Below are 229,503 nucleotides of genomic sequence, written 5' to 3' on the forward strand. Positions count from 1 at the left end.
GTGCATTTTCATGCACTGTAATAATAATAAGAAGAAGAATAGGAAGAACAGTACAGTGCATTTTCATGCACTGTAATAATAACTAGAAATGCAATTCCATGGAATTACCAGTGCATGAAAATGCAAAAATAGATAGATAATGTGGATATGGTTACTAAGGTGTAGCTAGGGTAAACATGGTGGTTGCATAGTTTACAGAGAGTTGATAGTGTGAAGGTAGACAGTTTAAAGCTGAAACATTCCAGTTCTAACTTAACTAATGATTTCTATTCCTGTTAAAATGATAACTATGGTCACAATGATAACCAGGTTGATTGTTAACTTAGCTACTGATTTCATGCAGTTATGGTAAAAACGTTAACTATGCTAACTATGCTCACAGTGCTAACCAGGTTGTTTAGCTAACTTAACTGATGATTTCTAGCAATAATGCTAAAAATGCTAACAATGCTAAAATTGCTAACAATGCTAACCAGGTTGATTAGCTAACTTAGGTGATGATTTTTTGCAGTTATGCTAAAAATGCTAACTATGCTAACAATGCTAACTATGCTAAAAATGCTAACCAGGTTGATTAGCTAACTTAGCTAATCATTTCTAGCAGTAATGTTAAAAATGCTAACTATGCTAACAATGCTAACTATGCTAACCATGGTAACTAGCTAACTTGCTAGTGAGGACTTTTATTTTGAAACATTTGTTGCTAGGGTATCCATGGTGGCCACTATCAGGAAACAAGAAGTTACTGCAGTATAATCATGTTGGTTGCTATGGAAACGGTCATAAACGCTTAATTTCAATGGTTGCTATGTTGGTTGCTAGGTACATGGAGGTTTCATGTAGTTGACTGGAGGCATAGTTGATGATAATTGACAGTTGGAATGGTTGAACAGTTAAATAGTTGAGTAGTTTCAATGGTTAAATGATTTAATAGTGTATTATTGCAGTGAGGACTTTTATTTTGAAACAGTTGTGGACAGAGGAAACAGGATATGTAGTCTTCAGAGAGATTGTATGCTTAAAGCCTGAGAGAGAGAGAGCTGCTGCAGCTGGCCTGGCCACCTGGCATAAGATTCTAATTGCCCTATTATGATGTCATAATCGTAATGTTAAGTCTATGGGGAAATTTTAATAGTTTTTAATTAATAGTTCAAAAAGTATAAAAGTTACAAAGTTGAAAAATACAAAGCTCCCATGGCCTAAGTAAGACCTACGCAGCGCAGTTTGAATGAAGTTTCTACGTTAAACGGTTGAAGCTCCATTAAGAGCGTTAGAATAATAATAATAATAATAAGAAGAAGAAAAAGCCTAGGAAGAACAGTACAGTGCATTTTCATGCACTGTAACTAGAAATGCAATTCCAAGGAATTACCAGTGCATGAAAATGCAAAAATAGATAGATAATGTAGATATGGTTACTAAGGTGTAGCTAGGGTAAACATGGTGGTTGCATAGTTTACAGAGAGTTGATAGTGTGAAGGTAGACAGTTAAAAGATGAAACATTCCAGTTCTAACTTAAATAACCATAGCCATAGCCAAAGCCATAGCCATAATGATTTCTATTCATGTTAAAATGTTGATTAGCTAACTTAGCTAATGATTTCTAGCAGTTACGTTAAAAATGCTAATAATGTTAACAATGCTAACTGTATTAACAATGCTAACCAGGTTGATTAGCTAACTTAACCGATGATTTCTAGCAGTAATGCTAAAAATGCTAACTATGCTTACAATGCTAAATTTGCTAACAATGCTAACCAGGTTGATTAGCTAACTTAGTTGATGATTTTTTGCAGTTATGCTAAAAATGCTAACTATGCTAACAATGCTAACCATGCTAACTAGCTAACTTGCTAGTGAGGACTTTTATTTTGAAACATTTGTTGCTAGGGTTTCCATGGTGGCCACTATCAGGAAACAAGAAGTTACTGCAGTATAATCATGTTGGTTGCTATGGAAACGGTCATAAACACTTAATTTGAATGGTTGCTATGTTGGTTGCTAGGTACATGGAGGTTTCATGTAGTTGACTGGAGGCATAGTGGATGATAACTGACAGTTGGAATGGTTGAACAGTTCAATAGTTGAGTAGTTTCAATGGTTAAATTAATTAATAGTGTATTATTGCAGTGAGGACTTTTATTTTGAAACAGTTGTGGACAGAGGAAACAGTTAACAGGATATGTAGTCTTCTGAGAGACTGTATGCTTAAAGCCAGAGAAACTGACAGTTGGTGCCCAGGTGGCCGGCCACCTGGCGTAAGATTCTAATTGCTGCCGTGATGTCATAATGAGCAATGTTAAGTCTATGGGGGAAATGGTAATAGTTTTTAACTAATAGTTTAAAAAGTATAAAAGTTACAAAGTTAAAAAATACAAAGCAGGCATGGCATAAGCAAGACCTACGCAACAACGTTTGAATGAAGTTTCTACGTTAAACGGTTGAAGCTGAATTGGCTGCGTTAGAAGAAGAAGTTTAACTAGAAATGCAATTCCAAGGAATTACCAGTGCATTAAAATGCAAAAATAGATAGATAATGTAGATATGGTTACTAAGGTGTAGCTCGGGTAAACATGGTGGTTGCATAGTTTACAGAGAGTTGATAGTGTGAAGGTAGACAGTTTGTTGAAACATTCCAGTTCTAACTTAACTAATGATTTCTATTCATGTTAAAATTTTAACTATGGTAACAATGATAACCAGGTTGATTGGTTAACTTGGCTACTGATTTCTTGCAGTTATGGTAAAAATGTTAACTATACTAACTATGTTCACTGTGCTAACCAGGTTGATTAGCTAACTTAGCTAATGATTTCTAGCAGTTATGTTAAAAATGCTAACTATGCTAGCAATGCTAACTTTACTAACAATGTTAACCAGGTTGATTAGCTAACTTAACCGATGATTTCTAACAATACTGCTAAAAATGCAAACTATGCTAAATTTGCTAACAATGCTAACCAGGTTGGTTAGCTAACTTAGTTGATGATTTCTTTACAGTTATGCTAAAAATGCTAACTATGCTAAGAATGCTAACCAGGTTGACTAGCAAACTTAACTAATCATTTCTAGCAGTTATGCTAAAAATGCTAACAATGCTAACCATGGTAACTAGCTAACTTGCAATCGAGGACTTTTATTTTGAAACATTTGTTGCTAGGGTATCCATGGTGGCCACTATCAGGAAACAAGAAGTTACTGCAGTACAATCATGTTGGTTGCTATGGAAACGGTCATAAACGCTTCATTTTAATGGTTGCCATGTTGGTTGCTAGGTACATGGAGTCCTCATGTAGTTGACTGGAGGCATAGTTGATGATAACTGACAGTTGGAATGGTTGAACAGTTAAATAGTTGAGTAGTTTCAATGGTTAAATGATTTAATAGTGTATTATTGCAGTGAGGACTTTTATTTTGAAACAGTTGTGGAAAGAGGAAACAGTTTAACAGGATATGCAGTCTTCACAGAGAGATTGTATGCTTAAAGCCTGAGAGAGAGAGGGCTGCTGCAGGTGGGGCTGGCCACCTGGCATAAGATTCTAATTGCTTAACGACCCGATTGTGATGTCATAGAGGCCAATGTTAAGTCTATGGGGAAATTTATAATAGTTTTTAATTTATAGTTTAAAAAGTATAAAAGTTACAAAGTTGAAAAACACAAAGCCCGGATGGCCTAAGTAAGACCTACGCAGCAAAGTTTGAATGAAGTTTCTACGTTAAACGGTTGAAGCTGCATTAACTGCGTTAGAAGAAGAAGAAGAACTAGAAATGCAATTCCAAGGAATTACCAGTGCATGAAAATGCAAAAATAGATAGATAATGTAGATATGGTTACTAAGGTGTAGCTAGGGTAAACATGGTGGTTGCATAGTTTACAGAGAGTTGATAGTGTGAAGGTAGACAGTTTAAAGATTAAACATTCCAGTTCTAACTTAACTAATGATTTCTATTCATGTTAAAATGTTGATTAGCTAACTTAGCTAATGATTTCTAGCAGTTACGCTAAAAATGCTAATTATGCTAGCAATGCTAACTTACTAACAATGCTAACCAGGTTGATTAGCTAACTTAACCGATGATTTCTAGCAGTAATGCTAAAAATGCTAACTATGCTAACAATGCTAAATTTGCTAACAATGCTAACCAGGTTGATTAGCTAACTTAGTTGATGATTTTTTGCAGTTATGCTAAAAATGCTAACTATGCTAACCATGCTAACTAGCTAACTTGCTAGTGACGACTTTTATTTTGAAACATTTGTTGCTAGGGTATCCATGGTGGCCACTATCAGGAAACAAGAAGTTACTGCAGTATAATCATGTTGGTTGCTATGGAAACAGTCATAAACACTTAATTTTAATGGTTTCTATGTTGGTTGCTAGGTACATGGAGGTTTCATATAGTTGACTGGAGGCATAGTGGATGATAACTGACAGTTGGAATGGTTGAACAGTTCAATAGTTGAGTAGTTTCAATGGTTAAATGATTTAATAGTGTATTATTGCAGTGAGGACCTTTATTTTGAAACAGTTGTGGACAGAGGAAGTAGTGAAACAGGATCTGTAGTCTTAATGAGATTGTATGCTTAAAGCCTGAGACAGAAGGTGCCTCTCATAGCGTTTACGCGTCCTCTCTCGCTCCTCACTGATCTACATAAAGAATGATGGAGCGGCAACAATGGGATAGTCTAGCCCTTCTTCTATCTTTCTTTATGTAGATCATTGAGGATCGAGGAGCGAGGGAGGACATATAAACGCTGCTTGAGAGGGACCCACAGTAAATACTTTAAAAGTTGTATGTAGATAGTCTAATTAATGTTGATAGACAGAATGTTTAATGGATGTTGATAGGCAGATTGTTTAATAGATATTGATTGACAGTTTAATGGGTGGATGAGTGAATGGTCTGAAGAAGATGAATGGATAGAAGGTTGGATGGAATGTGCCTTATATTCTTGTTAAGAGAGACACTGATACAGCTCTCTGAGAGTAGTTGACACAGGTGTAATCAATTTAACTGGCTAGTCTTTAGAGAGCCAGAGTACTCTTAAAGCCTGAGACAGAGTAAATAATTTAAAAGTTGAATGTAGATAGTCTAATTAATGTTGATAGACAGAGAGTTTAATGGATGTTGATAGACAGATTGTTTAATAGATGTTGATAGACAGTTTAATGGGTGGATGAGTGAATGGTCTGAAGAAGATGAATGGATAGAATGTTAGATGGAATGTGCCTTATATTCTTGTAGAATGGAGAGACACAGCTCTCTACTGAGAGTAGTGGATACAGATACAGGTGTAATCAATTTAACTGGCTAGTCTTAAGAGAGCCAGCCTGAGACAGAGTAGATTGTTTAAAAGTTCAATGTAGAGCGTCTAATTGATGTTGTTGATAGGCAGACTGTTTAGAATGGGTGGATGAGTGAATGGTTTGAAGAAGATGAATGGATATAAAGTTGGATGGAATTAGGAGGACTTATTTTGATACTGTTGTGCGCAGAGGATACAGGGGAACAGAATATGTAGTCTTCAGAGAGGAGCCTGAGAGAAACTGACAGTTGGTGCCCAGGTGGCTGACCAGCTGGGGTAACATTCTAATTGCTGCCGTGATGTCATAATGAGCCATGTTAAGTCTATGGGGGAAATTGTAATAGTTTTTAACTAATAGTTTAAAAAGTATAAAAGTTACAAAGTTGAAAAATACAAAGCCCACATCGCGTAAGTAAGACCTACGCGTCAAAATTTGAATGGAGTTTCTACGTTAAGCGGTTGAAGCTGAATTGCGTGCGTTAGAAGAAGAACTAGAAATGCAATTCCAAGGAATTACCAGTGCATGAAAATGAAAAAAATGTATAGATAGATGATGTAGATATGGCTACTAGGGTGTAACTAGGGCAAAGATGGTGATTGTATAGTTTAAAGAGAGTTGATGTGTGAAGGTAGACAGTTTAAAGCTTAAACATTCCAGTTGTAACTTAACTAATGATTTCTAAAAGGTATGTTAAAATGTTAACTATGTTAACAATGATAACCAGGTTGATTGGTTTACTTAGCTAATGATTTCTAACAGTTATGGTAAAAATGCTAACAATGCTAACTATGTTAACAATGCTAACCAGATTGATCAGCTAACTTAACTAATGATTTCTAACAGAAATGTTCAAAATGCTAACAATGCTAACTATGCTAACAATGCTAACTATGCTAACAATGCTAACCAGGTTGATTAGCTAACTTAGCTAATCATTTTTAGCAGTTATGCTAAAAATTTTAACTATGCTAACTATGCTAACAATGTTAACTATGCTAACTATGCTAACTATGCTAACCATGCTAACTAGCTAACTTGCTAGTGAGGACTTTTATTTTGAAACATTTGTTGCTAGGGTATCCATGGTGGCCACTATCAGGAAACAAGAAGTTACTGCAGTATAATCATGTTGGTTGCTATGGAAACTGTCATAAACACTTAATTTTAATGGTTGCTATGTTGGTTGCTAGGTACATGGAGGTTTCATGTAGTTGACTGGAGGCATAGTGGATGATAACTGACAGTTGGAATGGTTGAACAGTTCAATAGTTGAGTAGTTTCAATGGTTAAATGATTTAATAGTGTATTATTGCAGTGAGGACTTTTATTTTGAAACAGTTGTGGACAGAGGAAACAGTTAACAGGATATGTAGTCTTCACAGAGAATGTATGCTTAAAGCCAGAGAAACTGACAGTTGGTGCCCAGGTGGCCGGCCACCTGGCGTAAGATTCTAATTGCTGCCGTGATGTCATAATGAGCAATGTTAAGTCTATGGGGGGAATTGTAATAGTTTTTAACTAATAGTTTAAAAAGTATAAAAGTTACAAAGTTGAAAAATACTTTGCCCACATCGCGTAAGTAAGACCTACGCGACAAAATTCGAATGGAGTTTCTACGTTAAGCGGTTGAAGCTGAATTGCGTGCGTTAGAAGAAGAATAATAAGAAGATGAAGTTTAAGAATAGGAAGAACAGTACAGTGCATTTTCATGCACTGTAATAATAAGAAGAAGACCGAGGAAGAACAGTACAGTGCATTTTCATGCACTGTAATAAGAAGACTTGGAATAACAGTACAGTGCATTTTCATGCACTGTAACTAGAAACTCAATTCCAAGGAATTACCAGTGCATGAAATGCAGAAATGTATAGATAGATAATGTAGATATGGCTACTTTAGGTGTAGCTAAGTAAAGATGGTGATTGCATAGTTTAAAGAAAGTTGATAGTGTGAAGGTAGACAGTTTGAAGCTGAAACATTCCAGTTCTAACTTAACTAATGATTTCTATTCATGTTAAAATGTTAACTATGGTAACAATGATAACCAGGTTGATTGGTTAACTTAAAGGGTCACTGCACCCTAAAATAGGTTATATGAGCTGTTGATTGATTGAAAATACTCATAAGTGGTGAACTGTACTATTACCAGGGTTAATATTGACAAAAATCGTGTTTCTCGACAAAAGTAACATTTCGTCTGACTTTGCATTGGAGATATTGCTCTCTCGCGCATACTACCGTTTGAAAATATGCCATGGCATGTTGGTCCAAAATTCTATTGGAATGATGACGTTGTCCTGCACTTCTAGTCCGACACTACGTCACCGGGTCGTTACAAATTAGGACTGAAACGCCCCAACACCTGCTGCCCTGATTAGCCTACCTGTGATAAACCATGTCTGCAGCATTCATTCCCAGATTGACACGAAATCACCATGGTTGATTGGTTGCAGCAGTGCTGCATGCTCTCTCCAAATTTCAGAACGTCTCGCCCATTTTCAAAGCCGTTTTCAGAAATGTGAAGTGGGTGGAGTTATGGGGTGAAGTGACTCTTTAACTACTGATTTCTTGCAGTTATGGTAAACATTTTAACTATGCTAACAGTGCTAACCAGGTTGATTAGCTAACTTAGCTAATGATTACTAGCAGTTATGCTAAAAATGCTAACTATGCTAGCAATGCTAACTATGGTAACGATGCTAACTTTACTAACAATGCTAACCAGGCTGATTAGCTAACTTAACTAATGATTTCTAGCAGCAATGCTAACTATGCTAACAATGCTAAATTTGTTAACAATGCTAACCAGGTTGATTAGCTAACTTAGTTGATGATTTCTTGCAGTTATGCTAAAAATGCTAACTATGTTAACAATGTTAACTATGCTAACAATGCTAACCAGGTTGATTAGCTAACTTAGCTAATGATTTCTAGCAGTTATGATAAAAATGCTAACTATGCTAACCATGCTAACTAGCTAACTTGCTAGTGAGGACTTTTATTTTGAAACTGCAGTATAATCATGTTGGTTGCTATGGAAACGGTCATAAACGCTTAATTTTAATGGTTGCTATGTTGGTTGCTAGGTACATGGAGGTTTCATGTAGTTGAATGGAAGCATAGTTGATGATAACTGACAGTTGGAATCGTTGAACAGTTCAATAGATGAGTAGTTTCAATGGTTAAATGATTTAATAGTGTATTATTGAGGTGAGGACTTTTATTTTGAAACAGTTGTGGACAGAGGAAACAGTTAACAGGATATGTAGTCTTCTGAGAGACTGTATGCTTAAAGCCAGAGAAACTGACAGTTGGCTCGCTGCAGGTGGCTGACCAGCTGGCGTAAGATTCTAATTGCTGCCGTGATGTCATAATGAGCAATATTAAGTCTATGGGGGAAATTGTAATAGTTTTTAACTAATAGTTTAAAAAGTATAAAAGTTACAAAGTTGAAAAATTCATAGCACGGGTGTCCTAAGCAAGACCTACGTTACAAAGTTTGAATGAAGTTTCTACGTCAAACGGTTGAAGCTGCATTAAATACGTTAGAAGAAGAACTAGAAATGCAATTCCATGGAATTACCAGTGCATGAAAATGCAAAAATAGATAGATAATGTAGATATGGTTACTAAGGTGTAGCTAGGGTAAACATGGTGGTTGCATAGTTTACAGAGAGTTGATAGTGTGAAGGTAGACAGTTTAAAGATGAAACATTCCAGTTCTAACTTAACTAATGATTTCTATTCATGTTAAAATGTTGATTAGCTAACTTAGCTAATGATTTCTAGCAGTTACGTTAAAAATGCTAATTATGCTAGCAATGCTAACTTTACTTACAATGCTAACCAGGTTGATTAGCTAACTTAACCGATGATTTCTAGCAGTAATGCTAAAAATGCTAACTATGCTAAATTTGCTAACAATGCTAACCAGGTTGATTAGCTAACTTAGTTGATGATTTTTTGCAGTTATGCTAAAAATGCTTACTATGCTAACAATGCTAATATGCTAACCATGCTAACTAGCTAACTTGCTAGTGAGGACTTTTATTTTGAAACATTTGTTGCTAGGGTATCCATGGTGGCCACTATCAGGAAACAAGAAGTTACTGTAGTATAATCATGTTGGTTGCTATGGAAACAGTCATAAACACTTAATTTTAATGGTTGCTATGTTGGTTGCTAGGTACAAGGAGGTTTCATGTAGTTGACTGGAGGCATAGTGGATGATAACTGACAGTTGGAATGGTTGAACAGTTCAATAGTTGAGTAGTTTCAATGGTTAAATGATTTAATAGGGTATTATTGCAGTGAGGACTTTTATTTTGAAACAGTTGTGGACAGAGGAAACAGTTTAACAGGATATGTGTAGTCTTCAGAGAGATTGTATGCTTAAAGCCTGAGAGAAACTGACAGTTGGTGCCCAGGTGGCTGACCAGCTGGGGTAACATTCTAATTGCTGCCGTGATGTCATAATGAGCAATGTTAAGTCTATGGGGGAAATGGTAATAGTTTTTAACTAATAGTTTAAAAAGTATAAAAGTTACAAAGTTGAAAAATACAAAGCACATATGGCATAAGCAAGACCTACGCAACAAAGTTTGAATGAAGTTTCTACGTTAAACGGTTGAAGCTGAATTGCGAGCGTTAGAAGAAGAAGTTTAATAATAACTAGAAATGCAATTCCAAGGAATTACCAGTGCATGAAAATGCAAAAATAGATAGATAATGTAGATATGGTTACTAAGGTGTAGCTAGGGTAAACATGGTGGTTGCATAGTTTACCGAGAGTTGATAGTGTGAAGGTAGACAGTTTAAAGTTTAAACATTCCAGTTCTAACTTAACTAATGATTTCTATTCATGTTAAAAGGTTGATTAGCTAACTTAGCTAATGATTTCTAGCAGTTATGCTAAAAATGCTAATTATGCTAGCAAAGCTAACTTTACTAACAATGCTAACCATTTTGATTAGCTAACTTAACCGATGATTTCTAGCAGTAATGCTAAAAATGCTAACTATGCTAACAATGCTAAATTTGCTAACAATGCTAACCAGGTTGATTAGCTAACCTAGTTGATGATTTTTTGCAGTTATGCTAAAAATGCTAACTATGCTAACAATGCTAACCATGCTAACTTGCTAGTGAGGACTTTTATTTTGAAACATTTGTTGCTAGGGTATCCATGGTGGCCACTATCAGGAAACAAGAAGTTACTGCAGTATAATCATGTTGGTTGCTATGGAAACGGTCATAAATGCTTAATTTTAATGGTTGCTATGTTGGTTGCTAGGTACATGGAGGTCTCATGTAGTTGACTGGAGGCATAGTTGATGATAACTGACAGTGGAAATGGTTGAACAGTTAAATAGTTGAGTAATTTCAATGGTTAAATGATTTAATAGTGTGTTATTGCAGTGAGGACTTTTATTTTGAAACAGTTGTGGACAGAGGAAACAGTTTAACAGGATGCAGTCTTCAAAGAGATTGTACGCTTAAAGCCTGAGAAAATGACAGTTGGTGCCCAGGTGGCCGGCCACCTGGCGTAAGATTCTAATTGCTGCCATGATGTCATAATGGGTAATGTTAAGTCTATGGGGAAATAGCTCAATGTTAAATCTATGGGGAAATCGTTTTTTAATTAATAGTTTAAAAAGTATAAAAGTTACAAAGTTGAAAAGTCATAGCACACATGTCCTACGTAAGACCTACGTAACACAGTTTGAATGAAGTTTCTACGTTAAACGGTTCAAGCTGATTTGCGTGCGTTAGAAGAATAACTAGAAATGCAATTCCAAGGAATTACCAGTGCATGAAATGCAAAAATAGATAGATAATGTAGATATGGTTACTAAGGTGTAGCTAGGGTAAACATGGTGGTTGCATAGTTTACAGAGAGTTGATAGTGTGAAGGTAGACAGTTTAAAGATGAAACGTTCCAGTTCTAACTTAACTAATGATTTCTATTCATGTTAAAATGTTGATTAGCTAACTTAGCTAATGATTTCTAGCAGTTACGCTAAAAATGCGAATTATGCTAGCAATGGTAACTTTACTGACAATGCTAACCAGGTTGATTAGCTAACTTAACCGATGATTTCTAGCATTAATGCTAAAAATGCTAACTATGCTAACAATGCTAAATTTGCTAACAATGCTAACCAGGTTGATTAGCTAACTTAGTTGATGATTTTTTGCAGTTATTCTAAAAATGCTAACTATGCTAACAATGCTAACTATGTTAACCATGCTAACTAGCTAACTTGCTAGTGAGGACTTTTATTTTGAAACATTTGTTGCTAGGGTATCCATGGTGGCCACTATCAGGAAACAAGAAGTTACTGCAGTATAATCATGTTGGTTGCTATGGAAACGGTCATAAACACTTAATTTTAATGGTTGCTATGTTGGTTGCTAGGTACATGGAGGTTTCATGTAGTTGACTGGAGGCATAGTGGATGATAACTGACAGTTGGAATGGTTGAACAGTTCAATAGTTGAGTAGTTTCAATGGTTAAATGATTTAATAGTGTATTATTGCAGTGAGGACCTTTATTTTGAAACAGTTGTGGACAGAGGAAGTAGTGAAACAGGATCTGTAGTCTTAATGAGATTGTATGCTTAAAGCCTGAGACAGAAGGTGCCTCTCATATAGCGTTTACGCGTCCTCTCTCGCTCCTCACTGATCTACATAAATAATGATGGAGCGGCAACAATGGGATAGTCTAGCCCTTCTTCTATCTTTCTTTATGTAGATCATTGAGGATCGCGGAGCGAGGGAGGACATATAAACGCTGCTTGAGAGGCACCCACAGTAAATACTTCACAAGTTGTATGTAGATAGTCTAATTAATGTTGATAGACAGAATGTTTCATGGATGTTGATAGGCAGATTGTTTAATAGATATTGATTGACAGTTTAATGGGTGGATGAGTGAATGGTCTGAAGAAGATGAATGGATAGAAGGTTGGATGGAATGTGCCTTATATTCTTGTTAAGAGAGACACTGATACAGCTCTCTGAGAGTAGTTGATACAGGTGTAATCAATTTAACTGGCTAGTCTTAAGAGAACCAGAGTGTGCTTAAAGCCTGAGACAGAGTAAATCATTTAAAAGTTGAATGTAGATAGTCTAATTAATGTTGATAGACAGAGAGTTTAATGGATGTTGATAGGCAGATTGTTTAATAGATGTTGATAGACAGTTTAATGGGTGGATGAGTGAATGGTCTGAAGAAGATGAATGGATAGAAGGTTGGATGGAATGTGCCTTATATTCTTGTTAAGAGAGACACTGATACAGCTCTCTGAGAGTAGTTGATACAGGTGTAATCAATTTAACTGGCTAGTCTTAAGAGAACCAGAGTGTGCTTAAAGCCTGAGACAGAGTAAATCATTTAAAAGTTGAATGTAGATAGTCTAATTAATGTTGATAGACAGAGAGTTTAATGGGTGTTGATAGGCAGATTGTTTAATAGATGTTGATAGACAGTTTAATGGGTGTATGAGTGAATGGTCTGAAGAAGATGAATGGATAGAAAGTTGGATTGAATGTGCCTTATATTCTTGTAGAGTGGAGAGACACAGCTCTCTACTGAGAGTAGTGGATACAGATACAGGTGTAATCAATTTAACTGGCTAGTCTTAAGAGAGCCAGAGTGTAAGCCTGAGACAGAGTAGATTGTTTAAAAGTTGAATGTAGATCGTCTAATTGATGTTGATAGGCAGACTGTTTAGAATGGGTGGATGAGTGAATGGTTTGAAGAAGATGAATGGATAGAAAGTTGGATAGAATTAGGAAGACTTATGTTGATACAGTTGATACAGGGGAACAGAAAATGTAGTCTCAAGAGCCTGAGAGAAAGAGAGAGCTGCTGCACCTGGACTGGCCACCTGGCGTAAGATTCTAATTGCTGCCGTGATGTCATAATGAGCAATGTTAAGTCTATGGGGGAAATGGTAATAGTTTTTAACTAATAGTTTAAAAAGTATAAAAGTTACAAAGTTGAAAAATACAAAGCACATATGGCATAAGCAAGACCTACGCAACAAAGTTTGAATGAAGTTTCTACGTTAAACGGTTGAAGCTGAATTGCGAGCGTTAGAAGAAGAAGTTTAATAACTAGAAATGCAATTCCAAGGAATTACCAGTGCATGAAAATGCAAAAATAGATAGATAATGTAGATATGGTTACTAAGGTGTAGCTAGGGTAAACATGGTGGTTGCATAGTTTACAGAGCGTTGATAGTGTGAAGGTAGACAGTTTAAAGATTAAACATTCCAGTTCTAACTTAACTAATGATTTCTATTCATGTTAAAATGTTGATTAGCTAACTTAGCTAATGATTTCTAGCAGTTACGCTAAAAATGCTAATTATGCTAGCAATGCTAACTTTACTAACAATGCTAACCAGGTTGATTAGCTAACTTAACCGATGATTTCTAGCAGTAATGCTAAAAATGCTAACTATGCTAACAATGCTAAATTTGCTAACAATGCTAACCAGGTTGATTAGCTAACTTGGTTGATGATTTTTTGCAGTTATGCTAAAAATGCTAACAATGCTAATATGCTAACCATGCTAACTAGCTAACTTGCTAGTGAGGACTTTTATTTTGAAACATTTGTTGCTAGGGTATCCATGGTGGCCACTATCAGGAAACAAGAAGTTACTGCAGTAAAATTATGTTGGTTGCTATGGAAACAGTCATAAACACTTCATTTTAATGGTTGCTATGTTGGTTGCTAGGTACATGGAGGTTTCATGTAGTTGACTGGAGGCATAGTGGATGATAACTGACAGTTGGAATGGTTGAACAGTTCAATAGTTGAGTAGTTTCAATGGTTAAATGATTTAATAGTGTATTATTGCAGTGAGGACTTTTATTTTGAAACAGTTGTGGACAGAGGAAGTAGTGAAACAGGATCTGTAGTCTTAATGAGATTGTATGCTTAAAGCCTGAGACAGAAGGTGCCTCTCATAGCGTTTACGTGTCCTCTCTCGCTCCTCACTGATCTACATAAAGAATGATGGAGCGGCAACAATGGGATAGTCTAGCCCTTCTTCTATCTTTCTTTATGTAGATCATTGAGGATCGAGGAGCGAGGGAGGACATATAAACGCTGCTTGAGAGGGACCCACAGTAAATACTTGTTGTATGTAGATAGTATGTAGATAGTCTAATTAATGTTGATAGACAGAATGTTTAATGGATGTTGATAGGCAGATTGTTTAATAGATATTGATTGACAGTTTAATGGGTGGATTAGTGAATGGTCTGAAGAAGATGAATGGATAGAAGGTTGGATGGAATGTGCCTTATATTCTTGTTAAGAGAGACACTGATACAGCTCTCTGAGAGTAGTTGACACAGGTGTAATCAATTTAACTGGCTAGTCTTAAGCCAGAGTAGGCTACTCTTAAAGCCTGAGACAGAGTAAATAATTTAAAAGTTGAATGTAGATAGTCTAATTAATGTTGATAGACAGAGAGTTTAATGGATGTTAGACAGATTGTTTAATAGATGTTGATAGACAGTTTAATGGGTGGATGAGTGAATGGTCTGAAGAAGATGAATGGATAGAATGTTGGATGGAATGTGCCTTATATTCTTGTAGAATGGAGAGACACAGCTCTCTACTGAGAGTAGTGGATACAGATACAGGTGTAATCAATTTAACTGGCTAGTCTTAAGAGAGCCAGCCTGAGACAGAGTAGATTGTTTAAAAGTTCAATGTAGAGTGTCTAATTGATGTTGTTGATAGGCAGACTGTTTAGAATGGGTGGATGAGTGAATGGTTTGAAGAAGATGAATGGATATAAAGTTGGATGGAATTAGGAGGACTTATTTTGATACTGTTGTGCGCAGAGGATACAGGGGAACAGAATATGTAGTCTTCAGAGAGGAGCCTGAGAGAAACTGACAGTTGGTGCCCAGGTGGCTGACCAGCTGCGGTAACATTCTAATTGCTGCCGTGATGTCATAATGAGCAATGTTAAGTCTATGGGGGAAATGGTGATAGTTTTTAACTAATAGTTTAAAAAGTATAAAAGTTACAAAGTTGAAAAATATAAAGCACATATGGCATAAGCAAGACCTACGCAACAAAGTTTGAATGAAGTTTCTACGTTAAACAGTTGAAGCTGAATTGCGAGCGTTAGAAGAAGAAGTTTAATAATAATAAGAAGAATAGGAAGAACAGTACAGTGCATTTTCATGCACTGTAATAACTAGAAATGCAATTCCAAGGAATTACCAGTGCATGAAAATGCAAAAATAGATAGATAATGTAGATATGGTTACTAAGGTGTAGCTAGGGTAAACATGGTGGTTGCATAGTTTACCGAGAGTTGATAGTGTGAAGGTAGACAGTTTAAAGTTTAAACATTCCAGTTCTAACTTAACTAATGATTTCTATTCATGTTAAAAGGTTGATTAGCTAACTTAGCTAATGATTTCTAGCAGTTATGCTAAAAATGCTAATTATGCTAGCAAAGCTAACTTTACTAACAATGCTAACCATTTTGATTAGCTAACTTAACCGATGATTTCTAGCAGTAATGCTAAAAATGCTAACTATGCTAACAATGCTAAATTTGCTAACAATGCTAACCAGGTTGATTAGCTAACCTAGTTGATGATTTTTTGCAGTTATGCTAAAAATGCTAACTATGCTAACAATGCTAACCATGCTAACTTGCTAGTGAGGACTTTTATTTTGAAACATTTGTTGCTAGGGTATCCATGGTGGCCACTATCAGGAAACAAGAAGTTACTGCAGTATAATCATGTTGGTTGCTATGGAAACGGTCATAAATGCTTAATTTTAATGGTTGCTATGTTGGTTGCTAGGTACATGGAGGTCTCATGTAGTTGACTGGAGGCATAGTTGATGATAACTGACAGTGGAAATGGTTGAACAGTTAAATAGTTGAGTAATTTCAATGGTTAAATGATTTAATAGTGTGTTATTGCAGTGAGGACTTTTATTTTGAAACAGTTGTGGACAGAGGAAACAGTTTAACAGGATGTAGTCTTCAAAGAGATTGTATGCTTAAAGCCTGAGAAAATGACAGTTGGTGCCCAGGTGGCCGGCCACCTGGCGTAAGATTCTAATTGCTGCCATGATGTCATAATGGGTAATGTTAAGTCTATGGGGAAATAGCTCAATGTTAAATCTATGGGGAAATCGTTTTTTAATTAATAGTTTAAAAAGTATAAAAGTTACAAAGTTGAAAAGTCATAGCACACATGTCCTACGTAAGACCTACGTAACACAGTTTGAATGAAGTTTCTACGTTAAACGGTTCAAGCTGATTTGCGTGCGTTAGAAGAATAACTAGAAATGCAATTCCAAGGAATTACCAGTGCATGAAATGCAAAAATAGATAGATAATGTAGATATGGTTACTAAGGTGTAGCTAGGGTAAACATGGTGGTTGCATAGTTTACAGAGAGTTGATAGTGTGAAGGTAGACAGTTTAAAGATGAAACGTTCCAGTTCTAACTTAACTAATGATTTCTATTCATGTTAAAATGTTGATTAGCTAACTTAGCTAATGATTTCTAGCAGTTACGCTAAAAATGCGAATTATGCTAGCAATGGTAACTTTACTGACAATGCTAACCAGGTTGATTAGCTAACTTAACCGATGATTTCTAGCATTAATGCTAAAAATGCTAACTATGCTAACAATGCTAAATTTGCTAACAATGCTAACCAGGTTGATTAGCTAACTTAGTTGATGATTTTTTGCAGTTATTCTAAAAATGCTAACTATGCTAACAATGCTAACTATGTTAACCATGCTAACTAGCTAACTTGCTAGTGAGGACTTTTATTTTGAAACATTTGTTGCTAGGGTATCCATGGTGGCCACTATCAGGAAACAAGAAGTTACTGCAGTATAATCATGTTGGTTGCTATGGAAACGGTCATAAACACTTAATTTTAATGGTTGCTATGTTGGTTGCTAGGTACATGGAGGTTTCATGTAGTTGACTGGAGGCATAGTGGATGATAACTGACAGTTGGAATGGTTGAACAGTTCAATAGTTGAGTAGTTTCAATGGTTAAATGATTTAATAGTGTATTATTGCAGTGAGGACCTTTATTTTGAAACAGTTGTGGACAGAGGAAGTAGTGAAACAGGATCTGTAGTCTTAATGAGATTGTATGCTTAAAGCCTGAGACAGAAGGTGCCTCTCATATAGCGTTTACGCGTCCTCTCTCGCTCCTCACTGATCTACATAAATAATGATGGAGCGGCAACAATGGGATAGTCTAGCCCTTCTTCTATCTTTCTTTATGTAGATCATTGAGGATCGCGGAGCGAGGGAGGACATATAAACGCTGCTTGAGAGGCACCCACAGTAAATACTTCACAAGTTGTATGTAGATAGTCTAATTAATGTTGATAGACAGAATGTTTCATGGATGTTGATAGGCAGATTGTTTAATAGATATTGATTGACAGTTTAATGGGTGGATGAGTGAATGGTCTGAAGAAGATGAATGGATAGAAGGTTGGATGGAATGTGCCTTATATTCTTGTTAAGAGAGACACTGATACAGCTCTCTGAGAGTAGTTGATACAGGTGTAATCAATTTAACTGGCTAGTCTTAAGAGAACCAGAGTGTGCTTAAAGCCTGAGACAGAGTAAATCATTTAAAAGTTGAATGTAGATAGTCTAATTAATGTTGATAGACAGAGAGTTTAATGGATGTTGATAGGCAGATTGTTTAATAGATGTTGATAGACAGTTTAATGGGTGGATGAGTGAATGGTCTGAAGAAGATGAATGGATAGAAGGTTGGATGGAATGTGCCTTATATTCTTGTTAAGAGAGACACTGATACAGCTCTCTGAGAGTAGTTGATACAGGTGTAATCAATTTAACTGGCTAGTCTTAAAGGAGAATTCCGGTGTGAAATTGAGCTTAACTGTACCGAAACATGTTAAGGTGTACTCACACGTGTTTTAGACGCACTTTCACTCACCCCCAGCATTCTGAACTCCTCCGTTTTCAGCCTAGCTTACAGTAGGCTTGAAGCTATTAGATTGGGCATTACGTAGCCTATGCAGCTAAATCGCTATTTTTAAACCATTAAAAAGGTCCCAAGTAACTCCACACTGCATTGGTAGACTTCTGAGGGTCCTGACATTTAAAACGAGATACTGAGAACTTTGGAAATGCACAGGAAGTTTATTAAAAAAAGACTGTTTACAAGCAGTGCCTTCATAGAATCTCTCCGCTGGGCGCCATCTTGGAATCAAGTCGCGATAAGCCGACTGACGAGCACGAACGAACAGGAAGGACAGGGGAACATATTGCTAAAGTAATTCCATAGGAAATATATAGTTATACTGTCTACATGAGCATGATGAGTAACAAAGCTCAAAATGTTTGCAATATGTCCCCCTGTCTTTCCTGTTCGTTTGTGCTCGTCAGTCGACTTATCGCGACTTCACCACAAGATGGCGCCCAGCGGAGAGATTCTATGAAGGTACTGCTTGAATAAACAGTCTTTTTTAATAAACTTCCTGTGCACTTCCAAAGTTCTAAGTATCTCGTTTTAAATGTCAGGACCCTCAGAAGTCAACCAATGCAGTGTGGAGTTACTTGGAACCTTTTTAATGGTTTAAAAATAGCGATTTAGCTGCATAGGCTACATAATGCCCAATCTAATAGCTTCAAGCCTACTGTAAGCTAGGCTGAAAACGGAGGAGTTCGGAATGCTGGGGGTGAGTGAAAGTGCGTCTAAAACACGTGTGAGTACACCTTAACATGTTTCGGTACAGTTAAGCTCAATTTCACACCGGAATTCTCCTTTAAGAGAACCAGAGTGTGCTTAAAGCCTGAGACAGAGTAAATCATTTAAAAGTTGAATGTAGATAGTCTAATTAATGTTGATAGACAGAGAGTTTAATGGGTGTTGATAGGCAGATTGTTTAATAGATGTTGATAGACAGTTTAATGGGTGTATGAGTGAATGGTCTGAAGAAGATGAATGGATAGAAAGTTGGATTGAATGTGCCTTATATTCTTGTAGAGTGGAGAGACACAGCTCTCTACTGAGAGTAGTGGATACAGATACAGGTGTAATCAATTTAACTGGCTAGTCTTAAGAGAGCCAGAGTGTAAGCCTGAGACAGAGTAGATTGTTTAAAAGTTGAATGTAGATCGTCTAATTGATGTTGATAGGCAGACTGTTTAGAATGGGTGGATGAGTGAATGGTTTGAAGAAGATGAATGGATAGAAAGTTGGATAGAATTAGGAAGACTTATGTTGATACAGTTGATACAGGGGAACAGAAAATGTAGTCTCAAGAGCCTGAGAGAAAGAGAGAGCTGCTGCACCTGGACTGGCCACCTGGCGTAAGATTCTAATTGCTGCCGTGATGTCATAATGAGCAATGTTAAGTCTATGGGGGAAATTGTAATAGTTTTTAACTAATAGTTTAAAAAGTATAAAAGTTACAAAGTTGAAAAATACATTGCCCACATCGAGTAAGTAAGACCTACGGGACAAAAGTTGAATGGAGTTTCTACGTTAAGCGGTTGAAGCTGATTTGCGTGCGTTAGAAGAAGAACTAGAAATGCAATTCCAAGGAATTACCAGTGCATGAAAATGCTAAAAAAGATAGATAATGTAGATATGGTTACTAAGGTGTAGCTAGGGTAAACATGGTGGTTGCATAGTTTACAGAGAGTTGATAGTGTGAAGGTAGACAGTTTAAAGATGAAACATTCCAGTTCTAACTTAACTAATGATTTCTATTCATGTTAAAATGTTGATTAGCTAACTTAGCTAATGATTTCTAGCAGTTAAGCTAAAAATGCTAATTATGCTAGCAATGCTAACTTTACTAACAATGCTAACCAGGTTGATTAGCTAACTTATCGATGATTTCTAGCAGTAATGTTAAAAATGCTAACTATGCTAACAATGCTAAATTTGTTGACAATGCTAACCAGGTTGATTAGCTAACTTAGTTGATGATTTTTTGCAGTTATGCTAAAAATGCTAACTATGCTAACAATGCTAACTATGCTAACCATGCTAACTTGCTAGTGAGGACTTTTATTTTGAAACATTTGTTGCTAGGGTATCCATGGTGGCCACTATCAGGAAACAAGAAGTTACTGCAGTATAATCATGTTGGTTGCTATGGAAACGGTTATAAACACTTAATTTTAATGGTTGCTATGTTGGTTGCTAGGTACATGGAGGTTTCATGTAGTTGACTGGAGGCATAGTTGATGATAACTGACAGTTGGAATGGTTGAACATTTCAATAGTTGAGTAGTTTCAATGGTTAAATGATTTAATAGTGTATAATTGCAGTGAGGACCTTTATTTTGAAACAGTTGTAGACAGAGGAAGTAGTGAAACAGGATCTGTAGTCTTAATGAGATTGTATGCTTAAAGCCTGAGACAGAAGGTGCCTCTCATAGCGTTTACACGTCCTCTCTCGCTACTCACTGATCTACATAAAGAATGATGGAGCGGCAACAATGGGATAGTCTAGCCCTTCTTCTATCTTTCTTTATGTAGATCATTGAGGATCGAGGAGCGAGGGAGGACATATAAACGCTGCTTGAGAGGGACCCACAGTAAATACTTTAAAAGTTGTATGAAGATAGTCTAATTAATGTTGATAGACAGAATGTTTAATGGATGTTGATAGGCAGATTGTTTAATAGATATTGATTGACAGTTTAATGGGTGGATGAGTGAATGGTCTGAAGAAGATGAGTGGATAGAAGGTTGGATGGAATGTGCCTTATATTCTTGTTAAGAGAGACACTGATACAGCTCTCTGAGAGTAGTTGACACAGGTGTAATCAATTTAACTGGCTAGTCTTAAGAGTGCCAGAGTACTCTTAAAGCCTGAGACAGAGTAAATAATTTAAAAGTTGAATGTAGATAGTCTAATTAATGTTTAATTTAAAGTTTAATGGATGTTGATAGACAGATTGTTTAATAGATGTTGATAGACAGTTTAATGGGTGGATGAGTGAATGGTCTGAAGAAGATGAATGGATAGAATGTTGGATGGAATGTGCCTTATATTCTTGTAGAATGGAGAGACACAGCTCTCTACTGAGAGTAGTGGATACAGATACAGGTGTAATCAATTTAACTGGCTAGTCTTAAGAGAGCCAGCCTGAGACAGAGTAGATTGTTTAAAAGTTCAATGTAGAGCGTCTAATTGATGTTGTTGATAGGCAGACTGTTTAGAATGGGTGGATGAGTGAATGGTTTGAAGAAGATGAATGGATATAAAGTTGGATGGAATTAGGAGGACTTATTTTGATACTGTTGTGCGCAGAGGATACAGGGGAACAGAATATGTAGTCTTCAGAGAGGAGCCTGAGAGAAACTGACAGTTGGTGCCCAGGTGGCTGACCAGCTGGGGTAACATTCTAATTGCTGCCGTGATGTCATAATGAGCAATGTTAAGTCTATGGGGGAAATGGTGATAGTTTTTAACTAATAGTTTAAAAAGTATAAAAGTTACAAAGTTGAAAAATATAAAGCACATATGGCATAAGCAAGACCTACGCAACAAAGTTTGAATGAAGTTTCTACGTTAAACGGTTGAAGCTGAATTGCGAGCGTTAGAAGAAGAAGTTTAATAACTAGAAATGCAATTCCAAGGAATTACCAGTGCATGAAAATGCAAAAATAGATAGATAATGTAGATATGGTTACTAAGGTGTAGCTAGCGTAAACATGGTGGTTGCATAGTTTACAGAGAGTTGATAGTGTGAAGGTAGACAGTTTAAAGATGAAACATTCCAGTTCTAACTTAACTAATGATTTCTATTCATGTTAAAATGTTGATTAGCTAACTCAGCTAATGAATTCTAGCAGTTATGCTAAAATGCTAATTATGCTAGCAATGCTACTTTACTAACAATGCTAACCAGGTTGATTAGCTAACTTAACCGCTGATTTCTAACAGTAATGCTAGAAATGCTAACTATGCTAACAATGCTAAATTTGCTAACAATGCTAACCAGGTTGATTAGCTAACTTAGTTGATGATTTTTTTGCAGTTATGCTAAAAATGCTAACTATGCTAACCATGCTAACTAGCGTACGCTAACCATGCTAACTAGCTAACTTGCTAGTGAGGACTTTTATTTTGAAACATTTGTTGCTAGGGTATCCATGGTGGCCACTGTCAGGAAACAAGAAGTTACTGCAGTATAATCATGTTGGTTGCTATGGAAACGGTCATAAACACTTAATTTTAATGGTTGCTATGTTGGTTGCTAGGTACATGGAGGTTTCATGTAGTTGACTGGAGGCATAGTTGATGATAACTGACAGTTGGAATGGTTGAACAGTTAAATAGTTGAGTAGTTTCAATGGTTAAATGATTTAATAGTGTATTATTGCAGTGAGGACTTTTATTTTGAAACAGTTGTGGACAGAGGAAACAGTTAACAGGATATGTAGTCTTCAGAGAGATTGTATGCTTAAAGCCAGAGAAACTGACAGTTGATACAGGTGTAATCAATTTAACTGGCTAGTCTTAGGAGAGCCAGAGTGTATCCTTAAAGCCTGAGACAGAGTAAATAATTTAAAAGTTGAATGTAGATAGTCTAATTAATGTTGATAGATAGAGAGTTTAATGGATGTTGATAGACAGTTTAATGGGTGGATGAGTCAATGGTCTGAAGAAGATGAATGGATAGAAAGTTGGATGGAATGTGCCTTATATTCTTGTCGAATGGAGACACAGCTCTCTACTGAGAGTAGTGGATACAGATACAGGTGTAATCAATTTAACTGGCTAGTCTTAAGAGAGCCAGAGTGTAGAGATCCCTGAGACAGAGGAGATTGTTTAAAAGTTGAATGTAGATCGTCTAATTGATGTTGATAGGCAGACTGTTTAGAATGGGTGGATGAGTGAATGGTTTGAAGAAGATGAATGGATAGAAAGTTGGATGGAATGTGCCTTATATTCTTGTAGAATGGAGAGACACAGCTCTCTACTGAGAGTAGTGGATACAGATACAGGTGTAATCAATTTAACTGGCTAGTCTTAAGAGAGCCAGAGTGTAGAGATACCTGAGACAGAGGAGATTGTTTAAAAGTTGAATGTAGATCGTCTAATTGATGTTGATAGGCAGACTGTTTAGAATGGGTGGATGAGTGAATGGTTTGAAGAAGATGAATGGATAGAAAGTTGGATGGAATGTGCCTTATATTCTTGTAGAATGGAGAGACACAGCTCTCTACTGAGAGTAGTGGATACAGATACAGGTGTAATCAATTTAACTGGCTAGTCTTAAGAGAGCCAGAGTGTAGAGATACCTGAGCCTGAGACAGAGGAGATTGTTTAAAAGTTGAATGTAGATCGTCTAATTGATGTTGATAGGCAGACTGTTTAGAATGGGTGGATGAGTGAATGGTTTGAAGAAGATGAATGGATAGAAAGTTGGATGGAATTAGGAAGACTTATGTTGATACAGTTGATGGAGGTTTCATGTAGTTGACTGGAGGCATAGTGGATGATACTGACAGTTGGAATGGTTGAACAGTTCAATAGTTGAGTAGTTTCAATGGTTAAATGATTTAATGGTGTATTATAGCACTGAGAACTTTTATTTTGAAACAGTTGTGGACAGAGGAAACAGTGAACAGGATATGTAGTCTTCTGAGAGACTGTATGCTTTTAGCCAGAGAAACTGACAGTTGGTGCCCAGGTGGCCGGCCACCTGGCGTAAGATTCTAATTGCTGCCGTGATGTCATAATGAGCAATGTTAAGTCTATGGGGGAAATTGTAATAGTTTTTAACTAATAGTTTAAAAAGTATAAAAGTTACAAAGTTGAAAAGTCATAGCACACATGTCATAAGTAAGACCTACGTAACGCAGTTTGAATGAAGTTTCTACGTTAAACGGTTCTAGCTGATTTGCGTGCGTTAGAAGAAGAATAATAAGAAGAAAAAGAAGAAGCCTAGGAAGAACAGTACAGTGCATTTTCATGCACTGTAATAATAAGAAGAATAGGAAGAACAGTACAGTGCATTTTCATGCACTGTAATAATAAGAAGATGAAGTTTAAGAATAGGAAGAACAGTACAGTGCATTTTCATGCACTGTAATAAGAAGAAGAAGCCTAGGAAGAACAGTACAGTGCATTTTCATGCACTGTAATAATAAGAAGAAAAGGAAGAACAGTACAGTGCATTTTCATGCACTGTAATAAGAAGAAGCCTAGGAAGAACAGTACAGTGCATTTTCATGCACTGTAATAAGAAAAAGCCTAGGAAGAACAGTACAGTGCATTTTCATGCACTGTAATAAGAAGAAGAAGAAGAAGAAGACCGAGGAAGAACAGTACAGTGCATTTTCATGCACTGTAATAAGAAGACTTGGAATAACAGTACAGTGCATTTTCATGCACTGTAATAATCGCCTATAATAAGAAGAAACCGGATAACAGTAGAGTGCATTTTCATGCACTCTAATAAGAAGAATAGGAAGAACAGTACAGTGCATTTTCATGCACTGTAATAAGAAGCCTATATAATAGGCCTATTCCCCAATCTAGATGAGCAAAGCTAATAGAGACATACTGTATCCAAACAGATTGATGTCTGTAATGAAAGCAAAAAGGAAGCTCTACAAAGTAGCCTATTAAATCAGGAGTATGATTACTTTTCCAACCCTATTATTCTAGTTTTTTTTTATTATTATTATTAATTTTCGGAACTGTTTTTTTTTTCATTATTTTGATGTTGCACAGCTAAATTTGTAAATAAATTTAATGGGTTTTGATCTCAGGCTGTTAGACAAAAAAATAAACTATTTCAAAGGGGTATGATGACTTTCTATAGGCACATATTGTGCTTTTGACATTAATAAGCTGACCATGAACACAATAGTAGTAGTAGGGTTAAACCATAGACTGTATAGAACACCGTCTGTGGGTTGAATACCATGTTGAACACCCATGCTTGTTATTGCAGTAATCAACCCAACCACTGCGTGTCACTGTTGGCCCATTCAAGGGGACAGTGCCTCAGCCGAACCCTCTCTGCTGAAATTCCGCCGACTGTGTTTATACCGTCTATGGTGTGTAGGCTACTGTGCTTCAGCCAACTCGGAACTCAGCCAGCTCTCAGCCAGAATCGGGCCGACTATTCTTGCTGTCTGTAGCCTAACTGTTGTAATAGCCTACAGAAACAGAGTAGCCTGCTGAAATTCCGATATCATGACATTTTAAAGGAAAAGATTGATAATATACGCTACCAGATGCCTACACTGTAATTTTACCATTTTACCAAAGTAAGCCATACATACTTTGCTAACTGATGACACTAAATCATATAGTAGGCTAATTGTATTTTGCAGTAGCCTATCACTGGTGAAAAGACTGTATTTTAGGCCAACATGATTATTTTTTTCCAGTGTAGGCTATAGCCTCTGATATTCTGAACATACTGAACCTTGTGCTACTAACAGACTTACAGTTCATTTACACTTTGTCGAGGTTATGGATATTGACCAAGAGTTCAAAAGTCAGGTCTATCCAATTGCCTATAGATCAACCTACTGTTCCAAAAGTAGCCCTATCGCCACACTCGAACATCAGCTCAGCACGATGGGACAGTCTAACGACTATGCGTCCATATCTCAAAACATTCGAATAATGTTTTATCTTGTTTCACCAAACGAATCTTCCTTCTCTCATGAAAACGAAGTGCCCAAGTACGTTCAACAGGTGAGTTCCAAGTTCAAGGTTTGGTTCCAAGCAGGCTACGTTCGCCTTGTTCTCCTTAAGTTTCGTTTCGATTCCACTTTAAGCGCACAGCAACATTTTCCTTTCCAGTTTTTCTGTTCTTTGTGTAGGCTATAACATAACATATTCACTGTGTAAAGAGGAGTGATGAGCAAATTAAACTTTATTTTATTTTCGCCGACGTAGTCACGCTATTTCCTCATAGCCCTTTTCAGACAGGTTTTGCGCACATTTTGCGATAATTGCTTAGGCCTACTGCATTTCTGACGGTAGCGGACATTCAGACATTAAGCATATGCGCAATGTATACGGCCACCTGTTGTTCACATCTCATGTGCTACAATTTCCGTCAATTGGGCTTAGTTTGCTGGGCAGATAATGACGGCTAATAAATGCGGCCGCACCGACATGCGAGTGTAGTTTTCACACCGCCTTGCTGCATTATTAGCCTACTGTGTTACGAAGGTAGGGTAGAGTGGGGGAAAATGCCCCCGTGAGGTAAAACGCCCCCCGTCTGTTTCTCCCATAATAATCACTAGATGCAGTCAAGTTATATTTTTACTGTTGCTATGCATCCCATTGACTACGGGGACACACATATATCCACTGTGAAGTTTACGCTCGCGACGTAGTTGAAGGAAGACTGATGGTGCCTTCATGTGCTATGGTAATTATGGTAAATACCAAAAGCCGAGGTCAAAAATGCACATGAACACCGTCTCATGTGGTATTTTCCACTGGGCAACTCGTAGAATATTTTGATGGACGAGTTGCCGAGATGAGATAACCTTTGACATTTTCAACATGGCGGAGAGCAACGGAAGAGGTGTGAATGATAGCATTGTTTACTACTAAACATTGTTTGCTACTGTTAGCAGATGTTTTTTGCAGCCTATACAATGTTGTGTCATTGACAATTGTAATATAATGCTTTGACACTCTTTTAAAAAGCTGTTATGGTTTGGTATTGCCTACCCAGAGCTATATGCTAGCTAGTGATGAGTGACAGGTAATTTACTAATTTCCTAACAGTAGGATAGACTGAGTACAGTTGGGTCATGTGTACAGTTGAGACACCTTAAATATCTTGCCTGCAAACCAAGCCTGAGCTATGATTTTTGCTACACATATGTGTGTTAGTGTTCTCTTTAATCATGGGAAATTTGGACACTGTGCATATCTCCTGTCCAAAGATATTGGCAAAAGTATTTTTACCATAGTGAGAATTTCACTTAACCATGTTCCTTCCACAGTGAATATCTTGTTACTCCAATGTGACTGTTATACTTTTCTTACATCATTGCAAAGGTCATTCTGTGCTCTACAAACTGACATCCTTTCATGCAAGGTTGTTGCATTATTTAGAAAAATGTGCAAGATGGTCAGAAGGGTACAGATGAGACACTTTGTCTCAACTGTACCTGGATAGAATCCCATTGGATTGCATGGTGTTTATTTGTGCATATTATGATGGCATTTAGGCAATATAGAACACAAATGTCAATAAAATGAATGTTTTTGATATTTAAACTATATATTATTAATGAATATATCTTATAACATGAAGATTTTAAGGATTACATCATAATTTGAAAATTAGCCATGATAAAACCAAGAAAAAAAATATATTTTCATCTTTAAACATTTGTCCCTGCTTTATGTCTATCTGATGCCAATTTAGATAAAAAAAATTAGATTAAAATAAAAAGAAACACTCAGATTACACATTTTAAAAAGTTTGCTACATTTGCAGTGAATGGCTAGTCAGCCTTCCAGCATCATGAATGGGCGTCTCAACTGTACCATGCTACTGTCTCAACTGTACTCAATATAATTATATTAGGGTACGGTTGAGACAAAATGCCACCTTGTGTTTATGAGTTAATTGTGAAAAATCTAAACAACTTACGGATATATACTTTGGATTTTATTTTAGTGCACTGATCAAAGATATACCATGTAAGAACACAGTTATTTTCAATGGCTTTTTACAGTCAAACTTTCAAGTGGTAATGGGGAAAGCAAAAACTGTCCCAACTGTACTCAGTCTACCCGTCAACAAAGCACTTGAACACAACACACTGGTAACTACCAGTGGGGTGTCCTACGAAGCTCGATTAGTGGCTTAGCGAGGTATGTTGCGCTCAAAACCAGGGTATGCTGTCATACGAAAGTGGATTTGTTTTAGCGTCGCTGTATCACCATGGTATCTTATGCTCGCAACCAAACCTGGTCGGGAGCGGGTTATGTGCTAGTTATAGCTCAAATCGTGAAATATCACCGCCCTCTGACCAATTCTAACCAATCCATTATATTGAAAAAAGAAGTTCTCACGTGTGCTAATCTGTCATACTTTGAACAGGTCCAGCCCCGCCTCTGCAAACATTTTGAATCTCGAAGGCGCTTTTAACTATGTTGTGCGTGCAAATATGTCACTACTATGGACATGCATGCCATACAATATCTGATGACCATCGGCTTTTTGATGTTATAGGTTAGACACTAAAAAAGACCACCCTAGATTTCGCTACCGCTCATAAATGCGGAAGTAATCGTTTTTAAACCTAGGCTGTCTTGTGCGTCTCCACGTTTCCCGATTGTAGTCAGTTTACTTGTGTAATTTCGTTCAATTTTTTTGGGGATTATGAAAACTATATATTTTTGGAATCCTTAGAACCTGACGAATCAGGAAATCTTTGTTTGACAATTTTCAGAAGTCATTAAAGCAGTCATTTTGGGTCTTGAAAATGGTGTACTATTGCATTAAAAACGCCATATATAATGCTATACTGGTAGATAGGGTTACATTTTAAACTTTTATGTATCACCACAAAACTTCCCCAGTTATTCACTTACATTAAGACAAGATTTTTTTGTATTACAAGTTTTCTGAAATGTAATGTTTAAATATGCAAATTAATATGCAAATGAGGCTTAATATACTGAAATAGGCGTTAACTTGCCAAACTTCCAAACCTGACATGTACATATAATAGTAGCTATCCTTTATGGAGGATTAAGGTTTTAGCCCTTTATTATTAAAATACTTAATAGTTCCTGATAACTATTAAGTATTTAAAAACAATGGCAGAAAACGCCTTCATTTATGTATTCCTCAATCAAGAACCTTTTCAATGCTGCTGGCTGTGGAATTGACTGTTTACCATGATACAAGTAAAAAAAAAAAAAAACTGGTGGGTCTTATGAATAAGCAGGGCTATTGTGTGGAAACAGCTCTTGCCAATGCTGTGGTAGAAAACACAAAACACTTTCAAGGCATGTATGCACACCCTTTCCTGAAGAAGGGTAACATTTGTCTGCATTGCTTCCGACAACTTTTTTGTGAGAGCATCTGTAGAGCACTGAGGACACAATCATCTGCTTTCAAGTAGATGTTGAACCATGTGGCCTTTTCTATTCCAGAAAAGCGCCTCGTGTTGGCTGCTGCTGTGAATGCATGAAATGCTGGTAAAGACTTTGCATTATCTACACCTAGAGCTGTCCAAATTGGTTCCACTTGCAGAATCCCAGATGTCATTGAAATACAAGTATCTTTCAACCAAGTCTTCTAGTTTGCTATGACCAATAATAGAACATCAGAGTCAGGAGAGAAGAACATCAGCATTGCATCAGGGGGGTTGGGATTTGATGCCAAAACTGTATGATGAATCAAGGTATCTGCTTCTATATGTTCTTTCAAAGTGCAATTGGATGTTGCTATTTGAGTGTCCTGCAGCAGAGGATATGATGAGCTTGGGGGAGTTATCGGATTCTGTCAAATGCAAAGAAAAGCTTGCTAAGTCCTGCAGCTTGAAGGTGGAGTGCAAGATCAGCAGTGCGAGAAGCTGCCACCTAGAAGAGAATTGTCTCCACTCGATGTAATTCATGATGGATCTGAACATTGCATTTTTAGCTTTGTTTGCTTCCCAATCATTTAATGATTTCACAAATTCAGCATTAGTCAGAGATTCAAGGAATGTACTATTAGCCTGCATTGTACACTCAACCAAGGTAGATTTGTCCTTCTCAGAGCAGGCCGGTTCAACTTGCTCTGTTGCCTGCCAGCAAACATCTCTCAGCTGTGGGTTCTCCATGAAGAATTCCTCCAGAACCAATTTGTACAGAGCCACATATGAGTAAATAATGGCCACGCAAAGAACGCTTGTTGTGTGTACACTTCAGGATTTGCCTCGTTGTTGCTGCACCAAAGACATCAGGGTCTATCTAGGCATCATCTATACAGTACCTGAATTTTTAATAGAAATCCCAAGAGCTCTCAGAGCAGCCATTGTGGTGTGCAATTCCCCAAGCCTTGGAACAACAGAGTTTTTTCAGATCAGGTCTGGAATCCAACAGTTGAACAGCCTTCTCGTAGAGGGCCATGTCAAAAGAGATAACAGTTGGATGTTCTTCACCAACTGCCAGGCTACGTAGTTGGTTTGCCTGCATAATCAGTCAGGAGGGTTGACCACTCATGTGCCACTTCGGGAAGTAGCAGTACAGCTAGCCCAGCCTAACATGGGACATTACTTGTGCTCTCTTCTGATTTCAACCTGGGTACTGCAGAGGCAACTACCCAACCTAGGTGACGCAGCTGATGGGTTCCAGAGATACCATCTTTGTTTACTGAAATCTGCTTCACTGGTTTATTTTGCTTTGGTTTGGGCTGATTGCAATGTAATATCTTTACATGGCATGGTGTGACTGACATAGCCTGACGAGCCAGACCCACATCAAGATTGAATAAACGGTTGTCTTTCAAATTCCCTCTCCACGCAATAGGATAGTGCTACACCCAATCATCTTCTTGTTTTCAAGTAGCAGGACTGGGAATTCACGCTTAAGTCGCAACTTATGGTCGCAGGTCAGTCATCATTATGTTAAGCCCACCCACCAACTCCCAAAAATGGGATTGGCCCAATAGAAGTTTCATTTTCCAGCTTGCAAGCCAACGGAAAGTTGCTCGACTACCATCACCAACATTTGCTGCTGCTAGGGTGCATCTAGATTTCTAGGCTATGACTGACATACTCTTAGTGTCACTAATTGTGAGAGGAGGGGGAACTACAGTAGCCTACTTCACCAGGAGCATCAGTTCTTTCGTTAACTGCCACAAAAGGGTGCCCTTGCCATCAACTGTGTCCTCAGCAAAATCAGTGTTGGCAGCAAAGCAGACAAATGTTTCCCTTCTTCAGGAGAAGGTGTGCATACATGCCTTGGAAGATTTTTGTGTTCCACAGCATTGGCAAGAGCTGTTTCCACACAATTGCCCTGCTTATGACCCATCAGTTTTTTAATTTGTATCATTGTTTTTAATAGTTACCGTACTGTTTTTTTTTATCAGGAACTATTAAGTATTTTAATAATAAAGGGCTAAAACCTTAATCCTCCATAAAGGATAGCTACTATTATATGTACATGTCAGGTTTGGAAGTTTGTGCAAATGAACGCCTATTTCAGTATATTAAGCCTCATTTGCATATTCATTTGCATATTTAAACATTACATTTCAGAAAACTTGAAATACAAAAAAATCTTGTCTTAATGTAAGTGAATAACTGGGAAAGTTTTGTGGTGATACATAAAAGTTTCAAATGTTACCCTGTCTACCAGTATAGCATTGGCGTTTTTAATGCAATAGTACACCATTTTCAAGACCCAAAATGACTGCTTTAATGACTTCTGAAAATTGTCAAACAAAGATTTCCTGATTCTTCAGGTTCTAAGGATTCCAAAAATATATAGTTTTCATAATCCCCAAAAAAATTGAACGAATGAATTGGTCTGAACATAGAGCCCTGGACTATTGGTCAAAATCACCCCAACCACGAGAACGCGCACAGATCTGAGCTGAAAGCCTAGTTTGACAAATTTATCACATACCTGCTGTCGTAGGATCACTTAACTTAATACCCGAGTTGAGGCTTTGTGCAGCCTCGATATGTCTAGATAACCTAGATTTGTCTAACTTGCTTCGTAGGACACCCCACTGGTCACAAATGGAAAATACCATCTTTTCCATAGCATGTGAATGCAGCATGATTTCATGGTAAAATGTCGTAATTTTCGGTGGTCAGTTAAGGAGTGTAGGCTATGTTAGTTTAGGTAAGGTGTAGGCTACTTGGCTGCTGGTAAGCCTAATCTATGAATTAAATATAGTATCTTACAATTAATTTATTGCTTAACAGCTTGCCTGTTGATTTGGCTATTAATGTATGAAGCAAATAGTTTTTTTTAGGAGGGGGCATTTTACCCCACCCATGGGGGGCATTTTGCCCCACTGCTGGGGTAAAACGCCCGCTTTGTATACATTTTATTTTCGTTAAAAATCTAAAGAAATATAAAGTCTAGGAAGTTTTCATAGTTGGTTTATAATTAAAGTCATTGCCACTTATAACCATGATAATAATTCAGAACACATTTAGCTTTTGTTTTCACAGTAAGGCCACATTTTCCTTAAGGGGGGCGTTTTCCTAACCTGACTTTCGCCAGATCCTGTAGTTCGCTGTCTGCTTCACACAAGGATCTGGGACTTCTCGATAGGAGATGTATTTATGAAGGCGGGTCCTTGTAAAACATCCTCGCATGTGATTTGATAAACCACTTGCCTGTTATCTTGAATGACATGCTAGGCTTCTTCAAGCTCTTGCCAAACCCGGTCGGAAGAAGAGTAAAAACATCCTTGTCACCAATAAATGTCTTCAAAACTATTCTCTGTTAATCTTTTAAAGAATGAATACTCGATAGATTCGACAAAACGGTTGAAATAGCAGAATCAATGTCAGCACAAGACTCCTCGCTGCGTGCCGCCATTGTTATTTGAATCAAACACTCACTTCGGCGCTCCTGATTGGTTGCTCATTTTTTGATCACTGGCAGGGGTTTGGATTGCCCTCGCGTCCAGACCCTTGTGTGGAGCTCAGCGAAACGCCTCTGGTGGAGCATGGCGGAACTACAAGGGTCTGGCGAGAGTCAGGCTAGCGTTTTCCCCCACTCTACCCTATATGGATCTGTGAGACCGAGGGATGACCGTCACCATCCCTTTTTAGACCGTAGTGACGGTCAGAGTGAAGTCGAAACAGATCTGCAGCGTGTTGATCATCACTGACAAGTACAGATTTTTTCCGTGATTGTTGTTCAAATAGCAGCTGTTGCGGCAACATTACGGAAACATATAGGTCGGCAGCAGGAAAAGTTCCGATAGTAGATATACGGACATATGCATTCAGACAGAACAACGAGAAAAAAACTACCGTAGAATGTCCGTTAACATTGCGTAAATTCACGTCTGTCTGAAAGGGGCTTATGTTTGGCTATTTGTTCCTCCTGCCTTGTCTAGTTGAATATGGCTGACCGGGGGTATTCCATCAACCTCGCTAAAGGCTAAACCTGGCTCATTTCGATAAGCCTCGCTAATTTCAGTGAGAGTTCCGGTCCATTAGTGTGGTTTACCTGAATCCCAGCTAAGAAACCATGGGAATTTATGCCACAGAACTAACCTGGTCGGAGGCAGGCTAACTGCCGAGCTAAATTATCTGTGTTGCAAAAAGAAAAACATCAGTCGGAAAACGAGTCCTAAAAGATGGTTCCGTCAACCTGTGCTTTCGTCAGCTGTAGCCTACAACTTAGACCTTGTTTACACGTATCTAGAGTAAAAAAAACCCTGGATATTTTGTTATGCGTTTGTTTTAATAATCGCGTTTACATGGCATTCAATAAAAAAATATATCCATACACACTGGAATGCAAAACTATTCCAAATACAGTGTTTACAGAATGACGTACTACTTCTAGGCTACATCTGCGTGCCCTACCCCCTCTCAGTTCATGGCAGGTGAGGAAAGACGATATAGTTTACCAGTGTAGTATTAGTTAATCAGTTTGGCCAAATTGACAACGTGTTGGAATGGACGACAGAGTAGGCTATGATAGAACTACTACAATCAGGGTCCGCGGGGTCTTAAAAAGTCTAAAAAAGTCTAAAATTACACATTTCCAATTTTAGGCCTAAAAAAAGTCTAAAATATAGAGATATTTTGCACTGTAAGTCTAAAATTGAATTTGAGTAATTTAAGACCTACGTTTCAATTCAAAATATCGATAAAGGATTCATGTTTTTTGGTTTTGTTTTAGGCTACGTCCTTTTCCACGCCGTTCTGTTTTTTTTGTTTTTCTGTTACGGTGGCAGTTATGGTCCGTGTAGTTCTACATGACATGTTGCGGTTAGTGGAACGCAATAATAAAACTACAGATGTGAAACGGAAATGTACTGTCGTCCAGGGCTCAAAATTAGTACTCGCCAAGCGTGTAGATTTCTGTTCTGGCGAGTGAATTATGACAAGTAATCCGCCACTTTGGCGTGTGTTAAACGGCCACTAGTCATCAACGAAATAGCCTAGCCTACTTAGTTATATCAGAGAATGTCTAATAAGGGGAGAACTGCCACTGTCGTTATACTTCCGGTTTTGAAATGGTTGCAGCTCCACGCTGGTTCCATTAGAGGCGCTCACATTTGGAGTGCAGAATGCATGGAGGTCTATGGAGCAATACCCCTCAAAATCCCCTTTTCTCAAAATATAATTTTTTGTCAATTAATTTGAATGTTGTTTTCGAAAGGGGATGCAAAAAAAATACGTATTGCGCGGTGTTTGATTTTTTTAGAGTCACTTGTTTGCTTTAAAACGTCTTTTAAAATGTAAATGACGTCATACACTCAAGCTTCATTAGCAGAATGCTAGCGTGGTATGGGCAACAACAACTCAACCTGTAAGAAATCGGAAGGACATAAGTACTCGTTCATTCAACTTTTGACCTATAACCTATGTTGAACTTGCAAAAACTACAATCAAATCTGAGATCTCTCAACAACAATTGGGTGAAAGAGCCAAATTTAGCCGTCTAGCTCCATAGGCCCCCATTCATTCTGCACTCAGGCGACCGCCCCCAGTGGAATTTTGGTGGAACTGCAACCAAAAGTCGTTACAATGGGACTTAATAGCGAGTGGCAAGGCTCTCCGTAGACGGGCTCTGGTTATATGGTTATATTACGTTAACGACAAAACTCTGCTGTATTGTGTGTGTGTGCGTGTGTGTGATTGCCGCTAGCCCCTCCTTGGCTCACCGTCTCTCTCCCGCGGCAGCGGCTGCTAGCTCGCAGGCAGCCGCGCGCTTTAAAAGAGTGGCTGTTCTGTCCAGTGGCAGTGAATGCTAGACAGCGGTCTGATCTGGCCGCTCGAAAACTGCAGTTAGTTGAGCTTGTAGCTTCAAGAACTACAAGCGAGCATCACAGATTTGTCAGCTAATCCTGTCCACCCCTGCCATTTTCCGTTCTGTAGCCTATTAAATTATTGACGCCTTGACTGGCGTGATATATGACGCAAAAATGAAAGTAAATAAAACAGACAGCGATCGCGCAACTTCTGTGTCAGTGATAGGCTGAGTGATAGAGCCAGAATTAAACATTGTATCCATAAGTGAGGCGGAAAACTATATCCTGCTGAGAGTCACGTGAAAGGGTGTTCGAATGAAAAGGCCAGACTTCATGGAGGGCATAGTGGATGAAGAACAGACACATGAATTTAGTTTATTACTTTGCCTCGTATGTTCAGTTCTTTCATCCGTATGATTGAACAAGTATGAATAAGATACACGTAAATGAAATTTAAGGTATTAAAAAATACTGCAGGTATAAAAATGGTTAGTGTAAAACTGGAAAGTAAAAAAAATGGTCGTTGTTAAATCTTTTCCAAATATAGTGTATAATGACATGAAAACAAGCAATAGTTAAAGGTACTATATCATTAGTACTTAACAATAGCTTTAAAATTTGTTTTTTAATTTTGGCTGGTAAAAAATCTGCTTGGCCGGTAATTTTTTCCAGTTACCAGCCACATTTTGACCCCTGCTGTCGTCACAGGATGCAGGATGATGACAGGATGTCAATTGACCGCAATCTGGCTTGTTATTTCTTTTTTTTAATACTTCATGATGGTCTTAAATTTACCCCATGATGAAAAAAGGTCTGAAAAAGTCTAAAATTGCACTTGTTAAAACCTGCAGACACCCTGTACAATATGAAATGGAGATGAACGGTCAGTTATATCTCTGGTTAAATACAGGGCTGCCAAGTCTCACACTTTGAACTTTGGTCCTTGTCTTGCCTTGCCGTAGTTCGAGCTACTCTGATTGACTGACCGCAATAACCAATCCATCAGTCCTTTAAAGGCCTAAATCTAACCAACCACGAAAGGCAAAACGCAATATCAACCAATCAGAAGCAACGTAAGGCGGGTCTTGGCGGGGAGCGCTGAGTCCCACATTTTAAAAGTTCTCCTACTTGCTAGATTTTGTTCATTGTTGATTCGCTGTTTCTCCTTGATATCTTACATCCAATCAATAATAATTTTTAATTCATAGACTACATTTTAATAAAGGAATAGCCTATAGCTATACTGCCGTGATGTCGGCTAGGCTAAGTGCGGTAGTCCAGTTGCTAATAATAGTGTTCATGGACAATGTCATGTCCCAGCTAGTCTGCACATAGGGCCAATTATATAACTGAAAAGGTCAAGAGGGGACTGTATGAAAGTGTTAGCAGAAAGGGGGCAGAGCAAACAGTGCTTTTCAATGCAAACTGCATTATTACTCTGTCGTGGCAAAACTGTCGAGTAGCAAACCATAGACAAAACTTATATCCATTTATAATTTGCTAGTTGATACTTCTCAGACACTGTAATTAATCATGCACAGCGACCAGAATAGCAAACACACAGCCTACCTTATATTAATACTTGTAAAATCCTCTAGATTTGGAAATGAATGACTCAATCCAACATGTTATAATCCATAGAGTACGCATGTTCGCAAAATTTGCTGGCATGCTGGTTACGGTTACGCTATGTTGCTTGGCGCCAGTTAGTTGCTGGTGTCTAGGGTGAGACTTACTTGGCTACATATAAACAACTTTATTAATTCACTTAGAAGTCAACAGGCAGTCGCTGCGTGAATCTGCGTGAGGTGAGCACGAAATAGTATGCTAAATAGTTAAAAATTAATCGCATTATATCAGACTGGTGTGTAGCATGATGCTGCACAGTGCACACACATGAAATGGAATTGACACACGACACAATCGAATGCGTCATCGTTTTAGTAAATCTTCACTTTGGAGTGTGTTTGTAAAGATATCCGTTTGAGGGGTTTAAAACTCCGTTTACGTGTAAACAAAAGGCCCAAACGCATGTAAACGCGTTGTTCAAATATCTAGATACGTGTAAACAAGCCCCTAGGATAAACTTTTTCCCGACAATGTTACAAGCATTGATTTAGGCTACCTATTCGCTAGCTTCAAAGAATTTATGAAAATTATGCAAATTAAAATGTTTGAACTTGACATGTGTGTGGTACAAGGATTCTTGCTGCTCTGCACACTTTGCGTCTCATGGTGTCATGCGCAGCGAGACGGGTTATCAAACACATTTGGGTGTTCTGGGGCCGGTTCCCATGCGATGAAATTACACGTGTTAACACATTAATAATGCCATGTTTAGATCTACTCTTTAATGAAAGGCATGTCCACTATTGATAAAGGGTCATGCATATTTAGTAGCTTGTTCAGTGACAGTATACAGGCCATATAAGTGGGCTATCTGATGCAAGCCAGCCTATCCTAATTCTGTAGCCTTTATAGGCCTACTAATAATTAAAACCGCTTCATATAGCCTACATGTAGGCTCATGGATATCAAATCAACTGTGTGTTACACAAATTGAATATTAAATGACAAACTGAAAGCCATTATTGCATTTCAGATAATTATATTTCACAAACATATTGGCAGAATATGCTTATGGGAGACACTATATTAGGCTATAGCCTACGTTCATAGCCTACTAATTTATTTTATGACCACCGGAAACATATATTAGAGGGAACCCTTTTTTTGGATCTACAAACGTGGGTTATCTTTAATGTTGAATAGCCTATGCCAAAGTTGTTCTGATCTACTTATTCACTCGTTTTGCTCAGAGTGAAGACAATCAAAGTCCCAATTCAAACCATCATAATTGTTTTTAGCGATTTACAGTATCAGTCAGTATCCAGTATCCATTTACAGTATCCAGTCCACGGCCGAAGTGCCCTTGAGCAAGGCACCTATCCCCTTACTGCTCCCCGAGCCCCGCTGGTTGGGCAGGCAGCTCACTGCTCGGGGTGTGATTCACAAAGAGTGTTGTAAACCTGAAACCGAAACTTAACCGCTTGGAACTCCAGTGGAATAGGCGAATCACCAGGCCAGTACTAAACTCGGATATTTCAGGAGGTAAAAGCCCCGGTAAGAACCAAACCAGATTCTGTTCAAATATACACACCTATGGCTACTGAAAAATGTAAGGTTCATGTATCAAATGTTATTTTAGTGTATCAAAAAGCACCAAGAACGAAAGGGGTGGTAGCCTCTCTGGTGCTTTTACGATGTATAAAATCATCTGCCTTCGGGGATTTGTGGAACTCTTACCCACAACCCTTTGGAGGTGAATAAAGAATGTAAACTAGCTAGCTAAGTAAACCTGCTTGGGGAAGTTGATGTGAGCGATTGTATGGAGACTATAGAGCTCATATAGTGCTGTACAGATTGCCTAGCTTGGCTCGATCTCATGCATCTGAATTCTCGCTCGTGCATGAATGCGTGTCCATGTTCTTCAGAGGGTGGGACTATTTTAGTTGAATTGTGTATTTTCAAAATCTGCCGGCCGTTTTATGAATTCCATACCCAACCTTTAACTGAGTTAAGGCTTTGTGTAGCCTCGATATGTCTAGAATAGATAGCCTAGATACAGTATAGCTAAATTGCTTCGTAGGATACCCCAAAGGTTTCCCCCACTTAGTTTTGCATGAACATGGGGCCAGGGCTGTACGCTAAGCTTTTTTCACTAGGAGCACAGGTGTAGGTCTAATTGAGTGCCTGTCACTTTACTTGAACATAATTAGGTTTCATTCGGTTTTAGGGAAAGAGTCAGGCATAGTTCAAGGATACATGTTTTCATTAAATTACTTAAATGTTCAAAAAACTAACAAAGGTAAAGACAAATATTTCTGGTGTAATAGAAAAGATGAGTGTCCAGCAATGTTAACTTCTATGATCTAGGTAGCCCACCGTGACATCCCAGCTAACAATTTCTGGTTAGGAGAACGTTTTGAGAACATTTTTTTCCTGGTTAGGGGAACGTTGCCTGAAAGTTGCAAAAGTTGCCACAAGGTTCCCCAGGAAAGTTTTCTTGACGAAAATACGTTTTTTTCTGGTTATTTATTTTGGTTAGCAGAACGTTCTCCTACCCTTTAGGGAACTTTACAATATTTGGTTGCATTAACCATTAACCACTGTACACTCGCCGGCTGCGACGACAGGCTATCTGTGACCTGGGAGAGCGAACGTCTCTGGTGATTAAGGCAATGACATTATACACGTATGTTTATTCACTTACCATTAGCTGCTTGCTGAACTGCGAGGAATACGGCTCGTTAATATTCGTAAGTGTCAGCTAAGTATTTAAATGCGGTTAGGTCTAATACTTTCTTGTCTAGTGTGTCTTTACCTATAATAAACGATTAGTCAGATCAAAACATCAGCAGAGCAGGCGCTAACACACTGTTTCAAAATTCAAAACTGGCTGTTTTTATTGCATCGCCATTAAAAGTCCTCGGTTCAGAATTATGATGGATTTTGGTTTATTTTGTTTTAAATTGGGACTGGGAATTGTGGGATAGGCTGAGTGAACAGCACAGTAAACATAGGCTATAACTTGGACTACTTGTTCATATAAAACAATTCTCCCCCGGGAACATTGTGCTGTTTAAGATGCAGTCTCAACGTTTGAGAAAGAATTCATTGGAGTCCTCATCATCATATTTTCATAACCAACTATATAAGGAATTGGTTAAAGTTAAATTGGAACTAAATGCATTTTCCAATGAAAAACTTAAGTTTGCTCTTTATCAGTTGAAAAGTAAAAACTATGAGATGGGTGAGAAAACAGGTAAAATACTTGCACAAAGACTTCAAAGACAAAAAACATCCCGAATCATTCAAGCAATAAAATCAAACCATACCATTATAAAAGATTCTAAAGGCATTAACCAAAAATTCAAGGAATTCTATGAAGAGCTATATAAAAGTGAAGTTACAACATCAAGTCAGGATTTAGAGTGTTTTTTTAAAAGAGTAAATTTGCCAGCACTATCAACATCTCAAAAGAACAAACTGGATGAAAACATTACAAAATGTGAGGTGATAAAAGCAATTCAGTCTTTATCCAGCAACAAAGCCCCAGGAGAAGATGGGTTTACTACAAACTTCTACAAAATGTTTGTTGATCTGCTGGCAGATAAACTTCTTCAAGTATACAATGAATCCAAAGACTATGATGCTCTTCCCCACAACATGAATACATCAATAATAACGTTACTATGTAAGCCAGAAAAAGATCCTTTGGAGTGTGGAAGTTATAGGCCCATTCAGTTACTTAATGTAGATAATAAAATTCTTGGAAAAATAATTGCAGGCAGAATGAAAGAAATACTGCCCTGCCTAATACATAAAGACCAAATAGGTTTTGTTCAAAATAGATTAATTGGTGATAATATGCGGAAACTAATGCATACTTTTCATTATGCTAAGAATTTACTCGACCCAGCAGTTGCTGTTTCTTTAGATGCCGAAAAGGCTTTCGACCGTATTGAGTGGAACTACTTGTTCAAAACATTGGAAGCTTTTGGTTTAGGTCAAAATATTATTAAATACATTTCTTTGCTTTATAGTAATCCAATTGCAAAGATTTCCACAAACGGTATAATTTCAGAAGGCTTTCCTCTACATCGAGGCACCCGGCAAGGTTGCCCTTTATCACCTTTACTTTTTATTCTTTCTTTAGAACCACTTGCCTGCCAAATCCGATCCAGTAAAGACATCTATGGAATTCCTATCAGGGACTTTTCTGTTAAGCTTTTCTTGTATGCTGATGACATTTTACTAACTGTATTAAATCCAGCCTCTTCACTTACACACACTTTAGAATTAATCAAAGATTTCAGTCAACTATCAGGCTATAAAATTAATTGTGCAAAATCAGAGGCAATGCCACTCAATGAATCTTGTCATAAAGCGTGTCTTGAAAAGTTGCCCTTTAAGTGGTCTCCAGAGGGTATAAAGTATCTGGGTATTATTCTAAATCCTGACTTTGGGACCATAGTCTCTACAAACTTGACCAACATCTTGAGAAAGATTAAGGAGGATTTAGACAGATGGAGGTACTTACCACTTTCATTATGGGGAAAAATAGATACAATTAAAATGAATGTTCTCCCTCGCTTAGTATATGTTATTAATGCTCTTCCTTTACCTTTTGATAAAGTTTATTTTAAGAAAATCAACTCTCTTCTTTCTTCCTTCATATGGAACGGCAAGAGAGCGAGAGTTGGTACATATAAACTATATCTCACCCGTGACAAAGGTGGAATGGGCCTTCCAAACATAGAGAAATATTATATTGCCATAAATGCTAGATATCCTTTAAAATGGGCTTATAATTATACTGAATCAACAATTTGGGAAGACATAGAGTTAAACATTTTTTCAGACAACCCCAAATTATCTCTAAAATCATTGTGGTATGACACCAAATATTTGAGAAATGTGGAAAACCCTATTATAAAATGTTCATGTGAAATAATAAAACTTTTACATAACATGTTACATTTTGATCCCCACCTCTCCCCAAACACTCCAATATGGAAGAACAGCACCTTTACGGTGGATAGGAAAACATTGCAAAATGAGCAGTGGGAAAGAAAGGGGCTTTGTACGCTGGGTCACCTTTTTTCTGAAGGCAAGATAATGTCCTTTGAACAACTTAAAATTAAATTTGAGCTTACAAATAAAGATTTCTGGCTATACCTTCAGATTAGATCACAACTTACAAAACATCTTGGACAACGCATACAACTCCCAGAACTATCCAAAATAGAAAAACAACTCATGGTTATAATGAAAAAGGGCACACACTTGAGTAGCAAAATTTACAAGATAATAAATAACTGGAAAAGTGTTGCTGTTACATCGCTGGAAAAGGTCTGGGAGAAAGACTTTAAGGCAAATATAGATTCAGACTGCTGGCAATCAATTTGGCAAAAAATGCATAGGATATCTAACTCTGCACGCAATAAAACGATAAATTTTAAGTTTATCAATAGAATATACTATACTCCTAGGAAACTTGCACTTATGGGTTCGCAAAACAATGACAAATGTTGGCACTGCAATAACATGTTAGGAACCTACTTTCACATGATATGGGAATGTCCAAAATTACAAACATTTTGGAAAAAAGTCATATTCATTTTATCTAAGATCATAAAAGAAAAGATATCCCTAGACCCTAAATTATGCATTTTTAACTATATGGACAATATGTATTGGCCCCCCTTCAAGAAAAAAACTGTATCTATTGGTTTAATGAGTGCTAAGAAGGTCATAGCAGTTAACTGGAAGACCACCATCAATATTAATGAAAGAACTTGGCTACAAACATTTGAAACGCTAATGAGTCTGGAACAAATATCTAACTCTATATATACAGGTACCCCTAACATTTGGCACCAAATTAAACAACAAATTTACAGTAATATTGCCTGTTATAGTTAGTCCGTATATACACTGCTCAAAAAAATAAAGGGAACACTGGTTCATAGGAGTATAGCATCAAGTCAGTCACACTTGTGAGATATTGATTTGGCCAGTTATGTAACAGAGGTGGTTTGTGAATCAGGTTGACCTGCTTTGATGTCAGCAAAATTTTCTACAGGTGTACTAGAGGGCCAACTGTGAGACGACCCCCAAAACAGGAATGTTTTTACAGGTAGTGGCACCTGGTAATTTTTCCATCTTCATCCTTCTTGACTGATTTGTCACTAGTTTTGCATTTGGATAAGGTCAGTGTTACCACTGGTAGCATAAGCCAGTATCTGGAGCCTACAGAGGTTGCACAGGGTAGTCCAACTCCTTCAGATTGGCACACCAATACGTTCCATTGCCAAAATGACTGCTGTGTCTCCCCCTGCAGTCTCAAGAGCATGGAAGAGATTCCAGGAGACAGGCAATTGCTCTAGAAGAGCAGGGCAGAGTGGTAGATGATCCTTAACCCAGTAGGAGGACCAGTATCTGCTCCTTTGTGCGAGGAGGAACAGTAGAAGCCCTACTAGAGCCTTACAGAATGACCTCTAGCAGGTCACTGGTGTGAATGGCTCTGGCCACACTGCCAGAAACAGACTTCATGAAGGTGGTCTGAGGGCCCGATGGCCTCTAGAGGGACCTGTGCTCCCTGCCCAGCACTGTGGAGCTCAATTGACATTTGCCATAGAATGCAATATTGGCAGGTCTAACACTAGTGCCCTGTACTTTTCACAGATGAGAGCAGGTTCACCCTTAGCATATGTGACAGACACTGAAGGGTCTGGAGATGTCGTGGAGAACGTTATGCTGCCTGCAACATTATTCAGCATCATTCAGCATGACCAGATTGGTGGTGGGTCAGTAATGGTTTGGGGAGGCATACCCTTGGAGGGATGCACAGAACAGGGCAGTGAACACAGGTCCCTCTAGAGGCTATCGGGCCCTCAGGTCAACCTCATAAAGTCAGTTTCTGACAATGTGGTCTGAGACATTCACACCAGCGGCCTGCTGGAGGTCATTCTGTAGGGCTCTAGCAAAACTCCTACTGTTCCTCCTTGCACAAAGGAGCAGATACTGGTCCTGCTATTGGGTTAACAACCTTCTACCACTCTGCCCTGCTCTCCTAGAGCAACTGCCTGTCTCCTGGAATCTCTTCCACGCTCTTGAGACTGCAGTGGGAGACACAGCAATCTTTTTGGCAATGACAAGTATTGGTGTGCCATTCTGGAGGAGTTGGACTACCCTGTGCAACCTCTGTAGGCTCCAGATACTGTCTTATGCTACCAGTAGTAACACTGACCCTATCCAAATGCAAAACTAGAGAAAAATCAGTCAAGAAGGATGAAGATGGAAAAATTACCAGTTGTCACCACCTGTAAAAACATTCCTGTTTTGGGGGTCGTCTCACAGTTGGCCCTCTAGTACACCTGCAGTAAATTTCGGTGACATCAAAGCCGGTCAACCTGATTCACAACCACCTCTGTTACATAACTGTCCAGATCAATATCCCACAAGTGTGACTGACTTGATGCTATACTCCTATTAACCAGTGTTCCCTTTATTTTTTTGAGCAGTGTATATAGATATGATATGAGTGCATGTATAGTCAGGAGATGTGTAGAGACACATGTTACATGAACACAGATATGACGCGCAAATAAATATGTATAGATATGGTATTGTAGATAAGTTTGTGATTTATACTTGTATGTAGTCACTTGTATGCATTTCTATATACATGCAGGTGTGTATGTATTGTATGTATTGTACTTGTATATGTAACTATTTATTGCACTTATTTGCAAGATGGCTGACGAGATCCAATTCCACTACTTCAACCATCAAAACATTTAGTGTTATTTCAAGTATTGGTTTTTTTTTCTCCTTTTCAAATGTATGTATTATGAAGTGATTCCCCGAGCAGGGAAAACCCAATAAAAAAAAAAAAAAAAAAAAAAAATATTTTCATAACAAAGAAAGCTTTAAAAACATGAATGCATTTCAGGTGCCACTCTAATCGATAATGGATTAATCCAACACTATTCGTCAGATTAGTTAGCATGAAATCGTTGTGTGCCTGCCTGGGACTATGGCTAGCTAGCTATTCCACCCGGTTTACCCTGTACAGTGTTTTTTTAAAAGCCTGTTGGACTTAATGGAACAAGTGCATGGAGAACGATGTGAAGAATGTGGTCGATACCATAGGCCTACAGCCAGTAGCCTACGTGAGTAACTTTATCTCTGTGTTATCCAAATGTCTTAAAGTTAGCGAGGTTGAGTCTGCTAACACACCAACACAGAGCTGGCTGTTTTTTTCACGGACCCGAGATGGAAGTTTCTCAACCTAGCTTCTTCTCGCGCTGGCCCCTTAGCTGACGTGCTGGCTCTGGTCGGCCGAATATCAATCCAACAGAGGGGGGAGAATAGAATAGGCCTATATGTCGATTTTGCAACAAATTATTCCGACTAAGTTGCAGTGTGGCTGCTGGCCGTGTTCAATTGGAAACTCATAGAAACTCTGGGGCGATTTTCATCAACAATAATCAACCCCACGCACATAACCAGAAAATACCGATATGGTTATACAAATAAGATACCAAAAAAACAACTAAGTTGTGTGAAAAGAGAAATGCAACCAGAATATAACGTTTTTTTCTTTAGTTGTAATAACGTTCGGGGAACGTTGATAACCTGGAGCTAACGTTCTCTCCAGGGTATTAGAAGGTTACTGATAAACTAACCACAGGAGAACCAACGGCTAACGTTATTTGCTTGCTGGGATTCAACCAAAATATAACGTTTGTTTTTTTAGTAGTAAAAACGTTAGGGGAACGTTATTTGTTTTGACAACCTGGAGATAACGTTCTCTAAACGTTATTAGTAGGTTGCTGAAAAACGAACCATAGGGGAACCAAAAGCTAACGTTACTTAAAGTTAGCAGAACGTTATTTGCTTGCTGGGATGGCATTGTGAGTTGTCCCGTTCGCTTTTTCCTTGGTCATGTTTATTGGCTGCACTTTTCTAGACGGAACGTCCCTCCGCTTCGCGTCGGGCCGTATCACCGTCTAGAACGTGCATTAACTTTGAATAACCGCACGGTGTGTCGTCCATTATCCCGTACATATGAGTGACAACCAGTGCTCAAAATAAAACGTTATTGGAATGGATTTAATATGAAAGTAACCTCCATAAAAAGACGCAGAGTGGCTATATGTTACAGCGCACATTTGCAATGAAAATGTTCTGCCTTTTTAAAGCAGGTGTAGCCTACACCGAATCGTGGTTAATCCATCATTTAGACAACAGAATCAGTAGGATACCATTTTTCTTTCATAGAAGTCTACCAGGCATATGTCAAATGCAGGCTGGGGTGAAGCTGGAAGGAATTTAACACACACGGTTTCCACACCGTGTTTATCAACCATGATAATAATAATATTTTAAATGAACACGGTAATTGTTATAGTCAACATTTTTATCATGGTTTGCCGTTTCACCGGTAATCACGTTTCCAGCGTGAGTTTCCAGCCAGGTGTGTAAGAGTTGTCAACTCTGAAATTTGTATACAGATGCGTGAAAATTGTACTATACTTTGATCCACTTGATGTGGATTTATTTTAGGAGCAAAATGCGAATAAAAGGGTTGAAATCAGTACTTGCACGTGTGCTCCCATTTAATTGTTTCTGCTCGCAGTGTACAGCCCTGACATGGGGCCTCATGTATACTGTAAAAAGGTTGCTGTAGTTTTTACAGTAACTTACTGGCAGCTGGATGCCAGTAAGTTACTGTAATATAATTTACAGTATGATTACTGTATATCAGTGTACAAAACCAATCCTACTACTGTAAACAGATTACAGTAATTTACTGGCATCCAACTGCCAGTAATTTTGGCCTTATTGTAATCTTATTTACAGTAACTTACTGGCATCCAGCTGCCAGTAATATTTGCCTTATTGTAATCTTATTTACAGTAACTTTGTCCCTACTGTAATCTTATTTACAATAATTTTGGTCTTATTGTAATCTTAGTTACAGTATGTTTACCGTATGTTCATTTACAATACTAGTTCCATTACTGTTTTATCATCTACTTAATATGCTTTTAAAAAATCACTGCCCAATCCCCATACATAACTACCAATATTGCATTTGTTACAGTACTACAGTATGTCAGAGAGGCTACACAAAGGCTTTGTATTCCCCAACCAATCTAATTTCATTACATTTTCTAGCAAACAATCAGATAGCAGAACCTGATAGAAAATAAGTTTAAACAAAGTGCCCACTGACTACAAGGTAAACAAATGTGAGCGAAACAGATACACAATCAAAATCAGTAATATTTTATTTAATCAAAAACTTAAAGACACAAAGAACAATATACTCAATGACACTTTAACTGGGGGGGGCTAACATACTATATACTATATATAATACTTAGCATACTTAAAGGAACACTTCACCCTTTTTTTTTTTTACACAGAGTGTGTGCTCTCAGAGTGTGTGCTCTTTCTTTTTCAGACTCGTTCAGGTAGTCTTAAAGAAACACTTCACCGTTTTTTTTCATATTAAACTATGTTATTCCCTTAACTAAGACGAGTTGATACATACCTCTCACGTTTCAATTGAGAGGTATGTATCAACTCGTCTTAGTTAAGGGAATAACATAGTTTAATATGAAAAAAAACGGTGAAGTGTTTCTTTAAGACTACCTGAACGAGTCTGAAAAAGAAAGAGGGGAGAGCACACACTCTGTGACACAGGAGAGTATGGGGGGGGGGGGGGGGGGAGGATGGAGGCTAACTGTGTGTTCACACCGCCGGCGACTTGAGCTTACAAAATCGCTCAGGACGCCCTGTAAAGGACGCTGTGGGAAGCTGGGATCAGCTTGGATTCTTTGGCCGCTCTGAGGTAGTAGCATTCTATGTTCGTTGCTGGTCGTTTGGTCACTGAACCGCGTCATAGCTCATTACCATAAAGTTAACCCTTTAAAGGTTGGGTACGGAATTAGCAAAACGGACGGCAGAGTTTGAACATATACAACCTCAAGTCCCGCCCTCCATGCACGAGCGACAATTCAAATGCGCAGCGCGAGAGCGAGCCAGGCTAAATGAAATGCCAGCCTGGCGTCTACAGCACTATGAGCTCTAGTCCATACAATCACTCACATCAACTTCCCCAATTACATTCTTTATTCACCTCCAAAGGGTTGTAGTACATATGGTTCAGTAGCCATAGGTGTGTATATTTGAACAGAATCTGGTTTGTTCTTACCAGGGCGATTATCTCCTGAAATATCCGAGTTTAGTGCTGGCCCGTTGGTTCGCCTATTCCACCGTAGCTCCAAGCTGTTAAGTTTCGATTTCATGTTTACAGCACTCTTCGTGTCACGGTAAAATGTAATTTTTGCTACATAGCTTATTTATTGCGTGGGTGATTGAGTTTCCGTAGGTATCCGCTGCCTTAGTTAGTTTGTATAGAAATGAAGTGACACATACAACAAGAGGGGAACATGGACGTGCAGCAGCAGGCAGTTGGTTTCGTTTCAGCACTGACTCGCGGTCACCAGATTTCGAAAGGGTCGCGCGCGGTGGGGAGGGGGAGCAGGAAGAGGAGTAAGACGTTAGATTGACGAACGAGCTGTGAAATGATGGTATGGGGTGAGGAATTCTATTGGCTGGAGTTTTTCGAGCCCTGCCCGTTCCGCAGATGATTGACGTGTTTAATTTCCATTTCAGTGCTTCCAACTTAGTGGCTATAAGTGGGTTAGGAATAGGATTTCAAGTGATTTTGCAAAAATGGCCAACAAAGCTCATTCCATACCCTACCTTTAAGCGCCACCGTCGACTTAAGTCGACACGATGCGGTACTGAATAAAACGGCCGATTTTGTCAAATAGGGTGTCAAATTTCGTTCAAACTCCCCGCCACTAGTTGGCAGACATGTCATACTACGTCCCCGACTCAGAATTACGTCATGCTTCTATACAAAATATTCGAGCAAGGGCACTTTAAAACAATGCCAACTATCAGCTGAGCTAGCTTGCGTCTGAGCCATTGTATCAGGGCGGTATTGTGAACGTAAACGAATATTAGCATTAGATATAATCGTCTAAACACATGGAAAAAGTTTACCAGGAATGAAGTGTTGGGTCTTCTGTTCGCTGACAGTTATTCTGAAGAGAAATATCTGCCTTCAGAAGATGAAGAGGATTTGTTTATTCACACGCGTCTCCGCCTAGCCATGCTGAAGCTGGACAACGTGAGAGATACGTCTTACACAAGCACACACGTGGATCCTTTGCCCAATGTCAGTGTTAGGAACATTATTTCATGGGTCTAGGTGTTCATAGAGAAGTTAGAAGACCCTCATCTGACGTGTTATTTGTGTAGAGAACGGCAGTATTGGTCGGGGCACTGCCATGTTATCGCGCTATTTTGCCCTTTCGTTTTCATTGTGCCTCTCCATAATTGCGAGGACAAGTAACGTGATGGAGAATTTGTCTAACACTATTGGGTATGTCGGTATGGAGGTCGAAGTGTCCATAGGAGAACTGTGGGGCAACGTAGCAGGGTGATTCTATAATTTAGGGTACACTGCATGTCCACTGATGTTAAATATACTTATGCAATCAAATTTCTTCAAACAAATAACATTCTGTTTGTATACTTGCTTCATGAAATAACATCACATAGACAATATGTGAAATATATTCTTCATTTTTCTTAAAATGTGTCATTATAGCCCTAAATGTACAGTTTTGTCCATGTCCGATTTCAATGTGAGAAAGTTGAGGGTCCAAAAACATCCATTAAAACCATTGAAATAAATACATTATTTGTGCAATCTTTTTCAAAAGTCTTAATATTAAAGGAAAATAATAGTTTAAAATGTAAATTATGTATTTAAATACTTAAAATAATACAATTTATTCATGTCCACAAAATGTTGGTCAACTATGTTACAAACAAAACCTCCCCCGGTAACTCAAAAATGGTTTGTCCCAAGACCATGTGACCAGCACCATGTGATGTCATTTTCCTCTGCGGTGGTCATCTCAAACACACCATGGCGAGTCCCCTCTCAGTTTTTTTAATATTTGATGTAGAAAAGCATAGTGTCAACGCCCGTATTATTAACCATCAACTATGTTATGTACATTATCATGACTAAAAAAGTTTTATTCATTATAATTCCATTTTGAGTTGAACTTTTCCATTAACCTGCTCTAAAAAATGACATGTGGTTAGCTAGGCTAGGTCCACCATTTCTGTTATGGGGAAGAAATATGGAAATTGTCAACTAAGTTACGGTCAACTAAGTTACGGTCAGCTCTATTTTTCAACTAAGTTACACCGGAGCTCAACTATCTGTCAACTAAGTTACATCAGTGATCTATGGAATATTGTGAGAATTAATTGTTTCTATGTCATTTATATCGACTGGACCTTTAAATATACACACATTTTATATAGATATATTATTTTACTTAACTCATTTCAGATTTTTGAATACAAAAAGGATGATTTTACGTCACAAGTCTTTGTGAAATGAAAGTTTTGTTAGTGTGCATTTCAATGTATTCTCTGTGGAATTATGTATATTGTTCAATAATTTAGCATTTAAAATAAGAGGTTCTCACCAAAAGGAACTTTGGTAATTAAATTCTGTCTCATGAATAAAATGTTGTCCATGGTTAAGCATACTGTATGTCCAGTCAACTAGGTTATAGTGTCAACCGTGTGATTTTCATTGTCACCTAGGTTACACTTTGATTTTTAAAGTTAAAACAGCCAATATTGATGTTTCTTACATTTTTAAGCATTCTACTTATTTGAATAGGTTGGACTTTACTATAACATATTTTTTAATGATGAAAGATAGCTTTATTGGAGATTTATGATGAAAAATATCCTCGTCCATAAGGACGGTTATGCATGCATTGCATATTCATCTTTAAAAAAAGGTTGATTCTAAAAATAATTTTAAATAACTATTGTATGTGTAGCAGAAATAGACTCAAGAGCCTTCTAAATTGCATTTCATTTCAAGTCCAAGACTGAATTTAATGTTTTTTGTAACACCCTGTTTGTCCGTAACATAGTTGACCAACTCTGAAGTAAAAACCTGTTTTTTATTTAAAAAACTCAAAAACAGTTAATGTTTAAGCTCTGCAGATAACAGATATGTAACACTGAATTAATATACTATATTGAGACATTTAATGTTCCACTGAGAAAGGACAGCGCTATTGTGCTTTTTTGCTGACATGGAATGTACCCTGAATTAGTATAGTCGCAATGAGAATGAGAACGAAAGCCACTCCACTCGGCAGGCGCGTATGGCAGATCCAGCGTGCCGTCAGACAAAATAGGCAACAGGTGTTGTTAGTGTGGGGTGATTTTTTATGTTATGCCTTGCAATGAGAAGTAGGCATATCGTGAAACAGTTAGCAGACCCTCATTACGTGTTAGTTGTGTGGAGAACGAAAGCTTATGGCCGGGGCAATATGTGTGTTTTTTTTTTTTGATCGCGCTAGCCCTCGACAGTGACCGTGTGCCTCTCCATAATCGGAGGAGGACGGTAATGTAGTGGAGCCTTTGTCTAATATCAGTAGATGTGTTAGACGAGGTCGAAGTGTCCATAGGATAGCTTGGGGAAACGTAGCAGCAGTGTAGGCAGTCGCAAGGAGAATGAGAAAGAACAGCCATGCTGACTCACTCCACTCGGGAGGTGCGCGTGGCAGACCTTACTCACAGGCTGTCGTCAGACAAAATAGGCAACAGGTGGGCAGTGGGGTGGGTTTTATGTTATGCCATGCAATGAGAAGTACCATGAAACACTACAAGAAGTGTCACCTGGATGAATAGGGATTAATTATATTTACAATAAAAAGCCTGCTACAGAAATTTGCATTCCCATCATCTTTCCATTTATTATTTATTACACTATTGATTTACTATTTCCCTGACCATTTAGTATGGCACAATGTGTGTTCTTTTTGTGTGTACATGTCCTTGTGATGTGAATGTCTGTCAACTAAAAAAGAAAAATAATAATAATAAAAAAAAAAAAACTCAAAGTGGCAGATCTAAAGGCCACAGTCAGACAAAATACAGGTGTAAGCACAGTGTGTGGTGGGCCTTTGTGTTGTGCCCTGCAATTAGAGGTACCACACCATGAAACACTTCAAGAAGTGTCACCTGTATGAACAGGGATTCATTATCTCTATGGCAAAAGGCCTGCTACATAAATTTGCAGCATCATCATCATTCACATCATCTTGCTATTAGTAGCCTATGATGATTTACTATTTCCCTGACCATTCAGTATGGTACAATGTTTGTTCTTTTTGTGTTTTCATGTCCTGGTGATGTGTATGTCTGTCAGCAAAAATATTAATAATAATAATATTAATATTTTTATAATAATATTTTTTTTTAATCATAAAAATTCAAAAATCAAGATGGCCGCCACCATATGACGTCATTATGACGTCATAATATGCAAATTAGTTGGATACATTTAATCCCTACATAAACTTTGGGTCATCCTTAATATTTCTCTAATTTACAGAAAGTCTCTATCTCTTATCACTTTTAAGTTAAAGCCTTTTGAAATTAATATGTCAAAATTGAATGTTTTTGGAAAAAACCTCTGGTGCCTAAAGGGTTAAACCATTTTCAACTTTCTCTAGTCGCTCAAGAAGCCCTAAACGCGACGCCGACGGATTGGTCGCTGCTGGCAGCTGAGAGAAGCCGGCTTCCATTGAAAATTAATGACTTCCGGAATCTTTGGAAGCTCAAGTCGCCGGCGGTGTGAACACACAGTAACACATTAATAATGTTGCCAATTGAAGTCTACTAGCTCTCTAATGAATGATGCAACGACTGGGTTGACATTGCTGCTTTTTTTAAAAAAACTTTTTTACCAGTCCTCTTGCTGGTGTGGGCCTGGCACTTGGAGCCTTCAGGATTGATTCTGAGGATGAATCTGCAATCACAATAGAATAAAAAAAAAAAAAAAAAAAAGTTAAATTGTATCCAGTATCTTACAGGATCTACAGTATATGTAACTAGGCCTCATTCACACTGCAATCAGTGTGCTTGCAGCTGCGCTGCTTGTGCATTGTCCGGCTGAAATATAAGTTATATTTTTTCTTGTGTGATGTGTACAGTGTAAATGCGGGCTATACTATGCAGCCAGTTTGTGCAAGAGTTTCTAGCAACTAAGGATTAAGTACCTTACTCAAGGGCACAACAGAAGCAGCTAGGATTCAAACCCCTGACATGTACTAACTGTTATGTTAATTAGCCATTAGATTTTTAGATTAAATAACAAAACTTAGCAACAGTAACAACTGTATGTGAATAACCTGACATATCAAAAACACTGAGGTACCTTGTCCAGATACACTAGCATGATAACCAACCAACAGTATTATTCTACCATGTGTGACTGTTGTATAAAACAATGTGAAAATCAAAAATGTTGCATACGAATTACACATAGCCACTTCAAATATCACCATTAACTTAGAAAGACAAACCTCTGAACGAACTCCAGAGTGCAGGTTGCTTCTGCCTGGTATTGGATGTTGAAAACAAAATAGCAGCAAAAGAGCACAGCCAACGCAGAGGCGAAATCAGGAAGTTCTTGTGGCTCAATAATGACCTTGCCATCCATAGTCACCATCCACTGTTTTGCCTTAAGGACAGAATCACCTGTAACAAACAAGCACTATCAATTTAACACTTAGAGAAAAAAAATAACAAATGTGCAACATCACCCAAGCTTGTCATGTTTTCCTTCTTTCTGAAAAAATAATATGCACATTTCAATGGACAAAACAAATGATACATGCCAAATCTCCCATTTTTGAAGAGTCTTCAAAATAAGATCTCCAAAGAGATCGCTCTTATGTTCTGTTATCAAAGGAGAAATCAGGTGCAAACCAATTCATATGACAAAGACACAGTTTTGATGTATTCATGATTGGCTTCAGCATTTGTGTTGAAAACATCTCCAAGTGATGGGTGGCTTTGGATAAGGTTAAATAGTTATTTTTTTTTCTCTTCCCTATACTCTATACAACAAACACTGCTCATATAAGTGTGGCAAGAGCAGTATTTTGGACAGCCTGACTACGCCACTCTGGGAATTTCACCCAGAGGAATATTGCTTCAATGTTAACCAGGTTTACTAATGGCACACAAGTTTGTTTTACTAAATAGAGAGACGTGGGTCCATAATAATATGTATTTTATTCACACACACACACACACACACACACACACACACACACACACACACAGGGGGGAGGACACTGAGGCTTACCAGTGGAGGAGGCTAGCTAGGGCAAGTTACATCAAATGCAGAAATCACCCAAAGGCACACGTGTTCAAGATTCATACGCACAGCAGCACAGCAACATGATTTAAGTGAGATGACACACTGGAAAAGGGATGCCACCACCACAAGTACTGCCCCTCCACCTTTGGCGCTCAGCTCCTGAGAAAGTAGGGAAGACAGAACTAAAATGAATGACACACGAATATACAAAAGGACTGACACAACTGACTTCATACTGTACATAAACACATAATTCGGAGAGGTCGCAGCCATCTCGCTAGACGATTACCAGTGTGGAAGACAGACGTACACATAATTCGGAGAGGTCGCAGCCATCTCGCTAGACGATTACCAGTGTGGAAGACAGTACACATAACCGCACATACACTCAACAGTCCAACAAGTGGCGCACATTGACACTTAACACTAGAAGCGCCGCGCCCCTCTGACCCACTTATACCTAGAAGCGCCGCGCCCCGGTCATTTGACCGCTTTGACGACCTACTAGAAGCGCCGTGCTGTGGTGAACTACTTAAAGCGCGGCGAGGCGGTCAAAAGACCGCTGAGTCCTTAGACTGGGAGGCTGTTACTTACACATAATGACAGCTAGATGGCGCTTCGTGCACGAATCAAATCGTTTGAATACATTTGTCAGACTGTGTTGTCTGTGGTTGTTTCATTATGACATAGGCCTACAGCACGTTTGAGTTCTCTGTTCATTTATTTGTGTTGATTTGTGTTGTTTGAGGAAAAAACTCTGGAGGAGTTCTTGAACAAACCTTGAGCAAACTTGACTCTCAACTTCTTCATAGTATTTCATTTTTAATATTTCGTTTTTACATTTTGTATGCTAGCCTACTTAGAAATCTTGGCTATTTTAAAACGGAGGCATACGCGTTCTGTGATTAGGAGCCTGACCCGACGGGAGGGGAAGGATGAAAAATGTCGACCCAACACCGGTGTTGTTGGATCTCGAGATCCGTAACCCGCAGTTCGGGTTTGGGCAGATAATCTAAGCTCTAAAATGAATGGGTGGCTAGTTCTAATTCACTCCCCAAATACACTTCTATTCATTTAATAGGTAGCTATGTTCGCGCCGCCGAAATGACCGGACCGAACAAAGAGCCTAACCTAGTCTGGTTTCAATTACACAGTAGCCAGGATTTCATGCCGCATTTTACAGGCTACCGCGGCTACTTTCTAAGACAATGTTCATTCATTTAGGGAGAAGCATCTAGGGTCTAGCTACCTCGGAGGGAGGGAGATAGAGAGAGCAGAAATGCTGAGCAGGCATAGGCGCGAGAAGTAGCCTTGGCTAATTAAAAATGATGAGTGAAAAAGATATTCTCCGTTTTGCGAATGTGTAGGCTATGTTTCGATGTCTGCTGAAAAACAGCTATAGGTCTATTGTTTCTACAATTTAAGCTAACTTCTATGTGAATTCGTGATTATGGATTGAGACACAGATTAACGTCATGAAGGGACAATGCCGTAGCCCACTGGTTAGAGCTTCAGCCTTTACGTCCAAGAGTTGCTGGTTCGATCCCCGACCTGTGTAGGCTATGGCAGAAGTACTTTTGAGCAAGGCATCAATAAAGTATATTCTATTCTTTTCTATTCACACAACTAGGCCTACACGCACGCTGGCAAATTCGAACATTCTAAAACGCGCATAGGCCTATACGATGAAACATGATTGCGCATTCTTCCACGAGTTGCATGTAAACAACAAACAGCCAGCCTACAGCCATGCAGTGGGGGTGGGGAGGCATTTGCCAATGCCACAGTGATGTCTGTAGCCTAAGATCATGTCCACACGTAGCAAAACGACCCCCACCCCCCTCCATGAACTGGTTAGACGTGTATGGGGGAGGGGGAATGATCGGTTTCAAATAGGCTATGTTTGCAATGTGTGTTATGTAGCCTATAGACCCCGAAGCCATTTGCTTTGAGAATAACGGCTGGCTGAAGTTTTCATGGCTGATGATGGCTTTAGTTGCCACTTCATGTCTACAGAACATGCAACTGAGTCCTGTGTAGCCTATCGTAGCAACGAGCACAATACTGATATGGTGTATCCAGTGGGAATCGTTTATAGGCTCGCGTTTATTTTTCGCGTGTGTCTCTGATATAATTATTTTTAGATGCAAAAAGTCTAACTGGCTTAGCCAAAGTTTGTCAGATGGCGGCTCAATTTGGCTTAGAAAATTATTGGCTGGCGAAATTATTTTTCGTTAATGGTAAACAAATTTCAGAGAGTTATTAAAAAACATTAACAAAAAATAATTATTCGTCGACGTTCAAAATCGGTCAGTGAATTCAGTCAATGAACTATAAAATTACGTCCCTGCCAGGTTGTGAACACGGGTCTTCTGTGTCACAGTCAGGGAAGTTACCGCTGCGCCACTTGCCGTTTCAATCACCTTGCGACGTAACTCAGTGAGTCCAGCAAACAAGTAATGTCTCAGTTTTGCGCTCAGCAAAATCTGGAGTATAAAAGAGGGCCGTGCTGGTGTTGCTCTTTACATCCACCAACGACAATGAGAGTGGTTGTGTGGCGATGACGTATTTTGACAGTTCAGTCATTTGTGCGAAGTCGTACTCAGAAATGAAAGCCTACCTGTAATTTTTTAATTCGTTTTTTTTTCCCATCCGTATTCTGATGGATAAAATACACACAATATATTTTATGCACGACTGGACTCATTTGAGAACTCACAAATATTTATTTTATGCACGACTACAGACAAATACGAACCTGCATCAAATCTATGACACGAATATATTGACAGCTATCTCACTCCATACAAATACAAGATAAGATATACAACTATGAATGTACGTAGGCATACGCGCCCTACGTACATAAATAGGCTACGACGGACGAATTTCAGCTGAAAATATGTTTTACACATGTAGGCCTGCCTAATAGAACGTCGCAACATTTTCAAAACAAACTCGCATTTTACCACTGTAAATCGCCTCCATAGACTATGCCATGTAAATGAAAAATAGTTATTAAAATAAATCACATATAATACATATTGCACATATATAAACTATATGTTTTATGGTAAAATATTATTCTCATGCCCGACTGTCAGGAAACCCTTGCGACATCTGCTGTGAGAAAAGAGAATAGCAGCCTGGACAAACATGGCCGAACGCGAGACAACATAGTGTTGTCACATAATGAGCGCAAAATAGCTCTAAACTAGCTTGTACCGGTGTGCTTTCGATCATGTAAAAATTCTGGGTGACAAAACACACGTATTTAGGAAAAGTCTAAGGAAAGGAAAGGTCCTGGAATTTAATCGAGTGAAAAGATTTTTTTTTTTTTGTAATCGCTGCGGTCAAATGACCGCAGCCCGGCAGTTCTAGGTATATCTAGGTCAAACCCACACGGCGCTTCTAGGAATACGCGTCAGCGGTCAAATGACCGGCGCTTGGCGCTTCTAGTGTTAACCAGTCAATTGGCTCAGATAGCGCATCAAGCTAGGCCAAGCGACACACAACAGCAGGCAAAGCAGGGGTCGGCAAAGCAGCAGTGTTCCCTTCCCGTGAGCGGGGGTGTTATTGTAGCTCCGTGAACCTCAACTTGCAGCTCCTGCGATGCACCAAATAACGGCATTGTCATTAAAATCAAAATAGTCACAAAAAGTAAAAACAACCTCCAAAAGAGGCTACCTACCAAAGGGGAGGCAGCAACCCATTCAGGTAGCTCCCAACAGCATTCCACCCACTCCAGCTGGTGATCGCCTACAACAAAACACGCATTTACCATCCCGCACGAGACTAGGCTACATTAACGAAATCTCTATCGGAAGGCAAATGGTTAACATACCAACTGCGTTGCGCGAGCTAGCATCTTTCAGACAGCAGACCCACAGTAGAGGATCTGAAGAACCAGGAAGCAGGGCTTGCACTCCGTGTCAGTCACACGTTAATCACACTGCCACCTGACTTTTATAAAAACCACCCTGTACCCTGATTGGCTGACAACTAATTGTTTGACAATCAGCAGGGGTAGCCTACCTGATGGTGCCCACAGTATACCATACTGCTACATAAGCAATGCGTTAAATTCATAAGCCTCTGTGCAGTGTGTGCACGAGTGAGGGAGCATCCAGTTAAAAGGATATTTAGCCATCCTTTCATACCCTAACTTATGTTAACTTATGTTTTGTCAGGTCCAAATAAACAGAGAGCCAATGCATCAGAGTAGGCTAGACTGCAACTTAAAGAGCATGCTGAATATCCAACACACTAAACGTATGTCTATCGGCACATTGTCTATCGGTAGCCCGACATTAAATGATACATTTTGTTTAGTTTTTTTCCATAAGCTCCACGACCCACCCAGAACGGCTCCACAACCCACCAGTTAAGAAATACTGCACTAAAACATGTTTGAAGTATGCAGGTGTGTGGTTTCAGACACGGCTTGTATCTCACAAAAATAAGTTCAATCACTCAATCCATTGCATTCACTTTACCGAGTGCAATCAGCCTTGGGGTGCTGGGTACAGCAAGACTGCTCATCACATCTGCTGGAGTTGCGGAAACCTACTGTAAGAAAAGTACATAACACATACTTAACACTTACAAAAAACAGAACTTTGTTTCAGGAATTGTAAAGGTACAGTAAGCGTTACTTGAGAATGGCCATTTCACTCACGCTTTGCCTGATTCACGTTCAACGTGAAATGTATTACAGCTGCATTACAACTTACCGCCACTAGGTGGCAGTACAGTCCGCTGTAGCATTGCTGCGGTGTGACTGATACTGTAGCCCAGTTCTACTCTTTCAATAAGCGGCCAGGAAGCAACCTCTAGTGGGCCAGCTCATATAGTAGCCTATATTTCGGAAATGCCAACAGAAATCCCTAGGAGCCTAGTCACCTACAGACTGCAACACTGCAACTCTTTTATTGTTGTGTTTTTTCGGGTGTTTGTCAATTCAGTCTGGCACTCTGAAAATATTCGCAAGGCTCTGCACTTCGAAAAAGACGAGCATGAACTAACAAACTATCTGTCATAGTTCAAAATTGCCATTAACACAAGCAGCAGATTGAAATAACACTTTATGTTTCATTCGAGAGTTTGACAACAGTGAGGATGATTAGCACTATGCAAACAAGTTTTATTGAGTTAGACTGCGTCTCTAATAGTTCCGTAATCTGAAGTAGGCTATTTCCTCATGAATGTAATTCTGTAATTTCTCTTTGGATAGCTATCTATCTATCAAATGGCGTCAGTTTAGTTTTCAGGGGACAAAACGCTATTTTACAGCTTGGTTTGATAAGTGCTGGGGACATACATTTTATACGATCTTAACGATGTTGAGGACTGTTGCGTTTCTGACTCTGCTGCGCTGTTGTCGCCAGAACTAGGCTATATTTAGGTTACTTTATCAGCTTCGTACTTAAATGGCTCATTCCGAGGAGAATGAAGGCTAGTTCGATGGTTTCTATCATGTCCTCAGGACTCGGCTCGCCCCCAAAAAAACGAAACCAGAGCCAGAGTGATGCTGAAATCGATGTAGTCATTCTAACTCCACGAAAATTACCACCGCTGGTTAGTTTGCTTTGGTTTGTGGAGTAAACCATATGAATTTGAGAAAATGTATAGGCTTTAGACCTACTTTCTCTGGGGGCAGAGACATTTTTAAAGGTGGTCTAGGCCCTCTATGAAATACAGTAGCCAAAGCATAAATCTTTTAATCGTAGTTCCGTGGGCTATTCGAAATTACGCTCTGATCAGCGGAGGACGGGAGCAGTGAATCTAAATATTGGTAGTTTATCGAAGAACAGTAGCCTACCATGCCTTACCATTATCTTTGATATTTCAGTGCATGGTTTTGAATATTTTAACAGTTGCCAAAAATATAAGGGATTCAGTCAGTCGAGTTTATTTGATATTTGCGGTATACACTTAACGCATGATCAAAACTTCTGACATGCATACTGACGACTGTCCATCAGATCAGAGTCTATGCTCTGTCAATCTCAGACTCTCACAAAATTAGGAAGCAAGTAAAACGCAAGATGCACGGGGAGTAGGAGTATGAATGATGTAGCCTACGTTTCTTAATGATTGTCGAAATGTTTCTTAAATTCGGGGGGAAACACGTCCGGCATGGTCCAGCGACATATCGTTATAGTCATTCATTCACCACATGATAAAATGCAGTCTAGCTTGACGTACAGTAGACAACGGTAGGCCTATGCCTATCTCTGAATCAACATGAACATGAGTATACCTATATCTAAGTTGCTAGAACTTTATTTTGCGTAGCTATAGGTCTAGTCAATGGTGAAAACGAATCACCGCTCACTGTCCTGTCAAGCGTAGCCATGTATTAAAGACATTTTATTTTCAGTTGGCAAAAGTGATGGGGACAAAATCTGTGATAACAAAAAGTGTTAAAATGACGCCTATCTATCTATATCTATCTATCTATCTAGCGTTCAGTTTCACTTGCGCAAAAAGACGAGCATGAACTTTGCGAGATTATCTGGTTCCTCAAATTGGTGAGGGTTCTGTTACATCTGCGATCAAGTGATTTGAAACATAGAAAATATTATAACGATTAGTCTAGTCTAGTCTTTGACTTTTGAGTCGTTGTCCGAGCATCTATGCCGTGCCGACGATGGCTACCACAAAGCCATTCTAAATGGCTCCGAAATGGGCAGCAGCATCAAGTGTTGGAAGCTAACTGTACCATCCCCCCTCTGTGAGCTGGCCTCCGCTTAGAACACAAATTTAAAAATCCCCCACCCCCCAAGAGCAGTTTCACACATCATTAACAATCTTTTGTATATGTTGAGTGTGCGTCTGCAACAGTGAGCCTACTCCTTTTCGGCTTTCGGAAACAGCATCATTTTCGCCGGGGACCGGGTAGCCATGTCCCCACCACTTTTTAAATGTTTATCAATTCATCGAAAAAGTTGGTGCCCACCAGTGATGCGCGGGTACGTGTCTGAACGGCCCGCCCCGCCCCGCCGTTTACAACTAACCCGACCGCAACTCGGACCACAAAAAAGAATATTGAAATATTATACCCGACCCGCTTCCCGACCCGCTTATTGTAAAAATTGGTCTAACTTAGTTGTAGCGTCATTGAGCTACGCAAAACTGGTATCTCATGCATGTAAACAATATAGGCCTAATAGTCTAGTGATTGCTCAGAATTTGGGAAACATGCATTTAGTCTAGGCCTTTTTTTGTTCCGTGTCAGCGTTCATCCAAAAATTAGACTATTTCAACATTGAACATAATTAGCCTAAGGATTTTCCTACACAAATTCTGTTTCAGCCGTTCCTCACATGAATGCGTTGAGACTCCCAAGCATGAAATGCAGGCACAGAATATTACCGTATTACTATTAAGAAACTCTTTATTAACGTCTTCATCAATGGACCAAAACAAAAATCAAAACCAAAACCCATAGAGCCCGATTGAGTGCGTCATTGCATGCTCCGCGAAACCTTTATTGCACGAAAGAGCAGACGTGGGGCTTTCCAACGAGCCACTTTATAAGTTGCGCAAGGACACACATTGCATGCTCATACCAATTGTAGGCTATATGCCTTGATGACATTAAATTAAGAAGTATTTCCTGATTGGGGACACTTTTAGTTTATTTGTCTTTCAGTCCATGGTTCCACCATTTGATCTTGCTACAAATTATCAGACTTGAGAAGCACGCATCGCATCAGCAACTTCGCTGCTCAGTAGCCGAATCGAAGGGGCCAGCAGTTCGAGAAAAAAGTTGGAGATCATAGACAAAGAAAGCATATGCTCTGAGAACAGAACACAACTGCATGTCAAGTGTAGCCGAGGGTCTGTCTACGCAGAAACAACAAGTGCACATGTTCGTGACAAAATATGGGGAATAGAATCGCGTTTCAGTGGGAATGCTGCAAATTATGTTTTCCTCTTCTAAAGACAATTATGTACGATATAAATGACAAAAAATTAACAGCATAGTTTTTTTTTTATACCGACCCGACCAAACATGACCCGAATAGGCTATCATAAAAAATATGTTTTCTTGAACCATAACCGCGGGTGACCATATTATGTGCAAATCTAACAACTGAGATGCATCCCCTATAATCATTATAGATCAAAAAAGACAAGTAGAACACACAAACAACCATAGGATTCATGAGGTCATATCATTTTTAAATAAATTAAGTCACCGTTAATGCGACGGGGCAAACATGTGTTTCTTAGCGTCTTGAAACTTTCTTCTGAGAACTGAAAGTCCGATCAAACGTCATTCAAAGGCAGTCCATAATTCAAATGAAATTGTTTTCTAACGAAAAAGTCCTACCTTTTATAATAGGCCCAAATAATAGAATATTTAAATAGACAAGATGGGTGTGATGCATAATTGTTTCCCGCCTGATCAAAACCGTTCAGGAATTATTTACCCAAAACGTTCATAATTCATTCTCCCTCCTTCGCTTTCGGTTCGGAATGAAACAGCAGAGAGCATAAACCATATAGTTTCTCCTGTAGGCCTATTTTAGGCTATTTGACAACAGTCAGCTATACATTTCAAATAAACATATATAGGCAAGAGGTTTGTGGTGCGTCGGAAAATGGACATTAATTGTTTCCCGCATTTGAATCAAGAATAACATTCGTGAACCATTTTGTTTTGTTGCCAGCATAAAAACAAGCGTAGGCCTACCATCAGCCTATCCGCACATTTGAAATAAAATGTATGAATTGACCCAAAAACGAGAACACAAGGACATAGCCTAGGCTTATGTTTTTAGTGGAAACTGGCCTCGTGACCTCATGAAACCGTTAGTGACAGCAAAACAAACCTAAACGAAACAGCCAGATGCCTCTTCATACAATAGGCTAACAGAAGACACCTTCATAAACAATAACAAGTTTTGTCGTGAGACTAGGCTATTAAAAGCAGAAAAGATGTTCAGCTTGCTTCGGGATTGAATTCAATTTGGGACTGTTTGGCTAGTGGTAAATGCCGACATTCCTAACCCTGCTCACAAGTGCCACCTGGTGGTTGTTTGGGACATTGCAGCTTCACTTGGGAAAAATAAATAAAATACACGTGATTCACGTGTGATTCTCATGAGAATCTCACGTGAAAGCGGCCAATGTCAACCAACGCCCACTGTATATCTTGACATATCTGCACAAATTCACCTACATCTGCCAAAAGAAACAGTGCATCAACATCCTCTTTCAAGAATGCCATTGCAATCAGAGTGCATGCAACTCCATCGTCGTCGACCTGCTCCGCCGTTTCTATGTCCTGCAAGACTTTTCTGACATCCTTATTCCACCGTGTGAGTTGACTTCGGAAAAAATGAAGAACCTTCTTTCCTTTGTCTCCAAGAGTCGATTCAAATCTCATCTTGATATCAATCCCTGTCAAAGATGCAAAATGACTGCACAGAAATCTCTTTAAAGGGGACATATTATGCAAAACTCACTTTTTGCGGGCCTTTGTGTTCATATTTAGGCCTCTACTGTTCTTATAAACACTCCAAGCGTGAAAAAAACCCATCCATCCGTTTTCTGTAGATCAGTAGAAAGACTTTGGTGTCAAGAATAGTATGCTGCTGTGAGCCATTTGGATTGCTCCCTTATTCTGATGTAATACTAGACCAACCCTAGCACCAGGGTCTAACATATGTGGTTGGATGCCGGCTCTGTTTGTAGTCATTTTCACCTGTGAAACGAGCAGCATAATCAATACACGCAGCCGGAGGCGTGGCCAGCCCAGAAACGGCCAAAGATCCTTAAGGCGTAGCAAGATACGTCGTCGTAGTTCATGTCTATGGGCGCAAAACGGGGATCACTTCCTCTGCATAAAGAGGCGCGTCATTGCGTGTCAGACGTATTCATGGGTTTCATCAGGTCCCTTTCCACAGGTGTACAAAATCAAGCCCTCGATTATCAATGCTTGATGATGTTCCAAAATAATCTTGCTGCTCTTTCAAGCCCTCTGCATTTATTAGTTCTAATATGGAAGTAACACACACAAAGCATACATTTCAAGGAATTGAATAAAAACATCAATGGAATAATGGAAATATGTCGCTGCTCTCATTAAGTTACCCCAGCGCCATCTGATCGTCGTTAGCACAAATCAGGATTTGGTTCAGCTGGCTGGCTAATGTGTTGTCAAGGTAGAGCGTACGTAGCAACCGGCCAACAAGCAGAATAAACAAGAGGGGCACACCTGATATAAAGTCGATTTTCTCCAGACGGGAATGCTCAAAAATGCTAAAAAGGTGCCTGAAGTGGTCAGAAGGGGTTGGGGGTCATGAAACCGTGCCCAAAATTCACATTCCTAACTCTAGAGAATGGAGAGTTTAGCATATAGTTGAAATTCTGATCTATGTCCATAGACTTCAATGGAACAGTTGCTGCCTCTGCTCTGCATAAAGGGGGATTTTGACCCCCCCCTCTTGCGATTCGGGTTCCAGGAAGTGGCTTCTCATGAAGTATCTTGCTCCGCCCCTTAATGATCTTTGAAACGGCTCAATTTGGGAGAGACCAATTCTAACCTCGTTTAAAAAGAGGTATAATATGTCCCCTTTAAGAAGAGGAACGACCACTTTTCTTGAATTTCATTCATGCTGGGTGGGGGGTTGGCATTGATGGTGTAGCGTTGAGAAGCATATGTTACTTCCATGAGATCTCCCACTTCAGCACGATCAGCTGCTCTTGGTCCTTCTTGGGAAAAAAAGTCTACCATTTTTTGTTTTTTTTCCTCCATTGTTTCAGGGGTCTCCCCTTCAGGGAGATCACACGGATGCCAATTAATGCAACCGTAACTATCAGTTTTTGAACATTTGGCAGGAGTTACAGTTGCAGTCTCATCTCTCGGTGTACCTGTAGATCTTGGTTTTCTTACTCTTACTAATGTATTGTCCCTGTTTACATGGTCGACTCTTGTTTTGATTTGGTTTAAGAGGGAGCCATATCCACAGCCAATTAGTTCGCCTTCCATTGTGACATCAGCAAAGCTCTTGGGGAACTTTTCAAACACTCTTTTTGCTACTTCTGCACACTGTTGTCTTGTGGGATTCAAGCATTTCTCCTGTATTGACTTCACTATAGTTCTGACCATAGCCAGATGTTCTTGTTTTTTTGGTCTCTGGCCTTGAGAAAAACACTGTCGTAGGTTTGCTGGCATATCTTGCCATGGTATTTCATAGGAGGAGATTCAGTCATTGCTTTGAAGAGGAGTTGGTGGGCTTGGAGAAGAAACAGGTGCAGAGGAGCTGGTCTGGCAAGGGGGCGAGGAGTGACTATCCGGTATCACAAGGCCTGAATGAGAAAAGAAAACATTGATAAAACCCTTGTGGAAAACAAAAACAACTTTTGAACAGTTTTTAAAGGGATACCATCATTTGGGCTAATCCCCCCTTTTTTTCTTCCCCTATTTATTCATTTATGAAGCGTGATTATATGGGAGCTATGTGAGGCTCTGATGTGATTTCATATTAGACTGACAAATTCCTTGTAAAAATTAAAGTTGTTGGTATTAAGGCCGAATTATACTTCTCCAACTCCAACGCAAGCCCTGATTGATGTAGTACACCGCCACAGTACTGTCCGTCCTCACGAGAACGTGTTGGTGTTGCAACACCGGCAGGAATCTCTGCAAGGCAAGATGGATGGCCTTCAGTTCGAGGACATTGATGTGCTCCAACGTCCATGGGGGCTGCCACATGCCCCTCGCCGTCCGTCCTTCCCAGACGGCTCCCAAGCCTGTCAGGGACGCGTCCGTCGAAAGGACCTGTCTCCTGTGTGGAAGGCTCCCCAGTGGGACACCTTGGAGTAAGAACTCCCGGTCCCTCCAAGGGCGCAGGGCTCTGATGCAAGCCCGGGACACACGCAGCCTCACCTGCCTGTCGCTCTTCCGGTGAAGACCGAAGGCATTGAACCAGCACTGCAGGGGGCGTGCCCTCAGCAGGCCAAGAGGAACTACCGCCGCAGCTGCTGACATCAAACCCAGCAGCTTCTGGACTCTGTGAACAGTCACGAGACCACCCAAGCGGAAATGACCCAGCATGCCGAGCAGGCTGTCTGCTCTCCATGGAGTGAGAGACATGCCGACCGAGTCGAGGAGGACACCGAGGAACTCTGCCTGTTGGCGGGGTTGCAGGTTTTTGTGGTTGACCGTGAAGCCCAAGAATTGAATGTGGGCCAGAACAGTCTCCGTGTCGCGCACTACCTGTTCTCGGGAGGGGGCGCAAACGAGCGAACAGCAGTATTTTGAGACCGCGAGCCTGAAGGGGGGGACAACGCAGCTGACACCACGCGAGTAAAAACTTGTGGGGAGAGTGAAATGCCGAAAGGTAGGACCTGGAACTGGAACGCCCTGCCCTGGAAGGCAAAGCGCAGAAAGGGCCTGTGTTCCGGGCAAATCGGAACGTGGAAGTAGGCGTCCTTTAAGTCCAAAGATGTGAACCACTCCCCCTGCCGGATGGACTGCATCACCATTCTTGTGTGGACCATCTTGAAGGGCAGCACCTTGAGACACCGATTCAAGGGCCTGAGGTCAAGAACGGGCCGAAGACCGCCATCTTTCTTTGGGACGATAAAATACTTGCTGTAGAACCCGGGGAGCTGTGCGCTGGGCGGTACTTCTGAGATGGCCCCTTTCAGAAGTAACTCCTGAATCTCTTTGGCAAGTGCGGACATTAAAACCGGGTCTTGTACAGACGTTACCTTGACCCCTGAAAACATAGGGGGCCGCCGTCGAAATTGCAATCGGTAGCCACGAGCCACCGTGGCTACGACCCAAGGGTCTGGGACAATCCCCTCCCAGGAGGTCCGTGACAACTGGGAAGGACAATCGACGGGCGCCCCTGGGATGCTATGCGGGACCACTACCGCGGCCCGCACCCATACCTGTGCCTCGCTGTTGACCCCCTCTACCCCTGGAACGGGAATATGGGGCTGATCTCTGGTCAGGTGGACGAAATCGCCGGTCACCAGAGGACTGTGGGATGTTCCCCCTCGGCGGAGGCCAGGCCGGCAGCCGCGGCCTATATCCGCCCACGGACGCCCTGCTGACCGTTGAGGCAGGCTTACGGCACACACGCTGGACAGCTTCCCTCGACGCTGCAGCACGTTCAGCGCGGTCGAGCAGCTCCTGGGATCCTGGGTGGAAAACATGCCCAGAGGCAACTGGGAGGTTCAGCAGCTCCTGCTTGATGGGCTCTGGCAGGGAGGTCTGTGCCAGCCAAACCTGCCTGCGGCACGTGTCAGCTGGGCGTGGGATGACAGAGCTGCATTCAGCAGGGCCCTGGCATCCTGGTCGTCCCGACTCAGCGTCTTGCAAAGCGACGCCAGTGTAATTGCCAGAGCGTTACCCATCCGGGCCGCTCGTGCAGCAGCATTAAAAGTACGAGTGGCCAGGCGGTCCGTCTTTGCGCACTCCTTACGGGGGCAGCATGGGTTGGGTGACACACCTGTAAGGCCCAGAGATGTCAATGCGGCCAATGACTGCTCGACCGGTGGCATGTTCCCGAGTCCAGTCTCCACGGGGTACGTAGCTGTTGCTAGCTGGCGGCAGCCTGCATTGAACTGTGGGCACTGCGTCAACTTACCCCATGACGACCTCAGCATTGCCGTGTAGTCAGGCGCCACCGGCACGGGGGGCGGTGGGGTAGCACAAGGGATGCCCTCCCAGATACCTCCCATGGGAGCCGGAGCAGGTGTGGGCGCCTCAAGGCCCAGGAGCGCTCCGCACCCGTGACATCAGGAAGCTGACGGGGACCTCTCCCGCCCCCACGGAGCTGTCACCCAGCACTGCAGAGCCCGTCTGCAGATCGCCCATGAGGTCGTCTCCTGTGTGGTCTGACTCCGTTCGGGGAGCATAGAGGGATAGCACATCCGCATCGCCCTGTTCCCCCTCCTCACCATGGCTCTCAGGCCTGCAGGCCCTGACTAGCCCTACCGTCTGCGAACAGCGGTCTAGGGTGCCACAGAACCAGAGAGGTGGCCCGCACCAGCGCAGGAATGCACACAGCAGGCGCTCACTAGCCCCACCAGCTGCGAACAGGGGTATAGGGCGTGGCAGGGGAGGCGACAGAGAGGAGCACTGCAGCGATCAATCAATAAGCACACAGTATTACTAAGGCCCACGCCCGCAGACGACAACACACAATGGGTGCAGGCTAGTCCCACCACTGCGAACAGTGGCCCAGGGCAAAGCACAGGGTGCTACAGTGACACTTTATGTGAAAGCAATTGAAAAAAGTGTGTTTTCCCTATTGAAAACAATGGTATTTTAATTTTATGTGGATATACAGAGAAGGAAGTATACATTCCCAAACAATTGTGGTGTGTCTTCGCAGTCCCATGTAGTCAAAGCATGCTGCAAAGTTTGGGGCCCCAGTGTCACTTTATGTGAATGCTATTGAAAAAAGTATGTTTTCCCTATAGACAACAATGGTATTTTAATTGTATATGGATATCCATAGAAGGGGGCATGAAATCCAAAAAAAATGTGGTGTGTCTTAGCAGTCCCATGTAGTCAAAGCATGCTGCAAAGTTTGGGGCCCCAGTGTCACTTAATGTGAAAGCTATTGAAAAAAGTGTGTTTTCCCCATAGAAAACAATGGTATTTAAATTTTATGTGGATATACAGAGAAGGGGGCATGAAATCCAAAAACATTGTGGTGTGTCTTAGCAGTCCCATGTAGTCAAAGCATGCTGCAAAGTTTGGGGCCCCAGTGTCACCTTTTGTGAAAGCTATTGAAAAAAGTATGTTTTCCCTATAGACAACAATGGTATTTTAATTGTATGTGGATATCCATAGAAGGGGGCATAAAATCCAAATAAATTGGGAAAAAGTGTGTTTTCCCCATAGAAAACAATGGTATTTTAATTTTATGTGGATATACAGAGAAGGGGGCATGAAATCCAAAAACATTGTGGTGTGTCTTAGCAGTCCCATGTAGTCAAAGCATGCTGCAAAGTTTGGGGCCCCAGTGTCACCTTTTGTGAAAGCTATTGAAAAAAGTATGTTTTCCCTATAGACAACAATGGTATTTTAATTGTATGTGGATATCCATAGAAGGGGGCATAAAATCCAAATAAATTGGGAAAAAGTGTGTTTTCCCCATAGAAAACAATGGTATTTTAATTTTATGTGGATATACAGAGAAGGGGGCATGAAATCCAAATAAATTGTGGTGTGTCTTAGTAGTCCCATGTAACTAAAGCATACTGCAAAGTTTGGGGCCCCACAGCATGATTTTGCGAATACCGTAAAACTCCAAACAACAGCCCGGGCTTTTATTTTGCCAAATCGCTAAAATGCACCGGCGTGTATTTGAGACAGGCGTCTATATGAGACAGGCGTTTAATTTAGTGGTGTTAGTTGAGTGTAGGTTTATTGTAGGATTAGAAATAACTACCCAATAGCATAAGCAGACGGAAAGCATGACAACAGGAGGTTACCACATTATATTACGGTAGGCTACTTTATTTAGCCTATAATTCGAATGTGTTTCACAAATCAGATCATATTAGAATTAGCCTACTATATTAGATATGTCTTAAATTATTGGCAGCTTAAAATAGGCCTAACGAAACGATGTTCAAGTTACCATGAGCAAAGAATGAATGCTACCCTTTGAAACAACTGCAATCGTGTGATTAAAAATTATCCTATTAATCGCTATCACCGTGATCGTCAACTAGGCTACTACAAGTTGATTTGCGAATTCCTCCTCCTCGTCACTCTCCTCCACTTGCCTGCCTTGCTTGCGCAGCTTCCGACCAAATGCGCAGGGCTCTCCCTCTTTGGAGACAGACGTTACAGCTCAGCCTTTACGCACCCTCTTTGGATCAACCGAGAAATGTCTTGCCGCTGCTTCTCCCGAATTTTGTTAGGCAAATTTGACAACTGTCAGCTTAAATGTCATTTAAATCAAGTCTTCTTCTTTTCCGCCACGGTATTGAGAGAAATGCGGAGAAACGCGGTGAAACGAGAGAAAGTGAAACTAAACAAAGAAAGTTCGTGATACTATGTTGTCTAGTGCGCAAATGTAAAAAAAAATGGCATTAGTTAGGCAGGACATAGGCCAATGTCGAAAAAAGTGAAGCATTTGGAACTCTGCCTTTCACCTCCGCAGTCATGCAATTATAAATGTAGTGTGCGCAATCTGCACCATACTGGCGATCTGACGGGTATAAGAAGAATAAATACAACCCGAAACTAAAAAAACAGACCAGGCTTCTGTTGGAGACCGGCCTTTACCCCAAATCTGTAGCCACACCGGGCGTTTAAAAGAGACATGCGTCTATTTGGGACTCGGCTATTGTTTGAAGTTTTACGGTATGTGAATATCTGTCGAATATCCAACGTGAAACTAACTTCACCGCAGTGAGGGGTGGGGGCTGGGGGGCTAACGTTCAAAGCTCTAAATTAAAACGCATGGAAGATTTTTTATATAAATCCTTGTTATTGGTCAATTTTTTCCCCGGGGATTTTACTACTGTAAATTGACTTACAGTAAGAAAGTACTGTACAGAAGTATTCGTTTCTTACCCACAATCCTTTGCTACAAGCAGTAAATGTACTGTATTGGAGTAAACGGTATATTAATGTGTGCATTACAGTAAAATACTGCCACAATCGCGAAAAATCTTTCAGTGTAGGCTACATGGCAATGTAGCACCTTAGCTGCTTGGAAGCTCCAACGGTTGGCCGCAGCAACTGGAGCTAGGTAAAACTGATTGTTTTGTTTTTTTTCGCCAGAAATCTCCAGACAAACTTGTTACACCTGTCTCTTCATCTGTCTTCCAGGCAACACCATTTTTCATTAGCCTGATGCTGCTTGAACTACTGGTGGGTTGGCTTAAGACAGGAGGTCTTATCATCAGCCTTAATGATGAAGTCACCTCAATCTCTGCTGGCATGATGTCACGTTTGCCAAGGTATGTTTTATTTTACTAATGTAAACACTAATGAAATGAATGACACAAGTGCTTTCCCAACACAACCCGTGTCCAATTCTTGTAGAGAACCTTTAGCGCCTGAGTCTTTAACAGGGTACCCGTGAGGTCTTATAAGTATTGAAAAAGTCTTAAATATAACTGGCATATACCATTCTAAGACAAGCACAATTTTCAAGGAGTCTAGGTGCATGTTAAAACATTTCAAATCCACTTTACAAATGCAAGCCTAGTCTATCCTATTTTATTTGTATAATGTATGCCTGCAAAAGAGTTCAGATTTGTTATCTGACTTGTTCCAACAAATAAGCATATCTTATCATACCTATTCTAGTAGACTATGCTAACGAGTGTCCATAAGGCCTGGCATCGTCAAAAATGCCTGATAATTCAGGCTCAGAAATTGTCTTCGGTTTGAGGCCTGAACCATGTCCATATAAAAAATGTGTAGCCTTTACATGCAATTTGTGTGATATTCTTTACTCTTTAAGCACGCACACGCACACACACACACACACACACACACACACACACACACACACACACACACACACAGTGCTGCTGAAGTAGGCTACCTGATTGTACCTGATAACTGTAAAAGCATACCGTCATACTTTTGTGTTTGAAGTGTTGCGACATAAAGATTCCGGTAACACTTTACATTACGGCTCGCTAATGAGGTGGTAATTGTATGGTAATTTCTATGTAATTTCATGGTAACAATCCCTTGTTACCACTTGTTACCAGTAATTAATATGCCGTTTCTAGTGCAATTACTCTACTGTTTCTAGGTAATAGCAAGGCAAACAGCATTAATTAAGGTGGTAATTTCTATGGTATTTTGATATAATTTTATGAATAATCCTTTGTAGCCACTTATTACAAGTTATTTCCATGCACTTTCCAGTGCAATAACTCTGCAGTTTTTAGGTAACGATGCAAACAGCTTTAATTTTAAGTATAATAAAATGGTTATTATTTTAAACTTTACTTATTGTTTTTGTTTAATTACATGACAAACAAGGAGGTAATTTCCAGGAAAATACACAGCATCAGGGCCGTAAAATACATTATCACTTATTTCCACCCAATTACTTAGTTATTAGCCTACTAAGAAAGAGACAAACCAAGTCATTGTCGTAGTAAGCTGGTAAAGAAGACATTGGCTGTGTCCGAAACGGGCAAAAATGCTGCCTTCTAAGATATCTTACAGGGGAGCGAGGCACCGTGTCACGTCCGAAACGAAAACGCTGCCTTCTAAGATACCTTCGTTTTGCCCCGTTTTGAAGGCAGCATAGATGTATCCTTCATGCTGCCTTCAACGTCCAAAAGTTCCATTTAACTATGATGTCAGTGAACGGTAAAATGCTTCCATTTACCCCCTTGTATTTAGCTTGCAAAAATCACGATAGGTCTGTTTACACGTCTGAAGCATGTTTATACTTCAAATTTCGACTCCTCTCCTCCACAACACCATCCCCGGGGTCTTAACAAGTGAACCGCGTTGGCTGGTCAGGTTTTTAAAGCATTTCCAGAAATTGGCCGGTCATTACACATCAGTGGCAATTAATTTGCAATGACTAGCATGCTAATAGTGATTTACGCTAACGCACCTAAAGCACAGCTGTCGGTAACATAGCAACGGCGTTCTATGTTGATATCTTGCTAGGCTGTCCGAAGCAGAGTTTTTAGCTGCTACCTTGTTGCCATCTACGGCAACTCACTCGCAAGGCAGTGAAGGCAGCGTGGCAGTAGGCAGCTGCGTTCCGTTTCGGACACAGCCATTATGTGCCTGTAACTAAACTGGAACAAGTGAAGTCATTTTATGGAAACTATATGGTATCAGAGCTGTAAAATGCACTATTGCCTCTTCCTATTTAATTACCTAGCTGTGTTGATAAACCCATCAATTATCCTTATGACATTTTTAGCGTTGTTTTTGTTTAATTACCTGAAAAACAAGGAGGTAATTTCCAGGAAAATACACAGCATCAGGGCCGTAAAATACATTATCACTTATTTCCACTCAATTACTCAGTTATTGCTATCTCTGATCTGAAATAGGCAACACACAAACACATATTGAGTATGACCTTTATAACTTTGTTCTGCGAAAAAACATTGTTAACATTTAACATAAAACATTTAAAGTATAAGCCTGGCGAAATTTTAACTAAGCCGTGGAAAAAGTATTTTTCGTTGATCACGCTGTAGCCTACAGAGCTAGCATGGGCAAGAGCTAGCCTACAGCCCAAAATCGCTAACAGTGGCATAGGGCTTAGAGCCATATGCTTTCAAAATCGCATTTTTAAACCACAAACATTGCTCAAAACAGCGCAAAACCTTGTAAGAAGCTAACTCGAGGTGTCTACACATAAAACAAAGCACCAGTCAGTCTGTAAACTTTGGAATGGTCTGTATACACGTAGAATCCGTTCAAGACACAGTTCGAGACCGCAAACCTATCTGAAGCACAGAAATGTCACGCGAGATTTCACACGGAAGCACTAGAGCTATTGCCGGAAGAGACTATAGGTAGTGTTGGCTAAAATTACAGAGATACATGACATACAGACAGAAGAAAGAGGACAAGGAAGACAGAGTGGTTCGTGTCTGTTCCTTTCCCGGCAGCGAAACAAAAATTAAAAGTTTACAATCCAGCAAGTTTTCATCAGCTGTCATTGCGATACGGTCGGTCCCCAGTGGCTTATTGTTTTGAATGTGGACATTGACACCTCAATCGAAACGCTAAAGTGATGGATTACCTTGAGAAGGACGACTTTGTTATTCCGAGAGGAGCTTCTGATCCAAAGAAGTCAACGAAATATTATAATAATTTCATCTGTAACAAACACGTCACCTCTGTACCTGTATGAATGTTTTGGTAGGTTTAGGGTGCACTGCAAATAAAATATTTAGCCTACTGTTTCAGAATTTGATTATGTTGTTTTATTAGGCCTAACACAGAACATGTTAAATGTGTGAAAACAATGTTTTGCAGAACAAAGTTAAGGTTGTGCTCAACATGTGGTTGTGTGTTGAATGTCAGTACACGGTAACCTATTTCAGATCAGAGATGGTAATAACTAAGTAACTGAGTGGAAATAAGTGATAGTGTATTTTACGGCCCTGATGCTGTGTATTTTCCTGGAAATTACCTCCTTGTTTTTCAGGTAATTAAACCAAAACAATAAGTAAATCCTGGACTATCATTTCAAGAACTAGATTCATTTTAAATCATTACCATTTTATTAAACTTAAAATGAAAGCTGTTTGCATCACTATTACTTAGAAACTGCAGAGTAATTGCACTAGCAACTGCATGGAAATTACTTGTAATAAGTGGTAACAAGGGATTGTTACCATGAAATTACATAGAAATTACCATACAATTACCACCTTATTAGCGAGCCGTAATATAAAGTGTTACCAAGATTCCAATAGACCTATTTTACTGCACCATTTTGAATATCAACTAGGTGTAAACACAGTGGAACAAGTTTGGAGGGCTGCCGCATAGTAATTCCTCTGATAGTATTTGTGAAGGTGCTTTTTGGTATAAGATGGATTGTCCAAGTCACAGTCTAAACACGCTTACGGTCAACAATGACTACCACAGGAGAAGCGAGCAGAGCTGTGTTAAAGGAACACTTCACCGTTTTTTTCATATTAAACTATGTTATTCCCTTAACTAAGACGAGTTGATACATACCTCTCACGTTTCAATGCGTGCACTCACTGGCTCTGGCGCGCGGCGCTACGATGACAGCACTTAGCTAGCCCAATGCATTCATTAGGATCCAAACAGAGATGAAGTTAGAAGCAACCAAACACTTCCATATTTTCCCTATTAAAATACAGTTACACAAGTAGTCACACGGCCAAGTATGGTGAGACAAAATAAAACGTGGTGCATTTCTGAGCATGTAAGAGGGATAACTATATTGTGTGGCGCAGTAATATCCTCACTCTTGCACTTTCAGTTTCACTTTGGAGTGAGGATATTACTGCGCTGATTCTAAGTGCTCCCAATGTTATTCCGCCACACAATGTAGTTATCATCTCTGAGTCCAGTCTTGCGGCTTAGTCCTGTTTGTCATTTGCATTTGGTTCCCTCCTCTGGGTTTATTCTTCAGAAGAATCTAAGCAAAGCAGTCACAGAACATATAACAACATTAACTCATTAACTGCCATTGACGTCTTTAGACGTCAATTGCGTTTTTCAATGGGGAGGGCTCCTGGGTGGGCTTGGGAACGATCTGGCAGAGTTTCAGGCTTGTAAACAGACTGCACTAGCGATCCGAACCTCTAGATGGCAACAGTGCCATTTGGATCATTAGTATCTGCCTAGAGTGCACAAGTCATGCAGAGACAACTACCAAACACACTGAAGATCGACCACAGTGGATCTAGTTTGCACGCGATGCAGGGAATAAATATGCTTACTTCTTACATCAAGGATGGAAAACACGTGAACGGTATGATCCATTTACATTGGATATTGCGATATAGACTAACAACAACCTTGCTAGTGCTAGCTTGCTAAGTCTAGCATCCTGTTCAGAGTCTTTAGCGACCATCAGAGTCCCTAGCAACCTTGACGAGACTGACGAGATAACAGTGCAATCGTGGTTGACATACTACTGAAACGCTAACGTTAAAAAGTTGATTTTCACAAAAAGATCGTTTTCTCCATGTTTTGGTCGAAAACAGGTGTTTTTAGCAAAACTAACCCATGTTCTACTGACGATTACTAAAGAACGGAAAACGATAGAAACAAGCCGTTTTTTCCTGGTGAAAGAAGAGAGTCTACTCTTTCATTTGGTACCTTCGGTGTTTACATAGTCATAAAGCTCACCGTTCGGTGGATCTTGGAAAAACAGTCAAAATGCTGTAAAACGTCTGGCAGTATGGAGCGCTCTGCACTGAAAATCGCTGGCAGCCAATGAGTTAAATGTGTAAATAAAAATATTAGAGGACACACACAAAGGCACATTTTGTCCTTTTTGAACCCATCCCCTTTTTGATGTATGCACTATGTGCTGTCAGTGGGACAAATAAATTGAGTAAAACATAGCCTACATGTGAACCACAAGCCACATGCTAACCTATGGCAGTTGTAACAAACTTGCTCTTTTGTTTAGTGACAACACACAGCGACAGCTAACAGAAAAAAAGGTTAAAAATGGGCACAATTTTAATTTCAATAAACTTTAAAACTACAGTAGTCAACTTTTGAAGTGGATCAAAACTTTTCACCTAGATTTTCTCAACCCAAAAAGGTATAATAAGTTCACCTTGGTAGTCTGATATCTTGGTAATGTTTTGGTGAGCAATGTTTTGGTCACCCCCAGACATGACTGTTTGGGACAAGGTGCCAAATGGTCATGATCAAATGATTTGGGATTATTTCATGTTAATCACATTTTCACATGTATTAAAACCTCGTATTTCATTGGAGGACTTGTGCAACTAGAATATTGGGTGTATCGCCCGAACGAAGGTCGGCCGATACTATGGATTTGTAAGTATCACCAATCTCGACGTCACACAGTAGCAATGTCCGGTGTAATGTTCAAGGATGTGATTTCGTGTCCGAGAATATTACAACTGTGTGCGCTCATCCTTTACTACTTTCAAAACCATCAGGACAGCAGCAAGATTCGTAGCCTACTACGGGATATGGAGACCACAAGAAGTAATCAGTTGGCGATTGGAGTTATGCTTCTAATAATTCCTACAAACTGTACATGCAATGAACAGCTAGGGAAGGGTGTCGTTAACCCAGCGAGCAAACAGATATTTCAAACAAGGGGGAACAACATCACTCAAACATGCTGTTTTACCTTGTAGCTAGGGCCGAATACGTGAATTTAAATCATGAAGATTGGGCACTTCTGGAAAAGTTTTTGATTATTGGCAGGGTGTTAGGTATGGGCCTAAGGTTTTTCAAAATCCATGGATACAAGTTGGAGTGGCCCTCCTAGTGGCAGTTACCATAAAATCCAAAATGGCCCCCACTGAAAAGAGAAAAGGTTATATCTCAGTTTCCTTTAGTCATAAATTGTTGTATAATGACACTTGTTAGGGCCCGAGCACCGAGGTGCGGCCACTGAAAGTGGCTGCACCGTAGGTGCAAGGCCCTATTGTTTTTGCTCAGATTATTATAGTTTTTTCCGTCTTACCTGTTTTTTTTTTTTACACCAACTTGGCATGCTCTAAAACTCTTGTCATTTGGCAGCCATTTGTAGAATTGCAATCGAAACTCAGAGACAGAACTTTGGCCTAGGGTGTGGCTCAGGGACTCTATAGCGCCACCTAGCGCGCCGTCTGTTGTGGTTGACACATACATTCACGGAAATGAACCAAATTTGGTGGACATGTGTGTTGTATGAATCTGAACAAGTTTTACATTTAAACTACATAGTGCATCTTAGAAGAATTTAAGTTATGATTATGATTATGATTTTTGCACATCATGTATTTTGAAACACTTCTCCTAGACGGTTTATCGAAATCATGTCATATAAGCACTAAAATGATCTTGAGGGGTTGCCCGAGAGGAATTGCTAACAGATTTTTGAATTTCAAAAGTATATCGAAATGGCGAAGGTTTGAATAATGGCGTTTAATTAAGAAACAGGAAGTTAGTGTTATAGGCAGAAAAAAAGTTATGAATTGGATGTAATTTGGCAGCTACATGTGGAATTGCCTCTGCTAGTCAGAGACAGAAGGGCATTCTATGCAATAAAGAGAAAATTCCACAAAATAAACATCCCAATTACAGTTTGGAGCAAAATATTTGACAGCATAATCCTGCCTATTGCGCTATATGGAAGCGAGGTTTGGGGTCCACTCAGCATGCACAACTACACAAAGTGGGACAAGCATCCAATTGAAGCCCTACATGCAGAATTCTGCCGATCAATGCTAAAAGTTCAAACAAAAACACCCAACAATGCATGTAGGGCAGAATTAGGCCGTTTTCCATTGGCATTACCAATTCAGAAAAGAAGCTTGAAATTTTGGATGCACCTGAACAACAGTCCCAAGAACTCCCTCCATTTTGAGGCATTGAAAACCCAAGAAATGAACCCTGAAAAGTGTCCTCTGAGCCAGCTGGTACTGAAGTTAACTAACCCAATAACAACAATTAATAAACACCAAGCTCAGTCCAGCGCTGCTTCCCAAACACCAATCAGAGTCAACAAAATAATGAATCAAGTAAAAGAAGAATATTTAGATCATTGGACAAACCAAATTGCCAACCAAAGTAGAATGAATACCTATCTGATCCTAAACAGAGAATATGAATTGGCAGAGTATCTCATCTCTGTCAGAGATATGAAGCAGAGGCAAGTCCTGACCAAATACAGGCTCAGTGACCACAATCTAGCTATAGAAACAGGCAGGCACAGGAAAACCTGGCTGCCAAAAGAACAAAGGATATGTGGTCACTGTCAGGCAGAGAAGGTTGAGACAGAGGAGCACTTTCTCCTCCACTGCAAAAAATATGAAAATTTAAGACAAACGTTTTTCACAAACTTAAAACAAAGTATACCAAATTTTGAAGACATTTTAGACAACGAAAAACTAGCCATAATTCTTGGTGAAGGGCCCTCTGCTGCCCTGGCCGCACAGTACGTCCTGAAATGTCATAACCTGAGGGACAGTAAACAGTAAGAAAAACATATGCACAAAAAACATATGTTCTCACACGTGCGCACACACACACAGGCACGCACGCACACACGCACGCACACACGCACACACGCACATACATACACACATTTCCACTACTGTTTATTTTGCACTCATATGTGTATGCATTGCATAATGCACTTATATTTTCTTTTCTTTGTGATATTGATTACTGTAGCTTTGGCAACGCTGTAACAAACAGTCATGCTAATAAAGCACCCTTTGAATTTGACAGAGCTCTGGCCTAAGGTGTGGCTTTGGGACTCTATAGCTCCACCTACAGTAGCAGCACGTTATCTGTTGTGGTTGACACAAACATTCACGAAAATGAACCACATTTGGTGGACTTGTGTGTTATTGCTATGGCTAGTCAGAGACAGAGCTTTGGCATAGGGTGTGGTGTAGGGACTCTATAGCGCCACCTAGCAGCAAGTTATCTGTTGTGGTTGACACAAACATTCACGAAAATGAACCAAATTTGGTGGGCTTGTGTGTTATTGCTATGGCTAGTCAGAGGCAGAGCTTTGGCATAGGGTGTGGCGTAGGGACTCTATAGCGCCACCTAGTGCGTTGTCTGTTGTGGTTGACACAAACATTCACAAAAATTAACCAAATTTGGTAGGCTTGTGTGTTATTGCTATCGGTAGTCAGGGACAGAGCTCTGGCCTAGAGTGTGGCTTAGGGACTCTAGAGCGCCACCTAATGCATTGTCTGTTGTGGTTGACACGTACATTCACCAAAATTAACCAAATTTGGTGGGCATGTGTGTTATTGCTGAAGTTATTCAGAGACAGAGCTCTGGCCTCGGGTGTGGCTTAGGGACTCTATAGCGCCACCTAGTGCATTGTCTGTTGTGGTTGACACATACATTCATGAAAATGAACCAAATTTGGTTGGCATATGTGTTCTTGCTATAGCTATTCAGAGACAGCGCTCTGGCCAAGGGTGTTTTAGGGACTGTATAGCGCCACCTAGCGCATTGTCTGTTGTGGTTGACACGCACATTCACGAAAATGAACCAAATTTGGTGGGCTTGTGCGTTATTGCTATCGATGGTCAGAGATAGAGCTCTGGCCTAGGGTGTGGCTTAGGGACTCTATAGCGCCACCTAGCGCATTGTCTGTTGTGGTTGACACGTACATTCACCCAAATGAACCAAATTTGGTGGGCATGTGTGTTATTGCTATAGTTATTTAGAGACAGAGCTCTGGCCTCGGTGTGGCTTAGGGACTCTATAGCGCCACCTAGCGCATTGTCTGTTGTGGTTGACATATACATTCTCGAAAATGAACCAAATTTGGTTAGCATATGTGTTATTGCTATAGCTATTCAGAGACAGCGTTCTGGCCAAGGGTATCTTATGGACTGTATAGCGCCACCTAGCGCATTGTCTATTGTGGTTGACACACACATTCACGAAAATTGACCAAATTTGGTGGGCATGTGGGTTGCTCATGCATATGCCCACCAACAAGTATGTGTAGCTTTGTTAGATTCCGCAAATGTCACGGGTCCGCACCGCAGGTGCTCGGGCCCGCCATCGCCGCTTGCGGCTATATTTAGGGCCCGAGCACCGAGGTGCGGCCACTGAAGTGGCTGCACCGTAGGTGCAAGGCCTTATTGTTTTTGCTCAGTTTAAATTTCTTCTAGGCCACGTTTTCCCTTTTTTCACCAACTTGGCATGCTCTAAAACTCTTGAAATTCGGCAGCTATGTGTGGAATGGGTAACGCTACTCAGCGACAGAGCTCTGGCCTAAGGCGTGGCTCAGGGACTCTATAGCGCCACCTAGCGTGTTGTCTGTTGTGGTTGACACATACATGCATGGAAATGAACCAAATTTGGTAGGCATGTGTGTTGTATTAGTCTGAACAACTTCTACATTTCAACTACATAGTGAATCTTAGAGGAATTTGAGTTATGATTATGATTATGAATTTTGCACATCATGTATTTTGAAACACTTCTCCTAGACGGTTTATCGAAATCATGTCATTTCAGCACTAAAATGATCTTGAGGGGTTGCTCAAGAGGAATTGCGACCAGATTTTTGAATTTTCGAAGTATATTGAAATGGCGAAGGTTTGAATTATGGCGTCTTATTAAGAAACAGGAAGTTGGTGTTATAGACAGAAAAAAGGTTATTAAATTGGATGTAATTTGGCAGCTACATGTGGAATAGCTTCTGCTAGTCAGAGACAGAGCTCTGGCCTAAGGTGTGGCTTCGGGACTCTATAGCGCCACCGAATTTGGTGGGTATGCGTGTTGCTCATGTACATGTCCATCAACAGGTACCTGTTGCTTTGTTAGATTCCGAAATGTCACAGGTCCGCACCGCAGGTGCTCGGGCCCGCCATCGCCGCTTGCGGCTATATTTCTATTTGATTTGATACAAGGAATGATCATTTTGATATTTTCTTCCTATATTCAGGTCTTTTTCATGACAAATGTATTGCCATGGTCACTTTTTGCTTGAAAAAGGTCCATATCTCTGAAATTGAATAACATAAAAAGATTATTCAGGCCTCTAAACCCATACATTCACCCTTTAGAAATAATATTGATCATGTTACCATCATTCTAGTGTGAAAAATATTGTTTAGCAAATGCCTTTACCAGAAACTGTCTATTTCTGAAATCAATACATCATAGTCCAGCAGCCAAATGCCATAATTTAGGTGAACCTGGTATTGTTGGTCAAAGTTTTTTTTTGTTGCAGAATCTAGTAGACTAGGGGTACCTCTAAGTTTGTGTAAGTTGTGTAAGTGTAAAGTGTAAGTTTGGCAAAAATTGAAAAAAATGCTATTTTCTGAATGAAAACACATCAACTAAGCCGTGGAAGCCCGCAGTACAGAGCTAGCACGGGCAGGAGCTACAGCCCAAAATCGCAAACAGTGGGTTAGCATGGGGCTTACAGCCACACGCTTTCAAAATCGCATTTTTAAACCACTAACATTGCTCAAAACAGCACCAAACCTCATCAGTAGCTTGCTCTAGGTGTCTACACATAAAACGAAGCAACAATCAGTCTGTAAACTTTGGAATAGTTAGTATACACATAGAACCTTACGCCTATACCTAATACCCTGCCAAAAATCAAAAACATTTCCAGAAGTGCCCAATTTTCCCGAATTCGACCCTAGCTATTGATGAAAGTGAAAGTGACACAGAGTTTTCCCACATATCCACATTGGTCTAAGTGTTCAGAAATAGTTGTGAATCCGTGATGTAACCTCCGTTTCCATAAGCTAAGTGAAAGGCCAAACTGCATGGAAACAATATGCGTTCATAGCCATAGTGTTTCTGTTGCAATCAAAATCAACCTAAGCATGAACGTCACTGTTGTTCATCTGTCCATCATCGCGGAAAGCCCGCCCTGACAATTTGATTGTTATGATCAGCTCTGGTTCAAACATAGTTCCGCCCCAACGGAGCAATGCCAGACCAAACTTCCCGCTGGAAAATTATGTAGGCGGGACTCAAGTTCGGCTGCACCCAGGCTAGCATTTTGCCCCACCACTGGCATAAAACACCCCCTTTGGATTTATTTAATTTTTCTTAAAAATCTAATAAAATATGAAGTTTAGACAATTTTCATAGCTGGTTTATAATTAATGTAATTGCTACTTATAACAATGATAAAGAAACAGAACACATTCAGCTTTTGTTTCACAGTAATGTCACATTTTCCTAAAGGGGCAAAGTGTAATGTAATTCTCCCAGTCTATAACATTTAAGCTACAGTGCAGAGGAGACAATAGTTAGAAACTAGAAAATTGAATTTCGAGGAATTCCCAGTGCATGAAAATGCAAAACATATGCTGTAAAATAAACAGTGTTAAAACAGATAAAATAGAGATAGTTACAGTGGTTTTGCTTAGCTATACATGGTTGTTGCCATGTTAAAAAAAATGTTTCTGTGATGGTTGCTAGGATAATCATGTTGTTGCTTTATAAACTGTCGGAGATGCTTTATTTCAACTGTTGCTATGTTGGTTGTTAGCAGTGGCGTAACGAGCCAACACGGCCCCTTTAGCAGGAATCACAAGACGAGCCCCCCAATGCAACACATGAATATGTAATGTAATGTTGATGACTTGGTTCTGTCAGAAACCCATGAAAAAATATAAGACATGCCCTGTGTTCCAATATTCATACTTTCCGTACTTATCATACCTAGTTTGAGTACGAAGTGTGTTCCGCTTGTAATTTTGCCGAAATAAGTGTACCTAAAGTACCCGGATGGTGCCCTCATAACGGTCAAATCTTGAAGTGTGGGATTGGGTACACTTTTCGCACTCAACGACCGCCATCTTTGACACGTAACGGAAGAGGCGGGGCCAACTCAGCTTGAAATTTTTAAACAAGATGGCTACCGGAACGGCAACGGTCGAAGCGTACAGATGTAAGTTTTGCTGTTTTATATACTCATAATCGCATCTAAATAGTTCATAAATGTTTCGACATGTATTAGCATTGCGCTTGCTTCTGTAGTTGTTGTTGTCGTCCAATTTAGCTTGCTTAAGCTTGTTATCTGCTTTGGCTTGTTAGCTGCTAGGTAGCTAAGTAGTGGTATTCATAGGCATTATTAACGTTACGGTTACGATGTTGTGATAAGTGTTCCGTTGTGTTTTGCAAATAATTCAATAACAAATGCACAAGCAAAACATTTAATAACTAACGCAAAAGGACAGATAGTTGTTGTTGTCGTCCGTTATAGCTTGCTTGCTTGTTTTCCGCTTTGGCTTATTAGCTGCTAAGTAGCTAAGTAGCGGTACTCAGGCATTATTAAGCCCCGAGAGGCCGTGGGTTATACTGTATAATCGAACAGCTAGAGGGGCGTTGTTAGGCACGACGCGAAGCGGAGCAAATAATTAAATAACAAACGCAAAAGTAAAGAAATGAATTACAAACGCTAAAGGACAGCTAGATGACAGTTAATAGAAATGCGCTTGTGTTTATAGTTTTTGTTAACGTCCGATTTTGCATGCTTAGGCCCAAAGATCTGTTTCAGCATATCAACTGCTATGACATTTAACACCGGTGGTCTGGAAACGTGAAACCAGATAGGATAAGATGACCTTATATTTCAGATTTAAGTCACAAAACATTTTCGCGTTGCATTTTTATTGTGATATAGGGACCGATCAGGACACCACGGACTTCGCCAGGTGGCGTGCCGCCCACCAGAGAATGTTTACTGGTGGGCGGACGACAAACGCGGTGGGATACAAGTAAGTGACATACGGAGGTTATCATAATTATTGCTAGTCTAACAGTGCTTATATCACATAAATCGCACGTAAATAGCTTGTTACTTGCTCAGTCTTTTTGTGCTTTTGTGTTTATGTTCTTGTTGACCAGAATGTTCCTAGAAGAGAGGGGATTGGTGGGGAGGGTGACGACAGGTTTCCTTAAAAAAAAGTGGGAGAATCTGAAGCAAAAGTACAAGGTTGGTTAATTTCTCTTTCACATTATGTCTTACATCCCCTGTACTTTAATGGAGAACACATGGAACACATTGTTTGACCATCAGAAATAGTTATTTGAGGCTCAATAATAGTGTATGCGAATTTCAAAGTCTGAAAGTGACCCAGGAGCACTGCTAGAGGCTCATTTAAAAAGGCTAGAACGAAACAATTCCTATTTTCGGCCCTGGCTAAGCATAGACTGCTCAAGCCGCTGAGATCCTTCAGAAATGATATGCATGTAAAATAAAATAGCTTGTTTTTCAGTGTTGTTGTTGCTGTGTGGTTTGCTTACATCCTACATAGGATCTTAAAAACCCGCCCACTGGGGTGAGCACAGAGGGGGGTGAGGCCACTGCCGCGTCTTGGAAGTGGTTTGACTTAATGCACGAGCTGATTGGGGACAGGCCATCTGTGACTCCGCCTGTCCTCATTGCAACCAGCTCCCAGGGCGTGGTTGTGGTCACACCCCCCTCCACTACTACCCCAGAAAGGGATGAAGGTGAGGCAGCAGGTGGTGAGGCAGGTGGTGAGGCAGGAGGTGAGGCAGCACGTGAGGCAGCACAGACACCCACATCAAGGGCTCCTGTAGTGTCCAGGAGGCGGCAGGTGGACGCTGCAGAAGTCCTGAGGGACCTCCAGAGGCAGGACGAGCTGGAGTGGAGGAGGATGCAGGAAGAGGAGAGGGCGAGAGAGGAGAGGCGAGAGGCGGAACGGGCCAGGCAGGCGGCGGAGAGAGAGGAGAGAGAGGAGAGGAGGAATAAGGAGCTGTTGGAGAGGCAGGAGAGACAGCACCAGGAGGCAATGGCAAAGGAGGAGAGGTGGAGAGAGGAGATGAGGGAAAGGGAAGAAAGAAGGGATAGGGAAGCTGCAGCCAGGGAGGAGCGCTTCCTTGCCATTTTGGAGAGGCTGGCCCACAAATGAACTTTTTTTTTTTTTTAAAGAGGTTTTAAGAGTTTCAGTTTGTTTATGTTTATCTAATATTTGTATGTTTATCTGATATGTTTATGTTATGTTATGTTATGTTATGTTATATTATGTTATGTTATGTTATGTTGTTATGGTATGTTATGTTATCTTATGTTATATTCTTGTTAAAATAAATCAGTTTTGCACAGGTGTTGATATTGCCCAATTATTTTTTAATAGATGCACTGTTGGGCAAACTACTATCTAAACTAACTACTATCTAAACATTTAAATGTAGTCATGGTCAACAGGTGCATAACACAGTGCTGCAATTCTATTTCTCTCCTCTCCCCCAGAGATGGCGCCTGGAGGTGCGGCCTCTTGTCCTGGCCTCTCGTTGTCCCCTGCTGCTCCAGCCACGCCGTCCTCGGGGTCCTCAGGGTCCAGCACGTCTCCTCGGCTCAGGCAAATATTATGGAGGATGGTGCAGCAGAGGATGACTTCCGGGACAAACAAGATGTCCACCTCCAGCGCCTTCAAGAAAATGGCCCTCCACCGCGTCTTCAGGATGCCAAAGGCCCGCTCCACCACCACTCGGGCCTTGCTCAGCCGGTTGTTGTAGGCTGCCTGCAGCTGGTTCCTGATGGGCTGTCGGTAGGGGGTCATCAGGGTGATGGGGTGTGAGAGGCAGGGATACCCACCATCACCAATCAGGAAGTACCCTGGTGGAGGGTACTGCCTCTCAAGGTAGAGAGGGCTGTTTTTTAGAACCCTGGAGTCGTGCACCGACCCAGCGTACCCCACACACACATCGATGAATTTTGCAGTGTGGTCAACCACAGCTTGGAGCTGGATGGAATAAAACAGCTTGCGGTTTAGGTAGCAGTCGGCGTCCTGTGCAGGTGGTTTCACACGAACGTGGCAGCCATCGATACTCCCTGCCACCCGGTTGAATGCTGCTGACCCGGCCAGCCGTGCAAAGCCTTCCCCCACAGTCACCAACTCTTCCTCCGAGGGATGGTGGATGGTTTGAGCGAAGAGCATCGCTATCTTGCCGCTGGTGGTGTGTATGGAGCGATGGACTGATGTCCGGGGCATGTCGAAGGCCCTGGAGACGACGCGGTAGGACGTCCCACTGGCCAACCAGAATAGGAAGACCAGGCAGGTTATTTCTGGATCCCAGCCATGATCCGTGTCGGTCCTGATGGCCTCCATTAGGGCATTAAACGATGCCCGGGACAGGCGGAAATCGACCCGCAGGTCACTCTGGCCATCAAAGAACAGCTTTAGTAGCGGCACGGTGGCATTGATTTGACAGTACTGACGGGGGTTGGGATTCTGGAAGATAAATAGATTCATTTATGCTTTACAGTTTATTATAAGTTTATGTATTAATAAAATCAGTGATTTGTAATGTAATGTATTCTCTTTGTGAGTTGTATACTGAAAAACCTGCCAAGGGCCCGTGCCTAGTTTAGTCTAGTCTAGTTTTTAACCATTTTTAAGTGGATAAACACCTAATAATACACTATTTAACACCATCATGTCATACCAGTACAGAAGCTATGTTATGAGATTGATATATAATAGATGCATGTAACAGTGGTGACATTATATCTTGGGGGGGGGGGGGGGGGGGGGGGGGGGTTGGTTAACTTCATGGAGGGGTCAAATGAAAAACAATGGGCCATACATGTATAAGGCTATTACTGGCTTGAATGTTTTCACATCACTTTTAAGGCTAGGTAATTATGCACATTATTATGCATATTGCACTGGATTATCAAGTCTCTGAGAAATTAGTGTTACTTGTTATAACTGTTACACAGACATGTTATCTCTGACATGTATTTTGCAAACAGTGCCTTTATTTTCAATTGAAGAATGAAGGTTTAAATGCTTAAACCTTTTAAGAAAAGTAAAGATTGCATTAGTAGTCAAGTAACCCCGCGTACACACTGTCTCCGTCCGTCAACGGATCACGGAGGTTGGATCTGCCGTGCTTCACCTGCGTTGCCTCCGTGAAAAAAGTTGAGAAATGTTCAACTTTTCAGGCAGCGACGGATCCGTCAGCCAATCAGATCACGTGTATGCAAATACACATACGGCAGATCCAACCTCCGTGATCCGTTGACGGACGGAGACAGTGTGTACGCGGGGTAATAATAATATAATACACTAAACTTGTGGATTGAACACGTCTTAAATGAGAGAACAAGTCTAAATTCACTGACAAGTTCATTTTAAGATGCTCAAATGTTGCTGTTCTAGCCTACACTGGTTGCTGTCTATGCTAGCTAATCCCCCATTGGTAGACTGGAAAAGTGAACGTGCATGACGTAGGATTAAATGAATGAAAATCACACCTACCTGAACGTTCTCCGTCAGCAGGAGATGGACGTAACGCCGCCGACGACGTCGCATTTTCCATACAGCATTGGTTAGTGGACTCATTTTGACGGTAGATGTGGTAGATGTAGATCTATGTAGATAGGGTTAAATCGTCGCTAAATCGGTGACGATTTTTGGCGGGATGACGAACTGCGGCGGCCGTCATGATCGTAATTTCCGGTAAGTGCACCACGGAGTAGGCAAATTGGAACAACACTTACCTGCAGAACCCGTGCACTTAACAAGTGCGGACAGTGTACTTTCTTGAAGTGTACTTATGGAAGTATGAATATCGGAACAAGCCGATGGCTTCGTGTTTAGCTGGGCTAGTATGCAGTAGCCTGAAAGGTTGTTGGTTCAACTCTCAGCTTCTACCATTATGTCCTTGGCATTTAATATAATTTACATGTCTAAATCGCTTTGGAAGAAAGTGGCTGCTAAACAAATACATATATATGTAACCTTTACATCTCATTTGTAAATGTGTTGTAAGGTATAGAAAGTCCTCACTTTATATGAGGACTTGAGTTATTTATATGATAACTTGAGTTAATCATGAATTCTAGTATTAAAGCAACACTAAAGCACTTTTCCTTTGTCACACACACGCTATTTGTTCATCCAACAAATGTCCACAGACATGCATGCATACATGTAGAGGTAAATAATGTGTAATTGATCTAATAAGCCATAGACTACAGTGCTCCTTATTTACTTATTTATTTATCTGATTTGATTTTACTTGAATTATTTTTTATCTGATTTTATTTTTTTGTTATTACTTTTATCCTACTGTTGTCCTTATTGTTGTGTTGTACACCACTTTGGACACCTTGTGTTTGCTTAAATTGTGCTATATAAATAAAGTGGATTGGATTGGATTGGATACACCTTTACAACTGTAAAATACTGGACATGTTATTTAATTAACACATTATTATTACATAATTTATTGACTAAATTATTGACAAAATAGATATTGACTTAATTACTATGAGCAAACAATTTAGCTTTGTGTTCAAATGCTTTACTAATGACAATTAATGTAGGATACATGTTTTTTTGCCAGAAACCTAAGTTGCATGTGAAAATATGACACTTTTATAAAATATCTAGAAAATAAGCAAATGTAGCTGTCAGTGCATTAACACTTGGAGGTCCGGGGCCTTTTCAGGCACTTTGAGGCAGTCAGCTATACCTTGATATTTTTAAGTTTTTCATCTAACTAAAAACATCTATGCAAAAGTGGCACATATGGTTATATTCTAGAGGTCCTCCACAATAATCATATGAGAGTAAAATGGATGTAATGAAATTACTTTTTATTAGTGGGCTTGCTGCAAGGCCATCTATTGTTCTTCCAAAGCAAGCACATTATACTTTTCACCCACTTTTTGAGAAAGCCTCTTCTCCTAGAGTGTTTGAGCTATGGACGCAGTTCCAACACTAAAAAATCAGGCCCAATCCGGTGTAGCTTGCTTGTTCATGTCGGATGGCTGCTGGTTGTCGTTTTTCCGCCGGTTTTCGGTCCCATTGAAATTAATGGAGAAATATTTTATTTTTGGTATTTGTTTTTTGCAGCCTTTTTCTTAAGCATTGTTGACATAACAGAAGTCATTAGTTAAGTAAGCATTGTTAGCATAGTTATTATGGTTAGCATTTTTAGCATTAATGCTAGAAACCATCTGCTAAGTTAGCTAATCAACCTGGTTAGCATTGTTAGCTTAGATAGCATTGTTAGCATCATTAGCATTTTTAGCATAACTGTTAGAAATCATCAGCCAAGTTAGCTAATCAACCTGGTTAGCATTGTAAGCATGGTAAGCATTTGCAAGCACACTCTTGCAGGTCCTCGGACATGCACAGTTCTAGTTATAATTCAGTGTAAACACAACTATTTAAAAAACGATTTTCAAAGGTTAAAGGTCAAAGCTAAAAAAGACACTATAAATATATCGAGCTAAGACTTTTGAAGTTTGAACCTTGAAAACAACGGTGTTGGCTCCATATAAGTAAAAAGAGCATTTAAAACTGTTATGTAATTTTACTAAAAATTGGAAAAAAGTCAGACTAAATGGGTCACATAGTGAGTGTCTCTTTCAAATGCAAGTTAAGTTGATTGGGCTTTTTAAATGGGCCTGCTGCAGGTGAGAGGACTGTATTTGGAAAGTAGTTGATTAAAGGAACCGTATGTAGGATTTTGGCCAAAATGAGTACTGCAATTATTTTCAAAATACTGTAGAGCGGTGTATCGCCTCCCCCTCCCCTCTGAGTCGCGGTTGCCAGCTAGCTGCAGCAGGAACGTAGGCTGCTAGCTTTCAATGGCAAGTGATGTTTTCCTCAGCATAATGACAGAGAAACGAACTCTGATAATGCATTGCTAACGTTAGCAATGACTAGGCCTACTAGCTGCTTTTATTTCCCAAACAATTAGCCTACCTTTTCAATTCAATGACCCACCTCCTCCATATGGCCAACATAACGTTACTTTGCACGAACATGCATAATTTGTTCAACTGTCATGAATAGGCTATTTAAAATGTCCATTTACAGTAGCCTACAAGTAAGTTAGCCAAACTGATGAATCTTTACCTGTCCAGGAGCAAATTAACAACACGTCTGTCTTCAAATTCTTCTCCGTTTTCAGCCGTCTCAATCTCCAAAATCCTTGTTTTATTTAGACGTATTTCGGATTTATAACAAGGGCTTTTAGGTTCCATAACGTTAGACATTTTTTATCTGACACGTTTGTAGCTGCAGCTGTCTATGGTGGTAACTAGCATAGCTGGCAACCCGGATGGCGAAATACTACTGACTTCGTGATTCGTAGATAAGTGTAGGGTGGCGCATCAAACCAAAACACAACATAACAACATCAACATCAGTTGAGGGCTGCAACTCCACTTTTAAATGACAATATATTGGCCGGACTACTGTTGTCAGTGATATAAGTATTTGAAATTGGCATGATTTCTAAATGTCTAGTGACATATCAGGGCCATTTTATGATTAATTGAAATAAATGTCCTACATACGGTTCCTTTAAAGGTTTCTAATAGTGTCACTTATATCTTTCTAGGACAAAAACTAGCAAAGATTGAGATGTGTGTCTGGAACAGTTTTTCAAATCCCCAGGGGGGGATTCAGTCTCCGAATAAGCGAATTTATTTTAAAAACAAGCAAATTTGTCTTTATAAGACGTATTTGAATAAGTAGAATCTTAAATTTCTGGGGAAGCTGGGTTATTGTTTAGCTGTTGGCCTATGCACACAAAACCCAGGCAGTTGTGTCAACTGTGTTAATGTGTAACTGTGACAGCACTAGTGTTTTCATTTATGTCTCTGGGACTTTTTTCCATAGCCTTTTTTTCAGAGGCTTGGAACTGTCCTCTTATATCTACTTCTGGAATAATTACCGTATAATTGAGTTACCATGGGACTCTGCCTGGACATGGTGGCTGGCCTTTCTTTGTGTTGACTTCTGCTACTATTGGGTTCATCGGTTTGCTCATGGTAAGTAACTTATTTGTACCTGTTGTACCAGAACAAAACTAACAAAGTATGTCTCAATTATGGTTGATCATGTTATCAGGATTATGCAGAAGAGTATCTTTAACTACCTTTTTGTACTTCTGCAGAACTCAATATCCTCTGGGCAGCACATCAAGTACACCACAGTTCTGAGTATTATAATCTTTCCACTGCCTTAAGACAGTCAGTTACACAGCAGTGTACGTCATGGGTAAGATAAGAAAAATATATGTATATTTGTCTATTTTTGTCTCTATACTGATATTCACTGAAAAAAGGAAATGTTTGAAATTCCTTGTCCTACAGGTAGGGGTTGTCCCTTGATAAGTCCCATAATTGTGTTTTTGTAAATTATTAGGGCCTGAGCACCGAGGTGTGGCCGCTGAAGTGGCCGCACCATAGGTGCAAGGCCCTATTGTCTTTGTACAGATTGTTATTACATTGCATGTAAATACAATGTACTGTTATCCCTGTTCTTTTTATTACATTGCATGTAAATGCAATGTACTGTTATCCCTGTTCTTTTTATTATCGGGATAATTATTCTTCCTCCGACCAAAATCAACGATTTATAACGCTAAAACCACTTAACCGTTTGACGTCATTCAAGCACTCCTACAAAGACCTTGTACCGGAGATTTGACGATTGTATTTTTGACATTTATGAACTTCATACTTTTTTAGATATTTACGATAAAAGAGTTTAAAATTCCCATAGAGTTTACATTGAGATCCTTTGGCGGCAAAGACTAATTGTTACGTCAGTGCTCAGCTGTCAGTAATCAAGGATCTTTGATCCAAACTAAAGCCATGCCACCGCTGCAACCTGAATGTTTTGTCTACTCATTAAACTGTAGCTGCGTGCTGAGTAGGCTACTAACAGCTATGAAAACATTCTACCATGCCATAGCTGCTGTAGGCTAAACCAGGACGTTATCGTCTTGTCTCCTGTTAGGCTACTCCTAACTTGATTTGTTTATATCGTTACAGTAACCGGTTTGCTCTCGGTAACGTTATCAACAGCTAAAGACAATCTAACCTAACGTCAACGTAAATCTAACACTGTATTTAGCTAACGACAACCAAACTTGCTCCAGGCTAGGTTTTTCGGTATCATTCACAAATTAAAAACCTTTGTTAACAGCTTGTACATTCCTATTAGGACAATCACACACCTGGAGACACTTCGAAGAACATACTAGCTCATCCTGTAGGCCTACAAATATCCTACTGTAAGCTAACGTTACATTTGCTAGATATCCTACCTGTTGCTGCATCATAGTTGATTGGCGTTGTTTGACATTGTATTCCGTATTCCAATGGTGTCTAAGTCTATGGCCTACTTTTAACCTGCATTCGTGTAGATATGAAGGCTATATAAGCTATCCTACCAGTCGTTTCACTGTAGGCTACTAAAGTGTCAGCTCTTGCAACTCGTTTGAAGTTGCCTACTTCATTTCAGTCTTAAATTCTAATAGCCTAAATGAAGAGTTATTTTCCATAATAGCCTATATCCACAATTTTGATGCATTTTCATAAATCACTTTTTAAATGTGACTTTCCAAGTAATTTCAGTGGAAATGTAATTGGGTTATTGTTATTTATCTATTCTTCTGTACGTAGCCTAGTTGTCTTTTTAACTATAGACCTAATAGGAATGTTTTACACAGTCAGCAACCTTTTTGCATTTACATGCAATGGTAATTCCTTCCATGGAATTACATTTTCTAGTTATTATCGGGATAATTATTCTTCCTCCGACCAAAATCAACGATTTATAACGCTAAAACCACTTAACCGTTTGACGTCATTCAAGCACTCCTACAAAGATCTTGTAACGGAGATTTGACGATTGTATTTTTGACATTTGTGAACTTCATACTTTTTGAGATATTTACGATAAAAGAGTTTAAAATTCCCATAGAGTTTACATTGAGATCCTTTGGCGGCAAAGACTAATTGTTACGTCAGTGCTCAGCTGTCAGTAATCAAGGATCTTTGATCCAAACTAAAGCCATGCCACCGCTGCAACCTGAATGTTTTGTCTACTCATTAAACTGTAGCTGCGTGCTGAGTAGGCTACTAACAGCTATGAAAACATTCTACCATGCCATAGCTGCTGTTAACCAGGACGTCATCGTCTTGTCTCCTGTTAGGCTACTCCTAACTTGATTTGTTTATCGTTACAGTAGGCTAACCGGTTTGCTCTCGGTAACGTTATCAACAGCTAAAGACAATCTAACCGAACGTCAACGTAAATCTAACATTGTATTTAGCTAACGACAACCAAACTTGCTCCAGGCTAGGTTTTTCGGTATCATTCACAAATTAAAAACCTTTGTTAACAGCTTGTACATTCCTATTAGGACAATCACACACCTGGAGACACTTCGAAGAACATAGCCTAGCTCATCCTGTACAAATTATCCTACTGTAAGCTAACGTTACATTTGCTAGATATCCTACCTGTTGCTGCATCTAGTTGATTGGCGTTGTTTGAAAATGTATTCCGTATTCCAATGGTGTCTAAGTCTATGGCCTACTTTTAACCTGCATTAGTGTAGATATGAAGGCTAAGCTATCCTACCAGTCGTTTCACTGTAGGCTACTAAAGTGTCAGCTCTTGCAACTCATTTGAAGTTGCCAACTTCATTTCAGTCTTAAATTCTAATAGGCCTAAATGAAGAGTTATTTTCCATAATAGCCTATATCCACAATTTGATTCATTTTCATAAATCACTTTTTAAATGTGACTTTCCAAGTAATTTCAGTGGAAATGTAATTGGGTTATTGTTATTTATCTATTCTTCTGTGTATCTAGTTGTCTTTTTAACTATAGACCTAATAGGAATGTTTTACACAGTCAGCAACCTTTTTGCGTTTACATGCAATGGTAATTCCTTCCATGAATTACATTTTCTAGTTATTATTAAGGCCCGAGCACCGAGGTGCGGCTGCTGAAGCAGCGGCTGCACCTTAGGTGCAAGGCCCTATTATTTTTGTACAGATTATTATCATTAGTGCCCGAGCACCGAGGTGCAGCCGCTGAAGCAATACGATTATCATAAAGAAAAATATCACAATAACGATATTATCACGATACTTAAAGTAAAAAAATATGTCAACGCATGGGCATTGGAGGCTTTTTGAGAGTGTAGTCATGAAGTTTGAATAATAGTAAGTTTGAGAAGTGGGAAGTTTTGGCTAGGCTGCAGCGAGAGTTGCCGTTTGGATGACTGATTTGTTTACAGTCGTGAACTACGCTGGATAAGCTAACGAAGTTACCAGTGAGAGTTGCAACTCGAGGAATTAGGGGGAAATGACTAGGACCGAGGCACATAAGCATTCCAGCAAAAGGTAACGAAGAGATTTATTTTCAACCAAAGGATATCTTCTAGACCTAAAAAAAAAATCTCTTTCCATTTAGGGAGATTACACAAGCTCATCTCATAAACAAGATGGTAGGCTAAGTTGTGCAAGCTAAGTCTGAAATATCAGCAAAGAAGCTAGTTGCTACTGCCATTAACGTCAATGGATACCGTGCCTCTGTTCAGGAGAATACTGCAAATTGTGTCGCGACTACCACGCGCAAGTATACATGGTTACAACGTTCCCCGTGACGTCAACATGTCGCACGACAAGTCGGGTGCGTGGACTGTACCGGGGCCTTAAGCATTCAGAATTCACTGTTCTGGGGTGCGTTTCTAGAAAGCCTCGAATGCTAACTTGCATCGCAACCTTGGGAGTTTGCTCCGTCGTTCTTCCATTTGGTGTTTCTAGAAAAAGTAGTTAAAACTCAATCGCAAACAAGGACTGGGCCGTCACACCTGTGGCGTAGCCTACCTTTGGAGTTGCGGTTGGTGATTCCAAGTTGATGTTTTTCTCGTGACACAATGATTGCGCTATACTGTAGGCTAATATAAATCAAAAGACCGACTGACCTGTTGGGCTCATTCTTGCTACTTGTGTTACCTTGCGTTAATTTGCGTATTGGTTTGCGTTTTGGTAGGCTACTATGGAATTTACAAACCCTCACTTCAGGGACACCGTTCATTAGTGCAGTGGCTAGAGCAGGTGGCTTCACATCGAATCGTCGTAGGTTCTACTCCCGTATGCATCGAACATGCATTTGTTTCTGACTACAGTGAAACGTTAAAATAACCTTGCCTACTAAATAATGCCGTGGAGCTATCATTTAAACTGATATCGTGTTCCTGGCAACTCGATGAGCAGGCAGTTTTATCTAATTTACTGCAGATGTGACTCCAATTCGACAAATAGTCAATCATTAAACTACAAGCCTATCTGCGTGATACAGAAGTTGCGCGAACATATGGTATTGACGTGTCCATAATACATTTACAAAAACAAACCTTATTTCTGCGATCAGTTGAAGACCAGTTATTGCTCCACAGCCCTAAGTTCGTGTTAATTTGGGAAAGTGCATCCTGCAGCTCTTACTGATTTGGGGAGATAAATTGAATAGAATAGAATAGAATATATAATTTTTTGATCCCGTGAGAGAAATTCGTTTCTCTGCCTTTAACCCAATTTAACCGAATTAGTGGACACACACAGCACACAGTGAACACACAGTAAGGTGAATCACACATTAACCCGAACAGTGAGCTGCCTGCCCAACTAGCGGCGCTCGGGGAGCAGTGAGGGTTGGATGCCTTGCTCAAGGGCACTTCAGCCGTGGACTGGTCGGGGATCGAACTGGCAACCCTCCGGTCAAAAGTCTGAAACCCTAACCAGTAGGCTAGGCCACGGTTGCCCCAGATAGCTCGCTTCAGTAGGCCTAGTGCGTATATTTATAATTTTGAATGGTTGTGTAAAGTGTGTTATTAAGGAAGGGTTTAAATTACAATAAACAGTAGGCTAGGCCTACTGGGGAAATCACAAATGATAGCCTATCACCGGGATTTGAACCAACTCCACGCTAAATACCGAGCTGACATGCGAGGCGGACGGGTTACAGGAGCGCCACAAGCATTGACAATGCAGTGGGCCTAGCAACTACCTGTTTCATACACCGCTAAAATGTAGTCTAACTTTGGCGATTTCTAATCTGTTATGGGTTTTTTTGCCAAAGGCTCATGTTGCCTTTTGTTTATGGACAGTAAAAAAAAAGGTTTACTATTTCTAGAATCGGAGTCACATCTGCAGTAAGCTAACGTTCGCTAGTTTAACCAACTTCTGTAGCCTAGGGTGCCTCTCATGCAGCGTTTATACGTCCTCCCTCGCTCCTGGGGCCTCGATCCTCACTGATCTACTGAAGGAACGGACGGGCTACCCACAATGCATTTCGAGTCCGCCCCATGCAAAGTGAATGAGATCCGTTGACGGACAGAGACAGTGTGAACGCGGGGTTATTAATATTTTGCACTTGACGTTGTCAAATTTAACCCTTTGCAGACTGCACCGAACATTCCATTTTTTCATACTCAATGGCCTCATGGCACAAAAAGGTGTATTGTGTGATTATGCTACATGGCAGAGATACAATATACCCACCACTGTAATCAGGAGAAATAGGGCTTTCAAATGGTATAAAATATAGCTAATAACTTTTAAGAGAACATACATATTTTTAAAATATATCTTTAAAATTCAACCCCAAAAAACACGAAAATAGCAATTAGTCAAGATTAATCTCATTTTTTCCCCAATTTGTGTTGTAGGTAGAGAAAAACCTAGAGTATATTGGAGATTCACAATTTTGTCCTCTATTCACTGAAAAAAACAGAACCAATCTGTCACCTTTTGTTCAAATGTTATGACACATTTATTGGACCTTTGCAGATGGCACAAAACATTCCGTTTTTTTCATACTGATGCCCCCGTGACACAAAAAGGCTTGTTGTGTGGATATGCTAGATGCTAGAGATATAATATACCCATCATTGTGATCAGAAGAACTAGCCCTTTAAAATGGTATACATCATGGTTAATAAGTTTAAGTGTAACATACATTGTTTTTAAACAAGACCTTCAAAATTCAACCTTAAAAAACACAAAAACATATATTTGTCAAGATAAATCTTATGTTTTACCTAATAGCTATCACAGATATAGTGTGTGAGATATAGACAATGTTGTGCTCTCTTCAGTGAAAGAAACAGAATCAATTCATTACCTTTGGTTCAAAAGTTATGATCAATTTACTCATAACTGCAAGTTGAAGTGACGAGTAGAATTTTTAAAAAGTAGAATGCTTTCATTCCCCGATTTAAAATTCAACTCCAAAATACACAGATATATTGGTCATGTAGTAAAATAAGTGTATTTAACCATCTCAGTTGTATAGCTAAATGTGGCATGTTTTACCTTGCCTTAAGAGCCAATAACCTTTGTGAGTGAGGAAAGACTAAAGGTGAAGTAAAGACTAGCTGATGGAGAATGCTTCTCTCTGTGTATCATTCTGTTACAAAAACAAGAATAGAGAAAAGACACTGACACAAGTTTTCTAATGGAAAAAATGTTTTCCATTTTATTTTAAAATTGATCAATTAGGCCTATATGAAATCTTTAGGAACCCAGGTATAACACTAAAACAAACAAGCAGTAACTACTAGAACTACAAGAGTAAGAAGACAACACTGTAACAAGCGTCTACGCTTTCTACCTGACATGGGCCTGTCAGGGAATGGCTAACCAAACCCAAAATAGATTGTCATAAGAATGTTAATTAGTAGAAATGTAAATGTAATGAAACTGTTACCACTATTCCTGTCATTATTATAACAAGTAATGCCCTTGTAACAATAAAAAATGTGCACATGCGCAGTTGCGCATGCGCGTGTGCACACAAACACAAACATTGTTACTCAGCTGAGGATGATGGGAGATCACTCCCCTCCTACTCCTCTTCTTCCACATCCTCTTCACCCAGTAGCTGGCTATCCAGGTACTCCTCCATGTCCATCCCTGCATGATTCTGTAGTTGATGCTCACCGATGACCTGGAGCTCCTCAACGGTCAGTTGTCTCCTTTCCCTGAGAGACTCCATCAACCATGCATACGGGCTCTTCTCCCCCTCCATCTAAAATTTATGAGGAGAAAAAAAGATAAGTCTGTAAATAACTTACTTGGTTGTTACAATACAATCTGAGTCAACTCTAACTATGTCCTTTTTCACTAAAGACACGGTCACTGGAAGGCTAACTGATGATTTGGAGAAATAACACACACACAAACATAGTTACCCAGCTGAGGATGATGGGAGATCACTCTCCTCTTCTTCCACATCCTATTCACTCAGTAGCTGGCTATCTAGGTACTCCTCCTCTGCAGTGTCCATCCCTTCATGATCCTGTAGTTGATGCTCACCGATGACCTGGAGCTCCTCAGCAGTCAGTTGTCTCCAGAGAGACTCCATCAACCGTGCATACTGGCTCTTCTCCCCCTCCATCTAAAATAATGAGGAGAAAAAAAAAAAGCCTGTAAATAACTTACAATACAATCTGAGTCACCTCTAACTATGTCCTTTTTCACTAAAGACACGGTCACTGCCTGGAAGGCTGACTGATGATTTGGAGAAATAACATTAGCCTGTGAACTCACTTGAAGCAAGTTAGTATTAAATCCTTGACTAAACATTATAGACCAGATTGCAAACCAATACTGATATAAGACAACTTGAGCAGGAAAATATACGACAGAAACCATCTAGAGAGCGCATGTATGCACACACACACACACACCGTGTTATTTCCTGGCAGCGTAAAGACGAAATATTGCGTCTCGACGTGGAGTAGAGAAAATACCCACTTCAGTTCACAACATGTTAACGTTAGTTGCAAGTATCGCCACTATACTCTACGACCTAAGCAATAGTTATGACACTATACTACACGTCTTCAGTTATGCACTCATACAAAAGTAGCCGACAATAAACGAAAACCTTGCGTTAGACCCTTGGCACAATCATAACGTTTGGATACGTTAGCACCTTTCAAGTTTGACAGATCATATTTAGCAAGCTAGCCAACTTGGCTGCATATAACTGTAAAATGTGGTACATATTTCGACGAAATAACTGGTTTATTTAAGAATAAAATAGCCTACCAATAGATGTCCTTCACATGAGGTGATATAGATAGATAGATTTGAGCAAAACTGATCAGGAGGGCGCGTCGCGGGCATGTCGAACCAAAAATATTTCTGGAGCTGGAAATGTACAGCTAGCGTGCTAACGGTAATGACTGCTGTAGTATTACCTGACAGGCTATTTCGTTCAAACTTGAATACATATCTAAAGTAACAGTCCTAGTAGTTAGCTTTCCATGTTTTCCATGTTATCCCCCAAGAAATCATTGAAAATAGTAACAGTCTACTAAAGACAACAGTTTGCTAAAACACCAGCAACCAGCTGATGTGAACACAGACGCAAATGGTCATATACACACGGTGCAATTACTAGTAAAATGGCTAAATAAAAACAACGAAATAACTGGTTTATTTGGGAATAAAATAGCCTACCAATCAGGTGTCCTTCACATGAGATGATATAGATAGAGAATTTGAAATACACTGGTCAGGACAGGAGGACGCGTCGTGGACAATATTTCTGGAGCGAGAACCTACAGCTAACGTTATGAGTTGCTGTAGCATTACATGACAGGCTATTTCGTTCAAATTTAATACCTAAACGTAGCCTATCATAAGTGATAAAGTAGACATAGGCTACAAATTAAGCCTTTCAGTAGGCTATAGCCTATTTTTTTGTTGTTGTTGTGGCTCAGATGAGGGGTCATAAGAAATTGTAGACTAAATGGAGGTGGATGTTTATGTTTTGTGTGGGAAACAATTACAAATAAAATGTCCCATTTTCCGACGCACCACACACATCTTGTCTATTTAAATATTCTATTATTTGGGCCTATTATAAAAGTTTGGACTTTTTCGTTAGAAAACTATTTCATTTGAATTATGGACTGCCTTTGAATGAAGTTTGATCGGACTTTCAGTTCACAGAAGAAAGTTTCAAGACGCTAAGAAACACATGTTTGCCCCGGTTTGTTTGCATATGTGATGTGTAGGCTATGAATAGTTGTGTTTTGATAGACTTTTGTTATTGATTTATCTCTGAACTTCGCCCAAGGCGAACTTTGTACAAGTTTAACAGACAAGGCTACCATTACCGTTGCCGTTGCCAATTACCAGTATAACTTTCCAATGACACTAACATAACTAGAAATGCAATTCCAAGGAATTACCAGTGCATGAACATGCAAAAATAGATAGATAATGTAGATATAGTTGCTAAGGTGTAGCTAGGGTAAACATGGTGGTTGCATAGTTTACAGAGAGTTGATAGTGTGAAGGTAGACAGTTTAAAGATGAAACGTTCCAGTTCTAACTTAACTAATGATTTCTATTCATGTTAAAATGTTGATTAGCTAACTTAGTTAATGATTTCTAGCAATTACGATAAAAATGCTAATTATGCTAGCAATGCTAACTTTACTAACAATGCTAACCAGGTTGATTAGCTAACTTAACCGATGATTTCTAGCAGTAATGCTAAAAATGCTAACTATGTTAACAATGCTAAATTTGCTAATAATGCTAACCAGGTTGATTAGCTGACTTAGTTGATGATTTTTTGCAGTTATGCTAAAAATGCTAACTATGCTAACCATGCTAACTAGCTAACTTGCTAGTGAGGACTTTTATTTTGAAACATTTGTTGCTAGGGTATCCTTGGTGGCCACTATCAAGAAACAAGAAGTTACTGCAGTATAATCATGTTGGTTGCTATGGAAACGGTCATAAACACTTAATTTTAATGGTTGCTATGTTGGTTGCTAGGTACATGGAGGTTTCATGTAGTTGACTGGAGGCATAGTGGATGATAACTGACAGTTGGAATGGTTGAACAGTTAAATAGTTGAGTAGTTTCAATGGTTAAATGATTTAATAGTGTATTATTGCAGTGAGGACTTTTATTTCGAAACAGTTGTGGACAGAGGAAACAGTTAACAGGATATGTAGTCTTCTGAGAGACTGTATGCTTAAAGCCAGAGAAACTGACAGTTGGTGCCCAGGTGGCCGGCCACCTGGCGTAAGATTCTAATTGCTGCCGTGATGTCATAATGAGCAATGTTAAGTCTATGGGGGAAATTGTAATAGTTTTTAACTAATAGTTTAAAAAGTATAAAAGTTACAAAGTTGAAAAATACAAAGCCCACATCGCGTAAGTAAGACCTACGCGACAAAATTTGAATCGAGTTTCTACATTAAGCGGTTGAAGCTGAATTGCGTGCGTTAGAAGAAGAACTAGAAATGCAATTCCAAGGAATTACCAGTGCATGAAAATGCAAAAATAGATAGATAATGTAGATATGGTTACTAAGGTGTAGCTAGGGTAAACATGGTGGTTGCATAGTTTACAGAGAGTTGATAGTGTGAAGGTAGACAGTTTAAAGATGAAACATTCCAGTTCTAACTTAACTAATGATTTCTATTCATGTTAAAATGTTGATTAGCTAACTTAGTTAATGATTTCTAGCAGTTATGCTAAAAATGCTAATTATGCTAACAATGCTAACTTTACTAACAATGCTAACCAGGTTGATTAGCTAACTTAACCGATGATTTCTAGCAGTAATGCTAAACATGTTAACTATGCTAACAATATTACATTTGCTAACAATGCTAACCAGGTTGATTAGCTAACTTAGTTGATGATTTTTTGCAGCTATGTTAAAAATGCTAACTATGCTAACCATGCTAACTAGCTAACTTGCTAGTGAGGACTTTTATTTTGAAACATTTGTTGCTAGGGTATCCATGGTGGCCACTATCAGGAAACAAGAAGTTACTGCAGTATAATCATGTTGGTTGCTATGGAAACGGTCATGAACACTTAATTTTAATGGTTGCTTTGTTGGTTGCTAGGTACATGGAGGTTTCATGTAGTTGACTGGAGGCATAGTGGATGATAACTGACAGGTCTAATGGTTGAACAGTTCAATAGTTGAGTAGTTTCAATGGTTAAATTATTTAATAGTGTATTATTGCAGTGAGGACTTTTATTTTGAAACAGTTGTGGTCAGAGGAAACAGTTAACAGGATATGTAGTCTTCTGAGAGACTGTATGCTTAAAGCCAGAGAAACTGACAGTTGGTGCCCAGGTGGCCGGCCACCTGGCATAAGATTCTAATTGCTGCCGTGATGTCATAATGAGCAATGTTAAGTCTATGGGGGAAATTGTAATAGTTTTTAACTAATAGTTTAAAAAGTATAAAAGTTACAAAGTTGAAAAATACAAAGCCCACATCGCGTAAGTAAGACCTACGCGACATAGTTTGAATGGAGTTTCTACGTTAAGCGGTTGAAGCTGAATTGCGTGCGTTAGAAGAAGAACTAGAAATGCAATTCCAAGGAATTACCAGTGCATGAAAATGCAAAAATAGATAGATAATGTAGATATGGTTACTAAGGTGTAGCTAGGGTAGACATGGTGGTTGCATAGTTTACAGAGAGTTGATAGTGTGAAGGTAGACAGTTTAAAGATGAAACGTTCCAGTTCTAACTTAACTAATGATTTCTATTCATGTTAAAATGTTGATTAGCTAACTTAGCTAATGATTTCTAGCAGTTACGCTAAAAATGCTTATTATGCTAGCAATGCTAACTTTACTAAAAATGCTAACCAGGTTGATTAGCTAACTTAACCGATGATTCCTAGCAGTAATGCTAAAAATGCTAACTATGCTAACAATGCTAAATTTGCTAACAATGCTAACCAGGTTGATTAGCTTACTTAGTTTATCATTTTTTGCAGTTATGCTAAAAATGCTAACAATGCTAACCATGCTAACTAGCTAACTTGCTAGTGAGGACTTTTATTTTGAAACATTTGTTGCTAGGGTATCCATGGTGGCCACTATCAGGAAGCAAGAAGTTACTGCAGTATAATCATGTTGGTTGCTATGGAAACGGTCATAAACACTTAATTTTAATGGTTGCTATGTTGGTTGCTAGGTACATGGAGGTTTCATGTAGTTGACTGGAGGCATAGTGGATGATAACTGACAGTTGGAATGGTTGAACAGTTCAATAGTTGAGTAGTTTCAGTGGTTAAATGATTTAATAGTGTATTATTGCAGTGAGGACCTTTATTTTGAAACAGTTGTGGACAGAGGAAGTAGTGAAACAGGATCTGTAGTCTTAATGAGATTGTATGCTTAAAGCCTGAGACAGAAGGTGCCTCTCATATATAGCGTTTACGCGTCCTCTCTCGCTCCTCACTGATCTACATAAAGAATGATGGAGCGGCAACAATGGGATAGTCTAGCCCTTCTTCTATCTTTCTTTATGTAGATCATTGAGGATCGAGGAGCGAGGGAGGACATATAAACACTGCTTGAGAGGGACCCACAGTAAATACTTTAAAAGTTGTATATAGTCTAATTAATGTTGATAGACAGAATGTTTAATGGATGTTGATAGGCAGATTGTTTAATAGATATTGATTGACAGTTTAATGGGTGGATGAGTGAATGGTCTGAAGAAGATGAATGGATAGAAGGTTGGATGGAATGTGCCTTATATTCTTGTTAAGAGAGACACTGATACAGCTCTCTGAGAGTAGTTGACACAGGTGTAATCAATTTAACTGGCTAGTCTTAAGAGAGCCAGCGTGTACTCTTAAAGCCTGAGACAGTAAATAATTTAAAAGTTGAATGTAGATAGTCTAATTAATGTTGATAGACAGAGAGTTTAATGGATGTTGATAGACAGATTGTTTAATAGATGTTGATAGACAGTTTAATGGGTGGATGAGTGAATGGTCTGAAGAAGATGAATGGATAGAATGTTGGATGGAATGTGCCTTATATTCTTGTAGAATGGAGAGACACAGCTCTCTACTGAGAGTAGTGGATACAGATACAGGTGTAATCAATTTAACTGGCTAGTCTTAAGAGAGCCAGCCTGAGACAGAGTAGATTGTTTAAAAGTTCAATGTAGAGCGTCTAATTGATGTTGTTGATAGGCAGACTGTTTAGAATGGGTGGATGAGTGAATGGTTTGAAGAAGATGAATGGATATAAAGTTGGATGGAATTAGGAGGACTTATTTTGATACTGTTGTGCGCAGAGGATACAGGGGAACAGAATATGTAGTCTTCAGAGAGGAGCCTGAGAGAAACTGACAGTTGGTGCCCAGGTGGCTGACCAGCTGGGGTAACATTCTAATTGCTGCCGTGATGTCATAATGAGCAATGTTAAGTCTATGGGGGAAATGGTGATAGTTTTTAACTAATAGTTTAAAAAGTATAAAAGTTACAAAGTTGAAAAATACAAAGCACATATGGCATAAGCAAGACCTACGCAACAAAGTTTGAATGAAGTTTCTACGTTAAACGGTTGAAGCTGAATTGCGAGCGTTAGAAGAAGAAGTTTAATAATAACTAGAAATGCAATTCCAAGGAATTACCAGTGCATGAAAATGCAAAAAAAAATATAGATAGATAATGTAGATATGGCTACTAAGGTATAGCTAGGGTAAACATGGTGGTTGCATAGTTTAAAGAGAGTTGATAGTGTTTAGGTAGACATTTTAAAGCTTAAACATTCCTGTTCTAACTTAACTAATGATTTCTAAAAGGTATTCTAAAATGTTAACTATGCTAACAATGATAACCAGGTTGATTGGTTTACTTGGCTAATGATTTCTAGCAGTAATGCTAAAAATGTTAACTATGCTAACAATGCTAACTATGCAAACAATGCTAACCACGTTGATTAGCTAACTTAGCTAATCATTTTTAGCAGTTATGTTAAAAATGCTAACAATGCTAACAATGTTAACTATGCTAACAATGCTAACCAGGTTGATTAGCTAACTTAGCTAATCATTTTTAGCAGTTATGTTAAAAATGCTAACTATGCTAACAATGTTAACTATGCTAACCATGCTAACTAGCTAACTTGGTACTGAGGACTTTTATTTTGAAACATTTGTTGATGGGGTATCCATGGCTGCCACTATCAGGAATAAAGAAGTTACTGTAGTAAAATCATGTTGGTTGCTATGGAAACGGTCATAAACGCTTAATTTTGATGGTTGCTATGTTGGTTGCTAGGTGCATGGAGGTCTCATGTAGTTGACTGGAGGCATAGTTGATGATAACTGACAGTTGGAATGGTTGAACAGTTAAATAGTTGAGTAGTTTCAATGGTTAAATGATTTAATAGTGTATTATTGCAGTGAGGACTTTTATTTTGAAACAGTTGTGGAAAGAGGAAGAGGAGAGTTAACAGGATATGTAGTCTTCACAGAGAGATTGTATGCTTAAAGCCTGAGAGAGAGAGGGCTGCTGCAGGTGGGGCTGGCCACCTGGCATAAGATTCTAATTGCTTAATGATCCGATTGTGATGTCATAGAGGCCAATGTTAAGTCTATGGGGAAATTTGTAATAGTTTTTAATTTATAGTTTAAAAAGTATAAAAGTTACAAAGTTGAAAAATACTTAGCAGCCTTCCCCTATTTAAGACCTACGTTGCGACGTTTGAATGAAGTTTCTAAGTTAAACGGTTCAAGCTGAATAGAAAAAATGAATTTGATCAGCGGAATAATAATAATAAGAAGAAGAAGCCTTGGAAGAACAGTACAGTGCATTTTCATGCACTGTAATAATAAGAAGAATAGGAAGAACAGTACAGTGCATTTTCATGCACTGTAATAATAATAAGAAGAAGAAGAAGAAGAAGAAGAAGACCGAGGAAGAACAGTACAGTGCATTTTCATGCACTGTAATTATAAACTACGGATTGTGATATGTGAAGACCAAGTTGAATGTGGAAATACTGTAGGCTACTCAAAAACGTTTATTCAGATGAAAGTGCAGCTGCACAGTTGTCGGAACTCCTGTAAAAGCAGCACAATCTCCACAGTTCAAATGAGGCGCGCAGCCGGAACTGTGCACGGTTGACGTCCACTTCCACACTCGCTAGGCTGTTCCATTGCATGTGATCTTGACGACTTGGGAGGGTACTGGGAAGGTGTGTAGCCTTGTCTCTCTAGCACCCGACTCGCAAGAAAGCATTCTATCAAGGATGCGCTCTTGACTTTGAGAAACGCTGAATATTTGGTGGGCTTGTGTGTTATTGCTACCGCTAGTCAGAGACAGAGCTCTGGCCTAGGGTGTGGCTTAGGGACTCTATAGCGCCACCAAGCGTGTTGTCTGTTGTGGTTGACACATACATTCATGAAAATTCACCAAATTTGGTGTGCATGTATGTTGCTCATGCACATGCCCACCAACACGCACATGTTGCTTTGTTAGACTTCGAAATGTCACAGGACCGCACCACAGGTGCTCGGGCCCACCATCGCCGCTTGTGGCTATATTTGTTATTTTATAATTGATTGAATGACTTTGTTTATTTACTATTCTCCCATTTAGCCATTGTTTTATTACAGTGCATGCAAATGCACTGTACTGTTCTTCCTAGGCTTCTTATAGTTATTATTATTCCGCTTACCACTTTTTCTAACCGCAATTTCTCTTCAACCGTTTAACTTAGAAACTTCATTCAAACTTTGTAACGTAGGTATTCTAATGGATCGGGTTGCTATGACTTTTCAACTTTGTAACTTTTATACTTTTTGAACTATTAAATAAAAACTATTCAAAATTTCCCCATAGACTTAACATTGGCCTCTATGACATCACAATCGGGTCGTTGAGCAATTAGAATCTTATGCCAGGTGGCCAGCCCCACCTGCAGCAGCCCTCTCTCTCTCAGGCTTTAAGCATACAATCTCTCTGTGAAGACTACATATCCTGTTAACTGTTTCCTCTTTCCACAACTGTTTCAAAATAAAAGTCCTCACTGCAATAATACACTATTAAATCATTTAACCACTGAAACTACTCAACTATTTAACTGTTCAACCATTCCAACTGTCAGTTATCATCAACTATGCCTCCAGTCAACTAAATGAAACCTCCATGTACCTAGCAACCAACATAGCAACCATTAAAACTAAGCGTTTTTGACAGTTTCCATAGCAACCAACATGATTATACTACAGTAACTTCTTTATTCCTGATAGTGGGCACCATGGATACCCTAGCAACTACTGTTTCAAAATAAAAGTCCTCACTAGCATGTTAGCATGGTTAGCATAGTTAGCATAGTTAGCATTTTTAGCATAACTGCTAAAAATGATTAGCTAAGTTAGCTAATCAACCTGGTTAGCATTGTTAGCATAGTTAGCATTTTTAGCACAACTGCTAAAATGATTAGCTAAGTTAGCTAATCAACATGGTTAGCATTGTTAACATAGTTAGCAATGTTAGCATAGTTAGCATTTTTAGCATTACTGCTAGAAATCATCAGCTAAGTTAACTTATCAACCTCATTAGCATTGTTAGCATAGTCAACATTTTAGAATACCTGTTAGAAATCATTAGTTAAGTTAGAACAGGAATGTTTAAGCTTTAAAATGTCTACCTTAACACCATCAACTCTCTTTAAACTATGCAACCACCATGTTTACCCTAGCTACACCTTAGTAGCCATATCTACATTTTTTTGCATTTTCATGCACTGGTAATTCCTTGGAATTGCATTTCTAGTTTTCATTAGCTTTGCTTATATTGACACTGTTTATTATTATGCACTGTAGGCTACTGTTCTTCCTAGGCTTCAACTTCAACTTCAACTTTTTATTATTACAGTGCATGAAAATGCACTGTACTGTTCTTCCTATGCTTCTTCTACTACTTTTTACAGTGCATGCAAATGCACTGTACTGTTCTTCCTAGGCTTCTTATAGTTATTATTCCGCTTACCACTTTTTCTAACCGCAATTTCTCTTCAACCGTTTAACTTAGCAACTTCATTCAAACTTTGTAACGTAGGTATTCTAATGGATCGGGTTGCTATGACTTTTCAACTTTGTAACTTTTATACTTTTTAAACTATTAAATAAAAACTGTTCAAAATTTCCCCATAGACTTAAAATTGGCCTCTATGACATCACAATCGGGCCGTTAAGCAATTAGAATCTTATGCCAGGTGGCCAGCCCCACCTGCAGCAGCTCTCTCTCTCTCTCTCTCAGGCTTTAACACTAGAAGCGCCGCGCCGTTCTGACCCACTTATACCTAGAAGCGCCGCGCCGTTGTGAACTACTTAAAGCGCGGCGAGGCGGTCAAATGACCGCTGAGTCCTTAGAATGGGAGGCTTTTACTTACACATAATGATCGCTAGATGGCACTTCGTGCACGAATCAAATCGTTTGTATTGTAATCAAAATGTTATTGTATTGTTTTGGACAACGTTCTGCACATTTCACTTCAATGTAGACTGCATGCGTTCATTGCGTTGTGAACAGTGCAGCAATCTCTGGAAAGGAAACGGTGGAAGTCGCAGCAGTAGCCTAATAGCCTATCACCTGTAAATCCATCTGTTCCAGAATATTTGGTTCATATCATCAATCTTTGGTTTTGGTGTTTGTGCAACCGGGCCCTGACGATTTAACAAAAGTCTGAGTAGCCCTACGTATTAGGAAAGTATGTAAGGTGAGATCAAAATCAGGCTACTTTGTTTTTGTACTTTTCCCCATGTCATTTTCATTGGTCGTCAACTCACTGTGAGTCCTGTGTATCGTAGCAACGAGCACAATACTGATGTGGTGTGTCCAGTGGGAAAATCTCATGCAGGCCTAGTTTCTAAGCTATCGTTTATTTTTTCGCGTGTCACTATGATATAATTATTTATATTATAGTATACACACCCAAAACACACCATACCTAGTGTGAAGCATGGTGGGGGCAACATTATGTTGTGGGGATGTTTCTCTTCAGTGGGGACTGGGCAATTGGTCAGGATAGGAGGGAAAATGGATGCTGCCAAGTACACCCAAATGATTGAGGAAAACCTGCATCCCTCTGCTAGACAGCTGAATATGGGCAGGTCATCCGCCTTCCAACACGGCAAAGATCCTAAACATACTGCCAAAAGAACAAAGTAGTGGCTTAAGGATAGGATGGTGACTAGCCTTGAGTGGCAAAGTCAGAGCCCTGACTTAAATCCTATAGAAAATCTGTGGATTGACTTAAAGAGAGCAGTCCATCGCCATTCCCTACAGAATTTGACTGAATTTTAACAATTCTGCACGGAAGATTGGGCAAATATTCCCCAATTTAGGTGTGGAAAGCTATAATAGACACATCCAAACAGATTGAGGGCTGTAATGAAAGCAAAAGGAAGCTATACAAAGTATTAAGTCAGGGGTATGATGACTTTTCCAACCCTGTTATTCTAGTTTTTATTTTTTTTATTAATTTTCAGAACTGTTGACTTTCTTTTCATTATTTTGATGTTGCACAGCTACATTTGTGAATAAAACTGAAAAAGATTGTTTTTAAAATGGGTTTTGATTTCAGGCTGTAAGACAAAAAAAGTAACTATTTCAAAAGGGTATGATGACTTTCTATAGGCACTGTATAATACATATTGCACATATATAAACGATATGTTTTATGGTAAAATATTATTCTCATGCCCGACTGACAGGAAATCCTTGCGACATCTGCTGTGAGAAAAGAGAATAGCAGCCTGGACAAACATGGCCGAACGCGAGACAACATAGTGTTGTCACATAAGTGAGCGCAAAATAGCTCTAAACTAGCTTGTACCGGTGTGCTTTTGATCATGTAAAAATTCTGGGTGACAAAACACGCGTATTTAGGAAAAGTCGTGAACGTAGGGTCCTGGAATTTAATCGAGTGAAAAGATTTTTTTTTTTTGTAATCACTGCGGTCAAATGACTGCAGCCCGGCAGTTCTAGGTATATCTAGGTCAAACCTACACGGCGCTTCTAGTAATACGCGTCAGCGGTCAAATGACCGGCGCTTGGCGCTTCTAGTGTTAAGCATACAATCTCTCTGTGAAGACTACATATCCTGTTAAACTGTTTCCTGTTCCCACAACTGTTTCAAAATAAAAGTCCTCACTGCAATAATTCACTATTAAATCATTTAACCATTGAAACTACTCAACTATTTAACTGTTCAACCATTCCAACTGTCAGTTATCATCAACTATGCCTCCAGTCAACTACATGAGACCTCCATGTACCTAGCAACCAACATAGCAACCATTAAAATTAAGCGTTTATGACCGTTTCCATAGCAACCAACATGATTTTACTACAGTAACTTCTCAAGTCCTTAAAGGAGAATTCCGGTGTGATATTGACTTAAAGTGTGTTGAAATATGATACCGAGTGTGAGCGAATGTCTCAGAGCTGATCTCGACCTGTCAGCTGTTCTCCGAAACCCAGCGGTAGCTCAGCAATAGTAAACCAGGTTTTCAACATTAGTGGCTCGGGCATCGGCGTGCCGTGCAAATAAATCACTGTTTTACACCATTAATGAGGCTCAAAGTAGCTCCACACTTTATTGATAGACTTCTGAGGGCCCTGACATTTAAAACGAGACATCGAGAACTTTGAAAAAGCACTGGTTGTTTACTTACATGACTGTTTATTCAGGCAGTCACTTTCGAAAGTTTAGCGCCAGCCATCTTGAATCTAGTCACGTGACTGATTCGTGACTGGTTCACGTAATCGCTATGTCTATGCGTGCACTAGTCATGAATCAGTCACGTGACTAAATTCAAGATGGCTGCGACCGGTAAACTTTCGAAAGTGACTGCCTGAATAAACAGTCATGTAAGTAAACAACCAGTGCTTTTTCAAAGTTCTCGATGTCTCGTTTTAAATGTCAGGGCCCTCAGAAGTCTACATTATAACTTTGGGTTAGTGAAAGACTTTGAGACTACAATTCACATTATAGGCAATAAACATGCCCTCAGAAGTCTACATTATAACTTTGGGTTAGTGAAAGACTTTGAGACTACAATTCACATTATAGGCAATAAACATGCTACCACTTAACACTACCACACTATCCTTTTCACTACTAAATAAATCTGATAATTATGATGTCCTCTAGTGTGTCCATAGTCCATATCAGCTAGTGATCTAACAGCAAACAGCCCACTATTGTGTGTGTGTGTGTGTGTGTGTGTGCGCGCGCGCGCGCACGCACACTGATGAGAGAGAGAGACAGAGGGAGGAGGGAGAGATTTAGGGAATAGTTATCCTGCTGGCTAAATCATTCCACGAAATAATGAATCAGTTCATGAAAATGGACGGAGTACTGAGATTATGGAGAAGTTTTTGTTGCTTTTTATTGCGTCAGGATGTTGGGCGTTCCAGCTCATCAGAGAGTAGTCAGGATGCTGTGAGTGTGGCAGCAGAGAACGTGGAGGACATGGAGATGGAGGAGGAGGAGGAGGAGGAGGAGGAGGAGATGGAGGCTTTGGTAGTTCAGAGAAGAGGAGGACGTGGGCATGGCAGAGGAAGGCGCGGACATGGCAGAGGACACATGAGGGGGAGAGGGCGGGGCAGACTGTCGGGTAGGCGGGTGGCTGACAACCCATTCTCTTGGGTGAGAGGGGCAGTTGATCCTTCCCTTCAGCCATACAGTCATGAGGCTGGGCCACAGATCACACTAGGGGGTGTACTGGACATTTTTATGCAAATGGTGGGGCTTGCTTTTTTTGTTAATCTGGCAGAAAACACAAATTTGTATGCCTCTCAAAATGTGTCCTGGACCAGTACATGTATGGAGGAGATGAAGGTCTTTGTGGGGTTGAATATATTCATGGGAATTCATCGTCTGCCATCTTATCTTGACTACTGGTCATCCGATCCTGCCCTGAGAGTGTCCTATGTGGCAGACACTATGCCTAGGAATAGGTATGAGGAGTTATGTAGGTACCTCCATTGTTCACGCCCAGGCCCAGCAGATAGGGGCGACAAGCTGCACAAAGTGCGACCACTGATGTGTGTGTTGCAGGAGAACTTCCCTGCACTTCTTATGCCTTGGAGAAATCTGTCCATAGATGAGGCCATGATCAAATTCGATGGCAGGTTACTGTGGAAGCAGTATATGCCAAAGAAACCTGTCAGGTGGGGTATTAAGATCTGGTGTCTCTGTGACTCATCGACTGGGTACTGTTTGGCTTTCCACGTCTACACAGGAAAAGATAACGGTGAGGCAGATGACCTTGGTTTGGGATACAGGGTGGTTATGGGTCTGATGCGAGACTACTTACACAAACACCACCACCTGTATGCCGACAATTTCTTTTCTTCCATTCCCTTGGTAAAAGCCCTGCTAAATGCTGACACATATTATTGTGGGACCATAAGGCCAAACAAAAAATTCTTCCCCAAAGACTTGATGGAAGGCAAGCTAAAGCGTGGTCAGAGCCTGAAGCAGTCAGCTGAAGGTATGACAGTTTGTAGATGGAGAGACAAGAGGGATGTCTGCTTCATGTCCAGTTGTGGGGGTACACAGGACACTTTAAAGCCTCTGTCGAAGTTCACTGCTGATGAGTTCATCACAGTACCAGAGCTTGTCCTCGATTATAATGCAAACATGGGCGGTGTTGACCTGATGGATCAATTGCGGAGCTACTATAATGTGGGAAGAACAGGGAAAAAGTGGTGGAAGTATGTGTTTTGGGGAATGCTCAACATCGCATTGGTGAACTCATATATTTTGTGGCTAACTCTGCAGAGGCCACTGCCCAAAAGCAGACGTCAGTTCTGCCTCAAAAGCTTCAAAATGCAACTGGTGCATGAGCTTTGTGATGGGTACAGCAGCAGGAAGAGGAGAGCTAAGGGGCAGCCAGGCGCAGAGGTGGAAAGGGTCGTGACACCTAACCTGAAAGCAGGTCATTCCCTCGTGAAGTTTGAGGGACGCAAAAGAGGCTGTGTGGTGTGTATAAGAAGTCAAAAGAGGGCAAAATCGGGGAGATGTGTCGAAACGTCTTTTGGGTGCTCAACATGCTGCGTTTCACTCTGTAAAGCAGGGTCATGTTTTCACGAATTTCATGGAATGTTGTAGTCAGAGTCCATGTCTCATTTCATCTCTTTCTTGCTCTCTCACACTCACTCGTACTCTCACTCACACTTTTGCTAGATCTCTCTCACACTCACATACTTAGTTGATTTGAGAAAATCAGTTCTCAATTTAGTTGCTGACATTCCCTCAATATGTCTGTCATTCATGGTATAATGATAAGGTTGTACTTGTTGTGTTGGCAAATAATTAAATATTTAATTATTTACTAAATAAATTCTATTTTAATACTTTAAGTAATATATATGTCTGCATTATTGTTCAAAAAAGAAGTCCAAATGAAACCTGGCTATAAAAATGACATTTAGTGAGCCGGTAAAGCTACATATGTTAATATCAGTGGATATTACAATACATATTTTATATCAAAATAAAATACAATTTCTGCTCTTTAAAACAATATAAACTTGTAATTGTAATTTCTGCTTTGTTTTCTTAATATAAGTATTTGTTTGCACAGTGACATAAAATATGAGAATTTCTTTGTTGTTCTCAGTAAAATGCTGCAGCATTCTAGAATTCTATTGGGGTATAGAGGGTTAACATTTTTAGCATAACTGATAGAAATCATTAGCTAGGTTAGCTAATCAACCTGGTTAACATTGCTAGCATAGTTAACATTGTTAGTATAGTTAGCATTTTTTACATTTCTGTTAGAAATCATTAGTTAAGTTAGCTGATCAACCTGGTTAGACTTTTTAACATAGTTAGCATTGTTAGCATTTTTACCATAACTGTTAGAAATCATTAGCTAAGTAAACCAATCAACCTGGTTATCATTGTTAACATATACCTTTTAGAAATGCTTAGTTAAGTTACAACTGGAAGCTTTAAACTGTCTACCTTCACACATCAACTCTCTTTAAACGATGCAACCACCATGTTTACCCTAGCTACACCTTAGTAACCATATCTACATTATCTATCTATATATTTTTGCATTTTCATGCACTGGTAATTCCTTGGAATTGCTTCTAGTTTATGTTGCTATTCTCTGTAGTTGACACTATAGTCTGATCAACTGCTAAATTGTAGTATTGTGTTTGAATGTCCCTTTGGACAAAAGAGTCTGTTAAGCAACATAACCGTAACCGAAATATTTTAGTTTTTTCTTCCAATCAGATTGTAAGCATCTCTGAACTGACCACATTTCAGCCTTCTAAGTAGAGATGCACCGATTGCAATTTTTTGTCCGATTCCGATTTCCGATTTTTCATCGAGTTTGACCGGCCGATACCGATTTTAGCCGATTCCGATTTAATTTCTTCTAACCACTTTACAGCACAAACAAAGAGTTATTTTCTAGCCTATATTTTCTTTAATACAACATGTTAGAAATGTAATCAACTTATCAATGGCTGGTAGAAAAATGTGAATAGACAGATTCTTCTTCAAGTCTTCTTCAGCTGCAGTAATCCCAGTGTGGGACATTCATTTCACACATGTAGAAATGCACTAGGAACACTATCCAATATCCAATATCCAACTGTAAATATCTTCAGAATACTGATAACTGAAGTTAGTGCTACATAGGCTGAGATGTTGGAAAATGAAAACAAAAAAAATAATTTTGAGAAACCTTGAAACACAGCAAATGACATACATTCTCAGTCCACACTCTTCTTTGAACTTTCGCGATTGCTTGCGGATACTAAGGAAGTGTCCATATTTGGATGGCATAACGTCATGCAGGAGAAACACAGCTTTCCAACGACACCACGCATGATATGTTTTGTATCACGGTCGCGGTAGTTTATGACAAGTTAGAATGCTAACTTTTGGCGAATTTAGAAGAAATATACAGGCGTGATCAGACAAAAGGTAATGAAATAAACCTCTAAATGTGTAAATCGGACTTAGTTGTTGTAGTAGTGTGAAAGAATACATGATAAGTTGGCAAACCGAAGCAAAACTATGTTTATTCCTGCCGTGTCTCACCTTAAGTGGAGTATAAAGGCTATGTTGCTGCTTATTGATAGGCTTCAGCTGTGGGCACGCAATTAGCGGCAAGGACGGGCTTTGATGAGCGCTGTAACCTGAAGTGACAGCTTAGTATAGTAAATTCCACGCAATATGGCAAAGCACAGCGTTCGCTGCATAGAAAAACTCAGTATTAGCGCTTTATCCAGCCCTGACTGTTGGCCTAGCTTCATCAAACTTTGCAAACTCAGCTGTGTGAGTGTGATGTTGTTACAAGTACGTGCGAGTGCATTTGACCGGCATAAAATCGGCATGTCTCAGACTGACCGGCCGGTCGCCGGTCGTGGCCGATCACGTGAAAATCAGCCGATTCCGATCGGCGGCCGATCGATCGGTGCATCTCTACTTCTAAGTCATATTAAGTGACCTAGAAACATATCTGAGCCCTAGCACCAGTAGCCCGACGACGTCATATACGAGTCTGAAACTGCTCCATTCAGCTGCGATTATGGGGCGTGATTCAAACGATACAGGGCGGGGGGATAGCTCTGCACTCATTGGATAGACCAAACCAAACAGAACAAGTTATTGGCTGTCAGTATCTATCTTGTATAACACCTGATAGCGAAATCCAAGACAACGAAATATGTAGCAGGGTAGGCTATATGGAAAACATCCTCCTTCGTTTTTAAAAATAATTCCTTCAAACTGTATGCAATGAACAGCTGGGGAAGTGTGTCGTTAACGCAACGAGCAAACAGACATTTTTAAACAAACTGGAACAACATCACCCAAACATGCTGTTTTAACTTGGTGAAAGTGAAACTGAAGTTTTCCCACATATCAACGTTGGTCTAAGTGTTCAGAAATAGTTGTGTGAATCCGTGATAAAACCTCAGTTTCAATAGCTAGCTAAACGAAAGGCCAAACTGCATGAACAAATTATGCATTCATAGCCATAGCGTTTCTGTTGCAATCAAAATCAACCTAAGCCAACATGGTCTCACACCCAACTCGTCGAACGAGGACGCATGCAGCCGTGAACGTCACTGCTGTTCATCTGTCAATCATCACGTAAAGCCCGCCCTGACAATGTGATTGGTCCGAACAGATCTGTATCTTGAATAGTAGCAGCTGAACGGAGCAGTGCCAGACCGAAGTTCCCTGCAGAAAAAGAATGTAGGCGGGGCTAAACTTCGGTCTGGCATCCAGGCTATAGCACCAGTGGGGTATACTACGAATCTTGCTGAACATAACCAAGCTCTCTTAGGATAACCTGGATTGCTAAAAACGAAAGTCGCAATCAGAGTTGAGTGGTACTACGAAACTCACTCACGGATGAATTTATCAAACTAGGCTTTCAGCTCAGATCTGTGCGCGTTCTCGTGGTTGGGGTGACTTTGACCAATCGGGAAACGTGGAAATGCACAAGACCGCCTCGGTTTAAAAACGATTACTTCCGCATTTATGAGCGGTAGCAAAATCTAGGGTGGTCTTTTTTAGTGTCTAACCTATAACATCAAAAAATCGATGGTCATCAGATATTGTATGCTATGCATGTCCATAAAAGTGATATATCTGCATGCGCAACATAGTTAAAGCGCCTTCGAGTTTCAAAATGTTTGAAGAGGCGGGGCTGCTCCAGTAGATGCGATGACAGATTCTCACACGTGAGATGACTTCGTTTTTCAAGATAATTGATTGGTCACTAGTCAGTAGGATTAGTTAGAGGGCGGTGATTTTTCACGATTTGAGCTATAACTGAGCACATAACCTGCTTCCGACCAGGTTTGGTTGCGAGCATAAGATACCATGGTGATACAGCGACGCTAAAACAAATCCACTTTCGTATGACAGCATACCCTGGCTTTAAGCGCAACATACCTCGCTAACCCACTAATCAAGATTCGTAGTATACTCCACAGGTCTTGTGAAGCTGTGTGTTGATCAATATAGCATGAAATATGAGTACTTTAGACCATTATTTGCCAAGGTATGCTCATGCGTTTTTAAAATGCCCTAGGACTTTTGATTATCCAAAATGCATACTGACAATCAAACAAGACATAGTAGATTATTCTGAAAAATCTGAAACCATACAGAGTGTGCAATGATTTTACATCATTGAAAGCAGGAAGTCCTATTCATGGGTTTCATTGAAATCCGTATTTCTCCCATCTTAAAGCAAACTGAGGGAATGATGCACGACCATTCAAAAACATGACTGGTTTTCTAAAGATACAAAGCTTGAGTGTAAGCTTAAAGGTGTCCCTTTAAGCTTACACCGCTCTGCCTGTCATCTTTTGTCTGGTGTGTCATTTGTTATTTTTTAAATGTATGTGTCATGTCTCAGTGTCATGGGTATTTTATTTATCTTATCTCAGTCAATCGTTGATTCTTTTACAGGAGTAATTATGACCATAAGACCAATGATTGCTGTCATATTATGTTTCCATTGGAATCTGTTTGCAGCTATATAATTTACTATAATTCACATACCATAATTATTAATATTATTAAGAATCTTAAGAATGTGTAAGTTCACAAATGTTTTTTTTTTCATCTTCAGGTTTTTTATCTTCCCATGGCTTTGGCCATTCCCCCTTCTATGTTTGCTGTTCATGTGCAGTTCAACCTCCTCTACCAGTTCTGGATACACACAGAGGTGATTATTTTGGCCCATTATAGCTATATACAGACAAAAATGAATGCAGTACTGTTTAAACCCTTATAAGGGTTACCCTTTCTTCAGACTTCCCCCAAAGTCATGCCTCCAGAGTACAGAAACGGGCAATGCTTGTTCACGAGCGGGAGTGTGGATCAGATTGCAGTTTGACCGATGCATCAGAATCCAATGCATAATATCCTGGAATAGAATATATTCTTTTTTGATCCCGTGAGGGAAATTCTTTCTTTCTCTGCATTTAACCCAATATAACCGAATTAGTGAACACACAGTGAATCACTCACTAACCCAGAGCAGTGAGCTGCCTGCCCACCCGGGGAGCAGTGAGGGGTGAGGTGCCTTGCTTAAGGGCACTTTAGCCGTGGTGGACTGGTCGGGGATCGAACCGGCAACCCTCCGGTTACAAGCCCGAAGCCCTAACCAGTACACCACGGCTGCCCCTCAAGATCAAGATTCATGGATCCATGAAATAGCTGGCCTTTAAAAATATGGGAATGTAACCTATGGGAATGTAACATAGGGGTCAAATACTTATGCTCCCCTAGCATTTAAGGAAGAACATTTATTTATTTACGACAGTTTGACAGCGTTGAAGGTTGAACAGCGACGTTGAAACAACTTTTACTACACCGTCAACCCACGACTGGTTGTTTGCAACTAGCAGCGCTTTTTCAATAATGCAACAATTGGGGTTTCATTAAGTGTAACCCTACCTTACACCACCGAGGTGAAGTTGGTTTGATATTGAATATTCGGATATTCGACAGATATTGAAAAAATAAGGAACGGTCTCTTTTGTTCAATACCTCCTAGTGACTCCAAACCAATGTAGAATAGTTCTCCTATGTTGCACCAACCAGGCACACCTTTTTTACACCAATTGTATGCAGTGTTACAACGAGGCCAAGTCCACCCCGACAAACCACGAAAATGACCAAGACGCTTCAATACACCAAAATAACAAAAGGGGTTACCAAGCTAGCTAAAACCTAAAGCTATGTTGTCTAGGGGTTCTAGAAATGTGCATCTCCGTGGAGGAGCTGCAAGAGTGGGCTTGCTCACCAGGGGGCAGTGATGTAAACGCCTTAACAGTCCCCCATTCATTTCAATGCCTCTGGTGGAGCATGGCGGAAATACAAGGTGAATGCAATGGGGGTGCGACTAATGAGATAGGCCTGGAGCGTAGCCCACCAATCCGCAGGAGACCGCACCGGCAAACACAATCTTTTAATCCCGACGGACGAATGGCCAGCCCAAGATCCAGTCTTCAAGTTCAAGTTTTATATGTGACGACGGTAGTCCAAACGAAAAGTCCATAAAAGTTCTGGAAGGTCGCAGTCACGCTGCTCTCGGGAACAAACCACACTCATAGGAAAAAACGCTTCGCTTGATTAGCCACCTGTTTCACACTTTTCACATCCTTGCGCGTCAACGCTCACTTATCAGCTGACGCTCCCAGGCCTCCCCAAATCAGTATGTGTTTTTCCCTGACTGCGCTACTACTTAACGATATACTTAACAACAGTCTATCTGTATGATTTTTTTTTTAAGGAAAAGCCATTATTTCCTATGAGAAATGGTCTCTTTATTCAAAAAACCTCCCAAGCCATGTGACCTAGTCACTCCAAACCACCTTTTTTCAAAGCAATTGTATGCAAACTCTATTTTATACGAATATATTAAGGAAAATTAATTATTTTCTATATGTAACAGTCTCTTTTTTTCAATACCTCCCAAGCAATGTGACCTAGTGACTCCAAACCAATGTATAATAGTTATCTTATATGGGGCTAGTCAGACACACCCTTTTTCAAAACCATTGTATGCAAACTCTATTTTATATGAATATTGGAAAATGCGGTAACACTTTATATTAAGACACACATAATCACTATTAGTTAGCTGCTTACTAACATGTGTATTAGTAGCATACTAACCATTTGTTAGTCATTATAAGTCACTAATAACCTTACTTTGCAAGATCTTATTCTACCCTTACTAGACTCTTAATTAAGAATTCCCCCTAAGTGGCCCTAGCTGTGGCGCAACTGGCTGGGGCACCTTCACCGCACACCGATGACGCGGGTTCGATTCCCGCCCCTTGGCCCTTTCCGGATCCCACCCCGACTCTCTCTCCCATTCACTTCCTGTCATTCTCCACTATCCTATAACATTAAAGCCATAAAAGCTCCCAAAAAATACATATATATATATATATATATATATACAGTATATAAAAAAAATCCCCCTATGTAAACTCCTAATTACCCCTTATTCATAGTTATTAAGTAAGTTGTTGCATATGAATTATGACTTAAATATACATGGCTCAGTATGGGGCTTGTAAGGTGGTAGTACCACAAGAACAGTCATTCACCCCTAATAATACTTATCAAAGATGGTCTATTGGGGAAGACACTTTGGACTCTGCATGCACAGTGACAAGTGATTACATACACTTTTGTGTTGAGGCGACAGTCTCCACAAAGACAGTAAAGGTGTATCCAAATAATAAAACCTATATAACCAAGGACATTAAAGTGCAACTGCAACCCATAACTCCATCCACTTCACATTTCTGAAAAAGGCTTTCAAAATGGGCGGGATGTTCTGAAATTTAGAAGGGAGTGCAGCACTGCTGCAGCCAATCAACCATGGCGTTTTCATGTAAATCTGGGAATGAGCGCTGCAGACATGGCTTATAACAGGTAGGCTATATCAGGGCAGCAGGTGTTAGGCCGTTTCATTCCTAATTTGTAACGACCCGGTGATGTAGATTCGCCAGAGAAGTACAGGACTATGTCAGCATTCCAATAGCATTTTGGACCAATATGCCATGGCATGTTTCAACCTGTAGAAGGTGCGGAGAGCTATATCTCCAATACAAAATCATACGAAATGTTACTTTTCTCGGGAAACACGATTTTTGTCAATATTAACCCTGGTAATAGTGTAGTTCACCACTTATGAGTAATTTCAATCAATCAACAGCTCAAAAAACATATTTTAGGGTGCAGTTACACTTTAAACAGTTGATAAATCAGAGAAAGCAGGCTTTTCATAATAAGGACACAGCACAGTTCAAAGGAATAAACAAAGAGTTGAGGAAGCAAATAAGGAAGTCAAAAGAGGCCCACAGAAAACACTTGGAGGAGCTGGCCAGATCAAAGGACCCTAGGAGACTGTGGAGTACTATGAAAACCTTGGCTGGGATGTCAGAGAAGCCACGATCGCTCGTCGTACAGGATGAGTTGGCTACCGCAGAAGAACACCTTTTTCTCTCGGTTTGAGACCCCGGGGGGGCGGAAAGAGCTGCAGGGACGTTCTGAGCTCTGTCCCAGTACAGCCTGAGGATGCAGTAATAATCTCAGTGACACAAGTAGCCAGAACTTTTAAACATCTCAATGCACGGAAGGCTTCTGGACCAGAAAACATTAGTGGTTTTGTTGTAAAGACTTTCAGTGAGGAACTGGCTATTGCATGGCAGCCTATATTTCAGCAATCACTGGACATGCATACTGTCCCCACAGCCTGGAAAACATCACAGGTAATTCCACTCCCAAAGAAAACCTCAGAGCTGCCAACTCTCACGCTTTCGGCGTGTGACACACGATTTTGCCTGTTTACACACGCACTCACGCCATACATCCATTTTCTCACGCAATACAAAATCTGATTTTGGGCTGAGACTTGTTTGTTTCTTCTAAAACTCCCCAACGGTATATGGTGCTAAGAAGCGCCACTGTAGGCCTACAGTCGGCTAACCCTATTCGTTGCACATCCAAGTTTGCGACAGAAGGAGACACCCGCGGGAGAAAATCACAATCTGGTCAGAGTATATTGTCACACTTTTGTGCACTGTTTTGTTTGCTGGAACGTGTGGATAAATAACTTCTGGAGAGAGCCAAATCATAGTGCTCACTAAAATCATAAAGGAACATTGCAAGACACTCATCTCTTATATGATCCCTGAAAGATTTTCTTCGACTTGTTAGTGTTTTGAACATTTATTTGATCTAATGACACAGAAAGCAAAATTAATTGCATCCACATATCCTTGTCATGCATCTTTTATTTCACTGGCGTAAAACAGTGAGATAGAAAGCTACCGCACGTAGCCTATTTCTTAAAGCGACAGGCACTCAATGGCCCAATCCCAATGTCCGGACTCACGAACTCACAGACTTTGGTGCGCGTTCTCACGAAATTCGTAAGGGTTTAGGGCTGTCCCAATGTCGAATTACAACGGGCGGGAGGGTTTGAGTACAGACTTACCGAGCCCTTTCCGTGAGTCTGCATCGGTGCAGACTTAACCTAAGGGAATTACCCACAGTTCAAAGTGTTGTGACGTTTACCGCGGAGATCATAGATAAATCCGGAAATGAAGGTAAACAACAGCACGCACGACACACGTGCATGGTGCAAATGTTAGCAACGTCTTTGTTAGTAAACATCGCCAAGGTACATGTGATCTCGTGAAGTGCTGTCCCAATCCCAAATACCTATCTGAGCCTATGTGGCCTCACACACTCACTCACTTAGCACCTGAGATCAATTAAGTCTGTGAGTCTTTAGTTCTTAGTCTTTAGGGCTGACATTGGGATTGGGCCTATTACACACACCACTAATGCACACTCAATTAGATCTAGGCCTACACACCATTTAAAAATAGGCCTACAGTATGAGTAAGTGTAATAGTCTTGAAATCAATGCACAAATGACTAAACATTTTTAGCTACTAATAATTATGCAGATTGTAAAATATAACATTATCAATAAAATATGCACAGTTATGAATTCTAAAATATATGATATAGAAACATATGACTATCATTTTCTCTGTGTGTGGAGGGTTGAGTAGAATCTCAGATGGCCACTGGTGTGAATGATCACACAATATTCAGTATTAGGTTACTGATGATTAAATCACCAAATACACTAAAATTGTTTTTTTTAAAAAGCATCGAAAAAGTATCGAAATCACAATTCTTGACTTAGTATCGGGATCGAAACAACAATTTTGGTATTGCGACGAGTGCGGTAAAAACTTTTGGTCACCCCCGACAGAATCTCACTCCAAGGTTTTTTGAAAAGTTGGCAGCTCTGAAGCCTGTCTTAGTATAGAGAATGTAATGATTACTGACCTGTGGCTTTGACACGCTGCCCATGATAAACTTCAATTAAATTACCTAAATCAAATGAACACTGGCCAATTCTCTAGCTGATCTTGAGAGTTTTATCGATCAACTTTACAACATGATGTCTAGAAAAAAACAACCTAAAAGATCTAAAGCTGAACTCTCAAGTACCGGCGAAAGCCAGACGGAAGGCTTGACACCAGCTGACCGCGCAATGCTCGAGGCTATGCATGAACAAATAAGCCAATTGAAGAAACTGGATTTATTGCAGGACATGATTCGAGATATTGCCTAGGACATAAACTGAAGGGCTTGAATTTCTCCATGTTTTTTTTTTTTAAACCCCTTTTTATTGAGAAATATAGGTTATAAACAGAGACACATCAGTACAGTTACATGAGTTTTTCTTTTTTTCTTACACACAAAAACAGCCCCCCTCCCCATCCCACCCCGACTGGACCAAAAAAAAAAAAAGTTAACAATACAAACAATTATACTGAAAAAACATACTTGAAATTGAAACATGAATACACAAATATGATATCTGCGAAGGATGGCACGCTTTCACAACTATGTCATGACAACTATTATGGATTAATAGTCAAGTGCTTATAGTGTAGTTTGAATATAAAGTGGGGGCAGTCATTGTCAGCCAACCAGGATGTCCGCTCACTACATGGGTAGGGCTTGGAGGTTACTAAAGTACAACATTAGTGATCCCCACACTGAGATGAATTTGCTAGAACCTCTGATTGTGAATTTAATCTTCTCTAGATGTAAAAACAACATTACATCTTTAAGCCATTGTGTTGCAGTGGGTGGGGCGCTTGATTTCCAAAGCAGTAAAATTTGCCTACATGCCAATAAAGTTACAAATGCTACGATGTTGAGTTGTTTTCGTGTCAAGTTTGTTTCTTCACCTGGTACACCAAATATGGCAATCATAGCACATGGTGCTAAAGTCGTCCAAAGAACTTCAGATAATACATCAAATATTGTTGACCAGTATCCTACTAGTGTATGGCATGACCAAAATATATGTGTCAAGTCAGCTACATTAACATGACATCTTACACATTTGCTATCTACATAGGATAGAATGATGATATATTAGCTCTACACCAATGTAGGCGATGTACAACCTTGAATTGGATTAAACCCAGTCTCGCACAGGAAGTGTTATTGTTCACTCTTGTTAGGGCTGTAGTCCATACCTCTTCTGATATTTCAGTTCCAAGTTCCTTTTCCCATGCATTTTTGATCTTGCCTATCTTAACATTATCAAGTAACATAATCAATGAATAGGAATGTGCCGTAAAACCTTTCAACCAGGAAGGAACTTCCAAAAGTGAGTCCACTAGGGACTTTGTTGGGAGAGCTGGGAAGTGTGAGCTATTGCTTTTAGCAAACTGGCGAGCTTGAAAGTAACAAAATAAGTCAGTTTGTTGAAGGTCGTACTTGGAAATCGAATCATTAAAGCTAGAAAATATCCCATTCCCGTAAAGATCACTAAATCGAATTTCTCCATGTTTGAGCAATTCCCCCGGGAAATAGACCTCTGAAGTTCACCTACAAAATAGCTGCCATCTTTGAGATTAGTCTTAAATGCAGACGTTTTCCTGAACACACTTTTGTCCTCTGCCTTCTTGTGCATACTGTGATCTCCAGTACGTGAAGTCGGCACACTTTAATTTTTGCTACCCCAGAGCTAACTGGCTAACTAACTTAATGGCAAGTAGCAAAAATCAAAGTCTGCCGCCTTCGCGCACCGGAGATCACAGCATCTTCTCAAAGGCAGAGGACAAAAGTGTGTTCAGAAAAACACCTGAATTTCCGATTTTGTCATCCCCGCGAGACTTTAACAGGTGTGATCCTCAAAATCCCCATGTTAATTTCCCATAGGAAAAATTGTCAGATACCGTATCTCCTTATATGGGCAAAGATGGCAGCTTTTTTGTAGGCAAACTTCAGAGGTCTATTGTTGAGACAAGAAAGGTCCTCTATCCTACCATGAAGGAATACAAGACGCAGAAAGTTAAAGCGCGTTTGGATAAATTGTACGTCAATGACGCGCTATGCAGAGACTCAAAAGTGACAACATGGTTGTGAGTACATAACTTGTTTTCATTGCAGAAAAGTGACTCAATCATCTCATTTCATATTTTCACTATTTGAGCAAGTTGTTGAAGACTGATGCTCTAGGCTAAATCTTGTGTTGGAGGCCATTTAGCTATACTTCAGTTGCTAGGTTACGGGAAGGCTGGCGAGACTGATGCCGCTCTATCTGGCATGTTATTGTTTGACACTTTTAAGAGTTTTATAATTTCATGTCAATATTTTCCCAATCAATATATAGTATTATTTAGTGTACATATTTCGCTCTTTATTTTTGTTATTTTTATTGCATTTTCCGGCGTGGTAACAGTAGCCTAGGCTATATTAGAAGAAATTGCTGTATCGGCTGTTACAGTAGGCTATAGGCCTACCAGAAGAACGGTCATCGGCGAAACAGTATAGGCCTACTGCGCCGCTTGCCTGCGTGACTGCCTGTCTCTCTGCCTGTCCGGTCTTTGTGTGTGGTGGATCCTGCACGTCCTGGCCTAGGAGAAACAACACCCAGCCTGGCCTGAAAAGAGTTCTCACTGCGAGTTGTGCTGCATCGAGCTTGTGGCTGTTTTTTCGAATTTTTGGCTGCACAGTGTCTCTCTCCCTCCCCATCCTGTCGGCTGAGATTGCCTTGTTAGTCGGTGAACTAGCCGTGGGAGATCGAGGCTTTGTGCTGTGTGTGCCTGAATAGCTATCCACATCTGCAGCTCCACAGCTACATGGTCGGATGTCGTTATACCGCAGAGCAACTTAGTCAGCACGCCTCCTTCACCACTTCCATCGATGAGGATGTGCTCCACCTTTGCCAGGCTGAAGGGATCCTTCGGAGGAAGCGCTATGTGCACAGAGGGTCACGCCGCTCCTTCACCATCCATCAAGTGACGGAGGATGCCATCCCGACTCTGCAGTCTCGGCCCACTCCTGTTGGCAACTCTGCACCCCGCAAGAAAGGCCTCCACGAACACCTCATCACCATACAGACGCCTGTTGCCGCTTCTGCTGCTGCTGCTGTGCCCGACACTGTTACCACTGACTCCGTTGAGGAGGCTACTCTCAGCCGGATCCCCCCCCGCGGCCGCAGTTCTCCCTGTCCACGCCAGCGTGGAGCGAACCGAGGGTATCTGTGGCCTCTGCGTCGTGCCCTCTTGTCAGCTGTTCGCCCTGACCCACCGGCTCTTCGTATCAAACTGCTTGGCTGAATGGGTTGGGGCAAAGAATAGTCCCTTGGAGAGGACTTGAACACTCTCCTCAGACAGGGCCTTGTCAGAGATGTTGATTAATGCTCGTGCCTGGTTCTGCTCCTTGTCCACCTGGGTTCTTTGTTTCCTTCTACCCCTCCATGTTCTCCTCTGCCCCTGCCTCGTCCACGTCCGTGTCCATGTCCGCGTCTCAAGGCACTGCTTCCCCTGTTGGGATGTGTTTGAACAGATTGAACACCAATTGGTTTACTTAGCATCTACAGTATGTAAACAGTTTGGTTGAAGTTTTTAACAGATTAATTTCAATCTGATTGAAATGAAAAGTGTCCATGTAAACGCAGCTACTGTCATTTGTTGATCCACTTGAGTTGTCCGTGTGTCTTTTCACCAAGTTGCCCTAAACCAGAAGTGACTGCAATTATATGCCTATTATCAGCAATTTATCAGTTTAGTTGCACATATGATTTACACAAGCCTCTGATGAAATTGTACGCATTATAAAAGAAATTGCACAGATGTAGAAAAATATGTTTACTCACTGCAAATCATAGGTTTTTTTTGTTGTTGTTTGTTTTTATGAACAGTTGGTGCGAGATCTTGGCATCCTTGAGTTGGTGTTAAACACCCCCAGTCACCACCGAGTTCATCATGGTATGTCTAGAATATGCATGAAATGCATTATATTGCACAATTTGCTCATGCCAATACAGACAATTGTGTTAAAATCAAATGAATGCTAACTTCATATCTTTGACGTGGTTAGAGAATTAATTGTTATTCTTAATGTTTTTATCCAGTCACATTTTTGCATTTACATTTGATTAATTTAGCAAGTGAGTGATATTCAAGCTACAATGCAGAGGAAACTATTTATACAACTACTACCAGAGGATGAGAATTTTAAGTGCTGGTCAAAGTGTACTTGTCACAAGGGTCCACTGGTTGGGTTGCACGTGACCAGGCAAAGCGTACCAAGTCAAGTCAAGTCAAGTCATGTTTATTTGTATTTTCATACACAGAGGTCATTCAATGGGCTTTACATAAGCAAAAAACAAACATTAATAACAGATAAAAACATAGATGGGCAAAGAGTAATAGTAATAATAATAATAATAATAATAATAATAAAAAAGATCCTAATAAAAAATTAAAAAGAAAGCATAAATCAAGGTAAAATCAATAAAGAATAATTACCATTAAAAAACTCAAGGTGGAATAATTAAAAGACAGTTAGCAGAAAGCATCTGAAAACAATTTGGTCTTAAGTCTAGATTTAAAACAGGCTGCAATTGGGCCCTTTTTAATGTCATCTGAAAGGTGGTTACAGAGCTGAGCTGCATAGCAGCTAAAAGCTGCTTTGCCATGTTTAGTTCTAACAGAAGGTTTTACTTAGAGATTTTTCTCCTGAGACCTGAAAGGACGAGAAGGTGTGTATTTACTGCTGAAACATGTATTTAGGTATTTAGGTCCTGCTCCATTTACTGATTTATAAACAAGCTGTAGTGCTTGTTGTTTGGCCTACCAATATGCAGGGAATATGGTGGGCAGACAAATGACTCCAAGACAAGGGATTAAACTCTTATTTCAGATTTTATTAATAAGTTATTTTTCATTAGCCAATGTAATATTAAAATAATGTCATGACCATAACAAACAGTTTATAATTCATCAGAATTGCAACCACACAATACATCTAATACAGTTCGTCCAATAAAAGTAGTCCGAGCAGTAAATTCAGGAAAGTGAATGGGTGGAGGGAGGGAAGTGCATGTTAAGCGTGTTGAGCTGTTAGAAGTATTAGGAGAGGAGGTATTCCTGGAAGAGTTGGGTAATGCTTATTTAAGATAGAGAGGAACATTGCAACTTGGGGGGGGTGGGAGGGCATGATGAATTTGCCACCCATTGTTAGTTAGGCCAGAGTAACCACAGCAACGCTGTTAGTTCAATGCTGCAATCAGACATATGGCTGCAAACTGTCAGAGCACGTTTCCTGTCTAGGATATGCAAATTAACTTGAATGGGCTTTTTGAGTGGGCCTAAGGCAGGTGAGAGGACTGAAAATCCTAGGATTTTCTTTTATTGTTTTTACAAACCACCATCGATACATTTTCTTGTAAAACATATCATCATCATCATCATCATCATCAACCATTTTTTATTCAGGGAGAAATTGACTGAGCATCAAGCTCTTTTACAGCAATGCCCTGAGTGAGAAAACATACAACAACAATAATCAAAATAACAAAACAAGAATAATAAAAGATACAAGAGGCAAATAACAAAAATAATACATGAATAATTAAGAAATAATAATAATAAATATAGCCGCAAGCGGCAATGGCGGGCCCGAGCACCTGCGGTGCGGACCGGTGAAATTTCGGAATCAAACAAAGCAACACGCACTTGTTGGTTGCATGAGCAACACACACGCCCACCAAATTTGGTTAGTTTTCATCAATGTATGTGTCAACCACAGCAGACAACAAGCTGGTGCTATAGAGTCCCTAAGCCACACCCTATGCCAGAGCTCTGTCTCTGACTAGCAGTAGCAATAACACACAAGCCCACCGAATTTGGTCAATTTCCGTGAATGTATGTGGCAGTGGTGGACGAAGTACATTGATTATGTACTTAAGGCGAGACACTACAGGTGAATAGGGAAAAAATTGAAACTTAAAGATATCTTCATGAAACTTTACCAGTTGAATACTCACATGAATAGGAGAAAAAAATGTATTGCAAGTTTTCTTTAATGTAATGTTTAAATATGCAAATTAGGCTATATCTCATTAAATATGCGCTAATTTGCATATATTTTGATGCGAAGGATCTGACCATTGGAAAAAGCCAGGTTGAAAATTATTTTTTTGTTGTGTTCATATATCAAATAAAAAAACATTTACAGAGGGGATTATGAATATCTTCTTTTGTTTTCCAGTAAATCAGAAAATACTGCCAATTGGCTTAAAAAGTGGATTTTCGCCCTATTTTTAGGCATAAAAAGTCATGTAAATCATGCCAAGAATGCTATATCAACAAATCCCTCTGTAAATATCTTCCAAATATAGTTAGGAATAAGACTGGAAAGTTTGGTGTATGTAGGTGCTGCAGAAGTGGAGATCCTTTGCATGGCGTGTGGGGAAAAACTCGTTTTGAGAAAACAGCCTTGAAACACAGCCAATGAAATGCGTTCTCAGCTTAGACTCGTCTCTGAACTTTCGCGATTGGTTGCTAATACAAAGGAAATGCCCATATTTGGATAGCATAGCGTCTTGTAGGAGACACAGGGCTTTCCAACGGTATCAGACACGATATGATTTGGATCACGTTCACGGTAGTACATGACACTTTCGAATGGGAACTTTTGGTAAAATTAGGAGAAATATATAGGCGCGAGTAGACAAAATGTCATGAAATAAACACTTAAATGTGCAAATCGGACTTTGTTGTTGTAGTAGGGTGGTAGAATACATGCTAAGGTAGCAAACTAGCACAAAATCTCGAAATTGACTGATGCTAAAAAAAACGATGTTTTCACCTGCCGTGTCTCGCCTTAAGTGAAAGTATAGATACCTTGTGTCAAATATTACTTGAGTAAAAGTGAAAGTACCCACTTTGAATTTTCACTTAAGTAGAAGTATAAAAGTATTTGCCTTCACATATACTTAAGTATTAAAAGTAAAAGTACTTCAATGAATTATGGTTCTAATGGCTTAATTATAATTATAATTTATCATTTCCACATCAAAGCATGCTGTAGTTGCCTAAAAAAAGAAATATAAAATCATCATTTGACAATTGATCTTAATGCCTTAATTAAAAAAATGAGTAAAAATCAAACTGCAAACAAACAGATTGCCATGGTAGTTTTTCCAGTAGGCCTATTAGCCTGCCTGTTTGATGCTCATTGAGCTCAATGCAGGCCTATACTGGAAAAAGCACCATGCCAATCTCTAGCTGTGGTGAAGGGTATGATGATGTGGGGCTATTTTAATTCCAACGACCAAGGGAATGGGAAAAGGGAATTTATCAGGATGCATATATCCTGGATCCATGAAATAGCTGTCCTTTAAAAATAAAAATCTACCTGCCCCTGTGTTAAATTCCCATAGGGTTACATAGGGGCTCAAATACTTCCTTCCCCCTAGCATTTAGGAAGAACATTTATTTATTTACGATACATTCTTCAATCACAAAGAGAATTGGTGTCCTTAGCCCCCCCCCCCCCCCCCCCCATTATGATAATAATGACAACGTAATTTTGTTGTAGAAAATACATTTGTTAAGAACTATGATGCTGTTTGATTAATGTATAAATGGTACACTGTCACTTTAAGACTTGCCAGCTGCCCTTTATAAAGCGGAGATATCAGTTATCAATGCACTCTCTCCCTTTCATGCATGCTCACACGTTCCCAATTATGTTATGAGTAACTATGAGTAACAAACGCGTAAATTAGATTTGCTGCAATAGAGATTTCAAAGAGCAGGCTTTCATCTCTATGTAACATTGATATTGACATTGTAAATGTAAACGTTCTCTAAGAAGAGTGTTAGTTTTCAGTAATGTTAACCATTTTGGCAAAAAATGGAACGAGAGGGTTTTCATAAATATAACGGAGTAAAAGTACGAATTTTCACTTAAAAATGTAGTAAAGTCAAAGTACAAAGTCTCACCAAATATAAATACTTAAGTAAAGTACAGATACATCAATATGCTACTTAAGTACTGTAACGAATTACATGTACTTCGTTACTGTCCACCACTGGTATGTGGCAACCACAACAGACAATGTGCTTGGGGCTAGGATAGGCTAATGGGGAATGGGGAGTGTGTGTGTGTGTGTGTGTGTGTGTGTGTGTGTGTGTGTGAGAGAGAGAGAGAGAGAGAGAGAGAGAGAATGAGGGGGAGGGGGGGTGAGAGCAGTGATGGGCAAGCTACTTGATTTGTGTAGTGAGCTAAGCTACCAGCTACTCTACAATAAATTCAGCTTCACTACACAGAAGCTACCACTCATAAAAATGTAGCAAGCTAAGTTACAAAATCTTGTCAAAAGTAGCTTGATACATAGCAGCTACTTTCAATTAAAACTGCAAGTCGACGCAATTGTTGTGATCAACACAACTTTTAGTCAGATAAGGGCTAAAATATGTTTAGATTGATTTATTGAACAATAAGCCTAATACACAAAAATGCTAATCAGAGCACATTTTAGTTCTATTAAGAATGCCTTTTGAACTTGTAAATAAAATAAATGTATTTTCAAGGAAGAGATCAGTGTAGGCCTACGTGATAATAGTCGGTCGCATATCATTACAATTCATACATGGCCGGTCGTGATGGTTATAAGATAAACTTTCGTTTCGCATGGCTGCATTAACCAATCAGCTGGATCAAGATACTGTAAGGAAAAATAGTAGCCTTGGATTGCATGAGCAGAACGTAGATTGTATTAGAAGTGAACATCAGGTAATAGGCCTACTTAAAAAAGATGTGCCTTAGTTTGCAACAAAAAGACGGGACATTTAAAAAGAGAACAATCCCAGGAAAACGTGTGGCAACCCTACCGCATGCGCTTGTGCGGCGGGTTGTCGTGGACACATAAACATCCTGGCTGTCTTCCTAATTTGTGGTGTAGATGGCTGCAGGAGACGCTGATATGTATGAACATCAGAAATGTCGAGGAGAAAGTAGCTTTAGAGGACGCTACTGCACTACTTGATCAATAAAATAGCTTAGCTACAGAAAAGTTACTTGGTTTTGTAAATAACGACGTTACCGTCAAGCTACTGAAAAATGTGGTTATAGTAGCGTCGCTACAAAAGTAGGGACGCTACTGCCCATCACTGGGTGAGAGAGTGTCTGTGTGTCTGTGTAGAGAATTAGCGGGGGAGGAGAGAGACATGCAGCTGAGAGAGAGAGAGGGCGGTTGATGGGGCACCCAGTGTTGTGCCTGAACGCGTTCATTGAACGAAAGTTCATGAACTCGTTCATAATTTTGGTGAACGTGAACTGAACGAACTGTATTTCTGCCTGATGAACGATACCGTGAACGTGTTCATTCTGGTGTCTGTGAACGTCACGTTCACTCTTTTTTTAATTTCGATAGGTTCAGGGCAAAAAACACACCATCACTAAAGTGTTGCCCAACAGTTGCGTGTGCTTGTCTATGCCAGATTCTATGTCTGAATTCATATTTCCGTATATTACTGGATTTTTTCCTGCTGCCGACCTATGTTTCCGTAATGTTGCCGTCACAGCTGCTATAGGCCTATGCATGCAATCGCGGAAAAAATCAATATCATGAAGTGAAGTATTACGTGTAGCCTTTTACTGTAAAGCCCCCTATGTCAGTGGACAGTTCCATCTCTCACGCTGCAGCTAATGCAGCAAATATCCTCCTCTCCCGGTGTAAAAATTGACAGCGCGGCCGCATTTCTGCCCAGCGAACCAAAGAAATTCTACATTAGATGTGAACAAACGGAGGCCATAGCCTATACATTTCGCATGCTTCATGTCTGAATTTCCGCTCTCGTCAGAAATGCGGCAAGCAATTAGAGCAGAATGTGCGTAAAACCTGTCTGAAAATGGCTATTTCATGTTAAACTAATGAAATATTTGCTGGCGGTGGCAACAATTTTGAAAGAGTAGGCTATATGGTTCGCAACATATTGAAAAAATGAACTGAACTAGTTCATTTTTTGGAGCTGTGAACTTCGTTCATAATTTGGAATGATGAACTATGAACTAGTTCATGTAGAAAGTGAACTTTCCCAACACTGGGGGCACCTACTCCTGCGCAGCTAAATGAGGGAGTATGAGACACATGCAAACACGAATAAACCTAAATACTCACTTTCTGTGAACATGGTTAAAGTCAAAATTGCAGCATAGGTTGATATTATTATTATTAAGGCCAGTTCAAACCGAAGATTCGCGACGGTCTGAGAAGGTTGCGGAGAGCAGTAGGGCCGGTGTGAATCAAAAGTTGCAAGCAGTTGCGAGGAGTTTTAAGCCGTCGCTAAACATTCAACATGTCAAATCTTAGTTGCAGAGTTTTAGAACACTTTTGCGCGGAGCTATTGTGACATTGGCTAAAAACTTCTATCTTGTCCTCACGCCTAGACTGTTGTTATGGTAACATGTTGCCGTTTTAATGTCGTTGCAGTGGTCTGAACGCTCCAGTTTTAGAACACATTGTTGCAGAAAATTGCTGGGTTTTAGATTGTTGCAGCTCGTCTTGTCGCGGATCTTGTGTTTGAACTGGCCTTGGTCCGTAAACTCGCTTTAAAATATTTTAGGTAAAACTGTGTCCACCACAATCATTAATGTGGTTTTAAATAATACAAACAACACCAAATTAAAAACTTTGTATGTGACTGTCACTAAAAACACATTGACTAATACTCCATGAAATTTCATCCAAATCAGTCACTGTTTTCTGCCTATAACACCAACATTTTGCTTCTTTGCTATAAGACACCTGGGGCCTATTGCACAAAACTAGGATAAGGGATTAACCCGGGATATCTTGGTTATCCTGGCTCAATTTATCCGTGATCCAGTTGCACAAAAGCGGGATAGGGGGCAGCAGGATATGTTATGGTATAAGTTACCATGGCGATTTATTCTGTGGAGCTAGCCTGCTCCTGACCAGGCTCACAGCCAAGATAAGTTGATTCTAATGGTAATTACATTATCTGATTGGTTCAGCTAGCTGTCATTCAAATGAGACCTCCACGTGATTTTTTTAAAGAGCTGTAGATTCCATTTATATATTATTTGCAACATGCATTTACTCGCAAAAACAGCAGAATGTCTGCCTAATACCATATGGATGTCATTTAAATTATGGTGGCCTTATAATTAATAACATAGCCTACTCGTTGTTTGCTTCTTTTTTGACAGATGTTTGATGAATAGGCTGCTGTAGTAGTTGATTGGAAGTGGAGGGGACATTTTTCGAAGGTGTTTTGAACTAATTCGGCTTTTAAAGCAACACCATGGAGTTTTTCAACCTTTTGGGGTTCGGGTACGAACCGGTACGAACCAAAGAACTACAAAATTCGACTGCTTTACGGCATATAGGGCACACTTCCTCCACCACTTCCTCAAATTCTGTGCGAGCGTTGAATAGACAGTTGATGCCTTATAAACATGAGCTACGTGATCTTTTGGCGTTTGAAAAAAATAAAACCCATGAAATTATATTCATATGATGATATGCTGAAATGCATGCTATGGGCTGCAACGCAGGCAGTCCGAGTTTGCCCAAGACGTGAGAACTCCTCCTGCAGAAATCGGCTTATCAACAAAAGCACGTGTATCCTAGCTCTGTCATCTAGTCACTAGATTCTAGTGTCATCATGCTGCCAACCAAACTGCACGGAAGCTGGTTATGTGTGCTAGTTATAGCTCAACGTGTAAATCTACCGCCTATAGGCTACTGATCAAACAATTATCTTGAAAAACAAAGTTATCACGTGTAAGATTCTGTCATCATATTATAAGAGCTCTGCCTCTCCAAACATTTTGGGCGTGCAAATATATGCCACTATGGACGTGAATACCATAGAATACAATATCTGGTGACCATCGATTTTTTTTTTATGTTATAAAGACACTAAAAATGACCACCCTAGATTAGGCTACGCTATTGCTCATAAATATCGTAATCGTTTTTTTTTTTTTTTAAATAAGTAATTGACCAACAATGACCAACATCATCCCAATACCGAGAACGTGCACAGACCTGAGCTGAAAGCCTAGTTTTACAAATGTATCACATAACTGGTATCGTAGTAGGCTACCACATAATTTAATATTTAATGTGCAGCCTCAAGTCTAGCCTATACTGTACGCTATGTCTAACTTGCTTCTGGTGTAACCGTGACAGATTTTACGACATATATAAGAAATGGCCGTTTCCCAACTGTAGGGGGACCCCGAGAGCAAAACTTACATGGTGTTGCTTTGAGACAAATTAAGATACTTTGTGCATCTTTGCGGTGGCAAAGCGCTTCCTAATGACGTTGCGTGCCGAGACAAGGAAGCTCTCACACACGTGGGTGCATACGTAAATTTGCATTCAGTTGATCTGCCACACCTACTCCCGCTATGTAACAGAAATAATCATGATCCCCCATCCAAAAAAGTAAAACTTTACCTCGTTGTTAGTCTATATCAAAAGCGGTTGTTTACTTTGTGTGCAAGACGCTATTTTTCGCGTCTTTTTTATTCCAACCGCGAGTTATTGGGAGAGAAACGAGAACGCGCACATACACCGGATAACTTACACCTGGCTTGATGAATCCGTGTCTGCTCATCCTGGATTGGTCTTTGTGCAACCAATTCAGCCGGTATGCTCTTGTTTAGGATTCAGTGATCGCGGCTCAGTAACTTATCCCGGATGTCTTAATTCTGCTTTTGTGCAACGGGCCCCTGGATTCAAATCTTCACCATTTCAATATACTTCAAAAATTAAAAAAATCTGTTCGCAATTTCTCTTCAGCAACCCCTCAAGATCATTTTCCTGCTGAAATGACATGTTTTCGATAAACCGTCTAGGAGAAGGAGACGTTCATTTATTGTAAATAAACAAAACAAAACAAAACAGGTTTGCAGTAAAGTCTTTGTAATAAACTGAATAAGCAGGCAGCAATTTAAAGGCCTAGTTGCCAAACACAGGCCGAGTTTGCAGCATCGTTCCACCAGCCGAGCCGAGGTCAATGACTGGATGCGCTGGCCCGCCTTCTCCCCGTCATGCGCTACCAGCGTCAATTCATCAGGTGGCACCGTCACCACGTAGAGGGTGCAGTCTCATAAACCCAGAAATACAGGAAAAGTATAAATAATCAAAAGATATAAAAAACATAAATGCGGCTCCTACTCTGATATCACATACCCAAAATGCATGTCTGGCATACTCATGCCCCCCACCCCCTGCCAGGTAGGCTGAAATGAATGGTTCATAAAGGATCTTATTACCTCCGCCAAGGAGGTTATATTTTCATCGGGGACCGGCGTTTGTCTGTCTGTTTGTTTGTCTGTCTGTTTGTCTGTTTGTTAGCAAGATCACTCAAAAGGTTATGCATGGATTTCCATGAAATATTCAGCGAATGTCAGACATGACCCAAGGAAGAGCGATCCATAATTCCGTCGGGATTCCAGAGGCGTTTATGTGTTTCGCTTAGGGCTGTAATGGCATGGTATGGCCACGTGGTGGCGATCTGAATAGTTTAGGTTCAAATGTATGACAACCTAGGAAGAACAATACAGGCGGAGGTCTGCGCTCTCTGAGTGCTTTTCTAGTTCTAGGCTAGCACATAGCACACATAACCACACCTTTAAGAGGCCCTTAAATTGCAATCTAATGAACATGCAAATCAAGTATCTAGTGCACTGATGTCTCATGCCCAGGGGCTGGTTTCCCGAAGCCTTCTTAACGCTACGTAGTTCATAACCTCTATCTTAAGCTCTACCTTAAAATGTTCACGCATTTCCCGAAAGCTTCTTTGCTACATCTTAGCAATGTATCGCCTCTGGTCTGAAGCACTCTTAAAACCTTCTTAGCTGCATCTTAGCGATGTATCGGCTCGCGACGCTAGTCGCCACCACTGTACCCTACAGTAATCTCCGTTACGCATGCAACTCATATGATACAAAATCACTGTTTTGGTTCGCCAATGATTTTATGTAAGTAGGCTAATTAAGAAAATAGTTTCTGGAAATGTTTTCACACAAATAAGGAAACGTGCATGCATTTGAAAATAATTAAAAGTGTTATTCTCTTATTTCTTGCTTCCCCCCACCGTCCTACAATGTTTAATGTGGGGGCTTGCTTTCATGTTTAATGTTAACCAAAGGCACACAATACTGAATTAAATGAGGATGTTGGTCAATCAAAATTTAAAAAAATAAAAAAAAAACAAAAGTCAAGATACTATTATTTCAACTAGAAAAGCACTCAGAGAGCGCAAACTTCCACCAAGCAAACACATAGGGCCTACATGTCACCGCCTCCTGAATCCAGACGGTAATACAAATCACTCCCAAAATTAAACAGTTTCTTCCATTCCAGACCTTCCCTGGAAATTTAATCGAAATCCATCCTTAACTTTTAGAGTTAGCCTATCTTGCGAACAAACAGACAGACAAACAAACAAACAAACAAACTAGAAAACCACTGCTCTGCATTCTATCAAACCTGAAGCGTTCAAATCTTTTTATCCATGCGGAAAACAAACCAACAAACAAACCCCGATGAAAACATAACCTCCTTGGCGGACGTAATAAAGGGTAGGCCTATATAATTTCTACTTTTTATCATTGTATGCTAATATGTTCATCCACGTTACGTGAATGTTATGGGGGCGATATGCTATGTGAGCAACATTTTTTGTGCAAAGAACGCTTTCATAATAGCCTACTGTCATGCCTCCCTGTGAAATAAAAAAATCAATTTCTGAGCAATCGATGTCACCTAATTCAGCACCTTCATGGTGGACAGTGCCTTGTACGTCGGACGTAAGGAGCTTTTCGTAAGAAGATTCCTAAGTTATAATTCGGGAACCATGACTACAAAGGTAAACAACTTTGGTAAATTATACCTTTGGAGTCTTCGTAGCTCGCTAAGAGTGAACGTTATCGGGAAACCGGCCCCTGATCCCTGATTTTTTTTGTTTTTTGTTTTTTTAATGGGGAAAAACCTCTGGTTAAACCTTAATGACTGTGCTGTGCATCTGCTGCAGTATCAGACATAATAAATATGAATGGTTATGGATATGGTTATAGTTATGTAGGCTGGGTGAACCCTGCCTGAACTTCCGGGTTGAACTTCCGGCTGGAAACCAGCAGATCTATCTTCTCTGTGTACTGCCAGTACCTTTGGCTCCAATCAGAAACTAGCTTATCCAAAAGACGCACCGGATCGTTGGTCTGATTGGTTAACACTAGGAGCGCCGTACCGTTCTGACCCACTTATACCTAGAAGCGCCGCGCCCTGGTCATTTGACCGCTTTGACAACCTGGTGCTGGTGTGAACTACTTAAAGTGCGGTGAGGCGGTCAAAAGACCGCTGAGTCCTTAGACTGGGAGGCTGTTACTTACACGTAATGATCGCTAGATGGCGCTTCGTGCACGAATCAAATCGTTTGGTCATAAATTCAGTTTGCACTAAGCCATGTGTCATTCGTGTCAGACCGTGTTGTTGATAGTCTGTGGTTGTTTCATTATGACATACAGCACGTTTGAGTTATCTGTTCATTTATTTGTGTTGATTTGTGTTGTTTGAGGTAAAAAAGAGCTCTTGAACAAACCTTAAGCAAACTTGACTTTCAACTAAAATGCTCTAAAAGTGAATGGGTGGCTAGTTCTAATTCACTCCCCAAATTCACTTCTATTCATTTAATAGGTAGCCTATATGTTCGCACCGCTGAAAATGATTGGACCTGGAACAAAGAGCCTAACAGTCTGGTTTCAATTACACAGTAGCCAGGATTTCATGCCGCATTTTACAGGCTACCGTGGCTACTTTCTAAAACAATTTTCATTCATTTAGGGAGAAGCATCTTATAGGGTCTAGCTACCTCAGAGAGAGGGAGATAGAGAGAGCTATGCTGAGCAGGCATAGGCGCGAGAAGTAGCCTAATTAAAAGTGATGAGTGAAAGATATTCTCCGTTTTGCGAATGCAGTGTTTCCCACAGATTAGAAGGCAATGTGTGGTGGTCGCCCCATGTCCGATGGGGGACGGGGGACGGGGGGGACGGGGGGGGGGGGGGACGGGGGGGTGCACCCATATTTTCATTGCATCGCCTTTTTATTGCTCTCCTTTCATATAATGTAAATTATGTTTTTAACAAGATGTAAAGCTTGTCTTTATTTGAAACACACACATTATGTAATTATTTATTCTATATACTGACATTTCTGATATTCATAACAGCAAACTTTATTATAGTGGAAACTTTATTATTATAGAGATTATAGCCTACTATTCATATTACAACTCCACTTCTTAAATTCAGCTGTCTGGTTGAAGCCTCAAAATATTGTAAACAAAGTAGCAGACTAAGCTCATCATACTTTACTGGTTGGACTGTTCAGTTTCCCCACATGTGTTTAAGTTTCAAGGTAAGCTAATACTTTTTCTCCTTGGGACAGACCCTTTTAAGTCTTGGAGTTGAACATATTGGTATTGAGATGGTCAGTCAACTTGAATGCAAGAGTTTTAATCAAATGCCTGCAGCATAGCCTACTAATGATGCTAACCGAATTTGACAGTAATTTAGCTAGTTCTGTGCGTCAATGCGTTCACGATTGTGAATGTTTTATTTGGATTAAATATGCATGTCGATGGCGGGTGTCCATTGAGCGCGCACGAGAGCCGGCCAAGGAGAATGAGTTTACTTCTACTGTTTGGTAATTTAGTTGCACGCATAGTCTACAAAAGTTGCGGGAGAACTTTATGCTTCTACCCGAGCAGCGTCAGGTTCGTCAGTGCGACCACCGATCACGCTTCCAGGGATGATCTTGTTGGTTTTCATGGAGATAGACGCGGTGTGCACGGAGGGGATGGGCTGTGTGTGCCTGTGTGTGTGTATGAGAGACAGACGCGTGAGTGACAGAGAGGGAGCGCAAGGAAAGGAAATTCAGCTTAACGAATGCTGCGCGTTTTTCAAGAGCGTTTCAATAGCGCTAAATAAATAAATAAATAAAATAACGAAACGCAATATGTGGCGGCCGGTGCTGAATCTGTGGCGCACCGCCACAAATTTGTCTATGTGTGGGAAACACTGGAATGTGTAGGCTATGTTTGCGATGTCTGCTGAAAAAAAGCTATAGGCCTATTGTTTCTACAATTTAAGCTAACTTCTATGTGAATTCGAGATTCAGGATTGACACACACATTTTAACTTTCAAGGAGAGCTGTAGCCCACTGGTTAGAGCTTCGGCCATAAAACCCAAGTGTTGTTGGTTCGATCCCCGACCTGTTCATGGCTTAAGTTCTTTTCAATTTCAATTTCAATTTAATTTCACTTATAGAGCGCCAAAACATTACACATGTCTCATGGCGCTTTACAGAGTGTTAAACATTCAAAGAGAGCCCATGAGTAACAGGGGCAAGGAAAAACTCCCTAGAATTGGAGATACATATAGGAAGAATCCTCAGACAGATCCACGACTCAAGGGCCCAACCCATCTGCCTGGGGTCAGTTACAGTAAAGTCATTTGTAGTTTGAAAGTTACAATGACAATGAAAGTTCAAATAGTCCAGTGTAGGGAATAAATTGCCCATTAGTAATCCATTAGTTATTTCAGAAAGTGATGGGTCGCTAGGATGCGTGGGCCAAAGATTCGGGCAGGGAACCACAGAAGGCGATGGTAGGGCAGTCATAGGGATGGCGATGGCAATGGCGATGGTAGGGCAGTCAGAGGGATGTGACTTCAGGTGTGATGAGGGACAGGCACAGAGATGGTTGATGGCTGGTAATGATTTACCTCACAGGTGAGGTATAGGGGAAAGGGAAGAGAAATAAAGTGTGTTAGTATTACTGTAAGTCATGATGGTTGGTATTAATAAGTATATCAATGGTGATATAAATGATTATACTATAGAGGGTTTACAAAACACTTTTACACACCTCTTTTGTGGGGACAGGTGCGTCGGAATAGGTTACCCAGTTAAACCCGAAAAGAGAATCCCGCACATCGTCCACCACGCATGCAAACATCCACCCACCCACCACGCACGCAACATCCACCCACCCACAATGCCCCCCCCAATGCCCCCCCCAATGCCCCCCCCCCCCAGGTGAACCCACACACCACATCCGAACCGCGCGCCCAAGCAGCATGGCCGAGCACCCCGAACCAATCAGAATCCGCCCACAGGTGACGCCACCCATCCACAAATAACCCCCCACCACCATCCGCGAGCAGAGAAAACGGGGCCCGCGTCAGCCCCACCCCATCAACAACACCGCACGAACACACACCAACGGCCCGACCAGGGGCCTATTGCACAAAACTAGGATAAGGGATTAACCCGGGATATCTTGGTTATCCTGGCTCAATTTATCCGTGATCCAGTTGCACAAAAGCGGGATAGGGGGCAGCAGGATATGTTATGGTATAAGTTACCATGGCGATTTATTCTGTGGAGCTAGCCTGCTCCTGACCAGGCTAACATCCAAGATAAGTTGATTCTAATGGTAATTACATTATCTGATTGGTTCAGCTAGCTGTCATTCAAATGAGACCTCCACGTGATTTTTTTAAAGAGCTGTAGATTCCATTTATATATTATTTGCTACATGCATTTACTCGCAAAACACAGCAGAATGTCTGCCTAATACCATGGATGTCATTTAAATTATGGTGGCCTTATAATTAATAACATAGCCTACTCGTTGTTTGCTTCTTTTTTGACAGATGTTTGATGAATAGGCTGCTGTAGGCTGGTAGTTGATTGGAAGTGGAGGGGACATTTTTCGAAGGTGTTTTCAACTAATTCGGCTTTTAAGACAAATTAAGATACTTTGTGCATTGCGGTGGAAAAGCGCTTCCTTAATGACGTTGGGTGCCGAGAAGCTCTCACACGTGGGTGCATACGTAAATTTGCATTCAGTTGATCTGCCACACCTACTCACGCTATGTAACAGAAATAATCATGAACCCCCATCCAAAAAAGTAAAACTTTACCTCGTTGTTAGTCTATATCAAAAGCGGTTGTTCACTTTGTGTGCAAGACGCTATTTTTCGCGTCTTTTTTATTCCAACCGCGAGTTATTGGGGGAGAAACGAGAACGCGCACATACACCGAATAACTTACACCTGGCTTGATGAATCCGTGTCTGCTCATCCTGGATTGGTCTTTGTGCAACCAATTCAGCCGGTATGCTCTTGTTTAGGATTCAGTGATCGCGGCTCAGTAACTTATCCCGGATGTCTTAATTCTGCTTTTGTGCAACGGGCCCCAGGACACACAATCCGATCATCCCACACACAGCCACATGCCCCACAAGACGAAGAAGACAAGAAAGAAAGAAAGCACATGAGAGCAACAACAAACAAGAAAACCACACCACAACATCACACCCAGACCGAACCCGCCGCCCAGGCCCCCCGGAAACAGTGCCCCCAGAGCAAAAGTCCAGAATGCTTCATGTCTTTTGACATGTCATCCTGTCATCCTGTTAACAGGGTAGGGAGGCGTAGGGAGGCGTAGGGAGGCGATGTAATGTAATTAAAATCGTTAAAATCATTGGACCTCCACTCTAGAAACACCACCCCAAAAAGGCCCGAACCACGAGCCCAATCCAAATACAATGCCGCCAAAGTTTTCATGACTGATAATGGCTTTAGTTGCTACTTCATGTCTACAGATGTCTATATTGTACTAGATCTCAACACACAATGTTATTGCATTGTTTTGGACGACGTTCTGCACGTTTCACTTCAATGGAGACTGCATGCGTTGTGAACAGCGCAGCAATCTCTGGAAAGGAAACGGTGGAAGTCGCAGTAGCCTAATAGCCTATTGCTGTCCGTCTGTTCCAGAATATTTGGTTAATATCATCAATCTTTGGTTTTGGTGTTTGTGCAACCGGGCCTTGAAGATTTAACAAAAGTCTGAGTAGCCCTACGTAGGAATTAGGAAAGTATGTAAGGCGAGATCAAAATTAGGCCACCTTCTTTCCCCCATGTCATCTTAATTGGTCGTCAACTCACTGTGAGTCCTGTGTATCGTAGCAACGAGCACAATACTGATGTGGTGTGTCCAATTGGAAAATCTCATGTAGGCCTACTAGTTTCCAGGCTATTGTTCATTTTTCGCGTATCTCTATGATATTTATTTTTAGATGCAAAAAGTCTAACTGGCTTAGTCAAAGTTTGTCAGATGGCGGCTCAATTTGGCTCAGAAAATTATTGGCTGGCGAAATTATTTTTCGTTAATGGTAAACAGTATTGTGATTCATCCATTTATTTCAGATAGTTTGTTATTAAAAACCATTAACAAAAAAATATCATTCGTCGACGTTGAAAAACGGTCAGTGAATTTAGTCAATATAAGCTACAGTATTTCGCTCGTACCAAGTAGTGAACCCGGGTCTACTGCGCAATAGTCGAGCGAGTTAACGCTGCGCCACTTAACATTTTGAACTTCATCTAATGGAAATAGCAGTGAAGCAAATCAGTTTGTCCAGCAGGTATGTAAGAAAATGCTTACATTAGTCTGAGCTTTAAAAGATAGCCTACAAATAGAAGATAAGATATACAACTATGAATGCACGTAGGCATACGCGCCCTACGTAGGCTACATAAATAGGCTTCGACGAATTTCAGCTGAAAATATTTTTTACACACGAAGGCCTGCCTAATAGAACAACGTCGCAACGTTTTCAAAACTTGCATTTTACCACTGTAAATCGCCTCCATAGACTATGCCATGTAAATGAAAAATAATTATTAAAATAAATCACATATAATACATATTGCACATAGGCTAAACTATATGTTTTATGGTAAAATATTATTCTCATGCCCGACTGACAGGAAACCCTTGCGACATCTGCTGTGAGAAAAGAGAATAGCAGCCTGGACAAACATGGCCGAAAGTGAGACAACATAGTGTTGTCACATAAGTGAGCGCAAAATAGCTCTAAACTAGCTTGTACCGGTGTGCTTTTGATCATGTAAAAATTCTGGGTGATAAAACACGCGTATTTAGGAAAAGTCGTGAACGTAGGGTCCTGGAATTTAATCGAGTGAAAAGATTTTTTTTTTTTTTAAATCACTGCGGTCAAAAGACCGCAGCCCGGCAGTTCTAGGTATTCATGGGTTTCATCAGGTCCCTTTGCACAGGTGTATTACTCAAGCACCATGCAGTCTGCATTGATAATCAAGGTGCTTGATTGTATACACCTGTGGAAAGGGACCTGATGAAATCCATGAATATCTAGGTCAAACCTACACGGCGCTTCTAGTAATACGCGTCAGCGGTCAAATGACCAACGCTTGGCGCTTCTAGTGTTAAAGGACTATCCAAGCGTACAGAGTCATTTGAACGATGCCCATTGATCACGCCTCTTGTGCAGTAGAAACAAAGTGCAGCCTCCTTAGACCAATGTTCAATCTTAAAAGATTGAGCTTAGTATGGTGAAGACCAGACTAATAATTTAATTACATTGCATGTCACTGTTCTTCTTATAATTATTATTATATCTTCCGACCAAAATCAACGATCAAAGGCTCTAGAACCACTGAACCGTTTGACGTCATTCAAGCACTCCTACAAAGGTCTGGAAACGGAGATTTGTTCTATTATTTTTCACATTAGTGAACTTTATACTTTTTGAGATATTTACGATAAAAGATTTGAAAATTCCCATAGAGTTAACGTTGAGACCCTTTGGCGGTAAAGATTAATTGTTACGTCAGTGCTCAGCTGTCAGTAATCAAGGATCTTTGATCCAAATGCCACCGCTGCACCAGGCTGTAACAGCTATGAAAACATTCTACCATGCCACTGCTGTAGGCTAAACCAGGATGTTATCGTCTTGTCTCCTGCTACTCCTTACTTGATTTGTTTATATCGTTACAGTAACCGGTTTGCTCTCGGTAACGTTATCAACAGCTAAAGACAATCTAACCTAACGTCAACGTAAACACTGTATTTAGCTAACGACAAGCAAGTTACTAGCAAGTTACAAGCAACTAGTTGCACCATTTAGGTTCAAGCCTTCTTACGTTTCTAGTACAAACTGCATTTGCTATCATTTTCACGTTTGTTTGTTAGCAAGCTAGTCGTTTTAGCTATAGGACTTGCCAACCAGGCAATCATTTAAAGCTTTCGGCATCATTCACAAATTAAAAACCTTTGTTAACAGCGTATTGTACATTCCTATACATAGATTTCTCGAAAACATGCGCGCGCACGCAAGGGGCAGAAAGCACCATGAACAGCATTAAGCAGCTGCTCTCCGTGAAAAGATTAAAATGAATTTTAGTGGCGAAAACAGCACTATTCGAAATGACGATGGTTAGACAATGTTCAGGAATGTAAAGTAATGCATATATTTGCCAGAAACCACCAAAACCGCCAAAAAGACGATGTTTTATAAATAATGAAAACGAACGACAAACTCTGAAATAAGCTCATAAATGAGATGTTATCATCATTTAGACAACAGTGGCATACAAAAAATGCCGATTATAGCGTACAGCAGCTGGTTATTAGGTTAACTTTATAACGTTAAGACCGGCCATTCGGCGTCTTCTGCCCCGTGAGTGCGCGCGCATCTAGTTTTGTTAGTAAACAGGAAATCTGTGTATTAGGACAATCACACACCTAGAAACACTTCGAAGAACATACTAGCTCATCCTGTAGGCTAATATGTGTAGCCTACATAAAATATCCTACTGTAAGCTAACGTTTTTTGCTAGATATCCTACCTGTTGCTGCATCATCGTTAATTGATTGGCGTTGTTTGAGATTGTATTCCGTGTTCCAATGGTGTCTAAATCTATAGCCTATGGCCTACTTTTAACCTGCATTAGTGTATATGAAGGCTATGCAAGCTATCCTACCAGTCGTCACTGTAGGCTACTAAAGTGTCAGCTCTTGCAACTCGTTTTAAGTAGGCAACTTCATTTCAGTCTTTTAAAGAGTTATTTTCCAAAATAGCCTATATCCACAATTTTGATGCATTTTCATAAATCACTTTTTAAATGTGACTGTCCAAGTAATTTCAGTGGAATTGTAATTGGGTTATTGTTATTTATCTATTCTTCTGTGCAGCCTAGTTGTCTTTTTAACTATAGGCCTGATACAATGTTTTACACAGTCAGCAACCTTTTTCAGGGTTCGTACACCTTTTTCATGGCCAAATTCAAGCACTTTTTAAGGACTTTCAAGACCAGTTTTCCAGTACCGAAATCGAGTGTGAACAAATCCAAAGTCCTGTTGTTTGAGGTCATTGTAGGACAAAGAACCAGAAAATTTGATACAATCTAAGCCCAATATATAACCAGCAGCTATCATTAGGTTAACTGAATGGGGCATAGAAAATGGAACCATTTCATTAGTGTTTGCTGCTGCTCTATTTGGTCTATGTCATATCAAATTTCCTTGTTCTTTTTCTTACTGACAGCACTCGATAATGTTGAACAGCATGGATTGATTCACACCATATTTCATATACCCAGCACCCCCGGGAGAAATTTTTGAAAAATACCCCCTTAAATGATGACATCTGATGACTTTTATGAGAACTATTGATAATCTGTGATACATATATTTCAAACATTATAACATACCACAATATAGTCTATATATAAGTCTATAACTCATTTATAGCAAAGTAGCCTAGGCCTACTCAAGACTAAACCAGATATGGCTGAAATATGTAGGCTATCATGATCATTTTGCCAACAATGATGTAGAACCATGGATTTTCTCAGTTCATAACATGTTTTGTTTCAACTTAAATCAACATAAAGTTATAATTTTGACTACATGTTTTAATATAGGCCTACTTGATCACATATAGCCTGCCCCCTTACAGTCCTCTAGTCCTGATAGTGAACCATAGGCCTATTGATATTGATGCTGTTTGAAGAGGTTGCTCCAAAGAAAATCAAATTGCACCACTCCCTCTCCTTCCAAAGTATCATGTCCTACACCCCTCCTCCTAAAATAAATGGCAGGCCCTACTGTTATATGCTTCATCACTAGTTGTTCAAGTGCATACACTAAATGGAGAGCTATGATTAAAATTCAGACTGTGCCTTTAAATAGGCGACTTTTTTCATCTATCAGCACAATGCGACAGTAGGCTAAGCCATTTCCACTAAAAAAATCAGCTCAATATTATGTGCAAGACTGGTGTTTACCAAGCATGCCAACGTGTTAATATCTTAGCACTATTGTCATACGTTTTCTCATAGTGAGATGGCTATCCCGAAATATGTTTTGAATGACATGTGGCGCACAGAGGTGAACGGCTGGACAAACGCGAAATGACAAGGTGTTAACTAAACAATTTAGTAGACCTAAAGTCGACAGGCTTTGTGGTTAAAACGATGAAAACCAGTAGGCTAGTCAGTCACAGCTAACTTCAAGCACAATAGCTTAGACTTACACGCGCATAAATTAAAAGTCAATACAGCATCACGAGATTGCTGCTGTCATTATCGGAAAATCCAGACACGTCAAACTGGACGCGAACGCGTGGCAAAGCCAAAACAACTTCATAAATGATGTATCTTTAAATAAATAATTTGACCTTTACCGTTTCATGGCTTCTGCTAAGAAACAAATAGTTCACCACACACATCGGACTTGCATCAAACATTCATCAACACCCGTCTGCTTTCACTTTCAATGAAGAAGACTAGCGAACGGACATTTGCGGAGTGATGAATGAGAAGCACCAAACCCGTCGTCATTGTCAGCGCGCGCCCTAATAGACGGCAAATTAATTTTATTTCCCTTCATTTAATAATTGGTCTATTGAGTCAGACTGCCGAGAAATATGTAGGCCTAGCACTTTCAAGCATTCACAAGCACTTTACCCCAAATCCAAGCATTTTTCAAACCTTGAAAACACCACATTGAAATCCAAGCATTTTCATGGATTTCAAGCACCCGTACGAACCCTGCTTTTTGCATTTACATGCAATGGTAATTCCTTCCATGGAATTACATTTTCTAGTTTGTATTGTTATTTATTTGTATGTCGCTTTAGACAAAGGCGTCTGCTGAATAACTACAACCATAACCATAACCATAATAGTTATTGCTATTTGGCAGACATTTGAACAAAGTTACACACAAATAAAACAATACAATAAATAATTTAACAAAGAACAATTTTAAAAAGTTGGACAGATATGCCTTAAACGGACACTGTGTAAGCCTGAGGAAATTTCAAATTCTCCCATCTAGCGGTTAGATTATATCGCAGTCTATAGAGACTACGGTAGCCATCTCACGTCAAAAACATAACTCAAAGATCTGCGACGAGACAAAACTGTTGCAGAGGTGTGAATTAAATGAAATTATCTTTTACTGTCTGTAGCCCTTTTTCCATTAAAAAGTTAATTCGCTTAAAAACGATGCGCATCAAAAGTTAGTGCGACAAATGTGATGGAAAATGGCTTATATCGCTCTAACCTCGGTTTTGTCGTGATAAGTTAATTCGCTCGCCAGAGGTGGTTTAAGGAGAGTTAAATCGATATAAATGTGATGGAAAAGGTTTGTAGCGATATAAGTTACTGTGACGCCTGCTTAGAATGTTCACAAAGTCAGCGCTAAAATCTGAGTTCTGTCTCGCGCATACAAAGATGTTGACCTCACAATGGTGTACCACTTGCTACCTTTGATTAATTCGCTAGAAGTGTTCCATTCGCTACAAGTGTTGATGGAAAACCATCTAGCGCAGTAGAAATATGCGCATTAACAGGGCTCTGATGACATCATTTTAAATCGCTAGAATTGTTCTTTTGAATGGAAAACCGTCTTGGCGTTTCTTATATCGCTAAAACATAATTCGCTTTAAGAGTTAATGCGCTTGAAAATCTGATGGAAAAAGGACTTATGATTAAACGTTGCACATCGTTGCCAGCATTTGCAAGCCGTATGGGGATCAATAAAGTATCTGTCATGGTCTGAGCCGACCAATATTTCTTTATTTTATTGTACACGGTTTTTACCAGTCATTTCTTGTGTTAGAGCGCCATCTAGTGGCCAGAGTCAAAATCTTATTTGGAGTGTAGTGGTAAACTTCCTGCTTAGCGTGCAGCAGACTAAGGAGAGAAGTATTTCGAGAGTATTCACACTGAGCTGTCTCCGGACAATTAACGTTTTTATTTGCGATATGGTTACATGTATCTCTTACCCTTATGAAGGCAATGCTGTAAGTATACTTTATGTTACTGAAATATGTGTTTTGAACAGAGGTCTAGCAAATGAGATATGTTTAAAAAGGATTTCTTTGTTCTTAAAATGGCGGCAAGTTGCTGTGTGTTTGTGACTAGCATTGTGCGTTCGCTTATGGACGGGACAAATGGACTGAAGGTGGTTTGTTTGTGTTCACAGCTTTTACAGCATAAATAAAGGAAGGAGAAAGGGAGTGAAGATTTCCTGCATTCTTTGTTCGTCCTAGCCTATAGCTGTAAACTAGCTGGATAGCTAAGTAGCTCAAAAACGTAGTGAGGCCAGCACAGTATCTATCTATCAATGGCCCTAGTTCCAGTCTCCTAGTTTTCTCCTACTTTTCTCTATTGTCGTTGCTTGTGTGTGATGCCAATAAAGCTCACTTTCGGACACGTAAATTATTTCACTTTGCCTGTTAACCGAGCTAAGCACAATAGCTAGCTTAGGGTGACCAGACGTCCTCTTTTGCCCGGACATGTCCTCTTTTTGAAACCTAAAAATGTGTCCGGGCGGAATTTCAGAATCGTCCGGGATTTTGTTATTCTAGCCTAACGTGTTTTCACCGAATTTGCATGCTCTCTCTTTCTTTCACATAGTAGGCTAATCACGCCCTCCCCCTACAGTTCGCTTTGCATTGAGTTGAAGTGTAGAGCCTGACCTTAGAGCTACCGTCATTGGTCGATATTCTCGGCCTAAACATTTAATTGGTTATTCACCTCATCAGCGCACACTTCCTTGTTTACCACTGGCAACGCGCAAAACTATCCGGCATCTTCAGCCATGCCGAAACGCAAGTGCAAGTTCACTGACTAATTGAAACGTAATTTCCATGTTTTCGTCTCGGTCGAGATCAATGCAGAGCAGGCAGTTTAGGAGGACTGAAAAGTATCAGCCATTGGACAACTTTTCAACTTTAAAAATGTCTCATTTTGTGCAATTAGGTTTTATTTTTTATTATTTTTGTTTTACCATTGTTGTGACTATACTTTACATTGTATAGCTTACAAATGTATAGTTTGTTTTTGCACATTTAAAACTTTAAACTACAAAACAGCCTTTTGAGGCAGTGTTTTTCTGTTAGTGTTGGGCCGGCCAATAAAGCTCATTATCATCACCATGTATGTTGACACAATTGTATGAATGCACGTGTTCCTAGGTGCATAGCCTATGTGACCCAAATACCCCCCCCCCCCGCCGATGAAGTGTCTTCTTTTTTGCAAACTCAAATCTGGTCACCCTAAGCTAGCTAGCAGTAGCACAGTACATAGAAAGTTAATGTGAAGGGCTAGTCACGCTGGCTAGCTAGGTAGCTAAGGACTGTGGTTAAACTTGTTGTTGCAAACTAACCTGAAATAACATAAAATCGAAACTTCACCATTGTCGTTACTTGTGTGTGATACCAATAAAACACACTTTCAGACACAATAAACCATTTTATTTAGCCTGTTAACCGAGCTAGCTAGCTAACGTTTGCACCAAAGGCATTAGCAGCTAATGGGTAGGGATGTTCGCTAGCTAAGCTAGCGGTTTTGTACACGCAACCTTACAAGTTGGTTACAGCTCCTCGAGTCACGGTAAAATGTCATGTTTGGTACATAGCTAATTTAGATACACTTATGATGTGGGTGCTTGCATTTCTTTACGAATCTGCAGTCTTAATTTGTATAGAAATGGCCGTCTTCACGCTGCTTCTCTGTGTAACGTGAAACGCGTTTTCCCCAGCGGTATTAACAGGTAGTGTGTCCCTCTCGGCCGTTCATACACCGGAAAGACATGGAAGTCTTCCGGTAACGTCCCTTTCAATGTAAATGCCGGGAAGTGATTCTTCGGCCAGGAGGACAAGTCAGATCACTGGCATATGTTATTTTACACCAAAGAGGATCTATTTATGAATGAAGACGTTGATTTGAGGTACTAAAACACTTAAAATCCTACATATTGTACCTTTAAGACCCCTCTTGAAAAATCCAAAACTATTGCTGGAACGAAGAGCACTGGCCAACTTTCATTCCAATCCATTCAATATGGAACCACTGTCTTGAATTTGACCTGGTGTTTTTAGCTGGTCGACACAACCGACACTCATCAGAGGACAGTTGGTTGGTTGGGAATGTACATCTTGATCAATGAATTAAAATAGCAGGGAGCAGATCCAGGCAGTCCAAACCCTTGAAATTATATCCACATTAAAACATTCTTAGTGGTTTCTATTTTAAATTTGTATGTAAAAGCAGGGGTGAAGGTACTTTTGAATCTTGCCAGTAGCCTTCTATGAATGTTTCTCACAGGGAAACGTGTGCATGCAAAAATGTCAACACACCCATGGTACATCAATTGGTTTATTTTAGCCTATTTGCAGAGCATGGCCTGTTATTTGGCTTTATCATTCTCTCTTCTTCTTTCCCTGCCTTCTTTGAAAGGCCCCTCTGCCTATACACTCTTAAGGATAAAATGTGAACTCACTTCTCTTTTTGCATGGCTTCATGGCTTTAGTTGACTTTCCAAATAAATTAAGCTGCTTTTAATATCTCTGATATGTCTCCATATGAATGATCATGTCTACTACATCTGATAGAACGGTGGTGCGTGCTTCCTTAATTAGTCGTCTTCGGTTGTTCGTTGATAAATAAGAAGTATGCATTTTCGTTATGAGACAGTCAGATGCACTCATAGACAGTAGCCTAATCTGCCTCAATGCGCAAATCTCATACATTTAAAAATCAATCGGGAGGACGCATAGAAGAGCATAGCACAATAAATGCATGTGTGTAGAGTGAGATGTGCGCATTTTGCGCTGTCGTTTTGAAACAGTCAGACGTGCACTTAGATACAGTAGTCCCTCTGCCTAATGCATGGGCATCGCTGTAACTTTAATTTGAAGATCCCTTGCTGTTTCGGTTCGTTTTTTGTTTCGTAGGCTATAACCAAATCAGAACTGCTTCCATCTATTAACCTAGCTCGTTGTTGAACAACACTAGACATGCTACCGCTGCTTGTTTTGAACTGAAAGTTCACTTCTTCTCGTCTGCTACACCTAAGGTGCCTCTCATGTAAAGTTTATACGTCCTCCCTCGCTCCTCGGGCCTCGATCCTCACTGATCTACATAAAAAATGATGGGGTGGCAACAACAATAGTCTATCCCCTCGTCTATCTTTCTTTATGTAGATCAGTGAGGATCGAGGCCCGAGGAGCAAGGGAGGACGTATAAACTTTACATAAGAGGCACCCCTAGACGTCACACCCTCATCTGAATAGATGGTTCAGGATTGGTTGGTGAGTGTTCACGTTGTTAATGAGAGGGAGGGGGAGAGGTTACGATGGATAGGGACACAGGTCTGCACGGAACGGCAGTGTTGCCGCCAGGGGCGCCGCCAGAAATTCTGGGCCCCATGAAAGATTTCGATTTAGGGCCCCCCCTCCCCCTCAAAAAAAAAAAGTATAATTATTAATAAAGTAATATATATATACAGAACATGTATTTGATACCATGCTAAAGTTGCCTAAAAGGAGGAATATAAAATCATCATTTGACAATTGATCTTAATGCCTTAATTAAAAAAAAAGGAGTAAAAATCAATCATTAGCCCAGGGCTCTTCAATTAGCGGCCCGCGGGCCGGATCCGGCCCCCGAGATACTTTGTAGTGGCCCTTGAAGTGTTAGCTGATGTTATTATGAGCAAATCCTTATGATCGGTAGAGACGTAAATAGCTGGTGGAAAACACGATAATGGAGGTGCAGTGATAGGCTACACTGCGAGTAGCGCCTATAAATAATGTTCTGTGAGGTGCGTTGCCGTTGTAGGCTACTTTGTTACTGGATATTATACAAAGAGGTGCCTTGCTTCGTTTTTACGCAGCGTCACCAACATGTTGACGTGCGCCAAATCCAAGCTGTTTTCCTCAAAGCATGAAGCATTTTTTGGTGCATGAAATCTCACCGGTAGTGTGCCTCTCCAGTCCAAGCAGATCCTCGCGAAAACATTCGTCACTCGTAATGTAGCTATTGGAGCAAATAGGAGTCGGTTTAAAAGTTTAACTTTGGTGGCATCAGTTCTGTTGCATGCTCTCACTCGCTCTGAAGTCCTGCAGCCACTGCACCTCAGCCAATTGTACGTAACGTTTTGACCGAGTTGAACATAATATAAGTTCCATCTTAGCTTAGTTTCAACGTAAATTGCCACTACGTTGGAGTATTATAAGCTACTAACATTTTAACGGGTTGCACCACGCAAATAGTTTCAGCGTGAAACTAATACACATCCATCGCCTTGATGTCAAGTCCACTGTAAGTAATTGATTTGTGAACACGTTCATCCAATTTAAATGGTGGGAACGTTAAATGTATGTTGAGAAGAGTTACATATGCGACCGATTACACACATTTAATACATTTAAATACTGTTTGAAACCTGTTTGTGCCCATTGGAAATTGTATGGACCTAGCAGTTACTGCGCAAAGCTCAGATTCCATTGCTGTTAATGTTATCACAGATTTCATATTAACCATAGCAATGCAGATCCAGTGTCACCTTCCCAATGCCTACCACTGTGGTAGTCTGGGCCTGTGGCAGAAATATTCCCAAAACACAAATACAACAAAATAACCACAAAATAATTATGCTTTTACAAAATGCAACATATTAGCAATATAGATTCAGTGTCACCTTCCCAATGTTGGCCTACCATTGTGGTAGTCTGGGCCTGTGGCAGAAATATTCCCAAAACACAAATAACCACCAAAAAATTATATTATCAGAGAATGTCTAGTAAGGGACGGGCTCTGATATTAAGCATTTACAAAATGCAACATTTGAACACCCATATTGGTGCTGTTTCTAGTTTATTGTATCTACATTTGTACGTAATTACTCATATTTCAAGCGGTATTTCTCCGGCCCCTCAGTTGTGATACTTTTCATGAACTGGCCCCTATTACAAACTAATTGAATAGCCCTGCATTAGCCTGTTTGATGCTCATTGAGCTCAATGCAAATCAAACAGGCTAATAGGCCTACTGGAAAAAGCACCATGTCAATCTATAGCTATGGTGAAGGGTATGTGATGATGTGGGGCTATTTTAATTCCAAAGGCCAAGGGAACTTTATCATGGATGCATACAGTAATATCCTAGATCCATTAAATAGCTGGCCTTTAAAAATAAAAACATATAAAAAATCCTCCTGCTCCTATGGGAATTTAACATAGGGGTCAAATACTTCCTTCCCCCTAGCATTTATGGAAGAACATTTATTTATTTACATTCTTCAATCACAAAGAAAATTGGTGTCCTTAGCGGTTTGATTTTTACTCATTTTTTTAATTTTTTTATTAAGGCATTAAGATCAATTGTCAAATGATGATTTTATATTCCTCTTTTTAGGCAACTTTAGCATGGTAGCCTATCAAATACATGTTCTCCCAATTGTATATATTATATAATTATTATTTTTATTAATAAAAAAAAATGCACAACTGTCTGAATCACACTGAATAGACTGTTGCCTTAAAATGAAAATACCATGGTACATATTATGGAATATATCGATTTTCTTTTATGAGCAAATATTGTTAGGCCACTATGCAGTTCTTTCAAGCCAAATGTTCATGTGTTGATTGAACTTGCATGCATCAATTTATATGGATTTATAACATTCTGTATGCACATTGATACTTCAGAGCTCTCCAGCAAACATCATCAGGGTGTCAATCATGTATTCCAATTGTTGTCTTTATTGACTTACTGTATGTGATCAAATGTTTGCCTTGATGAGTAACTAGGCTAGTTAATTATTGTATTGTATTGCTCATCTCCTCCTTCAATTGGGATTTGGGTTGATATGAGGGCTGGGGTCCTAGCCTATTCCTGAGGATGAATCTGTAGTGTGTATGTTGAGGGCACCTCATTAGTTAAGAAACCAGTTCTTAGCACCAGCAGTCGTGCAGGCTAATATTTTATCTTGCATAGCCTAGTACAATAGCCTAGTTTATTGCTCAAGTTCATCCAGTTACAGACTACTGTAAATTACACTTAGCCTACAGACCTTCTACATTACATTCATCTGTTCTCCCATGGCAATGAACGTGGAGTGTTTAAATAAAATAAAGTAGCCTAGGCTACTGAAAATTGTTGTTTTGATATAGGTTTAGCCTAAACGAAATCATCTCTTTTATCAGCTAGCAAGCTAGTGTGTTGTGTCATGGCATCCAGTGTCAGTGAATTACCTTTCTTTTGGAAAAACCGAGTGACCTTTTTTCTCCCTCTTAGCTCTCTGCTTCTGCTTGCGTTTGTGATATCCAGACTTCATAATTTACTTGGCAACTTCTAAAAAGCACGCACCTATGCAGAGTGCGAACTGGGGGGTAGCCTGCTGCTCATAGCCTAGTTCAAATTACATGGGGGTGGGGGGGTAAAAACGTTAATAAATGCCGGTTGTAATGACTTGATGACATGATTTTCAACGAGCTAGACGTCTGCTAGCAAGATACATTTACCCAGCAGCAGCAAAACGAATTTAGCCTACTGGAGGAATTTACCTAGCGTTTTGTCACTCAATGTTGACACTGCTGAAGTCGTCTTCTATCTCCGTTCTAGCGCCACGGTGGTTGAAAATGGTACAGTCCACAATAGGGGTGTTTGAAATCGCTTTAGATTATGTTCCTACAGTGAAAATAGCAGTTGACTTGTAAAACCATATATAATTTCCTTATTTAAACAGATCAAATGAAACATTTATTCAAAAACCCTACACATGACAATACTATTAAATTATTATTGATATCCTTCAAAGGGCCCCCTGTCAGTGCTGGGCCCTTAGAATCGTCCTAACCTTTCCCCCCCTGGCGGCGCCCCTGGTTGCCGCCACAGTAAAAGGTTGCCGCTTGCAAAAATTACGAAAATGGTGAAATACTCGATATTTGCGATATGACAAAAAATGTATCTCACGTACTGTAAACTGCGATATATCGAGTATATTCGGTATATCGCCCAGCCCTAGTCCTATAGACCAGAATGTACATTGGAAGACTGTAAAATGAAGGGTTAACACAATTAATTTACTGCTTGTCACTGTAGTTGTTGATTTCCCATGTTTTCCAAAACATTTGCAGGACGAAACCCATATTGTATTGACAAAAATTATGGTGGAGTCCTCATCATTTGGGACAGGATGTTTGGTAAATACACCTTAACATTTCCTACATTCATGGCAATCTCTCTTAAATGAATAATCAGATAAACCACATTGATGAATAATCAGATACTGTAAACCTCATTTAGGCCTTTTTGGCTGTATTTACAACACAATATTGGATTATTATACATTTTCAACAACAACTTACTTAAATGAACTAGATGTACAGTACACTGAATGATTTCTGATGATATATACAGTATGTCAGTGTACAGTTTGTGTCACTATGCATGTATTCAATGTACCATTCACAGGTAACTTCTTAATAGTTCTATTCAATTTTATTAGGAACATTTGCTCAAGAGAATGACCCAGTTGTCTATGGACTTGTATATCCTGTACGCTCATTTGATATCCTGTCAGTCCAAGTAAGTATGTGTGGGTTAAAGGTAGAGCCAGTACTCACATTTCCCCTTAGTAGTTTAATTCCTAACACTGAGCAAAATGAACGGGATTCTCTGTAGTGGAGCGGTTAAGCTCGAATGTTCGTAACATTGATAATTTTATGATAAAAGCATCATATTTGGAAGAGAAACTCCAATGGGGATCTGATCAGATTTGGAATCGTAGGCACTATAAGATTTGGCCCCTGGGCTTACAAATACAGATTTTCTTGGGAGGAATAGGGCCTAGGCCTACGTAAGCCCAGAAGAAATTACGACTAATTCAGATCAATTCATTAAAATAATTTAGATCAACCTTTTGCCTCACTATCCTCAAACTAGTCTGCTGTCCAAACGGTAACTGGGGAGCTACACCAGACGCGTAACTGAAGCGTTCCGTTCGCGACGCGTAAAATCCATTTTAGAAGATGGGTCTATTTTTTTCGAATGTACGCGCCACTGTTGCGTCTGGTGTAGCTACTTCCATTGACTACAGTGATAATTAACTGCTGCGACCGGCTGCAACATACGCGTCGCTAACGGAGCGCTTCAGTTACGCGTCTGGTGTAGCTCCCCTGTAAGACAACCGTATGTCTTTGCGTTTTCTGCTTCCTTTATTGTGCTTTCCGTCCTCTGTTATTTTCTTTTCTGGCTACCAAATTTGCTTACAAACATTTTTTCACTAGTTTAGCCTATCAAGGACAGAATTTCTTGATCTCATGTCTTGACTCTTACAGATAGGCTAACACAGCCTACTGCTTCCCATCGGGGAGGGGGAACTTTTGAGACATTTTGAAAATAAATCTTTATTAAACATACAAATGTGGCAAGGCCTTTAAATCTATCCAACTAAATGGATGCAGACAGAGGCAGTGGTATAAACAATGTTGTATTTATTATCTCTTTCTCTTTTGAAAATGAGTAGTAGGAGTTTAGAAAAAGCAACCACACAAAAACAGTCACTACATGTAACATAAAACAACCAAAGAAAAATACAATACATGTAACAATACCCTGAGATGCCCAGTAAGTTGGTGACTGCTTTGCAGCCTAACTTAACACAGGTATAATAAGCGTAATTCAGGTGGCTGCCAAGCCAGAAGTGCTATGAACACGCGCACACTGTGCAATACTCAAACTTCCCAAAGGCAACTCACACAAGCATAAATTGATCTTAGTACACGCTCAACCACTAGGATGTGCTCACACCGCAAACTAGGAGGGAGGCGGCAGTCACAAGGTTAGCTTAACTGTGCTACACGATGGAGCAGCCAGGCCACACTAGCACCAAGGGAAAGGAAGAGGGCACTCAATAATGAAAATAAAACAAAACAAAAGGAAACAAACACACAGCGCTCCCAATACACAAACACTAACTAGATGTACCGCAAAGCGATACACAATATGACCGCTGCTCAGTCCTGCACATTCTCTCTGCAAATATCAATCACGCTTTTGTTTCCATCTCCTACTCCATCCCCTACTGCAACTTTTATGTATGTAAATGAGTGTGTGCATGTGTGCGCTTGCTTTTGTGTATGAGTGCTTCTCTGTCTATGAGTGTGTGTGTGTGTGTGTGTGTCTGCTTGTGTGTGCGTTTTATGTGTCTCTGTGTCTCTGTTCACTGTGTTTTCTGCCGTCACTGTCACTCCAATATTAGATCACACAGACACACACACACACACACACGCAGGCACACACTCACACACACACACACATGCACGCATGTGCACACACACACACACACATACACATACGCAAGCACACACTCACACACACGCACACATGCACACATACACACACACACACACACACACACATACAGAGGCACACACACGCCCACAGAGAGAGAGAAAGAGAGAACACACACAGACACAGAGAGAGAGAGAAAGAAAGAAAGAGAACACACACAGAATACACACAGAACATGCACATACATACACACATATACACATGCAAACACACACACTGGCACACAGAAACGCACCCACGCGCGCACACACACACACACAGGCTATAGTACATCACACACACACTCACTTCTCAGCTCCGGTGGTCTCACACAGTGCTGCATCTCGCAAAACGTACTCAAAGGTGTGTGTGTGTGTGTGTGTGTGCACTGTGCATCTGTGTGTGTGTGTGTGTGTACATTGTGCTTCTGTGTGTGTGTGTGTGTGTGTGTGTGTGAGGTGTGTGAGGTGTGTGTGTGTGTGTGTGTGTGTGTGCACTGTGCATCTCTGTGTGTGTGTGTATGTGTGTGTGAGGTTGTGTGTGTGCATGCGTCTGGGCGTGTTTGTGCATGTGTTTGTGTAATTTTTTATGTACGTGTGTGTGTGTGTGCTGGTGGGTGTATGTGTAGGTGTGTGTGTGTGTGTGTGTGTGTGTGTATGTGCCTGTGCTTGTCTGTGTTTGTGTGTGTGTTTGTGTTCCTGCATGTTTGTGTGCAGTAGCGTGCGGTGGCCGTACGTTTTGGTGGGGCAGAAACATAAAAGTTAAAAATGTCATATTTCGCAGGAGTTTGTTCTATGCTTAAATCATGTCACAGTCAGAAATGTAAGTGGAATATTTTGAAGATCAGCCCAGTTGATTAGTTCTAGATTAGATTTCTTTCGGCACCGTTCTCATCACGCTAAACCAGCAAAGCATAGCAACGTTGTTGCTATGGGTAAACAAAACTAGTTTTCTGTGCTCTGTCTAGAACTAGCCTAATTTGCTAACTGAGTAGCCTAGTTTGGTTTTTGTAACTGCAACTCAATACAGTTGGGTGTCATGAATAATTTTCTGATAACTCGTTGCAGAACTATACGTGACGTGACTCTAGCTTACCTTTGAACGTTGCTTTCTCGTTTTTTGCGCTGTCCATGAACGTTACTAAATACACTAACTTCTAAGCCAAGGAAGACACCAGGGTTAGCTAACTTATATTCTCATTTCAACCTCTCAAATAGTTTTTAACAGAAACTCAACACGGTTATGCACAGGTGCAACTGGCAAGTGGCCATGCATCTGGAAATGAAACGATGTCCTGTACTGGCGGAATAATTTGACCACCGTTCTAGAATATGACCATAGGGCAGTCTACTTGACGCCCATACAGGCGTCTTTTAGCGCGGGTTACAATCCTTATTGAAGCCGTAAGGGTTATGCTATAAACATACGGAGGAATGCGGCCGTCGAGGTGTCCCGCCCCAAGAATACATGACTATGTTAAACTCAACTAGATCGCCACCATTATCCAAAAGTTGATGTCAACAGACCAAGATTATTTGGAAAGCCTATAGAAACTAGAGATCGTTAATGTGACAATAATATTACTAAAAAATAGACTTGGAGCAGTGATTTACTGAGGAACTAGTTTTTGTGGAGGATGCATCTGGGAGGTCGCTGCCCCACCTGCCCATATGGACGGCACGCGCCTGTTTGTGTGTGTGTGTGTGTGTGTGTGTGTGTATGACCGTAGCATCCAGCACCCAGAGCAACCATTCTCTTTTAAAACATTTGGAAACTAGTTGATTAAAGGTTTCTAATGGTGTCACTTATATGTTTCTAGGACAAAAAGTAGCGGAGATTGAGATATGTGTTTGGAACAGTTTTTCAAATCCCCGGGGGGATTTAGACTCCAGAGGGTTAACACCACCATCTACAGGCCGATGGGTATGCAGTCCTGAATGTACACATAAATCCATTTATTTTATAGCCCCCCATGGATGAAATTCCACAAAACTCGGCATACTCCCAGAGGGTGTCCGGTTAATCATACACCAAGTTTCATGCACTCCGGTCTTTCAGTCTCCCGGGAATCCTTGACGAAAATTTGCTCCGCACAAAAAAAAATCTGATTAAACTCGCTGCATGGCAATCATAATAAAGATGTATAGTCAAATATGTAATTGTATTAGTTGTTAGCTCTTGCTTTCAATTCCTTTCTCCTAACAAAACCCATATTTGTTGGCCATTTTAAATAATGGCTGCCATGGCCACCAGAGGCCAAATCTGAGGTGCCTACTATTCTAAATCTAATCAGACCCCCTTTGTGATTTTTTTCAGTATTTTTCCAGTATTTCTGTCCACACCATTAAGTTAGACGGATTGCTTCCATGCCATAAGCTTTGAGCTAAACTTCAGAGATGTTTGATTCTGGTGATCAAAGCTTATATTCATCCCCAATTTTGATGATGTGATAACTGTATGGTGTTGTGATACATTTTAGCTAAGAGCATGTAGTATGCTGCTACTCATGGGGAGGGGTGCAGGAGGTGTCAGGGTAAGCATAAGGGATAAAGTAGATGTATGTACTGTATCAGAGGCGATTGCTCATTGAGTGCAGGGGAGGCTCAGCCTCCTCTAAAATATCACGGAAAATTGCATGAAATAATGCCTATTATGAGCTACATTAGCAAGCCTAATATTTCAACTAGAACATGCTAAAAACGTGTTCAACTTCATGGCTATATCGTTATAGTTTCGTTTTGCAACAAGGTTTTGCCTGTCATCTATCGTGATTTCGCATGTCTAATGCATTGCTGTGACGACACGATCCGCCTCACTGGACTTCAATGGCACTACGGAGTAGGCTGGTCTCAGTGCAGGAAAAGCTATATTAATATTGGATAAACGCCGCAAAATCGTCATATCCAGGGAAGCCCGGCCTCTCTGGGGGTGAATGGGACAGTGGGATGGCTCGGATGCCGAGCTTCTGTATGATGATTGGAGGAACCGTCATTTTTTTTTTGATTGACAAGCATATTTCGCGATTGCACAGGAAGTTTCAACAGAGACGGGCTCTGGTTTCAAGTTCAGGGATGCGTGAAAGTTACGGAACCTTACAGGGTTGGCAGGTGAACTCGAGAGGCAAGGCTCAAATTTTAATAATTCTATTGCATGTTGTACACAACATATCCTATCAATAAAACCGTAATGTGGAGTTACAGAGTTCGTGATTTGCATTTGTTTCAGTTGTGTATTTAGGCTAAGTTGTAGGCTAGCCACATAGCTCGCTATAATAACTGTGTTGCTTGGCTAAATTGCTAATGTTTACTTGAATTTTATAAGCTATTTGATAGCATTTCCCACCATGGGAGATTCCAAATAAAACAGCAAGGCATATGAACGTAGAATAGTCACGTACTATAAAGGCTACCAAATAGCATATTTAACCCCCCAAAGGGAACTGGTAAAATGTAAGCTTAGTTCTAATCTAACCAATAGAGCTCCCCAGTCCCGCCCACAGCCTTGTCCGGAAGTAAAAATCCAATACAATTTCTCCATTGACAATTGGAGAATAAGCCATAACATCGTAACCGTCCATGGTAGACTTAAAACCAGCTACGATGTGACTAAGCGATTATACCTGCTCATATAGATGTCAAAAGTTAATGGGGGCATCAACCTTGTTTTGAGAAAACAATGCTTTATTCACGATTTAACGAGAGAGTACTACACTACCCGACACCCTAACGTGTAAAACTGGTGAAAGCAGAGCCTTTGATTGGTAGAGATCGCCGTTGCCATGGCAATGCCAAACAAACTGTACTCAGCTTTTCCCGCGCCTATCGTCCAGCTTCGTCTCGCTGGAACTTCAAAACTTAAAATGGCTGCAGGGCTGATCAGGACCGATGTGTGGTCTTCCGAAAAATAACGGTTTTCTCATCTTGAAGGTTGAATTTACTCAATGGAAACGGTAGGAAGTAATCATCTTCTTTTCTCAGATTAATATGGAACCATGTTAAACTATCTTTAGGCTGCAAATGTTGGAAATGTGTGTACGTTTGCAAAGCATCCTGGGATTTGAGTTCTCTATCTCGGAATTTAAGATATGTACACAGTCTTGTACCTTTCGCTTTTTTTACATTTTCTGTTCATTTTTTCACTCGAAATTATAAGTTATATGCTTACGAGTCACATCGTAGCTGGTTAGCCTAAGGCATGGTCTAAAACTCTTTATATCCGAATTTTTCCAGAAGTCAATGGGAGAAATGAATGAGAATTTTACTTCCGGACAAGCACCTCTCTCGGAGGAGGGGCGGGACTGGGGAGCTCTATAGCCAGCTGCAATGTCTCAGAACCTACGTATCTGACGAATCTGTTTTAGGATGTATTTCCCCCTCAAATAACAATATAGCAGCAATAATATTAATTTAATAGTTGACCATTTTTATCAGAGCTTCCCCTGTTCCAATGAGCAGCAACCGCCACTGTACTGTATACATAGATGCTGCATTGTCCGTTGAGTTCTATTAGGAGGAATTTATAAATGCACTTGCTATATTGGTAGGGGCAACAGGTGGAAAAGAGAGGTAAAGTTGAATGTCGTCCATAGAGCAGTGATAGTCCATTTACTAAAGTTATGCTATGGCAGCAAGAAGATAACAAGTAGGCTCACACCTTCCAACATTAGACAGTGACAGGAGTATCAATACTATTATGACAAAGTGACAAAATGAGTACCACTAAGTTTCAGAATTTCGTCATTATTAACTGGCCTTCAATACACTACAGCACCATGATTGACTGATGTCAAATTAGCCTTGCCACACTTGTCAGTACTGTTTATCACCTCCAAACATGTTCTCTACCAGCCTATAAGACTACCAAATACAACAATAAAACATAAATGTGTGATTTAACATCCCCATACGCCCAGACGGTGCTATGATTTGTACACAACCCAAAATGTCTGTTTTCTGATCATTTTCACTCAGAGACACCTGTTTCTCTAATGGCCTTCAGTGATTTACCGCTCAATTGTTGCTGTCGGCAATATGGCGGCACCGTTGACGTGTTCCAGAGTACAATGCGGTATCTACGTAAAGTGGGGGGACTAAGTATTTGAACCCATGCTAAATGTGACTAAAAAGAGGAATATAAAATCTTTTGACAATTGATCTTAATGCCTTAATTAAAAAAATGAGTAAAAATCAAACCAAAAAACACCATGCCAATCTCTAGCTATGGTGAAGGGTATGTGATGATGTGGGGCTATTTTAATTACAAAGCCCAAGGAAACTTTATCAAGATGCATAGTATCCTGGATTCAGATAATAGCTGGCCTTTAAAAAATAAAAACGTATAAAAAAAATCCTCCTGCTCCTATGGCTACGCTAGCGGTGGTCATATCGTGATTGTCAATTTTTTTTTTTCTTCTTCTTCTTTTTTCCCCGTCATCTAAGTCCTGAATTTTTCGTCAACGATTCCCGGGACACCGTAACACCGGGGCACATGAAACTTGGTGGGCATGTAGCCCCAGTAGACTTCTACGGAAAACTATCATTTGGTCCCCGGGGTCCACTCCACATCCCTGCTGGAGCCCCTGAAACCCAAAAATTACAGTTTTTCCTAAATAACTACCTGAACCGTGGCACTGAGGATGAGAAAATGTTTATGGTATGTTGGTCCCAAGAGCCTGCATCAACTTAGCTTATAACCAGTCATTTGTGATTTGCACCCCATGATAAAAAAAATTAAATGCAATATAATATTGCTTTAATCGCTCATATCTTCAGATGAGATGTTATGAACTGCACCAAATTTCATGTGTATTATTAACCTGACATCCTGCCATTCCAGGTTTGTGGAATTTCATCCATGGGGGGCTCTATAATAAATGTATTTATGTGTACATTTAGTGACTACACTCATCGGCCTGCAGATGGTGGTATTAAGTGAAGGGTTGCTCTGGTTGCTCGATGCTACTGTCTCACACACACACACACACAAACACACACACACACACACACACACACACAGGAATACACGCACACACACACACACACACACACACACACAAGCATAGACACACGTACACACATACACACACACACACACACACACACACACACACACACACACACACACACACATATAAATACACACACACACACAAGCACAGACACACACACACACACACACACACACACACACTCACACACACACAGTAGACAGGCAGGCATACGCACGTACAACCACACCAACACACACACACATAAAAATGAACACAAACACATGCATAACAGGCTTGTGCAAAATTCAGAATTGAATTGAGAATGACTCCTAAATTCCAAGTCAATTCTTGAGTTTGAATTGAATTTGAATTGAGGTCAAAAACAGGATACAGAATTACAATTCGAATTTGAATTAAGGGAAGTAGAAATAAATTAATATACATAATTCAAGGGTACAATGCAAATTATTTGATTCTTATCAAGATCAAAAAAATAGATTAATGTTAGATCATTTATATTGTTTCAAAGGAACACTTTTTTCATATTACAGTTTTTGCCCGTTGCTTGAACACTATAAACCCATGCTTAGACTAAAGTATCACAACTTGAAGTTTTGTTGCAATATCTCAAACACATGTACCTATACCTTAAACAAAAGTGCTGCTTTGCACTCTAGTTTCAATTCTGCAACACACTTACTCCTTTATGCAACACACTTGGTCCTGCATACTACTCTCTATGTCATACATACACACTTGTTCAAAAATGAAATCTCAGAGTACCATTTGTTAAACACATATATCCAAAATACATAACACATCGGGTAATTGTAACCTCTCAAATACACACGTGAACGCACTTACTTGCAAAACTGAACACCAATCAGCCATCTACAAAAAGCCCTCAGTTTTGCCATTGGAAATGGTGATGTGAATGGTATATTTCCCAGTGTTGTGTCATGTTTACGTGTGTTTAGAGTTTTAGCACAATGAGCGAAGTTTTGCAACAGGTATTCAAGCAAATATGTTTTATATAAAGTAGACTAGTGTGTTCCTCCTCATCTGAAAGTATATGCATATGATGCAAGTGTGTTTCATTTTGTCACCAGAGTTATATTTTGACAAGGGATTGTTAGGTTTTGATAGCAGAGTTTAGGTACTGATAGTAGAGTTTCAATTTGACATAGATGTGAAAGGTATATTTCCTAGTGTTGTGTTATGTTTACTTGTGTGTAGAGTTTTGGCACAGTGAGCGAAGTTTTGCAAAATGTGTTCAAGCAACAGGCAAAAACTGTAAACTATGTTATTTGCTTAATTAAGGGTATGTTCAGACTAAGCGTCTTTTTCTCAGCTGCCGGCGTCCGTTTTACATTATAACCCTATGGAGGAGACCGTGTTTTCAAAAAAGTTGCCGGCTTCTTTTAAAACGCGACTGCAACCGTCTTTTTTCTGCAGCTCGAAGTTGAGAAAAGTTCAACTTCTGGCGGAAAAACGCCTTACGTCATGCTGTCTTTTTTACAACTGACCAATCACAAGCGGATTAACGAGACCTGTGGTTTCCCATGACAACAGGTAAAAAATGGTGAAGGTGACAGAACATCGGTCGAGAGCGGTCGAGAGACTCGTTTTAGGTTTCTGAGCTTTTGGGAAATGTTTGACATGACTTCACAACTTTGCCATAACATACTAAAAGCAATAGTCAACCCCATTTTTTTCTTTCCCGATATTTTGTGTCCACACGTACGTTAGTCACTTTGCCTATCGCAATAAAAACGCTTCCGGCTGCTTTTGGAATAAAAACGCTGGCAGATTCTTTTTTCAAGATGAGAAAACGGTCTGCACAACTTCTTTTGTCAGAAAAAGACGCTAAGTCTGAACGTACCCTAAGACGAGTTGATACATACCTCTCACGTTTCAATGCGTGCACTCACTGGCCCTCATTTATCAACCGAGCGTAGAAACCAGCGTACATCTGAGCGCAGAAATCATCTATACGACGGGGCTCACGTGTGATTCATCAAACTTTCGTATCACTCCAATTCCAGCGTAAGAATAAACGTGTGTTGATAAATGTGGCGGCTGGAAACAAGCGTGATGCTCGTTTTAATGACCTCGCCCCTAGAATTTACGTCATGAAGGTGTATTATACGTCCAAAAGAGATCATTAGTGATCTCGAGCCACAGTCACGTCCAGCTGAACCTTGTTCATTTTGACAGCTAGAAGCTGTCATCAAGGAAGGTCGGAAACTATAGCGATTTAAGCACAGCAGACTTTATTTTCGCAGAGAGAACGCATCATACTATAAATACATTCATTACAAAACCATACGACACTGAAATTTGCCCTTTGAAAATAATTTAAAATATATAATTCATAAATGTTGCGTTTGCCAAAGAGAAAGTAGCCTGGGCTATAATCATCTCCTATGGCTATTCTTAGCCATCAAATGTGCCAATATAATATGCTGCATTACAGCAAATGGGCTGTACATGTACAGGAAAGGTGTTATGTCCGAGATAGTCCATAAATTCAACTCATCAACTTTGTAATCCACCGGCGATCTACTGCTGTATGGAGTTTCGTTTGTGCCAAAATGTTCAAACAATACTTTTTCTGATTCAAACAAAAATCAATTAATCAAAATACCAAATACAAAATCTAAACAAAAAAAATAAAGTCGAAAAAAAAAAATCTAAACTCGCAAAAAAAATCTAAACTCGCAAACAAATTATTTGTGTAGTTGCAAAAAAAAAACTGTTTGAATAACTTGTCTTTTGGTTTACAATAACAACAATCATTTGCAGCGACATCATTCGTTTGTTTGCTCCTGGCTTTTTCAGTTTCGATTCTGGCTCTCGCGTTTGCGCTGCCTGTTTCTTTGCTTGCGATTCTGGCACAAACTTCACATATGGGTGGGTGTCTGTGGGGTGCATTCCTATTGGCTGATGTGTTTTGACTGACAGATTCAAGCGCAAGAGCTACCCACCCCCCCCTCCCCTCCCCAGTAGGTAGTGGTGCAGTGCTCTTTTTGGTCACTATGTACAGGTATATGGGATGTGGCGCTATTGAGCACAGTATGTCAACCGCCATATGAAGAAGAAGAAGATATTGACCACAGTAAGTTCCGTGGAGCTAGCTACACCAAAGCCATCGATGGGCTACACGCGTTATGGACTCAAAACAATGGGTTTTCCTCACTACTCATTAATCCAAGGTAAGAAGTGTCATCTAATTTGTTATGGGTCTAATTTTCACGTTTATGTGGGATGTTATGGCGTAGTTGTTACAATACTGACGCTGGTTTTAAGGTATCAGATGGCTATCTTAGCATCGTAGGTTTGTCCACATCCAAAGGCTTTTGATGAAATGTCGCACTACAGTAGCCTAAATTATGAATTCATACCATGTATTTATTTGTTCAGAAGTATATTGTTAATGTCCTCGCGTTATATAAGCGTATGTGTCCGATTATGTCATGAAATATCGCTATGTTGTCAACGGTAGTCTAGCATAGTATGAGCGCGATGGTGCGATCTATCTGTGGTCAGTTCATCAATGGCCCTGGCGATCTCTGGAGGTCCACTCTTTGTGAACGTTTGGAGACCACAGACATAGTATAACCTTATATAGTATATAATTATATTAGTTAGAGTATTGGTTCATTTGCCTGAGAAAGACCCAAGGGTCGAAACGTTACTTTTTGTAAACATGGGAGCTCAAGCAGTGTTGCCAACGTTACCTTCTTCTGTTACATCTCCCCAGGAAATGTTATTAAGCACTGTGACCAGCTCTGTCTTTTGATTAGTACATGTAATTTGTCTTTTGCTTGTGCTTGTGTGTTTGTGCAGAACAACTCATCGTGATGGAGCACCTGTACTCCCTGATACAGCAGGATCTGAGGGGATTCCTCAGACAGGACGCAGATGTGGATTGACAACATCCTGCAGTTTTACTTTATTAGAATAAGTGTTGTTTTGAATAAAGGACAATAAAATTGAATTATTTTACATACTACTTACTGTATGTTAACCTGACTCACCACTTGAATTTCGTTCCACCTAGCTCCTCACATTCATCTGGAACTACTCCATTGGAAATGTATTTCAGAAGGCAGGGCCTTGTCAAAACTCCTTTCATATGATTGGATAAACTAATTTGACATGCTACTACAACAGGGGTGGGCAAACTAAGGCCCAGGGGCCACATGCGGCCCTCTGCTCTGTTTCATGTGGCCCGCCATGAAGTCAAACACATAAAATTAAATGTGGCCTGTTGTTACATAAACCTGATATACATCCATCACACAGCATGGTTTCATAACTGATGTGCTATGTTTGTCAATGAAAACAAGAGAACAGGCCGCACTATGCATAAGCAATCACCATTTATTCACACAGACGCGCTTCGGCGCTCTGCCTTCCCAGTATGTTTGTCAATACCATCATCAAGCTGTACTTTTGGGAACTCTGACTGAATAAATACATTTTTTTGGAAGGTAACATCACTTTTTCATTGCTTAATTAATCATAGCATATAAGCTTACCATTCTTAACATCCAACTACTTGGTAACTTTGTAATGTAGCTTGGCATTTTCTGCCTCTCGGATGCGTGCGCAGCCAGTATAGTTGGTAAACGAGAAACCTATGTATATCAACAATAACAGCAATATCAATATCAACAGTCACAACAGTGTCCACGTCCACTGGGTGTGCAAGGGACCAGGCAGAGTCAGCTAGTCATGTGCGGAGCATAGCTGCGTTTTTTGGTTTGTAAAGGACACAGCAGGAGAAGGGTGAGCTGGGTTTGTGGCGGCTGGAAGTCTGCAGGTGTGCAACGGACCGGGCAGAGCCAGCCGGGTGTGTGAGGGAGAGAGCAGCGTCTGTTGGGAGTGTGAAAGCCACAGATTTCAGAGCCACCCTGAGGGGCTGGGCAAAGCCTGCTGTGTGTGTTAGAGACACAACAGGGTCTGTTGGGTGTGTGAGGGATGGGGTACAGCGCATTGTGTATGTGAGGGACACAGCTAGATCCATCGGGTGTGTGAGTGATGGGGTACAGCGCATTGTGTATGTGAGGGACACAGCTAGGTCCATCGGCTGTGTGAGGGATGGGGTACAGTGCATTGTGTATGTGAGGGACACAGCTAGGTCCATCGGGTGTGCGAGGGGTGGGGCAGGGCAGAGCCTGCAGGTACTGTGGAGCAGAGTCTCTCAGGTATGTGAGGCACACAATAGGATCCACCAGGTGTGTGAAAGACGCAGCGGACTCTGTCTGGTGTGTGGTGCTGTGCTGCAGATGGAGAAGAGGCCGTCAGCTGTGCTGTGTTGTGCTGCAGATGAAACAGGGACCGATGGTTGTGATGGCAATGAAGCAGAGGTTGACCAAAGACTGTGTGGTGTGTATGGGACAGAGAAGAGGTCGGTTGAACAGGTCAAACTGCAGGATGTTGTCAATCCACATCTGCGTCCTGTCTGAGGAATCCCCTCAGATCCTGCTGTATCAGGGAGTACAGGTGCTCCATCACGATGAGTTGTTCTGCACAAACACACAAGCACAAGCAAAAGACAAATTACATGTACTAATCAAAAGACAGAGCTGGTCACAGTGCTTAATAACATTTCCTGGGGAGATGTAACAGAAGAAGGTAACGTTGGCAACACTGCTTGAGCTCCCATGTTTACAAAAAGTAACGTTTCGACCCTTGGGTCTTTCTCAGGCAAATGAACCAATACTCTAACTAATATAATTATATACTATATAAGGTTATACTATGTCTGTGGTCTCCAAACGTTCACAAAGAGTGGACCTCCAGAGATCGCCAGGGCCATTGATGAACTGACCACAGATAGATCGCACCATCGCGCTCATACTATGCTAGACTACCGTTGACAACATAGCGATATTTCATGACATAATCGGACACATACGCTTATATAACGCGAGGACATTAACAATATACTTCTGAACAAATAAATACATGGTATGAATTCATAATTTAGGCTACTGTAGTGCGACATTTCATCAAAAGCCTCGTTTGGATGTGGACAAACCTACGATGCTAAGATAGCCATCTGATACCTTAAAACCAGCGTCAGTATTGTAACAACTACGCCATAACATCCCACATAAACGTGAAAATTAGACCCATAACAAATTAGATGACACTTCTTACCTTGGATTAATGAGTAGTGAGGAAAACCCATTGTTTTGAGTCCATAACGCGTGTAGCCCATCGATGGCTTTGGTGTAGCTAGCTCCACGGAACTTACTGTGGTCAATATCTTCTTCTTCTTCATATGGCGGTTGACATACTGTGCTCAATAGCGCCACATCGGATATACCTGTACATAGTGGCCAAAAAGAGCACTGCACCACTACCTACTGGGGAGGGGAGGGGGGGGTGGGTAGCTCTTGCGCTTGAATCTGTCAGTCAAAACACATCAGCCAATAGGAATGCACCCCACAGACACCCACCCATATGTGAAGTTTGTGCCAGAATCGCAAGCAAAGAAACAGGCAGCGCAAACGCGAGAGCCAGAATCGAAACTGAAAAAGCCAGGAGCAAACAAACGAATGATGTCGCTGCAAATGATTGTTGTTATTGTAAACCAAAAGACAAGTTATTCAAACAGTTTTTTTTTTGCAACTACACAAATAATTTGTTTGCTAGTTTAGATTTTTTTTGCGAGTTTAGATTTTTTTTTTTCGACTTTATTTTTTTTGTTTAGATTTTGTATTTGGTATTTTGATTAATTGATTTTTGTTTGAATCAGAAAAAGTATTGTTTGAACATTTTGGCACAAACGAAACTCCATACTGCTGCACAGTGCAATGCCGCCTGAAAAACTTGCGTACGCGAGTTCAGACTAGACGTGAGATTTGAGCGTATCGCAGCGATCACGTTCACATGGATAAATGCCATACTTCGTGAGGAAACAAGCGTATGCCTGTTTTACGCCTGTTTTTGGACGTACGCACGTTTCATAAATGAGGGCCATTGGCTCTGGCGTGCGGCGTAACTTTGATAGCACTTGGCTAGCCCAATGCATTCATTAGGATCCAAACAGAGATGAAGTTAGAAGTGACCAAACACCTCATTAATAACATTGGGAGCACTTAGACTCTGCGCAATATCCTCCTTCCAAAGTGAAACTGAAAATGCAAGAGTGAGGATATTACTGCCCACACAATATAGTTATCCCTCTTACCTGCTTAGAAATGCCCCACTTGCCATACTTGGTCGTGTGACTACTCGTGTAACTGTATTTTAATAGGGAAAACATGGAGGTGTTTGGTCTCTTCTAACTTCATCTCTGTTTGGATCCTAATGAATGATCTGGGCTAGCTAAGTGCTATCAAAGTTGTGCCGCGTGCCAGAGCCAGCACGCATTGAAACGTGAAATGTATGCATCAACACTTCTTAGTTAAGGGAATAACGTAGTTTAATATGAAATTCACTAGTTCCCTCATCGGTATGATTTGTTGTGCTTGGGTGTAACGTTAACAGCATGTTTGGCTAGGTAGCTGACCGTGGTCCTGGAATGCCTGGAGCGGAGATCGCGTTAGAGTGATGGCCGCTTGCACCCCCCTGTGTAAAGAAGGAGGATGAGTAACTGGGCTATCAGTGAAAGGAGGAGTAGGGGGAGGAGGAGGGATGACTTAAGCGAACGCCGGGGCGTGTGGCATAATAGAAAAGAAGGCCGGCTTAAATACTCTTGGAGCGGGAGGCGCGGTGAGTTAATTGGTGTCAATCATCCCTAAGGGCTCCGCCCGAACTTTGTTCAGAAAACATCATAAATGGTGAAGTGTTCCTTTAAGAGTGAATTTCTTATTTTAAGTGTTCAACTTTACACTATCTTAAATAAAGCACAGCCATATTTTTTTGTCTCAAATAGGCATGAAATCTTAAAATTGAGGTAAGTACTGTTAAAATGAGATCTTTTACATCTCTCCCTCAAATTCTCATCAAAATAAAGCTTGTTTTAAGATTCAGTATCAAGAAAATTTGCCTTAATTTAAGATGACATTTAAGATTGAAGATATCGTCTTAAAAACAGCAGTTTATGCTTATATTTATATTTAACTTATTCTGAGGCTGTAACAACTTGAAATATATGTAATCTAGACCTGTCATGAGCTGTGGCACTGTGGTGCAACAGGTTACCATATTAGTACCATATACTCATCCAAGTACCCACAGGGACCCGGTTCAAATCCCACCTGAGGTCATGGTCGTGCAACATTCCCTCAGTTTACCTTGAGATGGGAGAAATACGGATTTCAATGAAACCCATGAATAGGACTTCCTGCTTTCAATGATGTAAAATTATGATTTTTACATCATTGAAAGCAGGAAGTCCAACATTGACATCCGTATTTCTCCCATCTCAAGGCAAACTGAGGGAATGATGCACGACCATTCAAAAACATGACTGTTTTTTTAAAGATACAAAGCTTAATGCTAATCGGTGAAGTGTCCCTTTAAATATATTTTACTTATTTTGGGGATGTAAAAAGTATATTTATAAGTAATCTGATCTTAAAACCAGCAATTTCAGTTTATGTTAAGTTTCCAAATACCTCTGTAGACATGCTTATTTTTAGATTTTTTATTTATCTTAATTCACAAAATCTTGTCAAGTGAAATTATCTTGCTGCATGGACAGATAATTTCACTGTTTTGAGTACCTTTTACTTTTGCAGTGTTTAAGTTTTACAAAATATGTCAGATATGATCTCAACAAACACACAACTTATCATGGAAAACAGTAATCAATTTCCAAATATAATTTTCCCTGGACTGAATGTATGTGAGACTCAACACATTCTTTCTGTTATGTGACTGTGGAATTGTTTTGAATTGCCATGAATTGAATTCCACTTCCTGTCATTCCAATTCAAATTCAAATGTAGCTTCCTGTGGGGTGGGGCCAATTCAATTCAAATTCCAACTCATGAATTGAATGGAGGCATTGTGCACAAGCTTGATGCAGAAACACACCCACACGCATGCACACACACAAACAAACACACACACACACACACACCATTACCCACACACATACACACACTTACAAGTATACACACAGAGACACATAAAACACAAGCAGGCAAGCAGCGACACACGCACACACACACCATTATCCCCACCACACACCCTCACAGCGAAAACTCACAGACAGAGAAGCGCCCATACACGAAAGCAAGCGCACACATACACACACTTATTTAAATACATAAAAGTTGCAGTAGGGGATGGAGTAGACAATGGAAACAAAAGCGTGAATTATATTTGCGGAGAGAATGTGCAGGACTGAGTGGCGGTCATATTGTGTACCGCTTTGCGGTACATATAGTTTAACATAGGAGTCAAATACTTATGCCCCCTGTATTTAAGGAAGAACATATTTATTTACGATACACTCTTCAATCTCAAAGAAAATTGGTGTCTTTAGCGGTTTGATTTTTACTCATTTTTTGAATTAAGGCTAAGCTCAATAGCTAAAAGATGATTTTATATTCCTCTTTTTAGTCAACTTTGGCATGGGGTCAAATACTTAGTCCCCCCACTGTATATCTATGTATGTATGGTATGGTGATCAAGCCACATGACTGGAAATATAGTAGGCCTATGTTTATGAAATGAGAGAAGCCATTTCCAATTTGCCAATTTCTACAATAATAGATGTTATGTTAGATATAACATAACTCCTTTTTTGAAAAACTGGCATATGGGATTTTACAAGCTCTCTGATAAGAACAAGGCCACTTAAGGTGTAGTTTTTCACTTTTCCTCACTATTAAGCAGGGAGGGAAGGCTTTGATTGGCTGTTGAACTTAAATATGCACCCTGTTGTGGGTATTGCCATCAAACTAATGAATTCATATTAAATATAGATTAAGATTTTTAAAAAGTAATAATTATAACTATAATTCTACACTCACTCCACCTGCATCTGAATGTACACTGTAATTACAGTGCTGATGACTGTACAATTTGATTAAGAGATATGTTCAAGGTTACTTTGTGTTGTTTTGTTCTGTTACTTTGTGTTGTTGTTTGAAGTTTCATTACTATCGGTATCTATGGAGAAAAATCCAGAAAGCTCAGGGGATCAAATATAAACTGTCTGTTATGTTCAATGGACCAAGTTGGAGACCTGGACTGCCAAGACTGGGAGATCATCTTAACGTGCCTAAGGTTAGAATTTCATTTCAGTTTGAAGCCTGCTCTTAGTCATATCCTATTTATAGGTTTGCCATTAATGCCCTTTTCCTAAATGGTTAATATGCATTGCCATTTTTCATGTAGAAGATATAGGCATTAAAGGTTGGGTATGGAATTCGCAAAACGGCCGGCAGATTTTGAAAATAGACAACTTAAACAGCCCAACCCTTTTCACCCTAACCACATGGACTCGCATTCATGCACGAGCGAGAATTCAGATGCACGAGAGCGAGCCAGGCTAGGCAATTGACAGAGGCTGAGCTGTGTGAAATGAAAAGCCAGCCCCGGCGTCTGTGCAGTATATGAGTTCTAGTCTCCATACAATCGCTCACATCATCCTCCTTCCCAAGCAGGTTACTTTGCTAGCTAGCTAGTTCTACATTCTTGTAGGTAAAAGTTCCACAAATCCCAGATGGCAGAGTTTACATTATAGTAAAAGCACCATAGCCTACCTACCGCCGGCCACTCGGAAATTCTAAAACAATGATGCTTTTTTAATACACCAAAATAAAATTTGATAAATGAACCTCACATTTTTCAGTAACCATAGGTGTGTATATTTGAACAGAATCTGGTTTGGTTCTTACCGGGGCTTTTACCTCCTGAAATATACGAGTTTAGAGCTGGCCCGGTGGTTCACCTATTCCACAGCTCAAAGCCGTTTTGTTTCGTGTCATCCTTAGAACACTCTTCGAGTCGCGCTAAAATGTCATTTTTTGGGCATAGCCTAGCTTATTTATTGCGTGGGTGCATGAGTTTCTGTACGAATCCACCATCTTAGTTTGTATGGAAATGAAGTGACACACAACAAGGGTGGACAATTGAGGGACATGCAAGCCTAGTTGGTTTTGTTTTAGCACTGGCTCTGGCTGGCGAGCTTTGAGTATGTGCATTAAAGTGTCAAGCGCGCTTGAGGAGGAGGAGGAGGAGGCGGAGGTATACGACAGTTAGATTGACGAACGAGCTGTGAAATGATGCTAGCGGGTAAAGAATATCATTGGCTGGAGTTTTTCGAGCCTGTTCCACAGATGATTGACGTGTTTACTTTCCATTTCAGTGCTTCCAACTCAGTGGCTGTAAGAGCGTTCGGGGATTTCAAGTGATTTTGCAAAAGTGGCCAAAAAAGCGAACCCTCTCCCTACCTTTAACCCTCTGGAGTCTAAATCCCCCCCTGGGGATTTGAAAAACTGTTCCAAACACATCTCCATCTCTGCTATTTTTTGTCCTAAAAACATATAAGTGGCACCATTAGAAACCCTTAATCAACTAGTTTCCAAATATATATGTTTTAAAAGAGAATGCATCAATGGCGCTTTGTAAAAACAATAAAAGAAAATCCTAGGATTTTAGTCCTCTCACCTGCAGCAGGCCCATTCAAAAAGCCCATTGAACTTAATTTGCATTTGAAAGAGACACTCACTAAGTGACCCATTTAGTCTGACTTTTTTCCAATTTGTGGTAAAACTACATACATTTTTTTAAAGTTCTTTTTACTTATATGGAGCCAACAACATTGTTTTCAAGGTTCAAACTTCAAAAGTTTTAGTTCGATATATTTATAGTGTGTTTTTTGCCTTTGATCTTTGACCTTTGAAAATATTTTTTTAAATATGTGTGTTTACACTGAATTAAAATAAAAAGTAATTTCACTACATCCACTTTACTCTCATACAATTATTGTGGAGGACCTCTAGAATATAACCATATGTGCCACTTTTGCATAGATGTTTTTAGTTAAGCCTACCTTACACTGGCAAGATTTGGGAAAGATTCTTGAAAGACTGTAGTCTTTTGAGTAAAGTTTGAATGAGGGGCATTAGTGAAAAGACTACAATCTTTGAAGAATCTTTCCCAAATCTTATCAGTGTAAGGTAGGCTTAATGAAAAACTTAAAAATCTCAAGGTATACCTGACTGCCTCAAAGTGCCTGCAAGTGTTAACCCTCTGGAGACTAAAACCATGTCCACACGTAGCAAAACGAACTTCCCCCCCTCCGTTTTACCTGGCAGCGTTTCAAGAGTATTTGCGTCCAAACGGATCCATCTCAATCGATCTCAATACGACTCAACACGCTACTTCATATTCCAGGCCTTTACGTGGCGCTGTTTCAGTTCACCAAATCACCAAAAACGGAGAGGAAGAAGAAGTTCTAATGAGACGTCGAGGTGAAAACTATTTTTACAGGTTATGAGTGGAAGGCTAGAGCACCAGCCAAAAACTCCCGTTTCCCCTTGTTTCTCTCCTATCTTAAGGTCATCTCCTGCTGCCCTCCCGTTTTGTTGTTTCTCCCGAAAAACTCTCGTAATTTGCATTGCCATCATACTTCATTCGAAAATCACTGATCCATTCATTTTCTGACAACAGGTTGCCATACACCCGACACATATAGCCTACGCAATCACTTACTTTCAATTTATTTCAACCGTTCTCTCAACGTAAACCCAAATAAGGAAACCGGTGCAGTTCACAGCCGAGTCTCGCAAGCAAGCGGGCTAGTTGTTAGCCTAGGCTACTCCAGAATTAGCTGTTATGAAATGGTTGGAAATTGAATTGATTAACACATCACAAACTGTTCTTGAGTGTAGCCTAACTTGTGTCCTCGAAACAAAATCTGACAGCAGCTTTGGAGTTTTGGAAGTAGGCTGCAGGCAGCAGTTGGATAGGCTGCATAGGCTCTAGGTAAGGTAAAAAAAACAACGACCGAAATGCGGTAACGTCATCCCGTTATTTTGAAAGCTAAATGTTGACCGGTATGGGCTATGGGGTCGAGGAGTGTGGCGATGACATCATCGAAACGCAGGTATATGCGTCTTCCCCCGTCCAAACGAACGCTAGAGGGCTGCGTATTCGAACTCATGCACTCTGGGACCCGGTTTCAGATCGATTCGTTTTAGGGCTATGCGTTTGCAGTATTCGTTTGGACGAACGGCCAAAACGAAGCAAAACAGCTGCGTTTCACCCAAAACTCGTCTCCGTCTGGACAAGCCCTTAATCCCCCCCTGGGGATTTGAAAAACTGTTCCAAACACACATCTCAATCTCTGCTAGTTTTTGTCCTAGAAACATATAAGTGACACCATTAGCAACCTTTAATCAACGAGTTTCCAAATATATATGAAGACAATGTGTTTATGGCACTTTGTAAAAACAATAAAAGAAAATCCTAGGATTTCAGTCCTCTCACCTGCAGCAGGCCCATTCAACTTAATTTGCATTTGAAAGAGACACTCACTAAGTGGCACATTTAGTCTGACTTTTTCCCAATTTGTAGTAAAACTACATAACATTTTATAATTTTCTTTTTACTTATACAGAGCCAACACCGTTGTTTTCAAGGCTCAAACTTCTAAAGTCTTAGCTCGATATATTTATAGTGTTTTTTACCTTTGAACTTTGAATTTCTTTTTAAATAGTTGTATTCACACTGAATTATAATAAAAAGCAATTTTATTACATCCACTTTACTCACATATAATTATTGTGGAGGACCTCTAAAATATAACCATTATATGTGCCATTTCTGCATAGACGTTTTTAGTTAGACGAAAAACTTTAAAATCTCAAGGTATAGCTGACTGCCTCAAAGTGCCTGAAAAGGCCCCGGACCTCCAAGTGTTAAGGACTCTTATCTAGGCAAATTTACTCAACGCACTGGCAGACAAATCTTAATATAAGATTAATAGCGCTTGGTTAGATTTACAAAATGTAACTGTAATGGTTTACATGAACACCACATAAAATGCAAATCCACTAGGTATGAAAAAGATAGTTTAATGAAAAAGGTTGAAAATGTTTTTTTTTTTGTACCATCCAGGTTGGTAAAGCAGTAATGCAGTTCAACCCAGAGTGGCCAACTTCTCTGAAAGTGTATGTGTTTATACACTTCTTACTGGTCCTTATGGTCTACAATGATGTGCTTGCAGCGATGGTATGTATATAGTTCACAATTATACAATGCAAAATAATGACCCCATTGACCCCATTTTTCTGCATGAAAACACACATCTAAATATAGCTGCAAACGGCGATGGCGGGCCCGAGCACCTGCGGTGCGGACCTGTGACATTTCGGAATCTAACAAAGCAACATGTGTGGGTTGGTGGGCATGTCATGAGCAACACACATGCCCACTAAATTTGGTTAATTTTTGTGAATATATGTGTCAATCACAACAGACAACACGCTAGGTGGCGCTATAGAGTCCCTAAGCCACACCCTAGGCCAGAGCTCTGTCTCTGACTAGCGATAGCAATAACACACAAGCCCACCAAATTTGGTTCATTTTCGTGAATGTACACGTCAACCACAACAGACAACGTGCTAGGTGGCGCTATAGAGTCCCTTAGCCACACCCTAAGCCAGAGTTCTGTCTCTGACTAGCGGCACCAATTCCACATGTAGCTTCCAAATCACATCCAAATGATAACCCTTTTTCTGTCTATAACACCAACTTCCTGTTTCTTTAATAAGACGCCATAATTCAAACCTTTGCCATTTCAATATACTTAAAAAATTCAAAAATCTGTTTGCAATTCCTCTTGGGCAACCCCTCCAGATCATTTTACTGCAAATATGACATGATTTCGATAAACCGTCTAGGAGAAGTGTTTCAAAATACATGATGTTCAATATTCATAATCAGAATCATAACTCAAATTTGTCTAAGATTCACTATGTAGTACTATGTCTCTGAGTAGCGACCGTAATTCCACATGTAGCTGCCAAATTACAAGAGTTTTAGAGCATGCCAAGTTGGTGAAAAAAGGCCACACTTGGCACGGGTAAGAGGATGAGAGTATAATAATAAATATAGCCGCAAGTGGCGATGGTGGTCCCGAGCACCTGCGGTGCGGACCTGTGACATTACGGAATCTAACAAAGCAACATGTGCGTGTCGGTGGGCATGTGCATGAGCAACACACATGCCCATCAAATTTGGTTAATTTTCGTGAATGTATGTGTCAACCACAACAGACAACACGCCAGGGATGGAAATTAACTTTTGTCCACCTGCCACAGTGACAGGTAGATTTTAAAATCTACCAGCCACTCAACATTTTTACCAGCTGATATATATTCAACCGTTCCATACATTATACTGCCAAGATGTAACGGTATGAAATTTTAACCCCACGGTTATAGTGACCAAAATTATCACGGTATTTGGTATTATTGCGCTATTGTGTTTAATATGTTAAGAAAGCACTGATAGGTCTACACAAGCTGAAATAGTTTTTAAAAAGTGTGACTGTGTCTATTACATTACACAAATATGGGCAAAACCTTATTGCCTTAAGCGGGATACAGATCATTCAGAGCAGTGGCAATCCTAGTCTCTGCTCAACCCTCCACACACACAGAAAATAGCTTGTCTTGTTGCTATTTCATATTTGAATTCATACACTTTATATATTTTGTTAACAATTTATAGCATTTTAGGATCTGCATAATAACTCAAAATATTCAGTAATTTGAATACTTCATATTGATTACACTTGTCTTTAATGATATTACAGGGGTGGTGTAGAGGTCTAATTGAGTGCCTGTCACTTTAAGAAGTATGTGAACATAATTAGGTTTCATTCGGTTTTAGTGACGCATAGTTCAAGGATACATGTTTTCATTAAATAACATGAATGTTCAAAAGACTAAGAAGGTAAGGAAAATATTTCTGGCGTCATAGAAAAGATAAGTGTCTTGCAATGTTAACTTATATGATTTAGGTAGGTTACCATGGTATGGCATTGTGAGTTGTCCCGTTCACTTTTTCCTGGGTCATGTTTAATTGGCTGGGTGCTTAACTTGGGTACCATGACTCGGAGTTTGGTATAGCCTATCTGTTAAATATATCCAATGTATTTCCCACCTAAACGTATTAACCGGTACCCTCGTTGTAAATACAGTCAATGGTAGGGGTGCAACGGATCGAAAAAGTCACAGTTCGGATCGTTCCTCGGATCAAGAGTCACGGATCGGATCATTTTTCGGACGAAAAAAAAAAAGACAAATAAACATAGTTTTGTCTTTGACGGGATGTTGTAACGTGGCTCAAGCACTTTCAGCATGTGTTTAAAGTAGGCTAGTGTTGTCATGATACCAAAATGATTGTTTCGATACCGATACTAAGTCAAGAATGACTTTTTCGATGCTTTTTTACAATTTTAGTTGATTTGGTGTTTAATCACCTTATATTGAATATTGTGTGATCATTCACACCAGTGGCCATCCAAGATTCTGCTTGACCCTCCACACACAATCTGCATAATTACTAGTAGCTACAAATGTTTAGTCATTTGTGTAGGCCTACTGATTTAGCTATCTTTAATGTGGTGTGGAGGAGTGCGCATAGGAGGTGTGTATAATTGAGTCCCTGTCGCTTTAAGAAATACGTGAGGGTAATTAGGCTTCAGTCTCACGGTTTTATTCTTGAGAAAATAAGTTGGATAGCCTATAGTGCATGATGACAAGGATATTTCATTAGATAAAATACATGTTAATAAAACTAACAAGTCGAAGAAAATCTTTCTGGGATCATAAAAGAGATGAGTGTCTCTTGCAATGCTCCTTTATGATTTTAGTGAGCACTTAGCTATCTCCAGATGTACAAGTTAGCCGATGTTGCGTAGCTTATTGCTGACATTGAACCCAACAGTAGGCTAAGCCTAAATTACCTAAATATCATAGCATAGGTAGGTGCGCAACAAACTTGAGATGTAAGTGTGCACAAACAAACTTGATATTAGGCTATTATTGTGTTGCTGCTATGCAGCCACATCAGCACTTAAACTAGCAGCCATGTATTGCTGGTTATGGCATGACCGCTAATAACGTGTGTGAGAGCAGAAAAGATGCGCAGGCAGGCTAGGGGAGCAGAGCAGGGAGGGACTAGAAGCATGCCTTGTGGACACGCATGTTACTTCAAAAGAACACACGGACATTATTATTAATTATTATTATAAATCAGTCTGCAGATCATGTGTGTGCCGAACCGAAGATACTGATCCGAACGGATCGCGGATCAATGATGATCCGTTGCACCCCTAGTCAATGGTTGTAGGCTATCTAGCTGCAACCTTAACTGGAAGAGTTGCCTAGGCTCTTATGGCTACTGACGCAATGATAAGAGCCAACCTTCTAAGGCGCTCCGTCCCAGAATATTTGTTGTGATCGTCATTTCCATGCTATCTATCGATGTTGAGGATATTTATACGTTGAAGGCGTGTGTTCTTATCTCTGTGGCGACTGCTAATATTCTGATGAAATAAACAACTTGAAGTAGAAGTAGTTGCTTGCCCGTCACAGTGGCGGGTGTGTTGACATATTTCACCCGCCAGCGCGCAAAACTACACGCATTTGGCGGGTGGCTAATTTTCATCCCTGCAACATGCTAGGTGGCACTATAGAGTCCCTAAGCCACACCCTACGCTAGAGCTCTGTCTCTGACTAGAGATAGCAATAACACACATGCCCACCGGCAGTGTTGCCACAGTTACTTTGGAAAAGTAATCTGATTACTCCTTTTAAAAGTAACTTAGTTACTTTACTGATTATTTTATTTTAAAAGTAACTAAGTTAGATTACTTAGTTACTTTTTAACTCAACATAAAAATGGCAACTGGTTTTGCCAATATTCACTTCATTGCAGTAACGTTTACAATATATAGGCTAAGACATCACAACCTGCAAAAAGTAATTTCAGGGAGGTATCTAAAAATACTTTAACCTACTGAGATAGCCTAATAGCCTACAGATTTTTTAATTTCCCCTTGGCTTAAATTTCCCCTTCTATCTATCTACAGTATCTATCTATCTATCAGATGAGTAGGCTATGTTTGTTCAATAATGTCTAGTCAGTAGCTTATACCAAATAAGGAAGGCCTATAGATAGGAACTGGTAATAAAATATGTGTATATCCTTCTACAGCCTTTTAGAATATGCCAATGAAATTACACTTGTTAAACTCACCTCGACAAGTCTTTTGCAATCATTTAATCCACCATGGGCGATGCTTAAGTCATAGTGCAGTGTGCAAGACTCTGCCATGACGCTACTGTAAGATATACATTGAACTAATTAATTTAGTTCGGGAGAAAAGAGATAAAAAGCCCGCCTACACTAACAACGTATCGGTTGATATAGCGAAACAGGGTGCACTCTGTTTTGGATGCATCTCGGGCACACACACGCACCCCTCTCTCTCCCTCTCCGTTGCGGCCGTCCGTTTTTATGTTGACATCAATTAATGTTCTACAGAAACACCACAGTAGTTCATATCAGCGTGCTAGCTATCTAACTAGTTGCTATGTGTTTTCAATTGGTTCTAATGGGTCAACAAGCTAACTCTACCGTTCGGGAGCTTACAGTAACCTACAATGATCTGTGTGTCCGGAACACATTTGTGTCCCATATAAACAATAAACCGTATCAAAATTAGCCATTAAAAAGTGGTCAAGAAATCTTTATTCACATTAAATATTTCCAGTTACGACCCCCGGAGCCGCCGCCATTGTTTTCTGATTTTTTTTGTTACTCCCACCTCTGTGGACAACGCAGGCTTCTGATTTGCTGAAATCCCGCCCCCAACACCTGACGTAACTGGTTCTTATTTCTGGACCAGCTCAAAGTTGGTGCTGAGTTGGAACCTGTTTTCCTGGCCCAGAGCCACGTTATTTTGTGTGGAAAAGCAAAGAACCGGTTCCAGACTTGGCACTGGCTCCGAACCAGCACCAGAACCGCGTCGGTGGAAAAGGGGTATGTGTAGAGAATTAGCGGGGCAGGAGAGAGACATGCAGCTGAGAGAGAGAGAGGGGGGTTGATGGGGCACCTACTCCTGCGCAGCTAAATGGATGGAGTATGAGACACATGCAAACACAAATAAACCTAAATACTCACTTTCTGTGAACATGGCTAAAGTCAAAATTGCAGCATAGGTTGATATGATTATTATTATTCGTAAACTCGCTTTAAAATATTTTAGGTAAAACTGTGTCCACCACAATCATTAATGCGGTTTTAAATAATACAAACAACACCAAATAAAAACAATTCTATATGACTGTCACTACAAACACACTAACAAATACTCCATGAAATTTCATCCAAATTAGTCACTGTTTTCTGCCTATAACACCAACTTTTTGCTTCTTTTATAAGACACCTGGATTCAAACCTTCACCAAATTAAAAAATCTGTTCGCAATTTCTCTTCAGCAACCCCTCAAGATAAACCGTCTAGGAGAATTGTTTCAAAATACATGATGTGCAAAAATCTGAAAATCTCACATAACTCAAATTCTTGAAATATTCACCATAGAGTGTAAATGTAAAAGTTGTTCAGATTAATACAACACACGTGTCCACCAAATCTGGGCCATTTCCGTGAATGTACGTGTCGACCACAACAGACAATGCGCTAGGTGGCGCTATAGAGTCCCTGAGCCACACCCTTAGACAGAGCTCTGTCTCTGGCTAGAGTTACCAATTCCACAGGTAGCTGCCAAATTTCAAGAGTTTTAGAGCATGCCAAGTTGGTGAAAAAACCCCCCAAAAAAAGCCTTGGGACAGGTAAGACGGAAAAAACTATAATAATAATAATAATAATAATAATAATAATAATCTGAGCAAAAACAATAGACAACGCACTAGGTTGCGCTATAGAGTCCCTAAGCCACACGCTAGGCCAAAGCTCTGTCTCTGACTAGCGATAGCAATAACACACAAGTACACCAAATTTGGTTCATTTTCGTGAATGTGTCAACCACAACAGATAACGTGCTGCTAGGTGGCGCTATAGAGTCCCGAAGCCACACCTTAGGCCAGAGCTCTGTCATTGACTAGTAGTATTAATTCCACATGTAGCTGCCAAATTACATTCAATTTATAACCTTTTTTCTCCCTGTAACACCAACTTCCTGTTTCTTAATAATACGCCATAATTCAAACCCCCGCCATTTCAATATACTTCGAAAATTAAAAAATCTTGTCGCAATTCGTCTTGGGCAACCCCTCAAGATCATTTTAGTGCTAATATGATATGATTTCGATAAACCATCTAGGAGAAGTGTTTCAAAATACATGATGTGCAAAATTCATAATCATAATCATAACTCAAATTCCTCTAAGATTCACTATGTAGTTTAAATGTAAAACTTGTTCAGATTAATACAACACACATGCCTACCAAATTTGGTACATTTCCATGCATGTACAGTGCCTATAGAAAGTTATCATACCCTTTTGAAATAGTTACTTTTTTTGTCTTACAGCCTGAAATCAAAACCCATTTAAAAAAAAAATCTTTTCCAGTTTTATTTACAAATGTAGCTGTACAACATCAAAATAATGAAAAAAAAGTCAACAGTTCTGAAAATTAATAAAAAATTAAAAACTAGAATAACAGGGTTGGAAAAGTCATCATACCCCTGACTTAATACTTTGTAAAGCTTCCTTTTGCTTTCATTACAGCCATCAATCTGTTTGGATATGTCTCTATTATAGCTTTGCACACCTAGATAGGGGAATATTTGCCCAATTTTCCCTGCAGAAATGTTAAAATTTAGTCAAATTCTGTGGGGAATGGCGATGGACTGCTCTCTTCAAGTCAATCCACATATTTTCTATAGAATTTAAGTCAGGGCTCTGACTTTGCCACTCAAGGATATTCACCATCCTATCCTTAAGCCACTGCTTTGTTCTTTTGGCAGTATGTTTAGGATTTTTGTTGTGTTGGAAGGCGAATGACCTCCCCATCCTCAGGTGTTTAGGAGAGGGACGCAGGTTTTCCTCAAGAATTTTGGTGTACTTGGCAGCATCCATTTTCCCTTCTATCCTGACCAATTGCCCAGTCCCCGCTGAAGAGAAACATCCCCAAAACATAATGTTGCCCCCACCATGCTTCAAAGTAGGTATGGTGTGTTTTGGGTGTGTTTGGGTGTGTATACTGTGTTTGGTTAGCGCCTGGAGCTCAGTCCAAAAACTTCAATCTTAGTCTCCAAAAAGTTCGATCTTAGTCTCATCTGACCATATAAGCTTTTTCCACATGGTAGCAGAATATTCCAGATGTGTTTTTGCACTGAACTCCAAGCGCAATGTTTGGCGAAAACCAACACAGTACCCCACCCAAAACACACCATACCTAGTGTGAAGCATGGTGGGGGCAACATTATGTTGTGGGGATGTTTCTTTTCAGCAGGAACTGGGCAATTGGTCAGGATAGAAGGGAAAATGGATGCTGCCAAGTACACCCACATTCTTAAGGAAAACCTGCGTTCCTCTCCTAGACAGCTGAGGATGGGGAGGTCATTCGCCTTCCAACACAACAATAATCCTAAACATACTGCCAAAAGAACAAAGCAGTGGCTTAAGGATAGGATGGTGAATATCCTTGAGTGGCAAAGTCAGAGCCCTGACTTAAATCCTATAGAAAATATGTGGATTGACTTGAAGAGAGCAGTCCATCACCATTCCCTACAGAATTTGACTAAATTTTAACATTTCTGTACGGAAAATTGGGCAAATATTCCCCTGTCTAGGTGTGCAAAGCTATAATAGAGACATGTCCAAACAGATTGATGGCTGTAATGAAAGCAAAAGGAAGCTTTACAAAGTATTAAGTCAGGGGTATGATGACTTTTCCAACCCTGTTATTCTAGTTTTTAATTTTTTATTAATTTTCAGAACTGTTGACTTTTTTTTCATTATTTTGATGTTGTACAGCTAAATTTGTCAATAAAACTGGAAAAGATTTTTTTAAAAAATGGGTTTTGATTTCAGGCTGTAGTACAAAAAAAGTAACTATTTCAAAAGGGTATGATGACTTTCTATAGGCACTGTATGTGTCAACAACAACAGACAACGTGCTAGGTGGCACTACAGAGTCCCTGAGCCACGCCCTAGGCCAGAGCTCTGTCGCTGAGTAGCGTTACCAATTCCACACATAGCTTCCAAATTTCAAGAGTTTTAGAGCATGCCAAGTTGGGGGAAAAAGGCAAAATGTGGCCCAGAAGAAATTTAATCTGATCAAAAACAATAGGGCCTTGCACCTATGGTGCAGCCACTTCAGTGGCCGCACCTCGGTGCTCGGGCCCTAATAAAAATACATTACCTCTGTTTATCCACCTGTGTGGTTTCCAATCGAGGTAAACTCTGTAGTGCAGGTGGCGTCAGGTAGCCGTCCACGTCAAATGTATCGACTGAATTTTTCAAGACTCATCTTTAAGTATCTAAAGTTTTGAAAAAGGAATATGAAAAGTTGCTGTTCAGACAATTCCTTGAATAGTGGATATATTACTTTATAAAACATTGATAATGTATTCATTAATGTATTAATAAATACATTAATCAATTATTATTGCATAATTCGAAGAGAATTTATAAACATATGTGACAGGGCAAGACCAAATTGAGACACAATTGGGTTTGGGGCACCAATTTATCCATGAGGTGTTCACCATATATGGCATTTTAAAGCAGCCGTGAGCTTGGACATGGACTGCAGCCCACGTTTGTGGCAGATGCGTAGTCTGGCCGTGATTGGTGATTTGTTTCACCCTCCCGTGGTAAAGCGTGTCACATTGGAGGATCAGATTGAACTGCATTGAGAGGGCTTGAACTGCATCACCACAGGGAGTGTATTGGTTGCTGCTTTGCTGCCTTTACTTCATCACTCTGCTTGATGCTGGTCAAAAACTTCAGGCTGGTCTTTTTTCACTGCTTGCTAGGCTACTGGCTGGGATCATTGGTTGCGGCCGCGCCACTTGACTGGGCCTGCTGCTATCTCTCTCTGATCAACAGTTCATTTTATTGAGTGGTGCCAATAAAAATTGAATGAAGTTGTTATCGACAATTCAGCAGCAAAAGTATTCAGTACGCAGGTGTGCAAGTAATCAAATATCATTACCAGAATGTGCTGCACTCATGTGGCTACTGGAATACAGTGGGCTTTAATTATGTGACTTTAACGTCTTTAACCACCTGTGGGAAATATGAAAACCTTTATGAAGCTGAAGTACTTCATGTATTTCTACCCTTCCCTAATGCTTTTTTTGGTTGTCTTGCAGATACTTAATCAATGGACAGTGCTTTTGATGACGGGTTACATTTTACTCACTCTTACATCACTTGGCTACATCATAGACCAAAGGTAACTTCCAGTCACACCACCCTTTTTTCAGTAACTATTTGTACAAATGTTACAGAAATGGTCCTCATATCTTCCATTTACTCATTAGGGAAGAACTCTACACATACACCAAGCACTTTATTTTTTATACTTATGTTCTACAAAGGACACAAAAACACTATTCCCATACCACCAAAGATGTAAGAGAACACAATGCTTCTCAGACCACTTTGCAAGTACTTTTAAATGTCCCTACGGTATTCCAGTGTGCGTCCTCAAGATATATCCCCAAGTAGTTATTGTAAATGGTGAATAAATTCAGACATTCTGATTGGTGTACTTAGTGTCACATGTCCCTCAGTAATGTGATAACCTTCATAATACTTCTGTTTAGAGCAATAGTAGGTGGTAGTAGTATATAGTAGTATATTAGTAGGGAATTTGAGTGGTAGCGTAGTTTTTTTCTGAAGCAGATAGCTTTTCAGTAGCTTAGCAGTTTTTTTGACCACGTAGTGCAGTAGCTTTTACAAAAGCTAAATTTTCCAGAGCATTTGTGGAACTCACAGTAGTGCTTCCTTCTGGTCGCCCATAGGCTATATTCTGTATAAACTTGAAGGACTGTTATGAACTGAACTGATGTGTGGTTAACACTAGAAGCGCCAAGCGCCGGTCTTTTTGCCGCTGAGACATATTACTTGAAGCGCCATGTTGGTTTGACCTAGATATACCTAGAACTGCCGGGCTGCGGTCCTGGGACCGAAGTGATTAAAAAATATATATATATTATTTTCACTCGATTAAATTCCAGGACCCTACGTTGCCTTTTGGGACAAGTGTTGGACAATCTATGTTATTTTATCATTTGTTAATTGTTGTTTGGTGTCTGTCTTTGTATGTCTTGATGTCACGGGTACGCAGGCGATTACGCCGCTCCGTCCGGCATCTTTTGTCTTGTGTCTTGTTATTTTGTAAATTTGTTTGTTCTTTGTTGCCACGGGTATGCTGGCGCCTACGCCACTCCGATCGGCACCATCTATGTATTTGTGAAGCGCTTTGGGTTGTACTCTGTGCACGTGAAATGCGCTATATAAATAAAATGACTTGACATGACTTGACTACGTTCACGACTTTTCCTAAATACGCGTGTTTTATCACCCAGTCTTCTACATGATCAAAAGCACACCGGTACAAGCTAGTTTAGAGCTATTTTGCTCATACTTCTGTGACATCACTGCCAGTCTCACGTTCGGCCTTGTTTTTTCAGGCCTTTTAAGGCTGCGGTTCTCTTTTCTCACAGCAGATGTCACAAGGGCTTCCTCCTATAAGTTTCCTGTCAGTCGGGCATGAGAATAATATTTAACCATAAAACTAGGGCTGGGCAACGATAATTTTTTTTAATCGCGATTAATCGCATGATTTCCCTGATTAATCACGATTAATCGCATTATTATACGCAAAACTCAATAATGAATTCAAAAGTAGTATATAGCACATTTTTATTTTAAATGTGCTGCCATATGAACGCAAGTGCCATAGCATTTTTTCTGCAAACATTTAACAGCAGCATTTTGTTTATACAGTAGCAGTTAAATAAATGATTTAGTGTAAATCTCAACTTACACAATGTAATCAAAACAAATACAAATTTAACACTAGAAGCGCCAATTTGACTGCTGACACATATTACTAGAAGCGCCGTGTAGGTTTGACCTAGATATACCTAGAACAGCCGGGCTGCGGTCTTTTGACTGCAGTGATTACAAAAAAATAATCTTTTCACTCGATTAAATTCCAGGACCCTACGTTCACGACTTTTCCTAAATACATGTGTTTTATCACCCAGAATTTTCACATGATCAAAAGCACACCGGTACAAGCTAGTTTAGAGCTATCTTGCGCTCACTTATGTGACAACACTATGGCCCTTTCCGAAACGGATCCCTAAACCCTAGTCCTACACACTTCCACTTTGTTTGCGCGTTCACCTGAGGGTCCGCCACATTAAGTATCATCCGAAATGAATTTTGAGTTGAGTGAAGTGCCTAGGGAGAGGGGCTACCACGCCTCCAGGAGCAAGTCAGCATGGATGCTGTCTTAAAACGCAGGTGCAACCGTTTTCAAGTGTTCGTGCAGCTCGTGTATCTCCCTGCCAGTTGTTTTTTGGTCCGTATGACAGCATTTACAGACAAAAGCGTGATTTAAGCTGCATTGTAACAACTCATGTTTAGTTTGATACTCAGTAAAATGTGCAAGATCGTACAGAAGTAGGCTGTAATATTTAAACACATGTGCAGGTCGCAGTTACAGCACTTTTATAATGTGATGTTAAATAAAGCATAAAATGCAACTCCTCACTCATAGTAATGAAAGGAGAGAAGAGGGATGTATATCCTAATACACAGGGGTGTCCAGAACATCTTAATTGGCGATTTAATATATATTGCCTTCATAATTTCTATGAAAACTAATATGACGTCAATTTCCTTCTCCCTTCAAGCGCATCCGAAATGTAGCGCTGTTTTAACCCCCTAACCCTTCAATGTGAGTGTTCTCCGCACCTACGAGTATTCTTGAAAAGGAAGTTCACTCGCTAACCGAGTCGAAGTGAGTAGGGATCCGTTTCGGAAAGGGCCTATGTTGTCTCACGTTCGGCCAGTTTGTCCAGGCTGCTATTCTCTTTTCTCACAGCAGATGTCGCAAGGGTTTCCTGTCGGGCATGAGAATAATATTTTACCATAAAACATATAGTTTATATAGGCTATGTGCAATATGTATTATATATGTGATTTATTTTAATAACTATTTTTCATTTACATGGCATAGTCTATGGAGGCGATTTACAGTGGTAAAATGCAAGGCCTACGTGTGTAAAAAATATTTTCAGCTGAAATTCCTCGTAGCCTATCTATGTACGTAGGGCGCGTGTGCCTACGTACATTCATAGTTGTATATCTTATCTTCTATTTGTAGGCTATCTTTTAAAGCTCAGACTAATGTATAAGCATTTTCTTACATATTTGCTGGACTGACTGACTGGAACTCCCTCGACTAATGTGCAGGAGACCCGGGTTCACAGCTCGGCACGAGCGAAGTGTTGTAGCTTATATTGACTGAATTCACAGACCGTTTTTCAACGTTGACGAACAATTATTTTTTGTTCATGGTTTTTAATTACAAACTATCTGAAATAAACGGATGAATCACAATTACTGTTTACCATTAACAAAAAATAATTTCGCCAGCCAATAATTTCCTAAGCCAAATTGAGCCGCCATCTGACAAACTTTGGCTAAGCCAGTTAGACTTTTTGCATCTAAAAATAATTATATCATAGAGACACACGCGAAAAATAAACGATAGCCTAGAAACTAGGCCTACATGAGATTTTCCCACTGGATACACAACATCAGTTTTGTGCTCGTTGCTACGATACACAGGACTCACAGTGAGTTAAAGTTCTCCATGATGTTTTTTCTTGCGCTGAGATGACATGGGGGAAAGAAGCAAACAAGGTAGCCTAGCCTAATTCTGATCTCGCTTTACATACTTTCCTAATTCCTACGTAGGGCTACTCAGACTTTTGTTAAATCTTCAGGGCCCGGTTGCACAAACAGCAAAACCAAAGATTGATGATATGAACCAAATATTCTGGAACAGACGGATTTACAGCATTGAACGCGATATTACTGCGACTTCCACCGTTTCCAGAGATTGCTGCGCTGTTCAAAACGCATGCAGTCTACATTGAAGTGAAACGTGCAGAACTTTGTCCAAAACAATACAATAACACTGGCCCTCATTTATCAACAGAGCGTAGAAACCAGCGTATATCTGAGCGCAGAAATCATCTTACGACGGGGCTCACGTGTGATTCATCAAACTTTCGTATCACTCCAATTCCAGCGTAAGAATGAACGTTTGTTGATAAATGTGGCGGCTGGAAACAAGCATGATTTAAATATCACGCCCCTATATTATAATAATAATAATAATAAATATAGCCACAAGCGGCGATGGCGGGCCCGAGCACCTGCGGTGCGGAGACCTGTGACATTTCGGAATCTAACAAAGCAACATGTGCGTGTTGGCGGGCATGTGCATGAGCAACACACATGCCCACCAAATTTGGTCAGTTTTCCTGAATGTATGTGTCAACCACAACAGACAACATGCTAGGTGGCGCTATAGAGTCCCTAAGCCACACCCTAGGCCAGAGCTCTATCTCTGACTATCGATAGCAATAACGCGCAAGCCCACCAAATTTGGTTCATTTTCATGAATGTGTGTGTCAACCACAACAGACAATGCGCTAGGTGGCGCTATACAGTCCCTAAGCCACACCCGAGGCCAGAGCTCTGTCTCTGAATAACTATAGCAATAACACACATGCCCACCAAATTTGGTTCATTTGGGTGAATGTACGTGTCAACCACAACAGACAGTGCTCTAGGTGGCGCTATAGAGTCCCTAAGCCACACCCTAGGCCAGAGCTCTATCTCTGACTATCGAAAGCAATAACGCACAAGCCCACCAAATTTGGTTCATTTTCGTGAATGTGTGTGTCAACCACAACAGATAATGCGCTAGGTGGCGCTATACAGTCCCTAAGACACCCTTGGCCAGAGCGCTGTCTCTGAATAGCTATAGCAATAACACATATGCCACCCAAATTCGGTTCATTTTCATGAATGTATCTGTCAACCACAACAGACAATGCACTAGGTGGCGCTATAGAGTCCCTGAGCCACACCCTAAGCCAGAGATCTGTCTCTGAATAACTTTAGCAATAACACACATGCCCACCAAATTTGGTTCAATTTGGTGAATGTTTGTGTCAACCACAAGAGACAACACACTAGGTGGCACTATAGAGTCCCTACGCCACACCCTATGCCAAAGCTCTGTGTCTGACTAGCCATAGCAATAACACACAAGTCCACCAAATTTGGTTCATTTTTGTGAATGTATGTATCAACCACAATAGACAATGTGCTAGGTGGCGCTATAGAGTCCTTAAGCCACACCCTAGGCCAGAGCTCTGTCTCTGACTTGCGATTGCAATAACACACAAGCCCACCAAATTTGGTTAATTTTCGTGAATGTTTGTGTCAACCACAACAGACAATGCGCTAGGTGGCAATATAGAGTCTTTAAGCCACACCCTAGGCCAGAGCTCTGTCTCTGACTAGCCATAGCAATAACACACAAGTCCACCAAATTTGGTTCATTTTCGTTAATGTTTGTGTCAACCACAACAGATAACATGCTGCTAGGTGGCGCTATAGAGTTCCGAAGCCACATCTTAGGCCAGAGCTCTGTCTCTGACTGGCGATAGCAATAACACACAAGCACACCAAATTTGGTTCATTTTCATCAATGTATGTGTCAACCACAACAGACAATGCGCTAGGTGGCGCTATAGAGTTCCTAAGCCACACTCTAGGCCAAAGCTCTGTCTCTGACTAGTAGTAGCAATAACACACAAGTCCACCAAATTTGGTTCATTTTCGTGAATGTTTGTGTCAACCACAACATATAACATGCTGCTAGGTGGCGCTATAGAGTCCCGAAGCCACACCTTAGGCCAGAGCTCTGTCTCTGACTAGCAGAAGCAATTCCACAGGTAGCTGCCAAATTACATCCAATTCATAACCTTTTTTCTGCCTATAACACCAACTTCCTGTTTCTTAATAAAACGCCATCATTCAAACCTTCGCCATTTCAATATACTTCAAAAATTCAAAAATCTGTTCGCAATTCCTCTCGGGCAACCCTTCAAGATCATTTTAGTGCTTATATGACATGATTTCGATAAACCGTCTAGGAGAAGTGTTTCAAAATACATGATGTGCAAAATTCATAATGATAATCATAACTCAAATTTGTCTAAGATTCACTATATAGTCGCAATGTAAAAGTTGTTCAGATTAATAGAACACACATGCCCACCAAATTTGGTTAATTTTCGTGCATGTATACGTCAACCACAACAGACAGCTCAATAGGTGGCGCTACAGAGTCCCTGAGCCACACCCTAGGCCACAGCTCTGTCTCTGAGTAGCGACTGTAATTCCACATGTAGCTGCCAAATTACAAGAGTTTTGGAGCATGCCAAGTTGGTGTAAAAAGGCCGCACGTGCTAAGACGAAGAGAGAATAATAAGAAGAATCTGATCAAAAACAATAGGGCCTTGCACCTACGGTGCAGCCACTTTCAGTGGCCGCACCTCGGTGCTCGGGCCCTAATAATACATTTTATTTAAAGCGCCTTTCAAGACACCCAAGGTCACTTTACAGGGTTGCAAAATCATCACATAGAAATAAAAAGAAAAGAAAAAAATGTAAATGTTAAAGTCAGTTAGCCAGTCCATAAGCTTTTTTGAAGAAATATGTTTTCAGTCTACTTTTAAAGACAGTGATTGAGTCAGAGTGTCTGATGTAGTCTGGCAATGAATTCCATAGCTTGGGGGCAATGTAGCTGAAAGCTCATTATGCTCATTTTAATGGCCTCGCCCCTAGAATTTACGACATGAAGGTGCATTATAAGTCCAAAAAAGATCATTAGTGATCTCGAGCCACAGTGACGTCCAGCTTAACCTTGTTCATTTTGACAGCTAGAAGCTGTCATCAAGGAAGGCGGGAAACTAGAGCGATTTGAGCGCAACAGACTTTATTTTCGCAGAGAGAACGCATCATACTATAAATACATTCATTACAAAACCGTACGACACGGAAATGTGCCCTTTTAAAAATATATATGCCTAGGCCTAATTCATGAGTGTTGCGTTTGCCAAAGACAAAGTAATCATCGTCTATGGCTATTCTAAGCCATGAAATGTGTCAATATAATATGCTTCATTACAGAAAATAGGCTGCACATGTTCAGGAAAGGTGTTATGTCCGAGATAGTCCATCAATTCAACTATTCAACTTTCTAATGCACCGCCGATTTACTGCTGCGCGATGCATGCCGCCTGAAAAACTTGCGTACACGAGTTCAGACTAGACGTGAGATTTGAGCATAGCCAACGATCACGTTCACATTGATAAATGCCATACTTTGCGTGGAAAAAAGCGTACGCCTGTTTTACGCCTGTTTTTGGTCGTTCGTTTGATAAATGAGGGCCATTGTGTGTTGAGATCTAGTACAATATAAATATGGAGAGAGATTTGTCTCATTATTATTATGACCGCCGCTAGCGTAGCTAGCGAAGCGGTCATATAGTTGTTGTCAAAGTTTTTTTTTATTTTCCTTTTTTTATTCTTTTTTCCCGTCATTTTTCGTCAACGATTCCCGGGACACCGTAACACCGGAGCGCATGAAACTTGGTGGGCATGTAGCCCCAGTAGAGTTCTATGGAAAATTTTCGTTTCGTCCCCGGGGGTCACTCCACCCCCGCGCTGCCCCCGCCCGAAGCCCAAAAATGACAGTTTTTCCTACATAACTACCTGAACCGTGGCACCGAGGATGACAAAATGTTTATGGTATGTTGTTCTCTAGAGCTTGCATCAACTTAGCTTATAACCAGTCATTTGTGATTTGCCCCCCCATCGTAAAAATTGAAAATGCAATGTAATATTGCTTTAATTGCCCCTATCTTCAGATGAGATGTTATGAACTGCACCAAATTTCATGTGTATGATTAACCTGACACCCACCCTGGAGTATGCCAAGTTTTGTGGAATTTCATCCATGGGGGGCTATAAAATAAATGGATTTATGTGTACATTCAGGACTGTATACCCATCGGCCAGTAGATGGTGGTATTATCTGGAGTCTAAATCCCCCCCTGGGGATTTCAAAAACTGTTCCAAACATCTCAATCTCTGCTAGTTTTTGTCCTAGAAACATATAAGTGACACCATTAGAAACCTTTAATCAACTAGTTTCCAAATACGTTTTAAAAGAGAATGGTTGCTCTGGGTGCAACAAACATGCAGGAACACACACACACACACACACACACATAAATACACACACACACACGCATACCTACACACACACGCACCACTACATACACACATGTACATAAAACATTATACAAACACATGCACAAACACGCCCACACGCATGCACACATACACCCTTACACACACACACACACACCTACAGTACACACACACACACACACACACACACACACACACACACACATGCACACACACATCTTTGAGTACATGTTGTGAGACCACCGGAGCTGTGTGTGTGTGATGTACTATAGCCTGTGTGTGTGGGTGCGTTTCTGTGTGCCCATCTGTGTGTTTGCATGTGTGTATATGTGTGTATGTGCATGTTCTGTGTGTGTTCTCTTTCTTTCTTTCTCTCTCTCTCTCTCTCTCTCTCTCTCTCTCTCTGTGTCTGTGTTATCTGTGTGTATTCTGTGTGTGTTCTCTCTTTCTCTCTCTCTCTCTCTGGGTGTGCCTGTGTGTGTGTGTTTGTGTGTGTGTGTGTGTGTGTGTGTGTGTGTGTGTGTGTGTGTGTGTGAGTGTGTGTTTGTGTGCGTGTGTGAGTGTGAGTGTGTGCCTGTGTATGTGTGTTTGTGTGTGTGTGTGTGTGTGCACACACGCAGTGCTTGAAGTGGGAAAAAATAAGTGCAGGAACTCTAATTTTCCGACATTTGACATTTGTGCGGTGAAAAAAAAAATCAAGTCTTTAGGATGTGTTGGTTGAAAAACTTGTTTTATTTAATAATTTTTTCAAGCACTAACCTATAGGCCTAGGTTACTTTTTTCTTAACAAATGGATATGGAAAACCATTAAAACAACACGAACCAGACCAGTGCAGTATAGCCACTTGTAGGCCTAACAATAGACTGGGCTAAGGTCCCTAAGAACCAGAAACCTTTGGGCTAAAAGGCCCAGATGAAGAAAACTGTGAAATAGGCTGTAGGCCTACTTGTTACATTGATTTAATTAACAATAACTGGCCAAAAACAGAGATTAGGTAAAAAGTCAGAACAGGGTAAGTGTGACTGTAAGTGTTCTTTCTATTGCTATTTTGGGTCCTGAAATGGCATTTCAAGCATCTGCCATGGCTATATAACAAACAGGGGTCTGAATACAACTTCTGATATGAAAAAGAAATTATTTTGAAGTGGGGGATATGGAGAGGTATGAAAAAATGCAGAAATTTGATGTGATTTCCAAAAAGGATTTCTCGTGATTATAGCTAATTACACAGAGGCATTCTATACGCCGTTGGAATCAGTAGGATCTCCTGTTTATGTAGTTTGCCATAGGGCAGTAACGAAATCGTCAGATATTTCACAGAGAAGAATGGGTATGACGCAGAACTGAATGTGCCATTCATTTTTGTAGGCAACTGTAATTTTCATCGCTAATTATCTCGCGAACCGTTCATCATAGAAACTAGCGGCTAGTACCATTGGAAAGGTCAGGTTCTGCAGTTTCATATGATATGCAAGTTTTTCTCTTCAAGCGATTTTCTCGCGCAGCAATATGACAGAGAAGAATGGGTGCGGCCCGATGGTAATCTTCTCGCGGCTCGGTAGATTGAGAAACACTGTGATAGGGCACTGTTGTGGCTCGTGGGTAATGTAGTCTTTCATCGGTCTTGTGATATTGTTTATTCTCGGGCCACTGTGACTGTCACTGCGTCAGATCAGTTTCAGTAAGTACCGGAACGCTGAAAAAAGTGGCGGAACCCAAAAGACGAAAATACAGAAGTTCCGGAACTGCGTTCCGCTGCGTTCCGGCCCACTTCAAGCACTGCACACACGCGCATGTGAGTGTGTGTGTGTGTGTTATCTGATATTGGAGTGACAGTGACGGCAGAGAACACAGTGAACATATACTCAGAGACACATTAAACACACACACAAGCAGACACACACTCACACTAGACAGAGAAGCACTCATACACAAAAGCAAGCGCACACATGCACACACTCATTTACATACATAAAAGTTGCAGTAGGGATGGAGTAGGCGATGGAAACACAAGCGTGATTGATATTTGCGGAGAGAATGTGCAGGACTGAGCGGCGGTCATATTGTGTATCGCTTTGCGGTACATCGAGTTTGTATACACATGCACCATGATCCACACGAATGATATTATTTGCAAGCGCAAAGACAAAATTTGCAAGCGCAAATGCCTGTCTGAGGAATCCCCTCAGATCCTGCTGTATCAGGGAGTACAGGTGCTCCATCACGATGAGTTGTTCTGCACAAACACACAAGCACAAGCAAAAGACAAATGACATGTACTAATCAAAAGACAGAGCTGATCACAGTGCTTATAGACCTGAACTGTTAACAATTCCTAGGGAGATGTAACAGAAGACGTACGTCGCTAACACTGCTTGAGCTCCTGAGTTTATAAAAAGTAACGTTTCGGCCCCTGGGTCTTCCTCCGGCAAATGAACCAATACTCTAACTAAGACTATGGTCTCCCAACGTTCACAAAGAGTGGACTTCCAGAGATCGCCAGGGCCATTGATGAACTGACCGCAGGCTCATAGGCTACTATGCTAGACACTCTACCGTTGACAACATACCGATATTTCATGACATAATCAGACACGTGAGCTTATATAATGCGAGGTCATTAACAATATACTTCTGAACAAATAAATACATGGTATGAATTCATCATTTACTGCGACATTTCACCAAAAGCCTCGTTTGTAGCTGGACAAACCTACGATGCTAAGATAGCCATCTGATACCTTAAAACCAGCGTCAGTATTGTAACAACTACGCCATAACGTCCCACATACACGTGAAAAGTAAGACCCATCAACTAAAGACATGTTGATATTCATTCTAGTTGCCACTCACGACAGGCAAAACCGGTCTAAAACAGAAAAGCCGGTGGCATTTCTCCAAACACAGTGTATTAGCAGCTAACTGTTGGTGAGCAAAAGGCTACGACAAATGTAATCATAATGTAAACTGATTCATTACCTGTTGAATGTATCCGAGATAATACTTCTTACCTTTGGTTAATGAATGTTGAGGAAAAATGAAGAAGATGAGGAAAAACGAGGAAAAACGTCCATGTAACTCCTGACTGTGCTCAATCTTCTTCTTCTTCTTCAAATTGCGGTTCACGTACTGTGCTCAATAGCGACACATCGGGTATATTTGTACATAGTGGCCAAAAAGAGCGTTGCACCGCCACCTACTGGGGTGGGGGGGAGGTGGGTAGCTCTTGCGAATCCAGACCTTTGCGAATCCAGACCTTTGCGGATACGAATCGGGTTGGAAAAAGGGGAACGAATGTCTCAAAATTACGTAAGCGGAAGCAGGGATTCATGCGCGTCTTGAGTGATCTGCAAATGCAGATTCAACACTTCACACAAGGAACGTAGGAGTCGCAAGTGACATTTCCAAACAGATGCGCATGCAAAACGTGAGATATGTTTACAAATTTGGTATGATTTAACTTGCAAGTTTCCAAACATTTGAACAAATCAATACACCTTTGAGCAAATCCCGATTTACAAGTCACAAATGTTGTCTTTGCGCTTGCAAATTTTGTCTTTGCGCTTGCAAATAATATCATTCGTGTGGATCATGGTGCATGTGTATACAAATAATAATGAGACAAATCTCTCTCCATATATAGACATCTGTAGACATGAAGTGGCAACTAAAGCCATTATCAGCCATGAAAACTTTGGCGGCTGCAGCAGATTTTAGATTTTGGCTGAGCCAGCTAGCCAGCCAATAACTTCATCAGCCAGCCGTTATTCTCAAAGCAAATGGCTTCGGGGTCTATACATAACACACTATCCATTGCAAACATAGCCTATTTGAAACCGATCATTCCCCCTCCCCCATACAGGGGCGCCGCCAGAAATTCTGGGCCCCATGAAAGATTTCGATTTAGGCCCCCCCCCCCCCCCCCCCCCCTATATAATTATTAATAAAGTAATATATATATATATATATATAAAATGGGGAGAACATGTATTTGATACCATGCTAAAGTTGCCTAAAAAAAGGAATATAAAATCATCATTTGACAATTGATCGTAATGCCTTAATTAAAAAAAGGACTAAAAATCAATCATTAGCCTGTTTGATGCTCATTGAGCTCAATGCAAATCAAACAGGTTAATAGGCCTACTGGAAAAAGCACCATGTCAATCTATAGCTATGGTGAAGGGTATGTGATGATGTGGGGCTATTTTAATTCCAAAGGCCAAGGGAACTTTATCATGCTCAAGTTCATCCAGTTACAGACTACTGTAAATTACACTTACAGACCTTCTACATTACATTCATCTGTTCTCCCATGGCAATGAACGTGGAGTGTTTAAATAAAATAACACTGCACTTCTTAGCCTAGGCTACTGAAAATTGTTGTTTTGATATAGGTTTAGCCTAAACAAAATCATCTCTTTTATCAGCTAGCAAGCTAGTGTGTTGTGTCATGGCATCCAGTGTCAGTGGAAAAACCGAGGGACTTTTTTCTCCCTCTTAGCTCTCTGCTTCTGCTTGCGTTTGTGATATCCAGACTTCTTGGCAACTTCTAAAATGCACGCACCTATGCAGAGTGCGAATTGGGGGGTAGGATAGCCTGCTGCTCATAGTTCGGTTGTAATGACTTGATGACATGATTTTCAACGAGCTAGACGTCTGCTAGCAAGATACATTTACCCAGCAGCAGCAAAACGAATTTAGCCTACTGGAGGAATTTACCTAGCGTTTTGTCATTCAATGTTGACACTGCCAGAGAATGTCTTATAAGACGGGCTCTGACACTACTGAAGTCGTTTTCTATCTCCGTTCTAGCGCCACGGTGGTTGAAAATGGTACAGTCCACAATAGGGGTGTTCGAAATCGCTTTAGATTATGTTCCTACAGTGGAAATAGTGGTTGACTTGTAAAACCATATTTAATTTCCTTATTTAAACAGATCAAATGAAAAAAAATATTCAAAAATCCTACACATGACAATACTATTAAATTATTATTGATAGCCCTCAAAGGGCCCCCTGTCAGTGCTGGGCCCTTAGAATCGTCCTAACCTTCCCCCCCCTGGCGGCGCCCCTGCCCCCATACACTCGTCTAGCCAGTTCACTTAGGCTACAGACATCACTGCGGCAATGAGGACAATTGCCTCCCCACCCCACCCCCTCTCTCTGCCCCCTGCATAGGCTGTAGGCTGGCTGTTTAGGCAACTCGTGGAAGAATGCGCAATCATGTTTCATCGCATATGCGCGTTTCAGAATGTTCGAATTCCCCAGCGTGCGTGTAGTTGTGTGAATAGAAAAGAATAGAATAGAACATACTTTATTGATGCCTTGCTCAAAAGAACTTCAGCCATGAACAGGTCGGGGATCGAACCAGCAACCCTTGGGTTTGGAGCTGAAGCTCTAACCAGTGGGCTACAGCTCTGCCCCACCAAATCATTAAAGAGACCCTATGCAACTTTCTGCAGGAGACGATCGCTCCTTGTTTACATCTGGAAGTCTAAGACGAAGAACCACGCTTGCAATTTATATATTTAAATATAGTCTATACATGTATAAATATACACGCTAAAGCTGTCGGGGAAGCTCTGCAGAGAAAATGCAAACATAAAACAAGCGAAAACGAAAAACAAAACTGAAACCAGAGATGAAATTGCCAATCCTGCATAGTTCCTCTTTAAAATGTGTGTCTCTCTCAATTCTGAATCACGAATTCACATAAAAGTTAGCTTAAATTGTAGAAACAATAGGCCTATAGCTTTTTGTCAGCAGACATAGCCTACACATTCGCAAAACGGAGAACATCTTTCACTCATCATTTTTACTTAGGCTACTTCTCGCGCCTATGCCTGCACAGCATAGCTGCTCTCTCCGAGGTAGCTAGACCCTACAAGATGCTTCTCCCTAAACGAATGAAAATTGTTTTAGAAAGTAGCCGCGGTAGCCTGTAAAATGCGGCATGAAATCCTGGCTACTGTGTAATTGAAACCAGACTAGGTTAGGCTCTTTGTTCCAGGTCTGATCATTTTTGGCGGCGCGAACATATAGGCTACCTATTAAATGAATAGAAGTGAATTTTGGGAGTGAATTAGAACTAGCCACCCATTCATTTTAGAGCTTAGATTATCTGCCCAAACCCGAACTGCGGGCCGGTGATCTCGAGATCCAACAACACCGGTCGACATTTTTCATCCTTCCCCTCTCGTCGGGTCAGGCTCCTAATCACAGAATGCTTCCGTTTTAAAATAACCTATACATTTCTTTAAAACATTTCTAAGTAGCATACAAAATGTAAAAACGAAATATAAAAAATGAAATACTATGAAAAAGTTGAAAGTCAAGTTTGCTTAAGGTTTGTTCAAGAACTCTTCCAGAGTTTTTACCTCAAACAACACAAATCAACACAAGTAGGAACCTTAATGAACAGATAACTCAAACGTGCGTATGTCATAATGAAACAACCACAGACTATCAACAACACGGTCTGACACGTACAAAATGAATTTATGACCAAACGATTTGATTCGTGCACGAAGCGCCATCTAGCTATCATTATGTGTAAGTAACAGCCTCCCAGTCTAAGGACTAAGCGGTCTTTTGACCGCCTCAGCCGCGCTTTAAGTAGGTCGTCAAATCGGTCAAACGACCGGGGCGTGGCGCTTCTAGGTATAAGTGGGTCAGAACGGCACGGTGCTTCTAGTGTTAAATAGTTGCTGTAATTAAGGGTTCGCAAGAAAATCAACGTGAATTTAGGCTACTACATGAGAGGCATTAATTTGTACAATAAGCCATTCTCGAGTAATCCCGTTTTTAAATTGCAACACATTTCCTCTTGGTCTCCGACTTCAGTCTTTGTAGCACCCCACAATAATTAGCCTACTACTTGAATATTGTGTTCTTCCACTTGTTTGGTTTTAGAACATTTATTTAAACTACATAAATTACATAGAAAACATAAGCATCGCTTCCACATATTCCTATTAGTCTAGGTCAGACCTGGGCAAAGTACGGCCCGCGGCCTTTCCCAGACCGGCCCGCGTAAGGTCCGTGAAAAACAGTAATCAAGAGCATGGCATAGAGATAATGCACGCAAGTCAACATCGTTGCTTTTATTTTGAAAGCGACTGGTTTCTTTACACCCATACGTTTGTGCGTGGATGCATACGACACCCTCACTAATGTGCGGTGAGTAGAGTTTCGCATAGACACAATGCAGTTGCATCGGTGGCGTAAACCTGTCAAAGTTTTGCTTGCGTCGCTTATCACCACAACGGTAGCCAGAATGTTGAACTCCTACTGCTGCTTGGTGGCGATACAAAGAGTTGATTTCAAAACGTTACTGACAGACAGTTTACAATCGGATAACCCCGTCATTGTAACCAAAATATGGCTGAGTGTATTTGCAAAGCTTATGTTAGCGAACTAGTATGACGTTATCCACAGGTTGCTTGAAGCAGCCGCGGCTCAACACACAGCAGGGCAGCAGGGCAGTCAAATGACCGGCGCTTGGCGCTTCTAGTGTTAAGCGTTTCTGCCCCATTAAAGCCTATTAAAAGGAAAAAGCTTAACACGGTTTAATGCACCTAAACAACGATCAGTGATCACCAAAATTCTCTCTCATATTACTTCCCACAAGCACATAAAACTCTCAAAAAATTGGGCCCAAACTGCAATAATTAAGAACGTTATCTGACATTAAGCATTGTATAGGCCTATGGCTTAACGTGGAATAAGGATGGAAAACAACGACCAATGATCACCAAATTTCTCTCTAGTATTACTTCTCATAAGCACATCAAACTATCAAAAACTTGGACCCAAACTCCAATAATTGTCCCGTGCATCTTGAGATCCAACAACACCGGTGTTGGACCGATATTGTTCATCCCTCCCCTCGGTTCCGTCGGATCAGGCTCCTAATCACAGAACGCATGCCTCCGTTTTAAAATAGCCTATAAATTACATTTCTAAAGTAGCAAACCGAAATATAAAAAATAAAATACTATGAAAAAGTTGAAAGTCAAGTTTGCTTAAGGTTTACAAACAAAGGAACTCCAAGGCACTCTCGGTTGAAAAAGTTAAAAAGCCTTTATTGTTATGGCTTGGTCATATTAACCTTCTAAAACTCTGACGTGTTGCGGCTATACATGCCTTCTTCCTTCTTCTTGCTTAAGGTTTGTTCAAGAACTCTTCCAGAGTTTTTACCTCAAACAACACAAATCAACACAAATAAATGAACAGATAACTCAAACGTGCTGTATGTCATAGGCTGCGTTCAGACTGCCAGCCAAAATCCGATTTTTAGCCCATTCAGATTTGTATCGGATGTCACTTTTGAAGTCTGAACAGTGACAGGTCACATGAAATCCGATTTTTGCGAAACGGTTGCAAACCACATCCAGGAGGTAGTTTCATATCGCATTCGTATCGGATATGGACAGATGCGTATCAGTCTGAACAGCTCCCAAAACTCAGATCGGATTTGGCTGTCCGTGACGTGACTTTACGTGCGTGACCGGCCACCTATTTCGAGTTGTGGAGCCACGTTACGGCTATGTCTTTTGACCATGTTATATTAAACGTGACTTAACAATACTCAATGCTAAATAGAGCATTATACAGTCTCTGCTCTGTTTCTATGGAAGTTGCAAGAATCCACATTGTTCTATTAAATGCTGTTAAATAATTAAATAGCCTTCCAACAGTTTGAAGCGGAGCTTGCCACTGATTAGTTTCGGTTTCTGTCGCGCAAATGCGCACACATATGCATGCATTCAATGAACACTCACCTAGTTGTATTATTCTATGTTTAATCACACCAAATTAGCAAGTATTTCCTCCTGATGGCAGAAATGTTTGCTTTTGTTGCTACAGCAACCTGTCAGATCTGTTACTAATGTGACCCAGTCTGAACAGAGCCATATCCGATTTGGACACTTGCTAAAGGCAGTGTGAACAGTCAGCCCTAAAAATTGGATATGAGAAGGAATCAGATTTGAATCAGATTCATCTGCAGTCTGAACGCGGCCATAATGAAACAACCACAGACTATCAACACGGTCTGACACGAATTACACATGGCTTAGGGCAAACTGAATTTATGACCAAACGATTTGATTCGTGCACGAAGCGCCATCTAGCTATCATTATGTGTAAGTAACAGCGTCCCAGTCTGAGGACTCCGCCTCAGCCGTGTTTTAAGTAGTTCATACCAGCACGGCGCTTCCAGTAGGAAGTCAAAGCGGTTAGATGACCGGGGCGCGGCATGTCTAAGTGGGTCAGAACGGCACGGCGCTTCTAGTGTTAAGGACATGATTTCAACACTTGACACCACTAAAAATAATATAGTCACTGATCAAGAAAAACCTGGTCTAAAATCAAATGCAGAGTATTTTACTGTTATTTTGAGGGCACACTGTCAGGAAGACTTCTGCGTTCAGACTGCCAGCCGAAATCAGATTTTTAGCCCATTCAGATTTGAATCGGATGTCGATTTTGAAGTCTGAAGACTGACAGATCACATGAAATCCGTTTTTTTGCAAAACGGATCCAAACCACATCCAGGAGGTAGTTTCATATCGCATTTGTATCAGATATGGACAGATACGTCTCAGTCTGAACAGCTCCCAACACTCTCGACTATTTCGAGTTGTGGAGCAACGTTACGGCTATGTTTTTTGACCATGTTATATTAAAATTTGACTAAACAATACTCAATGCTAAATAGTGCATTATACATTCTCTGGACGTTGCAAGAATCCACGTTGTTCTATTAAATGCTGTTAAATAATTAAATAGACTTCCAACAGTTTGAAGCGGAGCTTGCCACCGAGTAGTTTCAGTTTCTATCACGTAAATGCCCACACACATTCATGCATTCAGTGAACGCTCATACAGGTATATGGCTCTATGTTTAATCATATTATCGAATTAGCAATTATTTCCTCCTGATAACAGAAACGTTTGTTTTCGTTGCTACAGCAACCTGTCAGATCTGTTACTAATGTGACTCAGTCTGAACAGAGCCATATCCGATCTGAACACTTGCTAAATAGTGTGGACAGTCAGCCCTAAAAATCAGATATGAGAAGAATCAGATTTGAATCAGATTAGTCTGCAGTCTGAACGCAGCCTAAGGGCCTAATCTTACACATGCGCAATGTGATGTGAAGTCTTGTTCCTATCTTACCTCCCATCACGGCAGTTCAATTGAACATTGATCCCACGGGTGTGTCAATTAGAAATATATAGGTGTGGTCAAGTGCATGATCCAAAAACAATATATTACGCCCACTAAAAATCATTACGCCACTGACCAGGAAAATGAATTCTATGAAGCCACTGCTTGTAAACAGTCTTTTTAAATAAACTTCCTGTGCATTTCCAAAGTTCTCAGTATCTCGTTTTAAATGTCAGGACCCTCAGAAGTCTATCAATGCAGTGTGGAGTTACTTGGAACCTTTTTAATGGTTTAAAAATAGCGATTTAGCTGCATAGGCTACGTGATGCCTAATCTAATAGATTCAAGCCTGCTGCAAGCTAGGCTGAAAACGGAGGAGTTCGGAATGCTGCCGGTGAGCGAAAGTGCGTCTTACAACACGTGTGAGTACACCTTAACATGTTTCGGTACAGTTAAGCTCAATTTCACACCGGAATTCTCCATTAAGTGCAGGCCCCTTGCCAGACACACGGGCCCATAGCCTCACAACATATACTAACATATGGTTGTTACACAGGTGAATATAATATACCAGTATGGGTTTCTCAATGTAATTTAGTGGTGTTGTAGACCGATACAACTCACATCCAATACAATATAGCTATTTAGTATTTACAGAATCATATATGTTCTGTAGGCTATCTATCCATCTATCCATCCATATTTTTAGGTCTATCTATCTCATGCATCAGTTAGGAGCCATAGCCAGTGAAAAATAATGTGTCACAATTGTTTTGATATTGACAATCAGTCAAGAATTTTAATATTTCTTGATTTGATTTGGGATGCTATATTGTTTTCTAGTTTTTAAAAAAAAACGAAAGAAGTGGAAGAGCAGTAGCTTAGTTAATTATTTTGGGGCGCCACATAGCCTGCAGTGGTTCTCAAACTTTTTCTTTCATTCCCCACTTTGATCAAGGGGGCTTTCTCGAGCCCCACCTGTCCATCATCATCACTCTAAGAAAGTGGTAGCCTAGGTCAAGCTCAAAATTGTCCAATTTATTGACATAACGTCACTTGCTAAATATACCTCAGTAACAAATAACAGTTAGGCTACAGATAGGCCTAAATATCAGTTCAGAAATAGAGAAAATAAAAATCTAAATCAATGACCAATATCGTCAGTTTTTGTCATTGACAAGGTGTTAATCCTTGCTTCAAAAAAAGCTGATTTCCAAAAATACAGAAAAAGGGCCAACTATAGGCTACCATTGTGTTATAGGCTAAATGAAGCATAACCTTGTTCAAAATCTTAGTCAGGTCAGGCCCTGACGCGAGCGCTTCTCTATGAATGAAACAGTCCGTCCGTTGCGCATCCTCTATCACGGTCTGCAGCCCATTTCTTCTGCGTCTGTGCGCCATCCGAGTCCCTCACAGTTTTCCCATTTGATGTCATATTCTGCCAGGTAGACTAGGGTAATTGTTGAGAATGTTGAATAGCTCATCAGCAGTGGCCCTACTTTTGACAGAATAGAATATCTTCGCTCGCTGTCAAGTTAACAAAGCGGACATAACTAAACCACCTTTGTTACTGCAGTGGCCTGCTGCCTGAAGTTGGAGAACAAGTAGAAATGTAGACCTATTGCAATTTAAAAACTGGAATAGGCTACTCGGGAATGGCTTATTATACAAATTAATTGCATTAATGTAGCCTAATAATAATAGGCTGCCATCAGAAAGATCGCGCTCTGTCAAGTGTCATTCATATCAGTGTGAACTTCGTGAGCAATCCGATAGAAACGAATGGTGCGCATTTTGCACTTCGCCTGCCGCAAATAATTTATCTGCGCTGAGAACGTTGAAGACAGATATTAGACCTATACCCTACCTGCTAGTGATCTAAAGAGCCTATACATGCCTTAAAGAGGAATAATGCAGGATTGGCGATTTCATCTCTGGTTTCGTGATAAACAGCAGACGATCGTTTATCAGAAAGTTGCAAGGTTGTAATAGCGGAGAGGGACACTAGGGGCGGGAGGAAATGTGACTGTTTTCGATAAAACTGGTCAGTCAAGCAAAACAACGATTTCTAAGCGATTTTATGACTATGAAAAAGTTGCATAGGGTCTCTTTAAGTTCGTCTTCTGTCTACAATATGCTCTGCTGTGGTCTAGTCACCAACTGATTATGAACGGTTTGAAGAAAAAGAATGGATTTTGGCGTGACATTTCTTGTGTCTGCGTGAGAGCGTGAGGTTGATGCTGAAATCGTGAGTGTCACGGCGGGAGCGTGAGAGTTGGCAACCCTGAGTTAGCTGTAGTGGGTATTCTGTGATCAACCCAAAATGAATGCGTATCCTTGCCTATTTTAAGTGGGTATGCTGAGATGGTGAGTGCGTAGTCTTGCGTATCACTTAGACTTCATCTGATTACTGGGGTAAGTGGGTTTTTTTTCAGGCCCTTGTCGGTAAATAGTGAAAGTAAAGAGTGTAAAACTATTTTGTCATAGTATGGGCCCAGAGAAAGAATTATCTGCATCACGACTTAACAACCAAATAGCTTAATAAGTGCAAAAGGGGGGGACAGTATGCTCTAAAAGGAGCTGTTATGACTTCCTCAGCACACATATGAAATTTGCGTACCAGCTTGTTGAAAAAATAATATGTTTCAATTCAGTGAACCATGGTTTGTAGTAGAGGACCTGAGAAAGATTTGTATGCGCTTCATTTAGCGGAGAATATCTCAACTGTTCTTAACTAATATGACCCCACTGAACAACATGGGATGTGTGCCAAAATCTCTATCCGGGACGAAAGTCCTGAAAATGACCACAATAGGTGACCCTATTATCGCACTATTATCACACTACAGGTCAATGGGACTTTTTTCCCCCTATATAGATATCTTCATAAACTTCTACCAGATTAATGTTCATATTAAGATAAATACTTTTTGTATGACATTTTGTCAAAAAATATTTTTAAAATATGCAAATGAGGCAATATCTCATTAAATATGTGTACGTGCACTCTTGAAGCAACAGCTTTTCTAAGGTGATGGCAGTTTATCTGACCATGTAATGAAAGAATTCTGGTTTGATATTTGGGGGTCTGGCAGCAAAGCTGCAGAGTTTCAATATGCATAAGCGTTCACTCAATACAGCCAATCCAAATTGACTGCGAAGCCGCCAAACAGGAAGTGAGCTCATATCTCACCAATGTATGAAGTCCAAACATTGGTAAGGGGACTCGTTAACTGATTGTGATGATGCACTAGGAAATTGGTATTGTTTGGACTCTATAGGGGGCGCTGTGATACAGGAAGTAAGCTCGTATCTCAGTAACGCTTTGATGTACGAAGTTCAAACTAAGTATGTGGACTTGTAGCCTGATTACCATCGACTTTCAAAGGCTCTGCGAGACTTTAGTCTGACCAACAGCCTGTGCTAACACGGTTTCTCCAAGCGCTGGTTGACCTGCCTCCTTTAACTGCCTCGATTTGCTACTGGTCGATGTCAGAAAGCGGTTTGCCGAGTTTAAACCAATAATAACACTCTTTCCTCTGCCTTGAACACGCCTCTACCCAGAGCCGTTGGAGCTGCTCAAAGTTGATTGGTTCTCGACCAAAGGGGGCAGTTCCGCAGATTTCGGGAACTCAGAAATCCTTCCCGATTAGCAGTTGACCAGACCAGCGACAGCAAAAGCCTGAAGGCGTAACGTCACTGGGAGGGCGTGCCAGGCTAGTGGACTTGGTACCTGATTGTGAGGACGTTCTAGGAAATTGCTAGCCTGACGACGTCATACTCAATTCTTGTCAGAATATGAGTCTGAAACTGCTCCATTCAGCTGCGATTATGGGGCGTGATTCAACTGATACAGGGCGGGGGGGATAGCTCTGCACTCATTGGATAGCCCAAACCAAACAGAACAAGTTATTGGCTGTCAGTATCTGCGAAATCTAAGACAATGAAATATGTAGCAGGGTAGGCTATATGGAAAACATCCTCCCTCGTTTTTAAAAATAATTCCTTCAAACTGTATGCAATGAACAGCTTGGGAAGTGTGTCGTTAACCAAATGAGCAAACAGACATTTTTAAACTAACGGGAACAACATCACCCAAGCATGCTTGGTGAAAGTGAAAGTGAAACTGACATTTTCCCACATATCCATGTTGGTCTAAGTGTTCAGAAATAGTTGCATGAATCCGTGATAAAACCTCCGTTTCAATAGCTAAGATAAACGAAAGGCCAAACTGCATGAACTAATTATGCATCCATAGCCATAGCGTTTCTGTTGCAATCAAAATCAACGTCAGCCAACACGGTCTCACACCCAACTCGTCGAACGAGGACGCATGCAGCCGTGAACCTCACTGCTGTTCATCTGTCAATCATCACGTAAAGCCCGCCCTGACAATGTGATTGGTCCGAATAGCTTTGTATCTCGAATAGTAGCAGCTGAACGGAGCAGTGCCAGACCGAAGTTCCCTGCAGAAAAAGAATGTAGGCGGGGCTAAACTTCGGTCTGGCATCCAGGCTAGGAAATGGCCATTATTTGGTGGGACTTTTTTTCCCTTTATAGATATCCTGGTAACACTTTACATTACGGCTCGCTAATAAGGTGGTAATTGTATGGTAATTTCTATGTAATTTCATGGTAACAATCCCTTGTTACCACTTGTTACCACTTATTACCAGTAATTTCTATGCAGTTTCTAGTGCAATTACTCTGCTGTTTCTAGGTAATAGCAATGCAAACAGCATTAATTAAGGTGGTAATTTCTATGTTATTTTGATATCATTTTATGAATAATCCTTTGTAGCCACTTATTACAAGTTATTTCCATGCAGTTTCCAGTGCAATAACTCTGCAGTTTTTAGGTAATAGCGATGCAAACAGCTTTCATTTTGAGTATAATAAAATGGTAATTATTTGAAACTTTACTTATTGTTTTTGTTTAATTACATGACAAATAAGGAGGTAATTTCCAGGAAAATACACAGCATCAGGGCCGTAAAATACATTATCACTTATTTACACCCAATTACTTAGTTATTAGCCTACTAAGAAAGAGAAAAACCAAGTCATTGTCGTAGTAAGCTGGTAAAGAAGACATTATGTGCCTGTAACTAAACTGGAACAAGTGAAGTAATTTTATGGAAACTATATGGTATCAGAGCTGTAAAATGCACTATTGCCTCTTCCTATTTAATTACCTAGCTGTGTTGATAAACCCATCAATTATCCTTATGACATTTTTAGTGTTGTTTTTGTTTAATTACCTGAAAAACAAGGAGGTAATTACCAGGAAAATACACAGTATCAGTAGCCTGACTCTCGCCAGACCCTTGTAGTTCCGCCATGCTCCACCAGAGGCGTTTCGCTGAGCTCCACACAAGGGTCTGGACGCGAGGGCAATCCAAACCCCTGGGTCAGTGATCAAAAAATAAGCAACCAATCAGGAGCGCCGAAGCGAGTGTTTGATTCAAATAACAATGGCGGCACGCAGCGAGGAGTCTTGTGCTGACATTGATTCTGCTATTTCAACCGTTTTGTCAAATCTATCGAGTATTCATTCTTTAAAAGATTAACAGAGAATAGTTTTGAAGACATTTATTGGTGGCAAGGATGTTTTTACTCTTCTTCCGACCGGGTTTGGCAAGAGCTTGAAGAAGCCTAGCACGTCATTCAAGATAACAGGCAAGTGGTTTATCGAATCACATGCGAGGATGTTTTACAAGGACCCGCCTTCAGAAATACATCTCCTATCGAGAAGTCCCAGATCCTTGTGTGAAGCAGACAGCGAACTACAGGATCTGGCGAAAGTCAGGTTACAGTATCAGGGCCGTAAAATACATTATCACCTATTTCCACTCAATTACTTGGTTATCACCATCTGTCTAGGCTATTTTGTAGCCTACTGACATTCAACACACAAACACATGTTGAGTACGACCTTTATTACTTTGTTCTGCAAAAAAAGAAAGTTAACATTTAACATACAACATTTAAAGTAGCCTATAAGTCCGCCGAAAATTTGACTAAGCCATGGAAGAAGTATTTTTCGTTGATCAGCAGTAGGCTAGCCTGCAGAGCTAGCATGAGCTACAGCCCAAAATCGCTAACAGTGGCATAAAGCCATAGGCTACGCTTTCAAAATTAAACCACTAACATTGCTCAAAACAGCGCAAAACCTCGTCAGCAGCTAACTCGAGGTGTCTACACTTAAAACAAAGCACCAGTTAGTCTGTAAACTTTGGAATAGTCTGTACACACTTAGAAATTGTTCGAGACTGCAACTCTATATGAAGCACAGAAATGTCACACAAGTGTTCACACGGAAGCACGCACGGGAGCTATTGCCGGAAGAGACTACGGGTAGTCCAGTGCTCAAATTACAGTGAGATCAGAGCCCGTCTTTTCTCTGGTGAGATATGCTACAGACAGAAGAAAGAGGACAAGGAAGACAGAGTGGTTCGTGTCTGTTCCTTTCCCGGCAGCGAAACAAAAATTAAAAGTTTACAATCCAGCAAGTTTTTCATCAGCTGTAATTGCGATACGGTTGGTCTCCAGTGGCTAATTGTTTTGAATGTGGACATTGACACCTCAATCGAAACGCTAAAGTAATGGATTACCGTGTCTGCTGTCATAATTTTGAGAAGGACGACTTCATTATTCCGAGAGGAGCTTCTGACCCAAAGAAGTCAACGAAATATTATAATATTTTCATCTGTAACAAACACGTCACCTCTGTACCTGTATGAATGTTTTGGTAGGTTTAGGGTGCACTGCAAATAAAATATTTAGCCTACTGTTTCAGAATTTGATTATGTTGTTTTATTATTGCAGAACATGCTAAATGTGTGAAAACAATGTTTTTTTGCAGAACAAAGTTAAGGTTGTGCTCAACATGTGGTTGTGTGTTGAATGTCAGTACACGGTAACCTATTTCAGATCAGAGATGGTAATAACTATGTAACTGAGTGGAATTAAGTGATAGTGTATTTTACGGCCCTGATGCTGTGTATTTTCCTGGAAATTACCTCCTTGTTTTTCAGGTAATTAAACAAAAACAATAAGTAAATCCTGGACTATCATTTCAAGAACTAGATTCATTTTAAATCATTACCATTTTATTAAACTTAAAATGAAAGCTGTTTGCATCACTATTACTTAGAAACTGCAGAGTAATTGCACTGGAAATTGCATAGAAATGACATGGTAATAAGGGGCTACAAAATATTATTACCATGAAATTACATAAAAATACCATAGAAATTACCACCTTAATTAATGCTGTTTGCATTGCTATTACCTAGAAACTGCGGAGTAAGTGCACTAGAAACTACATGGAAATTACTTGTAATAAGTGGTAACAAGGGATTGTTACCATGAAATTACATAGAAATTACCATACAATTACCACCTTATTAGCGAGCCGTAATGTAAAGTGTTACCGATATCCTCATACATTCTAATAATTAAATGTGCAAATGAGGCGATATCTCATTAAATATGCGTAGATACACTCTTGAAGAAACAGCTTTTCTGAGGTGATCACAATGTTTACAATGAACATGTAATGTAAGAATTCTGGTTTGATATTTTTAATTGTGTTTCTGTAGATGTTTAGTGTGGATGTATATGTGAGGAAGATGTCCTGTGTTGTGCTGTGTGGAATTACAAATACTGCAAAAAACTGCTTGTCTAATAAAATGAAACTAATCAATTCTCCCTGAAAACAAGCAAAATTATCTCCCAGTGCAATAAGTACATTTGTCCTAAAACAAGCACAGTACAGTAAGTATATTTGTCTTAGACTTAAAAATAAGTCTAACTCATCGTAAATTAAGTCAAAATTATCTTATGAGAGAGCACTAGGTAAGTATTTTCATACTTAAAACAATACACCACCTTGGTCTTAAATGCACCACCTTGGTCTTAAATGCAGAATGCTTATGGTTTTGTGAGAAAGGGCAGTTTATTAGTCCCTGAGATTGGAATATCAAAGCCTGAAGGTTTGCCAGATCTCTGCTCGTGTGGCAAGTGTGCACACAAGAATGGCTGTCCCTGTCACGTAACTGGTATCCATTGCTGCAAGTACTGCAAATGCAAAATAAGAAATAGGTGTAAACATTTTATCACCGAATGAGTTCTTATCATCATCCCCCATATCTGGACTCTGTTGAGAAAAAGTTGAAAGTTTGACCTTGCAACACAGGGAATAAACCTGTCGTTCTGTGTTTTTCTTTTTAAGTTAACGTTCCAATGATAATAGGAAGGTTGGATATAACTGATCTGTATTAATCAAATGCTTGTATTCTTTCATAAAAGCCCCTTGTTCGTATCTTGTATTTGTAATTCAATACGGTGTAACCCCTCACACACACAACATCCACACTGAACATCAGAAATACTATTAAAAATATAGCTGCAAGCAGCAATGTGGGGGTCTAGCAGTAAAATCGCAGAAATGGCGTTGCCATGGCATGAGCAAGCACTCACAGCAATTTTCACGGCAATTGAATAAAGAATGGTTGAAATATCGGCTTACTTCCTTTATTACAGCACCCCTAGAGGTCAAATGATGCCACAAACCTTGCATGTCCGCACAATCAGGCACCAATTCCCCGTAACAAGTTTGTCCTTCATACATCAAAGCGTTGCTGAGATATGAGTTCACTTCCTGTATCACAACGCCTCCTACGGATGCCATTTCCTAGTGCGTCCTCTCAAACAGATACCTGAGGTGCCTCTCATGTAAAGTTTATACGTCCTCCCTCGCTCCTCGGGCCTCGATCCTCACTGATCTACATAAAGAATGATGGGGCGGCAACAACAACGATAGTCTATCCCTTCGTCTATCTTTCTTTATGTAGATCAGTGAGGATCGAGGCCCGAGGAGCGAGGGAGGATGTATAAACTTTACATGAGAGGCACCCCTCTCTCCTCAGTCTTCGAGGGGCGTTCCCACTGATCTATAACTAACACTGGATAGACTATCCCATTGTTGCCGCCCCATCATTCTTTATCTAGATCTGTGAGGACGAGGATCAAGGAAGGAAGGGAGGCTGTATAAAAGACCAAATGAGAGGCACCCCATGTCCCGTGCCAAGTTTGGCCTTCGTACAACAAAACGTTACAGAGATACATTGTGCGTCCTCACAACCAGATACCATGTTCCTGTGCCAAGTTTGGCCATCGTATATCAAAGTGTTGCTGAGATATGAGCTCACTTCCTGTATCGCAGCCCACCCTATGGATGCCAAATAATTCCAATTTCCTAGCACGTCCTCACAATCAGGTACCAAGTCCACATACCAAGTTTGAACTTCGTACATCAAAGCGTTGCTGAGATATGTGCTTACTTCCTGTATCACAGCGCCCCCTATAGAGTCCAAACGATGCCAGTTTCCTGGTGCGTCATCACAATCAGTTAACGACTACCCTTACCAATGTTTGGACTTCATATATCAAAGCGTTGGTGAGATATGAGCTCACTTCCTATTTGCCGGCTTCGCAGTCAATTTTGATTAGCTGTATTGAGTAAACGCTTATGCATATCGAAACTCTTCAGCTTTGCTGTTAGACCCCCAAATATCAAACCAGAATTCTTACACTACATGGTCAGATAAACATTGCGATCACTTCAGAAAAGCTGTTGCTTCAAGAGTGTACAGTATGTATGCATATTTAATCAGATATTGCCTCATTTGCATATTTAAAAAATCAAGTTAGACAAAGTGTAATACAAAAAGTGTTTCTCTTAATATGAACATTAATCTGGTAGATGTTTATGAAGATATCTATAAAGGGAAAAAAAAGTCCCATTCACCTCTAGTGTAATATGGCTATGGCTATGGCTATGGTTATTTAGCAGACGCCTTTGTCCAAAGCGACATACAAATAAATAACAATACAAATTAAATTAACAGTGAACAATTACAAACTAGGGAGAATAGTAATATTATCAGTAAAACAATAATTTTAAGCACTAACCTAATGAGAAATAAAACAGTGAACTGAGAATAGCAATCAAATAAGTCACTCAGTTAATTATATATAATAATAATAACTAAAGCATGGTATGGCTAAATTTAAGGACAATAGCAAAATAAATTTCAAATTCTATCAATAGACAAATTATAACAAAACAATACTATTATACAAACCATAACACATCACAAACTCAAAGGACTAAGTGCATATTAAATAAATATGCCTTAAGACCCCTCTTAAAAGATCCAAAGCTGTTGCTGGAACGGAGAGCACTGGGCAACTCATTCCACCAACACGGAACCACTGAAGAATAGGATCTACAATTTGACCTAGCATGTATGGTTGGTCGACATAACAGACGCTCCTCAGAAGATCGCAATGGGCGGTTGGGAATGTACATCGTGATTAAAGAACTGAAGTAGCTGGGAGCAGATCCAGTCAGTGTCCTATAGGCCAGAGTGAGAGATTTAAATTTAATTCTGGCTACTATAGGGAGCCAGTGGAGAGTAACTAGGAGAGGGGTTACATGTGTCCTCTTTGGCTGATTGAAGACCAGTCGTGCTGCAGCATTCTGAATCAACTGTAGTGGTCTTAATACACAAGCAGGTAGGCCAGCTAACAGAGAATTACAGTAGTCCAGCTTGGAGATAACCATTGCCTGTACAAGAAGCTGAGTGGAATCTTGTGTCAGATAAGGTCTGATCTTCCTAATGTTGTACAGGGTATACCGACATGACTTTGCAATTGAGGCAACATGCTCAGAGAAAGTAAGTTGGTCATCAATTATGACACCCAAGTTACGTGCCGATCTGGTTGGAGTCAGTGAGGATGATTCAAGCTGGATATTGATCTGTTGGGGAATAGCTGTTTTTGCTGGAAACACCAAGAGCTCAGTTTTGGAAAGATTAAGCTGAAGGTGCTGATCCTTCATCCAGATTGAAATGTCCTTCAGGCATGCAGAGATCCGATGGGAAACACTAGAGTCCTCAGGTGGGAAGGATAGGAAAAGTTGAGTGTCGTCCGCATAGCAATGATATTCAAATCCATGAGAGCGAATAATCCCACCTAAAGAAGTGGTGTAAATAGAGAAAAGGAGGGGCCCTAATACTGATCCTTGGGGGACTCCTGTAGTGAGGTCATGAGACTTTGATATCTGTCCCTGCCAAGACACGCTAAAAGAACGCCCTTTAAGGTAAGACTTGAACCAGTCAAGAGCTTTCCCAGAAATTCCCAGTTCATATAGTGTAGAAAGGAGAATGTCATGGTTAACCGTATCAAAGGCTGCAGATAAATCTAACAGAATTAACACTGATGACTGAGCAGAGGACTTAGCTACTCTCAATGCTTCAGTCACAGATAGAAGAGCAGTTTCAGTAGAATGACCACTCTTGAAACCAGACTGCATAGGGTCTAGTAGGTTATTCTGATAGAGGAAGTCACACATTTGCTTGAAGACCACTTTCTCCAAAACCTTTGACAAGAAAGGAAGAAGGGAGACAGGTCTGTAGTTCTTCACATCAGTTGAATTAAGTGTACTTTTCTTCAGCAAAGGCGTAATTCTTGCCTGTTTAAAAGAAGAAGGAACTATTCCAGAACTGAGTGAAGTATTAAATACATGTGTGACTGCCGGTATAATAGCGGGTGCTATAGACTGCAGGAGCGTAGACGGGACAGGATCCAAAGGGCATGTTGTTGGACGGCTTCGCTGAAGCAGTTGAGAGACCGCTTCCTCATCAAGAGGAGAGAAAAAGTCCAATGATGGCATCATGCTAACACCAGGCAGAGTCCTTCTTATAGGGTCATCAAACTGAGCAATTATCTTAGCAACTTTCTCAGTGAAAAATGTTGCAAAGTCATCTGCTGACAGTGAAGTAGCTGATGGCGGTGGTGGAGGATTGAGAAGAGACTTGAACGTAGCAAAAAGTTTTCTGCTGTCAGTGGCGTTCTCAATCTTACTCTGTTAATATGTTCTTTTTGCAAGTGTGACAGTGGATGAAAAAGATGATAGCATAGACTGGTATTTACTAAGATCATTTCTATCTCCAGATTTACGCCATTTCCTTTCAGCAGCTCTAAGTTCCTTGCGTACTGAGCGTATACTGTTTGTCAGCCATGGATGGCGAGGTTTAGAACGAGTGGGTCTTATGGAAAGAGGACATGCTGCATTCAGACAGGATGCCAGTGTAGAGCAAAGAGTGTCTGTAGCATCATTAACCTCAAGTGATGAGAATGAGCTTGGAATAGGTAGAGCAGAAGTTACTAATGTTGCAAAATGTTCACTTGAGAGGCTTCTGAGGTTCCGTCGGAATGACATCGTCGGAGCAGGAACTGTAGGGTTATCAAGGAGACGCACAGAGAATCTAATGAAGTAATGATCTGATACATGTAGAGGATTAACCCAAACGTTGTCTGCAGTACAGTTACGTAGCAGAATCATATCAAGATCCTTACCAGCCTTGTGAGTAGGAGGACTGTGAACACGTGTTATACTAAAGGAGGAGAGTAAGGACAGGAAGTCAACTGAAGAGGAGTTGTCCAGATGAATGTTAAAATCACCAAGGATCAACAGAGGGCACGTATCCATTGGAATAGCAGACAGTAGAATGTCCAACTCATTCACAAAGTTGCCAAGCTGTCCTGGAGGGCGATAAATAACCACCAAGTATAATTTGTATGGTTCAGTTATCATGATGGCATGATATTCAAATGAGCTGTGGTTTTGAGTCGGTAGCAACTGAGTAAACCTCCAGTCATCAGAGATCAGAAAGCCTGCCCCGCCTCCTCTACCAGAGGAGCGACAGGTATGCGAAAAAGCATAATTGGTCGACAACGCTGCAATAACGCTGTAATAATAGTGTGATCTATAGTGTCACCTATTGTGGTCATTTTCAGGACTTTCGTCCCGGATAGAGATTTTGGCACACATCCCACGTTGTTCAATGGGGTCATATTAGTCTAGAACAGTTGAGATATTCTCCGCTAAATGAAGTGCATACAAATCTTTCTCAGGTCCTAGACTATTGTGGTTGTGGTGGCTACTTTGAGTAGATGTGGAATAGTATCCTTACAAATGATAGATTTGATGGACTCAATGATCAATGATTGCATTAAGAGCCACTATGCCAATGAGGGAGAGAGTATTTATGCAACTGTGGTAGTAAAAATCAAGCATTTTGCGTTAGTTTTGGCAGGCCACATAGTCAAACCCACTGTCAGGTGTCAGTTTCTTATTGGCTATGCCAAATCCAGCCCACATCAGCTGTTCCCCTCAGCTGATCATTCCACTCACTCCCAAGTGGTCGCTCTCATAAGAGCGCCTTAAGGCTGGCTTACATTGCACGATTTTGGTCTGTTTTAACAGTTGGCGACTAAATCTCCAAAATCGGGCGGAATTCTTGGGAGTTGTACTAGAATCTCAGCACGCTCCCGTCATCTAAAGGCTGGCTTACATTGCACGATTGTCTGTTTTAACAGTCGGTGACTAAATTTCCAAAATCGGAATGGGAGTTGTACTAGAATCTCGGCGCGCTCCCGTCATCTAAATCGTTTAGTGTAAGGTGCCAATCTTAGCGGTTTTAAGTCCGTCGGAGTCAGTCTTTTTCTAGTTTTGCCGTTACGACAATATCAAACATGTTTGATATTATCGGAAGTCTTTTCAGTCGTGGCTCATGCAAATAGTGACGTGAACATCAAAAACCAATAGTGACCTCGGTCGAACACGAAACAGGAAGGGGCAAAATAGGCGACAGCTGTAGCCTATATGATTATTTGTTATTTCATTTCTTATAATGTATTAGTCGGCTATTCTACGTGACAGAACAACTCTATATCTGTTAGTGATGTCACACATCAAACAATGCTGCAGAAACGCGAAAAAATTACTTTGATATGAGTAGGCTATCATGTGAGTTCCTGTTGATGATGACGTGTAGCCTAGTGCACGATGGAAATAATTTGAAGGAATCTAGCAGCAGTCTTGTAAATAGTGACCCACAGTCTTTGCAAAATCCTAATCTGAGACTGGCCTGTGACTAGACTGTGACTTAAAAACTCAATGAATTGTCTTTAGATGTGAGAGGGTCTGAGACTGTAGTCTTTCAAAAATCTTTTCCAAATCTTTGCAAAGTCTGGCAATGTAAGGTAGGCTTAAATCGTTTAGTGTAAGGTGCCAATCTTAGCGGTTTTAAGTCTGTCGGAGTCAGTCTTTTTCTAGTTTTGCCGTTACGACAATATCAAACATGTTTGATATTATCGGAATTCTTTTCAGTCGTGGCTCATGCAAATAGTGACGTGAACATTAAAAACCAATAGTGACCTCGGTCGAACACGAAACAGGAAGGGGCAAAATAGGCGACAGCTGTAGCCTATATGATTATTTGTTATTTCATTTCTTATAATTTATTAGTCGGTTATTCTACGTGACAGAACAACTCTATATATGTTAGTGATGTCACACATCAAACAATGCTGCTAAAACGCGAAAAAATTACTTTGATATGAGTAGGCTATCATGTGAGTTCCTGTTGATGATGACGTGTAGCCTAGTGCACGATGGAAATAATTTGAAGGAATCTAGCAGCAGTCTTGTAAATAGTGACCCACAGTCTTTGCAAAATCCTAATCTGAGTCTGGCCTGTGACTAAAAACTCAATGAATCTTTGCAAAGTGTGTCAATGTGCATTGACAGACTTTGCAAAGATTTGGAAAAGATTTTTGAAAGACTACAGTTTCAGACCCTCTCACATCTAAAGACAATTCATGGAGTTTGTGCATGTCACTATTTGCATGAGCTACGACTGAAAAGACTTCCGATAATAACAAACATGTTTGATATTGTCGTAACGGCAAAACTAGAAAAAGACTGACTTCGACGGACTTAACCCTCTGGAGTCTAAATCCCCCCCGGGGATTTGAAAAACTGTTCCAAACACACATCTCAATCTCTGCTAGTTTTTGTCCTAGAAACATAAGTGACACCATTAGAACCTCTTTACTTGACGGGTTCGTTCATAACACATTCATAACAGCTGTCATGAACTGCACATGAAGCATTCATGACTGTTTCATGAAACATGACTCAACATTCATACCAACCCTTTCATGAATGTGAAAACTTGTCAAAATAAAAGTCCAATAATCGCAAAGCAGCATTGCTGTCTTTTTTGTTTTAGCCAACCTGATCATGTCACATTTTAGTCAACGGGGAAGTCCAGTGTCCAGGAGAATTTAGTTTTTTGTTTGTCTGTTTATTTTATGATAGTAGGCCTAACAAGAATGCATAATTGTCTACACCAATGACTGTATATATAGATTATAAAACAGGAATGTCCAACCATTCAGAGGTCCACAGATGGCCAGTAGTTCACTTCCCAGTGTGATGAATACTTCACAACTCGTATAGTAAAGTGTCATTTGAAGTAGACTTCATAAAATATTCATGAGATGTTTACAAACGCTGAAGAGGATTCATAATACCCTGTGTATGGATTACTAGATTGTTGGACTTTTATTTTGACAAGTGTCGTTTTGTCTTCCACATTCATGAAAGTGATGGTATAAATGTTGAGTCATGTTATGAATGAACCCGTCAAGTAAAGTGTTACCGAAACCTTCAATCAACTTGTTTCCAAATATATGTGTGTTAAAAGAGAATGTATCTATGGCACTTTGTAAAAACTCACAAAGCAGCAGGCCCATTCAAAAGGCCCATTCAACTTAATTTGCATTTGAAAGAGACACTCACTAAGTGGCACATTTAGTCTGACTTTTTTCCAATTTGTAGGAAAACTACATAACATTTTTTAATGTCCTTTTTACTTTTACAGAGCCAACACCTTTGTTTTCAAGGTTCAAACTTCAAAAGTCTTAGCTCGATATATTTATAGTGTGTTTTTTACCTTTGAACTTTGATATTTCATTACATCCACCTTACTCACATATACTTATTGTGGAGGACCTCTAGAATATAACCATATGTGCCATCTCTGCATAGACGTTTTTAGTTGGATGAAAAACTTAAAAATCTCAAGATATAGCTAACTGCCTCAAAGTGCCTGAAAAGGCCCCGGACCTCCAAGTGTTAAAACTGCTAAGATTGGCACCTTACACTAAACGATTTAAGGCTGGCTTACATTGTACGATTTTGGTCTGTTTTAACTGCGTCAGTCTGTTACTATCACTGCTTTCTTTGCTCGCTGCTTAGCAATCCACCTCCTCCCCAGCTGTACCTCAAAGTGTTTTTTTGGGGGCTTTTTTGCCTTTATTCATTAGTAGAGAGAGACAGGAAGTGAGAGGAAGAGAGAGAGATGGGGTGGGATCGGGAAATTACAGCATGTCGGAGTCGGACCTGGGTCCCCGTGGGCACTCGGACCTGTACATGGCCTGTAGCCTGTTGCGCCACAGCGCCCCCCTACCTCAAAGTGGTTTAGCTTAAAATAAAGACATAGGCTGTGTCCGAAACGGGCTAAAATGCTGCCTTACAAGATATCTTACAGGGGAGCGAGGCATCGTGTCACGTCCGAATCAAAAACGCTGCCTTTTAAGATACCTTCGTTTTGCCCAGTTTTGAAGGCAGCATAGATGTATCCTTCATGCTGCCTTCAACGTCCAAAGTTCTATTGAATTATGATGTCAGTGAACGGCAAAATGCATCCATTCACCTCCTTGTATTTAGCTTGCAAAAATCATGGTAGGTCTGTTTACACGTCTAAAGCATGTTTATACTTCAAATTTCGACTCCTCTCCTCCACAACACCATCCCCGGGAGTTTAAGAGGTGAACTGCTTTGGCTGGTCATGTTTTTAAAGCATTTCCAGAGATTGTCCGGTCATTACATATCAGTGGCAATTAATTTGCAATGCTTAGCATGCTAATCGCGATTTACGTGAACGCATCTAAAGCACAGTTGTCAGTATCATGGCAACGGCGTTCTGTGTTGCTATCTCACTAGGCTGTCCGAAACAACGTTTCTGGCTGCTACCTTGTTGCCTTCTACAGCAACTCACTCGCTAGGCAGTGAAGGCAGTGAGGCAGTAGGCAGCTGCCTTCCGTTTCGGATACAGCCATACTGTTGTCATTGTTGCTTGCTCTGTTCTAGAGGGGAATAGAGCTACTCTCCCAGTTTTAACAAGGCTTTGTCTAGGCTTTTCCATGGAGCTCATGGATAGACAGGGAACTTCCTCTGAACACATACCGCCAAATACAAAATATAATTGGTTCTAAAGATTGTGTGTGTATTTTTGACTTAAGTGGTCCTGACAGAAATATGATTGACTTTTACAAACAGGTCCAACTTGCATAAGATGGAGATACTGCGCTGTGGCATGATTATGATTTTGCAAATGACAGGATTCTCAAAGCCAGCTCCCACAAATGTCATCACTGAGGTAAGATAAATATTTTGCCTGTACACATAATTATTGACATTTAAATTATTTTTCCCAGTAATTGAACAAGTGGCACTGCAATTATGGAAATCCAAGATATTATCTACAACATGGATAATTTATGTCTCATCATCTGTGGAACGGGTGTGGAACGGGTCCCAAGTGTACTCAATGCGAAAAATAAAACACACAACAGTCATCAATTCACAGAGTAGTCTGAAAAATGAATAATTGAAATTTGAAAAATTTACCCAACTACTTTACCTGGTGTTCATTCTTGTGAAGTTTCTTCCATTTTACATGCCCTGAATGCTAATTCGGTTTCATGTTCATCTTCCTAATGTATGTAGCACTGTCGCTATAACTGTAGGGGAGACGGCCTTCATTAACTTGCGGGGCCCTACACAACTTGCATAGTGTGCGTATAGGGAGAACCGGCCCTAGTGCAAACTGACATTTCAGGCAAAACTGATCACATACTTGTTGGCATTATTGATGACGCCACTGACTTTGAAGGATATGTTTAAAAATGCATACATCATACCATGTGGGTCAAGAAAGTGCCTGAATCTGGCCCTGGGGTTTAGGGTTAACTTTAAGTTTTTACCATTTAGGTTGCATGGTTATTATTATGACCGCCGCTAGCGTAGCTAGCATAGCAGTCATATCATAATTGTCAACGTTTTTTTATTATTATTATTTTATAGTTTTTTTCCCCCGTCATCTTCTTGATTTTTTGGTCAACCATTTCCGGGACACCGTAACACTGGGGCGCATGAAACTTGATGGGCATGTAGCCCCAGTAGACTTTTTCGGAAAAATTTAGTTTGGTCCCCGGGGGCCACTCCAAAACCCCAAACTACCTGAACCATGACACCGAGGATGACTGTATGTTTATGGTATGTTGGTCTCAAGAGCCCACATCAACTTAGCTTATAACATTTGTGAGTTGCACCCCCAGGGTAAAAATGAAAATGCAATATTATATTGAACTCTCTGATACTACAAATGACTTTATTCTACTGTAACTGACCCTAGGCAGATGGGTTGGGCGGCTTGAGTCGTGGATCTGTCTGAGGTTTCTTCCTATATTTATCTCCAGTTCTAGGGAGTTCTTCCTTGCCCCTGTTACTAATGGGCTCTCTTTGAATGTTTAACACTCTGTAAAGCACCATGAGACATGTGTAAAGTTTTGGCGCTCTATAAGTGAAATTAAATTGAATTGAAATATTGCTTCAATCACCCGTATCTTTAGATGACATGTTATGAAATGCACCAACTTTCATGTGTATTATTATCCTGACATGCCAAGTTTTGTGGAATTTCATCCATGGCGCTCATTTTATAAAATAAATTAATTTATGTACATTTAGTCACTACACCCATCGGCCTGCAGATGGTGGTATTAAGCGAAGGATTGCTCCATGCTACTGTCCAACACACACAGACACATACCTACACACACAGTAGACAGGCAGGCACACACACGTACACACGCACCAACACACAAACACACACACACAAGTACATAAAAATGTACAAACACATGCATAAACACGCCCACAAACATTCACACACACTCACATACACACAGACACATAAAACACAAGCAGACACACACACACACACACACACCATTATCCCCACCACACACACTAACAGTGAAAACTCAGTCAGAGAAGCGCTCATACACAAAAGCAAGCGCACACATCCACACATTCATTTGCATACATTAATGTTGCATGTGCAAATGTTGTGGGGGATGGAGTAGACGATGGAAACAAAAGCGTGATTTATATAATGTGCAGGACTGAGCGACGGTCATATTGTGTACCGCTTTGCGGTACATCTAGTTAAAGATTACCTTTCATCATTACCATGTATGTCTGTCCAGGTCTTCATCATCCTTTCCCTGCTGTACTGGGCTATGCAGTTCTTAAGCAAAGGATGGAAAGGTGAAACTATCCTGAGAAGATTGTCCTTTGGAGAAAGAATGAAAAAATAGGACTAATCTGAAACAACACTGCTTTCTAATGTGACTAAATTGCTTGTCTCTGAATTTGAATAAAACCTTGACCCACTACTTGTTTTTCTTTTTTCCACACCGTCAAAATATACCTCTTGTTATACTAGATACTGTTGTTCATCTTTTTTGATTATTTCTGTGCTGATTATTTAACAGTAGATTTTGTCATGTTATGCTAGCCTGTCTTGTTTGCGAGCCTGGATTCCATGGCCCTAATTTTAGAGATGAGGTCTGGCGTTGGTCTGGCGTCTCATTGTGGCCACAGCGCATTCATCAGGTAGAGGTTCATTTTCAGGAGAGACAAGCCCACTGGTGCTTGGGCTGCATGTGAATGATAAGTCTTCCAATACAACAGTGTCTGCAACCTCATTAGGAATGTTAGCATCTCTCACATCAGAATAAGATCACAACGAAGTTGGTAAAACAGAGTTATCAGAAACAGTATCGGTGTTCACAGCAGCATCTCTCACAGAAATGGTTTTCAAAGAAGACATATTGGTGTTAGGAATTTCATCATTGCAAACTGCAACATCTTTTACATCAGTCATTTACATTGAAATGCGAAGTGTTTCAAGTTCCTTCATTTTCTTTTGTAATATTAAAGACGCAAGGCCTTCCGCCATCTACCCCTCAGTGATAGTCCAGAAACGATATATTTCAAACTCGCTAGAGTGAATTCTGATCCCTCTACGTTCTAGTTTGTCTAGTGTGCCTCAGAGCTTTAATGTTGTTGTCCATGATAATACCAAATTTTCAAGTTTGCCGTCCCTTTTGTGTAGGACCATAGCTGAGAGTTCTATTTTCTGAATATTATGGTGAAATGTTAACATCAATAATGCGTGCGCTTTTGTCACACGTCTTCAAGAAATGTTAAATCTACTCACCGAATTTTAGACAGGTCAAATCACTCACGGTGATGGTTCACCGCTGTTGAGGAAAGCCGTTTACATCTATTGTTTGATGCGCGGACCGACGTAACTCAAATGCTTGTTTAAAGCATTTTTCGAGATCACACAAGGGGTCACCACTTGTAAGCTGGAAAAATATACAACAATATATATTCCTGCTTATATACGTGTTCTGTCTTTGCCCGGTGCGCTAATGAGGTTGTATTGAACTAGTTTAATTTATTGACCATCTGACTCCATTATGGTATAAGCATTAGTTTCGCTGCCGATGACTGAAATATCAGTCTACAATAAATACCAAGTATTTCTAAACTTATCTCTCTACAAGGCCGATTTGTTTAATCACAATGAGATCCAACCTAATATCATTAACAATATATCTGCAGTTCATTGACTATTGGCACCTCTGTGGAGTTTTCTCTTACCAGTTCAGTGACCACTATTGGTTTGGCTAATCAGGCCGGCCGGCATTAACACGCAGAGGCTCACAAGGCTTGATGCAAAACTGAATTAGCGCAGTGACTCCTAATAGTATAACTGGCCCCCACAAGTTACAGTTTAACTAAGAATTCACTTGCTAAGATATCTGATTAAACAAATGCCTTGACTAGGACTCCAATCTCAAGAAAAGATTGCCGATTACCAATTAACATCACATTTATTTGTCATCTTTCTAATACAATCAACCAAGGTATAAAAGGTAATCAATAAAGGTATAAAAGTACAGACCATAATAAAGTAGTAAAGAGTTAAAACAATAAACCTAAAGTAAAGTTCAAGATATCATACCTGATGTAGAATTGACTAAAGAAGTGGAACTCTATTAAGCAGAGAGATTCCAATCCTAACACCAAATTGGAGTGCTGCTAATCATACTCTCCTAGCTTGGGCTACACACTGGTGGAGTTATTGGTAAGCAAGATCTGAAGGGTCACCCTTGTTCTTTCTTAAATATCCATCTAGATACAGGAGGCATGTCGGTGTGGTTCCACCTTAGAAATTAACATATAGACTGTGGCTACAGAAAACCTTGGCCCTCCACAGGGTATATCTTTATCATTACAAAAGGTGAATGGGAGGTTTCCCATCCAACACGGGCAATTTTCGCTTAGATCACTGGAAAACATATTTACACTTATTTTACAATTGTACCACTGAGACCCTCTTCTCGCATTGAGACATTAAAAATGATACCAAACATAGATACATTATCATTTGTCATGAAACAGATACATTTCAATTTTCAGCATTAGTTTCCCAGAAGCGTGGAGAGGGGGAAATGGAGGTGTGCCTGGCATGGGGCCGGGAGTCCTGGGCCAAATGGTGGTCTCCACACATGGAGACAGTCGAATGCAAACAGATCACCTGAACACAAAGGAGTATCCAGCTGTGAGGTCGTCTCCCCCGTCTTACAAATGTTAACTTTAGAAATTGGTTCATGGATGGAAAAATACCCAGTCTTACAGTACACACATTCTGACATGCACGCACGCACGCACGCACGCACGCACACACTCTTGGCCACTGGTCTTCCCTTTCTGGTGTCACTTCTTCATTGTTGTCTCCACCTGTTTCAGTAGCAATACCAGCCGGGGGTTGTCTCCAAACTGCATTTAGATATAAAGTAATATATTTTCAAGATCATTATGAGGTCTAAAGCAAGATTTCAACATGTCATCTGTCAGAGAAGTTTTTGTCCACTCAAATATATTTACTGATAGCCACCTTATCTCTCTCAGTTGGGGGTTGGTCAAAGAGTTCTTTCAATGCATCCTTCTCAATTTAAGAAGCATGGACAGCATAATAATTAAAAGAAAAATAATTATAAAATGATTCATCATTTACTGTCTGACCTACTATAACTAAAGCCCAGTCTTACAACTTGAAGCTGTCATTAACACCTCTCTTGTAATTATTTTGAGCAAACAAGACATTGTGTGGTTGTTAAATTATCATATTGAAGAGGAGAGAGGAAACCGCGCACTCTTGTTCTGATGCCAAATTTTATTAAATCAATTTATTTAATAAATGTTGGCATCAGAACAAGGGTGTGCGGTTTCATCTCTCCTCTTCAACTATTACCGTGACCAGCACCTTGCTAAAACAGGTGTGCGCTGCTCTAAATGCTCAAAATGATCATGTATTACCAATGCCAATTACCAAGAGCAATAGATATGTGTCAACACATATGCACACCTGAAGCAAAAGGGCTTGTGGACGTCCTTCATGAGATCCTTGTGGGTGCTCCAGTTGGCCATGTTGTGGATGTGGTAAACCAAAAGTATCTAAAAATGACAAATAAAAACAACACAGGCCTAGATTAACGCTGATTACTATTATTTGCCTCATTTAAACAAACATGTATGACATATTCGATTAAATCAATGTACAACTTACTAATAACTCTGCTCTCCTGTTTTTCCAACACAAGAATTGGTTCGCAAATGCAGCCTTCTTCATCCAAAGGGGTGCAGGTATCTGATCAGTGTTGCCTGGATTCAAAGGTGTATATTCAAATGAGTCATATAGTAGGCGGTTGGAAGGCTGGCTATTATGTGCAAATTTCAAACTAAGGATATGTTCAAATTGGCTACATGATCATAAACAAGCTCTTAGTACAAAACAAAGAACTACCAAAATATGCCTAAGCTACTGATTTGTATTAGCTTTAGCTGCTACATGACTTCTAACACACACAAACACACACCCACACACCCAAAGTCTTGCCTGAAGCAAGCTGCATAACGTATAACTATGAGGTGCCAATCGCTAGATAGTCTTCTTCCAAGTCATGCTGGTTAATGTTAATCCATCTCTGAAATAATTAGATCACGATTCACTTTGAAAACCATAGAATTTAGCAAGTATATCTAACGTTACAGCGAGGTTGACTAACCACCAACACTGTAACGTCAAATTAGCCAAACAGAGTAGCAGCTAGCAGCTAGGCCAAGAAGGCTAAGAAATCATAACGTTACCGCTACTGAATGAGGCGGCGTGTATCCTCGTTAGTCCATGCAGCATTAAAAAAAAAAGAGAGAGACTTCGTTGTACTACAAAACTAACGTTAACATGTAATCGTTTTCTTGACAGGAATACACACAATATTACCCTCAATACACACAGCTGTCTCCAAAATAACAAATGTACCTCAGCTCACGTAAAGCATTGCTAACGTTAATCAGAACGCCAAAATATAACGCTAGCTTTGACCAACAATCACATTTAACGTACACGACAGATTTACCAACGTACATAACGAATTTCACTTTAAAGTTGATAGTAAAATTAAAACTTTAGTAGGCGAAAAGTACCCGGATGGCCTACCGTAGAAGAAGACAAGTGGCCGGGAA

The 229,503-nt window shown here is 40.2% G+C and overlaps 1 protein-coding gene across 2 annotated transcripts; it reads left to right on the forward strand.

The window, feature by feature from the left end:
* Positions 1–25,839: 25,839 nt before the first annotated feature.
* On the forward strand, positions 25,840–225,297 carry agmo (alkylglycerol monooxygenase). 2 transcript variants are annotated; one of them, XM_062539691.1, is made up of 13 exons: positions 25,840–26,051; positions 70,987–71,117; positions 90,963–91,114; positions 91,240–91,343; positions 117,587–117,682; positions 126,731–126,797; positions 156,196–156,261; positions 156,567–156,646; positions 174,447–174,581; positions 178,422–178,535; positions 187,666–187,748; positions 223,117–223,216; positions 225,111–225,297. In XM_062539691.1, the coding sequence occupies exons 2-13, from the start codon at positions 71,011–71,013 to the stop codon at positions 225,219–225,221; spliced, it is 1,215 nt and encodes a 404-aa protein (XP_062395675.1). In that variant the 5' UTR covers positions 25,840–26,051; positions 70,987–71,010; the 3' UTR covers positions 225,222–225,297. The 2 variants fall into 2 exon arrangements, with proteins under 2 accessions (XP_062395675.1, XP_062395673.1); XM_062539689.1 differs by having other exon boundaries at positions 25,842–26,064.
* Positions 225,298–229,503: the final 4,206 nt, after the last annotated feature.

Source organism: Sardina pilchardus, chromosome 6 (assembly GCF_963854185.1).
Source record: "Sardina pilchardus chromosome 6, fSarPil1.1, whole genome shotgun sequence".
Taxonomy (NCBI): domain Eukaryota; kingdom Metazoa; phylum Chordata; class Actinopteri; order Clupeiformes; family Clupeidae; genus Sardina; species Sardina pilchardus.

What these genes read in the sequence shown, in the direction of transcription:
- agmo (XM_062539689.1), top strand. Translation starts at nt 25,945, where the DNA reads ATGGGACAGTCTAACGACTATGCGTCCATATCTCAAAACATTCGAATA. An exon ending in TGCCCAAGTACGTTCAACAG is followed by an intron (nt 26,065 to 70,986) that starts GTGAGTTCCAAG and finishes TCTGTCTTCCAG; the next exon opens with GCAACACCATTTTTCATTAG. An exon ending in GGCTACATCATAGACCAAAG is followed by an intron (nt 187,749 to 223,116) that starts GTAACTTCCAGT and finishes TTTTACAAACAG; the next exon opens with GTCCAACTTGCATAAGATGG.